Source organism: Gobius niger (genome assembly GCF_951799975.1).
Source record: "Gobius niger genome assembly, chromosome: 7".
Classification (NCBI taxonomy): Eukaryota; Metazoa; Chordata; class Actinopteri; order Gobiiformes; family Gobiidae; genus Gobius; species Gobius niger.
This window is the reverse complement of record NC_136858.1, coordinates 25,275,075-25,563,432: the sequence shown is the minus strand read 5'-3', so window position 1 is coordinate 25,563,432 and position 288,358 is coordinate 25,275,075. Positions and strand designations below refer to the sequence as shown.

The following is a 288,358-nucleotide window of genomic DNA, read 5'->3' as shown; positions in this document are numbered from 1 at the left end:
TTGTGCATGAAAAGCCCTGTATGCAAAAGACTTTGAGTTGCGAGTAATGTAAAATCCATGTAACGAAGCCTTCTCCCTGTAACGAGCCTGTGGAGATGTCTGTCCTTGAACTGACGCACTTTGAAGTCAATAGTTGAAAATGACAATTAACATACATGAGTGCTTTAGTGCCATATAGACTTCTACATAAGAAATAGCAGAGAACACAATTTTTTTTTTTTTAACTCAACAATATAGGACTCCACATCATTTTGTTTGAAAAAAATCCATTACTCAAAAAGATGTCGCTTTCAGACACTTTATTTGATTTAGCCTGAGGATGTTCACCCGGTATTTACATTACGCCAAACACATTCAAAGCACTCAATATTTGCACAAGAGCGTATTATAATGTCATGAAAGCAAACATTTAGAGCTGTTGAGAACTCAGGAGTCAATAAATACAATTTGTGTCATGAATAGAGGGAATAGGGACAAAGAATGAAAAGTGGATATTGCATCGGGATCAAAATTGCAGTTTAGATCATTCTGTGCCATTAGAGATGCAGAAACACATTATTGTGGTGGCAAAATTAGCTGGCACAATAAGAGGCCACTGTATATCGCAACTGAAATCCGGCAAAAGTTCGGTTTTAGCACAAACTATGGAATCCCTCACCTTTTTTGTCCCATGTCACGCAGCTCTAATAACTACCGACTTCGAGGACAAATGGTTAGCTTTAGATTTGTAGTGCGAGATAGGATTTGCATTCACATTTGGGCAGCAAAAGGACAAGTCTTGTTTACAAAGCCTTTCCTGAAAACCTGTCTAAGACTATTCCACATTAGCGCCTTACATTTAAAAAAACAGGCTTATAATAGCTTTCAGGGCAGTGTTGGTCAAGATAAAAACAACTTATTAATCCCTGTTATACCACATCAATCCAATCAGTGTGAAAATGTAAAAAAGCATAAATGCGCAAGTGCATTCAAGTTATAAGTACAAGATAATCTGAAAAGGAAGCACAGTGGTATTTTGGTATTTGTTGTGTTGTGTCTGACATAACACTGGATTAAGATGCAATTGAGGAGACGCAGATGGGTGGCACGTCCCCGCCTCACTATGTTTTTCCACTAAAAGCCTTAAAATAGTGTACAACAACAACAACCCATAATGGGAATCTCCCATCTCAAACAGCAGTCTATAGAGTGCATCCTGACTTCATGAATCCTATTGTTTACCAAGGCCGACAACATTGTACAGGAGACTTGCTGGTTCTTTGCCAAGTTTCTGGAACAAGTGCTGCCAAAGGGAGATTTTGCCTGTGCTAATCCGCCGCCACGTTACACAAGAGCCTAATGAAACGTGTTCAAGGCCCGTGGATAGATGGAGAGGCACCAAGTAGACTAAAGGCTACAATGAAGCAAGTCCACAACCTAATCTAAAACAACGTTCTAATGGTTGGAAAATCAGCGGGAAAAATTACAGTCTGAATGACTCCTAAATGGGTACAACCATCTCAATGCTGATGTTTCTCTTTGTGATCACATCAGCAATTTTATGAAGCCCTGTGTGGCAATTACAGTGATATTGGGCACTACAGAAACAACCTGAATTGAAGAGCGTGAAAATACAGGCAATATTTGACAGCCAATAATTGTGTATAAAAAGCCATGTAATGACAAACTCCCTGAGGGGGAAAAAAAGTGTCATTGTTTTGATAAGCTTCTACAATATTGGATCGATTTCCGTCCAACATGAGAATAGTTTTTCACCAAGATCTTGTTTTGATGAATGGAGAGCCGGACCACATGCGCACAGCCTTCTCCAGCATATTCTCAACAATGAGGTTGATGTCTGGACTCCGCAGTCTCCAATCCATGCGTGAAAATTATGTCTCGTGCTCCCTGGACCACATTTTGAGTGCACTGAATCCTTTGAGCGCATGGTCATCTCGGAATATGCCCGTGCTATCAGGAGAAAAAAAATCCATTGATGGAAAAACCTGGTTATTCAGTTTATTCAGGTAGTCAGCTGATCTTTTTTTTTATTTTTTTAATCTTTTTTTTTTGGCAAGGCTGTGTATTTTCGTTGCCCAATGCCCTGGCCTTTTTCCTGTTACATTCATTCATTCAACCAACATGTTTAATTTCTATCTCGTTTATTTAAAGAGATATTTTCCACTGAACAGAGCAAGAGGCAAAATAAAAAAAGCACTATTCTGCTTCTCCAGGCTTTTCCTCTAAATAGCCTGACCTACACCTTCTCATTGAGATAATACGAACATCTGCACCGCGGATGGGGGTGGTGACGAGGTTGGGATTCTTCCGGAGGTGGTTACCATAACAACCGCATCCTCAAAGGCCCATGCGCCACGATGCCGACGTGATGGAGAAAACCCACGGCGCGCGCTGGGTTATTAGGTCATGTCTAAATCACAATGTTCACAAGAGCGTAATGAAGCGGGACTTAGGAGCATCTGTCGGGGAAATCTAATTTAGAAAAGGACAACCTAATGTTCATGTAATTTCAAAAAGCTAAAGCAGTAAAGATGAAGGAAATCAGTCTGGACCGGAAAAAAGAAAGCAAAACATACATGACATTTACATAAACCAATACATTATGACTCAAGCATTAGCTGTGTAGCCCAGAGACAAAACTGTGGCCAAATGTGGAGCGGAAAGAAAAAAAAAAACTCAACACAGTAAATGCATTTTAATGTTGTTATAAGAATTTGAAACCAAAAAGTTTTTTTTGTGCTACAAATGAAAGCATGTGTAGATGTGTGCATTTCCCTGCTTATTAAGTGCGAAAGACTCCTCTGAATATACATCTTTAAATATATTAAAAGTTAAAGGCACTTATTTCTTCCGTGGTAAATGATAAATGCGGGCAAGAAATCAACCAGTAGCAGATTTGAGATTTAAGCCACACTTACAAAGCAATGGTTCACAGTACAAACAGAATACAGTAAAAAAAAAAAAAAAGAGAGAGAGAGAGTGTTGTATATACAAAGCCAGTTTGCATATTGGGACCAGTCGTCTTCTTGTGGATCAGTGGACGCAGGCATCCTAACTGAGGCATGTAGTGAAGCACTTTATCACCGCGTCCCTGTAGAGGAAAAAGTAAGAAATCATTGTGATGAATCAAGAGGACTTTGGCTCAGGTTTAAAGCGATATAATCCTTGTAATTCATTTTGCTTCTGTTTCAGTTTCAGTCCAAATTTGGGGCTAAAACAAATGTGTGGCTGTCTTGTGAGCGGTGACTCCTTTTGCATGAACCCTGTGTGATTTAGTGTAGGGCTGCACACAGCGTTCTAAAGGCCTATAATATTCATACAGGTAGGTTGTTTTTGAGGAGATTGTTGGTGTATACAGAGAGATCATGGCCCAGTCAATGACATTAATGATCATTTTTGAAATTCATTCATTTCCTTTGAAGATACTACTTGAGAAAGTGTAATTAAAGTCATCTGGGGGAATCCACATGAAACAAACGGTCTTCTCTGTCAGCACATGCAAACTAATGTCCAATTATTTTCTCTGAAAGGCGTCCAAAAATTGGAGACAATATTCAAAAACATGAGCGTGATGCTGGTCAGTAGAAAGGATTTTGAGACATAAGAATAATGTGGCAGGTTTGTGGATCCAATCACTAACAAATACTGATGCGGTACAACACTTTGTTTTGGAGATTTCTTACAAAAAAGTTTTCCTCCCATTGAGTTGTATTAGCCCCTGCCTTTATATTCTAGAACGTGAACGCAACCTATTGCAATATTATTAACTGAGGCATCTTATTTCCTCCATATCGTAAGAAACAAAAATATTGCAATAACTTTTGGATAGTCTGTTTGATAATAGAGTCAATCCTCTTCAGTATACAGATAATGTGTATGTCATTTTTATTGTGGTCTTGATCATTTAGCCCGAATTTTGTCTTCATCCTTCATCCATCAAATGTTTTGATTATCATTATTATTTACTTATTTCAAAGTTGTTTCAAAATTGTGTTACATATTATTATGTTTGTAACAATAAAGTTGCTGAACACCTTTATTCTTTCATATAGTGTAGCCTTAGTGTACACATCTTTCATATAATTGAGCTACTGAAATATTCAAATTAGTAGACAGGGATGCACTCAACAATATTAACTGGAAAACCGCTTTAAGGAAGGATGCGAGTGGACCAAAGCTCTGCATAAATTACGTCTGGCCCAAGATGATAACAATAATAATGCTTTTGAGCTCAAATCCGTCAGGCGTGTAAAATGAACAGTGACATAAAAAGCCATTTGTGCCTTGTTACACTGATTTGGGTGTGGCTTGTCATGAATAAGTGAGTGTGTTTTGGCGGGGAAGCACCAGTGATGAAGTGGGGGGTCGTTCCCCCATCCTCCCATCCATCGTGCTCCAAGGTGCTGCTCTCGTTTGAGAGATGATGCAATGTGAGGGATCGCTATGGCAACCGCATCCTTTTGGCAACTCAGCGCCCCCTTAATATATACCGCTAGCTACCGATGCCGGGGCCCATCAGTTTGTGTGTTGCTATGCAGACTCTGCCCCGGAGCCACAGAGCCACAGATTTCAGTGGAGGAGGTGTGAAAGCAGCCAAGGTCGAAACGGGAAAAGAACAAGTGGAGAAAGGGGAGGGGAAAGTCAGAACTATAGACTCATAGACCGACTTGGAGGAGGGGACTCGTGCTGACGTGTGCACGGGAAACATTAAAAAAAAACAACTCCAAAATATCAAGTGGGATTTTAAGGATTACTGCACTGTAAGGCTGCAACGACGCGTCGACGTCGTCGATTACGTAAATACGTCGACGCCGTTTTTGTGCGTCGACGCGTCGCTTGTTTACATTTCACTTCCAGCGTGGCTGCGCGTAATGCAAACGCTGCGAGCGAGGGGGAAAAAGCACAGCAAAAGTCGTCAAAAGTGTGGGAGTATTTCCAGAAACGGCCTATTAATGTTGTTGTTTGCACACTGTGTCGAGCGGAAATGTCATATCACAGCAGCACAACTAACCTGGCTAACGCCAGACTGCTGTGTGCGCTCCAATCATTTCCAACTGCAATATCACTTGTGATTTTAGTCTGGCGTTAGCCAGGCTACAGCACAACGGCTATGAACGAACATGTGAAACGAAAACACCCGCGGCTGCAAGGGCCCCGTATCTCAGTCAAACTACGGTGTTGTTTCACTGATTAATCAACGCGTTGTTACGGGGACAGGCTCTGACAGCGCGCACGCACTCTCCGCCTACTTTGCCGCATATAAAACCAAAACGGAGCAGTCTGCAAGTGAATGAGCAGGAGAGACCGTCACTCCCAACACGCGAGTACTTCTCCGCTCGTGTCCCTGCTCGGCGTCTGTCTCCCGGTGCTCGTTTCGCCTCATGCGCGGCTGCATCCCGTCCCCGTGTCCCGGGCGCTGCTCTCATGTTTTCTCTGCGTGGACTCGGGGCATCAGCCGCACACTCATTTAAACTCTCTACTTGTTGTGTCTAGCGGAGAATCAGGACAGTAGTTTGATGATAGACGAGAGTAAAGCCGTGTCTGTGGCCTTTTTGTCTTAAAGAGGAGTTGAATCCACATGGTTCTCACGAGCACAGTAACTTACAGTAACTCTGGTTCTCTGAATGTGCACAGTCTATAACGAGTTGGGCGACTCACAGGCTAATTCTCAGTGGTCAGACAGAAATAACCGTCAGGTGCAGGTTTCAGTTAGTTTTAAATCAGCGGTTCCCAAACTGTGGGTCAGGGCCAGAAGTGAGAGAATGGGCCCATTTGCCATTTTCCATTTTAAAAAGTGGGGAAAATAGACTAGTAGTAAGTAAATAAATTAAAGCCATGCCATTTGGAAACATCAATGTTTTTTCCTTCATTTTAAATGAAAAAATAATCGGTAACATGAAAAATAATCGATAGATTAATCGAAAAAATAATCGATAGATTAATCGATTAATCGAAAAAATAATCGATAGATTAATCGATAGAAAAATAATCGTTAGTTGCAGCCTTACTGCACTGAGATGAACAGTCTATAGATGATTAAGTGGGTTCTTGATGTGAAAAAGGCTATACCAGACATGTTATTTGGGGTTTAATCGCTCTTGAATAAAGCTCGCAGTGGCCGATAAAAACTTGTGTACTATAACTCCAAAATATAAATATATGAACCCAGTCACTCTTTTAGTGTTAAATAAAAACACTAAAAAACATCTCTGAGATTTACAAGTAAAAATGCAAATGAAATGCAATGTCTGGCCTTTGCCAACAATGAAGAGGTGGCATATTATTAAACGAATGACTGACGGAAGAGGGACTCGGACAACAATATCATTGTACAGTGAAAGGACTCGAAAACCAAACAAGGCTTCTTAAAATACATCAATTGAAGCTTTGCTCAGTTGTTTTCCTTTCATCAATGCAATGTCTGTGTCTGAATGCCTTCACTGGGGGAGGGGTCCGTAATAGACTCAATAACAACATCTGAGGAATTTCTAACTATAAAGAAAAGTATAGGGCTGATAAAAATACACCGTCAATACCTGATTATATACTTTTTATTTTCATAATATAGACAAATATCACTCTTACTAAAGAAATCTGTATAAACAATCTGAAGGAAAAACTACACCTTTAAAATTCACGGGACGACTGATAGTAAAGTGTATTTAATGGGAATGGTGACCCGGCAGCCAACCACATGGTTCTGCTGCTGTTTGTTCACTTTTTGTTGTTTTAGCCAATGTCGTTGCCTTTTATCAACAATGGAAGACTTGGGCCATAATCTTCAATTTATAACATTCAAGCTCAAACTCTACACTGTAGTTTTAAGTCTTTGTGCCATGAATTATGAAAAAACAGAACTTAAATCATCTTCACTATGTTCCCATGCATATCATTACACAAGGGCCTCCTTAGAGCATCATGGAAAGTGCCTATGCAGCAGGATTGGTCCAGCAGGCATAAGATGAATAGTAAACAAGGTAATATATTTAATAAAGGCTAGGTCAGCTGTAGTCATAGACATATCAGCAGGGTAAGCTATTTGTTTACATCGGTGGAGTTGGAAATGTTGGCATTTGTACAGCTGCTTTGTAAATACGTTGACAAATAATAGAGGCAAAAATAAATGAAATGAAAAATGGATTATAGTAAGAAGATTAAGAGGAGATCAAATTTTAAATTGCCAACGCATTTAAGAAAAACATGTATAGAAGAGAGTTCCCCTTGAAGTAGTTCTGAAAGTAAACAGTGGGAAGTGGCAGATTTGAGTGAAGGAATTTCTGAGGGAGGCCAAAGTGAACAGGTCTTTGTCTGAGAGCCGTATTGTTGTCAGCATTAGAATTGGGGGATGGGATCAAGGGGTGGTTAGAGAGGTCGCTCAGCTGTCAGGACGGATTATAGGGACACCCAAACACACAGGGCACTTAAATAAGGAGGGGTACGTGAGCCAAAGGCTCCGGGACGGTGGACCAAATAAGACAAAACGAAGCTCCCAGCTGGACTGGCAAAACAACATCACACCTCGGGCTCGGCTTGAGTCCTGGACACAACTACTACACCATATGGAACAATTTGGGAAGCGAATACCAGAGGTTACTCATGACAACTACAGAACTGATCTAAAATTAATCAGGCTAAAACAAACCAAACAAGATTACCACAAGTTTTTTAAGACAGAGGAGATTTTTATCCTCAAGTTAAAGCAGGTACTTGGGTGTTGATCTAATAAAAAAATAAATGTACTGGATTTAAAACTCACTCAGCTTAACATAAGCTCATAGCAGTCAAATCATTGGAGACATTTTTGGTTAATCTGTGGAAAAGAGCATTAACGCTGGCCAAGAAATGAGTCCATTTTTGATATTACAGACAAAGCACTGGGAGCTCAGAGGAGTGTGAAACAACAAGCTGCCATTTGCTGGACATAAGTGCCTGCATTAGTCCTGGGGGGGGATTACAACCATATGGCGAAGGCAAACAGGGCAATGTTTGGAAATGAATAAAAACATGTTGTTTTAAGTGTCTTTTGTGAAGTGCTTTGTTAAAATGTGTTAATATTTCCAAAGTAATTGAATTCAGCACAATGTACAGTCAATATATGTTCAAAAAGTATTCATAGCTTTCTATTCATGTTATTTTATTGGAGTGATGCAACTACAGCACTTTTTCTATTCTTTTATGTACACTTAGGCTGTACCTGTATCATGGGCAATGAATGGAATTTGACACGGACCTAAACTTTTAGGAATGTTCATAAACAGTGATGATATGATTGAGCGCATTGGAAAAAGTCATTGGTTCTGAATACTTTTGTTATGATGAAAAATTGTTTATTACATATTTTTTCTAATGTACATTTTTTTATTATTATAACTATGCCATTGTCAGTGTAGACAAATAGGTTTGTATGGTTTTAGTAAAGGACTGAAACATAACAAAATAAACAGAATAAAAGAGTTCGTAAACTCTCTGAACTTACAGAGGGTTAATGATTAATGAATAGAGCGGACATAAAGCTCAACAACTTACCTGGCAAATGGTATGTAAGAGATGCTATACCTGAAACACAAAGTGATCACATTAATGCAAGAGATAAAACATTAAAGCTGATGTGTTAGCACTTGATATTTTGGCTGTCACAGTAAATCACTTTCAGACGCTGTATCTAAAGCAACTTTCCACTCTGGTCCGAGTTTGGCAAAGGCACGTACTGTACAATACTGCAGTTTGTGAAACGACAGACTTGAATAGTATTTCTTCCCAAAGTGAATTGAAACTTCAGGGACAGATTAAAGTGCAGCAGAAAGCTCCTCATAAATTTCAAACATGTGAGGAATTCAGTACTTTAGCTAACTGATTAACTAATGTACGATTTAAGCATTACGCCACAAGTCACAAAGGCCTTTACATCCTTAAAAGGAGCTGGATCAACTTCTGACATAACACCAGTGGTTCACAGGTATTCAAATATCAATGGAAACATGTGCATTTCCTGGCATTTCTTCTTTCTGTTATTGACACATTTAGTCCAGGTGCCATCCTTATGTTCTTGGGTTAAAATATGGTTCAGTCCTCGATAGGGTCTAGTCAAGTTTCAGATTATATTGTTGTAATTTAAAGGGATATTTCAGGATTGTTGACATGGGGCCTCATTCCCTAGTTCCTCAGAGTACTGCTGATTTCTGGAGATATTTTTTTTTGTAATTCATGCAGTTCTTATATTTGAAGAATTACGTGACGCTTGGCTTGTGCAAGGCTAGCGCATTTCTATGGTATCAGCTAGCCTGCATTAAAAACAGTCTGACACACTCCACAGTGCACCTGAGGCAAATCACTTATAACACCAGACTAACCATATAAATGTCTGTGTCAATAGAATCATTTTTGGAATATTACTGACCTTGCATCACATGAATGATCGCATTTTGAGGGACTATTTTCTAGCAGATCACTCCGCCGCTGCGTAGCTTATACAAACACGAAGAACACAGATGCTGCTCAAATATAAGGTATTTTACATGCAAAATGGTTCAAATTACTCCATCGACACAGACATTTATATGGTTAGTCTGGCGTTATAAGTGATTTGCCTCAGGTGCACTGTGGAGCGGTTCAGACTGTTTTTAATGCAGGCTAGCAGATATCGTAGAAATGCGCTAGCCTTGCATTAGCCTAGCGCCACGAAACTCTTCAAATATAAGAACTGCTTGAATTACAAAAAAAAAATCTCCAGAAATCAGCAACATGTCAAAAATCCTGAAATATCCCTTTAAGGATGGACTTGAAAACAGGGCTGCACAATGTGAGACTATGGGGCGGCTTTAACACGTTATGTCAAAACTAGACTAAAAAAAAATGACTTAATGAGCCCCAAAAACTAAATATGGAAAATCATCAATCAAAGTTCTTTATAAGTAAATCTCAGTCAGACGGAACAACTCAGCGTTTGCAATACAGTATCCTGTGATGTGGACGTTGCCTCACCAAATATTACATAACAGTGATTGTGAAATATATTGTGCAGCTCTATTCTGAAACCTGCCCTTTTCTGTTTCTTGAGGCAGAGAATCGCGCCGCAGCAAAAACATCATTTAAACATTTTGAACTAAACGAGAGACGTTATCCTAATCATCATCATCTTGGCCATTTTGTACCACTGTCCCGTACACTAGTCCCAAATAGCTTTTCCCTGCCGTCTGCACTTTGCCTGCTCCTGTGTGGGTCAGTGCTGATCTTACTTATGTCCCACCGTCCTTCAGACGTCTGGAGGGCCGTGTAGGAGTGCACTAAGGCCCCTCGCGCTCGGAGAACGAGAAAGCCGGGGATATGTGTGACTCCTGGTTTCCATGGTGATGCTCAGAGAATGTGCCGGAAGTGAGTTTTTTCTGACGTGGGGGTGCGAACAGAGAGGAGCCGAGCAGCGTCGTGCTAGCGAGTAAATCTGGACAAACGACTGTCGCGTAATATAGTGTTTGCGTTTCTAAGCACTTGGACACACCGAAACTCCCGTTCACTGCTGGGTAAATATGTTCAGAGGAAAAGACAAATGGAAACATGCACATACATATCAATCAGGTATTTGTGGGGGAGCACATATAGGTGATCAGATAAATTAGATTTGTTCACACGAAATAGCAATGATAGCAATTAAATATCATAGCTTTAAATGTTCAACTAATACCTAATGGCATCGAGTAAAGGAAAGTCATGCGATTAAAACCCATGAATCGGGTGATAGTAAAGGTGCATTACGGACGGTTTTTTTTTGCGGAAAAAACCCTTGATATTAGTGCGCATTTGACCTCACTGAGTTGCCTTGTATACGAAATGCACGGTACAAATAAAGCTGCCTTGCCTTCTGTGACCCAGCAGCTGTATGTGTGATTAGTATGGCGCCTTTGCTTTCCATGACAGAGGCCTCTATGGCACATACAGGTGAAACTCGGAAAATTAGAATATCGTTAAAAAGTGCATTCACGTCTATTATTCAACTTAAACTGTAAAAGTAACATATGATAGACTCATTACATGCAAAGTGAGATATGTATAGCCTTTACTTGTTATAATTTTGATTATTATGGCTCAGCTTGTAAAAACCCCGCATTAAAAATCTCATAAATATATTGAAATATGTATTTTGAAAATGGACTATTAGCCATAATCATCAAAATTAGGACAATTAATGGTTTGACATACAGTGGGGAAAAAAAGTATTGGGCCAAAACCCAATAGAATGTCTATGTGAAACTGTATGTCACTTTGCATGTCATGAGTCTATATCATTAGTTTCACATTTTGAGTTGAATTACAGAAATAAAATTTGAGTGTCACCTGTACTTCCAGAAAACCTACCATAAACTCTAAAAAAGAAATTGATCCTGAATTGTGAGAGAAGAATGTGATATAAAAGGTAGGCGCTGTGCTAACCATCTACACAGCCGCTGGGTCAAAAGGTCAAATACGCACTATACCGGCACGGTAGCGGTTAGAAGGTCCAGGGTTCGATTCCCACCTGGACGGGCCTTTCTGTGTGGAGTTTGCATGCTCTCTCCGTGTCTGCGTTTGTTTCCTCCGGGTACTCCGGTTTCCCCTGCCACTAAAAACATGTACAATAGGCCAGGATGAATGATGTGTGTGCGTGAATGTATGATGGTGGTCAGAGGGGCCGTTGGTGCAGATGTGTGCAGTCGCAACAGCGCTTCTGTCAGTCTCCCCCAGGGGAAACTGAAGCTACAAACGTAGTTTACCACCGAGTATGGAGTGAATGTACAATTGTCTCATGTAAAGCGCTTTGTGACTATGTCTGTGAAAGGCGCTATATAAATAAAGATCTTTTAATATCCAGTCTTTTTCCTCATAATAAGTTCCATAATGAACCTTTAAGGTAGACGACTTGTCAGAATTCAAGTGTTTTATGAAGTTTTAACAATTTATCCCTTGGACAACAAGTACCTAATTATTATGACCAAAACAAGCAACAAGGAATTCATTTCAAAGAAACAAGACGTCTTCAAACAGTTCAATGCCAGGAAACAATCAAAAACATATAGTTAAGATACAGTAAACATGACTCAGCGTCTAACTGCAATGCAGCTTATCAATATCAATACCTCCCAGACAACATCAAAAACAAACATCCCCGACCCATTCATCTCTAGTTTGAAAACAACCCCAATTAACCTCACGAAATAAGGTCAAGTTTACTAATTGGATAAGGTCTACTCGTCTGAGGACTTTCCTTTGCCATACGCGGTATAAGCCAGCCTCGGCTCAGACGGCGGGTTAAAAATACTCTGACCAAAGGCAACGGGAGCACTTTGACTCAGCGGGTTAGTCATACAGATGTGGGTTAGGGAGGCAAGAAGGATGAATCCAGCATGATGATGAAATAACAAGCCGGCCGCATGACATGTCAGTTAAGCTCGACATACTCACCATGTCATTGCCAAAAACTGCAGAATACAGAAGATGATCGCCAGCCCTTTTTTATGCCACTGAAAAGAAAATAAAGCAGTTATTTCAAGGCAGCGAAGGTGGGACTTGCTTAAAGATCCGTGTCCCCAGATATGAGGTAAACATGTTCAAATCAAAAATGGATACAAATTGTTGTGTTGATTCTTTCACCCCACGTTTTAGGTTTCCTGATCATGTGACTAAAACAAATTGGTAAAAACATAAATGTATGACTAGTTTAAGACAACCAAGCTCATTTTTATGTTTTAGTTTCATTTAAAAGCATGAAGAGCACACAATGTTATGTATCCAATCTTGATGAATGTGCCTTTCCAGTAACTCGTATGATACAGCAGGTAATACTCACCCAAAACACTGCACAAAGTGTTAAGGCCAAACAAAGCTGAAAGAAAAAGGGACAAAACATGTTGTAAAGACTATTCACAGAAGTGTAGGATAACAGACGTTTTGTAGTATCAAGGCTAAAAGTGTTGACACGATGAGTTACTTTATCCCCTCAAGCCTTTAAGACAGAGAGGAGCGCCAAATCTTTGATTAAATCCGGGAATCCACTACCAGAAATCACAACAAGCAAAGTCTACGCCAAAAGGATTTGGTGAAAATGAACTACCAGATACTCCAAAAAGACTGTAAATGACAAATTTAACACTTACCAGCATAACAATTGTTGCTATCAGCCTGGTGGGTTCAAACATGCGCTTCAGCTGTTTAAGAGGTCCCATAAGGAAGCAAGTGCTTTAGGAAAAACAACAGGGAAAATATGGTTTAAATGTTTGTCTGATTACACATTTTTAATTCAAGTTAATATTCAGAAAGGAAAGGACTAATGGTTTGTGAGACGATGGACGAGATGTAATTAAGGTGCAAGAGTCCTGGAAATGATTTCAACATTCATTACTAAACACACACAATGACGACATCCTTTGTGACAACGAATACAGGTACAGTATTTCATCAGCTACATTGATTCATTAGCCATAATTTATTAATTTTTTTGCGTGATGCATAAAGCCTCCAGACTAGCGAAGTATCACATCTCTTCGTAGGCCTCAGCATCCTTCAACTTAGATTAGTGAGAACAAAAACTATAATAGTTACAGTTAATATATCAAACTGCTTGTTTACATGGATATGGATATGGCTCCGTAGCCATTGGGATTTTTTCTACAATCAGATTTCTTGAATACAGTTTGACTCAGTATTTGCTTAAAAGCATATTTGTGGCAGGATGTGGTTAATATAATAATTAAAGAAAGATACTTCATAATATAATATAATATAATATAATATACACAAATTCAGTTATTCAGGAGCTGCCATTTAAAAAACAAGAAATAAAGCCCCTGAAGAACTTAAAAAGGTTCATGACCCCTGGCATAATGAATGGTGATGCCTAAATTTCTTATAGAAATTAAGTGATTTATCACACCATTTAAAAAAATAATAATAGCAATGATATCTCTAAAAACTACGCTTCGTTGCTCGCCTAAAGGGTCGCCTCATTACACTTATGAGAAAATGCACACAGATGGGCACGGGGGCACGCAGCGACGCTTCACCCCACGCCATGATTCCTATGTGTTGAATTCAGATTGGCACCATGCAGCGACAGACATGTCTCTGACACCTGACAGAAATGTTCACTTTTGTTGGGAAGGCCGTGACAAAGAAAGCCTCGTCAGATCTAGAGCTTCAGCCTGGTGTGGCCTTCGGAGACAAAGAAGGTAAACTATCTACAAACATTATCTCCCAACAATTAACATTGCACTGTGATGCAATGACCTGATCATTTCATGCCATGTGATTTGGATATAATTTCATCTCTAAATCTACCATCTGAGAAAGTCCATAGTTTTATCATTTGTATCTATAAAAATGTGTCATTCCTGTCATCATCACAAAGCGCCGGAGACAGCATTTACAGTACGGGGGCATTTACTAGTCCATTTAGATCTCTATTTCAAGACCACTGCAATGACACATAGATAAAAACCTCCTACTGGCTACACTTTGACTGGTGACGTCAGTAAACTGTAACTAAACAAAGGGTTTCCCGCGCAGTCAGTGCTGAGGAGAGCTGAGGGAGGCTGAGAGGCGTCACAGCTGTTCAATGAGGCACCGGAGTGCTGGAGTGTGGGGCTCTGACGTAGGAGCCGTGTCTGCTCTGAGTGTGAGAGTGAGATGGAGATGCTTTGTCCAAACGCACGAGTGAGTGCAGCCACGCACAGGCTGTTATTCCAGACTCAAGTGGAGGGAAGAATAACCCATTGTATTAGAACTACTGCAGTTGACAAAGATATGAGAACAAACAGCCATTTCAACATTGGCAAACAATTGGAACATAATCCACTATACAACTTCACTTGTGACTTCTTCCCCCGAAGAGAAACATTTATATTTACATTGGTACATGTTACGTTAGTAAATCAGGTACAGTAAACAGGTTTTTCATTAATATTGTCCACAACTGAATCACATAACAGAAGACAGAGGGTGCAACAAGAAGCCTTACTTTTTGTTTCCTTTTTAGTTTCCTTTGATATTACTGAAGCTAAGCAAAGTAGGGTCTAACTAGTTTTTAAGGTTCTTTTAGAAAGACACTAGGTAAAACAAACAAGCTTGTTTTACCTAGTGTCTTTCTAAAAGAACCTTTAAAACTAATTTTGTTATCAAGAAGACATAATGAATGTAATAAAAGAGAAACAAAGTAGGGCCTGATTAGTAACAGGATGGAAGATGACTGGGAAATAGCGCACTTTGAGTGACTTGTGTCATGTGGAAAGCGCTATACAAATAAGATTCCTCCCTTTCAATTATTGGTATAGTTTAAAACATTACCAGGTTAAAATAGGAAAAAAAAACACGTTGTTCTCTCTAAAATATAATCATAACAAATGTCACATCAAACCATTATTTATTGACCTTTATTTTACCTGGATCGTCCCACTGAGATTAAGAATCTCTTTTTCAGGGGAGTCCTGGCCCCAGAGGGGAATCTATTGTGCATGTTTTTAGTGGTAGGGGAAACCGGAGTACCCGGAGGAAACCTACGCAGACACGGGGAGAACATGCCAACTCCACACAGAAAGGCCCCGTCCAGGTGGGAATCAAACCAGGGACCTTCTAGCTGTGAGGCGTGAGCGCTAACCGCTGCGCCACAGTGCCGCCCATTATGTTTACATTTATTCTACATTTGCAGTACAATCTTTTTCCAATCATATACAACACGGGTCTTTTTCAGGTCCATTTTTTCAGGCTCACATACTGAGCGCAAGATGAACTGGTAACCCCCGACTTTCACTTAATGAATCCAGCTCTACTTCTATTTCTGCAGGACAATTCTTCATTGAAAGCGGTATATTTTTATACAAGCCAGATCAAAACAAATTTTAAATGTTGTGCACCTCAAATGATCATGAATAATAATCATATTTTACAGTGGGGGTCCCGAGTTGTTAGTATAGTCTGGTGATTTTTGGGAACCCCTGTGGTGCGTTATTGTGATTAGCCTTATCATCTTTTATGGTTAAACACAAATACATGATGGATAAGATTATTGTCAAAGTACTTCCTGGTGATGGGTGAGCATATAAACTAAAGCAAGTTACAGCAAGTTATGACACATTATCATGCAAGAAAAACCTGAGCCGCTGCCAAAAGAGAGATAGTGAAAGTCATTGAGGATACTATCAATCATACGGTGCCGCATGAGTGAGATACTTTTTGCAGTCATCAGCAGGGGGCATTAGTAATTAAAGGCTGAGGCCAAGCCAAGAAAAAGATCAGCTAAATGAGAGTTGGCCGGGACAGTCTTACCTGGAAATAGCTGCTATGTTCCCTATTGTGTAGAAGACTGCGAAGAGCTTGATGCCACCTGGAAGGAACAGGAGCGCCGAGCCCTAGTTAGCGAAAATAGACTTTGTTAGTTTCATTTGAATGTCTAATTATAGCAGCCAATCAAGTATGATGAAACTGAAGCTAGTTTCTACATAAAAAAAATAAAAATAAAATTGTGGCCTATATTTTCTTGAGCAGAGGCTTCCAAACTGTGGCAGTGCAAAATGACTCCGGGGGTACCTGAAAAGGTTTAGGACACGAAAACTTAATAATCTGATTACATTTTGACACTTAAAATATTATTGTTATGATATGACTACTAAGCCCATTATGTTTGAAACATTTCTTTAATTGTAGTATAGGCAAAGTAGTTACCTAAAAACATATTTTAAGTGTAACATTGTCCATATTTTAAAAAGATATTCATAAGATTCTTTAATTAGCGAAATTTATTATGAGCTACATTCACTGGATTTTCAAGTGTGTCGACTCTCGGGAGTTCGGATGGTGACTAGTCATCCAAAGCCTCAGGGGGTGCATACTGTAGTTGCAAAAAGTTTGGGTACCACTGTCCAAGTAACCATGGCGCCCCCTTGTGGCAAACATAAATGTTGGTTTGTAAAGAGCCAATGATTATACTGTATAAAGGAAACAGAAACAAATAATTATTTAAGTAATATAGACATTTCTAATCTGGTTGGACTTCTTGTTCTGTTTGAGTCAACATATAGGGAGAAACGCTGTTATTTCCACCGGCTGTTCTGATGACTGGTGGGCAAACAGCTGATTTTTCCGAGCTTGAAGAGCTGTTTATTTAAATCACAGATCTTTTACAGAACCGATCTTTTCACAGATGCAATGCTCTGTAAACGATGTTTTGATCCATCATAGATCTATTAATATTTATTTTATACATTTGCGTTGCCCACCAGTGCCTCGGACGTGACGACACGGCGATCCCCCTCATAGTTTAGTTGTCGATGTAATCAAAAGGTTGTTTCAGCCCTAGTCATTCCTATAAGCTTACGATACGAAAACATACTTTTACAAGAGCTTTAACAAACCTCATCACACAGACAAGATGTAAAATACTTTGTCAGCGTCCGTTATCACAGCTATGCGGCATCGTCCACACTTCCTGTTATCTTTGCACAACACAGTGTGCCAATCTCCCAAACTGAGCTTAGTTTGTGCATAACTACCAAGCTGGAGGATTCAGCCTATTGTGTTTGTTTTGGGTTGATGAAGTAAACCTCATGCAGAGAACTTGCAAACCTCACAGAGAAATACTCAGGCATCGAAACCCAGGGCCTTATCAGCAACAAATCTTTTTTATTTTCATTCCGACAGCTTTGTAAGTTTACATTAAAGAAAACTCACACACTCACCAATATTGAACACAGGATGCCTGAAGCGAAGCATATGGCAAACCATTTGACTCTTGTGCTGTAGCTGAGTGTACTGGCATCCAGGACCTGTGGAGAACAATAGGAGGATGTCAAACACAACCACAGTGACCTATGAATGGCTTTATGCTGATGAGTAGCCCACGCCAACCTTTATTTGTATTCAGTAAAATAAAATAAAGGTACTCTCGAAATTAAAATCATCCAGTTTTATGTTGTTATCTGACACACTCAAACAATACTACTTACAGTCCGTGCCAAATTCATGCAATATTGCTGAATTTCTGGCTGAGTAACGCTTCATTGAATTGCAAGAATATAAAAACGTAAAATGTTAAGACAAAATAAAAACTTGCAACCTAATGTCAAAGTATTCACATCATCAATAAAACAAAGTCTTACCTCGTTTCCTCCTCATGTTTGCATGTAAAGTATTATTATACAAGTGAATAAAGGTGTGACAGTATTAAACAACATTAGAGCCATGCTGAGTAAAACAATCTGAAGAGAGACACAATAACAAGACGAAGTAATGTGTCGAATAGACATAACAGGCAAGTTGCATTCCTGCACGCGCTACTAATGACATACAGGAAATAAGCTGTCGTTAATGTAAGAAATAAAACCTAAGTAAGTCATATTCGGCAGTACTAGGCCTATTTGCACAGTGCATTCAGTTTCCTGTTCATTTTTTAGCATTAGCTCACTACATATGCTACTGTCCTACATTTCAGTACCTGCGCTGTGAGACCCAACTCCTCGTTATCCTCTTGGCCGCTGAGCACTCGACGAAGCTTGTCCATCGCTAAAATAAAACTTAAATAAACCCGTTAACACTTTACTTTTCCCCACAAAAGTAGTATTGTGACTTCGTGTGAATGTCTAACTTTTAGTCGAACTCACAGCAGTAAAGAAATTTCTGCGCTTTTCGCTTCCGGAAAAAAAAACGCCTTTTTTGCGAGTACTGGTCTGACGACGGTTTGACTTCACTGGATACAGTTGCGTGTCTTGTTCTGGGCGGTGCAGAAACTGACCTGAGATCAGTCCGTCGTGTGATAGAACGGGGCTTCCTGTCATGTGTCACCAGTACAGTCGTGTTATGTATGTGACGCTTACTCTATGCACTTACTGTGGATCGATAGACTTCTGTCAAACTTCAAAACAAAGGGTCACGTGTGCTACACATTCACACATTTGACAATTTATTGAATTTGAAAATCTAAAAATCATGTAGTTTAATATTTGGTATCGCCCATTAGCCTTGCAATTATAGACACCTAGTGGTCATCTATAGATTGCAGATTAGGATGCTGTCATATGGGATTAGCAGCAATTGTAAAGTAATGGCGATTTTAAAAGTTAAAATGCCGGAGTTATTGTTCACATTAAAACACTTGGACACCACAGTGAGTTAGGTGTATTTACCAATAGTAACTCAGCAGTTAATGGAGTTGTTCCATGGCTTTTTTCTCCACTTTTTATACTGTTTTTAGCTAATGTTAGTCAATGGAAAATGTATGCTAACAGCTGCAAAGATGGCGGATCTCCATGGTAACTGTGGAATTTCCCGAACACTACATGAATTTCTTTCTTTCTTTCTTTCTTTCTTTCTTTCTTTCTTTCTTTCTTTTTGTACTGCCTAAAATGCTGTTTTCATGTCTTTATTAGCCATGCTTTTCAAATGTCACATATTGGGTCTCGCTTCAGTCTATAAATAATGACTCTTGTGTACTTGGAAAAACTTGTGACACATGTTTGTTGTGAAGTGCATTCCAAGTGTTAAAGGGACTATAAGGAGTTTAAAAATGTTAAAAATGTATGTATTTTCCTCCCCCTACATGTTCCAGCAATGTCCTAAGGTGTAGAAAGAGCCCAGACCTGTTCACCACAACTGCCTCTAAAATCCTGCACTGTCACTCAAAAGGCTGTTACTTCGGGTCCGAGTTGCAGTCATGCCCGAGCTTAAAGGAATAGGTCACCGTTTTTACATACTGAGATATGTTCTTACCTTAGCTTTGACGAGTTCTTTAGGGCCTGTCTGGTCTTCCCCCGTGCCTTCAATCACGTAAACACAGCGCAGACGGCGTTAGCATTTAGCCTCTCCCCCTCTCATCTATATAGCTCCAAAACAGGTTAAGATAGAAGCTACCAAGCTCTTCCACGTTTTTCCTATTTAAATATGGTTACGTGAAGTGTTCCACTACAAAGTATAATTACACAAAATTAAACAATGTGGATTTTCTAAGCGGATAAAAGGGGGAACTATAATGTAAGGCGTAATAATACCAGGAGTAGTTTGGCATCTGCACAGTAAAGTGAAGATTACTGAGCGGATTTCGAACTACTCCTGGTATTATTACGCCTTACAATATAGTTCCCCCTTTTATCCGCTTAGAAAATCCACATTGTTTAATTTTGTGTAGCCTAATTATACTTTGTAGTGGAACACTTCACGTAACTAGCCATAGATGAGAGGGGGAGAGGCTAAATGCTAACGCCGTTTGCGCTGTGTTTACGTGACTGAAGGCACGGGGGAAGATCAGACAGGTCCTAAAGAATAATAATAATAATACTAATAATGCATTGGATTTATATAGCGCTTTTCTGGACACTCAAAGACGCTTTACATTGCACTATTCGTTCACTCCATACTCGGTGGTGGTAAGCTATTATTGTAGCCACAGCTGCCCTGGGGTAGACTGACGAAAGCGAGGCAACCAGTCTGCGCCATCGGCCCCACTCACTCACACACTACATTCGCTAGGCTTCCTGGTGTTACTAAACGGTCTCCCATCCAAGTACCGACCAGGCCCTTCCCTGCTTAGCTTCCAAGGTCTGACGGGATTGGGCAGAGCAAAGGCGGTATGGCTCGTCAAAGCTAAGGCAAGAACATATCTCAGTATGTAAAAACGGTGGCCTATTCCTTTAATATAGAAGGTGCAGCTACACGTATGACCTGAGGTGGTAGTAGTGAGTATAAAATGGCCAACTTGCACATTGCCCCTTTAAGGTAACGTAAGTAATATTAAATAATAATATTTTTTCTAAAGTCCCTCCCTCTGTTGATTTCAGGAACTAATCAGGAATTCGCGGGATACCACTTTGACCAATGAAACAAGCTTTTCCTGTGAACCAGCCTGTCAGGTCCAATTAGGAGAGAGAAGGGGGAGGAGCTTGATTGTTCACTTTTGAAAATTCTGTCCCCGCGTCACTTATTTTGCAAACTAAGAAGGCCTTTACTTTCAAATTTTACTCTATCTCCTCTTACTTTGCAAACTTACAGACTATCACTTTAACTTGTAGGCTATGACTTTCAGTGCCTCAGACTTTCTTGGCCCTTGTCCTTGTTAGATGATGATAGACTTCACACCTTTGCCTCTAGTGTCTGCGTACGATTGGTGCATGAATGGGTTAGTGGTTCTTCGATGCAGTGCTTTAGATAAAAGTTGAGACCATAGTGCATTGACATTAAGTAAAAAAACACAAAACAAAAAACAAACAAAAAAACCCTCCCGTAACTGAGTGACAGGCGAGTTACTTAAAATATTTAGTACCCTAATTAATCACAAGAGGGCAGCATTTTAGCACCTTAAATAGCCCGAAGTAGCCAGATTCGTTTAATTGTCGGCTACATAGTAAGGAAGATAACATTGTACATTATCCTTTTATCGATTATCAAAGTATTTACAGGAACTGTCGAAAATGAAATTTACTTTAACTGGCCCCCATGTTTGTTTGTTTTTCTGAAGCCACGCGCACAATAGGCTGGTCGCTGATCAAAGGGATTTATTTGGTCAGACTCAGAATGTACAAAAATGGGTAGTCAGAATAAAGATCACCTATTGGCTCTAGTCCTCGACATGTTTAATCTGAAGCTAAAGTTGTAAACAGTTGTAGACCTCATTTTTGTTCCAGAGAGTCCCGCCTTCGTGGGATCCTTGTGACGTGTGAATGTTTTTTTTTTTTTTTTTCCCTCGCAGCAACACACTGATCTTTGGCCCGTCCGCGCTGGAGGGACTCGCTGTGGGATGAACGCAAGTGTCAGGGAGGAGTGGTTAACTTTCGCGTTTGTCCTCACCCTCTCTCCGATAAATCAAAGTTTACGCATCTCTTTGGACTGACCACAGAGCCTCGCGGACTGCAGAGCGCTGGTCATGGCACCACTGCCCGCTGCCTCCGGTTTCACGTTTCTCCTTCACACCGCGTTATTGGCTTTTCTCCTGGGCACTTCTGCGACTAGTGGTAAGTTTGTTTTCTTTTCTCGCCCTCCCCGCTCGCGTCGCATTCCTCGAGGCTTTGTGTCAGTCAATTAGGCATACTGCTGCATTTGGAGATGCGCACAGAGCCTTCCACTTATTTTCCAAAGTTGCATTATAATTGGCTACTTTACTTATTATTGGAGAGGTCCCTCAACCTAGTCCCAATAGACCCAGTCTTTCATGATCAGCTGAGTTTGTTTTTTCTCCTGATTAGATCTGACATGTGTGGTTACATTTAATTACCAATAACATTTCCCAAAAGGCTTTAATATTTAAATGTGGCCCACATATTTATAAATCGTAAATGGATGTGGTTACTAGAGTTTGTCGGTGCCTGTCCCTACAGCTGCTAACCTGAAGCAGTGCAATTTCCAGTGATTTGAGGAGGTCAGTCTCCCTCCTGTCTCCTCTTTCTGTGTAAGAATGTCAAGAATGTTGGTTTACCATCTACAGTGGGCCTGGGGTCTCTAGTATATACTATCATTCAAACCTTTATTTAACCAGGAGAAATCCAATTGAGATTACGAGAGTGCCCAAAAAGATTACATTTATTTATGTTCTTTTTTTATTTAGTATTTCTATTGAAAGTTTGTTTGGTGAAAGCAAATGCACAATTGCTATGGCATTATCAACAGCAGACCTTGGTTCAATATAATATATTTTGGCTAAGATTAGTGGCTAGCACTTGCAGCACAGCAAGAATGGAATTTAGGATGGAAATTAGCTTTGATTGGTTTGATTTTTTAAGTATTAGGTATATTCTTTTTGTAAATGCATCATCCCTTTAAATAAATAAATGCTAATTTAAATACAAGAAGGTCCCAGGACTGCATGGGCTCCACTTTTACATATTCTTCTCATGTCTGGAGAACCATGAACCTGGATCATTATGGAGATAACGTTACCTGCTGCAGCTGCTGCAGATGCTCCAGCGGCAGTGAAGGCTGCGTCGCATGCTCAGGATAAATGTTCCTATGGCAACATGACTTTTTATTTTCACATTTATTCCCTGTAATCAGCTTAACCTCTTAGTTCCCTGTTTATTCACAGGACGTCCCTCTGTGAGGCGTTTCCACCGCCTCACCCGGATGTCAGAGCCCGTGGTGCGAGCGGGACAGGCCTCTCAGGTGTATCTGACCCCGGATGAACTGCGAAGACTGCACTTCAAACCCACCGTGGGCTCCATTCGGCTCTCGGAAGGGCACAAGGCCATGTTCAACTGCTCCATCGAAGTCCCAGATCCCCGACTGGAACCCGTCATTTACTGGTTCAAGAATGGACAAGAGCTGGTCCCAAACTCGCACCTGGTCAACAACGATCTGCAGACTGTCACAGATGGAGTCACGTCTCTGCTCTCCACCATCAAGTAAATAAGACACCACACAAGAATCACTTGGATGTAATAGAAGTACATACAGAATTACAAAGTTAATGGATCAGTAACAACTGCCAATACGCCATTGCTTGTTACCTGTGTCTATTGATCTTCTCTGGGCTGTGTCTCAGCCTCATTAGAATGACATTGTCCATCGGGCTTGGGGAAAAGGAGGATGCTGTGCTTCTTTGACCCCGCTTTCAATACATAGCATACTCACACCCCTTTCCTTCTGGGATCTGTAGCCTGTCTGTCCTGTTCTTTAGTTCTTCTTGTCCATTGACCTTTTGAAAATGACCATTATGGATAGCCAAAAGCTCAAAGAACAAGAAAAACTAAAGAACAGGACAGACGACAACCTGTTTGAGTGTGACCGTATACAGTACAGACATCCTGTTACCACGTTATTACTGAGCTGTGTGACCCTAAAGTGTGACCCAAACCTGTGAGCTAGACATTGTTTCTTTCTTTTTTCTTTACAGCATTACAACTTTCAAGTCTCTCAAGAAGTATAACAAATCAGAACTCCGTGGTTGATTTTTATTTGGTTTTGCAGGATAGAGCAAGTGCAGAGAACAGATGCAGGTGAATACCGCTGCAGACTGAGCATCATGAATTCTCTGGTGGAATCTCAGCCCATTATCATGGAGGTTGATGGTATGGCTGGATATACTCAATGCAAACACAGTGGATCATTGAAATAGTAAGATGTTGACATATAGCTCTGTCTTTAGGTCTGCCTACGTTCATACAGCAGCCAGAGGACAGGAACGTGACGAGAAATGTGCCCTTCACCCTGTCCTGTGAGGCAGTGGGTCCCCCTGATCCTGTTCAGATCCGCTGGCTCCGGGATGGGTCTCCGGACAGTGACTATCACAACTCCCCCAGCAGCTACTCTGTCTCAGGTAAGCCTTCTTAATTTTAAATTGAAAGAAGGAAGTGTGCAAACTTCTCTATTCACTTTCAATATTGCTTGGCAAATGATAGCAATAACATTGAACACGTGAAGAATGTTTGAAAACCACTGTTTTTGGAGACATTGTCCAGACATATTTAACTTGGCGCTAGTTCTGTTGGTGGTTTCTATTCTGTGAGTCTGTGCTGCCTCAGCATGTGTCCTCTGCTTACTCCAATGCAATTTTATCTCCAATGGCCTCACACACTCGCATAAGGTCACATGTGGTCACTGAGTTTCTCAACTCTATGTTTAATCTTGTTCAAAACTGCATGTGCTCAAAATCCACTGATAATACTGTATAACTTTGAGCAGTTGGTTGAAATGCACAGGTTTAGATAATAGTTATAACAGAGCATGAGTGTTAATGTGTATTAATACTGTATTATCTGCTGTAGTAGTCGTTGTTGATCAGAATTTATGATTACTAGTAACTTGTAACAATACTGCAAAAAGGGTTCACATCTTCACTATATTCATTGAGAAATGTTGATCGGTTGGGAAAGTAAACTGCTATGAGAGGTAGAATGTTTAAAGGATTTTACTTCTGTTGCACATAGGTATCGTCAGTTTTTTCAGTTTGCCTCACATAATATCTCTTAAAAAGTCTTGCTGCTTTGATTAGACAGATAAACTTCAGTCACTTTTTTGCCCTCACCCTTCACTCAATCCACCGCAGGCAAATCTCTCCTCCTTCAACATTGTGCAGTGAGTTCACGGGTTGAAGGTTTACTGCCATGCATCAGGCCCAGCCAAGTGAGGGGACAGGGGCAGCAGCACAGGGAGCCCGTTCGGGGGTTGGCTCGTGGGACAAAGGCCTCATTGACGGGACGTCCTACATGGGCCAGCGGGGAGGGGACCTGGTGCAGGCTACCAGAGCTCTGTGCATGATTTCAACATTGGCACAACAGTAAAGCCAGTCTTAGGCATAAACAGGCACTGGAGTGAGCTTTTTACAGCACACGGTTAAAAGGGCAGGACATGATTACTGCGGCGTGGCCAGGGCCTTCTGTATTTCTCACTTAATTCCTGAAGCAATTCATAAGTTCACTAAGCGGCTGGAGTGATTTGGAATATCCAAGCAAAAAGACCATTTTGAGCATAACTTTAGTGTGTATTTGCTCCTTTCATCTTTGACAATAGAAAGTGGTCAGTGGGTGCAAATGGAAAAACAGTTTGTGAAAAGGGAATTAGTAAGGAGCATTAAAGAAGAGTTTCATTTTGAAGAAACACTTAGGCCATCTACACATTTCAAGGTCAAGGTCTTAGGAAGGCTCTTTGGAAAGCAGATCTTTGCTACACAGAAACAAAAAATGAGCTTGACTTCTCAGCTTGTGGGAGATTTTCCGAACCTGGTAATTACAGACTCCAGAATTTCAGGCTGCTGGACATTTCTCTGTAACAGCAACCCACTCAGAGTTCACGACACAGTTTTCCTTCCTTATTTTTAGTTCTAGATTTACTTTGTGGTCATGAGACAAGTACAGGGCACCAATAAACACAACTTCATGACATTTTTTCATTTCCTTTTTATTAGGAAATTACTTTTATTTGAGTTTACTGAGTTGTGGGCTATAGACGATGAAATAGCAACTCACTGGTGTGGGGTAATTTGCTCCTAGTTACTGGTTTACTGAAATTTCACAAGCCACTGTATTCTAATAAAGTATATTGCTCGGGTTAGGAAAAAAAAAGTATCAGGGAGTACAACTTACTCTTAAGTACTCATAAAAAGTGCCAGACTTGCATAGTTTCCACTCTGACATCTGAGTGGAGGCAAACATCCGCATGTGCGTATCTAATTTTCACAGCTTCACTATAAGCATAGAGTGTGTGTGGGATGTAAGATCTTGCTTCTGCTGTAGCTGTGGAATAGAGATAGTTCTGTCTTTTAGTGAAGTGGTGGACATCTTTGCAAAATTGTTTTAAGAGCTGCTTCTATCTGCAGCTTCTAAAGGTTCACACTTCTCTGTGATTGGTTAAATGCACGTCACTCACTCGGTGCATGATGAGACTGACCAACAGGAATAGAGGACTTAGATTTCACCTGTTCCCACTGTACAGCAGCCTTCCTGAAACTCAGCCCAGGACAGATCAATAGGCAGGTAATTGGCAGTGATCAGCTGAGAGTGTGCGTTAGGTTCTTAGGACTTAGAACTACAAAGATGTTTACCCTCAGATGAGAGTAGCCGTTTATTGAGGGGAGGGACTTAGACAAGCTAAACTCCTCCCAGTGGCCTATATTTAGCCTGCGGGCTGAGTTTAGAAGGACTGTACGGAGTTTAAAAATGGTAAAATTATGTATGTTCCAGCATTGTCCTAATGTGTAGAATGAGCCCAGACCTTTTCACCACAACTGCCTCTAAAATCCTGCACTGTCACTAAAAAAGTTGTTAATTTGGGTCCGAAGTGCCGTCTTGCACAAGCTTAAAGGGATATTTCAGGCTTTTTGACATAGGGCCTCATTTCCTAGTAGAGATATTTTTTTTGTAATTCACGCAGTTCTTATGTTTGAAGAGTTTCGTGGTGCTAGGCTAATGCAAGGCTAGCGGATTTCTACGATATCAGCTAGCCTGCATTAAAAACAGTCTTAAGCACTCCACAGTGCACCTGAGGCAAATCATTTATAACGCCAGACTAACGACATAAATGTCTGTGTCGATAGAATAATTTTAACCATTTTGCATTTAAAATACCTTATATTTGAGCAGCATCAGCTTCGTGTTTGTATAAGCTACGCGGCGGCAGGGTGATCTGCTAGAAAATTGTCCCTCAAAATGTGATCATTCATTCATTCATAATGCAAGGTCAGTTATATTCCAAAAAATATTCTATCGACACAGACATTTATATGGTTAGTCTGCCACGAAACTCTTCAAACATAAAAAAATATCTCCAGGTATCAGCAACCCTCAGGATAACTAGGAAATGAGGCCCTATCACAAAAATCCTGAAATATCCCTTAATATAGAAGGTGCAGTTATGCGTAAGACCTGTGGTGGCAGTAGTGAGCATAAAATGGCCAACTTGCATCTAGCGCTTTTAAACTTCAGTGTTGCTGATGAAGCCTTTTGGATGAGAGGTAAAACGTTCTACACTTCATCTACAGAGTACAGAAGACGACTCAAGAACCTTCAAGATACGCCCTGAAAGTTTTGAAATGTGCTCATAAAGTAATTCCTGTGAAGATTGGGATTTTAGTAATGTTTTAAGAGAGTTAGAAAAGAGTTTGTATCTTATGCTCCTTTAAGTAATATATTGGCTTAAATTATGTCATTAACATCCAAAGAATGTAAACAAAGCATTGGTTCCAGCCATCACTGACAGGCTTGTTGTGGTCCACTTTGAGTTTCCACCATTTGAAAAAGGACAAAAGGACAATGAGATCATTATGGAGCAGCTGTCCCAGTGCTGTTCTGCGTAGATCAGTGCCCAGTTGAGAGACAGGATTGTACAGCCGTGAAAACAGAGCTACTGCAACCATTTGTTGGAAAACAAGCAGAATTTGATTTGAGACATACTTTCACTGTATTCTAGATCTTTGTGCATTTATTCGACTTGTGGTGCCGGAAGGGAAGTTTTGACTTGGGCAGCACAATGTGAGAAAAAATGTAGATATTTGATAAAACCATTTAAACCAATATTTTAAACTCCATTTCAATACAGGACATTAAATAATAAATTAAATCAGGATTGATGTAAAATGTAAATAAATGAGGAAAATCATGACTAAAACTTAATTTGTTTTAGGTCATTTTAGCAAAATAGTGTATATCTCAGGCAGATGGAAGACCTCAGTGATTTTACAATTCTTCCGATATAGATCCTGTGTCAACTAATATGGAGAAAACAATAATTTGGTGATATATTGTGCAACCCTTAATTGATTAATTTAACTTCAAACTTCTCAGCACTTTTAATATTATGCATTTATTGGATGCAGAGATTTGATAATGTTGGCATGGTCCTCCATTAATCGATGTTTGGTACTGGTGAAATGTGTTTACTGGAATAATTAAACTGATATAGACTTTGCTCTGTCTATTTCCAGGTGTGGACAGATTCACTCAGTTCAGCTGTGAGGCTTACAACAAAAAAGGCGTCACGACATCCAGAGAGGCAAACGTCCACATTAAAGGTAAAAAACACTGGCATTCCTTTGGTTTCACTGCCCTGTGTGGCCTCTCAGTAAAATACCACACAAAGCTTCTCCTGTTGTTTTTGTAGTGCTCCCGCGACCTGTGTCCAACATCACTGTGATGGAAAGACAGGCCAATAAGTTAAAGCTAAGCTGGACTCCAGGACATGACGGCTACTCCCCACTCACCAAATGTCTCATAAGAGTGAGTCACAGGTTTTCAGTTCTTTCAGTTTTTTTTTTCTCCACACAAGTAGGTGGGGTTAAATATCAATAATAACTAGTTGCATTGTAGTTTTTTCACAATCAAACACACATTTCTGATGGACAATTTTATAGTGAAAAAATAAGTGCATTTTTGATGAGAGCAACACACCTAAATGAATTTGAGACATCGGCAACAAATATTAGGAACATTTTTTATATGAATAATACATTGTTCATCTGCCTTTTGTTGCATAACTGACAGATGTAACTGTGTGCAGGAGTTACAGATTACTCAGTCCAAGTTAATCACTAAGTCTGATATATCATATGGCTGCGAGTTTTCTAAAATCTGCACTGTTATGTGTCACTCGCTTCAACATCTAGTGGGAGATCCTGTTTATAATTCATAAAAATAATTATATAGTGTTTACGCTACCTTGTGAATATAATTTAGGTTTGGTAGATCATTAAAACTTGTATTTAATGTACGTTTTCATGACTTGAGCTTGTATCCCACTGTTTTTAGGTGAGGGAGATCAGCCGGAGGAGAGGGGAAGTGACGACGACTCGCTTTGTGAATGTGTCCGTACCTCCGTTTGAGAGCGAGGTCACGGGACTTCAGGCCATGACGTGGTACAACATGAGCGTGTCCTGCAGCAACGAAGTGGGACCTTCCGCCGTGTCTGTGTGGGTCCACAGCAACACCACTGAAGGAGGTACTTTCTGAGTCAGAGTAGAGTCATGGTACAGAAAAGAGAGGCACTTACTTTATCTGCATTGAAGGTGAACATGAATTAAAGATATTTGTTACATTTCTATGTATATGCTTTATTCCTCTTGTACAGTGGTTCCTATAGAGTTCGGGAATGTGATGTCATATCGCTAAGCATTATGGGATTAGCAGCAATTGTAAACTAATTTAGATTTTAAAAGTTAAAATACTGGAGTTATTGTTCACATTCAAACACTTGGACACCACAGTGTAGATGTTTTTACCAGCACTAACTCAGCAGCTAATGGAGTTGTTCCACGGCTTTTCTATCCACTTTTTATACTGTTTTTAGCTAATGTTAGTCGATGGAAATGTATGGTAACAGCTGCAAAGATGGCCGATCTCCATGGTAACTGGGGAATTTCCCAAACTCTATTGCCTGTTCATAATTTGCATAGAAATATAAATTCAATTTGAAATAAACTGCATTTGTTTAGCATGTATAATGATTAACTTTTTGGTCCTGATTTTTTTTTTTTTTTTTTAAATGCTTTATTTTAATTTAATGGAATGCACTTTGTTGAAATTGTTTGTGTATAATATGTTGTACAGCAAAAAGTCAGGTATAGCATGAAGTTGTAATAATACTTCTACTGCATTTACCATTCCAGTAATGGTTACTTTACAGTTTTATTTGACTAAAATTGGATATTCCATAGCCAAAAGTATGGTAAAACAGTGTTGCAGTTTTTCAAACACTTGCACTATTTTCTTGCGGCCACAGCTTATGTTTATCTTGTGTGCAATGTGCATGCGTGTTCTTACAGCAGTTCCCTTCTGGCGAGAAAAGAAACGTATTATTATCTATATTTACTTCCACCTTAGATCCATGTCTTCCTATGGAGCCTGTGAAGTCATGTTGTTACTGGAATTTACTCAACAGCCCGGTCCCCCTCAGTCAGACTCCGTGTGCCAATCGTCATATCCACAATTGTTCTCCCGAAAGTAAGCGATAGGAAATAGGAGTGGCCTGTCACGCCGAGAAAACACAAAGTAGGGTGGAGGAGCAATCAGCTTCCTTCCTAAAGTGACCACATGGGATATTTCAGTTAAAAGATTTGATACATATTGTGCCAGGAAAGGACCTCATGTAATCAAAGGATTTTGAGGTACAAGATTGTGTCTTGAGTTAAATTTATTGCTTGTCTTTCTTTTTGTAGTGCCCTCAGTGTATCCCAGAAATGTCACGGTGCACCAAAATGACTCGTCGCTGGTGATAAAGTGGAAGCCCCCGCCAGAAGACAAAATAAACGGTGTCCTGAACGGCTACAATATTGTCATAAGACATGCAGGACAAAAGAGTATGGTGAGTAACTTAAGTAGATAAAAGCAATTCAACCGGGATAGAAAACAGACAAAAGCAGCGATTTGAACAATTTTGACATATATTGACACATATATTTTTGGTATATGGATTATATGGATTAAAGTTAGTATGGATGGGTAGGTTAGCTTTTGGGATATCTTACCCCGGGGCCTGGACACTGGGGTGTAGGAGACCGGTGAAGGATGTAGCAGTGTGAAGCCATGGATAGAAGAGGCGATGAAGGGGTGGAGGTGGGTCGTAGCACAGCTGGGAATGCGAACAAGCTTGGAGGTTTAAACACGGGACCGAGGGCAATGATTGGCTGTGACAAAGGTGTGGCTCTGTGCTGATAGGCTGAGGTGGAGGTGTGGCCTTCCCAAACGCGATTATTGGCTGGAGGTAGGTGTTCCTGAAATTAGTCTTCCAGGTTGAATTTACGTCAAGGCTTCATGGCGCTAATCAAGAATATCTGTTATCTGTTATTCCATATAGTACTTTTTTCTTGAGGTTATCGAGTGCCTGAAAACTTCTCTGCTCGTAGCTATCTGGCTATTATGTTTAATTGTCACCATGGTTACTGTCCCTCAAGTGATGTCAAAGACAACTGTAGTGATCAATAGAAAAGGTTTTAAATCTGATCTGTACAAAAAGCAGTATTGTTAATTTTCTGCGTAGTTTCCTATAGTGTTAATATTCATTCTTTTTTGTTTTACATCATTCATAGTCGATGCAGGTTTTAACAGAAGTGAGGAAGAGATACACAATGCATCATGTTTGTTGCTTTTGAGACTGAATACTCTGAGAGAGGTTTTCAAAATCTGGAGATTTATGCCTGATTACTGACCAGGCTGTTTGCACAAGGCTCCTTATTTAACAATGTTATCCTAATTGAAAAAAATGTAACTGCAATGACTCATACTGAAGTCTTTCATCAACAAGAGGTCAGGCCTTTAACACTTTCCCTCCCGCACATGGCCATTTATGTGAAGCACTGTTTCAAATAACCTCTAGAAGCACCACAGCCAATCCCCGTCACTACGATTGCGCTTTCTCAGACATTTGCGTGGCTTCCCGTCTGTGTCAAAGGTAAAGGAAGCTGACAGTGTGAAAAACCAAGCGATGTTGTTCTGGCTCTGGTATGCAGCCTTGAGTCACTGCGCAGTGGTGGTGAATGAATGAGGACAACAATAGGATACGCACAACTGTGTTAAATATTTGTGCGCATTGTCTGCTCAGGGGGGTGACAGTACAGTGTTTAATGGTATGAGTCAGCGAGTGCGTCAGGTGCCACTACTGCTTGCTTTACCATGGAATATGCTTGTATTGAAATGGAAAATAATCATAGCCCATGTTTTCTCGGCCTTTATGACACTGACACTTTGATTTGGCGCTTTCACTGTAGACAGCAACTTTACAGTGTTGAATAATATTAGTTAAAGAATGTGTCAGATGGAAAACTCTTGCGCTATTGCTTCTGCTTTCTTGGGAAAAAGAGCACATCTAGTAATCATACATAATCTCCCCTGTGTGTCGTGCCATTATTATCGTCCGTAGGTTTGCAAATGAATAAAACGGCACATTGATTTTATTAAGATATATTACAAAGTCCGATAAAGTGAGACAGTTGATTTTTGGGCCATGTGCTTTGTTAATTTCTCCTGCTTCTCCATTATGGGTTACTGTGAGATCATCCATTCCCGGACCATTCAGTCAAAGCATGTGTTGGCCAACTTTTTCTCTAATATGCGTTCCTTTTCTAGAAATGGTGAGATAATGCTAACATGCAATTGTCATAGCAAACAATCAGCCTCCATTTGTGCAAAAAATGTTTTTTTAATTCATGCCCATGTAAACCCTTGCCATTTATCAGGGGTTGGCATTGGGGTAATGAATACATACTAGCATGTGAACTGTAAATATATCGCAACATACACCCTGACATTACTCATATCACTGAGGCTCCTGTATTGTGATACACAAATAATAGAAAAACTTAGATAAGTTGTAGTAGAACAACATACACTTTATTCACCTCTTAACCCCCACCTTAATCTCCAAATCTAAAAGGTTACAGCCTCTAGGCCAGTGTAGCGCCTCATTTGAAAGTTAAGACCTACAAAACTCATCTAAACTCATCCTTTTCCTTGTGTCGTTGCCGTCGTTTTCTATTGCTCTTTTGTGACGCTCTTGTTGCATTTTTGTCACTTTTTTTGCCACTTTTTTGTCATGTCTTTGTTGCTCTTTTGTTGCATTTTCATCGTCGTTTTTGTCTCTATTTTGACGCTTTTTTCAATAAAATTTAGATTTGTGTGATGTCCTTGGTTCAGGTGGAGGTTAAGGGGTTATGAAGAGGTATTTTGTTACCAAAAACCAGCCCAAATAAAAACTTGCTACTGCATTAAAAGAATAAAAACTACTGAGTCTCTTATTTAACATAATGAAAACATCCGCTTAGGCCTTTTTTTGAACCAGGAGGATACGTGTTGTAGTATTTACTTTGTATCGGGACACATGCATCGTTAGGTTGTTGGCAATAACCCTATGCTGGAGCATCTATTTAATGGCAGGAAATATCAAACTAAATTCAATTATTCAATTAAACAATGATTTTGGCCCGAGTCGTCTTTCCTTGAAGGGTGAACAAAATGAGAAACTTCGTATCCCAGAGTGGCATCGGTTTTTGCTTATATTGCTTTTGCTGCCACATGTTGAACCACAGACATGTTAGGAGCACATTAATCACTGGTTCAGCGATTCTTAGTCTGTCAGCAGAATGCATCCATATGTTACTGAGTTGTGAAATACAGGACAACGAGTCTGTCACATGCCTGCTCCAGTTTATGCAGGAAATGTATCTTCTTCCTCTTTTAATAACCTCTAATTAGGCTGCTGTGGGATTACACCACTGGTTTACTGTAAATAAAGAAACTCGTGGGATTTCTTTTCTTTCTTTTAAAGGTTTTTTAGTTTAAGCTGTGAGGTGAAAATGAGGAAGGGACCAAAAGAACAGGACATGCAGTGAGTGAGATCTGTGATGTTGCAAAAGTGGATAAAATGTTTCTTGAGCTGCACAATCCAAGTGGAAAAGTACCCAAATCTGCTTTCAAGAACGTAACTTCACAATATAGATACTAGAAAGATAGAAAGTACCAGAGTTTTGAGGTTATTTTAGGATTTTAGTGCGTACTTTTGCACTGAAAGACTTGTACGGATTATATTTGTTATAGATCTATTAATCAATCTATGGTTCATCTTTAATTGTCATGACAGCTCATGGCGTTTTGAGTTTGAGAAATCAAATATAAACTACAGACTTAACCTTTAACCCTCACCTGAACCGGCTTGGCATTACCCAAATCTAAAAACTTCTTTGAAAAAACGTGAAAATGGATATGAAAACGCACCGGAAAAGCATCAATAATACAATAATAAAGCGACAAAAACACAAGTAAAAACTGATGAAAAAGCAATAAAGAAGTGATACAAAAGCAATGACAAAGGCAACAAAAAAACGCCAAAAACACGACAAAAAAAAAGAAAACATGACAGAACAGTGACAAAAAAGTGACAAAAAAAAGTGACGAAAACATGACAAAAAGCAACAAAAAAAGCAGTGAAAAAGCAACAAGAAATGTCAACAACATGGCAAAAAAAACAGCTAAAACACGACAAAAATCTGACAAAAATGCGGCGACAATGCAAAAAAACAGTTTCAGTCAGTTCTGATGGTCAAACTGGAGATGGAGAAAAAGTGCCGGGTTAAGGCGGTGGGATAAGAGGTTCAGTTTATTTTTATATATCTATCTCATTCTACCAACTGTCAATTTATTACATTTAGTAAAAGCCAAATACATTTTTTGAAAAATAAAATTGGATGAAAAATTAAGATCAATGACTACGAGAAAAAGTTCTTCATTATTTGGGCCATATTGTCCAGACGTACAGTAAGTAATTATGTCAATGGTTAATGTGCTTCTAAATACTAAATAATATCATGGCTACTGTCCTTCAAAGTGCATCGTTTATTATTATTTGCCACTTAGTTGCTGTACCATGAATCAGCAACACTAAATGTGTCCTCTCCGTCTGGCTCTTCTTGTTTGTGTTTCAGATCCACAGCTACACCACGTCGGTCTCGGTGCCGTTGCAGGAATTCAACTCTACCTACAGCGTGGAGGTGGCTGCGTGCACTCATGCTGGGAGTGGCATGATCAGCCCACCAGTCTGGATCTTCGTGCCAGAGGACAGTGAGTGCTTCTCTATGGCTTTATCTCCACATCTGGAAACAGTTTGCTGTATATAAGACGAGTTTATGATAATAACAAGGGAGCTGTAGGTTCTCAGACTGGTGTAAGGGTTGGTTTAACTGTGGTACTTGTTGATTTTTGCCATTTAACCATAGTCCTATTTTAGACAAGTTTTTAAAGATTTATGCTTCTGCTCAGCGCATATTTTGTGGTTTGAACCGGATTTACTCTGAACAAATCAATCAGATGTGTCTTGTCTAGTTGAATATTAAAATAATGGATGACTAATTTAGTATTTATAATCAATCATCGTTTTATTCTTTAAACAGTCTCGATAGAAGTAGAACGTTATTTATAAATAATGTCCCGTCTGGGTGCCTTAATACAGTACAATACAATTTCTGAAGATATATATATATTTTCTTCATTTATGCAGTCCTTATATTTGAAGAATTTAGAGTTTTTACCATAGACATGCCGAGCACCACTAAACTCTTCCAATATAAGGACTGCATGAATAAAGCATATACTACATATCTCCAGGTCTCAACAACACTCTGGATAACTAGGAAATGAAGCCCTATGTCAAAAATCCTGAAATATTCCTTTAAGTCCTGATTGATTCCTAAATTGTTCATGGTTTAGTATTTTATTGTTTGAACGGTGATGAAGACTCTTAACTCACTTGCGCATTTATCTTTTTTTCTTTCAGGGTCTGTCCCGTCCCCGTCATCGAGCCCCGATACCGCTGTTTCAGATTTGGTGTATGTCGTCCTGGGGGTGGCGTGTGGGATCTGCCTGCTGCTGCTGGTGCTTTGGGGAGGCATCTGCGTACGCAGCAGGACCTGTGCATCCAAGTTTCGGTATGCCACATCCCTTCCACCTGGATGTAGTCTTGACCAGTGGCTCTCAACTGGAATCTTAGGATTGCAAGCCACAACCCAAATAAGAAAATGTTATGTTGAACAAACAGTAAAAAGACCCATAAAGCTGAAATTATGACCAGCACAACAGTCATTTTTACAAACTCAGATGTTTCTACACTTTCATGGAAGATAAATATGGAATCAACCGACTGAAAATGGCCCCGCATTGTACTTTTGAGTCCTGACCCACCAGTTGAGAGCCACTGCTATAGACTTTGACTTTGTTGCTCACTGTGGCTAGTCTTTTTGTTACTCAGCATAAAACTTGCAATGAAGTTATCGACTATAAAGACGGCGATATATACCGGCATTTGACTTGTGGGTTAGAGTTCACGTCTGTGCATATGGTTAAGGATATCACTACAAAGCCATTAAACAAAAAAAAAGTAAAGTAAAGAAGTAAAGTGCTAAACTAAAAATATTATATGGGGTAAATGTCCACAGGGATGCTGACTAATGGTTTGTAATGACCTTTAGTTCATGACGGCTTAATGTTTCCTGATTTTGGTCATAAACTTCCTGTGCTTCCTTTTAGTCATTCTCTGCACCTGTGAGGCCTGTGTTATTAAAGTTAATACCGTGTTACTGCAGCTGAAATGACCGACAATATCCAGACTTTATGTTTGTGTCAGGTGCTCAGCCTTATCAGTCAGGATACAAGGGTTATAATCTCATAAAAGTCTATATACAAATGTGCATATTTTATAAAGGCCTTTACTGTGGAAATGTGGGCAAAAAATAATAATATCACAAATTTATCACGATCCCTTTAAGAGCTAACTAACTTCTTTTCTTTTTTCAATCTCATCATGCTTTTGTTTTATATGAACAATCCTCTCTTTTATCTCTTTTATTTTGGCCAAATTGTCCTAGTCTTTCATTGTTATTGGACAATAGAGCGGATCATGTATTGAAATCCCCCCTCTGGCATTTTGCAGGCATCTGTTTGGAGACGGAGAAATGCAGGAGCCTGTCATTCAGTACACACCACAGAGATCTTATAATCGATCTGCAGTGGGTATAACATGTAAGTAACGCAATTATTAAATGTACTATTGTAGCTCATGTCAACAAATGGCACATGAGTCGTCTCTTTGCTACTAGTGAGTAATCTCGGCATCAGCGAACAACTCCAGGCCAAACTGCAAGATGTAATGGTCACGAGAAACCTGCTGTCCATTGGCAAGATCCTGGGAGAAGGTAATTCAATGCTTTTGTAGTGATGATAAAAAAAAAAGTTGAACATAATAAACAACAAGTCTCTTCTTGTTTCAGGTGAATTTGGCTCTGTGGTGGAGGGGCAGTTTAGACAACCTGATGGGGTATCCGAAAAGGTTGCCGTGAAGACAATGAAATGTAAGCTTCCGAGACACTGGTGTTTCTCAAACGCTGATATGGTTGATACATGTCCTGCCTGTGGAGTATTCGGGGTCCACAGCACTTCTAATATTTGTTTAATTTAGACACAATAGTCCTTGTTTAGTTTAGAACTTACTTTTTGCCTATTTCTCATCTTGTGGTGCTCAGGCTTGACATGAAAAGTTTGAGAACCACAGCAATACCTGTTTTTGAACTAAAAAAAACAATTATGTTCTTTTTTTCTCATAAAACAGTGGACAGTTTCTCTCAAAGGGAAATAGAGGAGTTCCTTAATGAAGCTGCTTGCATGAAAGACTTTGACCACCCAAATGTCATCAAACTGCTAGGTACTGTCTGGCCTAAAATTACTATATTCTGTCTGTGTTGTTAAAGTGTTCCAGTTTCCTCGTGTTTGCACACTGTCACAGTCTGTTTTCCTTGCCCACTCTATAGGTGTTTGCTTAGAAATGGGCCCAGGAAACTTTCCCAAGCCCATGGTCATTTTGCCTTTCATGAAATACGGAGATCTGCACAGCTTTTTGCTTCGTTCACGTCTGGGAGAGAGCCCCATGGTGAGCAATTATAAGTCACTGTTACCAGACAATTGCATCGCACATTAATGATCTATATTTTGTTGTTTCATAGTATTTGCCCACCCAGACTTTGCTGAAGTTTATGGTTGACATTGCTTTGGGGATGGAGTACCTCAGTAACCGCCACTTTCTGCATCGGGATTTGGCAGCGAGAAACTGCATGTACGTTTTGGCTAGATATAATAATATACTTCCCGAATAAAACTAAATGGTTTCACATACTGTTGGTAACAAGGACTCAATCAGTGCATGTAATTAAGACGGATCGAACATAAGCACTGCAACTTATTTGTCAATACAATTATCACTGTAAACAATATAACGTCTAGAAACAAAAATGTATCTAAATAAATGGTCATATATCCTTTTCTTGCAGGTTGCGTGATGACATGACCGTGTGTGTGGCAGACTTTGGCCTCTCTAAAAAGATCTACAGTGGCGACTACTACAGACAGGGCAGGATTGCCAAAATGCCTGTCAAATGGATCGCTGTGGAGAGTCTGGCAGACAGAGTATTTACTGTAAAGAGTGACGTGGTAAGACAGTAACTTGTTCATCAACGTTTACATCCTGCACTGATTGAAATGTGGTGCGTCTTCTTGCACCGTTTGTAATATCTGACAATTGTTTTGTTTTCTAGTGGGCATTTGGCGTTACAATGTGGGAGATAGCAACTCGAGGCATGACTCCGTACCCTGGCATTCAAAACCATGAAATTTATGATCATCTTCTTGAAGGACACCGACTGAAGCAGCCACCAGACTGTTTGGATGAGCTGTAAGTGTTCATTTCCTGTTTACATAACTGCTTTCAATTTTTTTCCCACTACACATAAAAGGTTATTCTGTGGGCACAAGCTCGTTGTAGCTCAACAGTGCCCTCTCCTGGAAATCTGTTGTATCACAAAAACACAAAGCCTTTAATGCAAGTCTAGGGGCTGTGGTTAGCAAGAATAGTTTTATGGTTGGTAAAAACAATGTTCACAAACAGGGCATTGCTTCCCTTGCACTGTAAGAGATTAGTAATTTGATAAAACAGCGTTAGAGGCTTGGATGCATCTGCTGTTACCTACCGTTCAGCAAAACATCAACAAAACATAACAACAGCTCGTATTAGTTATGTTAACAATGACAATGTTTTATGAACTTTTAACTATTAACTATTCATATTTTGAATAGAGTTAATGGAACCTGCAATCAACAAGCACTGTGTTGTGAGATATTGAATTAGGTATGATTTTATTTCAACATATAGAATAGAATATTTTAATTAAGAGTACTTTTACTTCATTTAGACATATTACTAATACAGGGTTTGGGTCAGGGGTTAGGGTTATGAATAGGATTAGGAACGCCAAATGTGATGTAAATTTTGTTTCACTCACACAGATCTCACTCATAGTTTTAGTAACTAGAGGGTCTTGGCTTTCAAATAATAATAGCCTAACCCCAAATTGGCAGGTAACAGGTTAAAGAGTCAGAACTAAAAATAGAGTTCGATGTTTAGACAAAAGGGGACAAAAGGGCCCTGTTTATTTACCAAAGTCATAACTTAAAGCATTAAGTAAATTCTGTTGTCATATTACCATGTTTTTGTTGTTTCGTTCCAGGTATGAGATTATGTACATGTGCTGGAGGGCTGACCCACTGGACAGACCTGTCTTCACTCAACTCAGAGAAATGATGGAGAAGCTTGCTGAGAAACTACCAGATGCCTCCAGCAAAGACGACATCATTTATATTAACACAAGTTTCCCCGAAGAAGACCCGGACACTGCAGACGTTGAGTTGGACAACCCTGTTTTTGACTCTTCCCCCTCCTGCAGTCACCACCAGAGGGCGGCAGAGAGGGCAGTCGTCACAGCGGACGTTCATGGCAGTTTGGGGAATGAGGAAGACTGTGAAGACCGTTATGTTGTGGTCATCTCCTCTGACCCATCCCAAAGAGCTGCAGCAGTGAACACTCCGCTTTTATCAAATGACACTGTAAGGCACGAGAATGGACAGCAAAGTGAGGCAGCTGCGCGGGAGTCCAGCACCAGTGACAGCTCCTCCCTATTATGAATCTAGAATAATCGTGATTGTTGTGATGCAGTACTGTGCAAAAGCCCACAGAATTATGTTTCCAAAAAAATTTTAAAGGAGGAAAAAACAACAAACCCACAACCACACATATACTTTAAATGTCTAGAGCTTTTCTGTATAAGATGAATGGTATTTTTACTTCCACCAAATGACCAGAAGAGGGAGGGACTGTCGAGCTCTATATCTGGAATTAAAATGTAATACCTTTGGTCCTTTTGTCTAAACCTCTACATCTTAACAGTGTTCCTCCTGATTTTGTAGATTGTTTCCAGTATTGCAAAATGTTAACAGTATTTTTAGGAGTATCGTGTTCTTTTTTTTCCTTTACACCTACAAGCAGTGAGTCACTTTCTCTCTTAAGGCCAGTGTTGTTGGTTACGTCTTTGTATTTCAACATGAGTGGATGGCTGTACATGTTCAATAAGCTTGAGATGCACTTAACTCAACTGTGATGTGAATAGTTTACTTATATGAATTATAAGATGCAATGTAAATATAGATTTGTACATGTTGTTTATTAGCAAGACTCAAATGTATTTAAAAATGATTTATCTTATTTGAAAAAAGATTATTAAAGTGACATATTTTGTTATGTTAACATTCAGAGCTTGGTTTATTCAGCTTACGCTTATGCTTATGGACCGATACATAGATATGTTTTTACCTGAGCTCAGAGAAGTTGATACATACCTGTCTGGTCTGTGTGCGTGCCCGTGGAAGAGCTTGGTGGCTTCCAACTTCACCCCCGTTTGGAGCTATAGGAATATGCTGGGAGAGGTCAAATGCTAACAACATCTTTGGTCGTTGTGCGTGACTGAGCACACGCACAAAGACCAGACAGGTACGCATCAACTCGTCTAATCTCAGGTAAGAACATATCTCAGTACGTAAAAACGGTGGCTTGTTCCTTAAATGAATTTCAAACCAATTCTTCCTTCCAGGATGCCTTAAAAGCCCAGGACTCCCACGATAACAAGGTTGAAATCTCAGCTGAACTTTCCTGGTTAAATAAAAGTCTGTGGTAGACAAGATAAACTTGCAATTTATATATATGTTGACTACTAAACATGTTACCGTCAATGCTGGGTTGCCATACAAGTGGAGTCTACAGATACAATCAGAAACGGTCATTGTAATTTGAAACTGTTAGTATGATAAGAAATTACTGTGTCAAAACATTCTTTAAATAATACGTGGAGCTGACAAACTAGTACGTAGATGCAGCGCTCACAATAGCACACAAATTTGACAAGACAAAAGTGATCCGGCATGAAACCGCTTCTCTCATTTGGCACCCCGGCCGCTCCGTAGTGCACAGCTAAACGTTTGTACACATCAAACATGGCGGCTGCAGACGAGATGCGGACGTGGAGTTGTCCGGCCAGGCGGGTTTTCTGCTCATGGATTCTGTTATCGCTGGTTTTACTCAACTCATTAAGTTCATCATGTGCCGCACCCGAGCGTGGCGTTTGGGAAATAACTATGGTAAATGTAAGTATCCTGTTTTGCAGAGATCTCTTCCCGGTTAGCTGCAGTCACCTAGCTACAATGGTTAGCCTCATGCTACTTCTCAGGTATTGCACTGTGACATCCATGAAGTGACGAATAACGTGGTTCTTTTGGCTAGTAATATATAATTTCAGATATCTTAATTGTATTACTATAGAAAATTACTACAAGAAATAGTTTTAGAAGGTGTCATCTCGCTGCTAGCTGACACCTAATGATATCTCCTTAAAATCAATAGTCAATGTACTTCCTAGTTCAAGAATAAAGCCATGACTGGAAACACGAACAAGGGTAAAAGCGTAGGGCTACTGTACTTGGAAAGTCTTTATCAATTATTTAGGTTTTGAGACGTTTCAGTTTCTTTGTTGACTTTGGTCCAATGCAACATCATCTTAGTGCGTTGTCTGAATCGTAAATCTGTATGTGAAATAATTATATGGCAAGTTGCTTAAGCCCTTTGTAATTGTATATGATTTATATTAATGTTATGTTTACTCCTATGCATTGTTTTGTTCTACAGTCATCCAAGCCACTCATGAAAAGAAAATCCATGTACAAAAACACAGACATATATCTGAAAGGTGCTGTAATAATTTTATCTTTCATGCCCAACTGCAACTCTTCTCCATATTTCATGTCGTTATCTCTCTGTTCTTCAGTTGTGGCATGTAGCTGCCCAGAGAAGGTGAATTTAACTATCCACTGGCTTTTGAAATACTACCCCTGTCACAATGAATTCAACAACATTGAAGTAAGTTCTTCTCAATCGAGGAAATTTTAATGATGTTGATTGAGACATGTAATAGTTAAGTGTTAACTGCTTGCAGGAAATGTACGAGAAGACGCCACAAACTCATGAAGGCCTGGATCCAAATCCTATGGTCCATGGAGAAGTCATTGAACACATTCACAAGCCAATAACATGCATTGGCAAGACTCTCCCCATACTCAATGTTAGTTCATACACATTTTTTTAAGTTTATCTTCAAGTTATTTATGTGGTGTTTTTCTTTTTCAGAAAGCAATGGCGGAACATCGTCCTGCTCTCCCAGTTCTTAATCGTAATTTAAAGGTGTGTACATTTTTATGATACATGTGGTTTATTTAATAAATGCAGCAAATCTGTTACACTATCAGTAAATATGAACTTGTTTTGTGTGTCATATTTAGGATCCCAATTACACCAGATTGATTTATGATGAATATGACAACAACAGCAGCAATGCTAAACAAGATGTGATTGCCACCACATGGAGGGATGGCCCGTATCTGCTGGTTGTGACAATCCAGCCTAATAAAATTAGCCACTGGAATTTAACAAGTAAATACATTATTTCTCTTTTATTTTGTAAATGAAATTGAAATTACTTAAATGAAATGCCTAATGTCTTTTATTTTCCCAGTGCATTTGGAGATGCGAGGTGACCATGGCTACATATCCATCACTGAGTGGCCTTTGATGATTGTATGCTGATGAATAAAATGACTTTCCTATTCTGATTTAAAAAATACAGTACTATTATGATGTCCTTTTCCTGTAGTTCTATATGGTGATGTGCATAGTGTACATCTTGTATGCTGTGCTCTGGTTCGTTTGGGCTGCCTGTTACTGGAAAGACCTTCTCCGGATTCAGTTCTGGATTGCTGGGGTCATATTCCTCGGGATGGTGGAGAAGGCAGTCTTTTGTGCTGAATATGAAAACACAAATGCTGTTGGCTCTGCAAGTGAGTGCCCACAGGATTTTACAAATATTTACGCGGATGGTAAGACACTAATTTTGAAATATTTATTTTCTTTTACAGCATCAGGGTTGTTGATTTTTGCCGAATTGGTTTCTGCACTAAAGAGGACCCTTGCGCGACTGCTCGTCATCATCGTCAGCCTTGGTTATGGCATTGTGAAGTATGTAATCAAATAATATTAGCCATATTATGCTTAACAAAAGTATTATAATTTCTAATCTGTTCATTGCAGGCCTCGGCTAGGGACAGTTATGCACAGGGTCGTTGGTTTGGGGATGCTCTACTTTGCTTTTGCAAGCATTGAAGGGGTCCTACGAATTACTGGGGTGAGTCATTTGATGAGAGAAATTTGCATAAATAAATTGCTGAAATAGTTTTGGTTGTTTAAATCGTTAACATGTTGGAATTGGCTAAGAGAGATCTAGCAACTGGTTTCAGTTTAATTATGTGTTGGGTGTGTCTGCGTTGAAGGGTCGTGACAATGGCCCAGCTCTCATTACTGAAGTTGTTCTGGCCATACTCGATTCCTGTGCCATCTGGTTCATATCCTTCCATTTGCTGCTCTAGGTTATTAGAATAGTCAGATTTTGGTGTGACATTTGCTCTTCGTATAGATGGTTTCTATTACTTTTGTTGATTATTTTTCTACTGTTTTTGCTATGGTCATTGGTTCTGTGATGTATTTGCTTTTTAAATCTCAGATCCTCTTTGATTTGTTTTCCCGCCTTCTCTCCTCCGTCTCCTCCTGTGTGTCCTACACTGACCTCTAGGCGAAAGACTCAGACTTGGCCCTGCTGGCCAACATTCCCCTGGCTCTGCTTGACTCCTCTCTCTGCTGGTGGATATCCTTTTGTGCACCTTTTTCCTCTGCTCCTCATTCACAACAAGCCTAAACTAGGGCAAGGGATCTCCCTTTAGCTACGTGGTATAATACTTAATTTTGGCTTATAAAGTGTTGTAGTTGGGGTTGTTTGTTTGCTGTGTTCTCCTTGACTTCCATGAACATATTTGTCAGCCTGGCACAAACCATCAAGACTCTGAAACTCAGGAGGAACCCGGTCAAGTTGTCTCTTTACAGACATTTTACAAACACACTCATCTTTGCTGTTCTTGGTAAGTTTATATTTCTGTCTGTATTGATTAGAACAACAACAAATAAACATCTTTTTATTCCTTTTATTAGCCTCCATCATCTTCATGGCATGGATTGCAAAGAAATTTCGTCTTGCGAATTGCCAGTCAGTAAGTGTTAAATACATTGCACTGGCCTTTTCTTAATGATGAATGATTTATGTTTTCAAATGTTCCCCGTGAAGGACTGGATCGAGCTGTGGGTGGAAGACGCTTTCTGGAGGTTCTTGTTCTCGGCCATTTTGCTCGTCATTATGTTTTTATGGAGACCATCTGCAAACAACCAAAGGTGCGTCCACAACTTGTGTGATCAAATGTGCAATACTTGGAAAATCCTGCACGACGCTGCTGTTGTGATGTATTCATTGAATATGAAATAGAAATATGATCCGTTCTTTCTAACCTAATTATTCGATTTATTCACACATTATTAAGTTGTTTTTTTTATCACAGATATGCTTTCACGCCTCTTATTGACGACTCTGAAGATGATGAAGAGATTGAGGAGTTCTTGGCCAATTCAAATCTGGGTAATGTAATGTTTGATATTATTGTGTCCGTTTAAGTTTATTTTGCAAAACAAAAATATCAAATTATTATTTTTATTCAGCTGACGGCATCAAGTTAAGAGCAGCCAAAAATGAGACCAATGGTACGGCTAAACCTGCAGAAGCAAACCCGGTAGGTACATTGTTCTTGCTTCTGCTCAAAGAAGTGATGTGTTTTTCTCATTTGGACTCTGGCTGTTGTAAAGTGATGTAGAAATAAATATTAACAATTTAAAATGAAAATATGTAGTTTAAGTACAGTGCAGCAGGTGGCAGCATTACGCATTCTGTCTTTTTACAGGATGAAGACTTGAAATGGGTGGAGGACAACATTCCTAGCTCAATCACTGATGTGTAAGCTCATATTAACTTTACCTCATTGCATTTCATGTAAATTGCTTGTAAAGGCATCTCACTATTGATTCTGTTTTCATCACCGCAGAGCTCTGCCTGTCCTGCTCGACTCAGATGAGGTACTGTCATTTAACCTCAAGTTTTTTAGTATTATTTATATTTTAGTAGTGATTTGTAAAATAAGAACATTTGTTGCCTCGTTTTTCAGGAAATTATGACGACCAAGTACGAGATGTCAAAACTGGAGTGATGCTTTATTTGAGACCAACTGACACAGAGGTAGTTTTTTTTTTTTAAGTTGCCTTAGCCTCGTCTTACCCAGCACACCGTAACTTATGACTTTTTTTTATTTTTTATGTTTCAGTGTTACTTCAGTGGATGAAGCGACGTGAAACAGTTTGTGGGGACCGTTTGTTGTTTTAACGCTTGAACAACATTAGACTTTGCACTGACGGCGAATCAGTGATTTCCTGAAGCGATCAGTTTCCAGCCTTTTTTTTCCCAAAGAGAATGTGTCATTTTATTAAGTGCTGTATTTATTTTCGTCATATCCTTTTGATTATTTTACCAGATTAACAAGAGCAGTCGCCTCATGCGTGAACATAAACTGAACGATACGGAGGTGGTTCAGGGGAGGCATAAAATATTATTATTGAGAAAGAGTATGATAAAATTTTGTATTTAAGAATGGGCGAAAGGTAAAAGCTATTTTCACACAAAATAAACCAAGGGGGGATTTATTTAAAAAAAAAAACAGTCAACCATATTGGAGAACGAATGGAGCCTCTGCATGTTTATTTGATGTGGAAATGTCATGTTCCAAGACTAGGCCGTGTCGTGCAAGTTATTACGTAAATCTCACATACTTAGGTTGTCCTCTGCACAAAATCTTGGGGCAGACCTATTTGCCCAAATAAGATACAAAAGAGGAAAAAGTGCAAGAAAAAGGATTAGATGTTCAAAATGTATCGAGTAAGGTCCATTGAGCGAAGATCTAAGTTAAGGAAAAAACGTTTCACTCCAGACACCGTTTCAAATTAGCTCTAATGCACTTTGATGATCAAAGCTGTGCCTATGTTTTCGGAGGTTATTGAGAAGTGAAGTTTCTCTCTTTGGTGTCTGCGAGCCCGTCTACAGTGTTGTGTTTGGAGAGCGATGCACAGATTATTTTAATACCAGTGTAAATGGGTTTAGAATTGTAGTTATCTTTGTGATCTTTCTACACAGTCCTGTTCAAGTTTGAATCTACTGTATGTGTGTGGGAAGCTTTTCTGTTTTCCAAAATAAGAGCAATATACGGTTGTGTATGTTGACATTGATATTATTTATTTGTTCAAAGTGTACTTAAGTTGATGTGGCTTCTTCATGTTTACGAGGTGTTCTTCCATTTCTATGATGTCTTTGTCAAAGCAACAGGCAGCTTGGGTCGACGTTCTTTGTAGCTGTTGCTTTCTTTGCTCGACAAAATCATTAATTTTACTTGTTACTTTTTCTTGAGATATATATGTTCTGTACATCATTCAGTTCTCGATGTTCGGCACAGGCACAAGCCGGTCACCTGAATGGTGTTTTCAGTGTGTTCTTTTTTTAATGGTTGGAAAGCTGGAGTAATTGTGCTTTTGGTGGCACACAGTCTTTGTGTTATGTAAGACTGCGCAGACACCTGCAGCGGACCTGGGTATTTGTACAGATGGCTTTGGCTGATTCCTGTTATTTCATAATTATTCCACAGGTGCAAAAGCATCAGGATAAAGTGACTTTGGGAGGAAGTGTGCTCTTCATACCAGCAGTTTTCCTCTTCCTTTTCAGGAAATGTGTATATGATTAAACTCATTTAAAATAGGATTTGGGTTTTCTGTCATTTCCACATTCAAATGATCATAATAAATATATTTGTGCATAAGGATGAGCACAAGCACATTAATCAAGCTGTGGGATAATACTGTATATTCTAGAGAAAGTATGCAGATGTCACAACAAATTCCAATGTAAAGTGTTGAAAGGTATTTGTAACATTGAGGGTTTTGCTTAGAAAATATGGATCTATAAATGCCCTCTATATATTATTGTATGTTGGACACAGCTGCATTTACCTCATGTTATAGCTTTTCATTTTCTATTCTAGTCTGACACAAACATACATTCATAGGCCCATTTTAGCTGGTCCAAACATTCAGGAAAACGTGTGGCTCAGTGGGGTTTATTGAGAGCACCTGAAACACCTCTGTATTTTCTTTTGTACGTTTTGTGGTTTTTATGTTGATATAAAAGATCTCACACTGAGTGGACGCTTCAGTGTTAGCTTTGCCGTAGCCGGGATGTAAATAATACAGAAGGAATGCAAGGAATTTGATTTAGAGATGGTGTCTTCTGTACAGCTATAGTATGAAGTCCATCATATGGGCTATGCAGGAAAGAAAAATCAGTGACCTCCACATGGTCTTTAGTGCAGTGGTTTGTTGTGTTCCCGTCAAACTTAAGGTTGCTAAGGCATTACATCTAATCTTTGTATTTGTCCACAATTGAGGATTATGTCACTGGTCATTAACAGTCACTGTTTTGTGCCAAATTCAACCACTTCAGCTGAGAAAACTAAAGCACAGATCAGAAGAAAAGGGTTAGTATTAGTCCCTGAAGTAAGTGCAATAACATGCCCACAGCTGTTGCCACTGACGCCTTTAAACTTTGTGACAAGTAAAAACCACACACGGCTGGCCAGATTTCTCTTACAAGTGACTTGTGTTTTGTTGCTTAGTTGATTCCATTTGCCTTTGACACTTTGTATTCCTGTTACCCCCTCCCTTAACTGAGCACATTTTCTCCAGGTCAGCTTTACCCAAATCTAAAAGCTTGTCGACTTGAGCTTACAGCCTACATGCCAGTGTTATACCTCATCATTGGAAAGCTAAATCAATGGCCTAGAAAACTTTTATTGTCTCATTTTTGACTTGGTTTCGTCCCTTTTTGTCACGTTTTTGTCCCTTTTTTGTTGTATTTTTGTTGCTTTTTAGGTGTGTTTTTGTCAATTTTTTTGTTGCTTTTTTATCACTAGTCTTTGTTGCTTTGTAGTCGTGTTTTTGTTTCCATTGTGATGCTTTTTTCAAGAAGCTTTTAGATTAGGGTAAAGCCAAACTGGAGAAAATGTACTTGGTTATGGTGTGGGGTTAAGAGGTTAAGAAAACAGGAATACTACAAAAATATATACAATAGGTTCCCCTCTGGAGCCAGGACTCCCCAGGAAATGAGATTCCTAATCTGCTGGACCGTCCTGGTTAAATAAAGGTCAAATAAATAAAATACCAGAGTATGATTCTATATTTGTACTTCTGAGACATGCTTCTGTTTTAATACAGTTAGAAACACTGAGTAAGAGTGGGTTCATGGACATCATGTGTCTGTGCTCTTGTTATTAAGAATATTTATATATTTTTATTTACTTTTATTAAAGGTTTCTGCTGTACAGATTACTTTTCAAACAGACGTATGCCTTTCACTCACTGAATTTCACCTTCAATAGAGGAAAATTTAAAGCTGCTGCCACAATGATATTCAATAGCACAGTGTTCAATGTCAACAAAAGCAGCTCTTAACAAAAACTGAAGGTTTGGACTTTTATTTCAATAATGTGACAATTAAAATTCCAGACGAACAGAGTTGTGCCCTGGAAAGCTCACTGTAAAGCCTTTGATTTAAGTAACAAGACGTGTCTCTGGGCAATATACAGAAAATGACTAATACAATAACTATGCTTTGATACAGTACTAAATCTACAGTGCTATAAAAATATAAAGCAGCCTTTTGTATCGTCAAAGAAAGCAAAGGACACTGTTACACAGTATAAAAATAACAACAATATTTCCAATAAATTAAGCCGCCTATGTACTGATAAAACTATAAAACTATGGGAAATATAGAGGAAAAGTGCATATAGTAAGCATGAGACCAGCAGAAAGGCCCTGAGCCACAGTCAAAACTCATGACCATAGTAAAGCAATGTAAAAAGATGTTGAGTAATGTCCACATCTTGTAACATTCATGTTTTTCCACTGATTTAACACAAGAACATTTGGACAAAAATGTGGGCAGAATAACCACCCAGTTCAGTTTTTCATCCTTCCCCATGGAGAGCCCTGAATGTAGATTTAAAAGTTGTGCGGTGACACCATGATGTGAACCTTAGCCACATGTTTGGCCTGAAAGACGCGGTCGCTGTATTCGGACATGTCCACATCGACGCTGATCTGCTGTGGACCCTGCAGCTGCTGCACTAGAATCAGCTCTCCGGTCTGTCTGTCCGAGCGCTGCATCACAAACATCCCTCTGGAGTTACCGCCCACAATCCCAAAGCGCAGGCTGTCTGGCCCGGTGCGTCCTGGGGCTGTGGCTGTGGCCATCCTGAACAGAGTGGCAGGAATCGGCAGATTGGACGACAGGGACAGGTAGTGGAAGGACACTGTTTTAGGAGCCAGCTGACAAGGGCGGCTGTCCATCGGGCAGGGGTTTCTCTCACACTGACTGTGGAACAGAGCATTCAGTCATGATCAGAACCATGAATATTGTTTTAAAGTTACATTGTGATCCCACAGTTGTCCAGAGGCATCTTATTTAATTGGATTGGATCACTACTACAAACAATACCCTTACTGTAATTTGCCATGTACACTGTCTGACCAAGATGATGTACTGATGATGATGAGAGAATGAAACCACTGCACAAAGCCTTCTCCAGCACATTCTCAATAGGGTTAAGGTCTGGTCAATCCAAATCCATGTGTGAAAATTATGTCTCATGCTCCCTGAACTACTGAAAATGTGAGCCCGATAAATCCTGGCGTTGACATTTTGGAATATGCCCCTGTCGTTGAGGAAGACGAAGTCCATTGATGGAATAACCCTCTCGTTCTTTGGATTCATGATGTTGCTGAAACTAGACCTGATCAACTGCAGCAACCCCAGATCAAAACAGTTGGTTAAAACCAGGTAGCGACTTTTTTTTTTGGTGTATCCTGCACATGTCAAACACACATTATGTAATTTCTCCATTGTAGCAGAGTGACATTTCCCAGCTGTGTCAGTGCTGCCACTACAGATGTATTTCAATGACAGGCAGAAAAACAGTGATAACAGTAGTTAACATAAAGTCTCAGGTACTATGTTACGATTACAAACTTACAAAGGTGATGTCTTGACATAGTGGATGTGTCCGTGTGACCTGGGACACTCGGGGCTGACGCACTGAAAACCTCCCCCTGTGTTGATGCAGGTCGTCCCGTTGGTGCAGTTGTGCCTCTGGCTCAAGCACTCGTCCACATCTGGAGGACACAACATTAGCAGAGCCGTGTAAAAGCAAAGGCAGAAGCAGAGGGGAGAGACTTGCCAGACGAACTGTGCACTTCCTGGTTACCATGGTCAGAGCCGGGGGTGTTTTATTTGGCTTTTAGTTTAGTCTCCCACAAATGGCTGTCCTAAAGATTTTTTTTATTTTTTTTTTCACTTTTTGCTGGAAAGAGGGTGAAGTCATGTGTTCCACTGACGGCTTTTGCTCAGCTACAAAGGTGCACATAAAAGCAGTGGTTTGTGCAGAGAGCAAACTTGTCACAATAACTACAAGGAACTTTTAGTGAATCGGACGTGCACAATATCATTTACCAAATATATGATAGCAACTGCTGTATGTTTTGGCAAAGGAGCAGGGCAATTTGCAGGTATTTCTTTCTGACATAAGAGCCAGATTCTGCAGCAGCCAGCGCTCTGAATGGGTCTTTGTCCTCTGTTTTAGTCCTGTCACTCACCCTCGCAGCTCCGCCCATCGGGGAGCAGCCTGTAGCCGCTGGGGCAGGAGCAGTGGTAGGAGCCCGGGACGTTCACACATTCGTGGACGCACAGCTTTCCTCCTTGGTCCAGTCGATAAACTTCACATTCATTTACATCTATCAAGAGACAAGCAGTGAGAATCATGTTAGAATCAATATGACTGAAGACTAACAAAAATCGGTCTTATAAAAACAGCACAGTGACCTAAATGGAGGCTAATCAGCTCGTGACCTCTGGAATGGATTATTTTGTTTGTCACTGACTGGCCCCTAAGATTGCAGTCTCAGAACTTTTACCAATTCACCATAGTTGTTTCTTTGCAGAGGTCGCAGCACATGCAGTAAACTTCTAATGACTAATGTACTTTCCAAACCTTCTCAATGGCCTTTGAAAAGTCAACAGCTTGTTTTTCTATCACACCACTAAAGTCTTGCTCGTACTAGGCTGGCCCTCACCCTGGCAGATGCTGTTGTCCGAGGTGCCGCTCATGTGGAAGCCTGCGTCACAGCTGCAGTGCTGGGCCCGGTTCACCTGAGCGCAGCGGGGCTTCCGGCTGAACGCTGGATCGTTCACGACACTCCACTCAGGAGGCGCTGCGTGACGAGACAATTCCGTTAACAAACGGCGAGCAATCGTCAGTAACGGAGGAGAGGCCACTAAAAACACAGCCTGTGTGGTTCCAAATTGTTTACTACAGTTATTGCACTTTTTTGCTTTGAAACCTCCATCTCAACGGGTCATGGTAAAATAAAGAACAAACAAATGAAAATCTTTACACTCTGAAAGTTTTTACAAATCTCTGTAATAAAATGAACGCTATTATGTGCTATTACATTATGCTCTTATATAGGAAGACAACAACAAGCATAATATGAAATGTAGTCCAGTGAATTGATTGAAATGCAAAAATAAGCACATAAAAACATTTAAATCCTATGGTCTTGGCCTTTAGGGTAATCTAAAATAGTGGTTAGAAACCTTTTATGTATTGAGGACCCTTGGACCTTACATATGTACCCCCACCCTTGAGCGTACTGCAGATTACTTAGAAAGTCCTCAACTGAAACTTTTATTAATACTAAAACTATTCATTAGTGAAAAGACAAAAGGTTGTGTTCAAAATAAAGCTCAAATACTTCCCTAACTACAGTACCCTGGTTGGGAAGTTCACTGATCTAAAAGATGGCATTCCTAGCTAGAGCGGTTTGTAACTGGAGAGGCATTAGTGACAGAAAAATGCACAGTCTTTACTTTTACGTAATGCAAGTAATGCCTATGAATCTCCTGTATAGTAAAAACAGAAACAGGACAATGGTGCAGCTCAGTTCACCTGTCTGTGTGGGGTGCTGGCAGTGGGAGCCGCTCCACTTCTGAAGACATGTGCACTTGTACTGGTTCACCCCCTCCACACAGGTCCCTCCATTCAGACAGGGGCTACTGGCACATACACTCAGGTCTGTACACACAACATTGTCAACCTTATTATTTATAACATTCAAATCAAAATTTCAGCAACGTTTCAGAAAAAAAAATCAGTCGTGAATGTTAAATGGATCCTACAAGAGCCTTTTACATAAACTAGTAGGGACAGTTGTGAGTGACTTCAAAATACGCAAGCTGTCACAGGTCAGAGTGATATTTACAAATATACAAGGCAAAATCACAGATAATGGAGAGGAATAACTGATTTTAAGGCTGAAGTCTTCACATTGATCAGTCTTTTTTTTTCTTCGTTTTTTATTTAACCTGTTATCTGCCAGATTAGGGTTAATGATTATGCACATCCAAATATCAAAGCCTGTTGACTGGAGAGCATACAGCCTATATGTCAGTGTGATCACTATGTGTAAGATCTGTGTGAGTGAAACACAACTTACCTAACCTTAACCCTAACACTAGCTCCGTGATCAGGAAACAAGTTAATCATTTTAAATAAATATTGCTTTTTCTTATCTGGCTATGAGAGGTTTCAAATATACATCTCAGCTTAAATAGCAAAGTATTGCTTTCCACTCCAGTACCATTTAAACACACAATAGTTTCCATTATGTCTAAACTCACTCCAAACGATGAGATGTTGCTGCTTCAGGATTGACTCTAAACCTGTTGATTAAAAAGCACCATTCGATAATTGAGTTCGGCCTTGGATTTAATCACATACAACTTGCACAGCCCTAAATAACTTATTTGCGTGTTTTGATGGAAACAACACTGCCTGACCAAAAAAATAAATAAATTGCCACCTGGATTTAACCACACACAAAGGGTTGAAAGTCGGACTCCCGTTAACTTCACGAGCGATTCCCACAACTTCTCTCACAGGGACGGGGACAGATATAGTGTCCTCTACTACTACTTGCAGAGTGATATGACAGACTTGTATTACAAGCACAAACTCCGTTGCCATTGGCAGCGGTCATTACTTTTTTCAGAGGAAAGAAACAATAAGAAAATAATGACTGGTAGAACATTGGAAAATCCCATTCAAGTCAATGGAGCGTTCTACTTGCATTGTGAAGAGCCGTATAATAACTAACTTATGTTCTGGGGTATTATGGTCTGCAGTGGTTCAGGTCTAGATTCAGCCACACTATGTGCCCAAAGAATGAGATCGGCTGATTCAGGTATAATGAATTCCATTAATGAATGTCTTCTTCCTGATGACAGTATTCATCGGGCTCACATTGGGAAAGAGTGGTTCAGAGAGCATGAGACACGGTGAAAAGATTTGACATTGCAGAAGCTTGTTGAAACAATGCCACAGCGAATGTGTACTTTAATCAAAGCTATCAAATATTAGAGTGTGTGACATTTTCTTTGTGGTGACTTTTTATTTGTTCAGGCAGTGTATAAAGCAATTGCAAATTAAAACTGCAGATTTCCTTTTCCAATTAAACTCTCCCTATGACCAAGAATGGCAACCTCCTCTCAATCCCAACCTCAGTTTCGATCTTTTCTTTTTATGCTCCAAACTTTAACTGAGTGTTGAAACCACAACACAGGAGATGATCTCATGGACATCTAACCCTCCAGTGTATTGTGTTAAATTAGAAAATAAGTAAATAAGTGGCTCTTTATTCCCTCTGATCTTGGTCTCAGTGGTCAGCTGAAAGCCTGTGCAGATGTGAGGATGATGGAGCGCCCTCTGAGGTGAGGCGTGCAGGCCGCAGTGCACTGGATGACAACCAACCCCTTTAATGTTTATTTGACTTTCCCAGAGTCCACCGCAGCACCATAACATGAAAAGACCTACTTCACTTTGCTGGATATTTTTAAATGTTTTCAACTAATGTTTTTCCAGAAAGGTTCAATACCGCTTTTTGAGCAGAGTCTAAATTTAGATCTAATAGTGAGCACTGAACACACGTAATACTGTGCAGTGTAACCCTGTCCTGTTATTTTAGCTTTGAATGTCAATAAATGCACGTGCTCAACTATGTGGGACAGGTCAAGCAGATTCAAATAGGGTGTTAGTTTTTCCAATTGTGCAACCAGCACATGCATAATAAATTATATGAACATACTGTATGATGATAAAAATATACAGATGAAGTTATTTAGACAACAACAGACTTTACTTTGCCCATTAGTCAAAGACCTAGAAACATGAGCTTGAGACGGGGTATCTACAGTAGCCCTCCTCTGTTGTTTATCAGTCTGTGCTTTAAAGGGGAGGGCACCCCACAGAGGAATGTGGTGCAGGTGTTTTTGTGTCCGAAGACATTTAATGCCATTTTAACGAGGACTCCATTCAGTAGAGCCCAGCCGTGCTGAAGAATGCCTCTTTTCTTTGTTATCTCTGTAAGAGACATTTGATTCTACTCTACTGTTTATTTGGCATGTCTAGATTGTGGAGCAGTGAATACCTTTTGAGATTATTTAAATAGTTAGACAGATTATAGAAAGACTATAAAAATTACACATTTAGAAAAAAAAAACTTTACATTTTAGATTGGAGATTCTATTTCACTACTTAGAATACATATATATATATAAATGCTTAAGGACATTGGCCTATAGGATGTTTTATCTCATAGACCAAAGGCTAAATGTGGATTTTACTTTTTAACAATAGTAGTTTTTTGGCAGTGTGATTCCACCTGTTAACATACTGTCTCACCTTTACAGACTGTAGCAACACCAGTCCAGCTCCCATTCTCCTGACAGACTCTTGTGGACGGGCCAACGAGCTGATAGCCCTGGGCGCAAGTGAAATGTACCTCGTGTCCAACAAAATACTTTGAGCCAAACTTTGTTCCATGCGCAGGGGCTTCCAGGGAGGGGCAGGCGGTGGGGGCTGTGGAGAGAAGGAGCAGAGGAAAGATGGTCACATGTGGATCGTGCTCTCTGGATCCTCTGGCATTCAGCGCCTCAGGACAGACACGTGTCTATGGGCAGCGAGCCCTTCATGGGAAAGGATGCTTGAAATGCCTCATTTACAGGCAAGCAAAGCACCGTCTGATCTTATCAGGCTGAAAAGTAACAGCACTCAATTGTTACGCTTTGTTCAAATAAAACATGTGCGTTGTTCTTGGATTTGTTACGTTTATATTGTGGTTATGACACTTACTTTTGTGTGCTTTGGGATCTTCTTATTGGATAGGATTTTTTTTTTCTTTTTTCCTTACAATTGTTTAGAATGCTGTCTTTAAAGATTCTGCAAACTTATGGAGACTGTGCTTTCATTCACTTCATTTTAGTTTAAGCATGTGCCTGACACTTCCTCTTTCCTTCCATTTATCGGGGCTTGGGGCTTTAAAAAGCACATCAGCTTCTGCAGCCATATCTTTTTCACTTACAGACTTTCTGGCCTTTCACACTGGCAAGTTGGTGTCACAAGATATCCAACTTGTATATAGGCAAAAGACAACTTCTATCTAATGATGGGATTTGTATGGTAACTTCAAAGGATTGTTATTGAAAATGGACTCACCTGCAGACTGGTCGGCTTGTGGCATTTTAGAGACTGAGTTTTGAAGATTGGCCAGTTTTGATTTCATGATGCGCAGACCCTCCGTGAACCGGACCTCTTGGCCTTTTAGGAACTTCTCCATTTGTCTGAGCACCCCCACCACTTGGTTCTTGTCCATGCAGCTCTGCAAGAGACGCAAGACCGCCTTAATAAAAGCCTGTGGGTCTCTACTAAAACAAAGCCAAGCACAGCAATTACCTCACTGGTAATAAAACATGCAAAAGCAACATGCCACTGTGGTGCATGATGTATTTGAATCTAATACAGTGTTATGATTGGTAACACAGTTGTTAAGGTTACGATGATGTCAAATTTTGGTTAGAATCAATAAAACGACATTTACAATCGTGTTTTATTGCTACTAGGCACTAAACACCTAAACTAAAGGTAGCATTTGCCAGTAGAGCTGTGTAAACCATCCGTCTTCTTCATGTTTTCAGCTCATTACCACAGCTCCTGCAGCTGGAGGAAGTCTGTCAGGCAGATGTGCAGAGGACATTGGTCCAAACTGCTGTCCTCTTTGTACTTTGTGCTGTGGTAAGAAGGCAGGAACATACCCAATGGTTTATACAAAAATGGCCCATCTTAAAAATAGCTAACCTAAGTTAAAGGGATGTTGTGCAACCCTTGCATTGCACCTCTAATTCGTTCTGAAAAGCTTAATAATCACATGCTCATTTGGACAATTTCTGTGGAGCAGCATACCTTAAATTCCTGCATTGCAATCAGAGGAGCATGTACAATACAACTCCATCCTTTGCACTACAAATGGGTTCAATGTTAAAACTGTAAACCCCAAAACCATGCAAATGCATTTGCAAACAGGCCATCGTAAGGGGTACTGATCAATCTGAGCTATTTTTGAATTATCTGGAGTTAATTTATGCTGGTTGGTTTTGCTTGGTTTATCCTGATTTTCAAGTATGTGTTTGGCTGAGACACATTCACAATAATTTACCTCTTGCTGAGAAAGTAAAGAGCTAACATTACTGAAAGTTGCTTTAGGTAGGCCAATGATGTTATTCCAAATAGATGTAAACTTATCTCTTACCTGCACAGCAGCATCACTGGTAAGGACAGCTGTCAAACACAGAAGTACATAGATGGGCCGGTGAGATTGTGCCATCTTTACTGGATAATGTTTAACAAGTTGAAGTCCTCGTTTCTCCTCTCCTCCACTATTTGAGACAGTTAAGCGTAATCCAATGGTGTTTCATGCAGTTGCGTTGAGAGCGTTGCAAAGGTTTCAAGACGCGCATCAGGTGCCTATGAAGGATGCTCTCCTCTCAGCTAAGAGTTACTCTCCACACTCTGCGCACAAGCATCAAGCAGCCGGGATCCCTCCTCCCATCGACTCACTCACCAACTCACGACCAAAGAGTTGGATCAGTTGAATAAAAGGGTCTTCCTTTCCTTTGGGTTTTGTGCTTTTCCGATTAAACGCTCTTTTCTTGACATGATCATTTTACTTTTTCTCTGCCCTTTAATCAATGCATTTGTCTGCGTTGCCTGGAGCCTATGCCACATCTGTTACAAAGGCTGGAATCTGCAGTAGCTTCATGGAAGTTTATGATGGCCAAAAAAGTTACTATCACGTGTAATAACAAATTCTGAACTCATGTAGCCGCAAATGTATGTGAAAGCACTACACCTGGTGGTGATCATTGACAGTACATAGAGGAAGTTGCAGAGACTATTCAAAACAAGGAGATAACGCTCCCATAACAAGTCTGATATATTAAGACATTTAATTCATCTAGAAATCCAAATGAGAAAGGGGAGCGTTTGGCAGATGCAACATAATGCAAAGGAAACATATTTTAAGCAATGGTCCATTATTTATGGAAGCGCTTCAAGATTTGCTTTGCTTCTCGCCCTAATAAACAATCTCTGGAAGCAGCGAGACAGTGCGCGCCGGACTTTTCGCGCGCACTCAAACTAACATGTGTAGACTTGAACACAGATCAATAACTTGGCATAATTACACTAATAAAATTATGGCCCCAGTTTGAAACAAGAGTCGGTTTGTTAGAATTGCGTACTACAATGTCATAATAACGAAACACTGACAAAGGAGCGCCCCCACACCCCGCTCTCCGCTGTACGAGCATGACGGACAGCGCTCTCGGCCAATCAGAACTGTTCCTGTATATGTAGCCTGCAGACTGACCAATCAGGAGCCGCAATGCGCTGCGCTCACGTTAGGTCGATCTCGAGGGGGGTATAAAAACGCGAGCGGACGTTTGGGCGAGGAATGTGAATGTGCTGCAGACCTCAGAAGCCATTTTGAGATGATGTCCCTGTTGAGAAAACCCATGAAGATGCTGAAATCTACGAACATGGTTACATTTCTGTCTGTTTCTCCCTCCGTGTGTTCTATTCCACCATGGCAGCTGTCAACGGACGGGACATTAGCAAAGCGGGCTATCGAGCAGTGCTCACAGAGTTAAAACGCCATTGACATGAAAGAGGAGAGTGTCTGTTTTACTGTCTCCCAGTCGAGACATGTAACTCCGTGAGTTTTTTCCAGTCTGAAATCTTCCTGCATCTCTCACAACAAACCACCGTCTCCTCGAGTGACTGTGTTAATTCACTCTTGTGCCGGAGAGCGGGAAGGCATTTTTCAATGGCTTCTGTGAGCCTTGTTTCCAGTCCCCCCGCCCCTGTTCTTGACAAAAACATGACAGACTCTGAGCTTGCAGGGGATGAAAGGTCGAGTAACATTCTTGTACAATTCTTAATGCGCTCATCTGTGCGTTTCAGTGCTGTGGGTCTACATGCTTGTGTGACTGTTCTTTTAACCATGAATTACTGGGTTTAAAGACATCTCCACGGTTTCCAAATATATACTCTCGCTTGCATGCCTTTTTGATGCAGAAAGCTGTCCAAATAGCCTGGCTTTCCATCACCGCGTCGTTAAGACTCATTTTCATGCGCTGCAGAGGCCCTTGTTGTGTTGTTATGGTACTGATAATGTCTTCATTGTTGCCATCTGCAGGAGACTATGCAAATAGCTTTGATGTAAATGCCACGCCCATCCTGGCGGTAACACTCCCCCTAGTGGGCGTGTCTAGCATTGCAGCGGGTTACACTGAGGTGGAGAGGAAGAGGCTTGAGGGTTGTTGTTGGGCCAATCCTTATGGCCCAGGCCACACACTGATGGCACCATGTAACAACTTACAATACTTGATCAAAATGTTTTGTTCTGCACCGTACATGATGGATGTTGTTCAGACAGTAACTATATAAACCATTCACAATGTCATTATCAACCCCTATTTAACAGTGTATTTATATTTGATTTTGTGTACCTGTAGTACCATCAAAACAAAGTTTATACATGCATGTTTTACTGCACAGTACAGTTTGTACGAGTAGTATTAGTACCTGACCTATAATATTATTGCATATTATTTTATAGCATTGATACACTCTTCAAATTACTTGTATATTTCACCTTAAGATAGAGAGTAGTTCAACTATGTGTTTTCCCTCTATAGGTTTAAAAGTGTTAGGAACTTATTTTGGTGTTCTATAAAAGCTAATATTAATTTAAATTAAGTGTATTAAGATTAATAATGATAATAACTACACATATTCAAGTGTCATGAGAATGAGTCAACTCTGTGATGAATGTCGGGCAGTTAGAAGCTCTCAGCACTAAACAAAGCATGCTATAAGATGTTTCTAAACCCTGTAACCCATTTTCTGAAATGGTAATTGTATCAGGGTTAATTTTCTTTGTCTATTCTTTGTAACGTCAGTAATCTCAACACCATTGATGAATTATGAGTAAATTGAAATCACATTAATTCATGAAGTATATGTGCGAGTGATGTAACAGTCAATGTACTCTATATTATTTAGGGAGGATGGTGAACTGGAAGATGGAGAAATTGATGATGAAGGGATTGGGATTGAAGAAGAGCCCAAAGATGCTGCAGAAGTGACTGAAGACAAAGAGCGAGAAAAAGAAAAGGAGAAAGTTAAGGAGAAAGAAGAGAAGAGTCACAGACACTCACGAAAACGCTACAAGAAAAACAGAGACAAGAAGAAGTCCAAACGGAGGAGAAGGGACAGACAAAAGGTACATAATTACACAAGTCATACCACTGTCAAACCATGGACACATAAAAAGATGAAAAGGTCATAGACACAATGTGCATAAACACTGAAATACATGAAATACACGATACTGCCCAGAGCTGGTTTCACAGGTGAACGTTACTTTAGGGCTAAAAATTATTTCTATTCCGTCACAAAAACTGAAAACTTTGAATGTGGTAAAACAAATAATGCAGGGATTTCACAAGTTTGTTGTACTCGCTCTGCAGCATCACTCCCCATCAAGCGGCTCCAGCTCTGACAGCTATGACTCTGACTATGATCGTCCAGAGAGGCCCAAAAGCAGGAAGCGCAGAGACTCTGACGGCCAGTCCTCCCAGGTAAACTTTAATTACACAGTAGTTACGTTATGACCTGTATGATCTAAACATCATCATGCTGCATCATTCTCATTCTGGTTAAAACAGCAGGGAAGAGATTCAAAAGGAAGCCACGGAAACTCTCAGAAGTCCCCACCGCACAAGAGCAGCGACTACGACAAATACAGCGACTACAGCGACGACAAATACGACTATGAGGAAGAGGAGGAGGAGTACGACGAAGAGTCTGAGTACTCCAAGGGGCGGCACTCAAAAAGAGGAATGAGGGGCATGAAGCACCAGCCGTGTAAGTATAATTACACATTTACAAAGGACCTAATATGGTTAAGTTGCAGTGGGGTTCGCAGAGACTTTTGATCTTTTGTTTATTATTATGTAGCTGCCTGAAATTAATTACTTTTTTATTGTTAATAAATCTACACAAGCCATTAAGTCCAGGACATTGCAGCCCCTTATCGATCGGAATATCTCCGAAGCCTCCCAATAGGGAAATATTTACTCTATTCAATTATTTGTTTTATTTATTAACCTTTTTACCCCCACCTGAACCAAGCAGATTTTCTCCAGTTTGGCTTCACCGAGATCTAAAAGGCATCTTGAAAAAAGCTTCAAAATATTGACGAAAACGAGGATGAAAATGCAACAAAAAAGTGTTAAAAAAAAAGCGGCAACAGAGCGGCAGAAAAGTAACGAAAAAGCAACAATAACACAATAAAAACATGACACGAAAATTACAAAAACAAAATAAAAAGAAAGAGATAAGACAAAAGCACTTAAAAAATTAGATAAAGGCGATCAATTTTGCAGATCTTAGCTTTCAAATGAGCCGTTATGGCCAGCTTCTTGGCCATTTGGTAAAGCTGAACTGGAGAAAATGTGCTCAGTTCAGGCGGAGATTAAGAGTTTAAGAAAAATGCATAAAAGCAATGACTGTAGGTACATTACTGGTTTAAAGTAGTATAATGTAGTAAATAAATGTATATTTCCTTTGAAAACAATTTTTTTCAACAAATTTGTTTGTTGACACATTTTAGGGGAACCACCGAACTACACTACCCAATAATAAACAATAAAAGCAGAGATTTCAAATAGATGTTTTAAAATAAATAGCCAAAAATCTATATATCTAGAATTAATCTTAAAAATAGTTTGATAAAAAACACTAATAACAGTTTAAATCTGTGGTAAATTTCATTAACTTCCAAAATCATTTGGACTTTACCAGTGTAATAGCATTGGGACAAACAACACACTGCAAGTACTTTGAACAACTCAAATGTTTATTTTCAGATGGCGGGAGGGGGCGAGGCAGAGGCGGTGGACCAGGCAGAGGGCGGGGGCTTCTCAAAGGGAAGAAGCTGAAAGGAAAACCCTGGAGCGGCCGAGGCAGAGGCCGAGGAGACCCAGCCATGGAGGAGGTACGTTTTATAGTAACACTAAAAACAAGTAGCAGGTGTTTAGAAGCTGTTGTATCGTGTTGTATTCATGTGACTGGTAACTTCACTTTATATTTGTTCCAGGACAAAAATTCTATTTACCCGAAGAAACGTCCCATTATGAGTAAGGAGTTCATAAATCAACACACGGTGGAGCACAAAGGAAAGCACATCTGCAAATACTTCCTGGAGGGTCGGTGCATCAAGGTATGACGCCAGTAAATAAGTAATCAAGCCTGGTGAGATCAAAATAAAACGAAATAACCTTTCTCTTTATCACAGGGAGACCACTGCAAGTTTGAACACGAGCTCATCCCCCTCGATAAGAAGAAGGAGCTGTGTAAATTTTACTTTCAGGGCTATTGCAGTAAAGGAGATAACTGCAGCTACATGCACAATATCCTTTTCACAGACCGGCTAGCCAGCTATAGTATTTGAAAGATTTATTTCTCTACATGTAATTGTTCCTTAATGAGTGACTGCACATGAATACCCCTGCAAGTTCTTCCACACTGGAGCTAAATGCTATCAAGGGGACAAGTGCAAATTCTCCCATGATGCTTTGAATGAAGTGACCAAGGAGTTGCTTAGTAAGGTAAGATGTTCATTTCCGTTTCTTTTCACGCACAAGAAACGTAGCAGAAACACAGACGGCAGAATACAAAGAGCAACAGACCTTCCTTTGGTTTATACGTATCTGTCCATTTCTGACTCAGATAATCAACACGGAGGAGGAGAATGACGATGAGTTGGAGCTGGAGGATTTGAGGAAGCAGGGCATCGCTCCCCTCCCTAAACCACCTCCTGGTGTGGGCCTCTTACCGACTCCTGGCCAGAGCAGCCCCACGGACAACGGGCAAGCGGGGAAGAAGATCCCCTCCCTGTTCGAAATCAAGGTCCAGCCCACTGTAGACCTGGTTCAGAAGATTGCACTGGGGTAAATACGTTTAATTACCTTTTAAACCTAGGCAAGACAAGTTCCCGATAACAGAAGCCTTTAAAATGATTTTTACATTATATTTTTATTTTGTTTTACAGTGGATCCAACTACCAGGACGACGGCACGGAGCAGTTCACCGGAGGGCCCGAGGACATGCAGACCGGGATGCCTCTAGATGGCGCTCCTCCCTCGGGATCTCCGGCTTCTATGGGCCCCTGCGTTGGGCCGATGCAACAGCCCCCACCGGGTCCGCACGGCTTCCCTCCGATGGGCCCGGGTCCGTTCCAACCAAACCCGCCGCAGATGAACATGCAGAGACCCCCGTTCGCCCCCGACCTACAACTGCTACAAAGCCTGTTGCCCTTCGCGTCGATGGGGCAGAACCCGGTGGATTTTCTCAGCAGCTTTTTTCAAAATCAGCCGATGAACCCACAAGGAGGTCAGTACTGAAGGTGGAAATGTATGGAGGGGTTCAGGAATTCAGCATAATTACAATGGAGGGGCATGGGCATTTGTTTTCATACATCTGATTCATTTCTGCTTGTCCTCAGTGGACCCCAGTCGGGCGTACATGCAGACCATCCAGCAGCAGCTAAATGCAGAGCCGCAGTTCCAGGCCTTACCTCCGCCTGTGCAGAAGGCCATCCTCATGCACCTGCAGCAGCAACAGGAGGCTAATCAGAAGGGCCCCGAGCCGCTGGGAGCAACAACTAAGGATGATACTTCAGGAAGAGGTACTTTCTGAGCACATGTCACACACATTTATTTCTGTTTGTACGTGCTTTACATGGGGTAGCATTGACAGTAAAGACGACTGCGATATTAATCAAAATGTCTCCCTTTTAGATGAGACTACAAATTGGTACTCGAGTGACGACGGCGAGGAAGGCAGCGTCACATCCATCCTGAAGTCTCTGAAGAAGCAAAGTGAGCTGCAGCAGGCCAAGTCCAAGCCCGTACCGCCCCCTAGTGGACCAGTGGGGGATCCTCGTTTGAAAGAGAGAGGTCCTCCCAGTGACCCCAGAATAAAGATGGACCCACGTCAGCGCCCTCCGGAGGTGAAGAAGGAGTCCGACGGAGCGGGGGATCCGCGGCTGTCCCGGGACCCCAGGAAGATGAGAGAGCAGTATCAGCCGCAGGGACAGACAGTCCCCCAGAAACCCTCGACCGGGGAGGACGACGAGGAGGGGGAGAGGGAGCTGAGAGACAGAGCAGCCCTTATCCCTCTAGACCCAAGCCCTGGTGTCGTGCTCCGAGACCCGCGCTGTCAGTTAAAGCAGTTCAGCCACATTAAAGTCGACATCCTGCTTCAAAGACCTGCTTTTGCTGTAACTGTTGTCTGGGCGCCCGAAGACCTCATCCCCTCCCTCGTCCCCAAGCAGGAGCACTCCATAAACCTGCCCTTGCCGCCTCTTATAGCCAACGCTCAAATGAACAGGTCAACTTTCCCGGACAGTCCCCCCGTCTCCAGCCCGCCTCCCGCAGACCCACGGCTGGCCGCGGCGCGAATAAAGACTCGAGTGCCGTCCGGATCAGCGGAGTCTCGCCTGCCCCTGGAGAGACCGGCCGACCCGCGCCAAGCGAAGGCTCTGGATCCGAGGCTTAAAAGAACTTCAAGTCTCGATTCTAAAATGCTCGGGCAGAAAGAGACGCCTTCTACCGGGGCTGCGGTCGACCCCAGACTTCAGAAATCAAGTGGCGTGACGTCGTCCCAAACCGTTCGCCCTAAGAGTGAACCGGAAAAGCTGCCTCCCTACGCGCCCCGTCTTGCCTCGTCGGGCGGAGGCCTCGAAAGCCCCACTACTATTTTGGGAGGCATTAGTTTGTACGATCCGCGCAATCAAACTGAACAGAAAGAGCAGGAGGAGCCGCCAAAAAAGAGCGGGATACTGAAAAACCCCGTAAAGAGAGAGAGCACTCCGCCCCCGTCGCTATCCCCGACCCAGCGGAGCAGCTCTTTGGACGAACCGAAAAGCACAGAAGCTCCATCGGATCAGACCTCCCCGCCTCCTCGCTCGGTCACCCCTCCCCCCACGTCTCCGGTCAAACCCGCCGCGGTGCACAACCTGCCCGTACAGGCGCTGGCCGGACTGATGAGGCCACAGTACACGGACCCCAGACAGGCCAAGCAGGTGGGACAGGGCACGGCACCCGCTCCCGAGGAGACGGAGCAGAAGAAAGAGGAAGAGCCGAAATCTGAGAAAGAGGAGGTGAAGGCGGCGGCGGAGGAGAAGGAGGAGCCGATGGAGGTGGAGCAGGGCAAACAGGACGCCCCGGAGGAGGACGAGGCAGAGGATCGGACGCTCAAAGATGTGTTCAAGACTTTTGATCCCACTGCTTCCCCCTTTTGTCAGTAAACGGTCACATTTGTACAGCCCAGAGACATCTTAACAAGCTATTTATTCTTGTACATAGTGTTCTTACTTATCAAACTTGTCTATTCAGTATATCACATGTGGCAGAAAGAAGATGCTTCAGACTTTGTTCAAACTATTTTAATGTTAAGTCATATACGGTGTGTCTCCAAACTGATTAAATGAACAATAAGTGCATTTTACTTTAAAAGTCAAAATACTCAGTGAGGTAAAAACAATATCAAGACGTGAATGCATTGGGTGCACATACGGTTTCATTGAATGACTGAAATCACGTTTCCGTTTCACAAAGCACATTTTGAGTCACTCGGATGTACTGTTTACTTTGGGATTACTTTGGAGGTCCCTTATTAATTGGAAAAACATAAGCAAAAGAGTTTCAAGAGGCATTTTATATATTTATTTGTAAACTCTTTAGTTTTTATTTTGTACCTCATTTTGATTCTGCCCAGAAGGGATATTTTTATAGTGTCTTTTCATATTCTTTTTTAATTTTGTGTCGATATTATAAAACGTATAGTGCTTTTTTTTATTTTTTATCTTTGCTTTTCCACAAACCTTTGACCCCATAGGATCAAACCGGTTTCTTATATATTGTCTGTATTAGGGCTGTACAATATGAGAACGGTCTTGTTGTGATGAGGATAATTTGGTGATATATTGCGCAGCCCTAATCTACATGTAAACATTGCACTGATTTTAAGACACAGGGTTTTCAGAAGAACTTGTATTTTAACAAAGCGCGTATCTATCAATTGTCACTCATTTCATATAGGATTATTAACATGACTTTTCTGCTATCGTAAGTGTGTGTTTGTCGTTCATGGTTATCCCTTTGGACTCGCTGAGCTACAAATGTACTTTTATATTGTTTTTCATAATCGATTTGTAAACGCTTATTTCTATCACACGTGTACAGTCACTGCCTCCAGGTCTGCCTGTAACAGATCCTGTTTAGTTTTTGTTTGTGCAGTTCAGGGTGGCTCATGGCATTTTCACAACAATTTGCTTGTTTCAGTGTGATTTTAATCTGGAAATACTGTAAATAAAAGAATATCAGTTTTGCTTACTATAAATAAACAAAAAGACATGTCCAGTGTTCTCGGATGAGTCACTAAAATCGTGCACCATGTCCATATATCGCTATGAAAGAGGTGAAGTATAGAACACCCAGTTTGCGGCATACATTTCCTACAGAGGCAATAACATATTACTTTTTTTGTCAATTTTAGGTTCTTTCTAGATCAGGCTTAGTTCTAATTTGAGCTTGATCATGGGCTGACAATACTTCGAAGGTTAAATATTTGATGAGGTTGTACTTGGTTTGAAAAGTTATCTGATCAGACATGACTTTATTAGCTCAAAGATATACAGAACAAAAGATACAGAAGAAACGGCAACATTAACGGTGAAAACCTCTCAAACTTCTTATCTGTAAGACATGCAACACCACTGCAGGTCACACACTATGCCCCCTGGCTTTAGTCACTTGTAGCTGTCCTGCACATGGACAGCCGGAGCGAGGCTGGGGGCTTCAGGATGGGCCGAGGTCTTCCTCAGACCCAGGTCGTCTGTCTCCAAGTTGGACGTCTGCTGCGCGCGGTGCATCTCCAGGTTCCTCCTCCACTGGAAACACAGAGCAGTGGCCTCCGCGCATTCGCTGTTTGGTTCAGGCTGCTTCAGACCCTGCAGGGAAACAGACTTAGCCCAATATAGAAAAGTTCCTGTTCTGTTTCTGCATAAAAATCCAGTCTGCAATTCCAAACAACCCAGTACGGCCTTTACTAAACTTTAACTCAAGGCAATTTCACAGACTGGAATTGCCGCATAGATCTCATGGTTAAAGCCTAAATACTCATTAAATAATGATTTTGCCTAAGCAGTAGTTTAAGTTATGTAAGTCAACTGAAAGGAGGGGTAGGGCCTTATAAGTTATAACTAACTTCTTCCTACTCCCTTTGAGCAGCACTTCTTATGTTGTGAATAATTTAAATTTAAGTTAATCTGTATGTTATAGGTATACTATACTTGTATGCATCTGTTGCTCAAATAAACTAAACTAAACCAAAAAAAAGTGACTCAGGAAAAAAAAGAAGAAACATTAAAGGGCAACCATTGTTTTAGCCTTTTTAAAAAACTACTTCATATGATGAGTTCAAACATTTGGATGAATCAGGAAATTGGGGCTGAACTGCTGTGACCTGTTGTTTAGAGATTATATTAAGTACTCAAATCTTTAAGACAAAGTGTTGGCACACTAAAAAGTCCAAGTAAACCATGAAATGCATTGTCATAATGTCATATTTACCGTTATACAGGCCGACTCTGCAGCATGGACCCCCTTCAGGACGGTTTGGAGCAGGTTCTGTGCGTTCTTCACCAGGATTTCATCAGATGATTTAGAAACAGGAGTAACAGCATTCACACTGATTCAACAAAAATAACAGTTTGAAATTAGTACTGTGGTCAAAATGTGTAAATGCGTGTAAAATATGCTTTAAAATATAGTAGCATAACTGAGAATTAGCCTCTGTCCATTTGAATAATGTATGTGTCACTGCTTTAAGATTAACATTATACGAATATTCGATCTTTATGTCTTTGATCCCAGTAACAGTGAGTTTGTGCAAGCTCTCAATCATCCAGGACTTTTCAGATGAAGTTTCCAGGATGGGAGATAATACTTCCTGCGCTCTCAACAAACCTTGACTATTTTCAAAAAACTTCAAACTTTTGCCCCCACAATGCACTTTTAAAGCACTTTTTTATGCTTTTTTACTGCTTCTTGGATGCAATCTGCTGTGTACCTGGAGATGATGCTGAGCTGGTTGGTGATGGTCAGTATCTGCTCCACTATCAGTGAAAGCTCGATGGTGCACTGTTTATCAAGGCAGTGGTTGGCTATAACCCTGATAAACTGCGTCACAGACTCACAGTTTGAGATCACATCTTTAGCAGCTGCCACGAAAGCATCTTTGTTCTAGAAATGAAAGATACAGAACGGTATTTTACATTAAGTAACAGGTTTCTCAAATAGGCTTTACTGTCCTCTAGTGGACATTACCGGTATAGGACCTTTCTTCTTCAGGTACTGGGTCATATGGCAGATTGTGTCAGCCATCTTCCTGGTCACTTGGACAATCTTATTGTCCTCTGGGTCCCAGTGGTTGGATTCTTGTTTGAGGTAAAGGGATCTGTGAGTGAGCGAAGGGGCTTCTCTTTGCAGACCAGAGAGTGTGATTTCCTGTGAGCAAAACAAAAAACACAAACAAAAGGTTGACTAACCCCTTAACCCCCACCTTCACCAAGTGCATTATCTAAAGTTCAGCTTTACCCAAATCTATAAGTTCACAGCCTATGAGCCAGATTCAAAAGCTAAGACCTTTTCTGTTGCTGTTTTGTTTCCGTCACATTTCTTGCGTTTTTTGTTTTCACATGTGTCACTTTTTTAGTCACTCTTTTGTTGCATTTTCATCCTCGTTTTGGTGTCATTTTTGTCACTATTTTCACACTTTTTTCAAGAAGCTTTTAGATTTGGGCAAAGCCAAAGTGCTTGAACACGTGGGGGTTAAAGGTTAACATAAATAAAATAGATGAAGTGCTGCTAACTGTTTGTTTTTCTTAATCTTTATCCCACTTTTAACATTTGATAAATAATGATTAATCGTTAAACTAATGCTACAAAAATATCATGAATATAAGTGTTCACAGAGAGGTATGTTTGCGTTCATATAAGACTCACTCCTTTCTCCGAAGGGTCTGGGCTATAGGTGAGCACTGGAGACATGGGAAGATCCCTGAAGGCAAACTCCATCTTCTCAGCGCTGTCTTCGTGCCTGGATGTCCCAGCAGCGATAGCAGCCTCTTTTGGTAACTCCAGAGGTTCTTTGATCTTCAGTGGGATCTCTGGTACAACCTCTTTGATTACTACATGTACTTTTGCTAATTCTTGTCCTTGCAACGCTGCTCTTATGCTTTCTTTAATTCCCTGGTTGATGCCGTCCTGTTTCCAAAGCTCCTCAACAAGAAAGTTCGCCTTCGCGGCCCAGCTCTGAATCTGGACTTCAATAGCCAGTGTATCACAAATGTACCTCGTCTCCACTACGAGTCTAGCCCTGCTTATAATGTCTGAAACTTGAAACGACAGGTGCTCGTTGATTGACCGAAGACTGGATCTGGAACGTGGATCTCGAATGAAGTGCAAGCAGTTTTCAATACTTTTGGTCCCAGACCTAATGTTTTCTGAAAGTATTTCTGCAGTTTTTTCAAAAGAAGCTTCATCACTCTCGTCACTTCGTAAACATCGAGCTTCATGAAACGCCATATCGACCATAGACTGAAGCGCTTTCTCATAATCCTTATTCGCTTTGCTCAAATGACTACAAACTGCTTTGATTTTAACAAGGAGATTGCGTTTTAAGAACTGCGATTTTGCAAGTTGCATGACACTGGGTTTTGCGTCAGTATTATCTGCTACTTGAAGATAGGCTTCAGTAATTGCCTTGAGTTCTTCTTGGTATCCCGTTAGCTGTTTGACCTTGTAGGCGCTTTTACAGTTTTGACCAGTGACGCGAGCTGCCTCTTGGATCCTGAGTGAACTTTCCGACAGCGCAGACAGCTGCTTTTGAGGGGTTACTTGACTCATTGCGGTCGAGGTCCCTAAAATCTTATCAAGAGACTGCAGTAATATCTGAATGGACAGCCCCCAGAGGATGCACAGTCCTTCTAACTGGTCGTTTTTACCTTCAAGCAATGACGAGAAATCTACTAAATATCTGGTGTTGTTTTGCGCCTTGTTCAATTTGTTGTGCAAAACCCCAAAGGTTTCTTGCCCATCGCTTTGTGACTTCACATCAGAGGAGGTCAGCTGTTGCACCACATCGCCACACAAAGACATTACCTCAGTGAGTTGCTGCGACACGGTTCCCGCCCTTTTGGATCGATCTCCTTGGATCATGTTATAAACAGAGGAATACCACAATCCAGCTGATGGGATCAAGACTTTACGAGTATTATTGATGAGGTCTGAAAACTGCGTGCTGAGTTTATGAATGCTTTCGGTTCTCATGGCTGAACTCATTGCTGTTTCTTGCGCAGTTTGGACCAACAGCGGCGTCAAGGACACCAGTTCAGCCCTGAAGTCCTCCAAAGTCTGACAATCAACAGAGTCGACCAAAAGCAACGCTTCCTTTGCAGCCTGAGCGTAGCAGTTTGACAGCTCAAGTACACCGGTGCAAGCCTGGTTCAGCACCGTCACATCTTTCCCTTTAGTCACAGTCACCACTTCATACAACAAGGGCAGGAGGTCAAATTCGGACTGCTTGAGAATCACTTGGCGCTTGGGTGAAACATCTGACATCTTTAAATCAACTTTGTCATATTTACGAGGCACTTCCTCCATAGCAGTTATCTCCACTTCATCTTCTTCCTCTTCTTCCTCATCATCTTCGGGTTCAGAGTGCGGGTAGCTCTCAAAAAACTCAGGGGAATAGCTCATTACATGGTCATTACTCGCAATCATTTCACTCATGTCCATAACCGGCGAGGGGGATTGCAAAGGGTCAGGCTGACGAGCTCTCTCCCGCAGCGGGCTGAGAAGATGCGGATGCTGCTGACCGTCGAGCCCCTCCCTTAGAACTTTGAAGTGTTGTATTGCCGTGGAGACACTGTCCGAAAAGCCGGAATAAGCCTCTATGTTGAGATTGGGATCTATTAACATGTCTCCAATGGTTCCATTCACATTGGCGACAGACGCTTGAACTTGCTTCAACAACACCAAAAGGCCATTTCTATAGATAGGGTCGTCACTTCTGTCCAGGTGTCTTCTCGCTGCTTGCATCACTAGCTTCATGTGACTGACAAGATTGCCTGAATGCTCGGTAAACTTTGAAGTATTCTGCTCTCTATACGCCGTGTCGCAGCCGTGTCTCTCGATAATCATCTCGCTAATGCTTAGACTAGTAAACTCCTGGACGTTTATCACGCAGCTGAACGCATCTTGCAGTTGGTTTGTCTCCTCTTCCCATTTCTGACAGGCTTCATTGAGCTTTTGCATAGTTTGGTCTTTATTATCTTCCAGTTCGAGCGACAAAGGCAGTATCCGTTCCCTGAGTCGCGTTAGACATGCTATGGACGTCTCAACTCTCTCCAAGCTCTTAGCGTCGTGGGCCAGAGAGGAAACAAAGTTGGCCACCTGGATGATTTTGTCAGTGAACGATATAAAATCTTCAACGAGCGTCAGGACATCATTGACATCCGTGGAAGCTTCACTGGGCTGGTTCAGAACAGTAAAAACCTCATTGTACATTGAGGAAGCTGTCAGGAATGTATCTAAAACTTGATACAGCACCGCAGTTGTTACCGCTCTGTCAAGTAGGTTTATCTGCTGGTCCAACAAAGTGCTTGTGTCCTCCAACTCTTCCAGGTCATCCGATTTTGAGGTCTTTTTGATATCAGACCAAAATTTGAGTATATGTTTGCAATGGCCCACGACTGTTTGTTGAAATTCCCTTCGAGAGGAGTTAGCGACGGCCATACAGTGAAAAACGATATCTCTGATCATGCTGTCAAATCCACAGTCCCGGTCTGATACCTCCAGCGGGTTGGACAGTAGCTGCATTAGACTATCCCGTCTCCAAGTATAAAACCCGCCAGCGCCTAATGACCCCATGTGGCTCTCACTTTTCAATGTAACTACAATGTCCTTCACTGTGTTCTGAACCTTATCCAGTATGTATGTTTTAGCATTTTGCGCCTGTTCGCTTGCAGGATACTTGATGGTTGTGCACATGGCGGTATGAAGCATTGATATGCACCTCTTCAGCGTTTCTAGACACTCGAGCAGCTGCTGTTTCTGCCTGGGGTCCTGTAAAGAGTGGGCTCGGTCCACGGTGAGACTGTTGAGCGCGAGCAGAGCCTCAGAGAAGGACCGGAAGGATCTGAGGAGGGTCTTGATGTCCGGGGACGATCCCAGGTCAGAGAGGGTCTCCAAAACACGGTCCGCACCGGCAAGGACCTTTCTCACAGTGGCGTCATCACTCACCAAGAGGACCTACAGCATAAACATATAGACTTTTCACAAGGTTTGTCATCAGAATGTTTAAAACTCCCAAACAGAGGCAACTGAAGGCATAGGCTGGGAAGAAGCAGACAAATATTTACTTTCAATGAGTAAAAAAAACATTTTCTTTGTATTATTACTGAGAGTTTCTGGTAGGCTAGGTCTAGACCAGGGGTGCCCAAACATTTTGCCTCCGAGGGCCAAAATGAAAAAGTGCCTGTGGGTCACGAGCTGAACACGCCGATGTCAAGCGTGAAACACATATAACTGCAAATAATAATAGTTGTGTTTTATTTTTCGGTTTACATTTACATTTGATTCTATCTATGCAAATAACATGCTACATTAAAACAAATGTTAACTATGGCAAAAGCCTAGTTTTAGTAGAACAAAATCAACTATTGTAGCAATATAGTGCAAAATGTTAACAACAACAACAACACCTGTATCGACAGTACCTACAGTGACTTTACCTCATTCATTTGTTAACTCAAAGAAAATGCATGTTAGGTACGTTCTTTTCAGGGCAAGTTTGAAAGGTTTTTCACTTTCATTGCCTTGATTTTTGACAATAGCTGGGATCCTGTAATATTAAGTCACTTTCACGATCTTTCCTGTTGGACCAGCTATAAATAGAGCACCCATTTTGGAAGAGCAGAACGCCTGAATTAAGTGTGATTGTAATATGTTGTGTAATGTTGGCTACTTTTTCCCCGACAATTTATTAAACTGCTCAGCTGAATTATTCTTTGCTTTGTTTGTTTGATATATATCAATATTTATTTTTAGTTTCTTACTGATCTTCACTTTGTTTTTAAACTTTTTATCAATGTTTTTATGCTTCTACTTAATGCTTCTTATATTTTTAGAATCTCCAGTGTTTCCTTTGAAGGAGCCCTCTTCCTCGGGAGCGGTGACTGGCTGTGGCTGTGTGGGTGCTGTCCCGTGGGTGCCCAGGTGGAGGTGTGGTGTCTCTGCCGCGCCTCCTATGGGGACCCTTGTGTCGGCGCCCGGGCGGCTGCAGCTTGTCTGCTGCGCCCGGGGAGGACGGCTCCTCTGATGGCGTTTCCTCACCTTGGTCATCTGTACCCAGCCTTATGTACTTGATTTTGATTCTGTGTGTGAGCATGAGTGTAGAGTAAAGGGTAGGGGGTGTAGGTGTGTGTGTATTGTGACAACTGTACATATTGGGAGGGTTTGTCGGGCAATAATGTTTTTAATGTCTTTTTTTAATTTATTTTTTTAATGTCAAGCACTTTGCGATGCACCTGTGTATGAAAAGCGCTCTTTAAATAAAGATTGATTGATTGATTTCAATTTACAAATATACACTGAAAGTTGTTGTTATTGTATTTAATTGTGATAAAATCTATGTGGGAATGTTCAAATTTGATGTAACTTTTAAGTTAAAGCCACTAACATTCTTTAGATGTTTTTGAAATAGTTGAATCCTCATTTGAAACATATTTTTGATTTGATGTCACAACAGGATCTCTGCTGAACCAGGACAATTGTCTTTGTTTATTCTCCACACAGGGAGAGATAACAACGTCTATGCTGTCAGATCAGCCGCAAGATCGACCTGAAGCCAGTGAGGTGAAGTTGGAGCTGAAGTGCTGGATCGTACCATTCAACAAGTTTATATCATTCACTCATTTATGTTAAAAAGTGTGACTTTACTTTGACCACTCCTAGGAAGACATTCTGCGTGGCGGTGATGAGCTCCTCTCTGTGCTCTGTCACACTGGGCTGGATGTTGAGTTTCTGGGCGGCCAGCAGCACGTGCTGTCCGGACACAGTGAGCGCCTCCACCAGCGATGACATCTCCATCTGCAAAACCTCATCATTTGCCTCTTCTGCTTGTCTGGGAACATCACCATAAAACATACAGCATCTTGATAGTGTAAAGCTGGTGACTGCTGCATTATTATTTTTACTTCTAGTTTCCAAATACATTTTCTTACCTATGAGCCACTGATGCCAAGTAGTGCGTGGCTCTGGCCACAGCCTCGGCAGCGCCCTCTAGCTGCAGAAACTGTTCAGGCTCATCTGCCCCGTCACACAACAGCACCAAATGGCACAAATGACTGGCCATCGGTGCCACGACCTGCTCCACGGCTGTAGTCCGAATGCTCCCATGATCCAGCAGTGTGGACATGGTGGATAGAGTAAGTGTTTATTTGAAGAAATGCAAACCTACTATGTCCCCCTCAGTGTGGACCATTCATAATTGATGCAGCTTTACAGGGGCTGGAAGCGTCACGGTGTCAAATGACCAGAGGGTTTCATGAAGCTGCCTTACTCTGTAAACTGGGTTTATCTGGCCAAGTCTGGCTTATTTTGTTGTCTTTTCGGTTTCATAATCCAGGCTCACACATAAAAGTGCAAATATTTCATAGAAATAAGATTTGCTTAATACTTAAAAAACAGTAAAATAATGAGATCTCTTTGTGGACAATGTAATTACGTTATTCTTTTGTAGTTCTAGCTACAATTTACACATTTTATACCTTATTAAAGATGAAAAATCGCAGGTGGGGACAGGCCATAATGTTGTTGAAATTGTTTCAAAACTAGTAAATATTGCAAAAAAAATATCTTTCACTCATTTATGTTTAAAAGTGTGACTTTACTTTGACCACTCCAAGGAAGAAATTCTGCGTTTTAAACTACAAACTATTTTAAACCAATTCCAAACTTTTACTTTTAATCCAATTCAAAATGAGAGTCACATATCAGCCTTCTGTTGATGCTCTCAGTGTTGGGGATTAACACTGAGAAAACTCATTTTGAGTAACTTTATTCTGGTAAAGTTACTTTCATTTGAGAGTATTTAGAATACAGTTACTTTCGTAAAATCAAAGGAATCCATCCCAGTACTCAATCATTACATTTTAGCCCCATATTGCACAACATTAAAAGAAAAAATCTTTTAATGTTTTTAAAAAAAAATAAGTTCCTCATTAATGATAAGTGAGTTTATAAGAGGAGTTCCAACAATCATAGTCTTACTTTTGGTAATTATATGCCATATTTATCCATAAATATAATGACAACCATAACAAATAACAAGTCTTACCATCCTCAGTCAAATCCTTATACGAAGACTTTCCTGTAATTCTCAAGTTTAGGACAAATGTTAACTTTATAAGCTTTATTCCACTCACAGATATCCATAGAAAAGATCACTCTTTCTAATCTCTTAGTAGTCATAATATTGTGCTAATTTAGTATTTTGAGTTTATTATAGTTCAGGCTACAATGATCGGCTTTAATAAATAAACTTTAGTTCAAGCTTTTCCAAATAGCCCAGATAGGATCATGCTATTATAATACCTTCACATAATATTTTGAGTTGCTAATGCCCTTTGATGGTGGTTGCTAGTTTATGTAATATCCTAAAAGCGAAACCAATGCGGAACTAGAATATATATATAAAATCTTTTTATGTTTTTGGCAAGTTTATACAGCAGCCAATAGAGGGCGCCATCTGCCTAACAATCCATTGTAACTTCATTGTAAACACTGAGACAAACAATACAATTTCACACTATAATTTTATCCACAGATAAATATACAGCTTTGAAATTAAACAATTTTGAACATCAAACTTACAGCAAACTATAATGGAAATGATACTCAGTGACAGTAGTATACTCAAGGCCAAACTTCAAAAACAAGGTGGGAATATTGTGACAATTTTAACATTGAACAATTTTTGACAACATTCAAAACCCATCTTAGTTTGCAAAGAAGAAGACGAAAAAAGGTCAAGTGTTGGATTCTCTGCATTCAGCTTCGGCATGAGTTTGGTGAGTACAGCGTACACCAGTGGAAATAATTGTAAAACAAAAGTATAGCCTATCTGTGGGTGTGTCAAGTGATGCAATATTAGGACGGTTTCCATAGCGATAAACATAAACATTCAACACATCACCGATCTATCTTTGGATTGGATAATCAGAGAGATAATCATCATTGGATAATCAGAAGTCTTCAAAATGGCATCGAAGCCCATGAATGGATAAAGAGAAAGAGAGATGAACTAAAGTGTCTTGAAGGAAAACATTGCACATATAATCTCTCGTAATGCAACGGCTCCTGACAATTTCATTATTGATACAAACAAAATAAAACCTGTTTCTAGGGCAATTTCTTCATATTGTCTCGCAGTCACATAAAACATCTCCATGGGATTGTCAATTTCGCAATGATGACCCCCTTCTGTGAAAGCGTATCCTGCGTGGGGTCAGATGAGATAAATTTTGAACTTTATTAGAGGCAGAGCTGAGGCATTCCTTCATGTTGACTAAAATGAGCTCTCCCAGTGAGGTCGTTTGTGCATCGTGATTGAGCGCGGTCCATTCTCGTCCTATTTTTAGGACGTTACTCAGTCCAACAGGGCCCCAATAAAAGGGTGAAGGTAACTCCCCATATGCACTTTCATCTGTTTGGAGGAGTAATGCAGCGTCTCATATTTCATTGTTAAACTTAATAACATAATAATAGCTAAATTGAATTGTGCCTTTACCGGAGGTCTGGGATGGTTTTCGGGATAAATCTAGATCAGTCCTGTCATGAGGAGGGGGCGCACTGAATCATTTCCTATAGAGCAGGGGATCTCCTGGGGGGGTCACGAGGTTCTTCTGTTGAAACCTCAGGCAGTTCTGATTCATTTGTTTTCATGTCACTTCTCATAGTATAGTGTGATGGTATTCTGGCTGTAATCTGGATCTAGGTGTAGTCTAGTTTTAGTCCTAGTTTTGTTCCGACTGTTTGTTGTTTCATCTCAAATTTAACCCCCACCTGGACCGAGCACATTGTAAAGCTTTGTCTTGAAGCTTCTTGAATAAAAGTGTCAAAATAGCGACAAAAATGTGACAAAGAAGCAATGAAAAAGTGACAAAAATGTGATGAAAACAAGACAAAGAAGTAACAAAAACGTGACAATAATATGGAGGGAAAACGCCACAAAAGAGTGAAAAAAAGGGATGAAAACGTGGCAAAAAAGCGATGAAAAAGCTACAAAAATGTGACAAAAAATGTGGTGAAAACCCAACAAAAAAGCAATGAAAAAAAAAGTTTAAAAAAAAATACGGAAAAATCTCCATTTAGATGTTTTGTAGGTTTTAGCTTTCAAATGAGGCTGTGACCTTATGGATTTGGGTAAAGCTGATCTTGAGAAAATGCGCTCAGTTAAGGCAGGGTTTAAGAGGTGAATTCTGGTTTATGTGCTTAAGAATTGGTTCTGGTCCTGGTTTAGTCCAAGTTCTGTCCAGAGTTAGTCCTGCTTTCTTCTGGTCCAGAATTGGCTCATTTTAGTCCACTGTAATTGGACTGTTGAGCTCACAGTACAGGTTATATAAAATTATATGATTTTAGGAGATGCACACTTCATCACAGGTCCCTCCATGCACTACTAGACCCTAAGTAAGAAAGAACACTTTATCCCCCAGTCCAACAGTGTAGCATCATTAGCCTCATAAAGTAGCAATTGGTATGAACAGAGAGAGAAAATTAGTGGAAGTCAAATTACTATGTTCTTACTTTGAGCAATTATTCTCAGCCTCTTTGGCATTTGCAAGGCAATTCCCACCAATTATCAAAATGAACCGTTTCGAATCCGTTTGAAATCTTTTGAGCTTATTTTTTTTTTTACCCCCAATGAAAATCTGACGCCTCATTAACCAAACCCATATCAGATTAAATTCAGATTGAAGTCACATCAGCAGGTTTTAATCTAATTACTGCTTAACAAAGTGTGTGCGGTGAATCAAGTGTTAATAGAAACTCCTCTGTTGACTTCATTACCACATCCTGACGCCAAAGATCTCACGGGACATTTTTTTTTTATTACTGGGAGCTCCTAACTGATGACATAAGGGCATGATGTTTCAATAGCTGTGTTAGTGAAGAAAAACCCCAGCTGAAGTAGCTTTGGGCGCGGGGAGTTGAGCAGATGGGTTAAAACAAGATATGCATAAGCAGGAAATGATACAGGGACGATACCATCTCACTCCCGGAAATGTCTGAATATACAACAAACAGGCCTCAATCGCAACACTGTACAGGACGTATCTTTGGCAAAAACTAAAGCTATGCGCCAAGGCATTTTATCAAACATCAGTGCTAGAAAAACATACCAGGGGAAGGGCATGTTTGCAACGGCCAACTCTCCTTGAAGCCCTCTTTTGCACAATATGGCTTTACGTGAAAGTATAAAAATAAATTTGCTCTGTCACACAGCCCTGAGGGTATTGTTGTCCACGGAAATATCAAGCTTTTCTTTCCACATCTCTGCGCAGGACATCCCGGTTCGGATTGACCCGGGAGTTCCACTTCTTCTTGGAGATTTTGTAGCTTTATGTGTCCTCTTTGGCAAGTCACACGCTGTCACCTCAGAAGTCTGTTTCCTAGACCCCCACCTCCGCTCCAATGAAAATAATACAAAGTCTCCAAAAAATATGGAGAAATTCCTCTCTTCCACATATGGAAGACTGCGGGGGGACGCTGGGCTGTGAGACCCGATGCCATTGGACCCTTCAAGACCCAATTCCAAGTCCGTGAAGTCTCAGTGGTTTTTCTCCATCCAGTCCCAGCTCTCGTCACTGTCCTTTCTGTTCTTCTCCGCTTCGATGATTTCTCTGTAGCGCCGTCTGAAGAAGCCCATCTGCCGAAAACAAAGGGGGGGGGGGGTCAACATATGAGCAAACGAGAGAAAACACGAGAAACAAAATGATACGGGCAAAGTGTATCTGAGGTCATTCCGGTGGTTTCACAAGTCGCCAGGTCATTAACTGCAAATCATTTGGCGAACGCGGCGCTCTACATGACTGCACAGAATAGTAAATCATAATATTTGATCTTAGTGAACCTCAAAACCAAAGCCACTGGAGATTGATGATGCAACAGGTGCCTGCCAATGCACTGGATGATGTTGGATGTGCCACACGGGGAACATAAATCATAATCTACCGCGAGGTTCAGTCCAAGTTCAGGTTTTGAGGGCCAGGGGACTATCAGGGGTGTGGGTAAGAGAGTATAGGTATTTTAGTATATGTATATTGGCCTAGTGCATATTTGAAAAAGATTGTTGCTTGTACAAGTTTTTTAACTCTGGTGAAGAAAAGAGGCGGTAAGGAGGATCGGACACAAGAGTGGCTGCACCAATCTGCAGCATCCTACCATCCAAACACCACCCATTCACTTACCACAAGGTCCTCTGACCTGTTTTCTGGACAGGTGAGGCTCTGAGTATTCTGGCTAATGATGCTCATCCTCTTCATGATGCCTTCTGGTTATAAGGCTTAGGGCTCCATTGGTGGGGGAAAAAAGATTTAAATACTCCTTTGTACTTGTAGCCATCTCTACTCTAAACTCTGACCACTAAAGGAGTATACAGGCATCGAATTCTGTGTGAGGGGAAGTGTTGTTGTATTCTGTTTGTCCTATTGTTGTACATGAAATTGCCAATGACTCTGTTGTTTGTGAGGTTTCAGCATCTTGTTGGACTGGTGAATGCATGAAGTTTTTCTTTCTTGTCTGTTTTTCTTGTATGTATCCTTGTGCTGCAAAAATAATTGCCTCATCAGGGACATGAAATAAAGTGAAGTGAAGTCTCCCATCCAGGTACTACCTAGGCCCAACCTGATTTGTTTCAGAGATCTGACCAGTGGTGGTGTGATATTAGGAGCAGTAGTGTGGTAGAAGCAATAGCAGTTGTAGTAGCAGTAGTAGTTGCATCAGTAATAGAATTATGAGGACATATTCCTTATAAAAGAGGTTATCCCAATAGGGGGAGGCGTGTGTAAAATACATGGCATGCTTTTATAAATACTCATTTGTTTTGTAAGGTGTCCAGTGTGAAGATAATGGATAATCGAAAACGCAGCGAACCACCAACATCGACGGCGGCATCTCAAGTGGCTCACAATGCAGTGTTTCTTTAGGAATGTAATACAGCACCTTATTCAAAGCTGTGAGACTGTGGAGCGGCAGACGCAGGGGTGATGCCTCTCTCACCACGACGCCGTTCATTTATCCGCCTTCGACTAATACAGTTTATTGATACAGACCTACGCTCTCCTCAGGCATTTCCTGCACTGAGCAATACAGGACATGTGCAGCTCTTGTAAGGGTCGTTTATTTTGGCAAGATCCGAAAGACCCGGCGAACTGAGGGAAGTCTATCCCCGAGCCAACATTCCAGGGTTTAGTCGTGGTAGTCCCGGCGGAAAGAGGAGCACCGGGTAAAGAAAGGGAGTCCTGTGCGGACCGGGCCCCTAGACATCGGCAGTGATGCCGTTTCCCATTGGAGCCGCTCTTTCATGTGAGCGCTGCAGTGTAAATTATTGTCCTCAATGTGATTTGTCTTTTTCATGGTTGTTTAAGCTCCGCCCACTCTCTCTCAGCTGTCCCAATACAGCTGGGCATTGCGCTGGAACTGCTTTTCTACTCCAGCTTTATTTAATTCATTCATCATCACTTTGATCTGACTTTGTTTTTCCTTCTGTCAAAGGAGATAAAGAGGCTCAAGCCGTTGCCTGTACTTGCTTGTTTTTAGTGTTCAAGAGGCTTCGTCAGCAACTAACAGTTTCTTAGCAGGCAGATAGATCAAATAAAAATTGTAAACACAAATCTTGTTAACACAAGTCTTGTAATGTTGAGGCAATATGGGAAGTGGTCATGGAGGCACTTGCCGGGCTGAAGGTTGGAAATATGGTTGGACAGTAGACGAGTGATTGAGCATACGGTAAATATTCAAAGTGCAGTGACACTTTTTTCGTCTGATGTGGACAACTCAAGCTTAGTAACAATCACAACTTTACACGTAACAAGTCTCCAAGTGTTGAAGAAGTGCTGACAGAGCTGTTTATCGAGAGGGGGACGTAGGCAGATCACAGATAGTGCTTGTTCAGCGTCATTTACCTTCCACAGCAGCACGGCGAGCAGCAGGAAGATGAGGATCCCCACCAGCAGGCTGATGGCGATGATCCAGCCCACAATGTACCCCCGGGGCTCCTGACTGTGCAGCGCCTCGAAGATCAGCTACAACACAAGGCTCTGAGTCAGTGTCTGAGTCATGCTTGAAGACAATACACACATTACACACAGAGAACAGAGCTGGTGATGCAACGGGGAGCAACAGTAATGGAAGACATATTGCAACTTCGAGCCTAATCACAGGGATTCCAGGAAAAGTAGGTCTAAATACAGTGTAAGCATTAGTGTAAGTTTCTGTACAGTCAGTAAAAGTTTGTGCTCTTGGGTCTGTGGCTCGCAGGTGTTTGTTCCTTTGTGATGCCACCATTCCCTGCTACATATGGGACTGACTAGTGATTAGGATGGCCTCTTTTTGCCTGGAGAGGGTAGTTGCGTTGACCCCGGCACAAAGGCAATGTTTGAACCAGCTGCCCCTCGGTGGGTGGGTGAACTAGTGATGTGACATTCATGACAGACCGGCTCTTTTAGATGGCCAGAAACGGATCTCAATTGTGAAAAGAGCCAGATCTTATTTTCAGACAATTTTACCCAGAACTCCCCTGAACGAACACAAGAATCAGTCCAACAATGGAGCAGGCGAAACAAGTGAAAGCTTTTTGTACTAAAGTCAAAGCTAAATGAATAAAAATGATTTGTCAGACAGTTGTAGCGTATATTTAGTAGTTGTAGCGCAAGATTTTATTCCCAAACAAAGTGTAAATATCAGTCCCGTTGTAATAAAAAAACTGCGCCTTGAATCGATCACGTCTAAGATACTGTGAGTTATCTGGCTGATGTTATTAAAATGTAATATTAAAAAGAGCCTGTCTTCTGAACGGCTCTTTGAAATTAACAGATCCCAAAGACTCGTAAATCCCATCACACTTAATTGAAACAGTCAGTGTTTGAAAATAGCATGATGAATTTGCCCTTTAAACATAACCATTTCCTTATATGCTATTTTAAAATGTGAAAATATGTCATAAAATATGATATTTATTTCTGGTGGATTTTCCAAAGTAATTTTAGTTTGGGAGACAGGCTGAGGACAGGGTCATGGCCAGCACTGACCTTTCGCTCAGCAGGAAACAAACCACCGGCGCCACCCACCATTTGAGAAGGACAAACAGTAAACAACTTGTGCTTCATTTGCAAAAAGCATTAGTCTCTTGGTTTTTTGAATAATGTTACTAATGTCCACATTCAAACTAACTTCATGAGTTGCTGTAGATACTGTAGCATCAGAGGTGGGCAGTACTGAGCTACGTTTAATCAAGTACATGCACTTGACTAACTTTTTGAAGTATTTGCAGTTCGTTTTTTCATACAGTACTTTTTACTTCTACGTGAGTAATTTTAAAAAGGTCTTTGCTCTTACTGTTACTGTTTTTCTGTTCTTCTTACATAAATCTTCATAATGATTTATATTTATATGTTTTATGGTATTCTCTATTTTCATAATGTGATAATATAAACGTTTTCACATTATTTCATGTTTTGTTTCTCATAATATGCGTCGCTACTGAAACATAAATCAAACCTTTACGCTCAAATAGTCACTCAGTACTATTAGTGCTCAAGTAAAGTTTTCTCCAAGTACTTTTTTACTCTACTAAATACCACCACACTATACTTAAAGGGACTATATGGAGTTTAAAAATGTTAAAATGAAGTATTTTCCTCCCCCTACATGTTCCAGCCATGTCATAATGTGTAGAATGAGCTCAGACCTGTTCACCACAACTGCCTCTAAAATCCTGCTTGAGCTTAATGAGCTTAATATAGAACCTGCAGTTACGCGTAAGACCTTAGGTGGCAGTAGTATAAAAATGACCAACTTGCATCTAGTCCTTTTAATAGTACATATTCTACTAATATTTTGACTACTCTACCCACCTCTGGATAGCATACACTTGTTTTCTCACCCCTTCATGTCATATTCTTCTGTTTTTAAAGGCACACTGTGTAACATATTGGACGATTATGTTGCCATCTGTACAAAACACGATCCTAATGGTAAATGGTCTCAACTTTTATAGCGCTTATAGTGGGTGAAGTGTCTTGCCCAAGGACACAACGACAGTGTGCACTTTCAAGAGGCGGGATTCGAACCTCCGACCTTCCGATCATGAGACAATCCCCTCTACCATCTGTGCACCACTGTCGCCCCTAATGACCAGCTCAACACAGAAATCAAGGAATGGACTCTGCTGCCTTTAGTCGACATCTCCATGGCGACGAGCTGGAGAGGTACCTGCTCCAACTTACTCAGGCCACATGAAGAAATGCAAACTACAACAATGCACCGTGGTTTCTTCTGCTCTGACACTTTTATTGGATGATCCATCTCAGGCAACTAACTCAGGATAACAAGCTTCTTATTTCTATTGTAAATATAGCACAAACTCAGGACCATGCAAAATAGTTTAAATGGATTATAATCAGTCACAATGGGAACACTGTGGAGCGTTCAGAATAATTATACTTTATGGCAGTGCTTTGATCGCGTCGTTTAAGTTGAATGAAACTTTCTTTGAAGCCATTCGATACTGCAGCACATGGACCATTTCCCTCACAATTACTCAGGCTCATTATCATTCAATTAAAGGCAGTTTAAGATGTAAATATAGCGCTTCTCGTGACCACAGCTAAGTCCGTTTTAATGTGAGTGTCTGGGCTTAAACACAGAGCAGGAGAATGGACACACTTCGCTCATGTTGATCTTAGTAATGTGTCCTCTACAAATAATATGCAAAACGCAGCAGTACTTATAATATCAACAAGTAAATGTTTCGAGTTTATCATCTATTCTACAGTGAACAGGCAAAATACAGCGTGGGTTAATGAAGACTGAAATTCTCGACATGACAAAGCTCGGACACAAATGTGGCATGCGACACCAACTGTAAGACAAAACCCAGCGGGCGCATTAATCTCTAGTATAGTTGAATTCTTTCCCACATTAACGGCGCCCCTCTCCCCCCTCGAGCGCTGCTGCACATGCTGCTGGAGAACATGCCAAAGCACTTGCGTACATACAAAACAGATGAAAGCTCAAATGGCCATTGCACTTTGACTCCCAAATTGACAAGTGGAGATTGTGGGAATGTGCAATATTCATTCAGCATAGTTTCTTAGATTAGGACACACAGCAGACGGACTGGCATACCAGCAGAAAGCCATGTTTACTTGTCACGGGCTGCTGAGTGGACGAGTTGGGTAAGTTGATTTGGAGAAGGGAGCACAAATTATAGCTAGTGCGTCTAAAACAGCTCTAAAGGGAAAAGGAGTGTTTACTGAAGCTGGTTAAGTGCTGACAGAATGGTGGCTGCAGAGATTGTCGCCATGCATAGGAAGCTACACCATCTTCAGTGTTTTCCGGTTTGTAATAGAATTTGTGTGATTATGTATTATATTTTAGATGCCATACGGTAATCAGAAGTGAGCATATACTGTAGAGCTCGCGATCATCAAAGCAGCAAGACTTCTAGCATTGGGTGGAAGCTGAGACAACATGTTTCCGTAAAACTGGAGCATAAAATGAAGGAACTGCCCAAAATTTCCGTTAAGCAGAAAACTTAGTTTAGTGGGAAACATGAGGATAGTGTGGCCCACAAATGTTAAAGGCCCCGATTATCTTTTTGTTTACAAACAATGAAAGAGGACGCACCTTAAAGGGACTATACAGAGTTTAAAAATGTTAAAACTAAGTATTTTCATCCCCCTACATCTTAGGAAAGCCATGTCCTAATACTGTATATACATTGAGCTCAGGACAATTCACCATAACTGCCTCCAAAATCCTTCACTGTCACTCAAAAAGGTGTTAAGTCGGGTCCGAAGTGCCGTCATGCACGAGCTTAATATAGAAGCTGCAGTTACGCATACGACCTGAGGTGGCAGTAGTGAGCATAAAATGACTAACTTTAAAGGAATAGGCCACCGTTTTTACATACTAAGATATGTTCTTACCTCACTTTAGTCGTGTTAATATATCCCCGTCTGGTCTTTGTCCGTGCGCTCTGCCAGGCAAACGGAGCACATACGCAGCCTCTCCCACATGTCACATAGCTCCAAAAAAGCTCACGATAGAAGCTACCAAGCTCTTCCACGTGTTCCCTATTTAAATAAAGTTACGTGAAGTGTTTTCATGCGAAGTATATTTACACAGAAATGTAACATGTCGATTTTATAAGCAAATAAAAAGGGGGACTATATTGTGAGGCGTAATGATACGAGGAGCAAAACGTCCGCGTAGTAACTCCTAAAGACTTCCCCCGCTCACTTCCGTCAATAACCTTTAGGAGTTACTGCGCGGACGTTTTACTCCTCGTATCATTACGCCTCACAATATAGTCCCCCTTTTTATCTGCTTATAAAATCGACATGTTACATTTCTGTGTAAATATACTTCGCATGAAAACACTTCACGTAACTTTATTTAAATAGGGAACACGTGGAAGAGCTTGGTAGCTTCTATCGTGAGCTTTTTCGGAGCTATGTGACATATGGGAGAGGCTGCGTATGTATGCGTATGCTCCGTTTGCGTGACAGAGCGCGCGGACAATGACCAGACGGGGATATATTAACTCGACTAAAGTGAGGTAAGAACATCTCTTAGTATATAAAAACGGTGGCCTATTCCTTTAAGTTAAACTGTTAGTTAACCTCTTAACCCCCACCTGATCCGAGCACATTTTCTCCAATTTGGCTTTACCCAAATTAAAAAGCGATAAAATAGTGAGACAAAAACAAGGATTAAAAGGCAGCAAAAATGTAACAAAAAAACAATGAAAAAAAGAAAACTCAAAAAGGAGACGAAAACGTGAGGAAAAGGATCAGTTTAAATGAGTTTTGCAGGCTATAACCTTTTAGATTTGGTTAACCTTAAGAGGTTAAATACTCCTAACGCATTTCCAGCATCACAATTCTTCACAGAGAAGAATTTATAAGCACGGGGGCAATTGATAAATATGCGTTATAATTAGATGCACAGTGCCTGTTTTTTCCAAACGTCACTGCTAGAAAAATATGTAGTCCACAGTGTATTTACTCCATCCTCGAGGCTACAATGGGCCGAGCTAACTGTGTTTACTGAAGCCTAAAAGGGCAGCAATAGCTACCGGAATGGAAGCGCTGACAGCATGGCATGGTGCGCTCATACACGCCGCAATTTTCCAAACATCAAGCTCCAGGGTCACGAGGCTGTGGCCCGATGACCATCCTAATCGCATGATAGAACTCCACTGCGCTCTGAGATCATTGCATCTGATCTGGAGGGCATTTCAATCACTCAGCGGGACACAATAGAGGGGGGAAGGGTGTGCTGTCCTTGGGCTGCACAGCTGAGGACCCAAAAGCAGGGAGCACCAACCCTCTGGGCCCAGCTGTTCTCCGCACTCACATCTCTGCAAACGAACAGCGGTGGCATCGGTGAATGCGCAGCAACGGGATGGCAGACACTTTTATCCGGGCCAGGGGAAGAGTGGGTGTGAGCATGAAATGCCTTTGATCGTACAGTGGTCATAAACACATGGATTTTAAAGACACAGCATTTGTGGTTTTGTAGTACAGCCGTTCAGCAGTAATTGTTTGTGGAGAAATGTTTGAAACAGACACTTTGGTGACAACTGTATAGCTTTCTACATTTGACATTCTTGAGGTTAAAAATATATAATTGAGGTAGTGATGGCAGGAGTCTGTCCCTTCATGAGCAACATTGGGCTTACAGCAGTACTAAGTAACTTGTTTACCTTAATAAATCCTTTTCGCAGTCCCTCTGGGGATAATACAAGTGTTGATGGGATGACTTGGGGATCTTTCATCTCCCCCTGGTGTCTCTGGCCAGAAAACCACAATTGCAACTTTGCTGCTTCCAGGTCGGAGTCACCAGTACACACCAATGGAATCACGAAGAAGAAGCAAACAGGCTAACGGGCAAAGCTAACTGCGGGCTAGCGCCACTTTAACAGTATTTACAGCCAAGTTTGAGTGACAAAAATGATCTCCATTGGATGTACAATATCCCTCTCTCCCTTTGTCTTTTCTATCAGTGTAGTATTTACTCTCACGGACAATTAATGAGTAAAAAAACGCTACGACACCTGCAGTGGTGCTTATGGCCTCAAGGGGCATGAGTTACTTAGTACTGCTTTAAGATGACCCCACAATAGTTTTTTTTCCCAGAGAAATCATACACTTCATTCTGCATCATTTGGGTCAGTAGAGATTCAGTATTTTCACGCGACATGATGCCGAGGATTTTGACAGCTCCCAGCTTTTAGGTCAGAGCAGGAGCTAGTCCAATGCAAAGTGACTGAAAGAATCCCGAGAATCAAAGCCACAGCCTGATCCAAAGATTTCATTTCTATAAATCCACTCGTCTTGTACTTACAGAAATCTCCTCAGGCAGCCCCTTTGGCACCTCTACGGCCCGGTCGCTGACTTGAACGCTGCCCCTCGTCACAAACTGGATCACAGAGGAGCTGTCCTGTAGGCCCAATGTGCAGCGATGATGAGTCAAAGCACAAAAGCATTGCTATTGCACAACTATTGAAGGACCAAATTACCCTTTTAAGTATTTCAGTGTTGAGTAGAAGCTTTATGTCTATGTTTAGCACTTCTTCTTTCAGCTGTGGACCAAGCATGCATGAGATCGTCATACAGGCGCGTCCCGGTCTGTCGCAGTCCTGTTACACAAAAAAGAGGGATGTTTCTTTTGTCTTCAGGCAATAAGTAAAATGTGGATGCTTACCAAGACTTTGCGTCCAGACTTAGTGAAGAAAGCGAATATGGAGTGGAAGATGCTCTCTCTGTCCTGTGGGATGGTGCAGGGTGTGGGGTTTCTGTGGGGTGTGCAATTCCCTCTGCCGTCTGCTACCTGGAATAAACATTACAAAAAATAGTTTGTAGTAAAATTAAACAAGCATGCTAAAAAATACATATAAACTGAACTGAAAAAGGCAACAAAAATGAATCTAGGGCAGTCCAGTTAAGATCTGAAAGTGAAAACGCGGACATAAGCATTCTCGTCACCTTAAGTGGCCCAAACCCATTATCATTACGACTCCCCAGTGCTGACAGGAACCAGCTGAAAGGTGCTACCCCTCCCTGTCCCGTTTCCCATATGGAGTGATTTAAAGGTGTCTGTTTAGCGTCCACGTCCCGGGGGAGCACTTCCCCGCTTCCTCTTCAGGCTGTCCCATGTTGCTCTGCATTTGGGAAATGTCTCTCTTCATTGTCTGCCAGGCTGCCACCCTCATGTGTGGTCATTCATTCCACAAGCTTTTACGGCAGTGCGAGCTCATGTCCTGTTACGGCTTTTTACAGAAACGTCCAAAACAAGCAAAAGCTGCTGCATCAGATCCTTGAACAAACCCAGCTCCGAAAAAGACGGGTCACTGTGTAAAATGTGATAACATAAGATACGCATGGTCAACGCAACTGTACAGCATTAATCCCACTTATTTTTGTTAGTCCTGTCACGGTATTTTTGAGGTTTGCTGCAGTCATCAAATCTCTGTTTTTAATCAAATGGTAAAGCATTCCACACAAGATATGTTACTGGTTGTCTGGAATTTAAATAATAATGAAAAACAATGCAAGAATTACATGCATTTCCAGTTTGTAGCTGTTGTTTGCTTTTATTTAGGGCTGGGCAATTATTAACATTTAATCAAAATCGCAATCCCTGCTTTGTTTAATCTCAATAATTGCCATGGAGCTTTATAATTGTCAGCTTTACCGCCATTTGGCAGAAATGGCAGTAAATGATACTGAAGGGAAACCTTTGTCATCGTTTGAGCTGTCTGTGTTCATGAATCAGCTATGTATTGATTTTTCTTATTCAAAAAACAAATCTGAGAAATCGAGATCTATCAATACTGTATGAGAAAAAATAAATAAATAAAACGCCCTAGTTTTTTTCCATGATAAGACAGACATTGGAGACAGTAAATTTTGTCGTTTACACACCATTACTTAAAGATGCACTATGCAACTTTTGATTGAAAAATCATAATTTTTGTGTATATTTGACCTTTTAGTGAGTCTGAGTGCAGCATGGCACCTTTGCTTTCCCTCACAGTGTACCAGAATCAATTGCTTTGGGGTTTCTGGACAGTTTCTGGTACAAACCCACAAAAACAACTGATCCTGGAGTGTGGCGTAAATATACAATGTACACAAATATTAAGATTTCACTTCAAAAGTTGCATAGTGCATCTTTAAAGTACATATGACTCATTAGACAAAAAATTGCATAAACATATTTATGTAAGACATTGCTAAAGATTGAACCCAGTTTTCTTTAGTTTGGCCATTTTTGTGATGTTTATAAATTCACTTCCTTATTGGACACCGACAGGAAGTGACATAGATGAAGGCAAACAATTTTAAACTGTTGCCGTGCCAACCATGTTAAGTCAATGGGAAATGAGTCAAACCGCTGTGGAACTTTACCTCTATCTATGTCACTTCCTGTGAACAGCAGTGTTAATTTGTTAATATTTTATTTTAGTTTTAGTCTTAGTCTTTTGACTAAAATGTAATTTAATTTAGATTTAGTCTAAAAAAAACGTTTCAATTTTAGTCTAATTTTAGTCGACTAAAATTGCATGTCAATTTAGTCGACTAAATTTAAGACGAATTTAGTCAACTTTGCATTGATAATATTCATTATAATCATATTTAATGTTGTTCCTCTGCTTCATGGAGCTGCTCCACATGGATAAAGCACAAACCTGTTCATTTGGCAGAGAATTTACACATGAGGCTCTTTCAGACAGTCAATAGAAGTTTGGATGATTTTAGTCTCTCCTTTTCATTTTTATTTAGTCTTATTTTAGTCGACTAAAATATCTGGACATTTTAATCATAGTTTTAGTCTCATGAGAAACTTTTAATTTAGTTTTAGTCCAATTTTAGTCGCCAAAAATATCACTTTGACTAAAATTAAGACTAAATATTTTAGTCGACGAAATTAACACTGGTGAACAGCTTAAAAAAAAAAAAAAAATTCTGCCCAACATTTCTTATTTTCTTCAATGATTTTTTGATTGCAATTAGTTTTGATACCCTAACCTTCAGTACTATTTTAACAGTTTTAAGAAATCTGCCAAATTAACCACCCAACACTTTTCTGCTCCTTCGCCTGTACATCATGTCTGATTCCCCGTATATAATGTAAGAATATCTACTTGTGAAATATGTGTCCAATATGTCACTCCAGACGAAACATTAACAGCGTTTATGATGTGTGTTCCCGGCCTGGGATGGTACGGAGCAGTAGCTCGCTCTGCAGGTGTCCCATTCCCATTTCGTGCAAGCCGTCTGATCCCCTCCAAGTGATTCCAGATGTTTTGTCGGGGGAGGGCCAGATACAGTCACTCCTGTCTCACCATTCACAGCAAATACAATTAACAGTTTGAGCTCCTACCTATATGAAGGAACCAACCCGAGGGTTAAGAAAACAGTAACAACCCGCTGGGAGTATTGCGTTGCGTTATCTAAATGTAAAATGTTGTGAAACAAAATGAACCGGCAAGCTTCAGTAGCTACGTCAACATTTTTTCACTTTCGGTTTCACTGGCCCCCGAGGTTCCCCCCCCCACGAAGCAAATTGCCCGTGCCATGAAACACCATTTGAGCCGGTTTCGGAGCATAACATTATCCTCAAAGGTGAATTCGGGCAGCTGACGTGAACGAGGGGAGACAGACATAAGCTGAGGCCAACATGTGTCCGCAGGTGAACAAACTCATAAATAATGATCTGAACTGAGTAAATAATTTGAGTTCGTGCCGGCGGAGTTGGCACGCACCTGTGTCTCGACGAGGTGGAACATGTCCACCCCGTTGCCCGCCAGACGGTTGGGAATCCGGATGTCCACGGTGGAGCCTGGGAGACGACTGGGCCCGTTGTTTATGGCCTGGAAGCAAACGGGCCGAGAAAAGTCAAGAAACTGCAGTCATTTATAAAAGAGAAGACATTTTGCTCCATATAACTAATTTCAGGTATCACATTTTACAGGGTTTACACAGAGAAAAGCAAGATAAATTGAATGCTTTTTAACCTCTTAACCCTCACCATAACCAAGCATATTTTCTCCTGCTCGGCTTTATCCACATCTAAAAGTTTCTTACAGCCTATAGGCCAGTGCCTCATTTGAAAGCTAAGACCTGCACATCTGATCTAAACTTTTCCTTTGGCTATTGCTGTGTTGTTGACACTTTTTTGTGGCTTTTCGTTTTTGTCACATGTTTGTTGCTCTTTCATCACTTTTGTTGTCATGTTATTGTTGGTTCATTTTCATCTAATTTTCACGCTTCATTCAATACGTTTTTATTTGGGTACTGCCAAACTGGAGAAAATGTGCTCGGAGGTTAATGCCACAAACGCAGAAAAATAAATATGTGCATATTTCATTTCTTAAGATTTGCAAACATTTCATCAAACAGAGGAAAGAGAACTGGACCAAATTGGTAACTTTTGAGCAAAAATGTGGTAAATTTCAGCCAAAACTGCATCTGATGTGTTTTAAACTAGTGGTTCCAAACCTGGGGGCAGGCAGGGGGCCCAGAGCTTTGCCTGCTCAGAAGGTCAGGTCAGAGGTGATGTTAGATTGAGCTAATGATATGGCGAAATATCATCAAATATGACTGAGAAAGGACTACAGGTGCATTACACACCCCAATTTCAGTTTATCTGTTTACTTATTGGCAATTATTTTCATGTTTTGATACATTTGTGGGGGCCACAGCCACATTTTTTTCAATTAACTTACACACTAATAATTGTGGAGCAATGTCATAATTTTCCAATAAATTAAGATTTAGATTGATGTTGATTAATGCCAGTTTGAATCTAATGCTTTTTAAAAGCATCTATGGCCTTTTTAATGTCCCGCAAAAACCCTCCAACTGTGACCTGCAGAGGTTTAAAGTACAAGATTAGAAGGTTTTATACGTCACAGTACACAAATGAATACAGGACAAAAATATTATATGATCAACTTTAGTGATTAACTGTTCAGTCCTATAATAAAACACTTTTTCAGGCTGAGTAACACTGAAGCTTTTCATTGACAGCTGTTGATTCAGTGTCACAAATAAAGTCTGAGAAAAGCAAACAGAGCTGTAGTACCTGGAAGGTTATATTAAGAGGCTGAAAATGGCAGTCCATGTCTTCGAGCTGCACAAAGCGCGATGCGTCCACAGTGTTCCCGTAAACGAAGGAGCTTGGCGAAACCACACTGCGGAGGAGAGATTGAATGTTTGGTCAGATATAAAACAATAATAAAATTGTTTTGACAGCCACAAAAGCCTGGTAAAACCCCTTCATTTCAGTCCAGAGCGCTTGAATGTTCAGAGATATAAGTCAGAGGTGTTTTGTTTTTACAGCGAAGGCCCGTTTACATTAGAACAGCAGCTTTATCAGACGTCAGACTTCTGGCACTGCTCCCCATCTCTCTCCCGCTTCACTGAACCCTAGCCATGATAAAGTGCTCACAGATAAGGCTTTTTAAGTTGACATGGCCCATACTGACACAGACACACTCCCTCGCCTCCTCCCAACGCCAGATGGACCGAGTCTTACTCAGTGTAATGAAACAAATGCTGTCCTGAAGACTGTACCCTTCTCACAGCATCTCCTGCCCTGTCATCGAAGTGAAGACTGTGGAGTCTCAATCTGGGCTTCAGAGAGCTTCATCTACCAGGCTGTGAGGAAGATGAACTCTCCACTTCCCTGCCTACATTTTTTAATCACGATTAATCGCACTTGTGAAATCCGATTAATCTCAATTAATCTCAGTCAATTTTTCTCAAATAATTATATTCATTATTAATACTTGGCCGACATAAAACACTCAAATGTAAAGCTTTGCTTCACATTTCACCAAATACTCACAGTTTCATGATTCTATGGGAAAAGCTGGATTACACTATAATACAAGTGCTTTGTCTTTCAGGTCATGTGTGTGCTCATATACAGAAGGTCACAACATTAATTTATCGCAATAAATTCTTTTTACGATCAATTGTGAATTAAAGCTTTGACAGCCCTAGTTTTTTTAATCTACTCTTTACATAGTGTAGCCTATTGGTTTTTATTTGATAATCTATAATCATCTTAAGAATTGGCAGAACTGGTGTTTTGAGATGACAATCTACTCCACTGTGTTCTGCCTTTTCCTGTTCCTTTTCCCTGATGCAAGGCCTTTCAGAACATGGCTCTTATTATTGTGGGAAACAGCACAAGCTTTTATTGTGCAAGGTCAACGTAAAAGCCTCCATACCTGATTTTTGATTACAAACAATGAAAGAGGAAGCCACTAAATGAATATTAGTTCTGGTCCAAACTCATTCCTAACTTTTCTAACATATTCGTAATATTCAGATTCTTCACAGGTACGAGTTTATCACCACATTTCACAACTTGCAGGGTCACTTTTCAGGGTCATTGTCAGTTCATTAAACTGATACAAATGCTTTATAATTAAACAGACAGTTTGCAATATACAAAAGGAGGACAAAAGATAATTTGTATAGTGCCTTTAGTTCTTAATAGAATACTTTACAAACTGAGCAACTTCAGAATTTTGGGACAAGCCTTTTATATTTCCAAGACATTGATAGACAGGGCAATTGTGAATTCATCGATTGAAGAAAGAGACATGAGAGAATGCCTTTCACCCCTGTTTTTTTATAATAAGAGTTACATTATTTTCTTTTCCGGTATACATTTGCATTTGATTCTATATATGCAAATACCATGCTACATGAATATAAATGTTAACTATGGCAAAAAGCCTAGTTTTATTAGAACAAAATCAACTATTGTAGCAATATAGCACAAAATGTAAACAAATACACCTATATCTACAGTACCTACAGTGACTTTACCTCATTCATTTGTTAAGTAAAGTTAAGTTAAAGGGGGGGTATTATGCAAAATTGACTTTTTCAAGCTTTACATCATGTCATTATGTCATTCCCTCATTAAAAACATGCCTGAAGTGTTGCCTTGGCACATTCACGTATTTTTGAGTAATCTGTAAAAACTCTGATGGCAGCCATTTTAGGGATCCTCCTAGGAACGCCTCCACCTCCTGGAGACGCCTCCGAGCTTTCGTCACCAGCCGAGTAACCAACCACTGCTCCTCAGCAGAGCCCCCTCCCCACTGATGCCACAAACAGCGTGTGGAGGGAGGAGGTTCTTAAAGAGACAGAGGTCTATTTCAAGACATTCGCTACAGCCATTTTGAGAGAGCAATTTTACACAAGTCAGTTATTTTAATTTAGTGCATTTACAGACCAACAGAAGGTTTGGTCATCATTGTAGTGTGATATATACTGGTGCCATATGATTGAAAAAAGCATAATACCCCCTCTTTAAGTAAATGTTTGACATGTATCTTTGTCGATGTCAACAACCTTTGCAATAAAAGTTGGAAAACTGGGAAAGTTTATGCTACAACACTCTGTGATTGATAAACACCAAGACACCACAACGGTGTTTTCCTTAACTTTGCGAAAGGAGTGAAACAGCGCCCCCAATTTGATGCTGGTGGCCAAAAAGTGTACTACATCCATATTTACCATTGAGAATGAATAGGAGAGAGTTGGAATTAGTCATGCCAGCGCAAAAGTAGGTTACCCTCAGGCGAGCCAACAGAATTGTTTCGGAGGGCCAAATTTGGCCACGGGCCCCACTTTGCGCACCCCTGGTCTAATGTCTTGGAAACAATGACAGATACATTGACGGCTCTGTTCTATCTATGTATACCAACGCTGACCTGCTTGTGTTCCGTTCTAGAGTCTTACCCTGTGATGGTGGTGTCCGTCTCGTGAACCAGAGGGATAGAAAGGTCCAGTGTGTTGTCGTGGAGTTTGTGCTCAGGATTGGCACTGCAAGAACAACAATACCCTCATTAGTTTTTGGGTGGTACATGATCGAAAATCAAAAGAAGTTTTGATATTTGACCTTTTTGCTTGAACCAAAAACTGCAGAGTGCTGTTTTCTCCTGAGAGCTGGCTGGTGTCGAAAATCACCGCAAAATGATACTGGAGGGACAGAAAATGTGAAGATTCATATAAGTCGAGCTGAGAGTGACAGGTGTTGAAGCCTTTGTGCACAAGGTCATATGAAAATGAGTTCCAATTTTTAAACGGAAGCATCGTATTTCATTAACAGTCCATTAAATAGAATAACAAGAGAATGGGGTTCAAGCAGGAGAGGCCACTGGACATGTAGGAAAAATGTAAAGTCCTCAATATACAGTTGTACTTTGGAGCTGCGCGTACTACCTTGGTCTGGGCTCTCATGAAAGGAAATCCCACGCTGCATTTGAGGAAGTCCAGGTCAACAAGTGCACAGGAAATGCCCTTCTCTTCCTGCAACGACAAAAAGACAGAGCGCGTCAAACAGACAATCTGGAGACGCCACAATCGCGACGACCCGAGATGACAGAGGACGGCACAGAGGACAATGACCATTCGCGCTTATCACGGCGACGCGACAGGACCGACAGGAACTGATGACGCCGTAAAGCCCAGCAAGTGCATTCATTTAAGAGTGGGACATTATGGCATTTAAGAGAAGAGTTGGTTTTGTAAACTGGATTCAAAGATCAAGAACTTTGTTGCAATTGTACTCATAGTCACAAAGCGCTTGACTCATGCAAAGCGCTTTGTGACTGTGACTGTGAAAGGTGCTACATAAATAAAGTTCTTCTTCTTCTATTATTCCCTGAAATAACACAACATTGGACCAGCTTGCTTCAGTCATTTTTTGGCCATGAGAGATTTTAGTTTTGTTCTACTCTCTTCAAAGAGATTAGATGCAAGTTGGTCATTTTATGCTCACTACTGCCACCTCAGGTCTTATGCGTAACTGCAGTCTCGTGCATGACGGCAATTCGGACCCGAAGTAACAACTTTTTGAGTGGCAGTGCAGGATTTTAGAGGCAGTTGAGGTGAACAGGTCTGAGCTCATTCTACACATTAGGACATGGCTGGAACATGTAGGGGGAGGAAAATACTTAGTTTTAACATTTTTAAACTCTGCATGTCCCTTTAACCTCTTAACCCCCACCTGAGCCGAGCACACTTTCTCCAGCTTGGCTTTACCCAAATCTAAAAGCTAAAAAAAAAAGTGAGGAAAAGGCGACAAAAAACATGCAAGAAAAGCAACAAAAATGCAACAGAAACAAAATAGTGACAAAAACATGGCAAAAACACGACAAAAGGCAACAAACGTGACAAAAGAAAACCCAACAAAAATATGACAAAAAAGCGCATCACTTATAGGTCTTAGCTTTCAAATGAGGCATTACACTGTTAAGTAAGAGGTTAAGACGGCTGCATTTGATATCACTTTTTACTCCCCCAAAACATCTTCTGTCAAATCCATCTTTACAGGGATCATTAAGGTCGTTAAGTTGGTCGGCCAACTAAAACCTAATCGAAAAGAAATCTGTTGAAGAAAAATGATCTGCATGAGCTCAATACACGTTTCTCTCTCCAAAAACGAGAAGGTTTGTTGATCCGTCTCTCCATTGTTTACTACATTATTTACAACACTTCACTCTTCTTGCCTGCAGCTTGTGTTTTGTGAAAATGAATGACTTCTCTGTGCAAGTCGCCTCAGATTTGATTCATGGATAGAGATGGAGATTAAAATCTATACCGATCGTTTAACTATTTCCATTATTTGGTTTTACAAAGGTGCGAATAAGCCGCTTTTGAAACCCACCTGGAAACACATCCTACTGAGGTCCTACGGTTTTCTCAGGAGTCCGATTTCTCCTGTCAGAAGAACAGGTCCCTGGGCCTTATTGAAGTCTTAAATTAGGTTAAACTAAGAATGTACAGAGCAGAGATGGCACACACGCAGCCAGCGGGAGGGTAATGGGACGGCCTGCAGCCCGTATGTTTGGAAGCTTATCTAAACAATATGGAGCTTCACCGGCTGCACTGTCTAAACACTTGGGCCTTGACCTGACGAGGAGAGAGATTCTTTCAGAGAGAGTTCACTCAGGGGCTGTCTGCCAAGCTCCTGCTCTCAAAATATAATCCCGGGCAGCCATATTTCAAGAGCGTGACAACTTTGTATGATAAAATAGAGGCTGACGATGGAGCTTGGCTTTGGTTTACAAACAGCAAAGTTACTGAAAGTGATTGAGTCTGTGCTTTGTGATTTTGGAGTCAATTATCAGATCGATTTTACTATTATCATTACATGGAGGATGGTCGGGTCAACGACAGTGTCAGAAATGGAGAGAGACATTCAGCAAATCTTTAACCTCTTAACCCCCACCTGAACTGAGCACATTTTTTTCCAGTTTGGCTTTACCCAAATCAGAAAGCTTCTTCGCAAAAAAAGTGTGGAAAGAGCTTCAAAAATTCGACAATGCAACAAAAGAGCGGCAAAAACGTGAGAAAAAAAAGAGATGAAAAAGTGACAAAAATGTGATGAAAACATAACTAAAAAGCCACAAAAGAGCAACAGAAAAGTGACCAAAAAACCTGACCAAAAAGCAACAGAAAAGTGATCAAAAAAGATAAAAAAGTGACCAAAAATAGAGAATAGAATAACAGAAAAGTGACAAAAATGAGTGACGGAAACGCAACAAAAAAGTGATGAGAAAAAATGTCAAAAAAGTGACAACAATGTGAGGAAAAAGATTAGTTTAGAGGAGTTTTATAGCTGTCAAATGAGGCGTTACCCTGGCCTATAGTCCGTAAACCTTTAGATTTGGGTAAAAGAGTTGGAGTTGATAAAGCATATAGTACATTTGAGTATGACATTTTAACATCTAAGAGACTGTTCAAGACCAGCACAACCTCGAGACAATAGACACTGATGACCAAATGAGTGAGTCATATAAAAGTCCATAGTGCCAAACTTTAGCTCATGTTTATAATTCCCATCCAGAAGTGATAAAGGAAAGAGGTTGAAAGAGTGTGTTGGCTGTACTGTATTTACAAAACAGTTACAAGTAAAAAATACTCTTACCTGTGTACCAAATGTATTGCATTAATTGGTTTCGATGGAAGCCAAGTCAATAAAGCCTCGTTATAGCTGTTTGTGCTCACCAGATATTTCTATCATTTTGTGTTGGGTTTTGTCTGCTGATGTTAGTTGTACAAAGACTTCACTTCTTGATCTACTTTGGTCTGAAATGACTCACTTGTATATTGCCCTCATTAACCATCTGCCATAAATCAATCCACAAAACCATCCCCACTCTCCCTGACTCAGCAGATCTCCGCTGGGCGTGTGTCAGTGCCCTCGTCTTCATTAACTTCCAAACACTCCCCCTTTGAAATGAACCGTCGCCGTGGGGTGACAGGACCCTGCGGCGGCCATGTTGGAATTCCCACTATTTCCTGCGTCCCTCTGTGCCGCTCCGCAAACAGGACAGTCCCGTGGGATTGGGCAGGAATCGGGAAGTGTACTGTTTACCCATCACCCACCTACAGCAGCCCCGGAGACGGAGCACAGGGACACATGGAGGTCTTTTTCTCACTACAAACAGCACGCCAGCAGTGATTAACGGGAACACAAATTGCGAGAAGCTAAGTGTATTACAAAGCGTTAATATTTAGTAGAGATGTGTAAGGATTTATCTTGTTTGCAATGTGTTTTCCTCGTATGTTGCACCCATAGACTGTAGAAAATAATGGACGTCTTATGCTCACTCCTCCCCGTTTACCAGAATGACCACGGCCGTGGGGCAATTCATGGCGGATTTACAGGCTCCCCCTCCCCAGCTCTGACGAAGCATGTTCCTAAAAAGGACATACGGGCGGGATTTTCACCGTAGACTCGGCCCTTGCGTGACGTGTAGCTCGCGCTGCTCCAATGCTAACAGTCCGAGCCTCATTAAGTACGAGATTTCAAAAAATCATATTACGAAAACCAGCCTGGTTTCATATAGTGTTATTAACCCAGCGTGATCTCAGGAGGAAGATCTAGCCTAGTCTAGCGTTGAAACAATTGAAACCAGGCTTTAAAGTAGTTTTTAACGTGTCTAAACTCCAATGCTTTTCAATGGGGGCCTAGCGGCGATATGGAGGTACTGCAGCAACGGCGGAGCAATGGCGGCCCCCACGTTTGTGGTCAAAAAACAGGGCAGCCAGCGGCCATTGGTTGCACCCCTGTGAAGTCTCCACAGGGAGCACAATGACCACTGTTTGCCCAGCACTTCTTCACTCTCTCGCTCTTTCAAACAAATGCTGGTGTTTAAACAAGTGGCAAGTCCATTAAGCATCGCTGGACACGGTTGACAATACACAGAAGGCTTAACATGTCTCTTGTGTCTTTTTCACCTCAGAGTTTGTACATTGTTCATAATCTTTGCCTACACTTTGCCGGATCATTGTCATCGCTTGGTTTATATCAGCCAAAGAAGGCGTGAGCATGAATCACGCTGACTTTTCATTGCATGTAAAACCGAGAGCATAAAATCCAGTGCAGTAACCCGTCCCTGCCTCCGTCCTCTGGGTGCGATAACTTTGGAAACCAGCTGAAAAGATGGCCGCCATAGGTCGTTCAGCTGACTACTCAGAACACGTGAAGATAAAAAAGGAAAACATGTTGGAGCCAGACCTGTTTGTGGAGTCTCAGGGGAGCAAAGCAATTCACCTCCAGATAGCTTGGTGAGAGATACTTCTGCAAAACGGGGAGCAGTCTACACAAAATGGTCTTCAAGTACTTTCAGACTAAGAATAAACTGCCTATGAATGTAGAAAAAACCAAGAGTGGGTTTCATTTTACTTTACAGCAAAGTAATAACATTATAATAGGATAGACATAGCACAGTAAGGATAGTAAGAGATAAGCCATTTAATTTTCTCATGATTACCAAGATGTTTCTTAACCTGAACCAAGCACATCTTCTCCAGTTTAGCTTTACCCAAATCCAGTGGTGGAAAGTATCTAAGTAAAAAGTACAAGTACAAGTAAAAAAGTACAAATTATAGGTACTTTTCTTAAGTCAATTTTATGATGAATACTTTTTACTTTTACTTCACTACATTTTAGAGCCTGAGTCTGTACTTTCAACTCCACTACATTTTTAAATTGAGTTATTTCATTTTCAAAGTGACCTTTTTTTTGCGATTAACTGGTTTAGTCCCAGTTTAGACCTGGTTTAGTGGTTTACTCCTTTAGACCTTGTTTAGATCTGGTTTAGACCTGGTTTAGCTCCTGTTCTTGAGTTAGTGGTTTACTCGTTTGGACCTGGTTTGAAAAATGTTACCAGATTCTCTTACTTTTACTTAAAGGGGGCCTATTATGCAAAATCGACTTTTTCAAGCTTTACATCATGTTATTAAGTCATTCCCTCATTAAAACCATGCCTGAAGTGTTGCCTTGGCACATTCACGTATTTTCGAGTAATCTGTAGAAACTCTGATGGCGGCCATTTTAGGGATAAAACGCCTGATTCCTTCAGGAAACGCCCTCGACCTCCAGGATACGCCTCCGACCTTTCGTCACCAGCCGAGTAACCAACCACTGCTCCTCAGCAGAACCCCCTCCCCGCAGTGTCTAGCCCTAAGATGTAAACAGAGTCATCATGGAGGTTTAGCTTCATGTGTTGTGAACCGGAGCCACAGCAGACTTTTACAAAGACACACATCAGTGTTTCTGTTACCTAAACACCCAGGATTAAAACCGGTGACAAGAACGCTTATTTCAGTGTCTGGTTCTGCGCTGGGCCTTGATGATGCACAGAGCCTCCGGAGAAAGCTAATGCTAAGCTAAACCTCGAGTCATCACGTGAAAACGAGAAATATGCACAAATAAAGTCAATAAAACCACCACACACATAAAGAACCGTTTAACAATGATCACACACGGAGCCAGGCTTGTTGATTTGGAAGTTTATTGCTCACATTTCATCTACAATGGGTCATAGCCAAGTGGTTTTCTCCCGGAGCTAACAAGCTAGCCGCGACAAGCTAACGGGAAAATTCAATGAAAACAAGCATATCATGCATTGAAAACGTCACTAAAACAGGCAACTGCTTGAAGCAGCCTTTATGATGATCACACACTGAGCCGGGCTTGTTGATTGTGTAGTTTATTGCTCACATTTCATCTACAGTGAGTCGTAGCCGAGTGGTTTTCTCCCGGAGCTAAGGCCCTATTAGCCACGGCAAGCTAACAACCTTCACCTTCACAACATTCATTGAAAACAGGCAGCATATTATGCACAAATAACGTCAATAAAGCCGGCAACTACTCGAAGCAGCCTTTACGATGATCACACAATGAGCCTGGCTTTACACATTTGTGGTTTATTACAGACTTTTCATCAACAATGAGCTGTAGTCGATTATAACAAGCTAACGGGGTAACCTCGAAAAACCACTGTCCACCTGCACAGATAATGTCCGTCTTTGAATCGTATGGGCTCCTGCAGATCCTGGTGTCGTCCATGGGGGTATAGTTAGAGATCCATAGGGCATGGCAGATGCAAAGAGAAGCCTCCAAACAGCAGTTATTTTTCAGGCAAGAGCCCCTTCCAAGCGTCCGGTGTGGAAGGTTCGTCTTCAAATCATATCCTGTGTGGCCATTGTTCACAAAGTGATAAACAGTAGCTCCTTTCCAACAATAAAAATTAAAATGCACCGATCGTAGTTTCAATACTGTTGAGACGAGCGCAGTGTTGTTGTGATGCCACAGACAGCGTGTGGAGGGGGCGTGTCGGAAAGGGTCAGAGGTTCTTAAAGAGACAGAGGCCTATTTCAAGTCATTTGCTAACGCCATTTTGAAAGAGCAATTTTATATAAGGCAGTTATTCTAATTTACTGCATTGACAGACCAACAGAAGGTTTCGTCATCATTGTAGTGTGATATAGACTGGTGCTATGTGGCTGAAAAAAGCATAATACCCCCTCTTTAAGTACATTTTGGTTCCTGTATCTGCACTTTTGCTTAAGAATATCTTTAACTTATCTATAACTTCTTCCACCACTGTCCAAATCTAAAAGCTTCTTGAACAAAATAGTAACAAAAACGAAAATGAAAACATAAGAAAAAAACAACAACAAAAGAGCAATAAAAAACACAATTCAAAAGTGATGCAAAAGCCAAAAAAAGAGCCAAAAAAAGAGCCACAATAGAGCGACAAAAAAAGTGATGGAAAAGCAACAAAAACACAAAATAAAAAAGCGTCATAAAGATGACAAAAATCCTATGGAAACACGACAAAAACGCTCAAAATGGGACAAAAATGCAACAAAAAAGACACAATCGGTTTTGAAGGTCTTAGCTTTCAACTGAGGCGTTACTCTGGCCTAGAGGCTGTAAGCGCCATTGGAGAAGCTTTTAGATTAGGGTAAAACTCAACTGGAGAAAATGCGCTCAGTTAAGGTGGGTGGGGGGGCAAGAGGTTAACAATGTTCAATAATTGCAATGTTATTACCATGCAGCTTCTATCCAATTGTCTTGCTATTACTGTGCTGTAAGTGGTAGCCACAAAAAGGTGAAACTAGAAGCATTTGAAGAGTCAACACACAATTGTTTGAAGTCCAAAGCAAGTTTTCTTTACTTTCAAAATTTAGCTAAACTTACCTAAATGAATTGCAATCCTTTGCCCATGATCATTTCTGAAAATGTTGTCCGTGCAGTATATTGATCATTACTGTTACACTTCCTCCCCATCAAAACCGACACTACTGTACTGAATATGAACTCCGGACAGGTTCACGCTTCCCTGGCTCAAACAAACACTGCAGGGAAAGGGAGCAGGCCTTAACCTTTCAAAACAGGTTCACGTCGTCACTTTGGGCTCGAGTAATAAGAAATGCATCGCGAGGCATGTGGCAGTAAATCTGGCCCCCGGCTTCTTTGTCATCCCTTCATACCGGCGGCTTCCTGTTGCCTTCGTGCAGCGGACCACCCCGAGTTATCAGGCTCCTGGACTAAATGAGGCTGTGCGACTCCTGGAAACCCGATACTTAATGTCAGCTGGGTTCATTGGATTAGCTGCGAAACCGAATGCTATTTTCTCCTAATATTGGCCCAGAGTGCAACGTCTGTTTAATTCAATTGCTCCTCTGTTTGGGGAGGTTAAATCATGTCACCGCTTATGTGCATTACAGAGATTATGTTATCCATCACCGAGCCAGAAAACGCATGCTTGAGGTCTATTATGAGGTGATGGACTCGGAGATGGATGGCGTCCCCCGAAAGCTTTTGAAAGGTTATTGACCTGTGGCGACTTTTAGACCTCTCAACCCCTTTAACAAATGAATAAAGCTGGACATTAGATCTAAAATAACCTCAACGCTTTTATTTCAATGGTCATTATTTCATACAAGTGATTTTTTCCCCCCTCCCTGGGCTTTTACTGGAAATCGGCATGCAGCATTGATTTTGATTAGGCCTAGATTGTCCTGTTAATTCCTGTTTGGGACTGGCAAAAAGAGCAGACTAGTTCGCTCTAATAGAAAAGATAGAACTGACAGAAATAGGGCTAAACATGGCAAAACAGCAGCAGCACATTAGGCAGGTGAGGGGCTAATGTTCAAAGAGTATTTCAAACATTTGGTCTGTTTTGATTTATCATGATATGAATTTGATGTAAATCCCATCACATTATTGGCAGTATCCATAAATTACTGTCAAATTAATTTACTTTATTCATGTTTTCTATGCTTTATGGGGTTATACATTATAAGGGAAACTCTCGCCCCATAGGAGATCAAAGCGAGTGTAAATCATATCATAATCCCATTTCTCCAGGAGTACAGTCACGGGGCTTTCCTTTTTGCACTGGGAATGCATTTTCAATGGTCCATAAGTCAGGCCTCATGGCACATACTATATTGTTGAGATGGCGGGTCTGTGGCAGCTGCGCACTCTCCCAAAACCTCACTGTATCATTTGAAAACCTCCGCTAATCCTCATCTGCACTTCTGCCGTTTACAGGTCTCATTGTTTAGTCTGCACTGACACTGCAGCCATCTTCTAATAAGAAAAATGTATCTCTCAACAAGACATTTGTCTTATTGGGGTAGGTCGAGGTTTGACGAATGCAAAGCAATTTTACAGGCATTAAAGGACTGACTTCAGACCACGGGGTGAAGTGGGTGAGGAATGGTCACCCCCAAAAGTAAAAAAGGTGAGCATATTGGTCCGTTTTAAATCACAGTTGAAAACACATTCATTCAGACAAGCATTCAACACATGGCCATTGAATCGACTGTTGCATTTATGTTTTATTTGTGTTTTGACCGTTATTTTTCCTCTGTGAAGCACCTTGTGCACCATTTGGCTGGAGTTGCATAGTTGTTTTTTTAAATTTGCATTTATATGTTAAAGCATTATTCAACTCATGCCTCTAGAGGCCATCAGCGCCACTGCAGGTGTCGTAGCATGTTGTGTTTTTTTATTCATTAATCGTCCGTGAGAGTAAATACTACGCTGACAGAAAAGACAATGGGAGAGAGGGATATTGTACATCCAATTACACAATGGAGATACTTTTTTTTCGCTCAAACTTGGCTGTAATACTGTTTAAGTGGTGCTAGCCCGCAGTTAGCTTTGCCCGTTAGCCTGTTAGCTTCATCTTCGTGATTCCATTAGTGTGTATTGTGGCCAGAGGCAGGAAAGTTGCAATTGCGGTTTTCTGGCCAGAGACACAGGGGAAGATGAAAGACCCCAGAATCATCCCATCAACACTTGTAAAACTCCCAGAGGGACTACAAAAATGATTTATTAAAGAGACTAGATACAAGTTGTTCATTTTAAACTCATTACTGCCCTCTCAGGTCTTACACGTAACTGCAGTCTCTATATTAAGCTTGTGCACCTTTTTGAGTGACAGTGCAGGATTTTAGAGACAGTTGTGGTGAATAGGTCTGAGCTCATTCTACACATTAGGACATTGTTGGAACATGTAGGGGGAGGAAAATGCTTTTAAGTTTAAGTTTTAACATTTTTAAACTCCATATAGTCCCTTTAAGGTAAACGAGTTAATTAGTACTGCTTTAACAAATTACTAAATATTCTAAATCATGTAAAATGGGACATTCCCTTGGTCCCATTGTTTCAAAGTTAGCTACTATATCTATTTTAGTCCTAGTTTACCTGATTTGTCCGGCTTGTCCCAGTTTAGACCTGTTAAATCCTTGTGAAATCCTGAATTAGCTGCTTTTAAGACACATTTCAGACCTGCTTTTGACTGCTCTAGTCATGCACATTTCATTCCTTTGATGGTACTCTGAAAGCGTGATATTTTCTAAAGTGTCTGCCAATATTTCAAAACCAATAGCTGTGGTGTCTGTCTACAGAATTAGCGGCGCTTCTGTATAACTAGATTACGGTCAGGCATCTCCCTCAAACACATACAAACTAGAGGACACCGAACACAGGGAAATAAACATTTAGTCGATAAATAAACAGCGGATTCTCGAGGAGAGACTGACCTTCTGCCAGAAGTTGATGTAGAAAACCTCTCTGGAGAAGTTGAAGTAAATGTTGGTGTCGTAGGCGTCGTCTCCCATGTTGGCGATGGTCAGATTTAGAGAGATATTCTTCACTCCTCCCAGGGCTAAATGGGGCTTTATATGGACACTGCAGACAGAGAATGTGAGAGAATGGTATTGTGAAAAGGACAATTAATAATTCAATTAATGCTTTTAAATCCAGATTCAGCTCATCAGTTTTTAAGCATAATAAGACTCCATATAGAAACGATTTTATGTGCTGCCCTGACCGAAGGCTGTTGACAAGGGCTTTATTGTAGATATCTGTAATCTCCAAAACTGCAGTAACTTTGGGGTGCAGTGCATTTAATTGGTGAACCAGCCAAAGGTGATATAATGAGTGAAGGTTAGTTCAAAATGTAAACACCACCAGACAATGTGTGTTTGTAAAAGTGGAAAAATTGAAAAAATACACAGCACATTTCAGTTTACTTAACCTCTTAACCGAGCGTATTTTCTCCAGTTTGGCTTTACCCAAATCTAAAAGCGTCTTGAAAAAAAGAGTCAAAATAGGGTCGAGAATGAGGATGAAAAGGCGACAACAAAGTGACAAAAAAGAGACAAAAGAGCGACAACAAAGTGCCGGAAAAAGGGCAATAACACAATTTAAGAAAATATGAAAAAATGATGAAAAGGTGAAAAAAAAGAAAGCAACAAAAAAAAAAAGCCACAAAAGATTGACAAAATAGTTACAAAGAAGCAACACAAGAGCGACAAAAGCATGCTGGAAACAACGACCAAAAACGCAACAAAGAGTGAGAGAAACACATCCAAAAAACAACAAATACACCTATGAAAACAGGACAAAAAAGCAGCAAAAAGAGACAAAATCACAACAAACAGCTTCAAAAATGTGACAAAATGTGACAAAACCGCAACAACATTTCAGTTTTGTAGGTCTTAGCTTTCAAATGAGGCGTTATACTGTGAGCTCTCAAGTCAAGAAGCTTTTAGGTTTGGGCAATGCTGAACTGGAGGAAATGCACTCTGTTAAAGTGGGGGTTAAGAGGTTAAAAGGCAGGTGCAGAATGTTTTATCCAGTTGGTGTTTCTGCAACAACATACAGACCTTTTGGGTTAAAATTTATTGCCGCACGCTTTTAGTGAGCACGATATCACAAAATGGGAGTTTAGCTCACTGTTCGGAGACACAAAAAATAGAGGTAACTCCCAAAGAATGGAAAAACATATGGATGTCCTCCAAACATGCGTCATGCTACTGCTGCCTACACCCTCATGGGCTCTGACGTCAGCTGGTTTCTTCAGCCCGGGACACAGACTTCATCATAGTCTAAACTTAAACAAGGCTTACCCAGAGAGGTACATCTTTCCGTGAAGCCTCAGGTCTGCTGCACAATCGTCGGACAGGCAGTTCTTCTCAAAATAAGTCTAAAAACAGAAGAAGAAACATGCAAAGTTTAGATGACCTCATGTGTTCACTCATTGACAGTCTATTTAGTCTAGGGGGCAGTGTTGTGCTTTTGTTGGACCTGTCTTCTGGATTCACATTTTAAGTCTTTCTGATCTCTCTTTTAATCACGGCCGCCTTTGGTTTTAGGTTAAATCCTACAGGAAACGCAAGTCAAGCAGAGAGAGCGATGCAACTTTGATGATTTTCAGATAAATGACTCTCGTAGGCGCTGAAAGACACAAATCCCTGCCGGCATTTCTCAGCAGGACTGCAGCAGACAGCGGGGGGAACATGTGGGGCAGGTTAGAGGCGGTCGCGAAAGAAAATAAATGAATCAGTCTTTTGGATGGGACTCAAGAAAAGCGAACACGGACAATAATAAGCGAGTAACTAACACCGAATCATTACAACCCCAATTTGAGCCGTTTCCGTCGAGCCTTTTGTGGTCAGAGAGACGACGTGCCATCACGGCGTTTTGAAAGGCGTGGGGCGAGATTCATTTTCAGACCAATCAACGGAGGAAATGAAGTGTGTCCGATTGAGCCTTGGCTGAAAATATACACAAGAGGAAGTGATAAAAGGAATGCGATTTTTCTCGGGTTGGCGGAGCGTAATAGCGTTTAGGTATCAGTGGAATGCTTTTCCTCAGCGCAGTGGCTCCAGTCATTCATTCATTCATGTGGGGATCTTAGCGCAGCAGCTCCATGGACAATGAGGGGGCAATTTGGAATAACTTTTAGATTGTGAAATTTTCTGGCACAGTGTAATTTTGAGAACTTAATTTAAATTAAGATAAGATAAGATAAGATAGGACTTTATTAATCTAGCAATGGAGAAATTCACTTGTTCGATCAGCTCTCATTAAACACTCTGGGGGGGTGGGGGGGGGGCAAAATAGACAGGAAATGTGCAATCAAGTATCTAGAGGTATCTTATATACAGTGAATAGAACACTTTAAGGGCAAAAGCATTATATACTAGGGCCGAACGATATGGTCAAAATTTAATATCTCGATATTCATGCCAGATATCTCGATACTGATACGATAAAACTATGGGTTAGGTGAAAATCACAAAGGAGTGCAGTTTTATTGATGCAAATCTGTATTGTTTATATCTTGCTTTTTCAATTTTAATATTTTGAATGTTCATATCTCGATATCTATATGACAATATCTTTAAGCCCTATTATATACATATAAATAATTTCAAAAAAAGAAAACCTAATCTAATCTCGAAAAAAAATGTCTTATAGATTTAGTCAATTTTAGTCTGGTTGTAACTTGTGGAAGACTAACTGTATGTTTATTTAGGCAACAAAATCTAAAATTCAGTTAACTTTACATAACACGTGTAATATATAAAGGCACACCCCATAACTTTTTGGATTCTAAGACACAGAAGTTGCTACTTTTGCAGTGGGTAGCAAAGAATGGATTGGCATGTGGACTAAAATGCCTTAAATCAACATCGCCATGGAGACGAGCTGGAGGCGTCCCCTCTGAGCCGCTCACAAGACACATATTTGTTTGTTAATTTTGTAGGTGTTTTTCCATTATACAAATATCTGCAAAAAAATAAAATAAATGTTTGTATTTCATTCTATTTAATAGGTGAAATGTTACGCAGTGTGGCTTTAATAAAACAATTTAATCCACTGCTTCATGGAGCTTCTCCCACACGGACAAGGGATCTAGACCTAGGGATGAGCACAAGGTCGGGGGTTAGAATTTCGGCTCCTGCAGGTGCACACTGTCGTTGGGTCCTTGGGCAAGACACTTCACCCTCCTTGCCTCCAGTGTCTGTGTACATTGGTGTGTGAATGAGAGTGTGAATGAGTGAGTGGTTCGTTCGTTGATGTAAAGTGCTTTGGGTAAAAGTGCTATATAAGTTGATACCATTTATCATTTAGACCCCTCTTTTTTTAGTCGACAAAATACACAGACTAACACAAGAATCCTACATATCTCAAAACATGTTGTCAAAACTACACGGCCACGTCTTACCTCGTTCTTCGCCGCTATCTTGTTGCCTTTCTTCCATCGCAGGACCGGGGTGAGCGAGGGCAGGTCTCGATCCTGATGTCCGGAAACGACATGTCGACCCAAACTGTACGCCGCTTCGAACGAGATGGCAGTGAACACATCCTTCACATCTTTCTGCAGACAGAGAAAACAACAAGAGAGTCAATAAGCAAATATCCAGTGTCGCTTAAGTACATTTGTGCGTTGTTTATGAACCATTTGTACTTATTGCCTTGATGCACTCGATACTTTTCCCAGCAGTAATGGCCAATTTAGTCTATATCAAGCTTTCGCTGTATATAATTTTAGGATCACTTTAGTTTCAATAATACCTCCATCTTATTTCTATTTTGACCATTCTACAGCAAAGAGCTTCAACATCAAGACCTTCCTTAAGTGCAGGGATTTGAATTATTTTGGCACAACTTATAGCAGACCTATTGTCTTTGCTGGATCTCATTAATAGACATTATCGTAGCGAACAATTACTGCATTCATGTCTACAGTACGAAGTCTAATTTTACCCCACGGCAATTATATTATCTGAATTGTCCCTGTGAATAAGCCCAGTGTAATAGATCCATGTGAGAGGACCATTAAGACATACTTTTTCCGGATCATTTCATCATTTAGACATATTAGGGGCACAAACATCTGCTGGAAGTTCTCAATAACGTGAAAATAGGGATTTCTCAAAGAAAACCTGCTGGCATCGCCTCTGAGGGAACCAGCCTTGTGCGTTTCTGGCGGCTTAATCCGAGTCTGTAGAAAGTGTTTGATTTGGCCTCCGAGTTGGAAACAACGCAGGCAGGAATGAAAACAAAATGAGAGCTCACATCTTCATTAGGACTCAGAAATGACAGATATGCATGGAAAAAAACAGACATTGTAGATTATTTTACTGATATCAAATACCAGACCAGGGGTTACAGCTGTGAATGTGAATAATGGGACGGTTTTTATTCCTGAGTAGTGAAAAAGCCCCCAAATACATTGGCTAAATATGGAATATTTCTAAACCCAGTCAAGACCAGGCCCCAACTAAAGTCCCAAACTGCAATAATAGAATATCAGGACTAAACCAGTCAGTATGTAAAAACTAGGGCTGGGACAAAATATCAGATCAGATCGCAAAACTTTTTGCTGCAATACCGAGTATCGATAATTCACATTGTCACACACTCCTTTGTTACACATCACTTGTTACATTTTAAAGAGGGGGTATTATGCTTTTTTCACTCACATAGCACCAGTCTATAACACACTACAATGATGGCGAAACCTTCTGTTGGTCTGTAAATGCAGCAAATTAAAATAACAGCCTTGTATAAAATTGCTCTCTCAAAATGGCTGGAGCGAATGTCTTGAAATAGGCCTCTGTCTCTTTAAGAACCTCTGATCCTTTCCGACACGCCCCCTCCACACGCTGTCTGTGGCATCAGTGGGGAGGGGGTTCTGCTGAGGAGCAGTGGTTGGTTACTCGGCTGGTGACGAAAGCTCAGAGGCGTCTCCAGGAGGTGGGGGCGTTCCTAGGAGGACTCAGGCAAACCTATCCCTAAAATGGCTGCCATCAGAGTTTTGACAGATTACTCAAAAATATGTGCATGTGCCAAGGCAACACTTCAGGCATATTTTTAATGAGGGAATGACATAATAACATGATGTAAAGCTTGAAAAAGTCGATTTTGCATAATACCCCCCCTTTAATGCACTTTTTAATCTTCAATAAATGGCTTATGGCATTTGGTTTATAAACTTTGCACACATGACTTTTTACACATTTTAAAGAAGAACTAAGTAACTTGTTTACCTTAATAAATCCTTTTTGTATGATGGGAATGGGATGACTGATACATGACTGATGACTGATATCGGATCTGCCCCTGAGTATCGTGAAATGTATCGGATCGGGACAAAAGTGGATCGTCCCAGCCCTAGTAAAACCCTCATATGGCAAGCTTGTGTACCCAGGCACCTTGTGTATGAAATGCACTGTATCACTTCTCAAGCCTGGTTGGGGGCTGCACATCTTTGAAGAAATGTAGGATTAAAACTTTTACTGATATTGTCATTTAAATGTCATTTAGTAGCCAAGCATTTCAAATTGTTGCTGAATAAGCATTAAAAAACTAACATAAGACGTCTCCATGCTATATAGGCTATACAGGTTTGTCAATTGCAATTTCGTTTCAACAGGGATTAATCATGCATCCTTAACCTGTCTGACTTGCAATGATACATTTGCTTTTACCGCCTAATGCTTTCCAGTACAGATACACTCCACTCTTTGAGGGTCACAGCTCTAACCTGACTCACACTCTTCATGGATAACCTGCCTTCTGTTCTTTCGCTGACGTTCACTGTAGCCAAACCCACAATGTCAACACACAGCACGCTGTCAGTGTTTCCGGTAGCACCAACTTTCACTCTCCTATCACAAACTGGGTTCACACGCCCATCCTCTTTCCTCCCGCAGGGCGCTGGGCACACTGGGCGTCACCGTGGTGGAGATCGCACCCGTGTCATCGGCTCGGAGGGGACAGGAAAGCCAGCGTTTGGACAGGTCTCGGACCAGAACGAGAGATTTGGGGCTTGTTTGGGAAGCGATGCTGCGCGGAGATAAACGGCGCTGCTCTGCTGATAACAACGCGGACAGTTGAGGCTGACTGTCCAAACATGCAGGCTGGATCACCACAGCAAATAAACTTAAAACAAACAAAGCCTCTTAGTGGTTCTTAATACATGATGAGTAATTACATTAAGAGGAAGAGCTGCATGAAGCTACAACTAATATTAGAGCATGTTTGTAGAGGTTTGAACTACAGGATTAGGTTTTAATCTCTTAACCCCCACCTGAACAACCACATTTTATCCAGTTCGGCATTACGAAAAGCTTCTTGAAGAAAGTGGAAACATCAAGCAACAAAAAAAATTATGAAAATGCAACAAAAGAGCCACAAACTACCAACAAAAACATGGCAAAAAATGAAAACGTGAATACATTTGTGACAAAAAAATGACAAAAAGTGATGAGGAATGTGATGAAAACGAAATAAATATATAATAAATATGCAACAAAAGAGCCACAAAAAAACAACAAAAACATGACACAAAAGTGATGAAAAAGCCACGAAAAAGTGACAAAAAATGATGAAAAATGTGATGAAAAACTGACAATAAAGTGACAATAGAGCAACAAAAAAGTGACAAAAAAAGCATGTCAAAAAAGTGATGAAAAAGTGACTTTTTTCTACCTTTATCAGGCCCAAAGCGCTTTACAGTCCCCCATTCACACACCAATGTATGCAGACACTGGAGGCAAGTAGGGTGAAGTGTCTTACCCAAGGACACAACAACAGTGTGTGGGATTCGAACCCGCGACCTTCTGATCATGAGACAACGCGCTCTACCAACTGCGCCACCGTGGCCCAAAATGTGATGATAACGCAATAAAAAAGTGACAAAAAGTGACAAAAAAGAAAAAAAAAGAGCCACAAAAAAACACAAAATACCCAAAAAAACATGACAAAAAAGTTACGAAAAAGCGACAAAAGAGCTATGATGAAAAAAGTTTAAAAAGTGACGGCAACACTGCAACACTGCGAGGAAAATGATCCATTTAGATCCATTTTGTAGCTTTCAAATGAGACGTTAGCCTGTAAACTCCAGTCATGTTTTAGATTTGGGTAAAGCCGAAGTGGAGGAAAAGTTGGGTGTAAGAGGTTAAACATAATTAAGACCCCATAGAAACAGGACACTTTGTTTTGTTTGTGATCAGTTACTCAGCCCAAGCTCCGGAGTAAACCCACCTCTACAAAGGTAAAGCAGGACAGAGGCTACTGTTCGCCCCAGTTTAGGAGGAAGTGACACCTCTAATTTGCCTGAAGCCATAATGAGACCGGTCAGTAATAAGCCTCGAGAGGTTAACCCCATTACCCAGAGTTCACAGAGCACGGCCGATCAGACATTTAGACCATTAAACCCCGTGTTTTTCCTGTTTGTGCTCTGCAGGGGGCCAAGCAACACCAACAAAACAGCAGTCTGTGTTGAACAAGGGCTGCTATACTTTAGTGCAGTGACTTCGGCCCGGCTCCTCACACTCATTAAAGGCTTCAGATGAGGCCTGTCCGCTGGCCTCTCTGTGAACTGACCTCCTGGGAGTTTGAGGCTCGGGTCGAAACTCCAGCGACGGCTTATCAGCTGTTTTCATGAGGCGCTGGGAACGCGATGTCATGCTGAGCGGGGCCTCAAGATTGTGTGAAAGAAAATGCAAAATAAAATGTAAGTTATGTGCTATTTCAAAGGGAAAAGTAACATTCTCAGTTATTATGATCCTAACTCACACTTAACTTTCTCACATCCAAAAGTTTTATATGAATAATGTACAAGCGGACATTTCCTCCAGTTTGTCTTTACCCAAATCTAAAAGCTTCTCGACGAGTGCCTATAGCCAAGACCTGCAAAAGCTTCTTCCACGTTTTAGTCATTTTTGTTGCATTTCTTTATCACATTTTCATTGCTTTTTTGTCTCATTTTAATAGCTTTTTTGGCACCCTTTGGCTGCATTTTTGTGTGTGTAATGTAACTGATCAAGCCATAAAAATGTGACCAAAACATGTGAAAAAAGGATGAAAACGTGACACTCATAACAAGGAAGAAGCTTTCTGTAGATGAGTTTTATAGGTCTTAGCTTCCAAATGAGGCGTGACAATGGCCGAACGAGAAAATGCACTTGGTTAAGGCAGGGGGTTAAGAGGTTAAAGGGATATTTCAGGATTTTTGACATAGGGCCTGATTTCCGAGTTATCCAGAGTGTTGTTGATTTCTGGAGATTTTTTTATTTTTATTCATGCAGTCCTTATATTTGAAGAGTTGTTGGTTTTTAATGCAGGCTACTAGTTACCATTGGCATACGCTAGCCTAGCACTAGCTTAGCACTAGCCTAGCACCTCTAAACTCTCAAATATACCGCACAAATAAAAAAATAAAAAATCAACAACACTCTGGATAACTGTAAAATGAGGCCCTATGTCAAAAATCCTGAAATATCTCGATTACAAACTTGATAATGAGATTTTCCACAATTTTTGCAATCTACGAAAGGACAAATCAGATCTATTCACTACAAGAAAACAAATCACTGAATACCCATTTTGTCAAGAAAAAAATCCTCTCAAGGACTCAAGGCTAATAATTTGATCTTTCAGTAGGATTTTAGTGTGAGATCAGCAGCTAAATATAAATCATCTTGTCTTCGGCCTTTACTGACCTTTTCCAGAGGCACCGACAATAATAAAAATATCATCTTTGAAAGGGGAGTGCGAGAAGGAAGTTTGCTAACACTTTGGCCTACTCCATTATTATGCTTGATCATCGTGGCCAGTAGCTCCACCCAAGTTTCCATCCGTCACACAGACACCTCTTGATCCCTCTTGTTTTTGATTTTTCTATTTATGGAACAGAAAAGACATTGAGCCGCAGTTTAAAAAAAAAAAGGACGACTACTTTGACTAACAACTTCCCAGCATCATTTGGAATAAAGTAGAGCTCAACAACAGTCCTACGCTTGTCGCTCGTAACAACTGCTCTGAAAGCCTGCTACTGTGAGCGCTCATTCAAAAGGAAATCGCAAGGTGGGCCGCTGATGCTATTCAAGATAATCTGTTTTATTCAGACTGCAGGGCTCTGAAAGGGGCGGCCTGACAGATTGTTGCTATTTGTTGCTAAGGAAGTAAACAACAAACAACTGTGGAGCGTGAGGAGGCTGCAGAAGATGGAGGAAACTACTGGAAGGAGTTGAAACAGTTACATGGCGGTTATGGAGATGCATATTGTCATTTTGACCTCTTAACCCCCGCCTTAACTGAGGGCATGTTCTCCAGTTCAGCTTTACACAAATCTAAAACAGCCTACAAGCCAGAGTAGCGCCTCATTTGGAAGCGAAGACCTACAAAACTCATGTAAATGGATCCTTTTCCTCGCATTGTTGCATTGTTGCCGTGTTGTCACACATTTTTGTCCCTTTTTCAGCGCCTTTTTGACACGTTTTTGTGGCTCTTTTGTTGCATCTTCATCCTTGTTTTCGTCTAATTTTTGTCACTATTTTGACTAGGGCTGAAACAACTAACTTATTAATCGACAACTAGTCGATGAATCATTTTCTAGTAGATACAGACTCAAATAGAGCAAAATTGACATGACTTTTATGTATATTTGATGAAAACTATGTTTTTTAAAGGGAATGTCAAATTATGTATTTTCCTCCCCCTAAATGTTCCAGCCATGTCCTAATGTGTAGAATGAGTCCAGACCTGTTCACCACAACTGCCTCTATAATCCTGCACTGTCACTCAAAAAGTTGTTGCTTCGAGTCCGAATTGCCGTCATGCACAAACTTAATATAGAAGCAGCATTTACATGTATGACCTGAGGTGGCAGTAGTGAGTATAAAATGGCCAACTTGCATCTAGCCCCTTTAAAGTTAGGGTCTAACTTTTTGTCTCATCCAATCAGAAAACACAATTAGCACAAAGAGTTTCCTACAAACGTTCACTTTAAGTTTACTCCATCAACATGTCCTCAAGCGGCGCCATTTGAGCTTTATGTGATGAAAACATTGAAAAGAAAACATTTTCATGCACCTTTCACAGCCAAGCGATTCATCATAAAAATAATTAGTATCGATTACCAAAATAATCGTTAGTTGCAGCCCTGATTTTGACGCTTTTAGATTTGGGTAAAGCCAAACTGGAGGAAATGTGCTCGGCTCAGGTGGGAGTTAAGAGGTTAATGAAATTGGCGTCGTGATGAAAGCTAAATAGTCATCTTGACCAGGTTTGGTTGTCGACCCAGTCCAGTCGACGATTTAAACATCACTACAATGAATACTTCCTGGAAACTGTTATGGCTAACTTCAATTCTCAGCTGTAAAAACAGACACGTTTTAAAACATGTAATGAGTTTGTAGAGTCAAATTGCTGCTGCTCTAATAACATGAATACCCTTATCGTATGTGGACTTTTCTTCAAAGCCAAATCCACTTCATCAAATGCATTTTTTTTAATAACTGCACAACAAAAGAGAATACAATGAATAACTACACCAAAAAAAATTCCCATCACATGGATCAATGTCATCATTTAATTATTATTATTTTATCCTAAAAAAGTCAATAAATATGGCCTTTACGAGCATGGGTCAACAACATGGCGGCTTTCACAATAAACCTCTCCTCAAACAACAGATGGTTTCCACTGCAGAACCCTTAGATAAAAACGAGCTCGAACAAAGAGCTGTCTCTGTAATGAGATCGGATACAGACCTGTTAATTAAAACCATGTAGATAACTGTAATTGGACATAATGAGACTAAAATGTGATTGTGCTCTTGAAGAACTTGAAGAAACAACTTTCCTGAGCAGAATAAAACACTGTAGATAATGGTGTTCAACATGTGTAGCTTAAAGGAAGAATTTCACTTCCTTTTCATCATCTTCATCTTCTTTTATTGGGGAAAATCAAATGGTCCAAGGCTTTCACTTATGAATGGTTTGAGGTATAGTGCAGCGATGCCAACAAAGCCAGCAGAAAGCAACTGTTTTCCATAAGTTACCACGTTGGAAACAGTAAATTCTCCGCTATAGCACAAAAACATGTTGCGTGTGTTGCACTTTTTTTTCTTTCTTTAACGACACACTTGATGCCAGAAACCCCTTCTCCCTTTATGCGTGTCCAAATAGTAAACTGGCAGGAAGCGGCTCTGGAGTTTACCATTGTGTTTGGAAGCAAAACAAGTGAGAACGGACCCCCCACCCGTGAAAATGTCTCCCTATAGACCAGGTAATGTGCTCAGTCCTCACTAAGAGACTATTTATTTTACACGGCTGAAGCAAGCTCCCACCTAAGCGGCTATTTTTCCCCACCATTTCCGTTTAAGGATTTCTATGTGACAGCTATGACTTTAGAGTTTTGTGAAGCGCTACTTTATGAATGACTTTGGCCCACTACTGTTTTACGAATAGCTCTCTTGAAGCATGACAAGTATGACTAAAATGTCCCCTTTACACAGCATTTAGTTGAATGAATGGTCTTATTTTCCACCATTTGAGTCTTGAAGGACAAGGTGGGCTTGGTTCATTCAAAAAATAATCTTCAATTGAGAGAAGCGTATTTATAGAAGGATTGTCATGAGGGAATATGTTAAGTCTGCCAAAGGGTAATACCAGTTTGACGTTGAAGTTCAAGTTGATTGATTTTCATTTAGCCACTTCATCTGGTCTTCACTCAAGGGAGTAGCGGCTGCTTGGGTGGATGGAATAAGGCTGAAAAAGTTCATATTGGGATAAATAACATAGGCCTATTTCCTTTGTGGAAAGAGTGTGTGGAAATGTGAAAAGAAAGTGCCAATGTGCAGTCAACATCCCAGCATGCACCTGCAGCAGAGTTTGCCCTTTGACTTTCATAAAAGACAAAGCTCTCTTGATTATAGGAGAACATTATCACTTGTGGAGCACAAGTTACATTATGTTACCCACAAATTTGGGGGTATAGAACAATGGTTCCCAAGTTGCGGTTCTGGATGCCCTGGGGGGTTGCGGGACACTGAAGTGGGGGTCACAAGATGATTTAGAGAAAACAGCATATTTTAGTGAAATTAAAGCAATAGGCCACCGTTTTTGCATACTAAGATATACAGTATGTTCTTACCTGAGCTTAGACGAGTTAATGCGTAACTGTCTGGTCTTTGTGCGTGCGCTCTCTCAAACAAAAAGACCAAAGATGTTGTTAGCATTTAGCCTATCCCCCTCCTCTGGTTGCTTCTAACTTCACCCCCGTTTGGCCCCATAACAACATGTTCTGTGTTTTTGCGTGACTGAGCGCATGCACAAAGACCAGACAGGTACGCATCAACTCATCTAAGCTCAGGTAAGAACATATCTCAGTATGGAAACACGGTGGCCTGTCCCTTTAAGCCAAATATCAAAATACAGTATCCAAACTAACATCATTAAACTCTTAACAACCGCCTTAACTGAGTGCACTTTCTCCAGTTAAGCATTACAGTGTAACGCCTAATTTGAAAGCGAAGACCAGCAAAACTAATCTAATTCTTCCTCGATATGACTGTCAGGTTTTTGTGGCTTGATCACAGTTACATTACACACACAAAAACGTGACAAAAACAACTAAAACGTGCTCACAAAAACAAGGAAGAAGCTTAGATGAGTTAGGTCTTCCTGGTCTTTCAATCGAGGCGTTAAACTGGCCTATAGGCTGCAAGCTCCAGTCGAGAAGCTTTTAGATTTGGGTAAAACTTGAGAAAATGTGCTCAATTAAAGCAGGGGTTAAGGGGTGAAATCAGATTCTGGTATAGAGGATCATTAGTTTAATAACTTTATATAATATATTTAATAACTTTATATTGCTTGGATTATATGCTTATGACAATATGCAATACACTGGATGACAGCTTGCTTATAAAACCACAAGCGAGTGACAAAATTAGACCAGACTGTGCCCTTTATTCATGGGAAACACTGTATCATGGCGATTTGAAGATTAATTAACCAGACAATTGAAATCCTCTCGCCTTTAGGCACAGTCTTATTACATCACACAGAGTGACTGAGTCTAAAAAGATATTCCTTTAACGTCAGCAACTCAGGAAACCCCTAACACATTTGTGGGTATAAATCAGCCAGATCCTCCTTGTAAATCTTTTCATTTCAAGCGCCGGCCAATTACATAATAATAATATGAGTATTTCTTAGCTGGAAGAGTGAGGAATGCAGTATGTTCTTCGGAAGGCACAGTGTTTTTGATTTTCCATCTTTACTTTTTTCAGTTTATGACGGCACTTCGAGTTTTGTGAGCGTAAACAGTGGACTTTATGAATGACTTTTTGACTTACTTCAGTTTCACACACGACTCTCTATTGCACATGTTAAAACGATCAGAGCCGTGGCATCCTACCAAGCGGTCCCATTGCATATCCCTCTACTGTAGTACTTCGGGTACAGGGGGAGAGACAGAGAGAGGGCGAGGGGTTGACGTCAAACAAAAAAAAAAAAGCCTTAGAAGTCGGCCTGGCACTGGGGCATGTCCCGCTGCCAAAACCACAAAATCACACAGCTTAAACGCGCTCACGAGAAGCCTTACGCGTTAACTCTTGAGGGATGCATTTGCGCGCTACATGCACTCCTTTTTTGGACAATAGACGGATGACTATTTGAACGGTCTGAGAGGAAAATAGCTTTTTGTTAAGTGATGGATAGTGTTTAAGTCAGGTTACATGTGTAGCTGTGACATACGGGGGGGGGGAGATAACCTGCAAATGTGCGGTCTGATATTAATGTTTTCAGCATACGGCACACACATGAGCCATTTTTTATCGTTTAGATGGAATGAGGAAACATTGCAAAGGAGTACAGAAAAACAGGCATCTGATTCTGATGAGTCGATGTGTTTTTACAGCGGGAATTGCCCAATCTTGAGTGGGAGATTGGCCAATACATCCTGATTTGTGATATGGCATTTAACTTTCCAGGGTTTATGAAGGTGTAGGGCTTATACAGAGTGACTTTCGAATTTAGGAAGCTGGAAGTTGTTTATCTGAGTTTAGAAAGTTCAAATAAACCTTCAATCATCCCTAGTTCATCAGTGGTTCAGAAAAGGATTAAGTAGTGAGGATCTATGATGTTTAATGCCGTGTGATTTAGCCGTTTTGGGGGATGTTGGTAAACAAGCTGCGTCCCACTTAGCTTCCCATTCCCATGCCCTTTCTCTCTATTAGAGCCTGTAAACTTTATCAGCTGGATGGGGCTGATTTGGATTTACTTGCTGTTGTTTCCACTGCGATTAGATGAGAAAGATAAACTCCACACAAGCATGCACAAATTGGGATAATACAACGACATTCCTTCTTGCAGCTTTTTGATTGGCTGACGTATTGCTGCGGTAATCCGTGCCATTACATAAAAAGTGTAGTTAATGGAGTATAGGTTGTGATGAATAGAATAGCATTGAGAGAAGAGAAGGGATTACGCAGACACGATCCAGCATTAGTCATGGTTTGACAAAGCAAAACCGCAATTTCACAACTCGGAAGCAAATGTTGCAAAATAAGACTTTATACAAGAGCGAGTATTTACTGTGGAAGCTGCTAGCACCTGTCAACACTTTAGTTTATTGCCTTTTACAAATGCAGATGCTCTCAGAAAAACTCAATCAAGACAGTATGATCAACATCTTTCGCCGCATGCTGTCGACAAAGTGTGCAGAGAAAGAAGCCAGTGATCGTATAAATGATAGCGAACCAAGAAGACAAAGAAGGAAACCTGATGCATAACCTAATGGTGATCAATGGGGTTTGAAATACAAGTTCAAACTAGGCATGACTCAAGTGCTTATGTCTGACTGGCCCCCTAACAATTCATAAACACATAAGACTTTCCCCCAACTTGTAGCATTGAAATATCAAACAATTTATACCATATGGGAATGAGGCACCACATAACAATCCAATCAGTTCAGTCTGACCCGAACCAGCTCATCCTGAGTAATAGCAAATACCTCTGTGTCTCAGAATGGTAACAATGAAAATATATTAAACTAAACTAAAGCCTTTCACTGACTTAGATCATTGTCCAATAAAGCCTCCAACGAAATGAATCACAAGTTCTAAAACTACATTTCCCAGAAAAAGGCTGACAACCTGTAGCGAAAAAGCACGAGGTTCAAAGTTCATGTGTGTCATGTTAGTTTAGGGATAATACTTTGCACATGTTGACTGTCCATTTGTAAATATCCATATCCCTGACAATAAGTGGGCGACTTCGATGAGCGCTTTGTGTTTTGGTAACTTCTGGACGCGGAAGGGCTCACGCGTGCTGTCCAGGTCGTTGCTTCTGTTTCTGTAAAACTGTAAATCACGTAGATCTGCGTTCTGAGTGCGGCGAGATACGGCCCCGTGTTGTAACGTGTCCCATGAGCAAAGGCATATTTCCTGCTGAAAACATCGGAGGGCCATCACTTTTAACTGACTCACAACAAACGTGGACCATGTGTGCCGTCATGCATGAGGCCGCTTTACGCATAAACACCAGTAAATACCGTGCTAGCTTTAAACGCAGCATGTAGCAAAACTCACACCTTTACAGATGCACGGACAAACAGGGCTTTTGTTTAAGCTGATGTATCTGATGCTATAACTACACTACAGTGTGCCATGGTTTTAGCATGGTGTGAAATGCAGTTAATGGCAAAGAAAAGGAACAAAGTCATGCGTTTTGGTGTGGATCCCTTTCATTGTATAGAAATATGACCATTTACATTTCCATCAGCTTCACAAACAGAATAGCTACAATATTTTTTTAATATATCGTTATCTAAATGTCTTAAGTTTGGGTAATGCATACATGCGTTTCCAATGACATCACACATAGTTCCGGTGGCCATTTTGAACACCGAAGTAGCATTATGCAGTAGTACAACATGTAGCAATATCTCTATTCAGGATGAAAATGAAAGACAACTGATTGATGGTGGCATTTTTATATACTCGTAATCATTGCTCAAGAAGAAAACAGTTAAAACACGGCCCCAGAGACGCACATTTATGTGGCACAGACATTGCAGTTCTGTCTGTCGAGCTACAGCAGGATTTACTAAAGATCTGCTTCTGCTTTGGGCGGCACGGTAGCGCAGCGGTTAGCGCTCTCGCTTCACAGCTAGAAGGTCCTGGGTTGGATTCCCACCTGGACGGGACCTTTCTGTGTGGAGTTTGCATGTTCCCCAATTTGTCTGCGAGGGTTTCCTCCGGGTATTCCAGTTTCCCCTACCACTAAAAACATGTACAATAGGCCAGGATGAATGATGTGTGTGAGTGAATGTATGGTGGTGGTCAGAGGGGCCGTTGGCGCAGACGTGTGCAGACGTGTGCAGGCGTGACAGCGCTTCTGTCAGTCTCCCCCAGGTGAAACTGAAGCTACAAACGTAGTTTACCACCACAGAGTATGGAGTGAATGTACAATTGTCTCATGTAAAGAGCTTTGTGACTATGTCTGTGAAAGGCGCTATATAAATAAAGATAGATCTTCTTCTTCTTCACTCCTCAGGCTAAACCATTAAAAAGGAAACAGAAAACCTTTCTCTGTGATTTTTACGGTTTGTCATGTCAACAGAGTCTCAGTTGGAGTCAGTGTTTAAGCTGCTCAAGACGTTAGCATGCTACCTGTTAGCAACTGTCAACCGTCAATGGCTTCAACACGATAGACACATGTGTGTCTCAGCTCTGACCTCTGTCACATGTTGTGGCCAAGGTTTTAAATGTGGTTCAGGGATTTCTTTTTGAGCTGTTAAGCTAAATGCTAACCGGTAGCATGCTAATATCTTAAATACTGACTCACTGGTTTCTTCAAATAAAAGTGCGACTCTGGGGCACTTTTACTCTTATCTTCTTGCCACTTGCCAAAATGCCACTGTAGATCAGTTGTTATTGTTACATATTGTAGTACTGCATAATTCTACTTTAGTATTCAAAATGGCCATCATAACAACAAAAGTCACATGACTGAAAGGCATGTATACATTTTGTCTGTGCTTTATCTTTATCAGGATTATGCTCAGTGATGATTCCAGAAAGTTTTATATATTTTTGTGTCATATAGGAAGTATGCATGGTGCAAAAAAGATACCTGGGGTTCTCAAACTTCTGATGACTTCACACCAAGAAAAGGGAAAAGGGAAAAAAAGCCTTTTTGGTAACATTGGACTATACCTGATCAAAATATGTGCAGAATCAGGTCTAAACTATGTGTAAACCAGGTGTAAACAGCCCTGAGTACCACTTGAGGCACGTATCATCAGTGCTAACCCACTACAGTTTGAGAACCACTGATAATACCGTTCTTGAAATGTTTAAAGCTTCATTACTCCTTCAAACTGCTCCAAAATCTGTACAAAACCTAGGAACATCACAAAACCAGCAGATGATGGCAAACTGTAACTGTACACACACCTCTCACTCTGCTCTACACACACCTCTCACTCTGCTCAAACCCCGTTGAGCTCTGAATTTACAGCTTTTTAAAACGGCCTTCACGTAAACACAAATTGCAGGAAACTTTTACGGTTCCACATGCATCACGAAGAAGGCTTTCACCATTTGACCCTCGGACAGTTAAAACCCACAGCTGGGATTTATAATGAAAAGGTGCTTGGTTGGGAACTGGGCGCATGGACTACCTTTACGGCTTGCACACACATACCCCGCATCATCGCAGCGTTATTTTTACAACAAACTATCCGCAGCTTGATTTGGTGCCAGCGCTAACTATAGCTGCAGTAGTATCATATCTGTGTTTGAAATGCATCCAGGAGCCTATAAATAAGCAGATGTGTTCACTCAAAGCCAGATCCTCCCCAGCTTCTCCCCCACATCACAATATTATATTACTCTCCGTACTACAGCAGCCAATTTGAATTCGTTAAGATGCCCTACTCCCCAGAAACGACGATACCACGTTGTAAGATGAGCTACAACTTTTACAAGGTTGAATTTAAGTACTTTTTTAAGCAGTTTGATGACTTTCCAATGGGAGTGCAATTACGAGGGGCATACTGCACTAAGACCTCATGCTCTCAGGCTGTATTGAACATTGCTGTGGAAACATGTCACTGTTTATGGCATTGTCATGTCTGCTATGGTGCATCACATGTGAGGAGCGACACAAGTTCAACCCCAGCCTCGGGTCATGGTGCTCCATGTGCTCTGCAGAACTTCCTGTTTGTGGTTTGTTCTGTCACTCTGACCGGCCACATGTATTCTAAACATTAACCAAGATTTTCCAGCCAATTTGTCCTTTTTTAACGAGTGTAAGGAGATTTCTACATAGTTGAAAAGACATCAAATCCAATGGTAACAGCATGGTAATGGTGTATAAAATATATATTGATGATGTGTAGATGTTAAATACTGTACATGTGTTTTGCTAAATGTGTCTCCGAGCCTCCGATGGACAAGCAGTGCTGCTATTAAAACTATAAAACAATATATCTGGTTTGTCCAATGCTATTGTTATGTTCATGTCAAATAAACAAAATAGATAAATAAATATGCAGAAGGCAGTTACCACCTCATAAAGTATTTGACCTTCCAAGTACCAGGCCTAGATCAAATCAGGACTAAACCAGGTCTAAAACAGACCTAAATTGGACAGTTTTAACTGGGTAGAACCCATTGTCTAAACCAGTAAAACAGTAGTACCTACAGTGGTTCATGTACAATATGAGTTATGAGCTAAGTGCTAGAGAATTAACGAGAGGATAGATGAAGAATAGGCAGCTGTCAGGATGTCTCAAACAGGAGATGTTTATCATTTACCTTCGGTGCAGGACCCGGAGACATGAACTCAAGACACTGCGCTAGTCTTACCATTCAAGTCTGTCTATGCTTCCACAGAAGAGGGAAAAAATACCCTCTCAGAGCGTCATACTGATACACAGGCAAGTGGGCGCCTGAGCACCACAGCCATGACAGAGATAGTACGACTGTACAGCTTGACCCAATATGATAAATAGCGATTTAATGTAACAATAACTTAACAACAAAAGTGGCGACAATCCTCAAATCAAGATTTTTCAATGTAATGTTACTTCAAATGAATATTCTATCCTGGATTTCAGACACATCACTTTCTGTTATGGGTGCCACTTTTAGAACTTTAATTATGATTCTTGTCTTAAGTTGTGTATTGTTTTTGGCTAGCTTTGATTTGACTGTTATTTGATAATTCTGTATTATATGTTTTACGAGGTTTTGTTTTATGAATTTTGATAAAATTTTGGATTGGCATTAATGAGGAATTGATTAATATATGTTCTACTTACTTGAGTAGTAGTAAGAAGTAATTATATACTGTCAAGTTTTCATAAATGAAAATCAGCATTTTTACTACATCAGCAACTTACTGCCTCCACTATTATGTGTTGCCTGTACCATCACTATCATAATCTCTCTAATATCAGGAATCCTGCAGTTACTATTCCTTTAAGGTCTTGTAATACAACTCAATAGCAATATCTATGTCAACTCACTTCATTTCACTTCATTTACTGCCCCGAGTCCATTTGAAATCCTTAAAATGTTTACAGCGTGATCGCAAATTCAAGCGCTGTAAACTCCGGGGGCCCTGGAAAGTTTGTGTGACTTTCTTGTGGCCCCAGTTTCCTCCGGCATCGTCCCATCAATCTGACATAAACCCATTAGTGCTAAAGTGTGACAAAGGTCGATATGAATGACTTGGTTCAGCGGAGGGAGGGCGGCGAACGCATGGCCTTATATGGAGGTTCCCTCGGAGAAGCAGAAAATAGACTGATAATACTGACAAATTTATTGGCTGGGTTTATACCATCTTCATTTGAAGTCTAAAAAAGGTCTAAGGGATGTTCAAAGCTCCTGCTGTTTCAGTGATCATCTGTTTAGTCCTAATGATTAAGAGGATGCTATTGCTGAGCTAAACTTAGCAAAACAAACATCTAAAGTCCTCCTTCAGATCCTTTTCATTTTGACAGATTGATTTCCCATAATGTCCTGATTTCAGAGCATAAACAGGAAGCTGGTTATCTGCTGCTGCTGCCTGCAATTAATAATAAAAATGAGTGTTCAACAAAGGCATCTTCAAAGCACTGCAGTTCAAGATTGACAGATTGGGATGAATAATTGAACAGCTACTGCTACTTACATTTTTATTACGCACTATTACAACGAGGGGTGATTGGAAATTAATACTATAATTTAACCCCTTAAACCCCCACCTGAAACGAGCACACTTTCTTCAGTTTGGCTTTACCCAAATCTAAAATCTTCTGGATGAAAAGCGTCAAAAGAGCAACGAAAACAAGGATGAAAACACAACATAAAAGTGGCAAAAGAGCAACAAAAACAATGAAAAATCGACAAAAACACGACGGATGAGTGATGGAAAAGCAACATAAAAGCCAGGAAAGAGCGACGATAAAACCGGACAAAAAAAGCATCAAAATTGTGATGAAAAACGAACGAAAACAAGACAAAAAGCCACAAATATGTGATGAACTGACAAAGACAAGACAAAAAAGCCACAATAACACAATGAAAAACTGACGAACACAGGACAAAAAAGCATAAAAAAAGGAATGAAAAAAGCAACAAACACACAAGAAAAAAAACAGCAAGAAAACTACGAAAACGCAACAAAAACAGAGACAAAACAGTTACGATCAGTATTGCAGGTCTTAGCTTTCAAATGAGCTGTTTCACTGGCCAAGACGTAATTTGGGTAAAGCCAAACTGGAACACATGGTTAAAGTGGGGGGTAAGAGGTAAAACTTCCACTCTTGTTACATCTGCTTAGTTTCTTACTATTACTAATACTATAACTGAGATTAAGGAAGGGAAACTTATTTATATTCCGCTTTTCACATGACACTAGTCACCCAAACACTTCACAAGGGATTGATTATTTAATTCCTTACACGATGGTGGTTTTCTACAGATCTGCCTGACAGCTGCACATCTGCACATCTGCACCGTCCCTGCTCATCTTAAAAGATCTGACAAGTGTGCAGCGGCATTTTGATCTCAAATGTATTGTTTGTGTCATATTCGGCCTCAACGACATAGTATTTCGGGAGCTTCCCAGATGCTTCCTGTGGCCTCCTCTGTCACTGCAGACCAAATCTGTTCACTGACGCCGAAGGGAGAGACGAGGACTGATAAAAGTTAACGCACGTGAGCACAATTCATCACATGCCGTTTACAGGCTGGACCGGACATCAACAAATATGCCTTGTATATTTGGGACTTCCTGTGCGGGGAGGATCCTGGTCTTTCGTACAGGAAGCAGAATTTGATGTTGACTCTATGCCATCAGAGGTATGAGGCGCTGTTAACAAATAGGCCGAGGACTGGGACATGAGAAAAGGGTCGCAGCCCGGTTGTTTAGGGAGACGCCAAGAAGTGACGCAATCGTAGCTGCATTGTCCTGAGACTTCGCAAACTAAATTATGGAGAAGTTGCAACAATAGCTTGCTTGAGTATCATGAAAGTATTTACTAACAAAACTACCACATCATTGACACTTTTAGGGTTTGTCTTGCCAAAAACAAATTAAGTCGATAAGTTGTGTGATGGATTGATAATTAAAAGAGTTATGTGATGAAACAGCGCCGCCCGGACCCAGATAAAAGCCAGATTGATGTAACAGTGCGGATAACATTAGCGCTCCTACATCAATCTGGATTGGCTCCTGTTTAATTTGTTAGGGGATGGAACATTTGCAGCTGATTGGCTGCAGTTCAGTGAGATAGATGCAATTACAGCAGTGAAAATGCAAATGTATATTAATACAGTTAAAATAATAATTTTTGTGTTTTGTAAATGTGCCGTAAACTTTACTTATTTCCCCCGTGGTTACGTGCAACAATCTCTGTATGAGCACCATTTTAATCTCTGTATATCACTCTACGTGCACTAAGACTGAAAGAATTTGTACTGCTGACATTAAAGTCTGCACTAACTTTATTTTTTTATTATTATTTGTACATAAGGTACCTTTATTTACTATTCAATTGATTGCACAATCCCTCTCTTTTTTTGCACACCCTGAGTGTTTCTTGAGAACTGATTTAACAAGTGAATATCTCCATTGTGAGATCAATAAAGGATTATCTTATCTTATCTTAAAGGGACTATAAGAAGTTTAAAAATGTTAAAATTAAGTATTTTCCTCCCCCTACATGTTCCAGCCATGTCCTAATGTGTAGAATGAGCTCAGACCTGTTCACCACAACTGCCTCTAAAATCCTGTGGTCACTCAAAAATGTGTCACTTCGGCCCGAATTGCCATCATGCACAAGCTTAATATAGAAGGTGCAGTTACACATGTGGCCTGAGGTGGCAGTAGTGAGTATAAAATGGCGAACTTGCTTCCAGCCCCTTTAAAGAGACTAGATGCAAGTTGGTATTTTTATACTCACTACTGCCACCTCAGGTCTTATGTGTAACTGCAGGTTCTATGTCAAAGTTGTGAATCAATACTTTGACAGTGCAGGATTTTAGAGGCAGTTGTGGTGAATAGGCCTGAGCTCATTCTACACATTGCTGGAACATGTCGGGGGGAGGAAAATGCTTGACTTAAACTCTGTATAGTCCCTTTAACTTATAGGAACAGGCCACCTTTTATACATGCTGAGATAATATGTCCTTGCCAGAGTTTAGACAAGTTGATGCGTACCTATCTGGTCTTTGTGCATGCCCTCAGTCACGCAAAACGACCAAAGATGTTGTTAGCATTTGACCTCTCCCAATGTATTCCTATAGCTCCAAACGGGGGTGAAGTTAGAAGCGACCAAGCTCTTCCACGGGCACAAAGACCAGGCAGGTACGCATCAACTCGTCTAACCTCAAGAAAGAACATATCTCAGTATGTAAAAACTGTGCCCTGTTCCTTTAACAAGCACCAATACAAAAAAAAACAACTTGTTTTGTTATTAGCAAATGTAAAACTCAGCAACTCTTTGCAACCGTAGCACACACTTGGCTCGAACCATCAGTGGCGTGGACTCAAACAAATCTGCAAGAGCTGCACAAAATCAATGGTAAATTTCCAGCAACTGACTCACAAAAAAAATCGATGTTAACTCTGTGTTTCAAAAGTTTCAAGTATTGCAAAAAAGTGTTTCATTATGCAAAGTCCGTTCAGACCAGAAGCTAGTATAGTGGCTTTATTTCTTGAATTACATCATTCTCATCTAAATGAGACAAAAGCAGCTTGTAATTTTGTGTCCAATATTGTATGTAACTTGTGTTTCCATGCAACAGTATCTCTTTCCCAAAGCTTGTAGACATGTCTTAGTGGAAGTGGGGAATCAAACTCTTTAATTGTGGTCGCTGTTGGCCACCCATTACGTTGCCTTGTGGTGACATGGGGTGGCAATAACAAGGCCAGCAGACTGCGGAAACATTTTTTCCCAGCATGCCGCACAGCCAAAGTCAACAAATCATCAAAATCAGTTCACCCTTTGCTCTCCTCTCGATATGACGAGCCCTGAAAGATTTACTGCCACAATGACAAGCTGCGGGCTAATGAGCAAACGCTACATATTATTCTTCGCTTACATTAGAGCGCGGGGGTTTATAGCGGCCGTTTCGTGAGTTTGTTTTACAGTGTAACCAAAGTTGGCCGCGTTTTCTCGAGACGATCCCAAAGAAGTGGTGCCTAATGTTCGTTCTGGCGAGACCATGTAGGGAAATCCTGACCAAAATAAAACTCTGTGCTAATATTAACTTGAATATCTATATTTTTAAACCTTGTAAATGCTTATAATACTAACCTGGACTTATTACGTTGTCCCAATGGCATTTTCCAAGCAATTTACTATTGTGGAGTTTCCCCCTGAAATATTCCCTTATAAATAGGCTTTTTGCCATGTGTAACTCAAGACAGCTGGCTGTGATTACGTCCCGTGCTATACTTTCATTGTATCAGCTTTTTTGGCCGAGGGTAAGTGAAACCGGGTCCACGGCATCAGGGGAGCTGAACTGTAGGCAGGCAAAACAAAGCAGGCAGTGTCAGGGAGTTAGCACGTGCCGAACAGGGGTGCAGCAGTGGGGCTTTTGTTTAACTATTGGGGACTATTGAATATGAAGATATACAGGACGCCCTGCCTCTCTCGCCGGGGCTTCCTGTTTTAGTGCGAGGGGGAGGGAGCAGACGTGGGTCAAGTAGTAAGTGCGAGGGCTTTTTTAGCACTTTGTTTTGATTTGAGAGAATGGATTACTTTGGTTTCACGTCAGGGCAAAACTCAAACACCTTCAAGGAAGTCGGCAGTCTGGGAACGGTGGCGCATGCGGCGTCTGTCTGTCACTATTAAGAGCAAGATTTTCACCCATTTAAAAGGTGATACATTGAATATCAGACCAACTTTAACAGACAGGTTTAATTTAAGAATAGTCAGGCTTTTTGTTGGGGTGAACATGGACGCAAATAGGAGTAAACACAAAGAATAAAAATCATTTTGATAATTGCACTTTACATGTTCAAGCAATTTAGAGATTACATTCACGTAGTTACGGAGCAATTCTCTGTCATCGAAATTGTGTTGTTACCACTCTGGCATATTCACACAGACTTTCATTTGTTAACCTCTTACACCCCGCTTAAACCGAGAGCATTTTCTCCTGTGCAGCTTCACCCAAATATAAAAGCTTCTCGACTGGAGAGAGACAGTGTAATGCCTCATTTGGAAGCTGAGACCTACAAAAGTAATCAAACATTTTTTGTCACGCTGTCACATGTTTTTGTCACTTTTTGCTCACTTTTTATTTTGTTTTTGTGGCTTTTTTGTAACTTTTTTATTGTGTTTTTGTGGCTTTTTTGTGACTTTTTTGTGACTTTTAATTGTGTTTTTGTGGCTTTTTCATCACTTTTTTATTGTGTTTTTGTGGCTTTTTTGTGACTTTTTAATTGTTTTTTGTGACTTTTTTATTGTGTTTTTGTGGCTTTTTTGTGACTTTTTAATAGTTTTTTTGTGGCTTTTTTGTGACTTTTTGATTGTGTTTCTGTGGCTTTTTTGTGACTTTTTTATTGTTTTTTTGTGGCCTTTTCATCGCTTTTCTTCTCCATTGCGTTTGTGTCGCTTTTCCGGCTCGTTTTTTGTGGCTCCTAATAGTTGCTTTTTTGTTGCATTTTCCCGCGTTTTAGTAGTTTGTTTTATCATTGCGGTTTCATCCTCATTTTCGACGCTATTTTGATTTTCCCAGGCTTTTAGATTTGGGTAATGCCACACTGGAGAAAATGCTCGGTTCAGGCGGGGGTTAAAAGGTTAAGGTTATGAGGACACATACACATTTCCTTACAAAGAAAACAGCAACGGTGCATTGTCGAAGCTTCCTGACTGTCTATCAGCATCCTGTCCAAGCAAGAACAAGCAAAAAGGCCGTCATGCATTCACGGACTGTCCTATGAACTGCCTCTTCCCACAACAGACTGCACAGTTGCTTACTATCAAAACTAACAGTATAAGCCCAGGTCTGAGCTGCTGATGTCTTCTTTAAATCCCTTGCTTCTGGTGTAATTGAGCGTTACCTACATAGTCCAAGCCTCTCAGACTCAACACTGCAGTCGATATACTGTATACAGCCTTAACTGCCTGACGTCCAATTTGTTACCGGGCGTCCAAGAATAGCATATGATGGACCATTTAACACCCCAGTGGTTTGCAGCACATGTCAGTGGACCATGAGAGGAGATATCGGGCGTATACATAGACAGTGGAATATAGGCCAGGGCTAAAGGTAGTGCAGAGTAGTTTATGGGCTAAATTAAACACACAACTGTTAGGAGCGGGGCATTAGCGGCTTACTTTAGCTCCCCCTTAGAGACTGCGCCTATGGAGAGATACACAATGCCAGCGATGACCACAAATGGATGGGGGGGGGGTATTTGGCATGGTTTCAAGGCTCACGTGCGCTTCACTGCTCCCTTAAATAAAAACACACTCTGCCTTTGCTGACGGATGCATGGCTCTGTGATGTAAACACGCCATGCATTTTGATCACGCACAAGTTTAGAGCGTCCGGGGCCAAGGAAGACTTTAAAGTGGCATGTTTGGTAAAATAAATCGTAAATCAAAGTTTCAGCGGGCAGTTAAAGGCGCTGCGCAGGCAAATAGTGACTGACACAATGAGTAATGATTGCAGCATAGTTTATACAATGGGGTAATTCACAGCTTAATGCTAGTAATGTAGCACCTGTTGCTGTAAACAATGGGTAACTTCTAAATATAGGCAGAAGAGGACACTGTGAACCCAAGCATCAAATCAATCAAATCACTGACTCTATGTTTGATGCGATAGAAAGGCAGATGTTGGTCAGTTCAGTCTCAATGCAATTCATTCATCATCTTGTGCTATTTTAGGAGGTTGCGCATGTTCACTGCGGGACAAAAAGAAAAAGTCATCACCTGGATTTATTCCAAGGCGACAATGCCAGGATTCATTGGGCTCACATTGCGATGGTTCAGGGAGCATGAGGCATCATTTTCACACATAGATTGGCCACCGCATAGTCCAGATCTTAACTCCATTGAGAATCATTGGGATGTGCTGGAGAAGGCTGTGTGCAGTGATCATACTCTCCCATCATCAATACAAGATCTTGGTGAAAAATGAACACTGGATCTTTTGACATTGCAGAAACTTATGCTAAAGGTCGACTGATGTATCATCTGCCCTATATATCCGTTTTTTTTTGCATTGGAAAGAGCGAAGTCGGGGCTTAACAATGAGTCCCTCAGTGAATATGGGCATGCTGCATGTCATTTTGAAGCAAAGAACCTGGAGAATTCAATCTGAGTTAGATTTAACCTCCACAATGGTTTTTTTGATCACTGCACAAAATGCTGTGGCTAACAACAATATGCTAATGCTATCGGCAGCATGCTAATGCTAACGTCAGCTAATCAACGCTGGGAAAGTGGGCAAGTATTTATGTTTTTGCAGAATTATCGGCCGTGCATATCGGCTTTGGCCTTAGAAAAACCCATCGACCTCAAACAATTTCACAGTGAATGTGAGCTGTAATCCAAAGTAAAAAGGTCCAAGCAAATATTTGTGCATGTGACCTTTTTCTGTGGCAACTTCTGTTGTTCTGATTGATGTCAGATGTCCATCCTCATGTTAATTGACTGGACTATAAAGTGTGGAATTGTATGACCTATGTCAGTGACCTACAGTGACCTACAAACACATATTTGCCCTATCATCTCCCATTGAATAAAACACAGCCTTCAGACAACAATAGTTCTACTTTCCCCCTTAAATGCCACTAGAACGATCCAACTTTTTGATGTATACTACTACGGACCACATTCATCAAACTCCAGTTGTTTCAACAGCTCAGTCACGTATCCAAACAGTGCAACACCGCGTTCCTCAGGGAAACACGTCCAAATGAGGAATCTCTCAAGTCAAATCACTATTTTCATGTTACACACAGCCCCTTCCTCCGCAATTACGCATCAATCATCTCTGCCAGCAATCGCCTCCCTGACTGTGCGGTACAACTGTAGTTAAGACCAGCGTACAGTTTATTTTACTAAAAATAACCAAACAAAGAACATCTGGCGCTCTGGTATGCGGTTAGTCGATGCCAAGGAAAACATGTTTAAAGTGATCAACATTAAAGACTTGCATAATTTCAGGAGGAATCACTGAAGGGAAAAATGGGAGTATTTTCAACTATTAGCTCCTGTACTGTGTGTGGCATTATGTTCTGAGCAGCACCCGGTGACTGAAGGACTGGAGGAGCAGGCCTGAGCTCAGTTTGAGTACATGGTTATTTTGGTGTAGACGTGCACTGGTATTTCAACTACATGTTTACACAGTGGCTCAACATTTAATCAGGGACAGGAAATCCTTATTACTTTATTAATTCGCAGCTGTATAAGTGGACAAGACAAGACAAAAAATGCCCAGTGTTCTGTTCCCAAATATGTGCTAGTCCTGATCATTAACCTATAATTCAAAAATGGTAAATGGTCTCTACTTATATAGCGCTTTTCCACCTACATAAGGCATTCAAAGCACTTTATAGCAAGGAACCCCTCACCATTCACACTCTCATTCATACACCAATGTGCGCAGACACTGGAGGCAAGGTGGGTGAAGTGTCTTGCTCAAGGACACAACGACCGTGTGCACCTGCAGGAGCCACATACCCCAGGAACATTAACATGAAAAACAATCTTCCTTTCAGAGAGAAAAAGTATACCTTTACTGTTTATTTTTGCATATTTTGGCTACTTTGTCATACACAATAAAGGCCGAGACTTTGGATACTTAGCAGGCTTGCTTGGAGACTTCACATATCCATGTTTTTTTTGTAAATGCATACAGTTGTGCTGAAAAGTTTACATACCCTGGCAGAATATTTTATTTTTTTCATATAGTTTTTCATAGTTAGTGGTTGTGTGAAGCCATTTGTGGTGAAAAAAATGAGTTTATGATCAAGAGGAATGGGCGGCTTTACCATTAGATTATACACAGAACCTTCTCCACAACCACTACAAAAGACTCCAAGTTGTCATTGTTGCTAAAGGGGACAATACATAGAACAGGGGTATGTACATTCTGGATCAGGGTCATTTTCATTATGATTTAAAAAGAGCAAACTCCGTTATTTCATCACAAATGGCTTCACACAACCACTAACTATGAGTGAAAAAAAAAAACGTTTATGCTATCTTTCATATTCTTGGAAGAATTGTCCAAAAATGGTCAATGGGGTATGTAAACTTTTGAGCACAACTGTATAACTATCCCTCCACCTCCTACAAGTGCGTACGATTTCAATGAAAATGTAACTCTAAAACTGTCCCTTACGTTTAGTGTTAAAACAGCTTTTGCAGGTGTTCAAATCAAAACAAACAAGTCCCATATGGCACGGGAATGTCATTTCGAAATGCCATGGACTTGCACAACCCTCCCCGACACTCAGCTTTTCCATCAATGGAGCCAAAAATGTGCCTTAGTCCTACGCGAGTGTCCCGCGCCCTGCTGGGACACCCCTCTGTCTTTAAGTATAGGAGGGTGAGGCAGTGCCCCCCGTCCCACCGGAGGATGCAGCAGGGACAACCCAGCTGGTTTCTATTAGCATACCTCATGAAGAAACGGGACAACTAACTCATGTGGGCAGACACTTGAGCAAGATAAATGAAGCGATTGGCCTGATAGGTTCGACCTCTCCCTCTGAACCGGGATCACGTCTGATTATGGCGACTCTTTTAAGTCTAGGGCACCAAGATGGACGAATCCTTTTGGAGTGGTGAGCGACGAGCGTGTCGTCAAAGTGGGACATAACCTTCACTTTTTGTCTGCTTGTCCCATTTAAAGACTACACTTGCTTGTAAACAGTCTGGCAGAGCTGTGTTTAAGCCCTCTCCTTCATGTGTGGCTTTTGGGGTTTGGTTGTAATCTCACCTCTGCTTATGTCTGCCACAGAACTACAAAGTTCTTCAAAGCCAGACCAGACCAAATAATACAAATATTCCTTCATTTTGTACCATTTCACCCGAGGGAGGTAAAGACCAGCCTAAAACAGTATTTCGTTGAAGGTGAGTTAAGCTTTTTACAACCAGCTTTGATTTCATTGTTATAGTAACAGAAATTCCTGGGTTTATTCCAGATATACATTCAATATAGAGCACATACTTGTGTTATCCGCGTTCATATCGACATGCCACAGCAAACTGCCACAGACAAACACAGTATTAGTTGGATGAGCGGAAAAAATGGGAAAAAACATGTATGTGATACAACATCGATTGATATTATTTGATTTGGCCATTACTATATCATGACCCCTTATAATAGTTTTCAATGTTGCTTGAAGAAATGGATATCTCAATGTTATTTTGAACTTTTCCGTCAAAGATAAAGTGGACATACTTTTGTAGATCATGTGAATTTGCTCAAAATGTTGATTGTAAAGAGAATGGGTGGAAATTAAACATTAACTCCTTAACCAGCACATTTTCTCCTGTTCACCTTCCAAATCTAAAAGCTCCGGGACTGGAGAGACCACAGGGTCAGACTAATGCCTCATTTGACGTACAAAACTGATCCTAACTTTATGTTGCATTGTCTCCGCATTTATATCACATTTTTGAAGCATTTTTGTCACCTTTTTGTCATGATTTTGTTGCTTTTTCATTGCTTTCTTCATTGCTTTGTTGTCTTGTTTTTGTCACTTTTTTATCACTCTTTTTTCACTTTTTGTGTCGTGTTTTTGTCGCTTTTTTGTTGTGTTTTCAACCTTGTTTTCATTTTCAAGAAGCTTTTAGATTTGGATCACCCAAATCAAACTGGACAAAAAATGCTCGGATTAGGTGGGGGTTAATATATTAAAAGCTCAGATCCGAACCCAACCATTTGACTATTATAGATCAGAGTAGCCATTGTTTAAAACACAAGCGTTTTTTTTGGTTTTGTTTGGAGAAAGCCATTGCAAAGGAAGTGTGCAAATCTGATAATAAATATTTATATTTCAAAGGTTCTACCACTTTCCAACAGCTGTGCAGCACTGTCACACCTTGCATGTCTAATGGCCGCCACATTGCTCTTTAAACTGCGGGGCCAAACTCCACTTCAGAGTCACACACAAACATAAATCACGTCCAGAACTAATGGATCTATAAATGGGAGCTCATCTTTGAAGTAGCATGTGCCTCGTAATAAATGACAGTGACGACATCACTTTGAGTCAAGAGTGTTTTGTGCCTCCGCCAAAGATGCCACGGATACAGCGGGAGGAAGCAGGAAGCCACTGCCGAGATGTAACTCACTCGGCCACCCACAGGAGCGAGTTTAGTTCAAAGTGTTGAAATGCTAAATGGATTTATATTGGGGAGAAACCTGAACTTGCACGACCCATACAGTAATGTCAACAGAGCCCGAAAGAAAAGCGCGATTGGAGGGCGCCTTTGTTGATTGAGTTTAAAGAAAGAAAAGCTTAGACCTACGGGTTCTGTAGCACTGTGAGCGCAAGACCAAACTATATGGGGTCGGTAAAATACAGTGAAATAGTCCTATTATTACAGTAATGAATGAATTTTTCATGGTAAAAGAAATGTTAAATACTTTTCCAAGCTTCAGCGGTTACTTATAGAAAATGTCAAGTCCAATTATAACTTACCAATGCTTCAACTTTCCAAAGTGTTTTCATCACAAGACGCTTATAAATTCATATTGAGTAGAAACTCGACCTCACACGACCCGAGTAAACTTAGACACAAAGTAAACCTCGAACAGTGAGTCCCTCTGCGACTTGAGGTTTAAATAAAACACACACGAGCTTCCTGAGCACATAGTGATGAAGTTTAGCCCAACAATATGGGCTTATTATAGTGTCTCGCTATGAGAGAAGAGTCAGCCTCCCATGGTGAAGACGGTGTGAGTGCACACTTTAGGCCAGGAATAAACCAGGCCGAAAGTAGAGCTTACCAGGAGTAAATCAAGTCTAAAGTAGGGCTAAACCAGGTCTAAACCAGGAGTAAATCAGGTGTAAAGTAGGGCTAAACCAGGTCTAAACCAGGAGTAAATCAGGTGTAAAGTAGGGCTAAACCAGGTCTAAACCAGGAGTAAATCAGGTGTAAAGTAGGACTAAACCAGGAGTAAATCAGGTGTAAAGTAGGGCTCAACCAGGACTAAAGTAGGGCTAAGCAAGGTCTAAAGTAGGGCTAAACCGGGTCTAAACAAGGAGTAAATCAGGTATAAAGTAGGACTGAACCAGGAGTAAATCAGGTGTTAAGTAGGGCTACACTGGGACTAAAGTAGAGCTTGACTAAACCAGGAGTAAATCAAGTCTAAAGTAGGGCTAAACCAGGTCTAAACCAGGAGTAAATCAGGTATAAAGTAGGACTAAACCAGGAGTAAATCAAGTCTAAAGTAGGGCTAAACTAGGTGTAAAGTAGGGCTAAACCAGGTCTAAACCTGGAGTAAATCAAATGTAAAGTAAGGCTAAACCAGGACTAAAGTAGGGCTAAACTAGGTGTAAAGTAGGGCTAAACCAGGTCTAAATCAGTAGTAAATCAGGTATAAAGTAGCGCTAAACCAAGATTACAGTAGAGCTGAATCAGGACTAAACCAGGAGTAAATCAGTTATAAAACCAGGACTAAAGTAGGGGATAAAATAGGGGAGACTTAATCAGGTTACAGGATGAGAGAGGGACAATAGAGTTCGGGAAAATCCACAGTTACCATGGAGATCCGCCATGTTTTCAGCTATTAGCATACATTTTCCATAGAATAACATTAGCTATAAACAGTACAAAAAGTGGAGAAAAAAAGCCGTTGGGGAACTCTGAGTTGGGGAAACAGGGACTCTACAACCAGTTTATACTGCGCAAAACTACAAAGCTTTTATAACAAACACTCTGCCAAAAATACAAACAAATTAGCAGCGGCTGTGTTTACATTACAGGTCTTCTATAAATAGACTCTTTAGCTACCAAATAATAGCGTGAAGTGTCTGAAAACTTTTGTGTGTAGTCCTGGCCAAAACGCTAATTAGGTTTTTGGAAAAATATTTTGTGCACATGCCTTGGTAGTATGGCCATTATAGTCCGTCAAACCGGGTCCAGGTCTAAAACAGGTTTAAAGCAGGATCAAACCTATCCTAAATCAGGACTTAGTCAGGTCCCAGAGAGAGAGAAGAGCAACAGTGGCGACAGCAGCCTCCCATAGTGGAATTGCCTGGAGAGAACATAAAAATAAAAAAAACAGGACTTATACCCGGACTTGACCAGGACTAAACTGGAACTAAACCGGGTCTCAGGGTGAGAGTATAGAGTCAGGCGAAGGAAGCTTAGCCTCCCACAGTGAAACCGCCTGGAGTGCACATTAAGGCATGCCACAGAAATCTTCAGAGCCGCAGTGGGCCTCTGTCTTCAGGAGGTGAGGGAAGGACTGTCTCCCCTCAGGACGGACAGCCACTCCGGGACAAACGATCGACTATACCAGGACAATGGGCACTCTGTTTCCTGTCCCCGTCACTTGGGGTGGAAAAGCACACTTCGATTTTCAGAAGCGGTTCACAAGCCATCAAGCACTACTAACTTTGACCTCAGCCCAGCGGGGTGACCCAAGTGCTGTATGTGAAGCCTCTGCCATGATGCCGTTTCTATGGAGGAATTGTCCACTAAATACGATTGATTGACAGGCCAAGACAAAACATCCTGCTTTCCACAGTACAGCACCAATTAAAAGCACAAACCACTCTAATGCAACTCAAAACTGACATACTCAAGTTTTTCCATTCTGAAACAGCGACATAAAGGGGAATTGATACTGTTAGCAGCAGCCTAATCTCGTTCTCGTCTTTGTTGCAGCCTTGCAAGCCCGGGGTCGTGACAAATAGGGGCTCGTCCGGGAAATTGCAGCTTTTACAGTATAGTCTTCAGGAGGAAAATGTATATTACTCTACAACAAGTGAATAGGTAGAGGGGTCTGAGTGCCTCCCCAGGGAAAATCATGATAAACCTCCTCTTGTCGAAACTGCGTGGGCCACTTATCACTCGTGCATGCTTTGGTCTTTAAGCAGCCAAAAAAAAAAGGGAGTAAACATTCATCTTACAAAAACATGGGACTTTCATGCCCCAACCACAGAGTGAACAAACACGAGAAGACGGATAGCTTCATATCACACATCAGAGTACATCAGAGCTCAAGGTCATGGGAAGGGTTCATGTGAGGACGCACAGACGGCCCATAGCAGCAGCTGCAGGAGCGCCCGGGACAGACTCACCTTCACATAGGCGGTGAAGCGCTGGCACTGCTCCCTGTTGATGTCCAGGCTCAGCTGTTGGCTCAGCTGGGAGATCTGCGAGCCGCTCTGAGTGAAGTAGACCCTCGAAGGCTGGCTCTTCTGCCGCTTATCCACGTCTGCGGTCAGGTTGTACATCAGCTCTGAACACACAAACAGAATCCACTTAAAAGGCAAATCCAGGACGGACTTTTCGATATCGGTACTTTAACGATATTTGGTTTTCGATACCAATACCTAAACAATACTTTTTTTGAGACCTATACAATAATATTTGTCATATTGAACCATAAAACAGATTAATAATGTTATTTTATTCCTTGCATTTGTATCATTTGTTTGAGGTGAAACAACCAAGAAACTTCCTTTACCTACAAAAGGGCAAAAAGACCACATTTTTTTTTCCTCCCATTTTCAATGCATTTTTTCATGCCCCCCCCCCCCCCCCCCCCCCAATTTCCATATATATTTTTCCTAAATTTCCCACTGTATTTATTTTTATTTTTTTCTCAGTTTTTTCCATTTTTTTTTCTAAAATTTTCCCCAATTTTTTCTAATTCTTTCCCCAAATCTAACCCAATTTTTACAACTTGTTTTCCCCATTTTTCCCACTTTTTTTTCCACATTTTTTTTCTTTTCAATTTTGATTACCAACTTCAAAACTTAAGATAAAGATTTTTTTTTTGTCAGTACCTGCTTCCGATACTTTTATTTGCTTAGTAACTAGTAACGGTACCCAGCCCTACTTGTAGACCTGAGCTAAGGAACTAGAACTAAACTAGAACTAAACCTTTCCTTATACGCCATCCGCCGTTTGTGAACCAAGTCAGACAGTAATGGTCCCCAGAAACATTTTTGTCTTTACAAGTATTTTGACAATGCAGAGTTCGGCTTGCTTGTAATTGCTGTAAAATGTGAAGAAAAATAAATCATGCTTTATTACAGTCAGATTAATGGGGGACAGAGGGTGGACGTTTCTTGGGCTGGCCGCCTGACATCGGGTTAACTCCACAAAAGCTCCCTGTTTCAGTTAATGAGCTGTAATGTCTGTCAGTTTAACATAATTTGCACTGGCTTACTTCAAGTGTAATTAAACGAAGATTGCATTTACAGATCAAACACAAAAGACAGGGTTAGCTCCTACAGGGGTATAACGCCTATTTGTTGTTAATGGGAAAAGCTGCAAGATGAGGAAACACATTTAGCAGCTGGTGGAGAGCACGTTGCAATAGTGTGAAAGCAGGCATTGCAATAACACCATCACATTTGTAATACATGTGGTTCCACCCAAAGTGACACTGAAGGGCATAACTGTAGTATATTTCTGAAAATAAAAACTCCTTCACAAGACTTTCCCCCAGAAGCCCATATTTGGTCATTTGGACATTTAACAGCGATTCCCAAGAATGAATCAGCCTCAGTCTGTCGAAATTACTTCAAGAGGGTGTCATGGTGGTAAAACAGTGGGAGGGGTGGCAACACACACCCAGGTCGGACCATGGCCTACTGTTTTCCAGCTATGAGCTCAGAGCAGAGGAGGCAAAGGCAGGTTTCATTCTAGCAGTGACCGAACACACGGCGTTTTCCACTATACAAGCCAGACGCACAAACAGAGAAGGTCTATTCACACGGGCCGGGCCAGCGCAGTCATTATGTAACAACAGAAGGTCTGGTCCCGCGGGGGGTGGGGCAGGGGGGTGGGGACACGCCCGACGAGTGGAACAAGACTGCACCTCAGCCCTTCAACAGCCACCACACCCTCGAACAGCTACAGCCAGAAGGTAAACTGTCCAACAAGTGCACTAAGAGACGGCGGCAAACCATATGTCGACCATAATGAGCGTCTACAAGAGGAGGAGAAATGGTTTTGGTATGCAGGGTTTACTCAGATACGAAAGCTCTCAAAATGAAAGCAATCAAGTTTGAAGAAGTGATCAATTATTCCAAGATGAAAATGTATGCTCAATTTAAGGATTGAAGGGACTAAGGTACAATTGCATAAATTAAAGAGCATTATTCTCTATTGTTTTACTCATATTAAGAGTTTATTCATGTAAACATAGTCCATTTATATTTTTACTACGGCTTGGTACCGTTAAATTTCTTTCAACACTTAAAGATGCTTAAAGAGACTGGATGCAAGTTGATATTTTTTATACTCACTACTGCCACCTCAGGCCTTACACGTAACTGCAGCTTCTATATTAAGCTCATGCATGGCGGCACTTCGGACTGAATTAACAACTTTTTGAGTGACAGTGCAGGATTTTAGAGGCAGTTGTGGTGAACAGGTCTGGGCTCTTTCTACACATTAGGACATGGCTGGAACATGTAGGGGGAGGAAAATACTTACTTTTAACATTTTTAAACTATGTCTAGTCCCTTTTTTAAAGGCACACTGCGTAACATTTCAGATTCTACTTTTCCCATCAATACAAACCTAATGACCAGCTAGGCATGGAAAATATGATTTTTGCAATGGGTAATCAACAAATGGATTTGGATGAGGACCTAACCTATTTAAAACTCATAATTGGCTGCCTTTAGTCGACATCTCCGTGGAGACGAGCTGGAGACGTCCCGCTCCCAGTAAAGTTACAGTCAAGTCTGAGGAGTCACGTACAGCAAACACACATTTATTTCTTCACTGTTTTAGACATTTTTCAAAGATAAAAGGACCTTTAAAAGATAATTGGTTTACAAAGTTGATACATGAACAATACTTTTTCAATACCTGCACTAAAGTATTTGTCATCTAGAACCAGAAAACAGAACAATAATGTGAACTTATTCCCTAAAAGACCATTTCTTCTAAAAGAGTAAGTCACTTTCTTTAGCGCTGTCCCAGGACCCAACAGGCATCAAAACTCGGATCTAAAGATGTCATGGTTTTTTTTCAGTACCTCCTTTCAGTACGTTCAATTTTTCAGTACTGTTAGTCCCTACACGTTTTTTCCGCTACTGTACTGGTGTCCTTCAATGGTACCCAGCCCTCATTTTGACATTTCTGGAGGGTACCCTCTCGTCTGAAGGCCATATGCTTTGGGTGTGACAGCCAAGACTTAGTTAATGGCAGGACTGGCACTATGGGAAATTATAACTGGTAGTAAAATGACATTGAAACTTTACATTTCTCTTTTTTTTTCCTTTCCTTTCAACATCATTAACTTTCTTTATCACTTTCAGTATACAGATTATGAGTGCTTTTCCGCCTCAGAGATAATAACAAACACCCGAGCTGAGTAACTTTGCATACATGGCTAGATTTGCCTGAATGGTCAACCACAGCATGCCACATGAACTGAAAAGACTTAATTGACTTACATTTATTAGGTGCAATTTAAAAACCCCAGAAGTCAAAATTTGGAAGGCGCTTGTACGACCAGAAGCAGCTCCCTTGCACTGCCAGTTCTGGTGTAAATCCCTCTTTATACCGGTTTTTATTTATGCTTTTTTTCCCCTGCTTGTTTTCGCAGCTTACCTATTTGGCCGGGCAGCTGTCTCCCGCGGAAACGCATGCAGACGGTGACGTTGAAGCAGTTGAGGTTCTGGCTGTTGCCTTCGTGGCACTGGGGGACCGAGATGTTGATGGACACTGGCAGCAGGATGGAGACGTCGACCGAGATGACCGGGCGGGACCTACAGAGACACGTGAGGGACGAGACTTATTAATGACACCAGCGAATCCAATAATAGTGAGAATTCCCTGTAGTATTTGGGGAAAATAAGTCTTAAAGGGCACGTAAACAAATGCTTAAGTAAGACAATTTGGAAACATGGGTTGAAACTTTCCAACTTCATCTGAAGCCGTTAGTGACCAGTGTTGGGAAAGTTACATTAACATTTTAATATACAGTATTCTATATGAGTAGTTGCAGCTTTAACAATGTAATATGTTTGTATTGCGCATTACTGTTTTAAAAATGAAACTGATTTACACTACTTTGAGTTACTTCTGAGTTACTTTTGGCAAAATATAAACTGAAAATAGCAATGAAGCCACCGAGTAAAAGATTCCACCCCCCATTCTCTCGTGTTCTGTTTTGACGACGTTAGCTACAAACAACAACAGATTTTATTCACCAGTGTTCAACATGGTTTGGCGCTGCATTATATTTGTGTGGAGTTCAGCATTTTTCCGTTCATACATCAAGACTGCACTTGTAACCCGAGTTACTTGAATTTTATTTTGTGTAAGTAATATGTTATATTAGTTAATTACTGAAAAAAAATTGTATTTTTGTAGCTCGTCATTCTGATTCTTGTAATCAGATTCAGAATAGTTTTTATTGCCATTGTTTGAGAAAAGGGTTCACAAACTAGGGATTTTTCTCGGTGCAGACGTGCAACATAAAACATTTAACACAGAATTAAGATATAAGGAACATATAAGGAACAGGCCACCGCTTTTCCATACTGAGATATGTTCTTACCTGAGCTTAGATGAGTTGATGCGTACCTGTCTGGTCTTTGTGCGTGCGCTCAGTCACACAAAACGACCAAAGATGTTGTTTGCATTTGGCCTCTCCCAGTATATTCCTATAGCTCCAAACGGGGTGAAGTTAGAAGTGACCAAGCTCTTCCACGGTCACAAAGACCAGACAAGTACGTATACGGCATACTCGTCTAAGCTCAGGTAAGAACATATCTCCATCCATCCATCCATCCATCCATCCATTTTCTTCCACTTGTCCGTTTCCAGGTTGTGGGAGCAGCTGTTGGAGCTGCCCAAATCACATTGCACCAGCCCCTTGTGGCGCCCCCTGCAGGTGGTGGGTCCACAGAAGGACGGCCTCATGGTTCTGACCGGGCCTGTTGGTCTCTCATAAGCCTGTTCCTTTAAACTATAAGGCTAAAGGGGCATGCATGAAGAATATTAAAACACATAAGCTAAAAAATAAAGAGTGAAATATGGCAAGACGACAACAATTGACACAGAACAACAGTGGGATTGTATTTGCAGATGTGTGTTGTATAACGTGAGAAAATGATATAAAGTGATAAAGTGATATACAGGAAAGTGATAAAGTGATAGCAGCGGATCTAAGTGTGGACACGCCACACAGTGCAGTAGAGCAGATTACATCCAATACGTTACCCCCAACACTGTAAATGACAAAGTCCTAGTTTTGTTAGGTTGCCTTTGACTCACGTTCTTAAAGGTGCATTATGGAACTTTGTATGTGGAAAAAAAGTTTTATTAACGCATACTTGACCTTTCAGTGACCCAGAGACTTTATAGGTAGTTAAAATAACACCTTTACTTTCCACCACGGTTGCTTTAAGTTTACAGTCTGATGTTTTTATCTCACTAAACGTTATTTACTTATTCTTATTTTCTTGGCTGAAACTACAATACAATATATTTGCAAATCAATTGTCTATGTTATGCAATTATTTAAAATCTAACTCAGCAGCTTAGATACAGAAATGATATGGCGCACATGGACACAAACACATGGACACAATGAATAGACTCAATGTAGACTCACCTTAGAAGCACAACACTGTCTGACATGAACGCTCCAATAGTGACGTCTGCAAGAAAATCAGAATCCAAATGAGTTTGTACTGCTTTGAAATACAAACTGATGCACCCATGACCTAAATAGATGCATGTTTGTTGTCTTTTTGCACCTGAAAGTCTTAAACAATGCACAAGCGGCTGTCCACTGTCATGCTGCCAGCTCAGGAATGCGGTAAACAAGATGCCTCTATTAGAAGCTCGCCGCGGGACAGACATAGACATAAAGCGTAATACTCATAAAGCCATCATTTCCTAACTTTGCTTAATGTTTTATAATCCATTTCCGTTTGAAGATGAGCTCAACTTTGCAGTCAGTCTACGTCAATGGTCTGTACCTGCGTATCCATTGCCATCCATGTCCACAGTGCCAGAGATGGACTGGCCAAACATCTGCAGACCAGGGTTCACGCTGCGTCCAGACAGTTTCTGAAACACGCCGCAGATTCCGGGTAAATTACGTGAGCAAACACAAAAGGAGAACAATGTGTGTCGTTAGCCACAATTTATGTAAGGTTTTACAGGTTCATCTAAATCAGCCGCAACAGAAATGGCTCCATTTTCGGCCATTGTTTTAATAAACCGCAAAGTGGTTGGGCTAAATTTAGGTGTAAGTGAAGGAGCTAATGCGTTTCTGAAAACCCGCAGACACGCAACACAAGCTTAAGGAGAGAAGTACCAGGGCTGCAATGTAAATAAAGGATGTATTGATGTTGCTGGATTAGGCTGGATACACTGAGCACTGGTGAATTAAATGCAGGGATGATGACTGAGGCCCTACAGCAGGGGTCCTCAAACTAGGCCTGTGGGTCAAATCCGGCCCGCGATATTATTGAACCCGTCCCCTGACTTGTAGAGCACAAATCCCTGAGTATGACAAAAAAAAAAGTAAGTCTCGAGCCCATTCCTGTGCGGAGTTATGATTTTTTTTTTAACTATACAACCAGTATACTCATTCCAGCCACTAGGGGGCAACTTAAATAAATCAAAAGAATTCCACTAGGGAATGGGAATGTCCAGTAGGGCCACTGACATAAGAGATCAGGATATAAACAACACATTATAGCCACGTGGTAAATGAAGCTCAAAGAGTGTGGAGTGAATGAATAATGACTACACTTTGAGAAACTTGTGACCCAGGCTTGTACACCAAAGTGTAAGCAGCTATTACTTTGGTCACATTACACAATGATATTTTATTTGAAAATAAAAATAAATGGAATACCTGTGATATTTCAAATTAAAACAAAGTGTGAAGACTTGATCACTATTTTTGCAAACCACTAGAGCTAAACAATTATGTGCCTAGAATCAAGTGTTGATCTTGTGAATATAAGAGTGCGGATGACTGTGCCAGGCTAGTAATCTCTTCTTCACAATGAGGCCTGCTGGGTTTTGGTCTGGGTCATATGTTCTATTCTATGTTATAGCCAACCCGGTCCGGCAACCCAAAACAGTCAGGAACGATAATGTGGCCCCCTGAGAAAAAAGTTTGAGGACCCCTGCTCTACAGAGAAGAGCAATTTAGTTTCACCACTTCATCAAGCAAATCAGTGACTGAGCAGTAATGATAAGTATGATGCAGGCAATTTTTTTTCATCATATTTTCCGAAATTGTTGACACACATTCTGATCTTTGTGGTGGTTATGGGTTAATTACATAAATCATTTTTCAAAGCAAAGTTTAGCCAGTAGACATCAGTGTGTTCGATGTTACGGTCCTGTGGTATGCAGGGTGCATGCAACTGCCTGACTGTATTTCAAAGTTCACAAAGACACACAGCTGTCCAATAACAAACCTACACACAGAGCCAGCCTTTGTTTGTGAGGCCTGTTTGATGAAAATATGTATTTGTGAAGCTGTTAGTTCTGGTGACTTCCCGAAGTCTCAGCTAAACTCGGTTAGCTGTTTTTACTGCGTCCCGTCTGCATCTAATCATTTCTTTGATGTAACTAACACCATGGACCATTAGTCAGCAGCAGCGTATCACTTTATTAAAAACAAATGAGTAAATGTAGATCATTAGATAAGTAAATAGAACAGAGGGATACAGATGTTCCTACCATGGAGTATTTTTGGATTATCCCCGTGGCATCTCCATGATAGATATAGACTGCTCCGCTGTAGTCGTCCTCTTTGGGGGCACCAATGGCGACATCTGAAAATGACAACACAAATATATTCATCACAAGAGCTGGGTGATTTATTTTAGGTGTCGGTGATCATTCCACAGTTCAGTTTGTGTATTTTTTGTTGTTATAAAATGCAACTGATTTACTAATATTTAGCAGCCTGTGGTGTACACAAATATAACAATGCTGAACTGGAGTCTGTCCACATGATTACTTTTTGAAAACTTTGGCAACAGTTTAATTTAAATTCGAAACTCTCACAGTGACACAGTGTTTACTCACAGCTGGACGGTGTTCGGGAAGCGAGCTGTTACAGTAAGACTCTTAATAGACAATTATGTGTTGTTAGTGGCAGTAAAACTCTTGTGAGAGAGTGGAAACTAGACTATAAAGGTCTGGCAAAAGCACTGAAACAAGGCCGCTCCTTATCCCCCATTTCCACAGAGAATTCATGAATAAACCAAAGAACATGTTTACCCAGTAAAGTGAAAGAAAGAAATGTTTGGGGGGGGAAGATTTTCAACGCAGTATTTTAAGACACTATTTGACAAAAATGTACATTTGCCTGTGGGCTGGTATATGACCAAATATGTACGTTATCGAAATATAGCACTTAGCCTTACATTTAATTAATCAAGAATACTGAAACATATGAGACTATCCACTAAATGGCTGATGCCTCTTAAAGGGGCTAGATGCAAGTTTGCCATTTTATGCTCACTACTGCCACCTCAGGTTTCGGTTTATTTTTATTTCGGTTTGGTCATTTACAAATGATTCAAAACATTCAAAACATACAAGTCAAACAATGAACACAACAAATGACCAGGCGCAGGCAGAAGCTAAAGCTTATTGTGCCTGCCCTTCACTTTTAAATCATGAATGCAGCACATTAATGGTAATAACCATACGTTCACTGAATTAACACAGGTGGACCATTGTCCGCTCCAGAAGCATATTTAATAAATTTTCATTCTGCCAAATATTTTTCCATTATTATTCTCTTGTAAGTATTTTTGAACTGAAACAGAGACGTAGCTTGTTTTAATTCATTGCAGCAGCTATTCCATAATTTAACTCCTTTGCTTGATAGACAGTGTTTTCTTAATGTAGAATGTACTTGCGGTTGATTAAATATATATGTTCCTCTGAGATTATAGTTACTTTCTCGCTGGGTAAACAATATTTGCAAGCATTTAGGGATTTTATTTTGCTTAACTTGGTAAATGAACTTTGCCGTGTACAAATCGACTAAGTCATAGAACTTCAGGATTTTTGATTGGATAAACAGTGAATGACTTGGTGAATTGTAAGGTGCATAATTGATTAATCTGATGATCTTCTTTTGTAATAGGAAAATTGGATTGGTTCCAGTTTTATAAGTATTTCCCCAAATCTCTATGCCATACGTTAGGTACGGTGTGACAAGAGAATCATAAAGTAAATGTAATGCTTTTTTGTTCAAAATATATTGCAATTTATACAAAATTGCAACAGTTTTGGATACTTTCTTTTGCGTGTTTAAAATATGTGGTTTCCATGTCATTTTACAATCAATAATCACTCCAAGAAATTTTATATGATTTACTCTTTCTATCTCATTTTCATTAATATTGATCTTGATCTCATCATTTATCTCCTTGTTACTAAATACCATAAATTTTGTTTTATCTAAATTAAGTGACAATTTATTCACGTCAAACCAATTTTTTAGTTTATATAATTCTCTTTCTACCACCAACACAAGCTCCTTAAGATTTGGGCCAGAGCAATATATCGTTGTGTTGTCCGCGAAGAGAATAAAATTAAGAACATCCGATACTTTACAAACATCATTTATATATAACAGAAATAGCTTGGGGCCCAAAACCGACCCTTGCGGAACCCCACAATTAATTCTCTGTAAGCGGGACACAACTCCACTTAAATTAACGTATTGGAAACGATCCGTTAAATAATGTTCTAACCACGAAAGTGCATTTCCCCTGAATCCATATTTTTCCAATTTATGTAATAATATTCTGTGATCGATGGTATCAAAAGCTTTCTGTAAATCTAAAAATACTCCTAATGTATGTAATTTTTCATCTAAAGATTGTGATATGTTTTCAACCATTTTAACAACTGCCATTGTTGTCGACCTTTGAGCTCTGAAACCAAACTGATAATCATTCATTATATTGTTAACTTCAACATAACTATCTAATCTTTTAACAAATAATTTCTCCAATATTTTTGAAAATTGTGACAACAAGGAAATAGGTCGCTAGTTACAAAACAAATGTTTGTCACCACCTTTGTACAACGGGAGAACTTTTGATATTTTCATTTGATTTGGAAAAATACCAGTTTTAAAGGATTGATTACAAATATATGTAAATGGGTGAATTACATTTCCAATAATATTTTTAACTATAAACATATCAAACCCATCATTATCCACTGACTTCTTATTTTTGCAGTCTTTCACAATTTTCAATATTTCATCTTTATTAGTTGGATTTAGAAAGAATGAATTTGATCTTTCATATGTAACCCCAATTTCAATTCCATTATTTGGAATGGGTACAATTTTCTTTGCTAAATTATAGCCTATATTTACGAAATAATCATTAAACTCTTTAACTATTTCTTCCGTGCGACGTATTGTGTGGTTGTCTTTATTAAAGTAATTAACACTATCATTATTGCTTTGTTTTTTGTGTATTAAATCATTTAACACTTTCCATGTTCCCTGAATGTTTTGTCTATGTCGTATCAACAATTGTGTGTAGTAATCTTTCTTACTATTTCTGATTACATTGACTAGTTTATTCTTGTATATTTTGTATTTACTTTCAGCATCTCGTGTTCTGGACTGTAGAAATTTCCTGTATAGCAAATTTTTCTTCTTGCAAGACTTTATAATTCCTTTAGTAAACCATGGTTTCTGCCTATTGCATTTGAATGTGATCGTTTTCAATGGGCAGCATTTGTTGTAGATTTCTAGTAATCTTTCTAAAAAAATACCATAAGCTTCATTTGGATTTTCATAGCCATAAATCTCATCCCAGTTGCACTTGTTTAATTCCATTTGCAGTGTTTCAATTGCATCAGGTGTTCTATGTCTCACTGTTCTTGAGTAGGTAGTTGGACCTGATGGTGGTTTAAACACATGTTGAAAACATGCAAAAACAGGCAGGTGGTCACTAATATCTGTCATTAAAATACCTCCGTCAATTCTACCTATTTCATTTGTAAATATATTATCAATTAATGTTGCTGACGTGGTTGTTATTCTTGTTGGCTTTACTATCACTGGGAATAATGTACTATTATAAAAGGTATTAATAAAGTCTGTGGTCTTCTTATGTCCACCTGGATTAAGCAGGTCAACATTAAAGTCACCACAGACAATGTTTGTCTTATTTCCATTAGAATCTAACGTATTTCTTACAAACTCATTAAAAATATCCAATGGTGATCCAGGTGTTCTATATATACAGCAAACGGTTATATTCTTTTGTTTTTCCATGTGGATCTCAACAGTGACACACTCTAATATATTTTCAATAGTTGTTGACATACTAGCTATTATATTGCATTGCAAACCAGAGTCCACGTAAAGAGCGACTCCACCTCCTCTCCTATCTTTTCTATTCATTGCAAACATTTGATATCCCATTAGTTCTACATTTGCTAATTTGTCTTCGTCCAACCATGTTTCCGAAACAGCTACAACACTAAATTTTGGAAGTGAGTTCAAAAAATCTTGAATTTTTGAAAAATTACTCCACAGACTTCTACTATTTAGATGTACTACAGAAAAAGCATGTTTCATATTCACTCGACTCTTAAACTGTTCTTCAGTATAATAGTGACAGTTAGGCTGATAACACAAATATTTTTCTGGATCTATATCTCTTTCAATGTCATCTATTATAGAAAACGCAATCTCAATGGCCGCCGCCTGGGCGCCGCCATGTTTATTTCCCATACCGACTTTGAAGCTAAGCAGGGAAGTGCCTGGTTAGGACTGGGATGGGAGACTGTTTGGGAACACCAGGAAGCCTGGCGACAGTACTCCTGGCGACAGTACTGAGTGTGTGCGTGGTACATCCGCGGCCGGCCCCCACGTGACGGTCCCACCGGCCGCGGTCATTGGCCACAGGTCCATATGGACCGCGGTGCTGCTGTCCGAGGACAACCCGCTGTCACACAAACGCGAGTGGACGAGATCTGACTGCCGTGCGTGTGCGCGCATCCAAACAGGGCGATGTGTGTGTGTGTTCGTGTGCGTGTGTATGTATGTGTGCGCGTGCATCCAAACAGGGCGATGTGTGCGTGTGTGGGCGTGTGTGTGTGTGTGTGTGTGTGTGTGCGTGCGTGCCCAAAACCTGCTCAAACACGAGCCTCTAATCAAACGCGCTGCTCCGACTGATTTATCCTCCGTGTGAGTAAAAGCGAAAATGAAACCACTTAAAGCGCGCATGGCCTGCACTGCGTAGTTTTTTTTCTTTTTTTTTTTACTTTGCTGCTGTACCATTTGTTTTCTATTTTGCTTTCACGTATTGTGAGCCCAGAGGTACATTTTATTCTAAAGCAGCTTTGAAAGCATTGCCAATTTTATTGTAAGGTTATAAATACTGTCTGACAACGATCATTAGGCTATTTCAGTTCAAAACCTACTCATTTTTTTTTTTATTGTACACTACCGAGATGCACCAAACCACCGGTCCTGCACCGTGAACCAAACCGTTAGAGCTGAACCCATGAAATGTATCCATAATTATTCCACTGTCTCTTGAATCCTGTTCCCCGAGTTTAGCGAAAATATTGTCGTACTTTATAAGAGAGGAGCACGGGTGCATCAAACACTCCAATTGCAGTTTGTTTGAAATTTTTTTGAGCCTTCATTCTTTACTCATTTGTAGTGGCCATAGTTTTTGGAATGGGTCACTGGTCTACAGCTGAACTGTGTGACGGGTTGGACATTTCTTTGTAATCACTCACAATCTCTGAATATCAAATGTGGAGACTAGCGAGGCCCGGCCGAAGGCCGGGTCTCAGCTAGTACTTGCTATAATTTGCATCACCTATCTCGTCACCAAGATGCAGTATTGTATTATCTTCATATACTGCCATTTTTGGAGTATAGACTAATGTGACAAAAGAAAAAGTAGGGCACGTATAATAAACTAAATGCTCTACAAGTCCAAACGATAGGCCTCATGTCCATAAAAGAAAATATATCTTCATGAAGTTCATAGACGATTTTTGCAGAGAGAATACTGATGTTCTTATCATGAAAAGTCATGTCGCAGTAATTGGTCTGATCGACGGTATGGAATAGTATCTCATACAGTCTGTAATTAGAGTTACTTGAACTGTTCCAAATCTTGTGTTTCCCTTACCGTGATCACCTTTGATTCTTCTGGCGTCCCATTTGTTCGCACAAGAACACGGCCACTTCTGGTCCATGTCGCCTGTATCTTCTTTTGTTTCCACAAACTCCTCGCTTGCCTCGCAATATTTGCATTCTTTTTGGTAAGGTGTTCGTTAATGTACACGCCGCTTCCCTTTAGCCTGCGCGCCTGCCGTAGTAGTTCATCTTTGCGTTTTCTATTCGCAAAGCGAACTACGATAGCTGGTGTGGCACTCTTTTGCTTATTGGGAAGCAGGTGACAAGCCGATATATCCTTCGTGTCAATGGTGATATCCTTTGTTGCGAGAAAAGTTTCCACTTGTCGCTCCAATGTTTGTAGCTCCTCTGCCGGTGCGTTTTCCCCCTCCATAGCGCGACCGGTGCCAGCTGCAGCTACTCGGGCGTAACTTCGGTGCTTTGTTTCCAATCCATTGATAATTACTTCGTCAACTCGCGTATACTGTTCCAAGTCATCAATTCTTCTCTCTAGCCCACATATGACCTCGTTCTTCTCCGAAAGAAGTACTTTTAGGCTCTTCACCTCATCCAACAGCGTCACTATCTTAGCTTGCTGCTGCGTCAGGGTGAAGATGTCCTTTGACATAGAGTTTAGCGATCTCTTGATTTCTTCCAACTCATGGTTTACTTCCACTTGTGGATCTGCTCTCTTGGGCGGCATATTTGGATTAGATTAACATCAATAAATGACCATTTAAGATCAGTTTGCTCCTCCAGCGTGCCTTGGCGTGCTGCACTCACTCAGGTCATACGTGTAACTGCACCTTCTATATTAAGCTCGTGCATGACGGCAATTCGGACCCGAAGTAACAACTTTTTGAGTGACAGTGCAGGATTTTAGAGACAGTTGTGGTGAACAGGTCTGGGCTCATTCTACACATTAGGACATGGCTGGGACATGTAGGGGGAGGAAAATACTTAATTTTAACATTTTTAAACTCAGTATAGTCCCTTTAATATGGTTTTAGAACAGCTATAATAGAGGTAGCCGTGGCTTAGTCTTGTGTAAATATATAAGATATAAGATACTTTCAGTTTCCAGTTCATTAATCAAACTTTTACTCTCCAAAACTAATGTGCACTTGGTTTAGTTAAAGAAGAAAAAAATGCTTACACTAGCTTTTGCTTTTCTCCCCAAGAGTTAATACAGTATACATTGTATCCAACCATCCAAGTACACACAAACACACAGACAGCCCTACAACGTCTACTCTTACACCATATTTACAACATCTCGTACTTTAAAAATCACAAATGACTGCTGTTTTTCTTTTTTTTCTTATGTCTTTTGATAAGAGCTTACATGACAATTCATTGCCACCTCTCACTAGCAACCAGTTGAGTCGTAAATACACTTCACTCAGCAAATAACTGGCCTCTCGTAGCGTTGAGAGAGTGACATATTTCATGGTGAATTATATCTTGCAGCTGCCATCTTTCTGCACAGACGCCGCACGCTGTGCCAGGCTGCAGGCGCTGGAGCACAACTCGCAGATGAAGCCAAGCCCGAGTATTTGGCTAATCCAGAAAGACACGTGTCCAACACATATGTGTACTTATGTGCGGACTTTAGACTGGGCATTGCACCAGACTGCTGGCATAACATTAGTGGGTGGGATGCAGAGCAAATATTTGTAAGCAAAGGAACATACACATACAATATAATAATATAATACTGTCAATTTTCTTAAGCATCAAAGCTGGGAAACAGAGCTGAGGCTAATCTGGCGTTAATGCTTATGACCGTCAAGGGTAAGATGATGACAACAAGAAGTTTTTATTTGTTTTTTTTAGCTGTTGTTTTGATTTCCCATCACTTGAAGTTTTGATTTGTGACGTCCAAAATGAGAGAAAACAATATTTTCCAAGATCAAGCCTCAACAACAAAAGTGAATAATGATTAAGCTTTTGTTTGCACAAACCATGGATCCAAACAATCCCATTGGCCTAAATGATCTCAGCTCACAATGACAGCAAAATGAAATGCATTTAACATTAAACAGTTCACGAGAAAATTCTTATTCACTGGTTCTCTACATGCTTGTATTTAGTAGTAATAGCAGTAGTAGTAATAGTAGTAGAAATAGTTGTAGATTTAGCATTGTGTTGTTGTTGTTGCAACCCTTGGTACTCAGGGTCATTTGCAATTTTACACTTTATCATATATATGTTTTAAATGTATGCTTTGGTAACACATCTCTGGTTTAGACATAAATACATTTAGCCTAACGTAAGTAAATTGTGGACTCTTGTAGACCCAGTTTTGTCCTGCTTTGGTCAGGATCTAGGCCTGGTTTTACTTGGCATGTCAACTATTTAATGATTTGGTACTTGGTGTCTCACATTTGAGAAGCTCTCATATAGAGGATAATATTTAAGAAATACTATGAGAGCTGGTGGTTTTGAGTACAATGTTGGTATTATTTACGCCACAGTCTAAACTGATAACAAGATTATGGAAACTGTATCACTGAACAAGACACTATCTCATTATCTACAGTGCAGCTGCCAGTATCAATGCGTCACATGGTGATAATTGTACGTCTGTTTGCCAAAATATGCATAAGGTTAACTTTAGGGGATGTAAAATGTATGGTGCTGTGCAAAAGAAAAGTTCAGGGGGGAAAATGAGCTGTCTCACTGTCCAATGTTTAGAGACACAACTGCAGAAAGGTAAATAACTCAAACGCATCATCACTCCAGAGCTATTCCTCCTGGGACTTGTTTCTATCAAGCCATAAAGATAAACCACTGAAAACCAAACTCAGTGATTAATGTTCAGGAGAGAGCACTCAAAACCCATAAAGCCTGGATCTCTTTTTTTTCTGTACCTCAGTCAAGTACAGAAGAACTCAGAAGGAGATTGATGTATAACGTTACAGTGGGAGGAAAATGTATGTGAATGTTTTGGAATTTACTCCACTTTTTCCATGCATGTTTTTGCGAATGTCTCAGGTTTTTCTGCAAAATATCTTGATAAATCTGTGAATTACTTTTTTAATGATGAGATCACGTTGTCCAGGCCCTGAGGCAACAAAACAGCCCCATCCCATGATTTTCCCTGCACCCTGCTTCACAGTGAGCATAGGGTTTTGATGTTTATGTGCTGTTCCATTTTTCCTCCACACATGATGTTGTGTGTTCATCCTAAACTATTCAACTTTGGTTTGTGAAAGAGCACTTGGATGCTCCACAGCAATACTTGAAAAATGTACTGTGGACTGATTAACCAAAAGTTGAGTAGTTTGGGAGGAACACACAACGTCATGTGTGACCTGAGACATTCACAACAGCGTGGAATAAGTAAGTGAACCCTTGTATTAAAGGAGCTATATCATGCTATTTTAGCCATTCCAAAGTTAAGTATAGGCATTTATATGATATATTGTACCTCTACCATTATGGAGCACTCATTTTTGTGATAAATATAAGTGTTTTCTGGAGGTATTTTTCGAACCAGGAAGACACAACGCTTCGATTCAGTTAACTCCGCCCCCTCTCTCCGCGCATACAACTTTACCGTAATATAAATAAACAGCAATAAGTGAAGTCACTTCACGATGCAGTTATACGGAGTTGACATCTGCAACACAGCTTCATAAATGGCTAACACACATGCTAATATGCTAACACACAAGCTAACCCGCGTTTGGATTGACTCACCGCTCTGGTCCATCGCTGTTTACATTGTGGGACTCGCGTTGGTTATAAAAGTTAATCCACTTTGGTTCTGGCGAAGGTTCCCCAAACATCCATCAGAGACAGTCACAGAAAAACACCATTTTGGCTGATAGTCGCTGAATCCCGGAGAAAAAAACAGCTAGACGAGTGGCCTCTTCTTGAAAAGGGTTGAATATAAACTCCTCGTCCTCGTAGCCAAACGCGCTTCTTTTTCTCCGTGACATGATCGTTAGTTAAGAATGAAGAACAGATGTGTCAAGAGTAGGTAACGAGCTCCATCTTCACAGCTGCAGCGCAAACATGACTGATCTGTTCAGACGCGATGTGTTTGTTTTGGCCACAGCTGACCTGGAAGCACTTCAGGCACTTCCTTTTTTTTTTTTTTTTTTTTTTTTTTTTTTACTCTTTGTTTCTCTCTTACGACAGAAATAATGAAAACGCTGTTTTACAAATTAAAATTAGGCCGTAAGCATAGAATTAAGACATTACATTACAGACATCGAGCACTTCCGTTCCGCTGTTACGACACAACTGAACACTCAGTCGTTCACGAGGAGAGGGAGGAGCAGCTGCTCAGAGAGCAGGATTCAGGAGGATTACTGGGAGCTGCGTGAATGAAGCCACAAGCCACTCTGGGGGTGTTTTTGATGAGGAAATAGCATAACAACATGGCTAAAATCACCAAAAAGTCGATTTTGCATGATATAGGACCTTTAAACAGCTTCTGATCCTGGGTTCACTTACTTTTTCCTCCCTGTCCTGTGAATGTTTACATGTGATGGCCAATAAAAATATGATAACATTTAATTGTTTGGGGGATTTTAGTTTAAGCAGACACTGTTTATTCATTCTCATGATTTTGATAAAGATCAGACCACATTTTATGACCAATTTAGGCAGAAATGTGAGAAATCCCAAAGCGTTCACATACATTGTCGCTCAATCCAAACCAGTGTTAACTCTATTGACACCAGAATGGCCCATTACAATTATTATTGATTTTTTTTTATTTATTTATTTAACAAATTGTGCCACAACATCACTTTAAAAATAAATTAAGTATCAAGTTAAAGATAAAAATTGAATCAAATGTACAAAATGATGAGTAAAACTGAAGTGCGGTTTTGTTTTTGTCTGTTGTGCAGCCGTATCATCGACCCATTACTGACTAAGTTTTTAAATAGCCAGAAATGCATTAACGCTCCTCGCTGTTGCACATCACTATGAATAGGCCTGACCTTGATAACCATCATCGTCTATGTCCCCGATCGCCGCGATGCTCTCCCCAAAGTGTGCATTGTACGCACTGTCTCCGGTCAACACGCCGGCCTCCTCCATCACGCCCTGAAAACAGAAGCAGGAAAAACAATGTCGACAGATGAAAGACGACAATTGGACCGCTCTCGGGCCGCACAAAGAAAACGACGCAGCTTTTATCTGATTTATCTCAAATTCCTGTGGTCCTGAACAGATACTTGGCCGTGATCCAAACATCCAAACAGCCTCTAAATCACAAATAAAGGTAAAAAACAGAAGCTTTCGGTCTTGGCAGGAGGAGTAATCCCACCGCTTCACTGTGTGCGCCGTTGACACGCTATGAGTTAAGATCAGAAATAAACAGAGCGTGTGCGAAAAATCAACACTGCGCTGAGGCCGGTGTGTGTATCTGAGATTTACACAATAGTAACATGCAGCGGGTTCAGCAGGTTTTCACACATATTTAATAAACCCGGATTTCATACATTGATACCCCACAATAATACATTGTAAACGCTGTAAGTTAAGCTCAGAAATAAACAGAGCGAGTGCAAAAGAAGAACATTGCACACAGGTCTATTTATATGTGCGTTCGGGAATGAGACACTTAAGAGGCATAAATCTGGTCTTTTGTTATGGTCTTCTTCACTCACGTTGCCTTTGCTGAGGTACACAGTCACTTGGCCCTCGTCCCGGAGCTGGCTGTGCATGGGCGCCCCCACCAGCAGGTCCGACAAGCCGTCCCGGTTCAGATCCACCGCGCATAAAGAGGAGCCGAAGTACGAGCCCATCTGAGAGACGAAGCGACAGGTGAGATTGCTACCATTTTGTTACTTACAAATTAAATCGGCAAGACTGACAATGTTGTTGATTACAATGTTGGTCAGAAAGTAAAAATCACTAAGATAATGGGAACTTAACCCCTTAACCCCACACTTTAACCAAACACATTTTCTCAAGGTGGCATTACCCAAATCTAAAATCTTAAAAAAATGAATAAATAAAAAAACATCAAAATTGCAACAAAAGCAAGGCAACACAACGCAACAAAAAAGTGACAAAGGAGCGACAAAAAATGTGCCAGAAAAGCAACAAAAACACAAAAAAACGTGGCAAAAATATGACAAAAAAGCAATGAAAAAATGTGATGAAAAAGCACTAAAAAGCCACAAAAAGCAACAAAAACTGTGTCAAAAACACATCAAAAAAGCAACAAAAAAGCAACAAAATTATGACAAAAACGTGGTGACAATGTGACAGAAAGGTTCCGATCGCTTTTGTAGGCCTTAGCTTTCAAATGAAGTTGAGAAGCTTTATGATTTGTGTAAAACGGGGGAAAATGTAACACTTCTCTTTTTGCCTTTTACCTTAAGAAGCATCATCAGCAACTGTTGATCTCTTCACAGCAGGTTGGACTTATTCTGTTCAAGTAGGGAGGGGTTTACTTTGTTATAAAGAAGGTTCCTGGCGTTTATTCTCTTTTCGTAGCAGCTTTTAACAGTAAACATGGGTGGTGCCACTAACAAGGTACCACCTCCCTACTGGAACAGTATAAGAGCAGCCTACTATGAAGAGATCTTTAGTTGCTGACGAAGCCTCTCGAGGTGAAGTGTCCTCAACACAAGAACAACCCAGTACAGATGACAGCTTGGGGAGATTCTTTGTGCAATGGAAAACTCCTGTACATTTGAGAGATTATCTACACCACCTCATACTTGCCCCACATCGTCAGGTGGGTGAGATAATTTGCTGGACTTGGGGCGTGACTGACACGTTGCAAAATCCGACCGGATTTACTCCCACTTTAATACCGCCCCCCAAATTTAATGAATATTTGCACAACTTTTACCTTTCAGCCACTCCGACTTCCCTTTGTTTACTTTGAATGGAAAGCATTAGCTACCTCTGGTCCCGCTTTCCTCGCAAGCCGTTTTCTACCCTGCACTATCCAAACACTTAATGTAGACATAAACAGTGCACTTCTAACAACACGATAATTGCAGTCGTGTTTTTGCTTTGCATCTGAATAAATCGACCACATAATCCCCACAGCGGGCGGCAATAAACACAGAGCACCCTTGGCTTGGTCATGTTAGCGTTAGCAGGACTTTGCCTCAGTCCAATGTGTCCACTGATCAGAACCAGGACAGGAACAACACATGACCACATCCTACCATTTTCCCTGAGGCTTGAAAGGTCTTCACCAAAGAGCCACCATCGATTTTGAAAATGTAAACCTGCACAAGACAAAACACATGATTATCACGCATGCCTTTAAGCAGTTGTTCGAAAGTTAGTTACTACAGTATGAAAAAATGTTCTATTGGTATTTTCTTTTACGCTTATACTTCGAAGCAAGCAGGATATAAAGCAAAGTTCATATTTGATGTGACAGAGGAGCAAACATGTGAGCTGTATTCTTTAGTATGTCTTCAGGCAACTCTTTCCAAAGGGGGAAATGAAACACTTCTTAAAGCCACAAGAGCTCATTGAGGAAAACCTGGGAACAGCTGTTTGACTGTTGACGTATCAACATTTTATTAATCTGTGTGGATGTTTGACAACATTGTTTTTAGCATTAAATAAATCAACACAAGAGGGAAATGGACGGAAATGCTGAAATGACAGATTTGTCACATGGACTTTGGTGCAGAGTGCAAAGCAAAATGTTGTACTAAGTAGGAAGTACTGTATATATTCTCTACTCTGTAACACTTTTTAACATCACAAACATGTTATTGTGTGCATTTATTTATACACAAGTGGAGACACCAGTCTGATAAGTAAAACATGGAGGCTTAGTTTCATAAAGGACCTTAATTGTAGAAGAAGTTTCCAAAATGTTTCATCAAACACAATTTCTTGAGTTGAGTCAGTGTCAGTCCTTTCAATCTCCTCAAACAACCCAGTCTGGATGACACTTTTGGAAACTTCCACTACAAAGATGAACTAGAATAGAGTAGAGCAAAGGTTCCCAACATCCAGAGCTTTGTCTGATCAGAGGGTCAGGTCTAAAGTGACATTATTGAAGCAATTTAAATGGCTTAAAATCATTAAATATGACTGAAGTGAATAAACACTCCAATTTTGGTTTGAAATAAATGCTTACAGGCTGTAATTTTGATGTTTTGATACATTTAGTTTTGGACCTGGGGGTGGTCTGCCTACAGCATGAACAGGGGGCCTTCAAGGAGAAAAGACTGGAGTAGAGGATGTTCGTACTTTTCCGCTGCCGCTGTGCTGGGGCGCCCCTGCCGCAACGTCTATCACATTGTGAGAGGAGAAGTGTCCCGCGGTCACAGCGTAGCCTGAAGACACAGTGCGCACAGTCAGTGAGCAGCAGGACAGTTCCTTTCAACACAATCCACGCCAGATTTACGATCAAAACAAAGACGTCCGTGCATTCACTCTCACCCAGGTAGCTGTATCTGTGAGAGTCCACTTCTTCCTGGTTTGGGCTGTAGAAGCTGTCAGAGGTCAGATTGTACACTTTGATCGTCCCGGTCCAGTAGTACGACCCCGGCGCCCCCATCACCACCAGCTCCTGAAACACCGATGTAAAAAAATAATAACGCTTTGGTCAGAGCTGCGTGAGGCGAAAACCCGCTGCAGTAAAAGGGAAACACAGTGCTGGGTGACGCCATGGTTAACCAACGCCCGCAGTCTGGTTTGCACTATCTGCCCTTAACCACAAGTCCAGATGGCACACATGATGGAGATAAAGTATAGAAAAGTCTGAGAGGCATCAAAATACACTACAGGCATGTAAACAGTGAGAACCGTACACTATATAAAAAGACACAGATGCATTTTTTTCTCACTGTCTGACATGAAACCAGAATTAAATTTGACTTCTTTAGGTCAATTAGCATTTTCTAAATTATTTCTATTTGCTAAACACCACAAGAATGAGAGATAAAACTTTCTACACGATTTTATATTACTTTTTGCAAAACCCAAACGATTACATACATTTCATTAATATTTGGAAGCATTGCCTTTAAACTGTAAAACTTGTGTCAAACGTTTTGGATTTCCTTCCACAAGCTTCTCACAATAGTTGGCAGGAATTTTGGTCCATTCCACCAAACAGAACTGGTGTCACTGAGCCACATTTGTAGGCCACCTTGTGTTCACATGCCTTTTCAGCTCTGCCCATACATTTTCAACTGGATTGAGGTCAGGACTTTGTGATGACCATTTCAAAACATTGACTTTGTTATCCTTAAGCCACTTTGTAACCAGTTTGGCAGTTGCATTGGGTCATTGTCCATTTGGAAGACCCCCCCAAACTTTAACTTCCTGGCTGATGTCTTGAGATGCTCCAATATTTCCACATAGTGTTCTTTCTTCATGATGTCATCTGTTTTGTGAAGTGCACCAGTCCATCCTGCAGCAAAACAACCCCACAGCATGATGCTGCCACCCCGTATTTCACAGTTGGGATGGAGTTAATTACTATGTGCCTAAACCTTTTTCTGCCTAATTATTTTATGTTAATTGAAAAGAACAATTTCAAGTTTTTTTTATTCAGACAACTAAAATATTGAAGTTAAGCTACTGTCAAAGGTAAATAAGTGAATTATCATTTTTAAGATATAAAACAGAGCATTTATCCTCTAACTATGCGGCACGTCTGCACTGCCGTCTTATCCCAATCCAGATGGGCATTCCTGCTTGAGCCGCCTGCTTTGATGTTATCAGGACTCCGCTCTGATCTTCGTGCTATAAAACGACATGTTCACACATTTTGTTGCTGTTTTGTGGAGGTTGCCATATAGAAGCAATTAACATGGAAAACAAACACAGCAGCAGCAGCGTCCGTACATCTGGGCAGCGGTGGCCGTATGAGAGACAGAGGAGAAGACATTTGAACAGTTGGCCTTCGTTTTCACTTGGATTCCTCACATTCTTTCAGAGGGGGGTGTCCTCAAATGCTTTACCAGATCGATGCTGACGTCACGTACCCCATCTGTGAAAACGCACGCTCAACGGGCTCCTAAATGGTGTTATTTACTCTTCCTCTTTTCTCAGAATTTTAAATTAGAACTGCACGATGAAGAGTACATTTTAAATAACACCAAGAATGAACACTTTAGAGGATATATGAAATGCAATATCGTAGAGGTCTACAGTGGGGAAAAAAAGTATTTGGCCAAAATCCAATAGAATGTCTATGTGAAACTGACCAAATACTTTTTTTCCCCACTGTAAATGAGAGTATTAGAAGGTTTCAAACATGATAAATCCTTAAGGAGACAGATTTTTGTTTTGTTTTGTGCTTACCTAAATATTAAAAATGCTCTGAACGTGATTTATTCATTGTCACCATTAAACAAAGACAAAATAAAAGCGTGCAATGGACAAGGGAATTGTGGTGCATGTTCAGGGCAATAGTCCTGTTGGTCAGGGTTCCAGGTTACCAGTTTATTCCTTCAATTGATTTTTTCTTCCCTGATGGCACAGGCATTTTCCAAGATGACAATGCCAGGAGCATAAGATGGATCCACAGAGTCCAGATCTTAACCCCATTGAGAATCTTTGTGACGTGGACACACTCTCCCTTCATCAATACAAGATCTTGGTGAAAAATGAATGCCACACTAGATTTTTTTTGCATCTTTTACATTGCAGAAGCTTGTGGAAACACCGTATAAACGTTTCTATTTTACACTGAGTTGCACTAACATACCCTTTACAAATGCCTGTGTTTCATATTCCTGCCTGGGTCCCCATGCCGTGCACTTATCACTTACGCCAAATGGGAACCGATTAACCTAAAAGCTGCTCTGCGTCGTTTGAGGATTCATTTAAAGCCATTTCACAGTCCCCTGTACCATACAATATGCCTCAAATTGAGTGTAACTGGAACCTGAGACATAGAGAGGTCCAGTGGTGCACACAGACAACATGAGGAACGAATTACAATGGTAATCTATAGAAAACAACATGTCCAAATGGCTTAAAAATACATGCATCATTCTCCAGGCTATCAAATAAAAACTACTGCAGTAAAACCAAGAGAGAGGTTTTTAGTAAAAATGATCAGATTAATTTGTGTTTTTGACTTATTCTCTAGTATCTTTCAGAAATTAATCATTTAGTTTCATCTAAACGCTATATTTACAGTACCTAAATGTTTGGAGATTCAAAGTCATTTGGTTCATTTCTCTTTATTCGTTTGTTTTAAGACACTAGTTGGATCAAGGTGTATAAGGTTTCTCTGCCCGTGAGATTGAGCATTGTAGTCGTTTTTATATTAAAGGAATAGGCGCAGTAACTCCTAAAGGTTATTGACGGAAGTGAGCGGGGGGAAGTCTTTAGGAGTTACTGCGCGGACGTTTTACTCCTCGTATCATTACGCCTCACAATATAGTACCCCTTTTTATCTGCTTATAAAATCGACACGTTACATTTCTGTGTAAATATACTTAGCATGAAAACACTTCACGTAACTTTATTTAAATAGGGAACACGTGGAGGAGCTTGGTAGCTTCTATCGTGAGCTTTTTTGGAGCTATGTGACATGTGGGAGAGGCTGCGTATGTGCTCCGTTTGCCTTGCAGAGCGCACGGACAAAGACCAGACGGGGATATATTAACTTGGCTAAAGTGAGGTAAGAACATATCTCAGTATGTAAAAACTGTGGCCTATTCCTTTAAGCCAATGTGATGGCATGACTTTACAGTATAGAGCCATGTCAGCATTTTAGCACAAAAAGATAATAATGCACCATTGTTTTGGACTAGAACTTAAACAAAGCCTCTGCTTTAAACTGACACATGTTTGACCGTCCTCTCACTAAAAACATACAGTTTATACACTGGTGCTGTAAAGAGGAAATGAGGGTCCAACACAGAATGAGGTGATGTCATGGCTGAGTGAGGCACAGCAGACGTCAGAAACAGAACAGGAAGAGACTGTATTTTCTTTATCTGTGGAAACACCGGGGGTCTCAGAGCCTTCCTCTTTCTATGGAAACGCACACCACAATTATCAGTGGTCCAGTGCAGTGATACCAGGGTTCTCTGAAGTCCTAATCTAATGGACCAGATTCAAAAGATCAGGTCAGGAGTAATGTAACTTTGAGTGTTTAGGAAGAAGAAACTTGTCGTTGCATTAACATGTCTGCTTTATAAGGTAATATAGCAGACGAGTTATAGAGAGTCACAGAGCATTACAGAGATTATGAAGATGAACAAGGATTGTAACTGACCTCGGTGAATACGCCAGCTATCCCGGCTTGGCATGAGCCGTGCTCTTCCCCATATTTCTGCTTATAGTCTGTAAGAAAAAACAAACCACAAATTATTTCACTGTGTGCTCGCGCCAGCGTTTACTGGAGTTTTTCCTGCATTCCATATGGAGCTACTCAAGTCCCAGTCTCATCCAGCGGATCCAGGGGCACAGGCAGACAGACTGGGGTGCAACCGGGTCTACACCAGACAAACTCTAAAACCAAATACAAACTGAATCAGGTCAAACCCAGCACAACTCTGTCTAAATAGTACTTAAACCAACAAGACCTAATGAAGTGAGCAGTTATTAAACAAGGTAGAAAATCAGAATGACTGAAGACATGTAAACAAGGTACCAAAGAATGTAAACAGAAATAAAAACCTATTGTATATTAAAATACTTCAGGACATGAACTTTCAAAAACCACCAGATAAAGCCTTCAAACTGTTCCCCATCCAACCGTTTGGGAACCACCACATTCAACAAGCTCCCTGACTCTGGCGGCGGGGGGCACAGAGTTCTCATGTTACAAAAATATTGAGTTTGGATTTGGGCAAAATGCATTGTAAACACAGGCCCTTTACGAACTCTGTCTGGCTTCTCTATAGCAGCCAACAACGAGTCACGAGATGAAGTAAGATCCTGACCGTGGGGAACAATTAGGCTGAAAATAAAGGCTGAAACATATGCACAAGCTTTTATATGAGTCAGCTATAAGACGATCTTCTGCACATACATCACAGGCTAATAATGCTATAAAATCTCTAGAAGGGAAGGCAACCTGTAGTGCAAATGGCTCTCGTTTAGTCGATCCAAAACAGAAACATTCTTTGGATAGCAGGAAGATTTTGGCAGCGAATGATGGAAAAACGACTGTTCCTTATCAAGCTGCTCACTAAAAGGTGTTAGACTGAACAAAAATGTGCGCCCCATGCGAATTACTAAATTACTCAACACTTTAAGGTAGAGACGTCGCTCAAATTATGATGCTGCTTCTGCCAGAGTGTGGACTCGAGAAAGACCCCACAAGGGTTTCAAACTGCTACTCGGATTCAGTGCCAGACCAAAGGCATGTGGGGCTGCTGCTGACGGTAACGCTGTGCTGACTGTAGACGTCACGTGATCATGACAAATGCTAACCACAACACAGGAGCCAGGAGGATGATTATTACCAGGATGGGATGCTTCTTTCATGCTTTCTTTTATAGTGAAATGACGCTACTTACCTGCTTTACAACCCTTTAAAAAGTATGAGAATGCATGCACTTTTGCTTTGGCTTTTGCTGTTCTATGGTAAAGAATAAAAAAAAAAAACAGCTAGATATTCTGTCTGATAGTCTAGTGGTTAAGCCTGCGCAAAACAGTCTTCACTTGCGGCATCTTGGGTTCGAGTCCTGGCTCTGACAATTTGCTGAATGTTTCACCCATTTCTTCTGGTGGTCCTCAAAGAGCCGGTTGTTTATCAGTGTCAAAGTGGAAAGCAGTGATTGATTTTTGCATAAGATGCTTTTCCTGGTGAACAATTTCCATCCCGTTTATTCTAACCATCTGAAAGACTCTATGAGGCTTGATTCCTTGAAGGCAATTTCCTGTATCTTAACTGTTTTGTATGTTTTGGCCTCCATGACATGGATAAAAATATCTAGAGTGTCTCTAGATGTTTGGCCTGCACAGATTTCTGTATAATCCAGCTACAGAAACGTATGACCATTTGTTCTACTGTGTATATGCTGCTGACTGATGTGATAGGCCGAGCGCAGTGTGTTTACCTTCGTAGCAGGGAATGAGCGGCCTGGTCTTGCCCTGTAGATTGGGGGAGATGATGGAGCAGTATCCATGAGGCAGGATGTGCTCCGAGTCGTAGTAGACATTTTTCCACCGGTGAGCGCAGGCCTGTGAGGGAGAAAAACGTAAAAAGAAAAGCTAGAATATTACATTTTTAGAGGGAATTTTCTTGAATTCTCTTCACCTAACACCTAAATATACAGAGAAAGATTGGGCTTAGAGAGTAAACTGGAAGAAATGCACAAATGCACTTCCTCGGCTTTGCCTTTGACCATTGTATTTGAAGCCCAAACACTCACCACAACAAGGATGTTTTTTGGTCAACATTTTCCCCGAAGCATCGTCTGACATCGGGGATAAAGACTTTCTTGTGGGGACAACAAGAAACAACTGTCTGAACATCCACAGATATGGGAAAACCTCATTGACACAGTGCACAAACAGTGCAGGGGCTGGAGGCAGTGGTGAACTGGTGACTGTCTCTTGCACCAGGATGGAGTCAGGGTGTCTGTGCGTCTGTCATCAGCGTCAATAAAAAAGGGGGGCAATTAAAGAGCAGCCAGTCCTGACCGTAAGGGCCCTGCGTGGTCTGTGGTGTGAAGAACTCAGCTCTAACTTTTAATAAGTGAAGATAGATAGTAAACGGATCATTTTCGTATTAGGCTTGTTGTGAGAGTCAACATGTTTCAAAGGCCATTCTCGCAATCGCACCCTCAAAGACAGTTATTACCACTCAAACTGAATCATTATGGAGGAGTTTTAGAGCCACCAAAAGCTTGCCTTGGAATAATGGGAGAAAACCTTTTGACCCATCATTTGGCTTTAGATTTAAAAACTCTATGATAATAAAAAACAAGATCTCACGCTGATTTATTATATTACTGGTTAAATAACTGAAATACTTCTATCTAAAATGTTCTGCAAAACCAAACATGACATTGGTTTGATAACATGGACACATAGGGGCGGTTTGGGACAGTGGACTGGATAAGTGTGTATGTGTGGTAATATCTGGCTGCCCTGGAGGATTGTGGTGTGGCTCCCTGTGGCTCTGGGACGCTCCTCTCACTCAGAGTTCACTTAATTTCCCCTTGAATTGTTTAACCCCAACAGGCCCCCCTCCCTTCACACATAAACCCAGCCAAGCCAAATGAACCAGAGAGGCTGTGGGTGCACATAACATCAGATGGAGTAGATATGAGGCAATAAAAATGATTAATGGTGGTGTTGCCTTTTGTATGGTATAGTTTAAGGAAATACCAAATTTATCATTCATATACATGGCTAATAAAAGCAAAACAAAGCAGCAATAGGAGTAGGACTTCAGCAGCAGTTAGAGGAGCATGAGCAGCAGCAGTAAAGGTTTGATGGTGACTAACAGAGCCCTAGCTATAGAAGCACGGGGTGAGGGATGAACCAACAATGTAATATTGCTTTTTTCTTTACTTTTTATCTTTTAAATACATAACTAAAGTAGTTACTTCTAAAAGTTTATACTTCACTGTGATAAGTTAAATTGACCTATCACTCACTGAAGCGACTGACCAATAATAGGAATAAGTATGTTAGAGAAAAGACTTGAACAGCTATACAGTATGACTATCTCTCCAGATTTTGACTCTGCACTTCTGCTTTATCCGGGGCTGGGTCGCGGAGGCAGCAGTCTGAGCAGAGATGCCCAGACTTCGCGCACATCTCCTACAGCTGTTCTGGGGGAACCTCGAGGCGACACCAGGCCAGCTCAGAGACATAGTCCGTCCAGTGTGTCCTGGGCCTTCCACAAGGCCTCCTCCCAATAGGACATGCCTGGAACACCTCCCGAGGGAGGCGACCAGGAGGCATCCGGAACAGATGCCCGAGCCATCTCAGCTGGCTCCTTTCGACGTGAAGAAGCAGCGACTCTACTCCGAGCTCCTCTCGGGTTGGCATTTCACCAACCTGAAAATGCCTACATGGTGCCTTGTCTTATGGCCAATTTCATGTTCATTACCTCCTGTATGCATAACCCTAAATCCATTTCATATAGCATCTGTTGACTGTAGACATTTAAAGATCTTTAGGCCAAGTCCTGCAGTACGCTGTCATTGCCTTGTGATCAGACACTCTCCTTCAGGAAGACCTGCTGAGAGGCTCGCACAGGTGAGTTCACCATTATACACAGGCAAGTGAGGGAAGATTCTCTCCTGCCAGAATAAGCTGCGAGGCAAAGACACTGGCTGAGGATCAGTAGAAATAGTGGAAGTAAATTAGTAGTTGTAGAAATGGTAGAAACAGAAATACAGCAGTAGCAGCAGTGAGAGTCAGTGTTAATAGCATTAGGAACCTTGTCTTAAATTTACAATCACATTTTCTCCCTACTGTTGCATTTGGTTATGCTTTTTGGAAGCAGCAATAGATTGTTTTGGATAAGTGAGCCCTTCCGTCTATAGTCTACATAATACAATTTAACAAATGACAAAAACAACAGGAGCGCCTCTGGTCTCTGCACTACAGAGGCTGACTTTCAGTAAAGATCTCTCCGACACTGAAGTAGTCTTTTCGTTTTTCTCCTTCTCTAACAGTGGATGACCATATAAGGATGTGCGCATGTCACGTTCTGCCCCGTTAAAGACCTCACTAGTTACAAACAGGTCCCATAGATTAAATCACCACTGTGCAACATCTGCCAGGCAGCCTTCCCGCTCGCCCGCTGCAGCGAAACGTGACGCCATTCGAAACATTAGAATACAGTGACACATGGACTACGGGGTCTGTCCACAGAGAAAACTCAGCTGTTGTACAATAGAGCGTGTTCATATGACAAAACATTATTATGGGCCCATAGTTCGGAGATGGGGGGCAATTGAAAGCAGCTTTTTAGAATAAAGATGGGTCAAACCTATTACAAGGTAAGGCCCACCCTACTGTTACAACATTCAACCTGCTGCTAAAGGATCAGTAGTTACTGACAAATGTGGCAAAACATCTGCAACACTAAAACCACAAGGCTTAAGAACTTGACACTTTCTACACTTCCATAGAGTTAAGCCCCTTCGTCTGAGAAAGTCTTGCACACAACTCATATTCACTGGACTGACACATCCAACATGGTTTGAGTGACAGGTTACAAAAGGCCAAGAGCAAATGGGCCGGAAGGAGTGCCAGAAAATTCCACTAAAATGGAAAATACAGAAAATAGTGAACAGTGAAAAGGGCAAATAAAGATCAGGACATTTATTAAATAACAGAGGGCTGTTTTTAGCACTGTGATATACAGTATCACTAAGAGCAGCAGATATGGTTTTATGAATGACTCACAATCAGCTCAAGTCAAAATGACAAAACTAACAAAACAGAAGATTATTATCTGGACCTGAGTAACATATATAAAGTGTAAAGGTATAAATCAATAATTTCACATGTAGTATTAGCAGAAACAATGAGCACATTTCACTAGTATAGTAACATGAACATTATCTTGTGTTATAACAAAACATTTGAATCTGGCTATGACTTTATCTATAACTCCAGCAAGTATATATCCACCTTTGTGCATTGTAGCCCTGAGTCTGACCTGCCAGGCTCTTACATCTCTCTTTTCACTGCATGGGAGCCAGGTTAAGCTTTAATGTGGGACCACCACCGCGAGGCTGAAGACCAAACAAACTTTGCCCACTGAACTCTGATCTCTGAGCAAACACCCGCCAAAGCAGCTCCGGGATTAACACCACCAGATACCTTTGATTTCTGCTAATGCAACTCTTTTTACAGTGTAAATGTCAATCCAGTTCTGACAAACCGTGACTCTCTCAATGCAAAACATGCCGCAGATGTTCTTTTTTTTTTTCCTTATTTAACAACAAAGCACTTTCCAAACTCTGAACTTAGAAGATATTTTGGCTTCAAAGAAGAAAAATCAGTCAAAGTTTGCACTTGTTAGATCAAGTTTAGAGACTGAAAACAAGGAACAGAATGAATGCTCAGTCAGATGGGGAGAGCAGCTGTGGTTTTACAGTGTGGTTTAGGCCAGAACATTTGCTACAATGATGTTGGGATAATCATTCTGCTTTAATGGGTGTGCTCAACAAGTTAGTTTATATAAAATAGCCCCAAATCACTGAGGACTCTGAAAATAAACCAATTAAGTGTCATTCATTTGAATCACTATATAGATTAATAAATTCCCTTAAAATTATGTAAACGATACTTCTGTTTGGGGACAACTTCTGACCTCTAACTAAACAGACGGATCCTTTATTAATTTCTTCTCAGGAAATGACATTGCTGCAGCTGCATATTCAAACACAGTAACAAAACAGACAATATAAATTCATTACAGTGCTATAAAGTAAAGTAATTGAAAATCACTCACTATGCACCATAAACTCTAGGTTAAAGCACAAAGAGCAAGTGAAAATGCAATTGTTAGTTTGACAGTAGCCACACTTTTTGGTTTTTACAGTGTCTTGAGTGGCCGTGTTCATGAACCCACCAGGATTTTGCCGTTGGTTTTGTCCTGCCGAGCCAGGCTGACCCCCATCCATTCGTCGTCCCGGTCGCCTTGGCACGTCTTCCCACACGACTCTCTGGGTCTGTTTCCTGAACGACAAAAGGAGCAGCTTACACACACTGAGTCGCCGACAACGAGGAACGAGGACAACTTCGGCTTTTGTTGTTTCATTGACTGACAAACTGAGAAAAGTGCCGGCAAGCTCCAAGTCATCTAGGAGTTTTCTATTGAAGCAAATGTTTTCAAAAGTGTGCACCTGGACTGGGAGGTTCAGCGATTCTGACATTTCTTAACCTCTTAATCCCCACGTGAACCGAGCACATTTTCTTCAGTTTGGCTTTACCCAAATCTAAATGCTTCTTGAAGAAAGCATATAAATAATGACAAAAAGGCGATGAAAACAAGGATATAAACTAGGGTTGGGTCACATTGTATCGCATATCGTGATCGCGATATCATTTTTGAATATCGTTGTAATATTCTATATCGTTGTGGACACGATATAATTCATGTTATGCTCAGTTCCATCAGAGCAGCATAAACACTGACTGTGTAGGAAACAGGGGCAGGTGCTTAAAAAGGAAAATGAAACAAAGGATGTAAATTTCTTGAGTAGATCATATTTTTGAGGAGATTAGTATGGCGCTTTAATATAAAGAATGAAATATCTTTGCATTAATCTTCCCAATAGGCGTAAGGCTGGAATGTTGAAGTAGCTTGTCCATTGTCGTTATCCTGATATTTATTTTTATATCCTGATAGAGATTTTATCCCATAGCCCTGCCTTAAAGGCAAAGCAACCTAAAAGTATCAAAAACTGACCAAAGAAAGCCTCAAAAGTGCAACGAAAAAGCAACAAAAATGTGTCAAAAACTAAACAAAATCGAGGCAAAAATGAGATGAAAAAGACAGTGAAAAGAGTTACGGCAACAACGCAAGGAAAAAGATCAGTTAAGATCCGATTTGTAGGCCTTTCAAATGAAGCATTACTCTGGCCTATAGGCTGTGAACTTATGTACTTGGGTAAAGCCGAACAGGAGAACATACACTCGGTTTAGGTGGGGGGGTAGGAGGTTAATCAGCCTCTGCTTTCCCTGTGCTGTGTCTTTTGATCAATTTGTATAAAGTTTGTGATTCTCTGAGAGGCCGAAACCCGGTCCAACCCAGGGTCGATGTATAAAGTAGGACAAGACCACTTCAGAACCATGAATAGTAACCAGAGATAACTACTTTGAGAACCCGTGATTTGATGCATTCAGGGCAGTAGCATAAAGACATGAAGACGTGTTTACCACCGCTGTCTCAAACGCTGACATATCTCTTAACACTACTGTGCAATATGATAACCACACATGATAAATAACCACAGCTGATCCAATGGCACGGCTTTAAATAGCAGAATTAGCCACATGTGCGCGCTCTCTGCCTTATCTGTTCTCAGAAACTGTCACAAAAAGAGCGATAAGAGTTGTTCAAAGCACAAACAGGAAACTGGGCCATAAGCACAAGATAATGAATGAGAGATCGGTTTGGACAGAAATGGAGCAGTTCTGTATCATTTTACTTGAGCAAAAATCCCAAGATATTATCGCTAAACAGGTCAAGAAAGATACTATGAGAAACCTTTGAGTTGTAAGGCTTCTCGGTTACCCACAAAGCACCACAGATTGAAAGATCCCGACGTGCACTTTTGACATTTTTATGCATGATAATCGTGTTTGGGTGAAGGGACAAGCTGCGGTCCCACAAAGACAGTAAGTGAGGTCAACGAAGGAGCAAGCTGAAAGCACTGTAAAATGCAGGAGAGTTAGCCTTGACCCACAATTTGGCACTGTGGCAAGAACATAGACATTGAAAAGACCAGGTATTGCAACTTTTCTGTGTGTACAACTTATATACGTCACATATGAGACAACTGGGCCTATGACACAAATGATTTAAACCTGACCTGCACTGATTTGGATGGAAGATGTTTAACACCAAATCAAAATGTTAACATGGCACTTTAGACCACCAGAGTTTCATGATTTTGTGTCGCTGGAAGAACAGGATTTAAAAGCTACATTTGTGTCACTGCTGTTGCTTTATTCCATTCTATCTTCTGTGTTTTCTTCTCATTCTTGCTCTGACATAGTGCAATGGCATGTGGCTGTCTGTTTCCTTGTCACAGTTTTCCCTGAGGTCCATCACAGTTCAGCTCCTCTGCTCTATGGCGCATGACCGAGTGCGCTTTAATGACATGTGCGTTTTAGTGGCACACTGACTGGGTGGTTAATATAGTGAAACCATCAACACGCTGGCTCTCCCCACATGGGCCATAGGAACAGGGCTTTAAGGGGGGGGGGAGTGGACCCAAACAGCTTTATGGCACACGTGTTTGGAAAGTATTAGCAAAAGCATAAATCATAATTATCATAATATTTACAGTCCTAGGTTCACAGAAGCTTCTTGTCTTGTACATGTGGTTATTGCTGCGCTTGTTTAATAGAACAACAGTGGCAGTGTATTGGGCAATATAAGGCTGTATTCTTCAGATAAAACAAAACAGATGCTTGGGGAGGACACGTGTGAGCAGAAGTGGACATAGGAGAGGAGGAGGGAGGTTCCTGCTGGAAATTGGTGACAGCTCGTCTGAAGTCACTGCAGTGTGTGTGTGTATGTGATTGTGTGCGCGTAAGAGGATGCAGAGGGGACTGACCTCGGCCCATGTCCATCTCAGTGCAGCGACGCTCGGGGTTGCTGTGAACCCGACACTTGTACACGGCTCCGGGAGACTGCACAGAACTACTGTAGGTTGAGTTCGCCCGCGGAGCCCCTACTATTACCCTGCGGGAGAAAGGACAACTCACTCAGATGTTCCACTCCAAGACTTTGCATGAGAACTATTTACAATGCCAGCAATAACAGTGAACAGTTCAATGTTCACTGGGCTTCTACTATACTTAGAAAGACTGAAAAGCAAGCAGCACATTTTAAGTGGATTTACTGACTGATCTGCGACTTACCATCGTGTGCTGTCATGATAGTGCTCCAAAACAGAATAGCCAAAGAAACTAGAGTTGGGTCCGCGGAACACCAAAGGATGTTCGAGGTCTATATTATAAGAAAAAACCACCGAAAAGGAGAGACAAACGTAGAAAACATGCTGCATCCCCGCTTTGCGAAGTTTCCGATGTGTAGCCATCCCTTTGCGCGTCATGCGTAATAGCGCGGTCAAAGTGTCCCCCAAAAAAAGACGAAAAGCAAGAAAACAGTTCCTCAAGCTGCCAAAACTTTTTTTCTTTCTTTTTTTCAAAGTAGATAAAGTTGCAGAAACAGCTCTGATGTCACGCCGTTTGTCGGTTCAAAAGGCATGAGTGAAGCCTTGTGAGTTAAAGTGAACGGTCCGGTAATAACGGTGCGTCAGCTCCTCTCCATTCTGTGTCAGAAAGTTGTTGCTCGCAGGCTCCCTGTCGTGGAGAGATAAATGTGGTCAGGAGAGGAAAGCTGGCGCAGAGAAGGCGGGGCGGCAGAGGAAATACGACGCGCGAGGCACCACAGTAAGACCTGGAGTATGAGGGTTAAGCGCTGCGGAGTCCAGTGGGGTTTTGTTTTGAAAGGCTCATAAGGATATTGTTTGTCTGGTGTGCGCGTGGACAGCGCGGTGACCGCTCAGAGACGAGAATGGTTTTGGAGGCGCGAGCATCACGTTTCAGTTGTAGCTGCAGGAGCTTGATTCACCAAAACAGAGATGGGTGCGCACTGCTGCCCCCTAACGTTAATAAAGGGAGGACTCATATCAATGTACCTTCTGTGTAGCCTCATATTTTCTGGCCTTCAGCAGATACAAACGTGAACTTATAGCATGGATTTACAAACACTAGATATATATCATCATTCAAGGTTCAACAAGAAAAAAAAAAACCTTAAAATGCATCCATTATTATAAAAAATACCATAATCGAGAGAATACACACAGCAGTACTGGCATTGTCTGTATATTCATTAACACAGCTTGACATTCATAGCCCAGTTACTCTGATCAACCAGGGACATTCCAGCAGTGTATCAAAATGTTTCAATCTTTTATATTTGTATTGTGTTTTGAAACACTGTGTGATAAAACCTGTGTCTATTTAAGAATTTGTGGCATGCAAATACATCAATAAAGGCGCTGTGTTTTTTCCACTTTGTAACAGCTTGTATATGTGCTTCTGTAACTGTGTAAGGCTGTCCTGGCAGTTTATGGCAAAAGTTCAGAGGTCGCGGGGCTAAATTTGTTGTGGTGTCTGCATTCCTGCTGCATTTCATCAGGTTATCACCCTGTTGGTCGTCTGCAGCGGGGAGCCCTAATGTAAATCCCAGCTGAGTGATAAGGTGTTTACTTATTCGACGGCGCGTGCACTGGGAGAATCGATACACAAAGCAGTCGACAAATGCAGTTCTGCAGATATTTTATTTTGTTATTTAGACCGAAAATGTCAATTCATTTAGATCATCCCTTGTGGTACAGTTATAGTAGTCATAATACAATGTACAAATCTTGCATTTGGGATTCTCTGTCAGTGTCTATAAAATATAAAGCATAGAAAAGCAGTCAAAAACAAGGTCCGGAGGCCAATCATAACAATGGGTCGTAAGATTTACATAGGAAGTTATTTAGACAAAGCCAAATTGAAAAAAAATAATCAACTGACCCTTGCCATTCATAAGGAATAATGACATGAATTATTGCACAGGCCAATCTTAACACAGATATTAAATAAAACCAAAAGAACCATTCAACTTCATCTAAAATACATAAATTAACAAACTCCATTTCAACGTAAAACTGGATTTGTGGAAGATATAGGTTTCTGGCATGTTTTCCCTCATTACAGTATGTTTAGCTTATTTTGCACCCAGAAGCAAAGTCTCTCAAACCGTTCATTCAAAAACACTCCGCAACAATAAGTGCACGCGTTCACACACAATAACAAATTAACATTGCAGAGAAGGGCTTCGTCGGATCCTTGGCAGTCGTCCCCTTCAGCAGCACAGAAAGCAGCAGCAGCAGAAAAGTTCATAAAAAAACCCTGTCTGGTGGATCACCGGAGCCAGGGCTGGAAAAGATCAGATAACAAACATCTGCACATGCAAATTCACTCGTTATTCTTTAATTACTTTAGGAAAAAAACGTATACTATTGTGTCAGTGTTTTAAGAGCATTGCATTCTGCTGTTGCATCAATCAGGAGGCAGCCATGGCTCGTCTCAGGGCCAGTGTGGCTATAAAAGTCACTTAAAGTAAAAGAAAGTGACATAATTGCTCAACTGGCAAGTGCTACTGAAGTGCCACGAGTAATTGTCTTCGGGTCAGTGTTAATTTCGTCAGTCACGGCTATGACAGAGATAGTGCGAATTTACAGCTTAATCCAGAATGATAAATAGCGATTTAATGTTATCCTCTAACACTAAAGTAATATTTTTGTAGACTAAAATTGGACTAAAACTGAATTAAATGGTGTTTATGAGACTAAAACTATGACTAAAATGTCTATATATTTTCGTCGACTAAAATAAGTCTAAATAAAAAGGAACAGAAGAGACGAAAATCGTCCACTGACAGTTTCAAAGAGCCTCATATCCTATTATTAAATATAATTATAATATTACAAATGCAAAGCTGATTAAATTTACATAGACTAAAACTAGACTAAAATGGAAGAGAATTATTTGACTAAATCTCGACTAAAATGAAGCTACATTTCATCAAAAGACTAAAACTAAATGAAAATGTGTTCAATTATATTAGTGTTTTGATGTATTGCAAGAAAATGGTGAGTCTTACCCCTACTTTGGAATCTTCTTTCTCCAGAACCTTTTGGGCTTGATCTGGTGGGAACTTCATCATAGAAGTAATAACTTTGGCCATTGTCTATGCAAAAGAAAATATTAGTTTATAAATCGCATTTGCATAAAGCAATACTTCCAGCTCCCTATTTCGGTAACAAATCAGTGTAATCAAGCCCAGGCCAATCTGACGGTGCAAGCATTTCCCTATAAACCCCGTCCTAATCAGAACCATGGCTGCAGTGAAGAAAACTTAAGTGCTCCACGAGCACTAAACAAGAGAAACTCTGCGTCACACTGGATGCATGTGCTCGCAGGCAGCCTCGGGGACATCCTCAGCACAGGGAGGTCTAGCGTGCTGCTATAATGCTGAGCATCTGGGGAAATCCCGCTGACTTTAGGACCATGTCAACAGCACTGTTAATTAAGGCGATCACTGTTAATTTTTGCCCCGGGTAAGTAGACGCGGGTTTACAGGGTGAACAAAAAATGCTTGAACCGTGTCAGGCTGATGGGAACCAGCGCCGCTCCATTCACAACCAGTTCACTAACTGCCTTAGTCATTATCCATTCAATTTGCTGTGAGGTGGTAAACTACTCACTTTAGTTTCTCGTCCCATCATGTACTCAAATAACACTTTGCGTAGATATTCCATCTCAGTGGCCTCTGACAAAGGTTCACTGCTGTTGTAACTTGATTCTGAAAGAAAAGACAAATACTAATTAAGAAAAAAACATGCACAGCTTTCATATTACCTTTTTAGATGTAAAGGTTAGGTTTTACTGTATTTTTTATTCAGGTAAAACACACTTTAGCCTTGACAATGTAAGCATGTACAACGTATACAATCACAGATGTCTTTGTGTGCTGTTAACCAGAGTGTGGGCTGGTGTTTTGAGTACGGGAGACGGTGACAAACAGAATATGCTCAGTTACTGAAACATCCTCGAAAATACACAATAACGTGGACAAAAGCTCGAAAGGTTGAAAGGGCTACGGAGACTTGGGCTAATGCGATTATACTCCTAACTTAAACTAGTTTTCAACAGCTTTCAATCCAATTTCGTGCCACACTCGTTTCAAAATTAGCCGTGCACTAAAATAGCAGAAAAAAGGCGTGGGCACAAATTCATTCATTAGCTGCCCCGTGAAACAATGGCCCAGCACAGCATGAGAACTCCATTACTGCTGCCCAAAAGCTGTAACGACATTATCTTGTTAAACCATGTGAATGGGGAAAACTGCGCTACGACACGCTGGACAAATCTGGAAACGCTTAAATCTCCTCGCTCCACGGGCTACTGTACACATGTGAACGCAGTGTGGCATATACGTTAGTGCGTTAATGCGTGCACCAATACAGGATGTATGGAGAAGGTGACAGAGGAGGTGAATGTGCCTTTGAAGTGAGAGGTGAACCATGCGGTCGTATGTAAATCCCTTCAGCCTGTGTCCCCCTGACCTCACCTCACCCCCACAATCTCACCACCGCTCACAGCTACGGCCGTAAAACAAGATATCAGGAGCCACAGACAACGACAATGTGAGAAGGAAGGGGCTTTTAACCAGTCTCTGCAGCTTTAACGCTTTTCTCATCGTGTCACATTGATTGATGTTGATTTTTTTTTATCTGAGTGATTAAATCAATTTGTGAACTGTTGCCGTGACGTGGGGCAAAAACAATTTAACTGAATAAATGGAAATTAATCACAGGAAGAAAGTCGTCAAACTATTCACATAAAAGGATAAGAAATGTGTACAAATATGTAATGTACACATTTGCACACACTGAGATTGTATTTCTACTACCGGTACAAAGCATCATGGTTTGAGTCGTTCACAAAGTGGTGTCCGGAGACCTCTGGGGGAAATAACAAATTAAAAAGGAAACGTTGAGTGTATATTGCTGGGAGGCCCTGACAGATCTTTGGGTTAAGGTGCCGACACACGCTGGTCAAATCTATTTTAGTAGTGTGTAAGTCAGTGATTATCTTTTCAACTATTATTACTTTCAGAAGTAAAAAAAAAAATTGTAACCAGATTATGGTTTAACCTCTTAACCCCCACCTGAACCGAGCACAATTTCTCCGGTTTGGCTTCACCCAAGTCTAAAAGCTGCTTGAAAAAAGTGCCAAAATAGCGACAACAGAAAAGCATACGAGTATCAGAAAAGTGACAAAAAAATGGCGTTACACTGGCCTGGATTTGGGTAACGCTGAACTGGAGAAAAAGTGCTTGGTTAAGGCGGGGGTTAAGAAGTTAAACAGCGAATTACGTCTTTTGAAAGATAATGTTTATGAAAAAAACTGTCTATTTCATTAAGTTAACTGTGGCTCTGACTCTGTGATATGACCAGTGTTCGGCTGCATAGAACAAATAATGATCATCCACGATAACTAAAGCATTCGTGTCATTTGTTTGCTTTTAATAACCGATTACTCATTGCAGCCTTTACTGAAACCGCACAGCATTGGAGCAAGAGCGATGTTACGTTTTAGTGTGATGAAAACAACTTGGCCCTGAAAATATACAATTAAGTGTGTAAAGAAACAAAAAACATTCACATAAAGTCGATCTCTGCCAAGACACGATAACAGATTTCAGAACATGACTGTTATGATAAATAGACAATCTGCTCCTTTTCCTTTTAAGCTCTGTGATTTGTGTGGTCTGGTTAAATCTAACGGTTTGAGGACATTTCAAGTGCCATAAGTGTGATTTTAGGTTTGCTGGATTAGACTGGAGCCATGGCTGTAATTAGGGTCTGGTTAAGGTTAGCGCATGGGTTATGGTTAGACGTATATAAGCGCTGTGGTAAACCTATGGAGACTGGATGTTTATTATTATGCCGCAGAAACAGCATCGACACATGCGAGTATTACGGCCCACTCTTACTGATTGAGTACCTTTCGTATTTGAGCTTTCCTTTTGGTGTAATAAAGATTTGTGTGTCAGAAAGGGGGCGGTGAAGAAGTCATCCTTGGGTTTAATGGGTTTTGCAGACTGTGGTCCTAAGGTTTCCCACAAAGGACTCGGAACAGCGCACAGCTCGCTCCTCTCAAATCCCTTATTTCCACACTGCAGTCCTGAGCAATCGTCTCAGCGAAATGTGAACATTTAACTTTTTGTGACTTTGGGGTAAAAATGTCAAAATGAGAAAACGTTTTATTTGGCCTGGTTTTAGCTTCATGTTAAAATCCATATGTGTAGCTCACTTCAGGAGAGATTTTAGGAAGTGCAGTACTTTCCTTTCAATTTTAATTTTTTCTCCTGAAATTGTGTCAAAACAAGACCAAAACAAAACAAAAATTGATTTAAAATAAGATCATCACAACGAAAACCATACTTTTGTATATATTTAATCATGCGTTTTTGTTTTAGGCTAAGTTTGTCTCAGTGGTTTTGTGATGTATTGTGGGTTGTTGAGATATTGATACTGTGTCACCTAATATTGCAGATCCAGTTTTATGGCCTAATCAATCTTTGGTAAAGGGCATTTCCCCATGAACTGAAAATTTAGGTCAGGACCAGTGCATTGATACATTTTGGTCATCTAATTATGTAATTATGTAAATTGACAGATTAAAGTTTGTTATTACTAGGCTTTCTTTTACAGTACAGTTTATTTATGACAATGTAACTTCAACTCAAACAAAACTAAAACATTTGTAGCAGTAGTTACCTTTCTTTGTGCTTCCAAGATGAGTCACAACCACATTTCTGTGGAAACACTTGATCTTGTCCTCAAGAGAGTGGATCTAGAGCGGAAAAAAACATGTTTGCACATTAATACAAAACAAACATGAGAGACCCCATAGGTTTAATCATCTGCATTCGACCATTTGTTGCATTTGGAAAAATGGTGGCAAGTTTTTTTTTCTTCCTTAGGGCTGTTTGTGCGAATGCCGAATTGTGGGAGAGTTGGCGGGAGGCGTGGTTCCTATTGTTTATAGGGTTAAACCAAATGTAAACAGATGTGTGGTGTAATTAAGCAGATGCAGCGGGAGAGCAGTAGCGGCTCTCGCTGGAGGTCACAGAATCCTGGGAATCCGCGGCACGGGATTTACTGTTCACTTGTCCCGAAGCGACGCACACGCAACAAGATACGACCACTCACTTTCTCCACAAACTCCTGCTCCTTCAGACGAGCCCCACTCAGCAAAGACGTCTTCTCTGCAAGTTGGGCCTGAGGATGAAAACAAAATGAGTGACCATTGTGTATAAAAGCATGAATTTAGAGAAGTTTTCAAGCAATAAATAGGATGAACGTACCTTTAGTTCTTCACTGGTCAGGTCTTCCTACAGAATCACAAAAACATGTTAGCAAGAGATTCTGAAATCTCAATTAATTTTAACTTGATGTACAATGGGAGGAAAACGTATGTGTGAACCCTTTGGAATTTCTCCTGTGAATGTTTACATGTTATGGCCAGTAAAATGTGATAACATGTAGTTGTTTGGGTGGTATTAGTTTAAAACCCTCCAGTGGCTTTCGAAGGCACTGAAGGCACAGCCCATCAAAATGACCCAAAAGCCACAGGAGATTTTTGTAAAAACAAGCAGAAAAAAATATGAATGCATGGTGATTTTAAGGCTCTTATTTGGAGTGTACATTTTTTGACATTAGGGTCTTGAAAGGGTGCAGTATTGAAGGATCACACGAGGGTTTAGCGGACACGTCACATTTTATGACCAATTCAGGCAGAAATGTACTTTTTCCACCAATTGTAAATTAATAAAGAAAAAAATAAATGAACAGAAGGTCACACCTTGTAGATCAATAAACCTGCAACAGCTTCTAAAATGTCAACTGCATCTCATATGGTAATTATAGAAATGTCTCTTTGTCTGAACTCACTGACCTGCATGAATGATTGTATTGTGATTCAAAGAAACCTCAAAGGGCAGTGGTTCTCAAACTGTGGCATGGGCACCACCTGCAATTCTGCCTTTTAAGACTCATATGTTCATTTGGTTTGGTTGTTCTCTAGTCATGACTTTCAAGCTTGGTTTAGACCTAGTCCTGTGTAGACCGGGTTTAGATCTGTTGATACAAGGAGCTGCTACTGCTACTTCGAGAATCACAGTATTAGGGGATCTGAATAAGTATGTAGTGCAATATTAATATTGTAATAAAGTAGGTCTTTAGTCAGGCTCCTTGTAAACTGAGACATTGCAAGTACCACACCAGCCAAACAGGATTAATGAGTAAACTGTTAGAAGTAAACACAAACAAACACTGATTTCTTTACTGTTACGAACTTTGCTTTTTACTTTATGTTTAGTAAGCACTCACTCAAATTTGGACTCGTACTTGTGCTGTGTTTGCATTTGTCCCTTGGGAGAGTCGTGCTGACCCACTGTCTGTTTGAAAAATGGTCTGAGAGGCCCGTAGCAAGAAATGGACTCTATGCGCATAAACCCATACAATCCCCCTGTAAAGTTATTACCTCACCAGGGAAAAATGCGGCCTAGAGAGCAGCATAACTCTCCATTCTCTAGCCGGCTTTAGGTGTAAGTGTAGGAAGGAGGCATTGCAGGGGTCCCATTGCACCTCAACACCTGGGTAAAGCACTTTCCCGGTGGGCGTTTTTTTAGACGTTTATGGGCTCAATCCAAAGTGTATTATAAATTTCAAGGCTCTGAATCAACCCCCATAGTCTGAAAATTAAGAACAGGGGAAAGCCAGCGCCTCACAATTCCCATTTTTCCGAGTCTAGCATTCCTGAGTGATTCAGATCCCAGCATCCGGCAGGTTTTGGAGGGAAGCCACACGACAGGGCTGAAGAAGTCTGATCAGAGCAAAGCATGTAAGAAAATTGTCCCTAAGCTCTTTAATCAAATATGTCAATAACAAGGCGAGACAAGAGGAAGGATAACGCCTAACTGCTTGGCCCCGTTAACCCTGTACTGAACTTTCACATAATACGACACCCATTGGCACGGTTATGACCGGGCCGCCATTCAACATGAAGAATGCTTTAGCAGGAGGCAGGCGAAAAAGCGCTTTTATACAGCCATTGTGAGGTGACTTATGGCTTCACCAGAATCATAATATAAATTCAAGCTCAGGCGCTAGTCACGTATGCAGGCAGTCAGTTTTACGGGCTCGACGGGTCGCTTTTCCACATCTGCCGGACAATGATGACAACACAATATGAGCAAGACGAGATAAATCACGGGTGGGATTTGCGATGACCTGTTGAACATACAGTGTGTTTTACTCGGCCAAACCCGTACCTCGTCGGTGCAGTGGGTTTTTGCCTGTAGCTCCTCCAGCTCTTTCTGAACCTGCCACACTCGGCCGCCCATCTCCTCTTCTCGATTCTATGAAAAAGACTCAAAAGATCAACTTGATAGCACAGTATGTTGGAAACCGCATTATCACAGTAAAGCAAACACAAAGGGCAACTGCTCTTGCTGCAAAAGTGTAAGATTAAATGGTCCAAGGTTGATTCTCTGAATGGCCTTTCTGTCTGGAGTCTGCATGTTCTCCCAGCATCTAGGTCAGGGGTGGGCAAGTTTTCTTGGCGGAGGATTTTCTTCATTGTAGGGCTGTAGCTGAAGATTATTAGCCAAAAGTAAAGCACCACACTGGAAAAATCACCCTATAAAATTAGATTAAGTACTTAAAATAGAAGTTCCTTATGTTTATGTTGAATTTGAGTCGGTTTGAACTCATCTAAGATACAAAAGTTAATCTGAATTAAGAAAATAATTGCTTGTTTCATTGACAATAAGAGGTTTTATCTTATCCAATACCAGACCAAATCTACTCAAACTTTAGATTTAATCTCTTAATTCAAGTAGATTTATGTAATTTCTTCCTTAAAATCATTATCCTTTTTCCAGCGCGCTTACAAATGCCAGTGTTGTACATAATACATGACCTAACTGGGTGTGTTGACAGTATTTCTCCTTTTTCAACTCCCACTTAACTCTAAAAATGTTCAAAGTACTTTCTGATTGGTGTGATAATGTCATCTTGAGGGCCAGAGGTTAGGTGACATTGCCTACCCCAGTGTCTAGGTGTTTTTTTTCTGGGTGCACCAGTTTCCACCATCCGCCCAAAACACTCACAATAGACTAAAATCTCCAGCTATGGAAGTCCTGAACATGAGATAGTGTACACAAATTGGCCGAGCGGCAATTGAAGGATGGATTTAATCTTCTCCAAAGCAAATGATGGATCAAGTGCAGACGACACATTTCAGCAGACAATAAACTGTACGACTTTTCAACCGTATGTTTTTAATACAATGTCCAATGTATAGGTATTGTAAAGCTTCCTCCAGAGCTTCCACTCAAAATTACACATTACATAATCTACAGTATTCATACAACAGACTGGCAGACTTAAAAGGAAACTGCCCAAGAGCTGCTGACAATTCGTGAGAAAACCTCTGAAACATAACCATTCGCTCTGCCTTCCAAGAGCCATGCCTCGCTGCCAGCTACGAGTTAATGCTTCCAAATGAAAAGGTGTGGCCAATACACTTCACAGACTGGAAACCGCAAATACAAGATGATATTGGAAAGGTTTCTAAAAAGGGCCAATTTGGAGGATTTACCTGAAGGACTTCTTCGTATTTCTGAACCGTTCGGTGCAAGTCGTCCTCTTTTTGGGAAATCACCGTGCGCAGCTGACCGGCCTCCTCCTGATGGTAGTTGATGAGTTCGGTCTCCACGGCCTGGGCCTTCGCTGTGCCAGGACAAGGGAGAGCGGCCAAGGTTAACACATGCATAATGTAACCACCCGGGAATCCAAACCACTCACTCACATCCGAACTGGCACGAAACTTTATGATTTAGCTAAAAGAAGAACATGCCAGTTCACTTTACTGTAGTTACACCCTTTTAGGTACAACTAAAATGAGAGATTGCAGTTGTGCAGCAATGTATTTTTTTTTAGAATAGCAAATATATATGAAACCTAAAGATAAAAAACAAAAACAGGCAATCATGGATGAACTTTAGATTTTCATTTAAAGAAAATGTGCATATTTGCCCATCGTTACCCTGATTAGATCAATTGTAACCAAAAATAACTATTCCAAAATTACCAATTTCAGAATCCAAGCGCATTAATAAAGTATACATAACATCTGGAACATACAGTATTAGTTTAGGTATTGTAATCATCATACCAATCGTCTCTCTCAGAGCCGTATCAAGCTCCTGCTCTTTCAAGGCCATTTGTGAGTTGAACTCCCTCAACAACTGCTTCATGGACGATTTGTGCTTCATCTCCATATCTTCCAATTCCAATCTGTTTGAACATATGGGGAACATTGAGATGTAAATTACTGTGAGCTACACCATACAACTGTGGTTCTCAAACTGGTAGCACTAGCGGTACTTGGGCTTCTTCAGGTGGTACTCGGAGTCATTTGCATTGATCATTTTGATACATTACTAAAACATAAATGAAATTAACATTTTTTCTAGTTTAGACATGGTTTACACCCAGTTCATAATGTTGGTCTATTTTATGCTCTTTTTAGATTACGTTAAAGCAGAACTAAGTAACTCATGCTCCTAGAGGCAAAAACCGGCACATGTTGTAGCATGTTGCATTTTTTTTTACTCATTAATTGTCCGTGAGAGTAAATACTACACTGACAGAAAAGACAAAGGGAGCGAGGGATATTGTACATCCAATTACACAATGGAGATATTTTTTTCCCCTGAAAAAAACATAGCCTGTTAGCTTCTTCTTCGTGATTCCATTAGTGTGTATTGTGCCTCCGACCCAGTGCAGGGACAGTTGCAAGGGTGGATTTCTGGCCAGAGACACCAGGGAGAGATAAAAGATCCTCCGATCATCCCATTAACACTTGTATTACGAAAAGGATTTATTAAGGTAAACAAGTTACTTAGCTCTTCTTTAAGTCCTGATTTGTGAAATGCTTGAGAACAACTGGCAAACACTACCAAAACAACCACTAGAAACTCACTTGAACTTCTTCTCCGTCTCTTCCATCACCTCCTTCTTCATGAGCTCCAGGTCCTGGTCGTGCTCTTTCCTTATCGCTCGCATATCTTTCTGTAACCTTACAAAGTCTTTATGGATTTTGTCTTTTTCGTTCTTGATCTGGCTAAGTCGACTCTTAAAGCTTTCTGGAGAACTGGCATCTTCCACCTCGGAGTGGTTTTCCAAATCATTGGCCATTATACTTTTGGTTTGCTCCACACTGGTGCAAACAACCGCCCTCTCAATCATTACTTCAGATTGAGAATTTTGATTATTAAGTGTGTGCTGCCGACTTAATTGCTCTTCCTTCAGCAAAATATCTTCTTTTAATTGATGTATCTCTGCAAGTAACACTTCATTTTGTTCTTCCAGATGTTTTACTTTCTTAAGAGTGTCTTCTAATATGGATTCCGTTTGTTGTAGCTCTTCTTGGCGCACTGCCTTATTTTGAAGTAACGCTAGTTTCTCTTCATACTCATTTCTTAGTTCATCTAAAGCTTTGTCTTTTTCAACCCTCCCCTGACTTTGCGCTTCTTCAAACCGTTTCTCGTGCTCCTCCTTTAGCTTTGCAATGGCATCTTCAAGCGATTTAGCCTTCTCTTCCAGTATCTGAACCTGCTCCTTCCCCGATGTCTCGGACTTGGTCGCTTCCTCTACACTCGCCTGTAACGCCTTGATGCTCTGCTCCTTCTCCTCTAGCTGAGACATGAGCTGCTTCCTAATCTGCGCAATTTTCTGTTCTGCTTTTTTCTTCAAATCCGATACTTTCTTCGCGCTTTCCGCTGTCAGTCTCTCCTCTGTTGCCTGTAAGTTCTCCCCATTCGTCTTGAGAATCTCACTTTGAACTCTTTCAAACTCATCTTTCTGGCGTTGCAGTTCTGATTGAAACTTTTGGTTGTCCTCCTCCAGCGAGTGCAACTTTTCCATCATCTCCTGCTCCACGTTGCCGTTCAGAGTGCACTGCATTTGCGTCTGCTGCAGTTGTTCGACCAGCACTTTCTTCTCGTTCTCCGTGATGCTTTGCTGCTGCTTTAGCTCCGCCATTAACTGCTCGCACTCTCCCGTTTTCAAGGCAAGTTGCTCCCGTAGCTCTCCCAGTCTTTTGTTACAGCTCTCCAGCTCAGAGGTAAGCCCGCTCACCTTCTGCTCCTTCTCGCTCAAGACCTGGTCCATTTCAGACTTGCTGATGGACTGATTGTCGATACTCGCTGTCAATCTCTGCAAGGCGTCGGTTTTGTCGCGTTCGAGCGCTTCGAGTCGAGTCTGTAACGCCGCGATTGTGTCGTTACTTTGAGCGAACTTGGACGCCGCGTTGTTTTCTAGCTCCGACAGACTTTTCCTGAGTGTGTCAGCGTCGTCCAGAGCGGAGGTTTTCTCCTGCTCTAGCCTTTTCCTCACATCCTCCGCCTGAACTGCGGCCTGTAGCCTCTCCTCTTTGTACTGCTGGTTTAACTGATTTATGGCTTCTTCCTTATCTTGAATGCTACTCGCCAGCTGATTTTTCAAGTCGCTTATGATCCCTTCCAAGTTGCTGATAAGCTCCTGATTGGCTTTGATATTCTCTGATATCGCTTTGCTTTCTTCACTGAGCCGCTGCGCTCTCTGGACGTTTTCAGTATTGAGCTCGTCTGAGTGACTCGTTAAGGCTGCGATGTGCTCGGCTTGAGCTTTTACCTGAGCGTTCATCTGGTCTAAGGAAATGCATAGATTCTTGTTCTCCTCCGTCTTCTGTCGTAAACTCTCCTCTAAAGTGCAAATCTTGTCTGTTTTCGTCAGGATAGTGTTGCGGAGGTTCGCCACCTTCTTGTGACTACGCCCCAGTCTGTCGTTCAGCTCCCCCGTCCTGCTCTCCACTCTCTGACAGAGCTCATTAGAGACACACTGCAGTTTCCCCTGTACCTCCTGACAGTAACGCTCCATTTGGTTGGTGATGGTTATTAAGTGCTGCTGGAACTCTGCCTCCTTGGCTTGTAACTGTGCGACCGTCTCCTCCAATTTGAGCTGCAGGTCCTCGCTTTCTTTACTTTTGGACCCTTCCAGTGCCCTTAACTGAGAGTCCCTCCGCTCCAGCTCTCCTGACAAGGTTTTAAATGCCTCTCTGCTCTCTTCCCCAGCCCTGCGCAGCTCGTCTTGTAGGCAGTTTCTTTCGTTCAGGGCCTGGTTAAGGTTCCTCTCCACTGACTCCATTTGCTCCTTTAGCAACGCCTCGCCCTGAGATAATCCCTCCACTTTGACAGCCGCTTCGTTCAGCTCGGCCTGGAGTTTTTGCACAGTGGTTTCCCGAATTGCCAGCTCCTCCTTCAGATTATTTATCTCGCCGTTTATTTGCTCGTTCTCCTCTCTGATTCTTTTTAGTTTGCCATCAATATCCTCCATTTCTAGTACCTTTTCTTGCAGAACCTGTGTATTTTTCTCAGCCATGTCCTCCTCCTGCTGCCTCATCTTTTCCTGCCATTGACGCTCCAGCTGTTCCATTTCGCTCTTATGTGCACTGTGTACTTTCTCCATTTCCTCCTTGTGATTCACCTGGAGATCGGACACTGTGTCGCTGAGGCCTTGAGAGCTTTTCTGAGCCATCTCTAAGATTTTCTCCTGAACTTGCTGCTCTTTTTGCTGGAGTTCGGCCTCTTTTTTTGCGATTTCTTTCTTCATGTTTTCCTCTTTTTGCTGAAGCTTTTTCTTAAAATTCTCTTGCATTTCTTTGGCTTTTTGTTTGAACTTTTCCATCTTTGTTTCCAGTGACTTGATTTTGTTTTCCAGCTCAGCCTTAGTGTTATTCAGTTTCTTTTCATGAGCAGCCTTTTCATTATTGATCTGTGTCTGGAGGCGACTAAGTTCTTCTTGTTTAACATTGATATTTGCAGCAAGAGACTTCTCTTTTTCAGACAGTTCATTCTTTAATTGTTGCAGCTCCTTTTCAGCTTCTTGTAGCGTCTTCTCTTTGTGTTCACATTCACTCCTAGCCTCTTCCAGCTTTTGCTGAGCGTCATTTAAATTGTTCTTACAGTGATCAAGCTCGTCTGAAATCTGACAGAACTGTGCATTTGACTCTTTGAGGCCGGCACTCTCTGTCTGCGTCTGTGTGAAACGCAGCTGCAGCTCCTCCATTTCCTTGACTTTAGCATTTAATTCCTGTAGTGTTGACTGTGATTCATCTGCCAGTGTTTTTATATTAAGGCTTAGCTCCTTCTTTTCTTTTTCCCTCTCCTTCAGAACAATTTTCAGGGCATTAAGTTCCTCCTTTAGCATTTTCTCCATACCACCCAGTGACTGCTCATGCTGCGCTTTAATAATCTCAATCTCTGCTTTGTGCTTGTCCACCTGATCCTCATATTTCTTGTCATGCTTTTGCTTCATCAAACACTGCTCTTCTTCAGCAGCAGTTAGTTTCTCCTCCAGAAGCTGTTTACTCTTCAAAGCCTCTGATAGTTCAGAGGAAAGAGCCTCAAGCTCCGTCTGCTTTGCCTCCAATTTCTCAAAGGTTTTCTGGTTCATGTCTTCAACATGTGCTTGAAACTGCTGCTCTTTATCTTTGAGAATTGCCACTATCTCAGCTCTGTGTTTTTGCTCGAGCTCCTCCAGCGTAGCGCTGTGCTGCAGGGTTAGGGTGCCCTTGTGCTTTTCCAGCTGTTCTTGGTGCTGCCGCTCTAATGCAGATATTTGTTCTGTGTGTTTCTCTTTCAGTTCGTTCAGCTGAGCAGACAGATCCTGGGACAGACTGGACTCATCCTCAGAGACTTTCACCACAGAGCTCTCCAACTCCAACACTCTCTGAAAACACAAAATTAGACTCAAATTACCATATAGAGTTACTAAAACAAAGTTAACATTCACTAATAGATCAAGTACATAGTAAATAAATAAGAGTAATCTGAACGTACAGTTCTAGCAGCCTCCAGCTCATGCTGTATTTCTTTAACCTTGTTTTCACATTCGTTTTTCAAAGCAGTCTTCTGCAGCTCTGCGTCCTCCAGAGCCAGAGTGCCCTGCTGCTCACGCTCTTTTGATAACTGGGCAAACTCTTCTTTACATTTCTCCTGAAACAGACATTAAACACATGTATACATTTTTTTGATTTTTTTTTGTAGGTCAATAAACATTGACACAAATCATGATGAGTTTCTACCAGAGCTGCGTTGACACGAGAATTGGCCTCCTCTTCTTTAGCAGCTAAAGCTTCACTGTGGTCCTTTTCCATTTTGGCAAGAAGTTCATCAGATGATTTCTACAAACATTGTAAACATATTAGTGGAATAAAAACAATAAAGAAACAAAAGAAACAACCTGCTTTAATGCATTTCGGACCTTCATGATGTTGACGACTTGCTGTTTGACCCGAGTTAACTCTTGCTGCAGATTCTTTCGCTCCTCCTCTCCGGCTCGCTCCACCTCTTTCACCTGCTCCTCCAGCTGAACCTGCAGCTGCTTACGAGCCTCCTCTGCCTTCTGCGCCGCACTAAGGGCACGCTCAAGCTCCTCAAACGCTACAAGAACAACACACACACGGTTGATTTTCATACATATTTTAACTGTACTTTTACTGTTGTGATGCCCTTCACTGACCTGACTTCTCTGCCCTCTCCTTCTGCTCCTGCAGCTCCTCTTTCTGGGCTGTGGTCTGTTGAAGCCTGGACCGAAGCTGTGCAATCTCCTCCTCCTTCATTTCAAGCGTCTCGTGCATCTGTCGCTTGGTTTCGGCGATGACCATTCCCTAAAAGAAACATCCAACAAAAGTGAAATCGTCAGACAATTTTTGTCCAAACAGATTTACATTTTTGAATCAGAGGGTTACATTAAGAAAGTTTTGTTTTTGGGGACTTTCGGGATGACGAGGAAGCAAGCGAAAGTGTGATATCTTAGCTCTCTGACTACTGATACTCCCTGATGAAAAAAACCTTAAAACCTTAAAATTATTGTCCGATGTAGTATGTCAGGGGGTAAGCAAAGAAAAACAAGGGCGAATCAGCAAAAAACTGCTCAACTGGAAGAAAGTGTTGTTTTTAAGCCAAAACAAAATCAAATGGAGATTTAATAGTTTTGAGCTTTGTTGTATTCTTGCTGTAGTTTTTATTATGTTTGGATTTTGACAAAAATAAATAAAAGACTGAAAAGTTTTTATTTTATTCTAACTTGAACTGGTCATATAGTCTGCTGTAATATTTCCAGTAAAACCACTGCACAATAACCGTCATTGCGCACAGCATGTTTTACTCACACATAACCCTTGGTTCTAACATACTGATAGTAAAGACACTGACATTCAGTGGCTCTCACCATTCTTCAAAGCGACCCTGAGAGCTGCTGTCCATCCAGCAGAGCAAGAGGTCAAAGTTTAAATGAAACAACCTGAGGATCCGCAGCGCCGTGCTTCTTCACTCAGCGGAGGACTAAAAACATGTCCACTTCAATCGAAGAGTCTGTCTAGAAAAGAGAAAGTTGTACCTTGTCTTGTTCCAGCTGTTCGATGTGGTTCTTCGCGTCACGCAGCTGGTTTATGAGCTTGGTCTTTTCTGTTGTGTGCAGTTCCTGAAGAGGACAAGAAATAGGACTTATTTTGCATACTGCCACAGGTGCACAGAAATAACACAGCAGAAAAGTGGAAATCTGGATCATTCACATGGAAAACAAAATGCAGGTCTAATTTCAGCTGTCTTGTGGGTATATAACAAAACATATTGATTACTACATTAGACATCAGTCCTGAATTATCTGATTAGAATGAGACATGATCAAGGCTAATTTAATTGGTTAAATGAATGTGTTTTACTCATTGGATTGGCCTGTCTTTTCACCTTATCAGTGAGTAAATTAAAATATTTCTTTATTACCGATATTGGTCTATATGTGATGTTTGCTCTGATGTTTGTACCACCCGGACTGCCTCAACCACAAACCAAACAACCATAGCATGAACAAGTGCAGTTAAACCAGAGGCCGACCCAAATTACAGCTCAGAGATGCAGCAGCGGCATGTTGTAGGTCTGTCTGTGCCACCGCTGCGTAACCAGTCATTTCCAGCGGCTTTGGGTTTATGTGAACAACTGTGTTTAAGGGAGGTGTAAGCATCTAAACAAATACTAATTACATATAAAGCGGTTTAAAGCAGGCTAGAAAAAGATGGATCTGTGCAGAAAAAAAACAACAGAAACATGCACAATTGTCTAAAAAAGGGTGGGAAAAAAAGCTCTATCTCAAGCTCAAAGATTTTCAATCTGTGGGACAATTGATCTTTGTCTTTAGATCACAAAAGTGTTGGGTGGAAGTGTGGGATACATTCAGCAAATCATGGCACACAATCAAGTACATTTTCATCTCAAAATATCTCATCTCATAATAGCACATGTGACCTCTGTGACTACCAAATCGATTCATTTTCTCACTGCCTCAATACTGACTGTATGCTAAAATAAACAAAAAAAGCCTTAATTAAAAAGAAAGGCAAAATGACAGCGGTATATGGTAACAGTAAATGAGAGTTTGTGAACCGCGCAGTACACGACACAGTGAGGTCTGCAGTCTCAGGCAGATGGTGCGTTTTATGGGATGAGCACAGTGCAGCCCAGCAGTTCCAGGATGTCTTCATGCCTCTTAAGAGGGCTAAACGGCTGTTAACCTCTGCTTTTCCAGACACAGGAAGCACCAAGTTCACAAATGGACAGCATACTTTAAACTAATTCTCTCTGGGGATAATTATGGCAGAGGTAGATAAATGTTTTCTAAATAAATGTTGATTTTATGCTGGTACTAATAGTGGTCCATGCGCTTGTTTGGCTGGTATTTGGAGTGTTTAAAAGATCCATTTAAAACCAGTTTAGTCCTAATTAAACATGCCAGCCTTTGTGATTTTGTCCTTATATAGGGCGGGCAGATTCTGTGTGTTGAACAATGCACTATTCAGAGTTAATGCTTCTCTCTTAGTTAAGATTTGCACTGCTATTGTGTTTATTTAACATTGTACTGGGGAATCCAAATACTTTGTAAAGTAGGAGTGTTTAAGCACTAGTCTCTATCAAACAAACTAAACATTCCCAGAAAAAAATGACCGAACAGCACAATCCTATCATACCAGCAGCGCAGTGTTTGGAAATCTGAGGAAAAACAATGTATTTCTCTGGTGTCACACCGACATGTCACGGACTGTTCTTCTGGAGCGGGTCCAGGGAGACGCAGACTTTTACACTGTGTCAATGAGATAATGGAGGCCCATCAGCAGTGGACCGTGAAGAGTCTGGCAGACGGTTTATAGCGACAATAATTACACTGTATTCAGCTCTCTCAAATCATCTAGGATTATGAACAACACGCCATAATTGTGCATTATGGTTAAAAACCTATTAACTTCATCATTAGGTAACATTGTCATCATGAGATTAATCTGCTTCCCTCGATCTTGGCGAGAAGTGAGAAAATTGAACATGCAGAGGTTAAGAAAATGACTTCTTGGAGCGGAACCAGTTCAGTAAAGAAAAAAGAAAAGAAGCAGTAAATTGTAGGGGGGAAAAAAATCCCATCTGTATACAAAAGTCTTAAAGGACTAGGATAGATATTTAGAATTTTTACATTGTTGGCACTTTTACAACAATGAATTAATGAGAAAGCACTTAACAGGTCACTGGTCTGGTCATAATGCCTTCTTCTGCTCTCACACTGCTTCCACTTTTGCCATTTCAGTTATTTGTCATTAAGTTTAATGGAGTGGGATGACATAATGTACACCAGGCCCAGTGTATTATGTCTATTGTGGTTATAAGCCATGAAAGCCAAAGCAAATGCTAAAACACAAACATTTTCATAGCAATCTGTTATAAACATAATGATTTAGGGGAGACCGTGACATGAAGTGTAATGTGCACCTTCATCTTCTCCAGCTCCTGCAGCCTCTCCTGGAGCTGCTCTTGCAAGGTCTCGTTCTCGCTGCTCAGTTGGGCGCTCCTGTCTTTGTGTGTGCGCATCATGTCTTTGCACTTCTGCAGCAGGTTTTCCTGACGCTTCACCCTCTTCTGCAAAGCCTCCATCAGTTTGGCTGGATCACCGTTGCCCCCTTCTGTTCAAAAGTATAACACGCTAATTAGAGGACATGAATGAAAACAGCCAACTTGATCAAGATAAAATTATGAAAGAATAATCTAATCTATGACAGGATTGGAAATGTGGAGAAAAACATAATAAATTGTATATGATTAAAAACGATAAGATAAAGCATTTACTTTGTTTTTTGAATAAAACTTCGGCAAAAGATAAAGCCCAGTTCCTACATTTGGCGCATTCGTTTCTCAAACCATTTACCCTCAGTGACTTCTGGCTCTGCTTCCTGCTCATTAGGCGGACTCTTCTGGGCAGAGTTTGAGTCTTCGGACTGCGAGACCTCACCCTCGGGCAGCACAGCTCCATCTGCGGCACCTTTGACACGCTTCTTCAACAAAGCAACCTGTTAAAACAGAGAGGAGAAACATTATCCTCAATAGATCAATGTAGATGTATAATGTCTAAGATGGCCGCCAGAGCAAACTGTACCTGCGTCTGAAGAACAGTGATCATTTGGTCTTTCTCTTCCAACGCAGCATCAAACTCTTCCTGTAGGTGCTTCTTGGCTTGTTGGTCCATTTGCAGCTCCTATGGTTAAAATAAGTCAATTAAATGTATGTTCCAAGTCTACACAGCTAATTTCAAAGATACTCTTCAAAACATTTCGAAACTCCATACCTCCCGCAGCTCTCCAATTCTGCGGAGGGCCTTATCTTGACTCTGACTGAGGATGGCCTGCAGAGATGAAAGTGGCTTAATATGTCTCTGTAAAACACTATGATGCAACTATGATACTAATAGTCTTCGGGTGAATATAATTAATGAGAAAAACTCTTTAAAAACATTATATAAAAGCATATTCAAAGCTTTGAAAGGAGGAGATAATGGACTTTAAATCGTTTCCAGCTCGCACAATGCCGCTCCTGGACATCCCGATTGTGCACATGAATTAATTGTGTGCCTGTTTCGGGCCAATGCACAGCTTTGCAAGATCAAGACGGAGCGGAGCGGAGCCGACCATCCCCATGCTGATTGGGACTTTTATTTTCAGGTTAGCGATCAATACAATGCTCTACAATTAAGACGCAAACAGTGGTCTTTGTTTCCTCAAATTGCTGCACTTGAACATAATTGAAATGATTGAAAATGGATGCATCCTTGGAGACAAACACATGCCAGAATTACCTGTGATTTCTCTTTGTCTCGTTGAACTGTTCTGTACGCAGTAACAAGCTGAAAAGCAGAGTAGAAGAAAATTCATTAGTATTCCATCTATACAACATTAACTGCTGAGTATGCATGCACCCCATACTTTAGCCCTCACTCACCTCCGAGTACTTGCCACGGTACTTGCCCAGGCTCCTCTCCACCTGCAGGAGTCGGTGCAGCAGCTGATCTTTGGGGAGCGACTCGACCGTTCCCGGAGGCTCCTCGGCCTCGCTCTCGATGTCAGAAGGCGGGTCGTACGAGGGGGCTCCCTGGGGCTCGTTTTCTCCCAAAGGCGTCAGGGATTCACGAGACGACGTCCGGACCAGGCTGTCTTTGGACGGGGAGCGGAAGAGGTTTTCTGCCCGACTGGCACCGCTTCGAATCAGAGACTCCATGGAGGGGACTTTGAGCTGCAGTTTCTGCGTGAAGGACTGTGGCTCCTCTTTCTGTTCACAAATAGATACCACGGGTCAGACAGTGAGCGGTTCAGAAGCCCCTTATGAGAGACCAACAGGCCCGGTTAGAATCGTGAGGCCATCCTTCTGTGGACCCATCACCTGCAGGAGGAACCATGGGGGGCGGGGTAGGGGGTGATTTGGGCAGCTCCAACAGCTGCACCCATGACCCGGCAACGGATAAGTGGAAGAAAAACTCAAATTGAATTGATAAACGGGATCGATCAATATGAGAAAATGAAATTGTGATTAATATTCTGCCATAATGTCCAGTTGTACTGTTTGGCTTAGATTTTAAGTTGTCAAAAATAGTATTTATAAAATGAATAGGTCCTCCTCCATATGCTTTTTGACAGGTTTGAGCATTGCTGTTATGTCGTTTTTTTTCATTAGTGTTTCATGACAGTTTTGCTGCTGTTGTGGTGCAGAAAGATTTAATCTGGAATGTTCCGCAGTGTGGCTTTAGATTATTAGTTGATTATTTAATTGCTACATAGAGAGTAGTAGCTGCTGAACTTGATGTTATGAAGCATCGAGCAACTGCCTCTTCAACTTGAAAAGAGAGTTTACTTAATACGCACTTGAGGAGAGGCACTTCCATCTCCGTTGATGCTTCCTCTGGGAGATCTGGACGGATCTTTAGTAGCAGTCTATTAAAAGAAAAACACATTATTAATAAAAGCATTAGTGCGGCGTCGAGGGCCAGTTAGTCATCCAAACCCAGCGTGGCTCTCCCTGATTACTCTGGAGGGAGCAATATTAGTATTGCTGGGAGCAATGCAGGGGCAACGGCTACCCTCATGCAACTGGAGAACAGAGGGGTTAAATACAGAAGGCATCTCTACAGAACATCACGACAGGGTTAGACTGAACTCTAGTCACAGTCAGTAAACACAGACACAAAGGAAAGCCAGTGTTTGAATTAAGATGCTCGGCAGAGTTTGCAGCTGTTTTAAAGAAGCACAGAGACATCACTGTAGAACAGTAGTTTTTTTTAGTCGGTTTAGTTGTCTTGTTAAAAGAAGCATCAGAGTGAGCAGTTTTCTCCTCCCTTGTCCAGCTCCAAGCGACTGTGCTCCTTCCTCTTAATTATGTTGCAAAATATTTTTAGAAAGTGGTCACAGTGGGATACTAACAGGATGTAATTCGATGTGTGGTGCACTTCACTGATTTATTATTCTTTTAACATAGCTTACATTGCAACAGAAGACATTCTAGTAATTACTGTTGGGAAAATGTTCAAAACAGTTCTTGTACTCACCGACTCATTATTAGTCAAACCCACCAGATGCAGAACACAAATAAACTAGCATATGCTCCATCAACATATAACTGCAATATTAGTTAAGAGTGCCCGTTTATGTTTCTGTTAGAGGAATTCTGAGGTGGAACAGGATCAAAATATCTTTGTTTTGATTCTGTCAAAGCCAGTGACCTTACTCTCACAAATTAGCATCACAAAATAACGCAATTTCTTTTTCATGTTTTATGTAAAAAGATAAAAGGGACTCAATGAATATCTTAAATTGAAATACAAAACCATCGGGTCAAACTAGTTTTACTGAAAGCAATGAACAAGCCAACAGAATGAAGTGTTAATAAAACATGGCTAATGATGTTATGAAATGTGAAATGCAAATGAAGATTTGAGGAGAGATTACTAGTGGAAACATAACAGAAAAGTAGTAAGCTGTGAGTAAGTATTAAGTAAACATGTTGCAGCAAATAAAAGGCCTCTATATGTTACAAAGATTATTTGAATACAATATAGTGATATAAATCTAGTGGAGGTTTTCATTTTATTCTAAGGGGAATAAGCTATGGTCAGTTAGACAACAGATTAGCACATGTTAGCACAATGCCTATACATATACATACACTGAGACAAAACCTTCATACTATATTCCCTGCAGCTGGAGAACCTGTTTCAAATCAATTTACTACAACGTTCTGCGAAACTGAGACTGGTAACACATTCTAGCTTCACATGGGGCGTCTTCACCAGTCTGCTTGGCTTGTTTACTTGAAGAGTTACAATTTAGTGATGCAATTGTTTAAAAGGTCAGACACAATGCTTGCAAAATCAGAACTCCTCAAATAAACAGTCTATTGGGACATGGGCAACATAGCAGGGTGTCAGGGCTGTATTTGGCAAGCAGCTAAAACATACCTAGAAAAAGGGGGTACTAATTCATCGGGAGGAGCTTATAAGAACTGAAAGGCAGGGCGGTAAAACCAACACATGGCAGAAAGCACACAAGCTTCTACACCACAGTGAAGTCCCAGTAGATGCAGGGTTATCCTACACATGGGATGCCTTCTTGCTGCTAAATCCAAAAAGGAAATAGGAGATAGAGCAGGGAACAGGCAGTCCCTACACGGGCCACAGACTTCTACCGATGTTCCCGTACGCACGACAGGAGGAAGGAACGGGGCAAGACGAGGAAGAGGAGAAAATAAGGAGGAAGAGGCACGAAGTGGGGGCAAACTCACCACACTGGCTACCTGGGCCGTTTTGGGTTGTTTTGAATGGTCCAGAGCAAAGATAGTATACTCAGAGAGAAAAGCGGGCTCTGCTATCATCCCGGCCAGCACCTGACCCCAGTGCAGGTCCAGGACGAAAGGACAGGAGAGGAACACAGAGAGCAATGAGAAAAACAACACCATGAGTGAGAGAGTGAGAGAGAGAGAGAGAGAGAGAGTGATGGGCTGAGAGGAGAGGCGGAGGGCACAGATGAATATAGATAAGGGGAAATGTCAATCCTTAAAACAACGTTATGATGAACACTTTGGCATCTCTGTGTGACAAGTCTTAATTAATGACATATGCGTCTGCACTGGCTGCAAAAGTCTTTGTCGAAACAGATAAAACACATCCTTCTTGCAATGGACGACATGCTGCAAAGATGCCAAAATGTTTTGTTTTGCATAAAAGATAGTGATGATCCAAGAAAAAGGCCATGACAGATGTAATCCAAAGCCGAGTCCAATTTGTTACAAGTTAAATCCATCAAAAGCATCAAACCTCTGACAAATGAATAATAAATGATCCTTTTGCACAATTGATCTTGCTGCTGTCAGCCACGTCTTTGCCGCTGTGCTTCTGCCTATTAAAATCTTGCGTAGCAAAATCTTGCAAAAAAATTTACCGACAAATGGGATGAATAACATATTCAATAATGGGCTGTTACTCTTAATACTGGTGAACAGATTAGTCCTAATACATTTTTTCTATTGAATATTGACTCATGATTGGTGTTTCAAGTATCTGCACACATTTATAACAATAACAATAATAAGAAACAATTAATTGATTCGATCACATTGATTCTACATAGGAACAAGAGGATTTTACGGATGTCCTGAATCTTCTGTGTGTCATAGCCATTAGTTAAATCCAAGCCAAAGGCCATACAAGCGTTATTGTAGTCAAACAATGCAAAGCAGCACCAACCCTGTACTCATACAGGGTGGTAGCAGACAAATGTACCAAATACATCCTAATATTACGAAGTTAGATTTTACCTGTCTGTCTGGGGGAGTTGATGTGTCTTCATGAAAAGAGCCTGTCAGACTACCACGGCGATCAGCAGAAGCCACCTGTGTAAAATAACAGGAAAGACTGTCTTAACCTCTTAAGGATGAGGTTTGATGTAGGATGTGTAATGTGCATCTAAGCAGAGCCGCGATGATGAAACGTGTGTGACTACTCTTTAAACTATGCACCGTTTACATGTGTCTGCACTTGGTTTGTTTCCCTTTGGAGTTAGACAGCTAGAACACAACTCAGGGCAAAGGCTAAAGCTACATCAAAGTCAACCGATTCCCGTCGCAAAACGAACAAACTAAAACTAAAAACGGATATGGTACAAATATCAGATACATGAGACGACCTAATGGTTAAAACTAGCTGCACTGTCTTGCATTGCAGGCAGTGTAAACAGATGTTAGCTTAGCCTGTTAGCCTCCAGCAGAAACTAACCTGGGCCTGTTGTGGTGACTGCGCACTCCTCTGCGGGGACTGCTCCTCGTTTATCTTCTGCTTGAGTTTCTTAAACATCTTGTCCCGCCGTCGCAGCGAACCGCTATCGAGCAAAGTTGGGACAGAGATGTGTTTTAGTTTGAGATTAGCCTGACATTCAAGTCCCCAGTCTAGACTTCCTTGTTGGCTTCTTAGCAGGTGACAGGACTAACTGCGCATGCGCGGCCAACGTGGAGGAAATCTGAGGCGTGTGAGTTAAAGGGACACTCCGGAGCTTTTCAAACACACAACAGCGCCCCTACAAAAAAGGTTGGCAAAACATAATAACACCGGCCACCGTTTGTGGAAGGGGAAAAAAGAAAAAGAAATCACTACGCCTTCTCAATGTAAAAGTTTGGCATAGCTTCACTGTAGTAAAATACACGAGATTTCTCCTTAACCCAGTGTATTTTCTGACGCCTCATTTGAAAACTATGGCTTTTTTAAAACATTTTTTCCACCACATTTTTGTTTGGTTTTCATCACATTTTTGCCACTTTTTAAAATAGTTTTTTGTCACACTGTTTCACACTGCTTCTGTCCCACATTTCTGTCCTTTTTTTTTTACATTTTTGTCCCTTTTTGATACTTTTTTTTTTTTTTTTTTTACATTTTTGTTGCGTTTCTGTCCCACATTTTTGTCACTTTTCGCTCTTTTGTTGCGTTTTATCACTTTTTTCACAAAGCTTTAAGATTTGGGTAAAGCCAAACAGGTGGGGGTTAATGAATAAGAAAATATATTTTATTTTGAAAAAATTAACAAATTGAACCACGGTGTGATACCTAAAGACTCCATATATTACAAAATAAATGTAAAAAAAATTCTCACTCCAAGATCTGGCTCAACATTTACCTAAGATTTCCAATATAGTTCCCATATTGAACCCGAGAACACCGAGCTTGAAAGGCAAGAGTAGCCTTTATATAGAAAAATAGAAAAATAAAATATAATAATGAATAGGTATCACAGCTCTTATATTCATTTTGCAGAGGAAAAAAGGCAAAATGAAGCACAAAGTAGGCTACAATTCAGAGCAGGTCATTTGCATATTTGCTCAATATTATTCGTAATGAAAGACAGTCAGCGCAGCAGGGTTTTCCGTCTGTGGAGTGGTTTAGTGCTGTAAAATTGACACGAGTGTGAACGATAGCATTAAACTTTCACTAAATGTCTCTGTCTCACCCCGAGGCGTTTTGTGAAGTACAATCGAAACAGGCTCATAAACTCAGCAGTATCTTTATGGCACTTTGAGTCTACGGTGTACAGACCTTCACTCAATCATGCGGGAGGGTCCCCAGAGAGCAATTTACACAAGGTGAGTTAACATGAATTTCACTTGTTGTTCTTAAAATGCCCCAAATTCTCACAAGTCTCATTTTCGTTTCTGCTTCTGCTGCATTTGGATCCAAGTACTTCACATTTTATGACTCAAAGTTGATGTAATCCAGGGACATACTTTGGACTGCTCTCACCAAATACATTTTGCAAGTCTGAAGGCCATAGACTTGCCTCATTATGCTTCCAAATGAGCACTTTTTTTTGCAGATTAACTTTTTATTCAAGGTATTTTTAAATTTGAGATCTACTGCCTTTAAATTATTAGTCTGAAATTAGCAAGCCACTGTAGTTGGATGGCGCAGATGATCTCTATATAAATAGTGTCCATAAACAGAAAAGTAGATTAAATCCTATTAAATACTATCTTTGTACTGCACAGACCAGAGACAGTATCATCTTCTGACAGTTGTCTCTCCAGAGGAAGCCCGTGAAAGAGAAAGGGCCATGATAATTAAATATTAATGCACACTACTTGACACAGCTCCAGCTCCCAGCACCTTCCCGAGCTCCTTCTTTCACAATCCTATAATGCCCTTCCCCATTGCTGCAGCCTGGCTCATTGTCACTCAGAGCCAGAGGGACGGTCACCCAGGCTTGTTTTATGGCGGCAGCTCCTTCCAGTTTTATTGGCTCTGTGGACCCTTTACTATTTATCTCATTATGTTCAATCTATCGCATGGTAAGAAGTGAACACTACTCACTATTATAGAAGCAATTGTATAAAGAGTGATTGTATTTGTAGCGCAGTTGCACAGTGGATGCAGCTATTCATGCAAATAGAAATTTTCCTGACACGCTTTGTGACCATATTTTTTTTCAATTTGTATTTTAAAAGTAAGATGCAGCCCGCACAGCACATGTCCAGGAGCATTAACATTTGAGGGAAATGTGGCATCATAGGGCTAGCAGGTTTTATAATAAGACACCATTGAGACTGGATATTTTGTGTTTGCACAGGATTGCCTCAAGTGCAGTCAGTTGACAACCAAATTGTGCAACCCCAATTTCTACAGGTTCATGCAATGATTGTTTATTTAGTAGCGGAATAATATATTTTTCACCCTTCTTTAGTATATTGTAAACTGTGCATCTAACTATTTGTATCAATTTCATGAACTTACAGGCTATATTTCTGTGAGAGTGGCCCTGAAAAGTGACCCTGCAAGTTGTGAAATGTGCTTAGAAACTCGTCCCTGTGAAGAATTGGGATGCTACAAATATGTCAGGAAAGTTCAGAATGAGTTTAGACCAGAACTAAGATTTTACTTTAGTGGTTCAGTGGCTTTCATTGTTTGTAATAAAAAATCAGCTATAGGCCTTTAAGAGTCATAACGCAGTTGTTGATTCTTTGTGCAATGCCATAATAGTAAGTTGTATCACAATTCAATTCCACTTTATTGCAGACTCGGGGTCCAAAGAGAGTAGCAGTAAGTACTTGAGCTATAGTCACTTTATTGTGAGTAGGCCTGTTATTGCTAACTCTGTAATTGTTCAGAATCATGGGAGGTTTAATATGCTATGAAAGAGAGGGCTGTTAAATGATTCAATGTTTTGATCTATATCCTACAGAGGCAGATTTGAGTTGGCAGTGTAATTGATGTAAGTGTTTTGCTGGTTCTCTCTGCTGCTCTTAGCCCTTTCCCATGCCCCGCAGTGCCGTCATCTGCTTCTTTAATTCCGTGCCGACTATGACACTGAAGCCATGCCAGTTTCATTGGGCTGTTTCAATGTGTTTCCTGCAGGATAAAGCGTGATCTTGGGGGGAAAAAATGAAGTGGCACCTGCACCTTTTCACACCTGGTACCGCCAAGCTCGAAGTATCACCAGAACAAAACTTGAGCTATAATTGGATTAGGTTTATCCAAGTTAAACCTCTTAACTCCCACCTGAACCGATCATATTCTCCAGTTTGGCTTTACCCAAATCTAAAAGCTTCTTGAAAAAAGTGAAGTGACAAAAGAGTGCCAGAAAAGCAACAATAACACAATAAATAAACAAGCGACAAAAACGCAATAAGGGTGACAAAAAAGTGACCAAAACATGACAAAAAGGCATCAAAAAAGCAATGGAAACACATTTTTGAAAAAGCTACAAAAAATGTCAAAAACCTACAAAAATATGACAAAAAAATAAAAAATATGACAAAAAAAACCTGCAAAAATATGACAACAAAACTGCAAAAATATGACTAAAAAACTGCAAAGATATGACCAAAAAATATACAAAAATATGACCAAAAAAACTACAAAAATATGACTAAAAAAATACAAAAACATGACCAAAAAGCTTAAAAAAAATATGATTAAAAAAACCTACAAAAATATGACCACAAAAACTACAAAAATATGAAAAAACCTCCAAAAATATGACAAAAAAAATACAAAAACATGACGAATAAACTCCGAACACACACAAAAACTTTAAAATCATGACTAAAAAAGGTCTTTGAAGGTCTTTGCTTTCAAATGAGGCTACACCGGCCTGCAGGCTGTACACTCCAGTCGAGAAGCTTTAGATTTGGGTATAGCTGAACTGGAGAAAACGTGCTCAGTTAAAGAGGTTAAAACAAACCCGAATGTTAAAGGTGTTTGGTGCAACTCCATCACAGTGGCCACTGTGATGCTCCAGGATCAATTGTTATTAGAGTTTCTTGTAGGTTTTCACTGCAGACGGACCCACTCACCAGAAAACCTACAAAACAACTGATTCTGGAGCATCATTGAGGCCACCGTAATGGAAAGTAAAGGCACCATACTAAAGCTACATATAGCCGCTGGGTCACTAAAAGGTAAATTACACATACATACATATATTTTAAAAAAGTCAAAAGTACTATAAGCACCTTTAAGAAGTTCAACAAGAAATAACAATAACAAAATAAGACAAAATGACAAAGTGTTAGAATTGCAGATTAGTCCCAGTTAAAGCAGCCCATGCACCACCAGTAACAGTATCATATAGTCTGAGAAACACAGGTCAATATAACAATTAATGCTCATTTAAATTGTGTTGACATTTATGCAAACAGCCGCACTAATAATGATTGTAAATGTCATGAATTAAAGTGTTGACGGATTGATTCCTTTAGGCGCCATACAAGCACTGCACCACCAAGGTTTCCTGCTTGGCTAACTTTTGATCAATAAATAAGCACCCGTTCAGTACAAAGGGTGGGCCCACTAGGTGGAGCTACCCCTCTGTCATCATACAGTACATCTAATTAGTGACTGCAACAGCATAGCCTTTTGTTTCTGTGTGGGTAAACATTATTAATGACTGCCTTGACTCGCAGAGTTTATATATTCAGCATTGCTTCATGAAAAATCACCTCTGCTTATCAGCTAATCCTCTGTAATGCCGCCCATCGCCTTTAACAAATGTCCACATAAAATGCAGAACAGCTCGTTTGCTATAGCCACTTATTTAATCCCACTCTTGTAATTATTAAGGGAACTGGGAAAGCATTTCATGGGACTCCTTGTCATTTATCTGCATGGTGCACTCTTCAAAACATGTTACAATTTTAACGAGAAAAGTGAGAGCGCAACTTTAGCTTACAACAATCCCATTCTCTGCCCCCTCTGTTTATAAGTTAATGTTGAGGAAATTATTCTCTGGCTTTATAAATAATGCATTACCTTGCCAAGCAAAAATCACTGAGTCTCGCGTTGTTGATAATTAATTGGCGACTTGCATAGATTTAGAGTCGTGAACACAGCAGCAGTGAGTTGGCAAATTTGTCTTTTAGTCAATCATAGAGCTCTAAATATGTGTGTGGTCAGCAGCTTGTTACTAACTTTGACAAGAAAGTGCAGCTAAAATTGCAGTTTCCCTTTTTAAGTGGAGGTAATTAAGTTTTGTAGCTTCTTGCTGCGGGTACATTGGTCATTATACTGTAACTACACCTAGAATTGCTCAGGAGGGGCAAAGACATAATTCTTGGTCATTGAGCCATCAAATCTACACACATTTTTTAGCTGTACCATTCAGAGCCTTTTCATAAATACCTCCAAGACCAATTAAAATGGTGTTGGATGGACGAACAGAGATAAATAAGGTGGACTAACAAGAAACACTGGAGCCTATCGTAGGTTTGTATTTATATTTAGAAACGGATGTTTGTAGGTATAAACACTGATGAAAAAAACTATAACAGTCAGAATAGTCTTGTAGTGCTTTTTGCAACAGCAAAAGTTTCATTATTAGTGTTCAAAATTGTACAAAACTGTTTGAGGGGTACCACTTCTGGTTTCTTTGCTGTGGTACTCAGAAATGTAAATATTTTTAGGTGACACTTGGTGTGAAAAGATAGAGAAGTACTGGACAATAAGGGTCACAAGACAGTGCTTTATACTGAGCATGTATATATGGATATGGTAGTAAGGTCTCTGATGCAAAATCCCCCCCAAACCACAAAACAGAACTCAAAACTAGCGAGCAAATGACTGCACGCTGAAAAGATCAGTCCCAATCCCATACATCCATCCATCCATCCATCCGTCCATCCATCCATCCATCCATCCATCCATCCATTCATCCATCCATCCATCCATCCATCCATCCGTCCGTCCATCCATCCATCCATCCATCCATCCATCCGTCCATCCATCCATCCATCCATCCATCCATTTCTTCCGCTTTATCCGGGGCCGGGTCGCAGAGGCAGCAGTCGCAGCAGAGATGCCCAGACTTCCCGATCCATGCAGACCTCCTCCAGCTGTTCTGGGGGGAACCCGAAGCGACACCAGGCCAGCTCGGAGACAAAGCGCCCACCAGCGTGTCCTGGGCCTTCCATGCCGGAGGCATCCGGTACAGATGCCTGAGCCATCTCAGCTGGCTCCTTTTGATGTGATGGAGCAGCGACTCTACTCCGAGAAACTGAGTTCCTCACCCTATCTCGAAGGGTGCGCCCAGCCACCTTGTGAAGGAAGCTCATTTCGGCTGCTTGTATCTGCGATCTCATCCTTTCCGTCATTACCCATATCTCATGACCATAGGTGAAGGTGGGAACGTAGATTGATCGGCGGAGTCCCAATCCCAAAAGGGAAAAGCTGAAAGACAAGTGTAGTGCTTTCCTGAGTAATATTTACCATGCTTTCTGTGCTGGAGCTTAATATTGCTCAGGTCTCAAGAGTTTTGTGTCGTTGTGAGACATTATTCATCACAAAGGCCCGGCTGTTGAAAGATTCAGTGTTTTGAAGAAAAAGTGACACCTGGAAGAGCATGTTTTATGCAGCCACTTCTTTCTCTAAACACAAGTGTATGATTTTCAAACTTTTTTCCGTGGCTGGATGACATTAACACAATCATTTGCATTGAAGAACACAAACAACGTCGTCCTATCACGTCTCTGGAACTCATTAGCGCTTTATTTTATGTTGTTTTGCAACTGGAATAAAAAGGCAAAAGTTCAGCAGAATATCACCACACGTGTTGAATCATGCACATATTTTTCCGCAGACGTGGAATGCAAGCAGTGGCCCGTGGTTAGTTTAGTTGGTGTCTGAACTTGTAAACAGAAAATTCCATTAGTAAGTTTCAATTAGCCTTCATGCCGATATGAACATGGCCAATTAGTGGGCGGAAATAATGCTTTTGTTTCAACCAAAGCGGCTACAGGGTGTCTGCCGGAACAGATAGGGCCACATCTGTCACCCACAATGACACATGGCTGGTTAGTTCCCCCAATGTGTTTAGCCCTGACGACAAAAGAGACAATACATTTGGTCAGGTAATTTGCTTTGGCACAATTTCCTTTGAGAACATCAATACCAAACAAAAAGAGAAGACATCTGTGGCACATATGGAGAAACTATAGTTGATTCATGGGTTTGTCCAGTACCAAGTAGGACCCCTTTTGCAGTATAGCAACAGAAGTAGAAGTAAATTAGTAGGTGACAGCATTCCTCTATGGATAAGATCAGGGTTATTTTGAATTATAGCCTATACTTTTACTTCCATAACCCTTAAGTGGGCGGCACCGTTGCACTCCTTGGAGGCCACATTTAAGGCAATGCAGCCCCGGAGATAAATTTGAAACAGTGTGAGGGAAAAGCTTCATATCTACTGCATCAAACACCACCACTGTCCCATTGCACCCCCCCCCCTTCTCCCCTTGATCTGTCAGAGGCGGGGCTGAGACACACAGGCCATTAGAGGCACAGAGCAGCAGTAATCTGATCATGTCCTATAGGAACGAACGTAGCATCAGTCAACGGCGCCATAAGCCCCGTCTTCTGGCCTCGCGGCGCACATACAGCTATCCATACTCCTGTCGTCCCATATCTTTGCATTGCGGCCATATCTCTCATTGTCTTTCATCGCTGTCTGCGCACGGAGGAGCTCGATAGATGCTGCATCACATGTTAGATAAGTACCACGAGAAGCAAGACACAGCCATTAATAGTGAGTAGGCAGCAGCGCGGCTATTTTTAGGTCATGGGCATTACAGCTAAATGGAAGGATCAATGAGTTCTTGTGGTTAAATATTTATGCAATGCTTTTGATGAGAGATATCTGGTGAAATGGTTCATCTCAATTGCCCTAACATTGTGACTGTTATTGGTTGTCTGAAAGGGTGTTGCAGTTAAATGGGGGCCGGCAGAGAGCAGCCATACCTCACCATATGATCTTTTGGTGGAAGATGTTTTGGGGAGCATGGTCGCCTCGCAGCAAGCAGGTATTCGGTTCATTTCCTTTGACTATAGGGGGTTGTCCATCAGTTACAACAGCTAGGACTGCCTGTGTTTTATTCATATAATGACAAAATAAAGCTCTGACATTCTTGATTAATGGAATAGGAGAAATCAAACTGATGTGTCTGCACTCATAGTGGAGTATTTTTGTATCATCCTACAAGACAGTCTTTTGTACCTGGTGCCATCAGACTGGATTGATTGATCCATCCATCCATTCGATTGCACAACTCTTTGATTTACAGCACAAGAGCACAACCGACATGATGAAAGCTGTGTCTTTCAATCTGTCTGTCTGTCTGTCTGTCTGTCATAGTCGCTGGCATAAGCTTGTGCTACGTTTAACAATTAGATAATGAACCATTGGGGGTACTTGCCAAATCTCTCTTTTAATTCAGACGTCTTCTGTCGCTGCCTTACAAGAATACTCACCGCCAAAGGCTTGTGAGATGTCAAACTTTTTAATAAGCTCTGACTTGAAACTGTCACCTCTGTGTTATTTTAACAGCGTGGCGCTTTTCTGACACTAATTTCCCCCCTTTTAAAGCTGAAATATTGACGCCAGAGCCCTCCGGTCCCACCTGGCCTTCATCCATCATCATCATCGCAGCGTGTCAACTTCTCTGTTGTTTATTTTAAATCAAATTATCCAAATTATAAAACAGCATGGATTTTCTCAAAGGTCAAATTACATTTCTTTGTCCACCTCTATGTTCAGGAAGGTACAGTTTATAAAAGTAAAAGTGGAGTAATGCTAACTGTTCAGAATTGTCTAATATGGGGTTTATGGCAGTTGTAGATGACATACTATTAACTGTTAGGAGCAGAAATGGCTCAGTGGTGACTGCGTATTTCCACAAATGATGCTGACCTCCAACACTGGTGCATACAGACACTTGTATGAATGTGCTGTGTGTGAGAGAGAGTGAGCAGCAACCACACGTCTGTCATTCTACCCCCAGGCAGTTGTGAACATACTGTAGTGGGGTCATCACAAATTTAAGATTGATGAAAAAAACATATCAAGATATAAAGCAATTAGTCAGGATTAGTCATACATAGTGCTGAAGCTGTAGACAGAACGGTTAACCCCAGTTAGCATCACTTCCTGGTTAAATCTATCCAACGCCATTTGGGAGTCGCAATATCGGATGTGTGGGTCGCATGGGGAGCAACCAGGCCAACGCTGTATCAGTCGTGTGTGTCAATTGGCAAAGATCGCTGTCACATGACTTGCACCCAAGATGGCCTCCACGTGTCTACATTAGGCCGATAGCAGTAGTAGTAGTTTAAGTAATAGTTTTAATAGTAATAATAGCAGCAGCAGCAGGTGGTGAGTGGTTGATCGACAATGGCTTATCTGCTGCAGTGAAATGCTGTGGATTTTGTTTTTAAAATGTCAACGACAAAAGTCATTTCTATTACACTGCGTTCCAAATTATTATGCAAATGACATTTTTCTAAGATTTTCTAAATTGTCACCTCAAATGAGAGTCAGCATAATTTTCAAGTCTTTAACTGGTAGAGGATCATTTAAATGTGGTTGAAAAAATCTCCAAGTGATAACAGTATTTTTTTCAAAAATAAATATAGTAAAAACCTCAAAATCCACTGTTCCAAATTATTATGCAACTCATCGTCTCAATACATTTTAAAGCATGTAATTAACTGAAAATGGTCATTTGTTGAATTTGTAGCATTAGGAGGTCATACATACTGAAATCAAAAGCTATTTCAATTTAAAAAATCTTAATAGGTCAAGTTATATTTTACCAAAGTACCTTGTGTGATAGCAGCTTCAAAATTGTTTTTGAGTTTTTGGACAGTTTCTGCTTGGATTTCTGCCTCCCACCCTCATAGAAGTTTATTTTGTTGAGGCTCCAAAGGTTCTCAATAGGGTTGAGGTCAGGGGAGGAGGGGGTCCACATCATGAGTTTCTCTCCTTGTATGCCCATAGCAGCCAGAGATGCAGAGGTATTCTTTACAGCAGGACAGGGTGCGTTGCATGAGGATGATCTTGTTCGGGAAAGCACGGGTCTTCTTTTTGTAGCATAGAAGACAGTGGTCAGTCAGAAACTCCACATATTTTTCAATGGTAATTTTCACACCTTCAGGGAGCCTAAAAGGGCCTAAAGGGGCCGACCAGCTCTCTCACCATGATTCTGGCCCAAAACATGCACCTCTTTACTGACGTCACAGCCTTGTTGGGACATTGTGGCCATTCACCAACCATCCACTACTCCATTGATTTGACCATCCAGGGTTACACAGCCTCATCAGTGAACAAGACTGTTTGAAAATGAGTCCTCATGTATTTCTGAGCCACTGCAGCCGTTTCTGTTCATCAACTTCAATGAACAGTTTAGGGGAGGCCGGATAGAAGGTTTATGCACAACTGCAGCCTCTGGAGGGTCCTACACCTTGATGTTAGGGAGACTCCAGAGGCACCAGCAGCTTCAAATACCTGTCTGCTGCTTTGTAGCATCTGTTCTCTTAATCTGATGAGTTTGTCTGGCAGAAACCGTCCATATTGTGCCTTTATCTGCACAAACCCGTGTGTGCTCTAAGTCATCCACAAATCTCTTATCTGTATGATGATTACGCTTAATCTTTCATGAAATATTGAAGGTTTTCATACCTAGACCAAGGCATTCAACTATTTCATACTTTTCATCAGCAGAGAGATCCTTTTTCTTTCCCATATTGCTTGAAAATGATGATCTGTTTAATAAAGTGGAACACCCTTTTTCAGTACTTTTTCCCTCAACTGGGCTTAACCTGAAAACTAATCATCCCAGGTCTCACTGAGATTAATGTCAGTGATTCAGAGAGCCCCGAGACACAAAACCATCCATGAGTTTCATAAAATTATTATTATTATTTTTACCTTTTTGACACAAAAATAGAATTTGCATAATAATTTGGAACATAGTGTATATTATACAAGTAAGTTGAGTAAGTAAAGCTTTGTGTAAGTACAGCAGTGATAAAGTCAGTAAATAAACTATTTGCTCAGCAATTTGAACGTCGACATCCTCAAGATGAGAAAATGGTGTATTGCTATGTTCTGCTTTTTTTTTTGCTGTAAAAAATCAGTCTAAATGGGATTTTAATCAAATTGTCTTAAACCGTGAACAGTGGAGGATCTCGTGCGCCCGTCACCAAGAAAACACACAATCGATCACAAAATGCAGCCTTTACACGACATGCACTATAGCCTCACATTTAACAAGCGACCCTTTGTATAATAGTTTTATCGATGTATTCACTGTTTCAGAGAGAGAGTTTGCAATAACCAGCATGAGGCTTAGGAACTTTCATTAAAAACTTAAATATTTCATCCACTTTAAATGACTGTAATCAATCAGGAAATTTAACAATTAACAATGTTCAAGAAGCATAAATACCAGACATTAGGAGCTCTCAGCTTGAGCACATTAAGTTGTTTGAGGCGACTTTTCCCTATCTTGCAAGATATGTTTAACACATCTGCTAAAGTGCTGGTTCAGTGAATCTATATACACAAACACATGTGCGAAGAGGGGATTCATTATGGTGTTAGACAAATCTGCAGGAATTATGACAGGCCAAGCTAATGCAGACACTTCAAAGATGTATCTGAGACATAATAATCAATGTGTAAAATGCAAAAATGACTTGTTTTATATCAAGAATGCAGTTTTTATATTTCTTATCTGCAGACACACGGTTTACTTTACAATGTACAAAAATGTGTTGAGTCATTGAATTTGAAATGGCACCACTCGCATCGTATAGTCGTGCAGAATGTAATTTGGAGCTGTCAATTCATCTCAGTACAGATACATTTCTGAAGCATATATTCATAAACGCTATCATGGGAATACCCCCTGTCTGTCACAATGTGCTGACTCAGTGCACTTGGCTTTTTGTGCGCACCTTATCATATCATCCTTGTTCATATAGCCCAAGTGTATTTTCCCACCAACATTTATCACAATAATTATTCTTTCTGGTCTTTCAATGATGGGCAGCTGAGCCATTTACAGTGATGTGTTTACATTTGATTTAATTCAGGTTTGCCTAATCCCTTTACTTTCAACAATAATGCATTTAGTAGCTTCTGGCCAGGATAAAAGGTGTGGGCATTAACAAAGTGTCTGCATTTTGTTGGAAAATAATATAAATTGCTGTCACAGCTTTATGTGTTGCTATAAGCCTGTTTAGTGGGGACTATTGGACGATGTGTGGTGGAACATGTCACTACAGAAACGCATAATTAATTAAAGACTATGCTTTTACCTGTCCTATCTCACATTGTTTTATGTTCATGACTCAAACAGCGCATTTCTTAATTAAAAGATAGGGAAGATGAGTGTTTCAGTGGGTAAAACGCCCCAGAAGGTCGGCATATGCCCCAGTAAATAAAGAACCTTTGTACATCGGTCTCTCTTTTGGTCAGTACATTTCTCAGTTGACAGGTAAATGCTCTCAGTGTTCAGAGTTCATATGCATATTTTTACTATGTGGTTTCAAACATTGTTTATTTTGAGCATTTTATGAACCTATTGAACAACATTCTCCGTTCATATTTCATTTGGGGTCAGTCACAAAAACAGCTGGTCGACACAGGGGAGTTCTCCTTGTACATGATTTTAGTCGTAGGGGAAATGACAGAGGAAAACTGACACAGGAACAACATACAAACTCCACAGAGAAATGCCCCGCCCAACTCTCTTGTTGTGACGCGAATGTGCATATGTACAGTATTTAACCTTCACAATATTGATCAATAAAACAAAATTACAATATGTTGTTATTTATGTCAAAACCAGTGTTGGGGAAAAGCGAGGCGTTACAAAAATATAATACTTTTTTCTCTAGCTATACGGAATAAAACATATTACTTACAAAATACGGGAATATATTAGTCATTACAATTCAAAGGAACATGCCACGGTTTTTCCATACACGTCAAAAGAAATCTCAAGAGAATGGGGAAAGTGAAGAAAATAAATCTCTGACTGCACTTTTGCTCTGTGGCATTATGACTATATTCATTTTATGTTTTGCCAAAAGTAACTGAAAGTAGTGTAAATCAGCTACATTTTTGAAACAGTAATATGTAAAACCCCTCCTGGAACCGCCACCTTAACGTAGTGGAGGGGTTTGAGCGCCCGAATGATCCTGGGGGCTCTGTTGTCGGGGGCTTCGTACCCCTGGTAGGGTCTCTCAGGGCAAACTGGTCCTAGGTGACGGGTCAAGCCCCTTATGACAGACCAACCGGCCCGGTTAGAACCATAAGGCCGTCCTTCTGTGGACCCACCACCTACAGGAGGAGCCATAGGGGCCGGTGCAATGTGATTTGGGCAGCTCGTACAGCTGCCCCCACGACGGACAAGTGGAAGAAAATGGATGGATGGATCTAGAATATAGAATATATTACATTTTTTAAGAAAAATGCCCTGGTCAAAACAATGCAGTTTGTAACCCTAAACTTCCCCACCAGGTTGAGCCCCCACAGTGAAGCAGCCTGCAGCTGTATGAAACACAGTTATGTTTGGGAAAAGCAATGTAGCATCATTTTCTTAACCAAATGAGTCTCCTCTGTACCACAACACCGATAATAGCTTCAGAGCGGCTATTGCAGTGGCTTTTTACTATTTGCACATCTTAAATGAAAGTGCTATGGGAAAAATAGTAAAGGCTGCGTAGAGTGTAAAAACCTATAGGCGACTGTCAACAAGATAAATGTATTTGCCTGATTTCCACGCGCAGTAGAATCTCAATGGGCCGGAAACCATGCTCGCTCCAGGTCTCCACACGACCACATCAAAATTAACAGAGTATATTTTTAGATGTATCGACCAGGAGTGCGCAATGATCCATCTTTTTGTATTTTATTTTTTTATTAAATCAGTTTTATTTCCGCAGCTGAGAAGTGCTAATGATGCAAGGGCAAGGACACATTTTTCCTTCGACTCATCCGCTTGCAGTTTAGCGAACCATGACATTTGCTGCCTAAAGGGATTCACGACACTGAAGGATGCAACTCGTGGGCTGTTGAGCTGTCCAATAGGAGCTGTATTTGCTGTAATTAACACTTCATAGTAACGTGTAGGAGCATTTGAGAGTTATAACTGCTTTATGTAAGAAGTTATTAAGTGGAGATGGAAAAAAAAAATACATCTGTGTAGCAGTTCCCAGTTGCAAAAAAAAAAGGAGGCATGTTTCAATGAGATAAGAATCCCAGACTCCTCCACTGCCAGACACTTTCCATATTTACTTTCCATTCTCAAGTGTGTGATACAGGAGATAGTTGCTGTGGACTTACATTGAATGTCTATCGTCGTTGGCTTTATGAAGCAGCCTCATCTGTCTTCAGTGTTTGGTAAGGGCTCCTTTCATGAATGCGTCTATACTGTAAAAATAGATCAATTGAAATCAGGACAAAAACAAGGCTAAACAGGGACTAAATTAGCAAAACACAAGACAACATTTAGGCGATCATGCATTCTTGTTTTAGGCAGTGTTAGCGGAAAACGTGAACCCAACATGCTTTATTCATAGCTCTGTGCAATTTCTTTTTCAGACTTAAAGGCCACCGTTTGTCCATACTGAGATATGTTCTTACCCAGGCTTAGACGAGTTGATGCGTAACTGTCTGGTCTTTGTGCGTGGGTTCAGTCAAATGTTGTTAGCATTTAGCCACTCCCAGCAAAGGTATAGCTCCAAACTGGGGGGAAGTTAGAAGCTTCCAAGCTGTTCCACGTTTTTCCCTATTTAAATACAGCTACGTGAGTAGTTAGCACACGATCCAAGTCTAGTCACACAAAACTAAATAGGGATGCACCGATACCACATGCTTGTACTACTCATTCATGAGGTCCTGATACCACTTGACGTGCAGTGGGAGCTCCTACGGGACACAGCTCTCTGCAGAGGAGAAAATAGCAACAAACTGGAGAATTCTTTAGTGTAATTACAATATTCCACATAGAGCTGACTTTACTACAGACTACACTCAGAGTCTGTGCTGGATTTAACCAGAGCTAAATGTTGTTAGTGCTGCAGCGTGGAGTCTGCAGTGTTTACAAGATACAGGCTAATGATGCTAGCTAGCCGCTAACTCTTGGCTAACACTGACCATATGACCAGGGGCTTATTCATCTGAAAAACTAACCCAGCGACTAAAATGTCCTCAGAAAATTGAAAATAGAGATAGAGACTCAACACAAAAGAGATATAGCATGTCCATATTGAAAATGAGCTGCAGTAAAACAATCAAAATGCTGTAGCTACTCGCTAAGTTGCAAAAAACATGAAAAAATCCACACGGAGCTGTAGTAAAGGCGAAAAGGGACCATTTAGCTGCAGCAATAAGTCACCATAAAATAGATAAATTAATAAATCACAGGCACAGAGGAGCTTTTGGACATGGGCTGTTCTGTCTATGATGGACAGTGCAATAATTTTTTTTTTTAATAATATTTACTAAATAAAAGTCATCTGTTCAATTCTGATATAACTTCTCTTAAAAGTGTAGCCTATACTCAAGGAAATGTAAATGAGTAAATTAACTAATTACAAACCAATCTGCTGTGAAAAAGTCAGTCTATAAACCGTCTATTCACTTCAAAAAGTATGTTGAAGATAATGCCTTGTACTCATATCAGTATTCGGTATCGGCAAGTACTTAAATCAAAGTACTCGTATCGGTTTTAGAAAAAGTGGTATCGGTGCATCCCTAAAATGAAAAACATGCCGGTTTTCTAAGCGGATAAAAAGGGGCACTATATTGTGAGGCGTAATAACACCTGGAGTACTTCGACGAGAGGCTAAACGCAAACAACATTTGCGTGACTGAGCGCACACACAAAAACCAGACAGTTGCGAATCGACTCGTCTAAGCTCAGGTAAGAACATATCTCGGTATGTAAAAACGGGTGGTCTATTCCTTTAAACACACAGGATATCCACCGCCGCCGCTGTGATGGAGGACATGCTTGTTTCTGGTGCAAAGGGACTAACAGAACCACAGTGCACTGGAGGCAGCAAGCCAAGGTCACTAAATGGATGTGCAGGGCAGAAGGTGGAGAAATATGAAGCCTGCCGGTGCTTTCAGGTAACACAAGGAGAAGTAGCATTAGAAGTCATTCAAGCGTTACTTCATCTGTCATATGTGGCTGGTATGAACAAAAAAGGTTATTTCTGCAAAGCTCTCACCTATGAATTTGGACACATGGTTAGCCAATGATTCTTCTTTAAAAGGAAGTTTCCACAGATGATTGAGCTACTTTACTGTAATGCAGGGGGAAGTGTGAACTTGAAGGGATTCTTTAGTCTTTTACACCAAATGTCTTTATGGAGAAGAGGAAGCCTGTGGAAAAAAATACTGATTTGTGATTTGTGACTATTAAAACTGCGAGTTGTATTTGATTATGATAGATTGTGCAGCCCTAATTGGATTATATAACATCTTTGGCACGCATTCTTAATCGGATTGGTACCATTAGCGCATAGCTGTAAAGCTGAATGTCGTTTCAGCATTTAAAACAATAATTCAAACCAATGCAAAGTGGTAGAACATAATGAAGAGACACTGATAAGGCACTGAACACAGGCCCATCTTTCTCATTGATTGTCGTTCTGTCATAAATGAAGGCAAAGAACTTACATTTGGATTGATTTATGTGAAATACATGGGTGTTTTGGTTGTACTGTTGTTGCCCCACTTCAGCTAATGGTAAAGTCTTTCGGCAAATGTACATTTTACCTGCAATCTTTGTTTTATTAATTGCATCAACGTGGAACAAAAATAAATAAATAAAAAAACACAGAGAAAGAAGACATAAGTTAAGTAGCCTGACCTCTGACCTCTTTTGCAGGAGTGAAGCCAATCTCCGCTGATCCCGCAGGACGAATTAGGCTCTGCCAGGCTTCTGCAGCGCCTCCCAGGACCAAGCGGAGGCAAATTGGCCGCGTCAAGTTGGATCTCAATCAATACATTTCACTTTGCCCAAGACTATTGTTCGCACCTTTTAGCTCTCATGTCAAACCCGGGACTTCGGATTGATTAAAGTGAGACACAGAGTAACAGGTATTGTGGAATTTGTCCATTTATTTATATAGATCTCAGACATTAACATTTTTGAGTGACGTGTGATGCAAATCAGCTGCCATACTTTAGACCTGTTTGCAGAAATAATATCAGTCTTTGTTTATTCTAAATTCCTTGATGTTTTGGAAATGTAAATTAGCTCAGCTGAAAAGGCTTTACACTGTTGGTCGATTTGTTATAACATCTGGTCCACAACACTGGTTAAAGCATTGTTCCAATTGAAAATGCTCTTTACTTCAGAATAAAATTTGTCCTACAGATGATGATAAACGGCCAGGGGGTAACACGTCAGCCACTCCCCTTTTTTCTATTAATGTTTTACTCATTGTACATACATTTATTTTACTATGACTTGTTTGCGCATTAACTTTCGCATTTTTCCCTGACTATTTGCACCCTGAGTGTTCTCAAGAGCTGCTGTAACAAGTAACTTTCTCCATTATACGATCATTAAAGTCTTCCACCTCATTCCAGACTGTATTGTCCTTTCAACAGATCAGAAAAACAACTCTTCAACAAGTCCACAATCTCAAATACAATGCTGCTGCATGTATAAACCAGCTTGTGCCGAGTGTTGAGTGCTTTCCAAAATGACGGATAACTTCTCAGCTCTTGCTCAGCAGGACAGAAGGAAATCCCTCTCTCATCTCTGGGTGTAGGAGGATGAGTGTCCTCCGCGCCTCCTCATCTTTATTCACGGCAGGAGCTCGTGTCGCCCGTGCACTCCCAGGGATCAGCTCTCCTCTGTCCCGCATGTCCTTCCGCGAATTCCTCGCTAATGGAAACACGGTTCAGGGGCTGCAGCTGGAGTGCATTTGCCACTATAACACCAGCAGGGTAGTAAAAAAAAAAAAAGGTGGTGTAAAACGCAAAACATAAGAGCTTTTTCCTAGTGTAAATTTGTCAACGGCATGCCTTATCTTTTTTTATGACAAGAATGGAGGCAGGAGGTTGCAGGAGATTGGACTTGGGACCTAAACAGCCAGAGGGTTTCCAGGTGCATGCTGGGATATCATTGTGGGTGCATTTTTTGACAGTGGCACCACCGTCGCCTTTGCTTTTTCTCTTGGGTTTTTCACTCATTTAAAGCCACGCCATGAGAGATTCCAGAGAGTTAATCTCAAGATCCATTAAACCGTTGTTAAACACAAAACAAAAACATGCCAGATACCAGATATGCTCTCAAGGCTCAGCTGGTCCAGGTTTTACAGAGCAATCAATATAAAGCGTTGGGAAGGGAACATCTCCATGGATACCAGCTGACAATGTCCCGCTTCCAACAAAGTTGCATGTCAGGTTTGACGACTGAGGGGTCTGAGAAGTGACACCTGCTTTTTAATACCCTTAAAGGAACAGGCCACCGTTTTTACATACTGAGAAATGCTCTTACCTGAGCTTAGACAAGTTGATGCGTACCTGTCTGGTCTTTGTGTGCGCTCAGTCACACAAAAAGACCAAAGATGTTGTTTGCATTTGGCCTCTCCCAGTATATTCCTATGGCTCCAAACGGGGTAATGTTAGAAGCTACCACACTCTTCCACGGGCACAAAGGCCAGACAGGTAGGTATCAACTTTTCTAAGCTCAGGTAAGAGCATATCTCGATATTAAAAAAAGAGTATGAATGGGTGAGTGGGTCCTTGCTGTAAAGCGCTTTGAGTACCTAATGTAGGTGGAAAAGCGCTATATAAGTTGAGACCATTTACCATTACCATTTATTACAAATTATGGAATATCTCAGCACCTATAATGAGCTGAAATTACCACTTTTTTCCCCAACAAGCAATCTAAAGAGTTAGTTAGTTAGTCTCTGGGCCCGATCTTGTGCATCAAAACGGAAACTATAGCGTGACATTTTGCGCTCAGTCGGAGCGCACTTTGTGATCTTGCCACTCCAGACTTAGCGCATTTAAGTGGGTGGAGACACACATTTTCCTCCAACCAGATCGACTCCGCGTCCAGGAGAGTGGTTGTGTGGAGTGAACATGTGCTTTTGTTTTGCTTCGCGTTCACTACAAGCGCGGGCATATCCGCGCCACAGCGGATGCTGTGGCTCTTTTTCTCTCGAGACGTGAACATCGTTTAGCTCACGATGGGGTAAATAAAGTTTTTAGTTTGACCTGTGAGAGCCTAAGGCTTAAGAAAGAACGCAAGACAGCGCAATGTAAACGAGGAAGTGAATGTCAGCCGTGTTTCCATCAGTGCAGTCACCTCCTCTTGTGACGCCCCCTCACAGGTGGCGGAGCCAAATGGCACATATAGCGCCGCCACTCGGAAAATAATTCGCCAAGAGCCTGCTCCGCCCTGTGCGCTGCCACAAGATCTGGCCCCTTGTGTGTTACTGTTTTTTTTTCTTCTTTCCTCTTGCATTGTAGTGAGTGAGGTAACGTATGCGACAGTGTGGAATACAAACCAAGCACCTACACAAACGTAACAACAATGGAGGGAGGAGAGAAATGGCTGTTTTCTCATTTCAATTACTATTACTAGTCACTATTTTGAGTTTGTGTCAGCATTGTTGATGTTTCTGTTGAAATGCATTTCCAATAAAGGGAGTAATGGCAAAACAGGTTCTGGCAGGTTAGGTATGTTGAGGCGGTGGTGGTACTATCAGCAGCAAATGAATGTAACTAATAAAGTAACTTGTAATCTAACTTAGTTACTTTTTAAATCAAGTAATTAATAAAGTGACTAAATTACTTTTTAAAGGAGTAATCGGATATCAGTTATCAGATTACATTCTCAATGTACATGCATGTAGCTTCTTGCATTCACCAACTCAATGCTGCAACACTATTATCACTTTTTGTTCAGTGCCCATCTTACTTTTAACTTAAGATTTTATTTTTCTGGGAGAAAGACACTCAGAAGAGGTTACAGCAGGTGGACTCGAAACTCCGCACCGCCTGAAGGCTCGACTGTGGCTGAATCTTGTAATGACTTCCATGTTTGAGCGCAGTGGCATGCTGGGAAAATGTCAGTGATCCTGAAAATGAAGGAGTGGGTCTAGCTGTCTAATAACATGTTCAATTCTGTGCGCGTGCCATGTCTCAGGATGTTTTCCCAAGCCGAGTCCTGTCACCGAGAGTTTGTGGACTTTTTGCACCCTCAATTTTGCACCAGGAAGGGCAAGGTGCAACCTGAAAGAAATCAATAACAATCACTGTACAGTTTGACACACAAGATGATTCATATTGACTCAAAAGAGGAAAAGTTGACATGTTCTACCTGTGTCCGTGTTTCCTCTGGGTGCTACATTTACGGCCATCAAATCAAAACATGCACAACAGGATAGGACTGCTCATCACAGGTCGGCTTAACAACATTGACTCATGTTTTTTTTTTTAAGCAGAGGGCAATGTTTCCCAAATGAAATGTGCAGCAACCATAAAATCAAAGAGATGTATGCTGTGTGCAATCTCCTTTAGTGCAGTACACAATAAAGCACTCAATACGACATGTGCAACATAATGAACATGATGTTATAATTGAATCAAAACGTAGGGGCCCGGAGTAACAGAGGATGCCAACTTGTGTCATGGCCGTGTCTAAAAGCTGCTTTTATTTGAGATGACAGGAACAAGGTTGTGCTAATGCCCTCATCCTGGGGTCAGATGAGCAAAAGACAGCAGCACTGGATTCATTTTGCCTCTGACCATGGGCAACAATTATGTCAAGAGTGAACTTTCGAAACTGTTCGGATAAAGAAATCCGATTCCACCGAGAAAAAAACCTGTAAAGTGAAGGGAGATGCAAAACATAAACTGTGCCGTCGTCCAGAGCATCTTTAACAAGTTTGTCTAATGCTTTATGTTGAAGCAGGTACAGCAGAGTGGCTTAGCTTAAAACAAAAAGCAAAAGCACATCTTAGCCAAGTTGGTCTTTCATTTGTGCCTTTCCCATTAGAGTTGTAACGAAAACCTAGTGCTGCAGCAATTTAGATCTGGACAGTTTTTATTTGACTCATAAACCGTTTCTGACACAAAGCGTATGCATAATCTTTGGATCTTAATATTCTATTCGAGCACTAATTTGCTGAAGAAAACAATCTTTTATAGTGGAATAAATCTTACATATATATTTAATTTCAGGGTTGTTTAAAATGTATAGCTTTATTTAATTAGACCCCTGTAACACGAATGTTTATCTGGTTATATCAGCGGGGAAAATAAACCACATTCAATTTAGCTCTGATTAAAGCGTCTTCTCAATAAACCTTTGCCAATTTGGGCAAATTGTTGGATAATGAGCTCAATTAAAACCCAATCTCCGTGCTGCCCACATTCACAATAAACCTGCTAATCTTGACCGGACTTTGGGACAGACAGCTCTTTATCTGAGTTTTGTCATTTTAGTTTTTTTGTTGTTGCTGCTAATCTAAGCACCACATACACGGCTAAATCACATGGCATTTTCCGTGCGGGCCGGTCGTGTGCCGTTTCCAGCACCTGTCAATATCTTCGCGGGCGTTTTCATTGATTAGCTGCTCCAGGTTGCCATTGATTTTGTACAAATTTGCACTGTGTGAGAGCCCAACTAAACTGAAAAGGACATGCTCTTTTTCCTTACGGTAATTTCAGCTGTGCCCCTTTGAAAGTCCGACCGGGCGCCTGACCTATTGTTGTGGGGGTTGTCAATGTGGCCGTTTCTAAACGTGACTAAGACACTGTGGGCAGAGTTTGCATAATCAACACAAGCACTGGCAGTGATTTACGTATTAGTCTTAACTTGTGTGTTGTTGCAAAATGGTTATGTAAAGGTTGGAATTCTGTTTAACCAAAAATTGAGCTTCGCTTCATTCATGTATGTTTCCGTAATCCTGCATATTCAATTTATTTCCTCATGAGATCAAAACATTTGCCAGATGTTGTGGAGCTACTATGTGTCTTTAGTTCTAGGGTTTGACATCAAGAGTAAACACAGCATTGTTTATTTTCCCTTCCTGTTATTTTTCTCTCTCACACTTTTATATTTAGCTTAGTCAAAAGGCCATACTTTCTTTCTGGTACAAAGAAAACTGTTTGAGAGCCACCAATATTATGAGCTGCTGGTGAAGAAAATGTGGGAGTATAGTGTTAAGTTGACCTCAGTTTATGTAATAGGCTAATTTCGCTGCCTTCAGGGGCTCTTGGCTTTTGAGCACAACGAATGCCTAAAAGCCCTTTCCCCCCATTTGGTGGATTTAATACAAAGGGTGATACATTATTGTTTCTACAAAATTTCCTGCATTGCATAGGCCTACCTACATGCAACAATGTAAACAAATTAACATAGGATTTAAACATGAGAGAGAGAAAAACATATGAAGCTACAAGACGTCCTATTGATCACTGGTAAACAACTTCATGAATGTAAATACTGATTTCTGTCCATGACTTGGAGAGGTGCTGTCCCTCTTAGCGTCAGTGCGCATGGCACAAAGACCCCGGAGCTGTCCTGGTGCTGAACTGCAGCCTGTTTACTCTGGGCAGCGTATGGGCTTTACTCCTCCGTTTACGATTACTACAACTCCAATGTGTGTGCGCCGTGTCACAGTGATGGGATGTTGCAGTCCAGAGAGCGCATGGGAGAGTGATCTAATCGCCGGCGGGATGTTGCGGTGTGTGTTGTTAAATGTCCACATGAAGGCTCCGTGCGCAGTGCACAAGTGAGTTTATCCCGGAGCGTTATTCTCTGCGGTGCATTCGTCTTTTACCTGGGGGTTTTCAGCTGTAAATGAATCACGAGGATTCAGGGTTTTGTTTTGGACCGGTTGGATAACCCAAGCTGCAGTCCGCTTCAGTTCAACTGCATTGGCTCAAACATGAATGTGTAATGAAACTATGCGCCGGCTGCTCTTCCTCACAGACTCGCGGGATTTACGCTCATCCACAAGTGGCTTGTTTGACTCCAGAAGTGCCCGGAGACACGGGGCTGGCGCGAGCGGAGTGGATCCTATGCGTAACACAAGTGCTGAGTTGAGGGGAACACTTGGAGCAGAGTGAATGCCTTCTTCGATGTTGAGCGGGTCGCTGTCCGACGCGCGAGTGGTGCTGAAATTTGGATGATGCCTAGCCTGCGACTGCAAGGCTGTCGTTCCCTGCACTTAAACGAAGACAACGGGCGCTTTGCGCTGCTCGCAATCCTCATAGTAGTGTACCTGCTGTGCGGCGCTGCGGTCTTCTCTGCCATAGAGAGGCCGTCGGAGCTGCGGGCTCACGGCCGCTGGAACGGGACGCTCCGCAACTTCAGCGAGACGTTCAACATTAGTCTGCGGGAACTCAACTCTTTTCTGCGGGAGTACGAGGCTGCTATCGCCGCAGGGATCCGGGCAGACGCTCTAAGGCCAAGATGGGATTTTACTGGAGCTTTTTATTTTGTTGGAACTGTGGTGTCGACTATAGGTGGGTGACCATTGCACCATTCAGTCCCCAACTCCCCATGCACAAACATCCACCTGGGTAATAGTACTTGTTGAAACTGTTCGTCTAATTCTTAGGGTACATAAACACATATTTTGAAGGATTTAGTTCTGCCAATTAGAAGTGCGCCTGAGGCATTTTCCGTAGAGATATTGTATTGTTATGGAGACTAACCTGGTTCTATCCGGGAGGTGTTAAATGAGCATATCATTACCGACACTCAGCGTCAAAACACTGGAAAAATCCATGTTCCACTGGACTGCTGTCTTCCACACTTCCATACAGGCAGCTGTTAAACTCCGCCATCATGTTTCATTTTGGCAGACAGACTCTTTGCTTGTGGGGCAACATCTGACTGCCCTTCCATTTGGAGCAGTGTACTCTTTTGGCTATAGGACAGCACCCATGGGTCCACTGTTTGCCACATTTCCATTCAGACAGCATGAATATGAATGACAAAGTTCCCTGGTTTAACATTTACTCTTGCGATAGGTCAGAAAAGAGCAAGTGTCCCTCGTAGGGCAGCCTGGGGCCATGTGCCCCCCTGCATTTTTGATGAGCGACTCTTCACCAAACCTCTCTCAAACAACAGACAAACAGTGAGTGAGTGTCCGAGTTGAGCACAGGTGATCATTTGAGCTGACAGCCCGACCTTGTCTTTGCACACAACACAATTTTGTATCTTAAGGAACCTAAAGCATTTAAGATTAATTGAAACCTTGGCACAATTATCATCCCTCTGCCAACAGGGACAAAGGGACTTAGGAAACACATTATAAAAGCACCTATCAGCAGCAGCAGCAGCAGTGCTCAGACTCACAGCAGACACACGGCTCTACACTGCTCTCTTGCATGCAGTGCCTCTGTGGAAGACAGTTCTGTTTGTGTACACTATATTTGCCTGTTGCAGTTTCAAAGCTCCAGTTGTCAGCGCATAGACTCCCCTGACAGGCGCCTCATCTGTGCGACTTCGCTGACTCAAGCTTAAACTGAAGAGAGAGATTAGAGTGGGAGAGATTGTGCGTTTCTCTCTTGTTTTTCTCTTTGTTTGGTCTCAGATATTTCTTTCTGGAGTCACGTTTCTGCTGTTCTCATTGGCTCCTCCTTCAGACTTATTCATTTTTTATGCATGCTTGTGAGCTGATGACTTTAAATGGATTTGGGGCCTCCCTCCACGACTCTATCATAGTGGCATCCCCAGTGCAGTGCGCAGACGCTCCTCCCTAAGCCTCGGCTCCAGCTCTGCTGCGGATTCAAATCTGCAGTGACGCTCGGCGGCTCTTGATGTCTCGATACAATATTACTTTGAAGAATGCAAAGGAGAGAACATCCCAGTAGGCACTTTGTTTGTCAGCGCTTTTAGTCTGGGGGTGTGGAAATCTAACACATGTAACAGACCTATATATAAACAAATTAAGCAGCAAGTTCTACGTGTGTCTTTCTGGGGAGTAAAAGGTTGCTCTTGTCAGTCTATCTTTCAGCAAGGCATCTGAGCTCTCAGCCTGCTTTTTGAAAATGTCAGTCCACTGTAGAGATGAGTGAGGACTTTAGGAAAAAGGATTGGTTATTGAATACACCCAAGACAAAGTGGAGTAAAACGAAAACAAAGCACAATCAGGAATGTAATAAGAGACTTGCTCAGAACTTGGTGGTGCCCATTGAGGAGGTCGTGATATTAAATTTTGGATTGGCTCACAGTCTTTCCAAGTCATCCCTGTTACTCTCCCTTGTGTTTGAAGTATTAGTACTCAATTGTAGTAGATACGTGTATAGGCTCTGTCTCAGTGGCTCAGTGGTTAGAGCCTGTGTGGCCTCTGGAGTTGTCATTGTGCCTGTGTGGCTGCAGTGCTTGTCCACATGCAATGCAAATCTTACCCATTACTATACTTATCCAATGGCTCCTTGCAGTGATATTGCTCTGTCCTTGGGCAAGACATTGAATCTGCCTTACCCCCCATGTCTATGTACCTTACTGCATGAATGCGAAACTGATCATTTATCTAATTATTATTACGCGTCAGCTCTGGTTGTTCTGATTGTACTCGAGGCTCTGCTTGAGACCCGCAAATTGTTGTCATTTTCCCAGTCACTCCTGTGCCATTATCTATAGTGTGTTTTTCATTTGTTTTGTTGTTTTATGCTGCATCAGAAGTGTGCCCTCATCCATGTGCGCAGTATTCGAGACGGTTATGCAATGTTGTCTGGCAAAACGTATCAACCAGAAGAATCCTGTCTTTACTTGGATGCAAACTGGCAAAAGGCTTATCACGGAGGACAGCCGGGCTCGGGCTCTCCATCATTTCAAACACTCTGTATCCAAATTTGTGCACAATGACTTACAAGTGGGACAGCTTATTTCCATTTGGAAGCGCTCATTGTGCAACTTTTTGGAGGGAAGCGTTCTGAAGATCAAAACACTTCTCCCAGGATCAAGTGCCCGTCAGTGTGAGAGTTTCAACTTGTCAGGTTTGAGTGCTACACGTCAGTAAGGTGCCCTCTAACATGTTGGCCAGCTGTAGGTTTGTTTTGACAGCCAATCATTTCTAGGGATACGCTGTGTCCTCTTCGTTGGCCCCCGGCATCAGCCGCTGCAGCTTCTTGCTCCATCTCACTCATAACCGCCCACTCGCGAAAGTCACAAAAAGCACACTTTGCAAATAGGACACTCGAACAAGAACAGTGACTCTTCTCTCTGTTTTAAAGCATGATTAAACTTCATCGCCTTTTACAGTTTATGTCTGAGTGGGGAGGAGTTATTGGAACATGAAATCACGTTAAACTCTGGCGCAGTAGGGAGATGACAAAGCCCATTTGTCAGCTATATGTGGGCAGGTACTGTCTGTCTCTGTCATAAGCCTCCAAGACCGGGATGACATTTATTTTGTTATGTACATTAAGCGCCTCATAGGGACACAGCATTGCATTGCCTTGCGTCATTATTGTTTCCATGAAGTCGTTAAAACACCAGCTTTCAAGACATAGCACTTTCAAATGATCCCTAATGATTGTCAGCAAACTCCTACAAAGCGTCTTAGTCAGAGTTGGAACTGTAACAAGTTTCTTTTGTTCGAGGAATTTGCGTAAATACAATTTGGGGATTTTTTTTTTTCTTTCTTAAAAGCTCATAAGCAGAAGGCCTGGAATAAATGTTCTGGTTACTCAGTGTTTGCACCTACATTTAGGTTGGTGACACATGATAGTGAAAGTTATATTAAATTTAGCAGTGAAAAATAAGTAATCGAGTAATGCGGGTAAAAGTAACAGTAAAATGTAATGTGTAATAGCAGCAGCTGTCAGGGAAGCACATACGTTCAAGCTGAACTTGTGCAACCCTCAGAATAGTTGCTCGAATATAATCTATTAAAGCAGTTCTAAGTAACTTGATTACCTTAATAAATCCTTTTCGTAGTCCCTCTGGAGGTGATGCAAGTGTTAATGGTGTCTCCACACTTGCAGCTCTCCCTGTTCCGACTCGGAGGTGCAATACACACTAATGGAATCACGAAGAAGAAGCTAACAGGCTAACGGGCAAAGCTAACTGTGGGCTAGCGCCACTTAAAGGGGCTAGATGCAAGTTCACCATTTTACGCTCTCTTCTGCCACCTCAGGTCATACGTGTAACTGCAGCTTCTATATTAAGCTTGTGCATGACGGCAATTCGGACCCGAAGTAACACGTTTTTGAGTGACAGTGCAGGACTTTAGAGGCAGTTGGGCTCATTCTACACATTAGGACATTGTTGGAACATGTAGGGGGAGGAAAATACATAATTTTAACATTTTTAAACTCCGTATAGTCCCTTTAAACAGTATTTACAGCCAGGTTTGAGTGAAAAATAATAATAATCTCCATTGTGTAACTGGATGTACAATGTCCCTCTCTCCCGTTGTCTTTTCTGTCAGCGTAGTGTTTACTCTCACGGACAATTAATAAAAGTGCTGCCGACACCTGCATCTAGGGGTATGAGAGTAATAACCTAAAACAGTGGCCAATCGTTTTGCAAAGTGATCAACTAAACTCAGATTATCCAGTATTTAGGAGTGTTCTTTCTAAAATATGAAACATGACTCTGAATCGGAAATAATTCCAAGCACCTCCTCGTGTTCCTCAATAATTGTTCCTGTTCTGCTACTGCTAGTAATACTACTTATTTATATACCTCAGATTGTAGCATCCTCTGATCGCGAGTTTTTGTTTGTTCTTTCTCGACGCGGCGGCAAATGCTTCCAGGAAATCACTGTGCAAGCGAAGATTCCCTGACTCTAATGCTGTTGTTGTGTAGGTCTTGATTGACACGGTGTTTTGCATCTGTCTGTGTTGTCCTCGGATGCACCTCCCACAGGTGTCAGCGCCTCCCTCCTACAGCCCGCCCTTTGAACTTCCGCGCTATCATTAGGCCATTACGCAACATCGCTCAAAAGTTGGCCGAATCTCCCTGAAACTAAATTACGATTCAATATAAAATCACACCACCTGGACGGATCATCAATCAAGTTTAATACATTTTTTCTTTATCAGCAAAGCCATACGGGAATCATGTTTTTAATAGCAGAGCCAGCGTGTGTGAAAAGACGGTTTTACTGCCAAACTCTTAAATCAAGTGGACGGACTTCGCCTTTTGCCACGTTACAAGCTGTATTTAAATTATTCAATATGTTCAAGTCCCCAGAAAAAAAAAAAAGCCTTAAAATCTAAATAAAACAGGAGCGCAAAGTGGCTATTGTCCCTGTGTCTGGGAAAAGGAGATTGTGGGTGCAATCTGAACACAGTGAAACAAGAGGGTACATTGTTGTCTATCTGTGAATGCCTGAATCCAGTAACATGCCTATTAATAGATTGCGTTCGCGTTCTGGATTAGAATGAGTGTTGATGAGAAAGTTTCAGATGGAAGAAATGGGTTTGTGCTTCAGTGTTTATATTTACGTTTTTGAAAGATGCATCCAAACGGAAATCCACCAACTGTTGGATAATTTTACATCATTAGGGCATTGTCCACAAATCTGTCATATTAAAGTTAGTCTTTTCAACAAACAGCAGTAATATGTGTGGGGTTAATTAAAGTCGCCGCTTTTAGACACTGCTGTGAGAAACACATTTAATCTAAGGTCATTTATGCTCACAGAGAAGGCTTTAAACCTCTGCAAAATGACACTTAGAAGCCAGATTCTACAATGTTTTTTTTTTACCTCATTAAAAATCTTTAGGTGTTTTAGATTAGACAGTAATGATATCTATTAATGGATATAGTCTGTAAAGGGATTGCACTGCAGTGTCGTGTTGGCTTCTGTCGCTTCCGTTGTAAAGCGTAACTGCTGAGCTCCATCTGAAAATCCTGGAAAGAGAAACTGAGGCTTAAGTTTAACAGGAAAAGAAGTCACTATTTTACATATTTACCATCTGTCCACGCAAGCTCTACACTCATAAAGAATCCTTTTACTGCCGTTTTACTGCATCTGATTTTTTTGGTGTGCTCCGCGTGATATTGGCTCATCTTTTTTTCCACATTTGCTGCTAGAATTTTTATACTTCCTCAAACCATGTGTTTGGACGCATCATTTTGCCTTAGAAAAGGGTCACTGCGCTTTGGTCGCCCACTGCTCAATGTTACACCAGCGTCATAGGTTAAAGCAGGGGTTTTTAAACTTCTCTGGCCACGACACCCAAAATCACTCAATTAGAATAATTAGAATAATTAGAATTCCTAATAATTAAAGGTGCAAAACATTTAAAATCTGGTTTAATGTTCCTTCGGACATTTTATTTTGATTATATTAAGAATTAACATTAAGATTAATTCTTAACAATAGTGGCATGAAAGTGCTTAAAGGGAGTGGGAATGGGATACAAAACAAACAATTACAACAAATACACCAGAAAGTTATATATAAAGGCAATTAAAATCAGTCATTACTAAAACAATTACATGAACTGTTAAAACTGTTCTTTAGCCTATATATAAAATCAGAGAGTGAATATTCAGTTGACTTTTAAGATCATATGAAACTCCATGTCCTTATACACAGACGAGTAAACCTAAGGCTATTTACACTATATTCTGAATAGCCTCCATCTGTAATGCTGCTTCGGGCAATAACAGTGAAAGCTAGTTTTTCCTTCGGAATAATTATTTCCACTGCATTATGCCATTTTTTTACTCAATCTTTTTACTGTCAATATGTTGCTTGTGGGATATTAACATATGGGTGGCATAGTAGTACAGCAGTTAGCACTCGTTCTTCACAACGAGAAGGTCTGGGTTTGATTCCCACCTGGACACGGCCTTTCTGTGTCTGCGTAGATTTCCTCCGGGTACTCCAGTCTCCCCTACCACTAAAAACATGTACAATAGGCCAGGATGAATGAGAGTGTGTTTGAGGGTGCACATGGGAGACGACGGATGAAAATGGGAAATTAGCCCAAGGCTACAATCCGGTGTGGCTTGTTCATGAACATGCACTGTCCGTACTAAATAAACCAAAAACCAAACCAAACAAACATTCTTACCACAAGAAGTTACTTCAAAAAGTCAAGCCCATGGTATAAACTCAGACCTTGGACCACTCTTTTATTCCAATTACCATGTACAAGTTTACCTATGCAAATGCCTTCTTATGCCCCAGTCCTTACAGTAAGTCCGTAAATCCCATGCAAACCCACACTGAACATGATCAGCACTCAAAGCCTCAGCACCTCTCTCAGTTCAGTGGGTGTTATCTCTATATTCTTTCGCCAATTTTAAAAGTGCTGAGGTGGCTGGGCTGTCTCCCTACGCCACACACACACACACACACACACACACACACACACACACACTTGTAGACTTATCTGAGCTTGTCTGGCTCGGGTCCATAAATCTGGTGAGAAAGCGCAAACCAAATGTGTTCCCTGCACTGTACTGTTAGCTCTTCTGAGTCGTGTGTCAGCTAGTGTTTTTTTTTGTTTTTTTTTCTTACAGGACAATGACACATCAGACTGGCAGATCGTGTGATTTGACATTTAGACAGCATGGCTACAGAAATCAGGCTGCACGCTCCACTTTGATGTGCAGGTCTTAGTTAGATTAGCTGCTCGGTGCCGGCTCACTGGGACAAAACCATCTGTGTTGTGGTGCGTCGTTATGAAGGGGCCGATGACAGAGCAGGTGGGAGGGAGAGGTTTGCAGAATTCGGAGGCACTGGAGCACACAGTGGAGATGTTACAGGCGACTTGTTCCTGCCTTCTGTCTCTGCCTCGCGCACAGTCACTCCCTCGTCTACGCCTTGTTTTGTTGCAGCTGCTCGCTCGTAAATTGTACCAGACAGTGCTGACTGCGTTTTAAGAGGAACAATTCAATTATTTTCTGGTTCTAAAAAGTGGTTATAGGGCTGTGGTACCTGTGTGTTAAATCCTGTTAAATGCAGTTGTGCTTCATAACTTATCTAGTTTTGTTTGGCGCACGCTGACATGAAGACACTCGACTCTCCTTCCCCACACACTTCCTCAGCAGGCCTACAAGATAAAACAATAAAATAAGACATTCAAAACTTGATGTATCGGCTACAATATTGCTGCAATCACTTTCACCACTGCAAAAGTTCAGACAAAGTTGGTAAGCAATGAGTTAGAAGTGTCCATGTTTCTTATTTAGAAAAAACAAACTCAGCTCAAAACAAATGAACTCAGGCCTGTTCACCACAACTGCCTCTAAAATCCTGCACTGTCACTCAAACAGCTGTTACCATCATGCACAAGCTTAATATAGAAGCTGCAGTTACATGTAAGACCTGAGGTGGCAGTAGTGAGTATAAATGACCAACTTGCATCTAGTCCTTTAAGTTAATGTTAATGTGCTTTTTTAATTATTATTAGGCCCGAGCGGCCTGGCAGGGCTCGGGCCTATTGTAATTGTACGGCAGTGCGCGGAGCGCACTGAAGAAAGACGTGCGCATAGCGCACGTCCCGAAAAGAGCGCGCAGCGCTCAAGAAACAGAGCGCGGAGCGCTCCCCATGCATTAGACAGTAATGGGGGGACTCCCGGCACCACGCCCTGTCCGGTGAAATTGGCGTGTGCCGCGAAAGCGGCACATTTGTAACTGCTCGTGTGAAAAAAGGTGAAAAATCCAGTGAAGGCGCAACATTGGCAAGAAAGTAGTCGATGACGAGCGCAACGCGCTCGTCATCGACCATGGCCACTTCCCAGTGCCCAAAACACCACTAGAGTGACTCAGGGCATTAAGGCCTATCCAATGATATAGGTGTTTGCCGCGAAAGCGGCATATTTGTTGTTGCTCGCACAAAAATCTGAAAAAAAAACGCATTAAGAAATATTGGCAAAGAAGTGGTAAAATACGAGCGCAACGCGCTCGTATTTGACAATGAACCTTACGGGTGGGTTACTGGACGTGAGACCTTTCCGACGATATAAATATGGGCCGCCGGAGGCGGCGCTATATTGTTATTGTAAGGGTTTTTCTTATTCTTATTATTATTATTATTATTATTTTTCCTCTCCCCCAGAAATCCACTTTCCCACCAACGAAAAGTCCTGAATTTTTGCCCAAAATTCAATTTGGTGAAAAGAAAAAACTTCACATCTCCAAATTTCAAAAATTCAAAAAAATGGCGCGTCAGCGCCCCCTGGAAAAACGACGTTAACATTGCGGCCTATGGCCGGACCCCCCAAAATCCCGAAAAACCCCAAAATTTTAGTTCGTCGTAGACTAAAAAAATTCGGCACAGTGATTGGTCGCATGAAGCCAGAAAAAAAAACATATTACGCGGTTGCTAGGCAACCATCTGTATGGCGGCCATATTGGCCAGAAGAGCAACGTGGCGCCGAAGGCGCCTTTTCATGCCCTCGCATTTGAACGAACTCGTCCTAGGGCGTTGAACGCAGCGACTCCCCGGTCGCTCCAGATCATCTACACATGTGGGGCATTAAAAGTTATTAAAAACTTTCTAATAGGATTTCCGGTTTTGTCATGGCAACGCCATGAATTTGGCGTTCGTTTTCGGCGTTCGCCATCGCCTTCAAAGAGTCATAACTCGCACATACTTTGGCCGATTTTAGTGAAATTTGAATCGTTGGTCGAGTCGTGGGCCCCGGATGTTTTGATATGGGAATTTTGAAAATGGGCGCTATAGCGCCCCCTGCAGAGCACCGAATAAAAATGAATGGAGGAAAAAAAGTAAACTTTGTCGTAGACAAACAAAATTTTGCACAGACATCCGTCATGTGACCCTGATCAAAAAAGTCAATGATGACCACGCCCATTTTCCCACCGTGTTGCCATGGCAACGACCCGATATAAAGTTTGGCGTAGCCAAACCAAAATTGGTACACACCTTCGTTATGACTTTCCGAACAAAAAAGTACATTACGTGGTTGCTAGGCAATCCACACAAAGTCGGCCATTTTGGGAAATATCGCGTGATCTGGCGCCGAAGGCGCCGTTTCTTGCCTTTGCTCTTTTATGAACTTGACGGAGGGTGGCAGTGACAGTGCAAACACGTAAGGCGCAGCAGTGCCCCCCGGTTATTGCGGTGGCGTGCGACGGCGTGCGCCAACCGGCCAACGCTGCTCGCGAGGGCCTCTAAATGCCGCTTGCGGCTTTAATTATTATTATTATTATTATTATTATTATTATTATTATTATTATTATTATTATTATTATTATTATTATTATTATTGAGGCTGTATTATTAAAGGATATGTAAATCAGCCAGATAGAACAATTCAGTGATTATACAATATAACATGGCAATAGAGGCAAAAGTCTGAGGAGGTGTTACCAGTTTAATAGAGAGACAAAGCCTCCCTAGTCTTTGCAACATGTCCCAGGTCGCCCCTGGGCAGTGTTAGGCAGTACCTGAATACTTGTATTCAGAATACTCCTTTAGAGCAACTGTATTCTGGTAAATTTACTCTTTCAGTTTAGGGTATTTAGAATACAGCTACTTTCTTAATATCAAAGGAATACATTGAAGTGCTGAATTATTACAGTTGAGGTCCATAATCATAAGAAAGAGAAAATCAAATCAGCCGGGGAAAAGTTTATTTCTGGAGATATTTTTTTTTCTAGTTCATGCAGTTCTTATATTTGAAGAGTTACGTGGCGCTAGGCTTGTGCTAGGCTTGTGCTAGGCTAGTGCACGAAACACGTCAAATATAAGAACTGAATGAATTACAAAAAAAATATCTCCAGAAATCAGCAACACTCTGGATAACTAGGAAATGAGGCCCTATGTCAAAAATCCTGAAATATCCCTTTAAGGCAAGTATTCAGCATTCTGCAACTAAATACAATTGCAAAGTATTCTCCCCAACCCTGCCCCTGGGGTCTTGTACAGCTGGGACCCGTCAGAAAAAAAAAAAATCCACAGGGACCTTAAACACTTGTGCCACCTCAGCTATTCATGTGGATGTCGCTCTGCAACTCCATGCTCATTAGCCTGTATTTCTAAGGAAGCACCGAATGAATTTTTGGTTGAAAATCACCTAACCCATAATAAAAGTGACCTTTACAATAACAATCTCTAGAGAGAACAGACATCATTTAACGGACAACTGCGTCAACCATTACATATTTTCTCTCAGCAGCTCGGCCATCTTCATTCATTTGTTTGTTTATTCTCTGTAATCCACTCAGAGAAACCTATTATTGTATTACTGTACTCCTATTCCTGGATCAATGCGTTTATATTAAGCTCAAACTCATTTCCAGTCATTTTGCCCGAGTCATTTGAAGTTGGTCACTGGACTGCCTCTCTCTCTCTCAGATGTGCTCTCCTCAGATCTCCCGGGCCGCTCTGAAATCACACACTCAGAGGAAATGTCACCGTTAAAAATGGAAAAGCGACTCGGGCCTCAGTCACATAAAAGGCAGCTCTTCAGTGCGCCTGCCCGCTGCTGCTCGGACACGAGTTGTTTTAAGCTTGACCCGAGATCCCCGGGAGAAAAACAATCTGTCTGAATAGGGTGACGAGCGGAAATCAATTATTGTTTCATCTATATTAGCGCTTTCATAAGTGCTGTTTTAATTTGACATTTGCGGTTACATAAACAGGAAGGATGACTGCTTTTGTGGGATCAGGAGTGATGCAGGAAGTTCGCCTCCAGATACTGGTATTCATGTAACAAAAAAAAGTTTCAAATGCCGTAGTGTTTTATAGTATGAATACTTAATTGTTTATCAAAGTTTAGTCTTTAAATTGATCATATACAAGTTTGTCCTCTGTGTTTGACCCATCTTTCAATGCCATGAAGCAGTGACGTACTGTATAATAAACAGTATTGGGCAAGTTACTTCAAAATTGTAATATATTCTGTATTAGTGACTATAGCTTTAAAGATGTAATATGTTTGTATTACATTATACTGTTTCAACAATGTAGCTAAGTTACACTACTTTGAGTTACTTCTGAGTTACTTTTGGCAAAAATATAAAAATATCCATCCATCCATCCATTTTCTTCCGCTTTATCCGGGGCCGGGTCGCGGGGGCAGCAGTCTCAGCAGAGATGCCCAAACTTCCCGATCCACACACACTTCCTCCAGCTGTTCTGGGGGGACCCCGAGGCGACACCAGGCCAGCTCGGAGACATAGTCCCACCACCGTGTCCTGGGTATAAAAATATGAAAACACTAATAAAGGCACCGCAGTCAGAGATTTCCTTTTCCTTTGCTTTCCCCCCATTTTCCCGTGTTTTGTTTTGACGACGTTTGCTACAACTGCAGATCTTATTCCTCAGTGTCCAACTTGATTTGTTATGCTGCGAGATTGGTATTTTTTTGTTCAAGTCAAGTTACTTGAATTATAGTGACTAATATATTCCCGTATTTTGTTTAAAGGAATACGCCACAGTTTTACATACTGAGATATGTTATTACTTTAGCTTAGAGGAGTTCTTTTGTACCTGTCTGGCCTTCACCCGCGCCTTCTATCACGTAAACACAGCACAGACAGCGTTAGCATTTAGCCACTCCTCCTCTCCACTAAAGCTCCAAACGAGGTCAAGATAAAAAGCAACCAAGCTCTTCCACATTTTCCCTGTTTAAAGGGACTATACAGAGTTTCAAAATGTTAAAATTAAGTATTATCCTCCCCCTACATGTTTCAACAATGTCCCAAGGTGTAGAATGAGCCCAGACATATTTACCACAACTGCCTCTAAAATCCTGCACTGTCACTCAAAAAGGTGTTAATTCGGCTCCGAAGTGCCGTCATGCAGGAGCTTAATATAGAAGCTGCAGTTACACGTATGACCTGAGGTGGCAGTAGCCATAAAATGGCTAACTTGCATCTAGCCCCTTTAAATATGGTTACGTGAAGTGTTACACTACAAAAGTATAATTACACAAAATTAAACAATGTGGATTTTCTAAGCGGATAAAAAGGGGAACTATATTGTAAGGCGTAATAATACCAGGCGCAGTTCGGCATCTGCACAGTAAAGTCAAAATATTCTGGGCAAATTTCGAACTACTAACTGTATTTAAATAGGGAAAATGTGGAAGAGCTTGGTTGCTTCTATCTTGACCTCGTTTTGGAGCTATAGTGGAGAGGAAAGAGGCTAAATGCTAACGCTGTCTGTGCTGTGTTTACGTGATAGAAGGCACGGGTGAAGACCATACAGGTACAAAAGAACTTGTCAAAGCTGAGGCAAGAACATATCTCAGTGTGTAAAAACGGTGACCTATTCCTTTCAGTAATATGGCATATTCCTTAGTTACTGAAAACAGTAATATATTTGTGTAACTTGTTTGTAATACGTTACCCGCAACACTAATAATAAAGGATCCAGTGTCATCCCTCCAAGTTCCAATGACCGTGATTGGCAGGCAGATTTACCAATCAGAGAAACACATGGTCTGGGTGTATCAAAACAAACATGGTGGTTTGTAAATGCAAGCACAAATGGATGAAAAAAGAAAAAAAGAATGAATAAAAATCACACCCGAGTATGAGTAAATAAACATGGGCTTCCGCAGAATCAGAAATGACCATACAGTTATCAGAGATGAGTGTATCTGAAAATCTTCAACACTGAGTGACATGGTACAAATTTCTGCAATTGGATCACTGCCAAATTTGTGGGGAAAAAATGTCCCTGACGTTCCTGCTTTTCAATTGAAAACAGAGCTGCTCGGTCACCCATCTCCAGATCTTATTGTGGTTAGTACTATGTAGCTGAAGGTTTTAGCGAGCAAACCAGTAGTGCACCAATAGGACACCCACCCAGACACGAGAAGAACATATAAACTCACCATGTCCCCATGCGTAACTGGACTATTATGCATGTGTGACAGGAGGTCATACATTTACTTTTACTTACTTGTATAACACAATAACTGCGGTGTTGAGCACTTTTCCAGAGCACAGCCTCCTTGTGAACTAGACCTCTGATTAACAAGCATTGATAAATCTTTTGTGGCTGAAGATGCTGCGACGGTACATTTTGCCTTTGTGTGAAAGTTAGAGCTCTAAAGGTCACACAGCAGCAGCCCTAATGTTTGCGGATGGCTTTGAGCAAAAGTGCTGAATTTATGCAACTCTGAATTGATGTCTGCACCAAAGCACACAAGGTTGTCAGTGATTTTGTAATTGTAACCTGTCTTAGATACAACCAGGTCATAGTAAGAGCGCAACTCAAACAGCAACAAAGTTTACTTATGGGTATTAAAAGGTAATCACCTGGAGGAGGATACCAGGAAAGGCACAGTGTCCTCTGGAATGGTGCTGGTATCACTGGGTGCTGGCTGCAGTGTGTTAGTGGGGGCGAATGAGGCAGATTTATGGGCCTCGATGACAGAGTGCAGAGGTGTACACAGCCATTCCTTACCCCAGAGTTAACGAAGGTGGGATTTATTGGATCCCAAGTTCCTCTGCAGGTCCACACCACACAGTCACAGAGCTCACAGACAAATGGGAAAAACATCGCCAATGAGCCGCTTTCCAACAGCTGCTGATTATGTGCCTGAGCTGCTCTCTCAGATGGTTAGGTTAACGACTAATTGTGGGATGTGGAATTGGCTAAATTATTTATTTTGTGTTATTTATGAATTGGGTCCGCATGGAGCAATTTGCATACTACAGCATGGAGCGGAAAACCTCCAGTCAAGTTTCCTTGGATGTATCTCAGAGGAATAGTTCCTATGGCACAGATGTTTTGGTCTGTCTGTCCACACATCATTAATTTATGTGAAATATTCACTCTGATATCTGCTATGAACGCAGCTTTAAGCTTCATCAACACCTGACATCTCCCTTGGATTTACAGCTAAAGCAGTAAACCTCCATTGGGGCGAAGCATATCGTTAGAGTTTCATGAGCCAGGATAGGATGGGACAGAACACAGTGGCAGCATATTAACTACAGTAGGATCATGAGAGCAGGAAGTCAGTGAGACGTGATTTATTTTTGCATAACGGGTGACAGTGTGTGGGTTTTGGAAATGGAACCTGAGCCTGAATTGACACTATGTCTTGTGTTAAGGCACGCATGTTTATAGTCAAATCCAAAGATGTTCTTGGCACAAAGTGAGCGCCTCTGTTCCTCTGCTGGTGTTATGTATCACAGACATGTACAGTACTTTGTAGATAATGAGCTAACAAGGATGTAGCTAACAGCACGCTCTGGCACATGTCCATGTGTCCAGGACGAGGCACTCGGGCACTCGGGTCATAACAGACACAGTGGGACAGAGTGACAGCGCTGGTGTGCAGGCTTTAACTAGCTAACTCCATCTCCTCAGTTCATTCATCCTTAGTCCCTTTGTCCAATGTTCCACCACAAAGCCAAAAGCATGACTCAAAAAATATTCATAAAAATAATAAAAAACGGGAAAAACCCAGAAAGAAAAGTGACGACCGGGTTGATTGGAATTTCATATAATGCCTGCCCTGCATATCACAAATGTATAACTATCATGGGAACTGACAGGGCAATTTTACTGGAGCGATGCAACATGAGGCTCTCATGTTCAATGTTTATGTCATTATGTTTGAATTACAGAAAACAGCAATCTCTGCTTAGTCTGAATCACCAGAATAATTGATCATTTTCAATAAAGCTGCAGATTTCTAGAATAACGCTGGTTTGTACTGAAAAGGTATTTGCACTGGACACTCCCAGTGAGCACAATCTCACCAGCTCAGAAATAATATCAGCAAAGTAACGGACATGGCTTAATTAAAATTCTGCTTATTTCTCGACAAACCCATTTGGCAAAAAGGTACCTCCATAATGGAGGGTATATTATCCTTGGAAAACCAGGGTCATGTGCTTCTGCCTGGGCTGAGATGCATAATTTTCTGTTTTCATGCCAGGCCTTTGTAAACCGGAATATCGCCGGGCATAGGGCCTGCAGACAGCGAGTCGCCACGGCACAGCAAGCTAATATAAAGCAAAGGCTCATTTAATTGTGAGCACCAGAGCAGTGCCCATAGTGAGTGTGAGACAGCTGCAGGAATCACCAAAGATCATTACAGCAGCTGTCAGTAAAGCAGTGGGCCCTGACACGAGCTGGGCCTGTACTCAACCAGAGTTTAGGGAGAGTGCTTCACATTAGTCCTGATTAAAACTATTAAAATATCTGTTGGACCAAGAACTGTCCATTTCCTGCTCCATCTGTCTGCCCTATGATGCTGTGACGCCTATACTGTCACTCTCTGATGCATTGTTGGGACAGGGCCAGTCAAAATGTCAGTGCATTGTTTTTTATCTTTAATCTGAGGTAACAGTGTTTCCAAAGGCTCACCTGGACAGTTATGTTTACCTTCTGGACGCACACAAGGGTCTTACGTAACTGAGCTTTTAGTCAAACAATGAGCACATACAGTGAAGTGTAATGAAGGGACAAGGACACAGGCTTTAAAGTCATCACGGAGGCTATTAATCTGATGAGAGACACATGAAAGAGCCAATCACAGGCAGCTCAAAGCAGACAAAGTCACAATAAAGACACATTTAAGTTCTTTTACTTTGTTTCTGTGCTCGACCTGACCACATTATATAGACTCCTGGTGAAAGTGTCTTACACCTCTGATATTGTGCAATATTATTATATACACTGTACCAAACGGTGACAAGATTGAAACAATGAAGCAGATCATGTTGGCTGAGACCCAAAGAAAATGCGATGTATTTCTTTGAAATAAATCAATGAGACAAAGGCAGTGTCATTAATCTTCAGGGAGCTCCTCGGTCTGAGTGAGGCTCAGATACATCTGAAAACACTCGCCTGTTACAAACACATAAGGAACAGCACTGCTGCACCTAGGGCTGCACTCAGGGCATGTAAATATGTTTTGGTGTATCCTATACATTTATGCAGTGTATTTATTGCACTGCACACATCCATTTGAGTTAAATGCATATGTTCTGACCCAAAAGACTCTACTAAGGTCCCGTTTTTTCACTTTGCATGGACATAACTTTGCATATGAGACAGACTGCACTATAGAAAGACAGTGCAATTGAATTAATGTGACCATAATCACTGCAGTGAATTATTATAATTATTGCACAGCCAAGTGTCGCAGCAACAATAATTACCTACCTTTGCCTTTTTGCATTTACACGCATAGTTACGATTTTATCCCCTTTGGGTGTGAACTTTATCTTGCACATTTTTAAGCAATGGTTTCACAGTTCATGTGCACTACTTCATTATTCTCCTGCTCTGTTTTTATCACACACAGTGGCTTTGGTTTGCTATACTGGTGATTTTTACTCAATGACTAAAAAATTACATAAACAATAATAATAAATAATTAATTGCGAGAGAAAAGGGGCCAGTAAATAACTACATGAGGAACAAGAAAACCAATGTTTTGTTTGACATAAGAAGTGTTTATGACTTAACAGACACTCACAAACGTATATTGAAATACACTTGCAATTTCATGAGTCAAACTCAACAATGCATCTGAAATTAGCCATATTTTGACTTCCTCATGACCTACCGCCTCTTTTGCATTGCTTGAATGTTTCTATTATTACCCTTCTGCCACTGATTCCCAGCAGATGGTGTGGCCATCGTGTTCAAGGTCCCGGGCCACGCTCTCACCCCGCCCCTCTCCTCCCCGTGACTAATGACTTCCTGTTGGACCAGAGTCATCAGCGGGACAGGAGCGTGTGGCGATTTCTGTCCCAGCTTTTATCAGGGCAATTTAAGACGGCTCCCTCGAGTGGGACCCCATTGGTTTGGGCTTGGTTGGACTCGGAGCTTGTGTTGATCTGAATTAATTGTGGATGAGAGGGAACAGTTTTAATGCTTTGGCTCAGAAAGCAGTCACATACATGTTGACCTTCAGAATCACTACTCATTTTGCTGGACCTTATTTGACGTCAGACAAGGACTACAGGCTTGGGAACAATAAAAGACTGACTTGTAATGTTTTAAGTATTTAAAGATTGCATGATGAGCTACATATTTAGCCCTATTTAGCCCCACTTCTACTTGCATACCACTTGATTGCTTCTGGCTCAGATGTTTATCAGCTTATCAAAGGTCCACCTACCATTAATCAGAGCAGACTTGTTTTGATATAGTTGGACCATCAGGTTCTCAGATTGTCTCAGTAACTTGTGGAGGTAAAACAAAGTTCCAGATGAGGTCCTTTGTATGAACTGGAAAAGCATGAAATTCCCCACTACAGTAGAACATTCAGCCAAATAACCAGACTTTGTGTTGGTTATTTTTGGCTCAATATCTTTTGGAGAATTATATATAGGCCCTGCATCTTTATCAGTGCAAAGCAGTGTCACACTTTTGGCTACAAAGGTTAAGCACTTACTGTAAGACATAGTAATTGCACAATGGATTTATATTGAAGGAAAGAGCCAATAATAATAACGTCAGACAGTGCAGGAACACACCTTTACTTAGCACTTTCCATGACTTTTACAAACTCATAAGTTAAGATAAGATGAGATGAGATAGGACTGGCACAAGGACAGCGTTGCTCCAAACGAGATGTTCATCTTGCATGTGCGCAGCTGTTGTGACTGCGCCACTAGCGAGAGAGCGTCGCTTATGAAAAAAGAAGAATTAACTGAGTCAGTGAGAGCGCTGAGAGCCTTTTTGCAGCCTCAGATCTTTTTTTATTTCTATTACGCTGCCTCATGACCTTTTTTTCAGCATTATAGACTTTTATAAGCTCACACAGGTCAAACTAAAAACTTTATTTATCCCACCGTGAGTTAACTGTCTGTTTCCGGTGTCCAGAGAGAAAGAGAATATACCACCAGTCCCGCTGTGAGCGCGGGTCTACACACAGTCAAAACACAATCCAAACAAAGGCACCCACAACCCTCGCCCTTGCCCTCGCCCCATCCCGACAGCTGAAAGAGTCTGGTTGGAGGAAAAAGGGTGTTCTACACGAAATCATTGGCCTTGGGCGTCTATCTAGCCCACGTACAGCCCAATTATGCACCAGGTCTGGAGCTGGAACATCTCACAGTGCTCCCCTCGTCAGTCTACGCTATAGTCTGTGTTTAGAAACACAAGATTGGGCCCCAAATCCCTGGTTTGAGTAGTAAGCTAGTGGTTGATGAGTGTCATCGAAAACATCACAGGACAACAGAGGTTGAAACATAAATAAATAGGTCTAAAAAATATAGGATTAGTCTTTTCATGCTTGTGTGACGCAGAGCTGTACATTATGAGACCTGGCTCTGTAAAAATTAGCTTCAGCTCAATGGGGTCAGTAGGTTTGCATGCAATGTCGCAGAATGACCTTCAGCTTCAAATGAATAGGAATAGACATTTTGAATCACTCATACTTTAGTGAGACCTTGACTCTATGATCTTCATTCTCTTGTAAGCTTCCATTAAAGACTGGATGCAAAGTGGGACGGCTGTATTTTTCTCCCTCTGTCCTTTTACGTCACGTGTACGGCATCAGATTCATATGACCTTGGTTTAATGGCAGCTTTGAGTGCTTTTTTTTACAAAAATATTCCTCTCACAAAGACATTCATTTTATATTGTTGCTGTAGGGCTGTTGCTAAATATAGGACTTGAATTAGCATTAACATTTACGTTGCCAGAAAAGCCATAGATAAAGTAGATGTCCAATAACTACTAAGCTAGTTTGTGTCGCAGGACAATATTTTTTTGAGTCAAAAAGTGAGAGGACTGTGTAGGCCCAAACTCAAGTACAAATAGTAGCGTTGTACCTTATATTAGCGTTGTTGTAATTGGAGGCTCTGATGATCCTCCCTCTGAAATGTTTTAAAGGAAATTACTTTAATTTAAATTTAAAATTAATTAATTTTCAGTATTTTTGAAATACTACACAGGTATTAGATCTACGTGGTGTGCAATCATATTTCACAAAAACAACTCCAGAGGACACGTGTTAGAGTAAAAAAAAGTATAGTTTCCTTAAGTATTTGACCATCACTGGCAGCTGCTTGTTTGTAATGGAGGCTCTTTAATGGGACAGAACGATTTCCGAAAAGTGTCTACTCCATGTTTTCTGACAGTGATTGCAATTACATTTTTAATTTCTGTTTTAAACTCAAGATAAAGTCCATCATGCCCGACATTTGAGAACACTAAAACAAGAACTGCTGGACGAATGCAAGGGAGGACCAGAACATGTTTATGTCTAGCCTGTGGACACTACAACAGCAGCACATTGACCAGCCACCACACCCTCCCTCAATATTCCAATCCTCAGGCCATAGCACATCGTTAGATATTAAACATTTAGTTTTAACCACAGAATATTGCTCAAACTCAAGCTTGTTCATCAAGACAATGGTATTTATTTGTGCCACAACAGCTCAATACAGTGTGCCAGTGAAGCAAGTTATCTCCCTGCTTTTGGAGGTCGATCTTTCTGTGCTCTGTTAAATATTCCATCTCTGTTTTCCCACAAACACCTGCAGTGCACGTTTTGTACAGAGCCTTAACCCTTTTCCTCAATCCAGGAAGAGCTGAATGGGCCGCCATCGAGTAATTGATCACTGTTTAGAGAAAAGCGCTCCGCTAAGTGTAGTAAAGTATTCATAGTGGTCATCAATACCTCTTATAGGAGCAGTCCCAGTAATTTGTACTATTTGTTCAAAACCTGGGCTTTACAACTCCAGCTAATGAGCCATTGTATTTCACCACTGGACTCTACTTAGGGACACTCAGCCTAAATTGTATCACTCTTTTACAATTGCTGGTGCATATTTAAAAGCCGACTGAGACTGACCTCAACCACAGACCACCACTGTATTTTATCCTCTTTCCTCATCTCATAAAAAACATTTGCCTTTTTTCCCAGAGTTACACATTGCTAATTAAAGGATACTAATGATGCTACTTAGATCGCTCCACGGCGTTTATCTGCTCTAGCATGTTGTGCGCGTTAACGTCGTGAGCCAGCGCAGCGCAGTGTTTCCATGTTGAGTTGAGTGCAGTTGATTTAATTTAGACGAATAAATGTTATTCAAGGGGTGAGATAAATTGGATCAGTGCGCAATGCGCATATGATTTTTCATGAGGAAGTGCACACATTTTGCCCGAGGGCTTATAAGGGCTACTGACAAAACAACACTTGTTAATTAAAACATGCAGTTTAGATTGTGGTTTAAAGCCACACAGCAAAACATTAAAGGTCTCTCACAGCAATAGGGCCTACGTAACCTTTCGCAAAATGAAAGGCCGAAAAATTTTCCTGTTTTTTTTCCGCCGACCAATATATCGGGCCGATATTAGGGAATTCTTCGATATCAGCTATCGGCCGATCTAATGCTGGTACGTCGATATCTCCGGAACAGAAAGTGATAGAGACTTCCCGTTTTTTGCTCTGGGAAGAGCTCAATAACACCTCTTAGGCCTCAAGGGGACTGAGAAACATCACAATGAAAATTGGCCTGAAAAAAGCCTGTTAAGCACAAGTTTCACTAAACTTTTGTGAATTTGAAGCATTTTGAAGCTCAGAACCCGGAGAATTCAATCGCTAAGTTAGTTTTAACCTCCGCAATTGTATTTTTGATCGCTGCCCAAAATGCTGTGGCTAGCATCACTGTGCTAAAGCTAGCGGCAGGATGCTAATGCTAACATCAACTGAGCAAGACTGGGACAGACACTATGATTGGATCACGTAAAGAAGTGATCCTTTTTTAATGCTTTTACATTATTTTATAGATTGATATAAGTGATAAATGGTGGCTTCTCTTTTGTAAGGAAAAAATAAGACTGTATATATTGATGTCACACTGAAGAAAAGAGGACCATTCACTTTTTCACTCCAACCAAGACAGGAATGTTTTTTAATAAATCAGCCTTATGCCCCTAATAAAACGCTAGCACAGTTCAACACATTTTACAGTTCAGAAGCCTCATATAGGATTAGAGACAACAACAAAAAAAATCTTGGTCAGATATATTGGCCGTGCATATCAGCATCGGCCAATTAAAATCCCAAAATATCGGCCTTACAAAAACCCATATCGGTCGGCCTCTGGGATGCATGTTTTTCCTGATTTATTTCTCCACCAATGAGGACACTTTTATCTAATTCTATTATTTGGTGAAATGTCACGCAGAACGGCCTTTACAAAGGAAATCAGGCATTTCCCCCGTATGCAGATCCCACGCCTTTGGTTTCTTTTGCTTGTCCTTTTGCCTTTCTGTTATTGTGCTGTCCTCCCTAATGCGTCCTGACACACAAGAGTCCCTATAATGGCTCTGAAATGCAACGCTCAATCGATGCCCGTTGCCGTCTCCTCTCTCTGAGGTAATTTACTGGGTAATGAGAGAGCGGCACAAGACGGTCTCAGGGAAGATGTAATCTGTTGTATTTGGTACGATCCACTAATTAATTAAGTATGGGAGAAAGTATGGAGGAGGATTTCGCATCTGAGTAATCGCCGGGTCCTCGCTGTCCTGTTCTCCATTAGCTCCAACTGAACTTTGACTGTCTTTAATTGAAGTGTAACTCGCCGTCTAGTCTTCTCCGTGTCACACCTACACACACACACGCTTTTGATCTAACAGGATTATGCATTCAGGATAGATGGCATTAATTAATTTGCTATATTGGAAGTTTCAATAGCAGAGCATTTAATCACTGTTTAGGGAGAGGATATGACGCAAAACAAATTGGAATCTTTCAAGGGCATTTTAGCTTTTTTTTTTACTCCTTGGGATTTAAAGGAAAAGTGTATAATCCACTATTACTGCATGAGAAATGGCACTTGCATTCTAATTTAGCAAAGAACAGATCTGCTGCAACCCTCTCTTTTTACATGGCCTTAGCTTGACAAAAAGAGGATTTTAATTCACATTGATTGTTTGATTCAACACTTTTTGCTGGTTATTCTGATTAAACATTCGGGAAGTTCTGGGCTTTGACTCCTTGTAGATTCCCCGTTGGTTGCAAGTGGACTGTAAATCTCAGTGTCAGCTTCTCACATTGAATTTTGCGGAAAATCCATGAGAGCTAATGCCTACTTCAGCCAGTGTGCGCCTCTGTTGACACAAACACCGACACACACATGTCAGAGTGCACGAAACTGCACTTTGAGTAACAATGAGAGGATCAATAGACTGAGGGCTGAGATTCAAATCACGCATTTGCACGTTTGATTAAATGGCTTTGTGGTTTATTATGAACTGTAAATGGATCAAAGCAAACCGATACGCTTGATTGTTCAAAGAGCACATGGATATTGAATGTAATATGAGGTAATGGGAATAGATGGAAATCAATAAGCAGTCACACAGTTGAAGTAGCCAAATCAGTCCTGATCAAGCACTGACGGTAAACATTATTGTCGCCCCTCAATCAGTTGTAATGATTATGACCATGCGCCAATTATCAGTCGTCATAATTTAAAGAGGATTGAGCCATTTGAAGCAGAGCTCACTCCCCTTGATCATCACATGTGCCTTGGAGATCTCCTATAAAAGTTGTAATATTGTTGTCTGATCATCTCAGTTTGGTTCTTACCCAGATTGCTCAATATTTTCAAGCCCTGCCCTTCATTTTTATTATGTCCATCACACATGACTCAAGGACGAACACTCGTGATGCAATTTCTTACTCCACTTTTCCAATTCATCAACTGGTGTACACATTAAAACTTATCATGCAGAGGCTGAAAAGGGCATCGCATTGACCCGAACACCAAAACCGTATTCAATTTTATTCAAGTCGTGACAGTACAGCGGAATATCCTTCACTAACACAAAAGGCCAGAACCAGTGTGTGAGCTCTTTTGAGAATTGTATCTTTTTCAAAGCTTCACACTGAATAAAAAGAATGTTCAAGGGCCTTTACAGAAGACAAAATACAGCGATTTTGTTCTTTCTATTGCTTCTAGGAAAAGTGTCCAGCTGCATTGACAGAGTCTATCATATTGTGTGCAGTGCCCTATAACGTGTGTGCACATATGTGGACACAAGGGGCCATCTATAAAACAATCCGTATCAATCAGCAGGGATCTAAATGAGTTGGTGTGTCAACAGCAGAGCCACACGAGAGTGGTTTCACCATCAGAGATAAGGTCAGAGCAGCCATTTTGGGTATCATAAAGCAGGGATTGTCCAGATATTGATGCCATTTATTACCTGACAAGGATGGCTGCTGAAAACACCAGAAAAGTGTCGCCCTAATGCTCCGAGACGTCCTAAATGGAGAATGGCCATGATGGAAAAATCTATTAACCTTGGCCTGGAAGTGAACTGCCTGATCTTTCGGCACGATTTTATTTGTTGACAAATATAACATCTCCTATAGAGGATCAGGGCCGTGGCACGGTGCCTCGCTGTCCGTCTGTGTGTCTAAGCCAGACATTGTTTTATTATGTCGCGGCTCATAAATCCTGCCCCACAGTCACTTGAGCGCACCCAGGTGAGTTATTGAGGGAAATGTAGCGCCTCTTACCAACATCTATTACTTTAGGTCGAGGTTGTGTTTTAGGGAATGGGTGACTTCTTCTACATTCTACAGTATTACTTGACCCATAGAGCATCAATATTTCTTCTATTATTTCTGTGTCGCTGACTAAGATTCTTGGTTGAAAGATAGATAGAATTTTGTTGCACCTGAACTTGACTTCTGAACGTTCCTTAAATGCACTTTAGCGAGCAGGTCGGTGCCTCTGGTAGTGCTGCTGCGTCTTCTCACATGGATGAATAATGTGTTTTAGGCAGAGACACTCGCAAACACTTGAGGTCTACAGCTGTGGTGCAGTGTCAGCAGTGCACCTGTGACACCCTTAAGATTAAAAAAAAAAACACCCCTTACTCATGCAACACCTCTTCTCTCATCGCTCTCCTCCGCTCTCCTCCTATACCCCGTCCCCAGTGCGAACACTCAGCCTAATTGACTTAAACATCAAAAAATAGCAGGAAGCCAGAACACATACAAAAAAAATGGATTTGCAGTCTGTAAGCTCTTTCTTGGCACTGCTTGTGTTTTTGTGACCCCTCTGTCCTTGATTTTGAACAAAATATCAGTTGTGTGGTAATTGTATACTGAGCGTACGCCAACATTCATGTGTGCGTGCTCATAAAACATTCCAGGTGTTACTGAAGTACTGAAGATTTGCTATATGTTTTGTCTCTAAATGTCAACTAGCGGTAATTACTCGTGTTGTATTGTATACCCTCATTTACTCATTTTTCCTCCTCACATAAAGCTCTATAATTTGCAATTCAAATATCATGTTGTAATTAGTATACAAGCTTTTCCTGTTATCATCCTGTGGCAGCCCATTACTTTTGGTTTACATATCTCCAAACGCAAAGATTACAGCCTCACATCAAGCTGCCAAAAATTATTTATTCTGTTTTTTCCTCCGTCAAATAAATGTTTAATTAGAGAAATGTTTTGAATATGATTCAGTGAGTCTTTCATTAGAGGCTGAAACATTTGGACAAAGTTTAAATGGGGGAGATCACAACGTCCAAAATTGAGAAGTGTCTTGCTCAAGGATACAATGACAGTGTGCACCTGCAGGAGATGACCCGCTCTACCATCTGCGCCACAGCCTACCTGGCTGATTGAGAATTTATTTTTATCTAATTCAAACTTGAATTTGGCAGTGATTTGCCTGATGACGGATTCTTTCCATCTGTGCATGGTCCTGTGACTCTATCTCAATCAGAATACAGCTCTGAGCAAAACACCTAGTTGCTCTAGATACATAAGGTTTTCTTTAATATAAACATTGTCTCTGTCGGGCATTGGGGTATTAAATGTATTCCCGGATGATTGAGGATTCCTGTTATTTTAAATGGGGGAGTGTTCTTTATCTGGCTGCAGATGAGATTTTGTCCTAAGATTAATGCTCTTATCTCCACTGTATTTCTGCAGGTTTCGGCATGACGACTCCGGTGACAGTGGCAGGAAAGGTGTTCCTTATCTTTTATGGGCTCCTGGGCTGTGCAGCCACCATCCTGTTCTTTAACCTATTCCTGGAGCGGATCATAACTCTGCTGGCTGTGGTCATGAAGGCCGTGAGGGAGCGGCGGATCAGAAACAGTGGGCTGCTGCCTCCGGGCATCAGACACGACTTCTCGGTCTACTCGCTTCCAGGATGGAAGCCCTCTGTGTACCACGTCATGCTCATTCTGGGGGTATCAGCCATCACCATCTCCTGCGGCGCCTCCGCCATGTACACCCCTGTGGAGGGCTGGAACTACCTGGACTCTCTCTACTACTGCTTCGTTACTTTCAGCACCATTGGCTTTGGGGACTTTGTGAGCAGCCAGAACGCAGCATATGAAAACCAAAGCATCTACAGAGTGGCCAATTTCTTCTTCCTGCTGATGGGAGTTTGCTGCATCTACTCTCTGTTCAATGTCATCTCTATTGTCATCAAGCAGGTGCTCAACTGGATGCTGGAGAAAATGAGCTGCTTGTTCTGTCAACGCTGCCATAAAGCCAATGCATTTTTGGGCCGACGTAATGCTATTCGGCCAGGCTCTAAGGGGCGCCAGAAGGGCTTAGGCCAGGACTCAGATGGAGCGTGTGATAGTGACACTGAGGGGAGAAGACTATCTGGAGAAATGATCTCCATGAAAGACCTGGCAGCGTCCAGCAAAGTGTCGCTGGCTTTAATGCAGAAGCAGCTGTCTGAGTCAGCCAACGGGTATCCTAGGACAGTCAGTAGCTCCAGGAACAATGGATTCTCTGGGGGGGTGGGGGCGCTCGGGATCATGAACAACAGACTAGCAGAGACCAGTAACTCCAGGTAGAAAGACTCTGGAAATAAACAGCAACAAGCAGCAAAGACAAAACAAAGCTTTTGAGATGATGACACAAGTGATGCATGTAACCAGTTTTGTAAGATGGAAATTAAAGCCTTTGGTGATAATACTGTTAACAGTAAAGGTGAAAGCAATGTATGAGAATGAGGGCGAGAAGAGAGCAGTACAAAAACATAATACTTCAGTCACTTCATTAACCTCAAAGCTGACCCAGAACAAATAGGCATCGCCTTATATCAGTGTTAGTCTGCAGTCAGTAAACTCACTTTACAGTCGCACTGTGCAGAGTAAGCATGCAGCGCCTTCTTTACAGCGGGAGGTTTGCCACTTAATTTGAAAGTGCATATTGAATGCGACGTGATGCAGCGAATGATATAGCACATACTGATCTATGCATTGTATTTCTCATGCATTTTTGCACCATATCTACAGACCTTCCATTGATTGTGCATAATCCATTGTTTCTCGACATCGGTCAAGTCTTAACCCTCAGGTGACAGAGGAGAGCAGCGCTCAGTGTGGCTGTAATGGAGATGATTTTTTGGTGACGTCACTTACACAACACAGAGTACACTCCAAGTTTAGTCTCAGCTAGAGGACAGAGCAGAGTGAAAGAATAAAAATCCATTTCTCACGAGAGAGGACCCAGGCTCTTATCAGCTGCGAACATGCTTCTGCGGCCAAAGACTTTGACTTAAAGGGTAAAACAGGCCTGTCCCACTGTGCTCCCTTTTCTTTAGAGCTGTCTGTGAAAACAAAAGATAAAGGTTTACTCTGTATTAATGACTCTTTTGAAAATGGGCCTCCGTCAACAGTAAAGTTTTCTTGCTCAGGCTTGAATTACAAGGCTAACAAACATAAAAATATATAATCAGAAATAATGTTCTATTTTAGATATAGATATCAGATATCATCTGTTTTCACTGACAGAGACCTCTCTGGCCTTAATGCGAATGCAAGGTTAGAGATTGACATTTATATCAGATGTGGCCAAGGCTTGATGGATGTGTGCTGTGGTGAACTCCCTGCTGTGAGGCTGCTCAACCGCAGTCCATATAATCGATGATTATTTCACACAGAGATGGCAAAACAGCTGTCATAATACAAATGTAAGGAGAAGTTAAATGCATAACACTTACTTCAATTCTCTGGCCAAAGACGTAATCCAGTAACCCTAACAAACATCATTTAACGTTGGTAAATGCCGATTTCATCATTTCTCAAACATTTGCATAGTTTACCAAATTATTTGTTTAAAGCAATACTAAGTAACTTGTTTACCTTAATAACTCCTTACCGTAGTCCCTCTGGGGGTAATACAAGTGTTAATGGGATGATTGGGGGGTCTTTCATCTCCCCCTGGTGTCTCTGGCTAGAAAACCACAATTGCAACTTCCAAGGGAAACCAATACACACTAATGGATTCACGAAGAAGAAGCTAACAGGCTAACGGGCAAAGTTAACTGTGGGATAGCGCCACTGAAACCGTATTTACAACTAAGTTTGAGTTTAAAAAAATATCTCCGTTGGGTAATGTGTACAATATCCCTCGCTCCCTTTGTCTTCTCTGTCAGCGTAGTATTTACTCTCACGGACAATTAATGAGTAAAAAACTGTAACATGCTAAAACATACAGTGGCGCTTATGGCCTCTAGGGGCATGAGTACTGCTTTAATGCTCAGACCAAGATATGCTTAGACTTTAGAGACCTTAACTATTCTTGACTTGTACCTAACCTTAACCAAACACAGCTATGGCGCATATTGTTACTATAGCAACTATCTTGGTGCATATAAATGAATAAATCATAAATCATGAGTTTATTATTTACTGGCACATTACAAATTGTTTAAAAGTGTGTAGGTACCAAATCTATTACAGAAAGCATTGAGCGTTTATTACAAAATTAAGTAAAAACGTGTTACTACATTTCAAACTGTTATTCTCCACTCTTAGTACCAAATGCAGTTCTGCACGCATGCAAGAAAGGTACATCCAAAAGAGCTTTACCCTGCCCAAAGCTTCTTTTATTATGGCATAACTTAAATTCAATATATGCAAATTCTGCTATTGTTAATTTAGTTCATAATGCAGACGTTTTAGGACACGTACTTCTAAGTGAATGTGGTCAGATTATTAAATTTCTTTCAACCCGCCAGAAACTTCTCCTTAAACTTGTATCGAGCAATACAGAAACTGAACTGCAGAGACAGCTTTGTGACTGAGAAGCTCTGAAATAGTTTGTTCCAAATTCTAGCCCCAGTGAAAGTTAACATCTTATCTCGGCCAAAGGCTTAACGTTTTCCTGGCGTCCGTCGAAAAGCTTCTGCGCTCCTCTCTCTCTGTCATTTCTATATTCCCTTTCACACGCCGCGCCAAGCTCACTTTGTCTCCCCTTTTTGATTTGCAGATCATTGCTCCTCAACACTGTGAGCCAAGACGTAACATAACTGTGTATATAAAGCAAAGAGTTCCCTTTTCAGTTCTCAAACCCTTTCTTTTGCTCCGGTATCTTTGTAAGAAATAGTTCATATACAGTTCGACTCAGGTAGCAAAATCTTCAGGCTCGTCTTAGTTTTGTGCATGCCACTAAAGCCATATAAAATAGGTGTGTATATAAGCAGAGTTACCTTTGAAGTATATTTTTCTACATCTACTATACAGAGCTTTGGAAATCTATGTGGATATCTGTCAATGTACTGTCTTTTACAGTTAGTCTGCAGCATCCAGATTTGAAAACACTGTACGGTACTGTGCAACAGTCAGAAATAGTCAAGTGTTAAGGTTGAAAATAATATACTGTATTTAAGGTATAACAACACAGAGCATATTAGGAAATGGGAACTGCAAATTAACCTGTGGCTTTAAGTTTCATGCACATGATATTGGCTGTTTATCTGGTGACTAAATATTAATATAAATATACATTATAGTAGTGCCAAGGAGCTTCACTTTAGTCCTGTTGCAGAGGTACAGATATTGTGCCCTAAATTGGACTTGAACTCAAAGTGCGTTGTATACATGGGTTTCCAGTGGCCATTTTGAACACTGAAGTACAATTATGCAGTACTACAACATGTAACAATATCTCTACTCTGAAAATGAAAGACAAAGAGGAAACAGAAAACCTTTCTCTGTGATTTTTTCAGTTTGTCATGTCAACAGAGTCTCAGTCGGAGTCAGTGTTTAAGCTTCTCAAGACGTTAGCATGCTTTAACTGTTATCTTCTTGAGCAATGATTACAAGTACATAAAAATGCCACAGTCAATCAGTTGTCTTTCATTTTCATCCCAAGTAGAGATATTGTTATATGTTGTAGTACTGTATAATGCTACTTTGGTATTCAAAATGGCCGTCATAACAACAAAAGTCACATGACGGAAAAGCATGTATATCTTGTGTCCACAGATTAGATTAGTAGCTACATGGTTATAATCTAAAGCATTGTCCTTTGAATAAAGATAAAGTAATATCTCAAAGTGGAATATCAATGTTCATAATCCACATGAAGTATTGTTTTGAAACTTACTACACTTGATGTAATGTTCCTAAAAACAATTAAGTATATGGAATTATAAAGCTGCTTTTTACACCTAAACTTTTGCACAGTACTGCACATTTATAGCTGTTTCTACCCCGATGTTAGCATTTCTCTATAGGCTGAGGGATTTATAGGCACAGGCAGAAACAGCACATGTCGGCGATGGTGACATGTTGCCGTGGGGGCTCCTATACTGCGACACTGTTGCAATGCAATGACAGTTTTTGACACAGTGCATGAGCCAAAGCTGGGAACATTTGAGGAGCGACTGAAGGCCTGTTGTAGCAAATGACATAGTTAGTATTCAATTGTATTCCCTTGCTAAGATAAGTCAACGTGAGGCGAGAGTTGTTTCTGGCACTGCTCGATAAAAACAAGCTCACATAATGACGTCTATATGAGCTTCTATACCCCATGGCACAAGTCTGGATAGATATTTCTACAACTATTTCCTACCATGCATGTTTGCATTTGTGCCCAAACCAGTGTGAATAGGACCTATCTCCCCCTCTTTCCAAAAGTTACAATATATATCTACTCTTTCAAATGTATTTTCCTTAATAAGAAGCCTGAAAACATTGAATATTTAAGAAAAAAGTTTGCTCACCGAAATTGCATGCGTAACTTGAAATTAAATGCCTTACTTTAGATGTAAAACGAAATCGTTCCCTACTGAAAATGATACTAGTGTTTAGAGCTTGTGTGTTGTTCTATTACAATCCTTTTGCATTTTGCAAAATAGATCTCCATTGATTGCAATGGTTTGAATGGTGCCGCTGCCCTCTGTATCTCCTGACAGAGGAGATGGTGGTTTACTGTTTGATTTGAGGAAATGCTTCTTAAATGTGATCTGACACTTTTGTTTTCTGTGCAGATGTCCTGCCATCACCACAGTCATACTGACAGCTCACTCTGTTTGGACGAAACAAAGATGGACATGTCTGAGTGAATCACAACACACAATAATCTCCTCCTATTTTAAATACATTATGCCCCTTAAAATGTGTGTGCTCAACATAAACCTCTGTGCCGGCTCTGTGACAACTGTGCATCCTAAAGCATTTGAGAAACAAGGAAAGGGAATCTTTCTTATTGGTGGGCCGCTTTCAAGACAAGTCACATTCATACCTTCATAAGGGACCATTTTTCATTCACTCTATACTCTGTGATGATAAGCTCCGTATGCAGCCGTAGTTGACCAAAAGACTCTGTGACTCTGCGGCAACGGACCCTCCAACCACAATTATTCATTCACTCACACACACAGATTAAAACTAAAGATTACAACAATATACACTATAATTGAGATAATTCATGGCATAGAAAAAATATTCTTTAGGTACCAATATTGTGGAGCAAATGTTCGAATACTGTCCTATAAAAGTATTGTGCTCAAAATTAAGTGAAAACCAGAAAGAAAACTTTATAAACAGGAGCTGTAATAAAGATAAAATTAAGCATGATAGAAGCACTAAACATGCATAAAGGTAAGCAGAGTGCCATGTGAACGATACCAACCAAAGTGTAGAACTGTTACAACTCAACCAAGTGTTATTATAAAAGCTCAATATTTTGTTCTCCATAGACTTTGTTCAATGACTGTATCTTCTTTGCCTTTCATAGCTCTCACTGTAAAAATAACAAAATTAAAACGCCATGGTCCATGGCAGCAGTAGTACAATATTTAATCTAAACTAACTGGTAATGCCGATGAAGGATATGGATCATAAATCACTAAAGCTATTATTTCCTTGTAATCACAGTATGCTACACCGGCTACAGCATCAAAGTACATCAAATCCATGTTGATATTTCCCGACAGTTAAAGCGGCTCAGTGCAGCGGCATAATTTATGAGGAAACATTAGGCCTCAGCAGCTTTGAACGCGCTCTTCTCTGTGTGCTGTAAATACATCCATCAGTTTGTGACAGGCGTATTAGACTCTGATCTTTGTGAAGCCACATCACTGATGACACCCAAAGCCACGAGACTCCATGTTACATTTTGTTCCAATGGAGTGACTGTGAGGGTCATCTCTTCACAAAATCACCACTTGTTGATCTTTATCATCTACTCCTCTTCAAAACTTAAAAAAAAAAGAGCAATAAGCCAAACCTCATTCAATCTGAAGATCTGGAGATGGTTCCCACGGTACGATCGCCCAATGCTCCTGACAGATTGCTTCAGCATCATGAAAGAATGGGTAAAATGCAGCAGAAAAAGTAGCCAAAGAGGACAATAAAAGTAAACTTTACCTTTACCTTTGTGTTTTTTTTTTTTTTAAAGAAATGTGTCAGCTGCTAAACAAAAAGATTTAAAAGGAAAGGATGAAAACCGTTACCCAGGCAGTCTCCTCCATTTCAAAGAAATAAGATAAAAGTGTCCAAACATGAAGGCAAAACTTGAAGGAGATTTCTTTACCCCTAAACCCTTCTATCCCATAATGGATTTGAAACGTCTAAAGCTGTTTTTTGTTTTTTTTTTATTCCAAAATGGCACAGAATTTCCGGTGCTTGTGATCCACAGATAAGTCCAGCTTTGAGCTCAAACATCATACTGTCCGCCACCTTGGTGTGTGCCTCATGTTGCTTGCATCGTGGTGTAACATTATATGTATGCAAATGACTTCTGTTTGCCAGTTGCACATTTATACCAATGATTGTACTTTTATATTTATGTAATTACAGTTCAAATCTATATCAAACAAAAGGGATCCCATTAAAATGATATTTACTGAGAACGTCTCGCCTTTTATTGTATTCAACGGTATATAAAAAGCAGAAAGGAAGCAAAATTTGACAAACTCTGACAGATCATCATCTCTCTGAGGGATGTTTCTGATCTTTAATAATTAGCAATTACAAAGTGGCCCATGGGAACGTTGATGAACAGCCACATGTGATGCGTGGGGAAGTGGGAGCTGGGTCTGTTTTGTTTGTTCTTCTAACATGAGCTACTGTTGCTTAAATTGCTAAAGAAGTGACTACAGGCCCTAATTGAAAGGCGTCAGAGGTTGTATATTACAGTTTCTAATTGAGTTCATAATAGTTCATTATGTGATCTCGGTGCCTCATTTCTAACAGGCTAACAACAGTGATTCAGATTTTGAGAACTTCTCCCACCGTCGTACTGTTGATTCAAAGCTTGACAAAACTTTGGCTTTGAACAGAACAATCTCTCTGACCTCTGAGTCATTAAAAGAGTCATTACTTTAGAAGAAGTCTCTAACAAGGCTTTTCCTTCTGCACTGAGCTAATAGGGAACTGCGGTCACAATCAATTATTCACACGCTTTTGTCCAAAGGTGCACCGCGACTTCTTTATCCCGAAGGTCACTACTACGATCACAAAAATCTCCCTAATGAACTCAAGACAACAGATAACTGCATTTATCTTACTCCTCCTTAAGACAAAAACAGGTGCAATTATTTGAACATGCCTGAGCTGCAGGGGAAGACCAAACACTCTTGCCTTTAACAAGAAGGTTGTGGGCTTAGTTTCATTGATCACAATCTTAAACTTTCCAGAATTCAAGGCATGCACAATACCAACTAAGGTGACCCTGCAAGTTGTGAAATGTGCCTTTAAACTTTAATTGGGATGCTAGAAATATGTAAGGAAAGTTAGGAGAGTTTGGACCAGATCTAAAATGTTTACTTAGTGGCCGCTTGTTTCATTGTTAGTGATATAAAAAAAAAATAATGATAAAAGGTAAAGGGCCTTTAACTATACATATGCTTCCTCATATTTAAGACAAAAGCAAATTAATAAAAGTAAAGTATGAATAATATGACGTCTGTCTGATCCAATCAAACTCTTTTAAGGATCCTACTGGGCAGCTCCAAGCAGCACCAGTGTGAAGAATGCTGAAGAGAATTAATGGAAAAGTGGGTAAAGCAATAACTGTTCTCAAATACAAGTAAATTGATTTATAGAGTTTGGGAGGGAATTAAAAATCCACTGTTTCCACGGAAATACGCCATGTTTGTCGGAATAATGAGTCTAGTATTTTACCTTTTAAAACCTCCATTAGTTTATTATGAAAAAAGTCCACTGCAAATCCGATAATGCTTTACAATATGACGATCCTGAACTCTATATGTTTATTTGGTTGGAACAGTGCATGTTAATGAACACATATGGGACTCATGCATGTAAACACACCACCAACTGTAGCACATTTACAAATGCAGCTCATTTGTTATAGTATGGTAGCTGTAGTAGATCATGGTGATGTAGGTGAAAGAAATGGTTATGGAAGAAGTAATAGCAGAAATAGTGGTGGCAATGCAGTAGTTTTTTTTTTCCATTATTCTAACAAATGTTCAGTGAGAGTAAATTTTTTGGCTAATAATCTTATTAAGAATCTTAAAAGTATGGCTTATCATGCACACTTGCTGTTTTAAGATGGCACCTCAAAATTCATTGTAGGTGAGTGAAAAAGGATTGACCGGTCATATATTTAAGTTTATTGCCTGCAATGCAAGCATCAGGAAACCCAAAACATGGGGCAAACACAAACATGGGGTCAAGTGGACTTTTCTGAATGAACTTTTACATCATGTACTGTTATCGTAATGTCGTGAGTAAACCAATATCTCATATCTGGACTCTGGAGACACCAATAGGTCATGTTTTTTAAATACCGGTAAGTATAAATTTGGGGTACACCTCTCCCATATCTGCAACGATTTTGAGTCCGCATCATTTTCATTGGCTTCTTCAAACAGTTGTTGGACTCTTGCTCTCAGCGTGTTTCCCTGATTCAATGCCACCTCCAGTCTCACCCAGAGCTCTGTCCTGCTGTCTTTAGTAATGGCTGGATCAGGATGTTAGTCATAAAGGCGGGAGCTGTAATTGCATTCATTATTGAGATTAGCCTAATGCTGCAAACAACACATAGTCCGCAGTGTTAGCTCTGCGGCGGGGGTTACAGGGAGGACAGGAAAGACGCATCATTTGGGCAATACCTCCAATGACAGCCAGGTCTATTGTTGATGCACTTAAATCACCCACATACACATAAATGACTGTGTTATTTCCACTTGCACTTTGATAGCGGAGGTGACAAGTGGTGATTAGGGAGATATTTATACTCATGTAAGAAAGTGCAAAATTACCTTAAAGAGACTCGATGAAAATTTGGTCATTTATTTTATGTTCACGACTGCCACCTCAGGTCTTATTAACTTAACGTAACAGTCCCTATGTTAAGCTCGTGTCATCTACAAACCGTAGATACAGCCATATAACAATCAGCTGAAAGACATAACGTATTATCACTGCTAGGTTGGCTTGAAAGGTCAAAGGTTATCTCATCTCAGGGACTCGGGCATCATAAAATCTTCCCAGTTTCCCAGTGGGAAATATGAGATGAGGCGGTGTTCATGTCGGCAAGTGGTATTACCATAATTACGAGACCACATGGAGGCAGCATAACGTCCTACTATAGAAGTACTAAAGTGGATACTTCCAGTACCTTAAAGCCACACTGCAGGTCATTTTAGATCATGTTGCTTCTTCACAAGAGCAACTTAAAGGGACTATACAGTATTTTCATCCCCCTACATGTTCCAGCCATGTCCTAATGTGTGTAGAATGAGCCCAGACCTATTCACCACAACTGCCTCTAAAATGCTGCACAGTCATTCAAAAAGGTGTTAATTCGGGTCCGAAGTGCCATCATGCATAAGCTTAAAGCAGCCACATTTGAATGGAGACAGACTGGTGATGTCCCCAGAAAACATTTGAGTCAGTTCTGAGGAGCCCGCTCACAGAGGTGTTTTTCCACCAGTAAAAACACCAGTAATTCTATAATGCGTGAAAGTTACACAGAGTGGCTTTAATGATAAACCCTGGAATATTAAGCCACAGAGGAACTCATCTCCACTGCAGCGCTCTCCCAGACTCCCCTCCCAATGCTCACTTCAGTGCAGTGTGAACGGTCCATTCCCAGCAGACGCACAGAGGCTGCGGTTTCTCCTGTGGATCTCAGCTGGTGTCAGGGCGCTTCCATTCCCTGCAGCAGAAACGCACATTCAACACAATTTATCAGTTTTCACCACTCGCACGCTTGCCGCTGAGTCTCCTGTCACCAAGTTCTAATACACCAGGGTGTGTCATAATGAGGGAGATAACCGGCACAATGTTTTTTCTCTGAAGAGTCATTTATCTTGTTTGTGGTTTTGTTTTGCGAAATCCTGTCGAGTTACACATACATAATAGCAGGGTCAAAGGCTCTGTAATGATGGGCTTTTGTGTACAAGAACAAAGGAACACAGTGTACTGCTACACAGTTATTTTCATCATGGTGGAAAATATTCGAATCACCCTTGAATTAGGGTTTGATGACATTCAATAATAATGTCTTTGCAGCTTTTCTGACTTTTCGATTTTACATAGAAATACTTATTAAAAGGGCTAGATGCAAGTTAGCCATTTTAGACTCACTACTGCCACCTCAGGCCATACGTGTCACTGCACCTTCTATATTAAGCTCGTGCATGACAGCACTTCGGACCCGAATAAACACCTTTTTGAGTGACAGTGCGGGATTTTAGAGGCAGTTGTGGTGAATATGTCTGGGCTCATTCTACACCTTAGGACATTGTTGAAACATGTAGGGGGAGGAGAATACTAAATTTTAACATGTTTCTTGTGGACCTTTTTTTGAGTCTGAAATGAAGATTGAATGAACTTATCAAGATGCAGTTTGAAGTGCACGAAGCATTTGCATTCCCAATCCAATCCACTTCCTGTAGGGCAATCTATAAACAAGCGTATCCAGGGTGAAAGTAACACAAGAGAATGCATTTCAGAGCATGTGTGTAATTGGTAGATGTCAAACCTACAAGTTAAGACCACACGGAGACCAGGTATTTAGTTACAAGGACAATACGTTCAGTAAATAACTGCAGCCTTTCACGATTTGCTATATTGACCATTGGAATTGCGATTTTCATTGTGATTGATGATTCAAATGTCTGTCTTACTAAGGCTTCATTCAGTCTCTAACCAGCTAAACCTACAGTATACTTTAGAGCCATTTAATATTGATAGAGGGCAAAGGACAGGCTGAGGACAGTCACCAGAGTGAGACTGGCATTACAATTCGCTCTGTCTAGTTCAAATCATGCAAAACAAGGGCAAGAGTTAACTACAGTAACCGCCACGATTACAGCTTCAAACCTCAGGCACAGACACATTTAGACACATTAAGACTGGCTTTCACGGGATCTTTTATCCTTCAAAATGGCTTCTCAGAAAGATCATTTCTCTCACTGCGAGCTCTGGGAGTGGAAAGCCCCGCGGCGGCCGTGTAGCATCATGTTGGATTACAGAGGCAGAAAATCAAAAGTCATGGTCCAAAAACAGGGGCATTTACATGTAAGTGGGGTAGATCTGCGTGAGTGATGAGGCCATTACCCCGTAACATCTGCTCTTTCAATTACCAGGGGAGGCGCAGAGGGTTAAGCGATAAGAGAAAACCCGCCATTTCGGCTAATGAAGTTCAATATGATCGCTCCCTCAGATTAGCGCGGAGTGAAAGGCTGTTTGTTGTGGCACACACACACACACACACACACACCACACTGGCTTCAATAAGGTCCAGCAATAGTGAATTCAGGACTTCAGGGGAGATAAAGAGGAGGAAAAAGCTCTGTGATGATAGATGGAGGTCTGTACTGTAGATGTCTATTAGATCAGCTCGCCTGGGTTTCGATGGCTTCAGACTCAGCAGGTCGTAACCAGTGGAGCTTTGTGAACTCAAGATCCCCAAGGTGAGTTTTAGCTTGAGCAGACGCTGTAATTAGGCCTACGGCAGCAGCGGCAGCAGCGCACCCGGGTGACCACCTCAAAGAGTCGGAATGCAACATGTTGAGAAAAAAGTGGGATGGACTTGAGATATAACACTTAAACTAAGAGAAAGTTAAAGTTAAAGAAAGTTTAAAGGCCAATAAACCCTCAAAGCAAAATTATTATGAGGAGGCATCATATCTTTTGCAGACAATACAACACCCTGACTTCATTGAGTGTTATTATGTTACTTTTGATCTTTACTTGATGTGAAATGCATGTCATTCTTATCTAAAGTCAATGTCAGTCTTCTTAATGGTCCTGGTTGTGTAAAACATCAGTGCCAAACCTAATTATGATCAACAGAAAATTGCACTTGGGTATTTTTCAAAACGAACTCACAATGATAACTATTTTAACGTTCTAGAGAGGTTCAGGTTAGGTCGAAAATGTTTTTAAAAATTGGTTCTAATTCCAGGACTCAAATTGCCTCTTCTACAAAAGCATGTCTTCCAGATAGCATAGCATTGATTGTTGCTGGAATATTTGTTCATGCTGTTTCACTCCCTTCTGTGGCATAAGATGAGTCCAGGTGCTAACTCATCTCTTCTTGTTTTGAAATGTTAAATATCAACACCAAGGAGTCTAAAGGTACTAAAAGCCTGAATAATGCATAACAACACTGAACGCTGACTGCACAGGAAGGATAATGGCCTGTGGAGTTGCCATTTTGATGCTTTTAACCTTCTCGATGACCTTTGTGCCCGGAGCAAAACCTCAATTACATCAGGACAGTTCTTGCTACAAATCACAACACATGTTTGCTTTTGTAAACAGAACACTGCATTTTTAAAGGAGCTTTTGTTACTGTCCCGATCAAAAGTTACATTTTGCCTGGTCGGATCTTAACAAGGTTCCAAATAGAAATTCAATATGCAACAAGAAATGGGAGTGAGACAAAAAAAAATTGGTGAAACTTGTATTGAAAATGACACACACACTGAAATACGCTGTTCATAAGCTGATCAAAGGTTTAGGACAGGGGTCACCAACGTGGTGCCCGCGGGCACCCAGGGGCCCTTTGGGGCATGTCCAGTAGCCCTTGGGACTTTTTCTAAAGTGTAAAACACTTCATTTTCTTGAATCTAATTGTTAAAATTACAGTTATTTCTGTTCTTGTGACTCAGTATGAGTTTAAAATAAAGCTATTTTAATATAATATGGGGTCAATATCCTATAAGTGAACAGTGTATGTTTAAGTCTTTAGGATTTGTTTTTAACTGGTAGCCCTCGAACAACTTAATGCTCTTAAAGTAGCCCTCAGCTGAAATAAGGTTGGTGACCCCTGGTTTAGGACCACATGCCTTTAAAAAGTCAAATTTGTGTAATTTGTCAGTGTCATTTGTCTCATGACGTCCTGATGGCAAAGGCAAAAAGGTTGTTGAGCTGCATAAGCAGAGCCTCTCCCAGCGCCCCATCACTGCAGAGGTGGAACGCAGTAACAGTCATTTTGAATATCTTCAAAGATCCTGAGGGTTATGGAACAAAAAAGTCAAGTGATCCTCGTTACTGGAGCGACTGCTGCCCAATAACCAGTGACTGAAGGGCTTTAAAAACAAAACGCCTTCAAAGGCCTCTTCCCTTTGAACGCCACAGACTGTCCGTTTGGACTTTGCGAGAGAGCACCAAGCATGGGACATTAAAAGGTGGAAGAAATTGAGTTTTTTTGCCTTCGCCATCAGGACATCATGACGGTGTGAATACCTGACAGAAGCTTTGGCTTTTAAAGGCATGTGGTCCTAAACTTTAGATCAGCTGCAAAACAGCCTATCTCAGTTTAATCATTGTTTTCAATTAAAGCTTTACTTTGTCTCACTCCTTATTCTTCTTGTTGCATATTGGAGTTCTACATGGAACCTTGTTAAGATCCAACCAAGCAAAATGTGAATTTTTGCTATTTTTCAAGTGGTCTAAGACTTTTGATCGGGACTGTATTATTATGTTTGGATGGAAAAGATTCACGTGGCATCATAACATTCTACAGTGACTAGTTTCAAATTGAAGTGGAGGAGAGGTAAAATGCAGATGTTCATCTCTACTGTACAAATAAACTTAAACCTATAAAACGTTATAGCATTTTTCCCTGGTTTGACTTTTGTTGACTTCCATTGATACAGTATACCGGCCCCGGCCTCCCAACTGAAATCATTACATCAAATACAAAGACAGTGCAATTACGATTAGATTTACAAAGTACTTTTTTTTTTTTTTTTACCTCAAGATTCAGCTCACCGTGCACATTTAAATCCAGGAATATTAACATTTGAGAATACACTGAAACATGAACTGCTGCAATAATACACAAATCACTTTAAACAAGGGTTACTACAGTTTTTTTTAAATACACAATAAGTACTCAAAGACACAGGATATTTGCATTGGGCATCACATTACCGAAACAGTTTGCTATTTGTGTGACATAAAAATTGGGCAAGTCAGGTCAAAAGTGCCATTCAAATGGTATCTTTAATACCCGACATGACATTGACAGTCTGCTGGGGTAAACATCTTGAAATGTCAGCTTGAACTTTGTGAGGTCTGAAACGCACAGCAGTTATCGCTCCCCTTTCTCACATTTGACTTTTGGACTGGCAGAAAAACTCGTATCTCATCTGTGTGAGTACTGTGTGTGTCTCCAAAAGTCCTGACAGAGTAATCAGACTTTTATGCAAATTCAGACTCAAAGAGATTTTCATTTTGGCGTTTTCATCCCTCTTCATTTCTGCTAACTGCTGCAGCTGTAAACTGCACTGCACTGTCAAACATAGCAACAAACTTCCACCATCACAACATTAAACAATGATAATGTATGAGAATAATTATATTTAGGCTTAGTACAAGGGAGTGTTGCAATTGTAAGAGCAAGAGAAGCAACTACAGTATTACACAATCATCACAGCCACTATATTGCACATATTCCACATATCATACTATAACTTTTAATATTAATTTTCTGTTATAAGTTTATAGTATCACTATTTTTTTTTAACTCAGAAACATTTGATCATTATGTTTAAAAGTATCACAGCCTTTTTCCTTCCCAGTGGCCCTCAGCCTTGAAGACATTTCTTGCTGAAAGTCACCTTTGATGATTTCCTATTGTGTCCAGATGAAATAATGCAGCTCATTAAATCACTGTTATATGCAGATTCCACTATAATAGTCTACATGTTTCTTCTAGTAAATAATAACTACAATGACAACTACAATGATTGTGTTGTGTGATTGCAGGGGCAGCGCATGATTTACTGTAAACAACACTGATAGAAAATCAGATTTATGGAGCATGTTGAACACACACATCAGCTTCACGGTGGCCACATAGACCTGGCGTCTGAAATACTCTGTGTATATATTCAATATAATAAGAAGTAAGGCAGTCTGGTATTGCTCCATAGAGCCTTTCAAGGTGGGTCTAACAGCTGTGTGAAAAGAGAAAAGTGTGAGCATAGATTTACAGGAGATAGAGCCATTCAGCCCCATTCATGGTAACAGGGCCATGTGGTCTATGACATTTACATGGCGCACCTTGCTCCTCCTACAGAGCATGTTCCAAAAAAGGGCAAAAAGGCGAGAAGCCCTGGCCTCACGGGTCGGGCAGAGCAGCATCAAGCCTCCACAGTGCTCCAGACCCTGTCAATCAAAGCCTCAAGCTAAAATTTAAGCTTTAATTCTGTAAAATAAAAAACTTTACCCTTCCTAGAGTTGTTACATAGGCCACAGTGATCTTGAAAAAAATAAATAAAACACTTTGGAGCCAGGCTTTAAAGGCTTTTTTGGGAGGTGTAAAGTCTCCATTGATTTCCAGAGGTGGGAAGAAACAAAATAACGAAGTGCTTGTACTTCCCACCTCTTTCAGGCTGAAATAAACACGCTGGTCTCAGACACAGATGCATATGTCAATGTCAATGTCAATGTCAACTTTATTTGTATAGCACAGTGCTTCACATACAGGTACACAATATAAAATTACAGTACAAAACAACTAGAGAAGCACACACAATAGAGTTATAATACAGCTCAACTTGAATTGAACGCCAACGCAAACAGATGTGTTATATCTGTTATATCATATAGAGCAAAGGGACCAGTGCAGGCCCAGAGTGGAGGTGAGAGGAGATGGACACAAGCACGTCCTCGTTCTCCTCCTGCAGCAGCGACGCAGGTACAGGCATGAACATATTTGATTTGTTTTGTTGTTTGACCGCGGTCCTGCTGTCATGTTAAGTGTGAGATCACAGCTGTACAGGTCCAAACTGTTCCAAGCGCGAAACAGCAAAAATAGAGACATAAATCTGTCATTGGTCTCTGCTGTGAAAATGAATCAAAGGCTGTTTCACAAATACAGGCCCTTGGCTGATATCAGCGATTTGGGGCACTTTTATTTTATTAATTTAATCCCTTATTTCTACAGGTTTGTCCCTTTAAGTACTTTTGTACTTCTACTTAACTAGTTGCAGCTCTACGTTTACTTTTATAGCAGTCATTTTTTACCCAAGTACCAGTAGTTAAGTATTGAAATCAAATACTTTCCATTTTTAAAGGTTTCTTTTGGAATCGGCCCTAGCCTCCAGGGGGTGGTAATGCAATAATGTCAGCGCCATCCTTGCCATTTCCTACAAATAGGGACAGATAATCACTTCCTAATCCAGAAGCAATGGCAAAGTAGTGTGACAGGTTAAAAATGCTGTAAATACTAAAAGTTGATTATTATTAATTTGATTTTTATTAGAGTTAAAAACAAGAGTTAAAATCATTAATATTTCATTATAATTCTTCTGACATGATTGTTACATTGAAAAGTATTATTGTACAAATATTTACAATTTATAAGAGTGCGATGATGTAGAGATCGATGACTGACCAATAGGAGCAGTGGGGGTGCAAAGCAGATGAGTCCGTGTTTGAAAATAGTTCAGGATTAAACAGAAGGGCTCTGAATCACAAGGAAAGGTTTTCTCAAGAGTGGAAGATTGTCAATGAGTCACACACAGTTTTCGTTTATATTGTGTTTCATGTGATATCCCCATCCCAACTTTAGCTGCCTTTTCTTGTTTGCTGAAGCAGTACAGGGACTCGAGTGTCTGGCCGCGTTCACATAACAGTACAAACAAGCTGACTATTACTATCTGTGGCCTAAATTAAGGTGCAGCAGTTGTTATTGACATTTTGCAAATTTACTAAAGTCCACTCAATCTCAAATAGCACATATTTTTGTGAATGTCCCTCAAGTTTTATCCTCTGCGCTGGACAGCTGTCTCTCTTATTATTGACTGTGTTCTTAATGAGTCCCAACAATAGGCAGCCTGTGTTTGTGTTCCAGTTCTTCACTGGAATCCTTGAACGTTAAGGTGTTTTTTGCTGTGTTTTAAACGAGTAGTAAGGTGGCGTGGGTTAAATTGCTTTAAATTGCAAATCACTGCAAACAGTTAGAAGGAGAGAGCACATTACTAAGATGATGGACGACTTAAAAACAGCAATGATTTACATGCACATCCTTCACTGTCACATTTAGCAGATGAAATTTTCTCAAGTGCTACAAATAACCTTGTTTAGGACTAAATTGAGTCAAGTATAGGCGCAACTTTTCCAGACTGAATAAGAAAAAAAAAGTCATTCTCAGTCATCCAGGTCGTCAATTCAATCTTGTAAGGTTAAAGCAAGACACCTGGACTTACAGCTCCTGACCAAAACAAATGTGGCTACAGAAAAAGAAGGTCACACTATATTTCGTTGGACTGCTTTTAGCTTTCAATCAATCAATCAATCAATCAATCAATCAATCAATCAATCAATCAATCAATCAATCAATCAATCAATCAATCAATCAATCAATCAATCAATCAATCAATCAATCAATCAATCAATCAATCAATCAATCAATCAATTTTTTTAACAGGGAAAGTGTCTATGACGGGGAGACGCTGTGCTGAGAAATACGCGACTCCTCCAGCGCTGTGAGGACGGTTAATAAGCCTCTATCATTATGAGCTATTCTCAGGCCGGGTTTTTTTTGTGCTCATGTACACCGGAGCTGTGCACAATTGCGCACAGGCACAGCTGAGAGGGAACAGTCGGTCTGTCGGTAGGGACAGAGAAAGAGAGAGAGAGAGAGAGAGAGAGAGAGAGAGAGAGAGGGATGAGCCTGTGATCTCTCGTTTTCAGGGGAGGAAATAGTTTGTGGTGGAGTTTGTGCTGGTCTCCAAACGGACAGACCCACTTTGTAGTGGTTATACTGAAATTCTGCATGCCTTCTAGTGGTTATACGGCGTATACCTGCGTATCACGTAGACTGGTTACGATATACACTCTGTGGTGGTGGCCAATCCATGTGTGATAATGATGCTTCATACTCCCTGAATCACTCTTTCACAATGTGAGCCCGATGAATTCTAGCATCTTAGAATATGCCCGTGCCATCAGGGAAGAGGAAACTCACTGATGCAATAATCTGCTCACTCTTTGGGCAGATTATTGCATAGGGGGACATTTACCAAGCATTTGCTCATGTGCAAAGCGAGTAGCATGTGCAAAAGTGGATCAGAATCATTTATGCTTTTTTTTTTTTTTACGCACGCAGCATTCTCTAATTTACATATCAGATTTGGGGCCCAAAACTGTTATACAGGCAACATCAAATGATAAATAAAGTGCAACATGGCATGAAAAAAGAATATTTTATTTTTCCGCTTTGCACCCACTATTTAGTACCTGCCTTGATAAATGACCCCCATAGTGTATTTGAGCCTAGACCTGATCATCTGCAGCAACCCCAGATCATAACAGTAAATTAAATCCAGGTGACTAATTATACTTTGTTCAGGCAGTGTATATTTTATATTCACATGGTGAAGGATGCCATATACAAAGTGGGAGGAAAAAGTTTGTGAACCCTTTGTAATTTCTCACATTTCTGTCAACATTGGTCATAAAATGTGGTCTGATCTTTATTAAAATAACAAGAATGAGTAACCAGTGTCTGCTTAAACTAAAACCAATTACATTTTATCATATTACATGTCAACATTCACAGGACAGCAAGGGTAAAGTGAGTACACCCTTTGACCCTCCTTTGGCAGCAATAACTTCGTCCAGACGTTTCCTGTAGTTGCAGATTAGACACGCACAATGATCAGGATGAATCGAGGACCAATCCTTTTTACAAAACAGGAAAAATATGACATGTAATTGTATGGCATTAGTTTAAGCAGACAGTGTTTACTCATTCTTGTGATTTTAATAAATATCAGACCACCTTTTATGATCAAAGTAGGCAGAAATGTAAGAAATTCCAATGTTCAGTTTTTCCTCCCACTGTATGAGAGACGTGGAGGTGGAGGACTCGAGCCGTCACACACCTCGGGCAAAGCCTTTCGGAGGATGCCCTGGACATGATTGGGTTCAGGCCATGTAATGTCAGATGAGATCACTGGAATTTCACTCGGGCACACCACGGCTGTATCCATTGTGCGTAACCATCACAAAAACTGCCATGAGGAGGCTCTCCGGATGGGGATTCAAATGTTGGCGTGTGTCGAAAAATGCAAGTGTAAGGTTTCTGTGCACAAGGAGTATTTGTCTCTTCCCAGGATTTTTAGACCATCTGCAACATCCCACGAGACAAACCCACCACTTTCTAAACGTCTGATCAATATGTTTTTTAAATGGATGTTGTTAGAATTGCCAGCTCCAATAAACGCTCACAATTTACATCAGAAAAACAAAGACCGAATTGAGTTTTTGTGGGGTTTAATGCAAATCTTAACACAAGCCGCAGACAGAACAAAAACAACTATTTGAATGCCATTAAAAAGACTTACAGCTTTTCAATATGTGTCTAGTCCCGACTCCAAAGCCACAAAGAAGCTGTGGTTTTCTTTGTGCTGTGGGCCATTTTCTTCAAACAACGACATACTACAAAATTTAGCAAGAATATAGTTTTATTACTAAATTAAAATTAGTGAAATGAGTAAAAGAGTGATGTTTGACCTTCACAAAAATGTTCATAATGTCCACAAAGTCTTGGTAATTTAAGCAGTTCAACTACAGCAAACACCAACTATAACTATACCCGTCTGGATCAATGCTGTTGTTACGCTAGCCGGAATTCAGGGCTCTATATTATCTTCTTTAAGTTCTTTTCTTATGTTGATCAATGTGTAAAACATCTATCTATCTACCTGGATGATAAACTAATCTGAACCCTCGTCCTAAACTTAACCCACTAAAATGAATGTCAATGTATTTTCATGGTAATAATATGGACACAAGATGTCACCCCGGTTACCACAATTTCCCCGCCATCATAACACCATGTTATGAGAGTGCTGTAAAACTTAAGTACAACCCAAAGGTAAAAAGAAGACATTTTTTAGGATATGCTTAATTAGTTGTACATTACACTCACAGCCTTTCTTACGTCATCCCCTCCATCTTTAAAAAGTGCTGCTCTGCAGAGGGAGCTAAAAACGCTGACTATCACTCTGTTCTATCTGTGACTGCCCCCTCTGAGTTCCCCCCGAGCCAACTGCATTAATATGAATCTATACCTTATACACCAGGGCTCAGCTCCAGTGTAATGCAGACTGATGGGCAAAGACCCTGAGCTGAGGACATCTCCACAGGCTTTTAATTGGCCTCCGAGAGGCAAAATCAAGGCACAAATGTAGCGCTGTGATCATTGTGTCTCACTAATGTTGAGTCACACATGCTGCACTGAGGAAAAGACACTTATTTTAAAGGCTGTGAAGCAAAGGTGTCAAAAGTATTGTCGGACATCATTAAGTATAAAAATAAGCATTAGGACTGCATAGACCTCTGCATTTATTCCCCAGTGGAAATATCTAGAGATTAATTTACTAAATGGTTGTTCAGATTACAGAGTCACAATGCCAGTAAACTATGTCATCAAAGTGAGTGAAGTTGAGATGAAACAAATAATATTCAGATTCCATCTCAGAAAAGTATTTTGACTACTACGTCATATAAGTAACAATAAACTAACTAGAAATCGCTTTTGGCAATCAGAAAACAACCTCACGTATACATTAGCCAAAACAATAGAAAAACTGCTGGGTTTGATTAAATATATAAATTTTTATCTGAACACTAACTCAAGCATTTACTTAGATCCTTTAAATCTCAATTGTTTTTTTACATGCTATGTGGCACAATGGCCAAAGTCCTTACAGCTGTTTTGATGATGATCTAAGGGCAAAACATGGACTAAACCTGGATGAAGTCAAAACACAAATCAGAAAAAAAGAGCGACCCAAGTCAGGAAGAGTGTGTGGAAATAAAACAAAAACACTGACTCTGAACAATGATTTTGATTTACTGAAATCAATCATTTTGTCCATTGCTCATTAATGACGCCCCTGAAATGCGTTTTAACAACAACCTTAAATCAGGACATTTTCACATCACTAATGCACAGCCAATCTTTAGCCACCATCTTATTAAGGCAAACTGGATGAATAAAGGAGAGGAAGGAAAGCTTGTTTTGTCCCCACGGTGCTATGGGCATTTCTGTGCTTGTATAAGGTCTCTATGTTCTCATTATTCTGAGTGGAGTCCCATAGAAACTCAGATCCTTACAGCGGTGCTTCAGGAGCGACTGTCGACCAGGAAAGACACCCAGGAGGACGGAGACAAGAGGACAGCTTTACAATAATTCCAGGTTTAAGCTCATCAAAGGGAAGGAAAATAAAACAAAAGATGAGCATCAAGTCTCTCAGGAGGAGGTTTAAAGAAATAACTTATTCTTATGTACAATATTTTAATAAGTAGATATGTGCATCAAGAGCAGAATAAATCCATGCAATGTTTTTATAAAGAGAGATGGATTATCTGAGTCTAACAAAGCTGCCCCCAGCTGCAGTATTCATAAGGTGTTACCAGCACAAGGTTATGTCAGTAGAGGTATCCAGGAAAAAATCTATTGGCAAGCTGAGAATCGCATAATAACAAGCCGAATGTATGTCTTTGCGAAACTGGAATATAAAAACTTTGACAAAATACTGTAAGAAGAAAAAGATTTACTGAGATGAGACTGTGTATTGTGCTTTACAAGCCAGAGTTTACAAGCTTCTAAAAGCGCTACACTGTAGTCATTATTAAAGGAACAGGCCAAAAACAGTGGCCTGTTCCTTTAATTCACTCCACACTCGTTGGTGTTTAGCTACAAAAGACTCTACGTGGCTGTAACTGGCAGAAAACATAATTATCCAACATCTGCTGGATCACCAGAGATGACTTCTGTTCATAAATGTAGTCGTTTTAGCCTTGACGCTAAAGGCTAATGATAATTTGACACTAACAAATGGTAAAATAGTGCCACAGTTCTCCTGTTTTTATTTTGATCTATATTAAAAAGCAGGAAGTAGTCGTTCCCCTACACTGGCCAACAGGATTTGCATAGAGTCTACTGTAGTCACTGCTGCCCTGGGGTAGACTGACAGAGGCGATGCTGCCAATCTGCGGCATCAACATCTCCAGCTTCCACCATTCAGCGACTCAGTCTCACGCACAATCACACAATCTTGTACTTCTATCTTAGTGAGGACATTCATACACATGATGCATTACCCAGATCCTAACCCTAAAATTAGGGCCCCTAACACTAACCTTAATCCTAACCCTAATCTAAACCCAATTCTAACCCTAGCCCTAAAACCACATCTTGACCCTTAAACAGTCCTTCAAAGGAGTGAGGACCACCCAAAATGTCCGTACTTAAAAAAAATGTCCTCACTCTGTTGGTTAAAAAGTCAAACTGGTCCTCACTATGTCGTAAGTGCAAGAACACATCCATTCACACATACACACATATACACGTACACACAGGCAATGGCTGAACAGTCTTGCCCAAGGACACACAACAGTCTGCACCAGAAATTTATGATGATAAAAATATTGTGTACTTAGAAATAATACAATAGGCAAAAGTCAATAAATACGGTATGGTTATTTCTGTGATCCGGGAAAACAAAGGCATTTCATGGATTGATTGAAAGAGTACATTCTTGAAGAGACAAAGATCATGAATTGTAATGGACAAAATGTGTGTGTTTCGTCAATAAAGGACTAAAGTTTTGTCGAAATACGAAATACAAAATGTGTGCAAACAAGTGCGTCTATCAACATCGGCCTCAATCTTTGCACAGATAAAATGATGTGCTTTGATGAACTTTGCATTTCCGCTGTCCCCCGAGATAAAAGATGAGAAGATTGAAGGATAATAAAGAATGTACAAATATCCAAACCAACATCCTCTGCTCAGCTCAGGGGCTGGCTGCAAGTTGCTTTCCCACAGGTATATGTTTATCCTCCCGGTTCTTACTTGTATTTTCTGTTTCAAACAATTTCTTTTTTTCCCCCTTCTGTTCTGTTGGCTTCTTTGTAAAGTCAGCAACATTCCAGTAAGTAACGTCTGTAGGGTCGAAAGTTACAAAAAGTGTATTGCAATGAAAGTGCAGTTGCCAATATACTATTAGGGCTGGGAAATATGATGATAAAACTGTGGTCAGATCCTTGTGATGTCCTGCTAACATGGAGCGATTGTCATATTTTAAGTCAGTGCTTCATTTCCCCTCTCAGCCAGGCACTTGGCCAAACATTGCCAGTGCCAGCATTACAAAACATACTTCTAATGACCAGCTAGACACAGACAATGCTATTTTTGCTGTGGGTAACCAGAAGAATGGATTTGGATGACAACCAAACCTATTTATTTCTCATATTTAGCTACCTTTGGTCAGCCTCTGTAAGGAGCTGTGGACATCCTGCAAGTCTTAAGAGAGGTGACCCACTTACAATAAAGACACATGTTTTGTTATTTAACGCAAAAAATATTATGTAATTTATTAGGTGAAATTGTGCGTGGTGTGGCTTTAAGTTATCTTTAAAAGGAAATGTAAAGATACTACAATAAATGCACATAGAGAGTGATGTAAGCTCTCAGAAAATAGCGATATTGTTATTTTTTTTGGCATACGGCCCTGTGCCCACCCCTTAAATACCATTTCTAATTCAAGGCTACACAACGATAGGAATTATTGAAATTCTAGGCTGGACAGAACACCCACAAATCACCAGAATGTCCATACTTTGAGTGATGGTAATTTTCGGCACTACTGGATTGCAGATGTAACGTGTCCGAGGCTGAACTGGAGGAAGTCAACAAACGCTATTTCCAACCGTCTCTGTAAGCCCAGAGATTTGTTTGCAAAGCACTTAAGACAGCCAAACAATCATTTACTTGCAAAAATATGTGTTATTCAAAAAGAGGCTTTAGAGGAGCCTCAGGGCCGAGGGCGTGCAAATGGGTTATGGGCCTAACAGTCTGGTGGATTGCAGCTTGGCTCTGGGCCATTGTTCTCAAGGCGGCTCAGTGAAAAGGGCGAGAGGTGAGGAAACACTTGACGAAAGAAAATTGAGCGTGGAATCGGCCCACACTGAAAACAAGGCAGCTATTATTGTACACTTCTTGTAACATTAGTGTGCAACCACTGAGGACCAAAAGGGGTTATAGGAAACAGACCTATCAGTGATGAAGCAAAATTCTTTTTTTTTCATCTTACCTGATCTTCGAAGTCCTTTATTGTTGTCTCACAGGCTGAGTATGTCTTTCTTGTCGTTGTTCAGCAGCAGCCCCTTTAGCTACAACTGAACGCCTTTAAAACAGAGATCATTTCATTATTTTCATGTGTTAACTTATTTGAATGGGACAACGCATATATTAATGAACAGGCAACTTGTGCTGTGAATATGCCAGATTTAGCTCAGAGCTCATTTCCATCTGTCCTATGTGGTAAAAATATACCAACGTACCAATTACAAAACATTTACGACAACTTAATCAATAAGATAAAAGAAAAAAAATGCACAAATTATATAATGAGAAAAGAGCATTCAGGAAAATCACCATTAAGAGTCAACTTTTCTACCTCTTTTCCAGCAGGTGAGGCTCTAGCTACATTGTCTTGGTAATTTGCTGAGTCTCAGTGCATTTTAATATAAGTGCAATTAAACATGGGTACCTGGGACTTTACATTTTTTAACCACCACAATGTATGTTGTGAACACAGCCAAAAACAGACCTTGTTGCATGGTCTTTGCTTGATTTCAGACATGCAGGAGGGATTGTGAGAGCTAGAAACGAGTGTGGGACAAATTGAAACATGTCACAATTTGTGCAGGAAAAATCAGGTTTTCCATACTGAGATATGTTCTTGCCTGAGCTTAGACGAGTTGATACGCACCTGTCTGGTCTTTGTGCGTGCCCTCAGTCACACAAAACGACCAAAGATGTTGTCAGCATTTGGCCTCTCCCAATGTTTTCCTATAGCTCCAAACGGGTTGACGTTAGAAGCGGCCAAGCTCTTCCACGGGCACGCACAAAGACCAGACAGGTACGTATCAACTCGTCTAAGCTCAGGTAAGAACATATCTCAATATGGAAAAACGGTGGCCTATTCCTTTAATCAAACCAACTTCTTGACTTTATCCCAACGTTTCGACACAAAACGTAATCGTTGTCGGATTGATGCCACAATACTAATATTACTTAATTTTGCTGTAAGTAAATTGCTATCACCAATGTCTACGACTGGTGTATAGTCAGTGCAAGCCTACAGGAAGGGCATCCGATTTAAAAAACAAATTAATCTCAGTGCACAGCTGATTAAAATAAAAGCAAGAACCCGAAAACTCCAGACATGTCAATTGCTATATTGTGTCTGCGCTTTCTTCTCCGACTAGTTTGTGTGCCCCAACGTTAACCCATTTCTTTGAAGTCATTACCAATAAGCTGTTCAACTCCTGCATGTAGATTTGCTTGAGGAGACATTGGGCCGTTTTAATTAGCTGCTTTCACAGGGCTGCTTCCTGGAGAGCTGATGAAAGTTGCTAAGGAGGGAGATAATGAATTTTTAAGCCACCATGCAAAATTCCCTGCATTATTCAGACGTAAATAAGGACATCACACTTGAAACAGCACAACATGTAACATAAGAGCCCATATAGGGTCCTTATTTGCCTCACACATTATGGGGTTTGGAGACAAGACAAATGACCGGGCAGCGTTGTTTCACTTAAATTATAAAATATTCAAAACCCTGTCTATCTCACTGAAGAAAAGCAAAGCCAACTAACAAATGCTGGGTAAGGTTTTGGCATTACATTTTAATTAGACGCTTCTGTCACCCACACACAATATGCCAAAACGTTCTCAGTGGGCGGATGTTTTCAATCTGAAAGTGACACTATTTTCCAGTGGGCAAAAATAAACAATGTATGTGACAAGACGACACACATTCAGAAGAAACTGATGGCGCTTGTGGAGTTAGACAATAAAGCCTCTGAAAAGATGTTTAGTGCAGAACGTCGTGCCAGCCTATTATAGCCCTGAGCTGACTCTTGACTGCCAACACACTGCTCGTTTTGTTGGCACTGATTCTGCTACGTAACAGCTGGAGATGGCAATTAAACTGAAGCGCCTATAAAACCTTTAGGATTGCATATACCTTGTTCATCATCTTCTTCCACTTACTCTCATTAGAGGTTGTGTCTGTGGCCAGAAGTCCATCCCAGATACTTTGGTCCAGATGTGGCATTGCTGAGCTGCAGAACTGATAGAGAAGTAAGAGACGTGCATTAAGCTCTGTGTACAATTCACACACACAAACTGTACTGACAACTTGAAAACCTTTTACATGAAAAAACAAACAAACAAATCTCCAGCACAACTGACGTTTTACATATAAAATAAGGTCTACCTAGTTTACCCCAGCTACTATGTGATAATGTGGGTAAGAGACAGCTTTCCCCACTGAGAATCTAGGAAATATCCAAAGTAAAATCTGAACCTGTTATTTTTTTTTTTTTTTATGAGTGACTTAGCTCCATTTACCATTGTACAATAAAAATCAACAAAATCATATGCCAAAAATAGACTTAAACCCATACATACAGTATTTTAGCCTCTTAACCCCCGCCTTAACCAAGTGCATCATTTTCTACAAGTCAGCTTTACCCAAATCTAAAAGCTTACAGCCTAGAGGCCAGAGTAACGCTTCATTTGAAAACTATAGACCCATCTAAAAGGAGCTTCGTCTCATTTTTGCCACATTTTCGTCTCATTTTTGCCAAATTTTCGTCAGATTTTGCCACATTTTCGTCTCATTTTTTAACTTTTTGGTCACATTTTCGTCTCATTTTTGTCACATTTTCATCTCATTTTTGCCAAATTTTCGTCAGATTTTGCCACATTTTCGTCTCATTTTTTAACTTTTTGGTCACATTTTCGACTCATTTTTGTCTCATTTTCGTCACATTTTCGTTCTCATTTTCGTCACATTTTTGTCACTTTTTTGTCACATTTTCGTCATGTTTTCGTCTCATTTTTGTTGCTATTTTGACAAATCTTTTCAAGAACTCTTTAGATTTGGGTGAAGCCAAACTGAAGAAAATGTTTTCGGTTCAGGCGTGGGTAAAGAGGTTAATAATACGCTATAAATGGAAAAATAGTCTGATTACATGTCGCTTGCCTTCTTGTTCGGCTAATTTGGTGTCATGCTGCCCTCTACTGGCAGAAATCACAATCACAACCACACACCAAACTTAACAGATTCAATTTTGCTCTAAATCGCCCATCCACACAGTAAAATACTACAAGATAACGACACAATAATAACAACAAATATAAATTTAGTTTTACACATTTTGGTCTCGGTACGCCCCCCGTCTGGCTGTGATTGGTCGCGTCTTGTCCCGCCCACGACGTATCCTGCGTGCGTTTCCCGCGAACTCGCCCCGCCGCTTAGCACTCTTGCTAGGTGATGTGACTGAAGATTAGCTAAACTTTTCCTCCAACGAAAGACACACAACATGTCGAAACAAAGTTCTCTCTTCAGCTTTTTCGGCAAGTCTCCACCGCCGGTCGCAAAGAAGCCAAAGCCTACGCCGTCTCCGACCGAGGCTGACCTGCCCTCTGTGGAGAAAAAGTCCAACTCCTCTCCCAAAGAGCAAGCCAAACAGACGCCACAGCAGCCAACCCCGAAGACCAACAAGCACCAGCTCAAAAGTGGAGGCAAAAAGGTCCAAAGTGGATTTAACAAGCTGTTTGGAGCGCCACAGAGTAAAGCGAGGTGAGTTTTGGAGCTGATCCTTTCTGGAAAACCTATGTGGCTAGCTACCACGTTGCATTTTGGAAGAGTACCCCTACCTGCTGCAGCCTGCTCTCCCTTTCCAAGTTATTGTTGACATGTGGTAAAGAAATTCAGATGCATGGCACTCCCAACGCATAATAAACTAAAAAAGTGCTGGTTTCATTAAGACATCTAGGCATATATGAAATAATCGACCATTGCTACTGATGACTACTTATTTACTATTAGACACTTGTTCTCTGTTGTTTTCACGCAAACGCTTATGTAATGACTACTCCAAGACGAGATGAAATTGCATTTTACGTGTACTTTTACAGATTCTCGGAGCTTTTAGGGGTATAGTATCCACCACAACTAACATAGTGGTAATAAATACTGTTCTCACCTGCCTCAACACGTGTACAGTAATATAAACGAATGTATTTATTTACTATAACATTAACCTCTATTACTGTCTCTCCCATTCGAGTGGACCTTCAGCAATGCATTTCATCTTTTCTCTTCCTTTTTAGTGCTCCAGCCTTCCCATTTAATGCAGGCTCACTTGTGTGGGCCAAACTGGAGGGGCACCCCTGGTGGCCTTGTATGGTAATACCTCAACCCCTGACAGGACAACAGCTGAGAGGACGGGGCAAGAGCCAACGTGTTCATGTCCATTTCTTTGACAAGCCTCCAACAAGAGGATGGGTCAACACCAAATATATCCGAGAGTATCAAGGTAGTCTTCGGTTTGAATGTAAAATACTCATGTTTTTGGCGGTGAAAGGAATATTATGTGTGTGGTTTTAGGGTCCGACAGCAGCGATGCGAAGATTGGAGGGATATTCTTCAGTGGCAAACCTGCCATTCGACAGGCCATGGAGCTCGCTGATGCAGTCATGTTTGACAGTCCAGAAAAAAGACTAAAGATGCCTGTCTGCACTGACCCATCAGATGAGGAAGAGGAAGAGGAAGAGGATATGGAGGTGACGAATAGTGGCTGTTCTTAGAGTTTACCAGCAGTTTTCAAAGTGTAAACATTACACAAATTACTTGGCCTCTAAGGGCATTTACAATTGATCTCAATGTGCCAAAATGTTGATCTCATGCCAATACCAAATTTTTTAAAACGTAGACATGGATGGAAGCCTTTACCCAAAAAATTACAAAAAGAAAACATTTAAATATTTATGTTCCCTCTTTCGTGCCTTCATTTATTGGATTGAAGGCTGAACCTTGACAGAATGTAGGAGCATATTGACCACATGCTCACACTTTATTTACTCAGCATAAGCCATGTGGTCTTTTTACAGCCCCACTATTTTTTACTCAAAGACACTTCTATTATATTACACTGTACTGATGCAAAGACTATATAAATGAAATGTATAACTAATGAAGTGTTTATTTTACAGCTGGACAAATCATCCCTAACTGATGAAGATAACAGTTTTGAGGAGCAGAATAGTGAAGAAATGAAGTCGCCTAAGGTCAGCCGCCGTTCCTCAAGAGCTGCAGTAAAAAATGGAAGCAAGCCCAAGCGAAGGCGCATTGTGGTGGCTTCAGATAGCGATGGTTCGGATGATGAATTTAAACCGGATAATGCCGCCAGCAGTAGTGAGGATGATGAGCAAGAACCGACTGTTTCCAGTGAAGAAGAAGAAAACCCTGAATCCGAACCAGAAAGTCCAATTAAACCTGTAAAACGCAAACGGCCCGCTGAGAAACCCACCAGTGCTAAACCCAAAACTCCCAGTGCCCCTGCCAGCGCCCCCAAACGCTCTCCGGCGGCGATCACGGCCGACACAAAGTCCCGCCTCTCTGCTTTCTCTGCGCCAGAAAGTTTTGAGAGCCAGACAAATGCAGGTGGAAGTGGCGCGGGAACGGTTTGGGATCATGAGAAGTTGGACTGGCTACAGGACGGGCGCAGGAAGGACAGCAAAAAGCGGCGTCAATCAGAAGACGATTACGACCCAACAACTCTGTATGTACCTGAAGACTTTATGAACCGAAACACTCCTGGGATGCGGAGATGGTGGCACCTCAAAGCCGATATGTTCGACGCGGTTATTTTCTACAAAGTGGGGAAGTTTTACGAGCTTTATCACATGGACGCTGTCATAGGCGTCAATGAACTCGGACTTACGTTTATGAGAGGCACATGGGCACATTCAGGGTTTCCAGAAATAGGGTTTGCGAGATTCTCGGACGTTCTGGTTCAGAAAGGCTACAAGGTGGCGAGGGTGGAGCAGACAGAGACCCCAGAGATGATGGAAGCGCGCTGCAAAAGCATGTTTAAACCCACAAAGTTTGACAAAGTAGTAAGGAGAGAGGTGTGTAGGATTATCACAAAGGGTACCCAGACTTACAGCATCTTGGATGGTGCCCCATCAGAGAGCCAGAGCAAGTTTCTGCTGAGTTTGAAGGAAAAAGCTGAAGGGGAGAGTTCGGGACGCTGCCGCACCTATGGAGTGTGTTTTGTAGACACCTCTGTGGGTGGCTTCCACGTGGGACAGTTTGAAGACGACCGACACTGCTCCCGGCTCCGCACCCTGATTGCCCATCACCCTCCTGCTGAAGTGCTCTTTGAAAAGGGGAACCCCTCGATGGAAACACGCAAAATCTTTAAGGCCTCTTTGTCTGCCGCACTCCAGGAGGGACTTAATGCCAGTAGTCAGTTCTGGGATGCCCAAAAAACCCTCAAAACCCTTTCTGAAGAGGATTATTTTAGTGAGAACGCTGACAAAGAGAAGAGCGGTAACAGTCTTCTCCCGTCCTTGCTAAAGAACATGACTTCTGAAAGTGATTCCTTGTGCCTTACGCCTAAAGATGGCTATGAACTGGCTTTATCTGCTCTGGGCGGATGCATTTTCTACTTAAAGAAATGTCTAGTGGACCAAGAATTGCTGTCTATGGCTAACTTTGAAGAGTATGTCCCAGTCGATGTAGAGCTGGAGAAAGCCTCTGGGGCAGCGAGCTTCTTCTCCCAAACCCGGCAGCGCATGGTTTTGGACGGAGTAACGCTGGCGAATTTGGAGATATTTCAAAACGGTTTGGGCGGCACAGAGGGGACATTGTTGGAGCGTTTGGATACATGTTCGACTCCATTTGGGAAGAGGCTTTTAAAGCAGTGGCTGTGCGCTCCCCTGTGCAACGCCAAGTCTATCCGGGACCGACTAGACGCTATGGAGGATCTAATGGCAGCTCAAGCCCAGGCATCAGAGGTGACCGAGCTGCTCAAAAAGCTCCCAGATCTAGAGCGACTTCTGAGTAAAATCCACAGCATTGGGACTCCTCTGAAGGGGCAGGACCATCCTGACTCAAGAGCAGTTCTGTATGAAGAAGTCACCTACAGCAAGCGCAAGATCGCAGACTTCCTCTCTGCGCTGGAAGGTTTTAAAACCATGCAAGAGATAATAAACATCCTGTCTGACGCTTCTGGTGATATTCGATCATTGTTGCTTTGCCAAGTGGTTACATTGAAGGGTGAGAAGAACGGCATTTTTCCAGACCTGTCCGAAGAACTCAGGCGTTGGGATACTGCCTTTGACCACCAAAAAGCACGGACCACTGGAGTCATAACCCCGAAATCTGGCTTCGACCCAGAGTATGACCAAGCTCTCACTGGGGCAAAAAGCTGTGAGCGTGAGCTGCAAGACTATTTAGACAGGCAGAAGAAGAGGCTCGGCTGCAAAAACATGTCCTACTGGGGGACGGGCAAAAACCGCTTCCAGATGGAGGTCCCAGACAGCGTCTCAGAGAGGAACATCCCGGATGAGTACGAGGTGAAGTCAACCAAGAAAGGCTGGAAGCGCTACGTGACGAAGGAGTCCGAGAGGCTCTTTTCCGAGCTGCAGGGTTTTGAGGAGAAACGGGATGCAGCGCTCAAAGACTGCATGAGACGACTCTTCTACAACTTTGACAAAAACTACAAGGACTGGAAGACGGCTGTGGAGTGCATGGCTGTGCTCGGTAAATGCTTTTATTATTGTTTACTGCCTGGTAATGACTCTGGTTTTCCTCAATCAGTAGGGAATAGCATGCGTCTGAACAAACACAAATTTGCTCTGCAGGTGTCTGCTCTGAATTCATTTCCTGCAGGTGCTTCAGTTGCGTACACTCTGTTGTATTAGATATTTTGTTCATATTAAAAGATTGTGCAACATTGATCTGAAACTTTGCAGTATTATGAAAAGTATCATTTTGAGACACAAAAATCCAGAGAGTGTTGAAACTTAGCTTGGCTGAAATTACTTGTAGTATTAACATGAAATAATGAAAAATGTCTTGATGATCTTCTGTATTTTTCTTTCCTTCTTGCAGATGTGCTGTTAGCCCTGTCCCGCTACAGTCAGGGAGGAGACGGACCAATGACCAGACCTGAGGTGATGCTTCCTAAAGACGATGCCCCGTTCATTGATCTGATGGGCTCTCGTCACCCCTGTGTCACCAAGACCTTTTTTGGCGACGACTTCATCCCCAACGACATCTACGTGGGCTGCTCCGGGGGCAGCAACACCGACGAGAAGAGCTCGGCCTCCTGTGTCCTGGTCACCGGGCCCAACATGGGGGGCAAGTCCACACTAATGAGACAGGTGGGGCACAATGTGAACAACAATAGCTGCAATAGTGGGATCCGGTTACATAAATAAAAAAATTAAAAAGTCTGTGGGCTTCTTTTGTGATGTCGGTTTGAATTAAAAGGAATTTTTGTTCGTTTTAGTGCGGACTCGTGATCATCCTGGCTCAGTTGGGCTGCTATGTTCCCGCTGAGAGTTTGCGCTTCACTCCTGTCGACAGGGTGTTCACTCGACTCGGAGCTTCAGATCGGATCATGGCCGGTAACGTCGACAATCTCTCAAACTACACTGCAGGCTTTAGCTTGTAAGAGAAGGTTATATTGCCCTTGTCCTTTTCAGGGGAGAGCACGTTCTTTGTGGAGCTCAGTGAGACGGCCAGTATCCTGCACCATGCCACTAAACACTCACTCGTGCTTCTCGATGAACTTGGTAAGATTTGAATGCATTTTGTAGTACTGTGTTTAATTTAACTTCACTAGATCCAATGAATCACCTGGGTGACTCAGAGTTTACTGTTTTATTGAACGAAAAAATAAAATAACAAACAAGTTAATTTATATTGCAAGTTGCGTAGCACTTGAGCATTTTTAGTTGATAATGAACAAGCATATTTGTAAAGCTTTTTTGTGTGGACATATTAAGTATTTACAGTCAAGTTAATCATGAGCTAGTAACTGACCTAAGCTTGTGCAAATGTGCCTCTTCATGCATATCTACAAATATATTAACTGAGTTTTACTACCTTCTATTCATAAGTAGTTCTATTTTTAGTTCATGTTTAACCTATATTCTCTGTGTAGGGAGAGGCACAGCGACGTATGACGGGACGGCCATAGCCTGTGCTGTTGTGAAGGAGCTGGCTGAGAAGATCTGCTGTCGGACCCTCTTCTCCACTCACTACCACTCTCTGGTCGAGGACTATGCCAACAACCCGGCGGTGCGCCTGGGACACATGGTGAGCAGCTCTTTATAACACAGACTCCTGGTAATTTTATGTAAAAAAATACTACAAATATCAGTATGGTAGTGGCGTTTTCTTTTGACATACTATAGTGGGTTTGCGCGTTATATAAGGGTCATTAATATGCAACCCTCTTAAAGGCCGTATGTGGAAAAGTCATACACATTGTTCACTTTGCACTTTCATGGTAACTTTGTGTTAAAGTTTCTGTCTCATTTTCTCAGGCCTGCATGGTGGAGAATGAATGTGAAGATCCCAGTCAGGAGACCATTACGTTCTTGTATAAGTTCATCACTGGGGCTTGTCCAAAGAGTTACGGTTTTAACGCTGCTCGACTTGCCAACCTGCCCGAGGAGGTGATCCAGACCGGTCACAAAAAGGCCAGGGAGTTTGAGAGGAGCACCATCAGTCTCAGACTCTTCAAGTATGTCATACTTGGTACTACATATCACAACAGATAAAAATAGCCTGATTTTTTTGTTTTGTTTAGGAATTTTAAACCAACAGTGTGTTGTTTTACAGGAAAGTCTGCCAGTTTGCTGAGGACGCTGCACTGGACAGAAACCACTTCACATCCATTGTTCAAATGATTAAAACATTGTAGTTCAAAAGAAGTAACCATCAACTGTTCAACATCTTTGTTTAGTACATTAAAAAAACACTACTGTATTGAGCTAATAAAGTTTATTTTTTAAAAAATGACAATGTTTCATCTAGGAAATTAAACCCTTTAATTCACACTAGCGCCTACATAACGGTTATTGAATACTTCACAATATATTAAGTCTAGATGTTATGATACATGCATACATTTCAGTCTGTATGAGAACCCACAATCACCAATACACATGGATGGGGGAGGGATAATGAAACCATATAGCGCTGTATAGATACTTGTCTCAGCTTCAGTAGAGTCAAAGCCTCTCACTTCTCCAGCAATGGTGGCCAATAAGAACACAAACTAGCAATGCTGTCACAAGACTTGTCCTTATTACAAAACAATACTTCCCACTGATAAATAACCCAGCTATAAAAATGTATCGTTCACTTGATGGAGGAATCAAGGACAACTTGTTATACCAAAATACAATATACAGTTATAAAAGGCAAAAGATATTAAAAACTTTATTTGGTGATGAGCAGCTTGACATTTGAAAAATGTCTAACACTTGGCAAGCGGCTACAACACAAGCTACATCCTAAAATAGAAAATAAATATAGGCCCTTTAAACAAAAGTATGCATAGAATAAGTTCAAACCCATATTTGTAACAACAAATGTGACCAATGCATTTGAGGACAAGTCTTGTGAAAGCAGTTTAGCATCACCACTTTCCTGTATTGCAAATGTAGTCAACATCGCAGGAGAAAATGTTTAGTGTTTTCCTCTCTTTTCTGGTCTCTTTCACAGAAAGAAGTTAGATACTGTGACATGAGTATAATTACAGCAATTCTAGGGTATAACCAAAAATTAAACACATTTAATAAAATAAAGACATTCAAGTACAGTAAAATTTTTGCATGAAAATACAAAACTACACAAAAGCAATAAAATCAAATCTCAACAGTTGTCTTGAGGAAAAAAAAAGCTGAAGTGCTAGGTCATTTCCCGTACATCGATTACGAGCACATCGCAGCTCACGTTGGAAGCATTGCTAATCTGGGGCCACTGCCTCCATGTGAGAAGTTACTGCCTCTGTCCGCACTGGGCCTGTACATAACTGCAGTTCTCATCCACCTCTTCAAGACGGATGACTTGTGGCGTTTTGTCTTTTCACTTACAACAAGTACTTTTCAACACACCCACAGACCCTGAGTCAGCTGCTCCTGTCCTCCGTTGTCATCTTTTTTTATCGAAGTATTGAAGAAAAAAAAAAGCGAGGCATCCATAATCATTTTTTTTCCTTGAAGCACGTAAGTTAATGTGTTTATTTTGTCAAAGTGAATGTGTGTTTAAAGTTTGCTCGTGCCACTGCAGAAGGTAAAGTGTCTTGAGTCCTGGGGCTGGAGCTCAGTTGTGCTGCAGCGTATTAGACTCTATAGGAGGAGCTGAGTCATACAGAGTGTCCGTGTCGTGAGTCGGCTCCCCAGCTAACGTGCAAGGATTGGACAGTGTCCCGGCACCGCAGTCACAGAAGAATCTGCAGGGAGTACAGAAATAATGAAGCTGAGCTATACAGTCTACAATGAACAGCTGAAACAGTACACGAGTCAAACTGCACCTCCGTTCAACACAGACACATTTGATTCGCATCCCGTTCAGACTGGAGATCACATACAGAGAGTAATATGAACGACCTTGCAAAGTGTGAACCTAGCCTAAGAGCCAGTTTGTGGCTCTGAAAGATCTCACATTTGGGGAGGATATATGAGCTTAATGCTCAATTCACTGTTCACAACTTTTCAGTTTCATGCTCACTACATTCAGTATAGAAGATTGAAGGGCTTATCTTAGTGATTATATAAAAAGTAGCTGAAGAAAGCAGGAGAGACTGACCTATCATGCCTGATGAACTCCACGTCGTGCCCTTGATGGCACTTCTTGATGCAGTTCACACAGATGGCGTTGCGGTCTGTTGTGTTACAGGTGTGACACCTTTGGACAGACCAGAAACAACAAGATCAAACACTGGACAAGACAAAGGTAAATGGTCATGAGTCAAAAGATCAGCTGTTGTACCTGTAAAAATCGTGCATTGGGTAGCTGGTGTAGCTTGAAATTTTGTAGAGGCACTGACCTCTGCTGACAGCCTTCTCAATGGCATCTTGATTGTTCAATATTTTGTTATCTTGGAGAGGCATAAAAATCATGGTTAGTCTTCTTATCACAGTTAATAAACATTTTTTGCAAAGCGTCAATTTGTTATTGTATACCTTTCATTGTAACATTGACACCAGATGCAAGAAACAACCCTCCAAATCGATTGTTGAATATTTGATTGCCCTCTAGAGTGGCCGTGGCGTGATTGGTGATCTCGATACCTAAAAATGACAAACATATTTAATCATTGTCATGTACAGGGAGGAAGTCAAAATGCTACAGAGCTGCAGTATTCACCTGCAGCAAAGCCATCAAATATCCTGTTTTTCCGTAGAACTGGGTGACTGTTTGTACTAATGAGAACTCCTGCTTGAGCGTTGCGGAAAATGTCATTTTCTTCTAAAAGTCCTGCAATAACAATGAGCAAAAAAATATGCTCATCTCTATTTCTGTCCACTTCTGAGTAAATAGGTGATTTTTAAATAATATACCTCTTCCTCCGTTGAAAATACAGATTCCTCCATCCCTCCCGTCATGAATCTTGTTCCTCCTCAGAGTCGGGTTGCTGTCCGTCTTTATCCAGACTCCGGCCATAGCGTTGTCAAAGATCTCATTGTCCTCAATGAAACCCAGTCCTGAAAATCAGTCATTTTTTAGTATTTACTTTTTTAACAATTCTCATAAACACTCACAACACACTTAATAACAGTCACTTTTACTGACCAGAGTTGTAAACCAAAATGCCACCATTTTGACCTCCCCAGATCTTGTTGCGTCGGATTTTGGGATTGCTACCAGTTCTAAAAAAAAAGAAGCACATTAAGAGTTAAGATAAAGAATTCTTTCTCACTACAATGCAAGGACAAACATGTGGATTTGACATTGTGACTGTCAAGAGAAATGTCCATTGATTTTCCACAAACCTAATTTGAACACCGGAGTACATGTGATTGTAGATGTCATTGTCCTCTAATACACCATGGCCGTTGTCATAGAAGTAGACCCCAACCTAAAGAGATGGTATATTGAATTACCACTAATTAAAGGTAAAATAATCCATGTAAATCACTTGCTCCGGTAGTTGTCACTGCTCTGAGATCTCACCTGCTTCCCACTGTGTATCCTGTTCCTCCTCAGCACTGGCGTACTGCCCGTCGTCACCCACACTCCCGCCAGTGTGTTACTGTACACTTCATTCTCCTCGATGACACCTTGTCCTTTTTCGTGCTGCACCAAACGGATAACATTTTAGGGATTTTCGAATACTGGACAATTTATAAAGCAAACACTGGGGACTGTATTTACCACATAGATGCCTCCATGTTGCCCATCATGGATCTTGTTGTGTCTAACAATTGGACAGCTGTTCGTCCTGATCTGAATTCCTGCCAGAGCATTTCCATAGATATCGTTTCCTTCTATGAGGCCTCGGCCATCTCCAAAAATGTAAACTCCACCTTGGTTACCATTAAAAATAGCATTGCCCCTGAAATGTGACAAAAAAAGTACATTTTGCTTTAACAAAACACACAGTCAGTAAATCCTACCTCATCACAGTCGAGAAACACCCACCTTATTGTGGGGTCACTGTTGGAGGTGATCCAGACTCCAGCAAAATTATTTGCATAGATCTTATTCTCAATGAACTGGCCTCGGCCTTTTTCATGAACATAGATGCCCCCCGTCTGGCCGTGATGAATCTCACAGCGCACAACGGTAGGGTTGGCATAAGCCTTCACCTCAAAACCTGCTATACGATTCCTATGGATGTTGCAGCTTTCAAAGTAACCCTGAAAGAGACAAATTGAAACATCATCAATCATGTCCCTAATTATGAACTTTTGCAAGTGACTAAAGGGAAGAAACACAAATCCAGAGACTGCTGCAGTGACAGCGATTCTCATTATGTAATAACTGAGCAAATGAAAGAGCATCACGACATCCTTATGTCATCTTGATTAAAACAGCAGTGCCAGTGATCAGGTCCTTACCATGCCATGGTCAAAAGTAAAAACGCCCACATCTCGGCCATGGTGAATGTGATTACGTCTGATTATTGGATTGCCATGGTTTTTCACCCAGATTCCAGCCAGAGCATTATTTGAGATCTCATTGTCTTCATATATTCCCTAAAACAACAATAGCAATGTTAGCATAGGTCAATTTTGGTAGTGAAACCCACTATTGTGTGTCTAAATGGAGCCAATAAACATTCATTTGTAAAATAAGCAAATATTAGACACACAATTACCTGTGCATGGTCTGTGATATACAGGCCAACATTTTCACAGTCACTGATGTTGCAGTGCTTGATCGTAGGACAAGCTCCTTGGCCACTTACACAGACCGCTGATCCCACTGAAAGGAGCGAAATTGCAGTTAACGCATGCAAATCTCCAAAATATCAAGTTAAGAGTCGAGTGTTACCTGTACATGTGCTGCGTATGATGCAGTGATCAATAATAGGACTGCAGTTGACTGTAATCTCTAAGCAGTGGTGTGCATTGTGGTGCTGGGCAGATTTATCATCAGGATTGAACTGTCATGGAAACCGGGCAATTACAATCAATGACAATTACTAACAAGTTATTATGCTAGAAACCAGTGTCAGTCTCACCCTAATTGTCATATACCCGACATAAGCGTCCTCAGAGCCTTCCATAAAAACAAATGTAGAATCTCTGGTGTTCTCAATGATGACCTTTTCTGCCACTTTTCCTGGCGCTGTTGTGATGGGAAACACATATGCTTAGCTTATAATTAATTAAGGCAGAGGCAAGGTTTGATCAAAACCAACCAGCTCCAATCATTGTGATCGGTGACTCAATGTAGATCCATTCGTCTGTATAGATACCGGAGTGGACAAATATTAAGCCGTCAAAATGAGGCTCCTGGCCACCTCCAAGAGCATCCTCAATGGTGTCATAATACTGTAAAGCAAGGTCAAAGTTAATTAAACCTAAATTCTACTAGATTCATTTGATCTGAATGTACAACCAGTCCACTTACAAACATGTTCTCTCTTCCTTTGTATCTGGCAGGATTACTGTAGAAATGCTCTGCAAAGCCTGGCTTCACATGTGCTCCTTTATACTGTAAATAGACAATACTTTCAGATAAGGCCAAACTACACTACCAGTATATACAACTTTAAAAATCATCATCAAGCTCTTCTGATATTTAACATTTTGCATAATTTCACATTGACAGTCC

At 40.9% G+C, this 288,358-nt stretch overlaps 10 protein-coding genes across 16 annotated transcripts in view; 5 read left to right on the top strand and 5 right to left on the bottom strand.

Annotated features, from left to right (window-relative positions):
- Nucleotides 1-2,126: 2,126 nt before the first annotated feature.
- sft2d1 (SFT2 domain containing 1) lies at nucleotides 2,127-18,652 on the bottom strand. The gene is made up of 8 exons (XM_079559807.1): nucleotides 18,452-18,652; nucleotides 17,697-17,783; nucleotides 16,288-16,370; nucleotides 13,125-13,206; nucleotides 12,818-12,853; nucleotides 12,433-12,491; nucleotides 8,527-8,556; nucleotides 2,127-3,091 (listed from the first exon to the last, which is right to left on the bottom strand). Exons 1-8 carry the CDS (start codon nucleotides 18,515-18,517, stop codon nucleotides 3,052-3,054), a joined length of 483 nt encoding a protein of 160 aa, XP_079415933.1. The 5' UTR covers nucleotides 18,518-18,652; the 3' UTR covers nucleotides 2,127-3,051.
- Nucleotides 18,653-21,711: 3,059 nt separating this feature from the next.
- Nucleotides 21,712-40,483, top strand: mertka (c-mer proto-oncogene tyrosine kinase a). Its single transcript, XM_079559435.1, has 19 exons — nucleotides 21,712-21,956; nucleotides 23,024-23,339; nucleotides 23,905-24,005; nucleotides 24,083-24,253; nucleotides 28,355-28,441; nucleotides 28,531-28,646; nucleotides 29,175-29,364; nucleotides 30,581-30,726; nucleotides 34,838-34,973; nucleotides 35,686-35,836; nucleotides 36,838-36,926; nucleotides 37,004-37,099; nucleotides 37,175-37,255; nucleotides 37,513-37,605; nucleotides 37,712-37,830; nucleotides 37,904-38,013; nucleotides 38,228-38,387; nucleotides 38,492-38,628; nucleotides 39,461-40,483. The coding sequence occupies exons 1-19, from the start codon at nucleotides 21,869-21,871 to the stop codon at nucleotides 39,912-39,914; spliced, it is 2,841 nt and encodes a 946-aa protein (XP_079415561.1). The 5' UTR covers nucleotides 21,712-21,868; the 3' UTR covers nucleotides 39,915-40,483.
- A 1,985-nt stretch (nucleotides 40,484-42,468) lies between these two features.
- Nucleotides 42,469-46,167, top strand: tmem87b (transmembrane protein 87B; the record flags this gene model as incomplete). The annotated part of the gene is made up of 16 exons (XM_079559436.1): nucleotides 42,469-42,516; nucleotides 42,615-42,765; nucleotides 42,848-42,909; nucleotides 42,986-43,169; nucleotides 43,248-43,347; nucleotides 43,420-43,513; nucleotides 43,958-44,025; nucleotides 44,149-44,300; nucleotides 44,371-44,429; nucleotides 44,504-44,607; nucleotides 44,772-44,848; nucleotides 44,929-44,999; nucleotides 45,168-45,220; nucleotides 45,309-45,339; nucleotides 45,429-45,499; nucleotides 45,585-46,167. 15 exons carry the CDS (start codon nucleotides 42,469-42,471, stop codon nucleotides 45,468-45,470), a joined length of 1,296 nt encoding a protein of 431 aa, XP_079415562.1. The 3' UTR covers nucleotides 45,471-45,499; nucleotides 45,585-46,167.
- Nucleotides 46,168-49,080: 2,913 nt separating this feature from the next.
- fbln7 (fibulin 7) lies at nucleotides 49,081-57,324 on the bottom strand. Its single transcript, XM_079559658.1, has 8 exons — nucleotides 57,058-57,324; nucleotides 55,968-56,130; nucleotides 55,155-55,331; nucleotides 52,365-52,490; nucleotides 51,490-51,627; nucleotides 51,013-51,150; nucleotides 50,394-50,532; nucleotides 49,081-49,735 (listed from the first exon to the last, which is right to left on the bottom strand). Exons 1-8 carry the CDS (start codon nucleotides 57,130-57,132, stop codon nucleotides 49,363-49,365), a joined length of 1,329 nt encoding a protein of 442 aa, XP_079415784.1. The 5' UTR covers nucleotides 57,133-57,324; the 3' UTR covers nucleotides 49,081-49,362.
- A 918-nt stretch (nucleotides 57,325-58,242) lies between these two features.
- On the top strand, nucleotides 58,243-66,287 carry zc3h6 (zinc finger CCCH-type containing 6). Of its 2 annotated transcripts, none has more exons than XM_079559532.1 (12): nucleotides 58,243-58,718; nucleotides 59,874-60,093; nucleotides 60,341-60,451; nucleotides 60,542-60,737; nucleotides 61,742-61,869; nucleotides 61,972-62,094; nucleotides 62,170-62,286; nucleotides 62,375-62,482; nucleotides 62,604-62,824; nucleotides 62,926-63,266; nucleotides 63,379-63,561; nucleotides 63,674-66,287. In XM_079559532.1, exons 1-12 carry the CDS (start codon nucleotides 58,633-58,635, stop codon nucleotides 65,182-65,184), a joined length of 3,345 nt encoding a protein of 1,114 aa, XP_079415658.1. In that variant the 5' UTR covers nucleotides 58,243-58,632; the 3' UTR covers nucleotides 65,185-66,287. The 2 variants fall into 2 exon arrangements, with proteins under 2 accessions (XP_079415658.1, XP_079415657.1); XM_079559531.1 differs by having other exon boundaries at nucleotides 58,244-58,718; nucleotides 60,539-60,737; nucleotides 63,674-66,286.
- An 11,784-nt stretch (nucleotides 66,288-78,071) lies between these two features.
- itga9 (integrin, alpha 9) lies at nucleotides 78,072-174,614 on the bottom strand. The gene is made up of 28 exons (XM_079559716.1): nucleotides 174,075-174,614; nucleotides 173,768-173,895; nucleotides 171,052-171,158; nucleotides 166,565-166,688; nucleotides 164,773-164,840; nucleotides 160,971-161,100; nucleotides 160,779-160,864; nucleotides 159,731-159,793; nucleotides 158,210-158,347; nucleotides 157,538-157,643; nucleotides 147,128-147,222; nucleotides 145,402-145,492; nucleotides 145,032-145,077; nucleotides 143,021-143,178; nucleotides 139,522-139,682; nucleotides 109,161-109,313; nucleotides 107,056-107,132; nucleotides 105,685-105,832; nucleotides 95,548-95,634; nucleotides 95,225-95,304; nucleotides 95,065-95,148; nucleotides 92,384-92,492; nucleotides 91,062-91,169; nucleotides 87,998-88,123; nucleotides 87,813-87,932; nucleotides 87,638-87,733; nucleotides 81,190-81,309; nucleotides 78,072-78,932 (listed from the first exon to the last, which is right to left on the bottom strand). The coding sequence occupies exons 1-28, from the start codon at nucleotides 174,266-174,268 to the stop codon at nucleotides 78,834-78,836; spliced, it is 3,102 nt and encodes a 1,033-aa protein (XP_079415842.1). The 5' UTR covers nucleotides 174,269-174,614; the 3' UTR covers nucleotides 78,072-78,833.
- A 916-nt stretch (nucleotides 174,615-175,530) lies between these two features.
- golga4 (golgin A4) lies at nucleotides 175,531-199,723 on the bottom strand. 3 transcript variants are annotated; one of them, XM_079559512.1, is made up of 24 exons: nucleotides 199,526-199,723; nucleotides 199,069-199,143; nucleotides 198,037-198,138; nucleotides 196,125-196,193; nucleotides 195,208-195,534; nucleotides 195,065-195,112; nucleotides 194,558-194,614; nucleotides 194,369-194,467; nucleotides 194,141-194,282; nucleotides 193,708-193,898; nucleotides 191,297-191,380; nucleotides 190,418-190,565; nucleotides 190,160-190,338; nucleotides 189,981-190,079; nucleotides 189,736-189,891; nucleotides 185,838-189,625; nucleotides 185,028-185,149; nucleotides 184,452-184,582; nucleotides 183,115-183,207; nucleotides 180,998-181,066; nucleotides 180,563-180,638; nucleotides 177,482-177,579; nucleotides 176,878-176,964; nucleotides 175,531-176,150 (listed from the first exon to the last, which is right to left on the bottom strand). In XM_079559512.1, exons 1-24 carry the CDS (start codon nucleotides 199,601-199,603, stop codon nucleotides 176,136-176,138), a joined length of 6,333 nt encoding a protein of 2,110 aa, XP_079415638.1. In that variant the 5' UTR covers nucleotides 199,604-199,723; the 3' UTR covers nucleotides 175,531-176,135. The 3 variants fall into 3 exon arrangements, with proteins under 3 accessions (XP_079415638.1, XP_079415637.1, XP_079415636.1); XM_079559510.1 differs by lacking the exons at nucleotides 175,531-176,150; nucleotides 176,878-176,964; nucleotides 177,482-177,579; ... (1 more) ...; nucleotides 180,998-181,066; nucleotides 198,037-198,138 and having other exon boundaries at nucleotides 182,219-183,207; XM_079559511.1 differs by lacking the exons at nucleotides 175,531-176,150; nucleotides 176,878-176,964; nucleotides 177,482-177,579; ... (2 more) ...; nucleotides 198,037-198,138; nucleotides 199,069-199,143 and having other exon boundaries at nucleotides 182,218-183,207.
- A 22,161-nt stretch (nucleotides 199,724-221,884) lies between these two features.
- Nucleotides 221,885-250,173, top strand: kcnk12 (potassium channel, subfamily K, member 12). The gene is made up of 2 exons (XM_079560538.1): nucleotides 221,885-223,079; nucleotides 248,404-250,173. The coding sequence occupies exons 1-2, from the start codon at nucleotides 222,740-222,742 to the stop codon at nucleotides 249,285-249,287; spliced, it is 1,224 nt and encodes a 407-aa protein (XP_079416664.1). The 5' UTR covers nucleotides 221,885-222,739; the 3' UTR covers nucleotides 249,288-250,173.
- A 26,321-nt stretch (nucleotides 250,174-276,494) lies between these two features.
- Nucleotides 276,495-283,055, top strand: msh6 (mutS homolog 6 (E. coli)). Its single transcript, XM_079559816.1, has 10 exons — nucleotides 276,495-276,844; nucleotides 277,378-277,583; nucleotides 277,655-277,830; nucleotides 278,260-280,816; nucleotides 281,168-281,439; nucleotides 281,568-281,685; nucleotides 281,764-281,853; nucleotides 282,225-282,379; nucleotides 282,610-282,809; nucleotides 282,908-283,055. The coding sequence occupies exons 1-10, from the start codon at nucleotides 276,585-276,587 to the stop codon at nucleotides 282,987-282,989; spliced, it is 4,116 nt and encodes a 1,371-aa protein (XP_079415942.1). The 5' UTR covers nucleotides 276,495-276,584; the 3' UTR covers nucleotides 282,990-283,055.
- A 20-nt stretch (nucleotides 283,056-283,075) lies between these two features.
- Nucleotides 283,076-288,358, bottom strand: part of fbxo11a (F-box protein 11a) — an 8,027-nt gene continuing 2,744 nt past the window's right edge. For all 4 annotated transcript variants that reach the window (XM_079559720.1, XM_079559722.1, XM_079559721.1 and 1 more), the window contains exons 6-22: nucleotides 288,155-288,238; nucleotides 287,943-288,075; nucleotides 287,763-287,869; nucleotides 287,573-287,684; nucleotides 287,397-287,503; nucleotides 287,137-287,274; nucleotides 286,718-286,935; nucleotides 286,451-286,631; nucleotides 286,250-286,372; nucleotides 286,069-286,154; nucleotides 285,869-285,945; nucleotides 285,637-285,780; nucleotides 285,443-285,553; nucleotides 285,259-285,366; nucleotides 285,065-285,173; nucleotides 284,882-284,980; nucleotides 283,076-284,525 (exon numbers count right to left, since the gene is read on the bottom strand). In XM_079559720.1, coding sequence (XP_079415846.1) covers nucleotides 284,396-284,525; nucleotides 284,882-284,980; nucleotides 285,065-285,173; nucleotides 285,259-285,366; nucleotides 285,443-285,553; nucleotides 285,637-285,780; nucleotides 285,869-285,945; nucleotides 286,069-286,154; nucleotides 286,250-286,372; nucleotides 286,451-286,631; nucleotides 286,718-286,935; nucleotides 287,137-287,274; nucleotides 287,397-287,503; nucleotides 287,573-287,684; nucleotides 287,763-287,869; nucleotides 287,943-288,075; nucleotides 288,155-288,238 — 2,067 coding nt within the window. In that variant the 3' untranslated portion in view covers nucleotides 283,076-284,395. The remainder of the gene's footprint in view (nucleotides 284,526-284,881; nucleotides 284,981-285,064; nucleotides 285,174-285,258; nucleotides 285,367-285,442; nucleotides 285,554-285,636; nucleotides 285,781-285,868; nucleotides 285,946-286,068; nucleotides 286,155-286,249; nucleotides 286,373-286,450; nucleotides 286,632-286,717; nucleotides 286,936-287,136; nucleotides 287,275-287,396; nucleotides 287,504-287,572; nucleotides 287,685-287,762; nucleotides 287,870-287,942; nucleotides 288,076-288,154; nucleotides 288,239-288,358) is intronic.

What these genes read in the sequence shown, in the direction of transcription:
- sft2d1 (XM_079559807.1), bottom strand. Translation starts at nt 18,517, where the DNA reads ATGGACAAGCTTCGTCGAGTGCTCAGCGGCCAAGAGGATAACGAGGAG. An exon ending in AACATAGCAGCTATTTCCAG is followed by an intron (nt 13,207 to 16,287) that starts GTAAGACTGTCC and finishes TTTTTCCTAAAG; the next exon opens with CACTTGCTTCCTTATGGGAC. An exon ending in CAGTTTTTGGCAATGACATG is followed by an intron (nt 8,557 to 12,432) that starts GTGAGTATGTCG and finishes TTTGTGTTTCAG; the next exon opens with GTATAGCATCTCTTACATAC.
- mertka (XM_079559435.1), top strand. Translation starts at nt 21,869, where the DNA reads ATGGCACCACTGCCCGCTGCCTCCGGTTTCACGTTTCTCCTTCACACC. An exon ending in CAGCAACACCACTGAAGGAG is followed by an intron (nt 29,365 to 30,580) that starts GTACTTTCTGAG and finishes TTCTTTTTGTAG; the next exon opens with TGCCCTCAGTGTATCCCAGA. An exon ending in TGGCAAGATCCTGGGAGAAG is followed by an intron (nt 37,100 to 37,174) that starts GTAATTCAATGC and finishes TTCTTGTTTCAG; the next exon opens with GTGAATTTGGCTCTGTGGTG.
- fbln7 (XM_079559658.1), bottom strand. Translation starts at nt 57,132, where the DNA reads ATGGCACAATCTCACCGGCCCATCTATGTACTTCTGTGTTTGACAGCT. An exon ending in TGTTGCTACAGTCTGTAAAG is followed by an intron (nt 52,491 to 55,154) that starts GTGAGACAGTAT and finishes TTGTGTGTACAG; the next exon opens with ACCTGAGTGTATGTGCCAGT. An exon ending in CGATGGGCGGAGCTGCGAGG is followed by an intron (nt 50,533 to 51,012) that starts GTGAGTGACAGG and finishes TGTGTCCTCCAG; the next exon opens with ATGTGGACGAGTGCTTGAGC.
- zc3h6 (XM_079559531.1), top strand. Translation starts at nt 58,633, where the DNA reads ATGGCTTCTGTGAGCCTTGTTTCCAGTCCCCCCGCCCCTGTTCTTGAC. An exon ending in CTGACGGCCAGTCCTCCCAG is followed by an intron (nt 60,452 to 60,538) that starts GTAAACTTTAAT and finishes TGGTTAAAACAG; the next exon opens with CAGGGAAGAGATTCAAAAGG. An exon ending in GGGCATGAAGCACCAGCCGT is followed by an intron (nt 60,738 to 61,741) that starts GTAAGTATAATT and finishes GTTTATTTTCAG; the next exon opens with ATGGCGGGAGGGGGCGAGGC.
- itga9 (XM_079559716.1), bottom strand. Translation starts at nt 174,268, where the DNA reads ATGACGCGCAAAGGGATGGCTACACATCGGAAACTTCGCAAAGCGGGG. An exon ending in AGCACAGCGGCAGCGGAAAA is followed by an intron (nt 159,794 to 160,778) that starts GTACGAACATCC and finishes TGTCTTGTGCAG; the next exon opens with GTTTACATTTTCAAAATCGA. An exon ending in TGTACCTCAGCAAAGGCAAC is followed by an intron (nt 157,644 to 158,209) that starts GTGAGTGAAGAA and finishes TTCTGTTTTCAG; the next exon opens with GGCGTGATGGAGGAGGCCGG.
- golga4 (XM_079559512.1), bottom strand. Translation starts at nt 199,603, where the DNA reads ATGTTTAAGAAACTCAAGCAGAAGATAAACGAGGAGCAGTCCCCGCAG. An exon ending in CAACTCCCCCAGACAGACAG is followed by an intron (nt 198,139 to 199,068) that starts GTAAAATCTAAC and finishes CACTGGGGTCAG; the next exon opens with GTGCTGGCCGGGATGATAGC. An exon ending in TGATGGGACGAGAAACTAAA is followed by an intron (nt 176,965 to 177,481) that starts GTGAGTAGTTTA and finishes TCTTTTGCATAG; the next exon opens with ACAATGGCCAAAGTTATTAC.
- kcnk12 (XM_079560538.1), top strand. Translation starts at nt 222,740, where the DNA reads ATGATGCCTAGCCTGCGACTGCAAGGCTGTCGTTCCCTGCACTTAAAC. An exon ending in AACTGTGGTGTCGACTATAG is followed by an intron (nt 223,080 to 248,403) that starts GTGGGTGACCAT and finishes GTATTTCTGCAG; the next exon opens with GTTTCGGCATGACGACTCCG.
- msh6 (XM_079559816.1), top strand. Translation starts at nt 276,585, where the DNA reads ATGTCGAAACAAAGTTCTCTCTTCAGCTTTTTCGGCAAGTCTCCACCG. An exon ending in AGTCCACACTAATGAGACAG is followed by an intron (nt 281,440 to 281,567) that starts GTGGGGCACAAT and finishes TGTTCGTTTTAG; the next exon opens with TGCGGACTCGTGATCATCCT. An exon ending in TTCAGATCGGATCATGGCCG is followed by an intron (nt 281,686 to 281,763) that starts GTAACGTCGACA and finishes TGTCCTTTTCAG; the next exon opens with GGGAGAGCACGTTCTTTGTG.